Here is a 288,358-nt window from a genome sequence, read left to right as displayed (position 1 = left end):
ACTGACAGAGATGGAGCTGAGTAAAGTAAAGAGGTGGATTCTATAGAATAAAAAAAAAAAAAAAATTAATATAAAGGTCATAAAAAACAATTACTGAAGAAACACGACCATACAGTATAATAATACACAACCTGTACAATATAATGATAAACTCATTTATAATGGTGGGAAATGAAAACTGATGTGGAATGGATGTTTTGCCTGCATTTTTACCAATATAAGGTATATATACCAAAAAACAGCACTTACATGAAGTACATACTAGAGACGAAAATGTTATGACTGACAGAAAAGGGAAAATAAGAAACCCTCAAGGGATTAAAAGGGTGTTCCTATCTGGGACACGGATGACATATTGGTAAGATATGCCATCAATGTCTGATAGGTGTGGTTCCCACCTCTGGGACCCGCTCGTATCTAGAGAACGGGGCCCCCGAAGTGCAGGAGAGCACATCACGCATGCGTCACTATCATCGTGACGGAAATAGCCAAGCCTTCTATCTCTCTTTTTCGGAACTCCTACAGCGAGAAGCAGAGGGTGGCCGCGCTTGCGCTGCTGTTCTCTGTTCACTTCGGGGGTCCCGTTCTGGAGATAGGATGGGGTCCCAGAGGTGGGAACCGCACCTATCTGACATTGGTGGCATATCTTACCAATATGTTATCCATGTCCCAAATAGGAATACCCCTTAAATGGGGCCCAGTCTTTCAGTTATTTATGATCTCGGCTGCCAAGAGGGACACAATGCGGCAGATTTATGAATACTGCTTAAAAGAGAAACTGTCTTCAAAGACCATCGCAACTAGTCACAGCTCAACTTTCATTTTTCAAGTGCAGAAAATTTAAATGAAAGCTGAGCTGTGACTGGTTGCTATGGGCAAAAAAAAAACAACACTTTTTTTTTAAGACAATTTCATAAATATCCCCAGTTGGCCTCATTTATCAAAACTGCCTAAAGCAGGTCTTGTTGTCCATAGCAACCAATTAAAGTACAGTTTCATTTTCCACAGCAGTTTAAGAAATAATGAAAGCCGAGCTTTGATTGGTTGCTATGAGTAAGAAATGAAAGCTGAGCTCTGATTGGTTGCTATGGGCAACAAGGCCACTTATTTTTGTTAGTTTTTAGTGTTGAGCGAACCCAAACTGTAAAGTTCGGGTCCATACCGAACTTTGCGAATTCGGGTACCAGGACCCGAACCTGAACTTTGCCGGAAAAGTTCGGGTTCGAGTTCGGTGTTCGGGCAGTTAGTAAAGCTTTTGAAAGGGTTGGTGACCTATAGTGATTTTTTGTACAATTTTTGTACCCCTGACACAAAAATATAATAGTTAATCCGTCTGTTAGTTTGGTGGGTGACCTATACCCATTTTTGGTGTGAGAGACACGTGCACTTTATACGTGACAGGGAAATTAATATAGTTAATCTGTCTGTTAGTTTGGTGGGTTACCTCAAAGAATTAGGAAAGCATCAAATAAGGTAAGGGACCTGGCCCTGGTCTTGGTGCTGGTGGAGCTCATGTTGCAAGGAGAGGACGTGGTCGATCTGTGCCAGCTATACGCCCAAATAAAACACCTTTCTCAAGTGCACGTAGGCGACAGAACGTTCAGCGTCATTTTGTAGGCCCAAATACCGGTGTACGAATGGTGAGGCCTTAACAAGTAGAGGCGGTAGAAGATTAGATGGCTGACAGTGCTTCCAGTTCCTTCACATTGTCTCCGACCCGGTCCCCTGCTGAAACCGCAGAGTTGGCACCTGCAGCCCATGAGAATCTGTCTTTCGCCTCACCCCCTTGCAAATCAGCCAAGCAGTCTGAGCCCCAAGTCAAGCAGCAGTCTCTTATGCTTTTTGATGACTCTGCTGGCGGGGTTTCCACCTAGCCCTGCCCCAGAAGAGGAAGAGAACTGATGCCCAACCACTTATGTTTCAGGATGTGGACAAGGGAGGACCACCGCAGCACGTCTCTGATGATGATGACGAAACACAGGTGCCAACTGCTGCAGCTTTCTGCCGTGTGCAGACCGGCAAGGAGGGCAGGGGTACAGAGTGGGTGGAAGATGATGTGGAGGATGATGAGGTCCTAGACCCCACATGGAATCAAGGTCATGCGAGTGACGTGTGTAGTTCGGAGAAAGAGGTGGTGGTTACACAGCGCCAGTCGCACAGCAAAAGAGGGAGCAGGGGGCAAAAGTAAAGTGGCCGTTCCCTAGCCAGTATGCCTGCTGCTGCCCACCGCACCCAGGGACTGAGCACACCAAAGAGTTCCCTGGCGTAGCAGTTCTTCAGACAATGTGCTGACGACAAGACGCAAGTGGTTTGCACGCTGCATAAATGTTCTAAACCTGAGCACCACCTGCATGACCAGGCATCTAAATGCAAAGCATGAGCTGCAGTGGAGTACACACCTGAAAAACCACAAAAGATCTCAGGCTCCTCTTGCTCCCTCTTCTGCTGCGGTCTCGGCCTCTTCCTCCCCCTCAGTGGCACCTGCCACCCCGCAAACAGAGGATCTGGCAGCAACACCACCACCTCCGTCACCAAGCATCTCCACACTGTCCCATGGAAGCGTTCAGCTCTCCATCTCCCAAACACTGGAGAGAAAGAGGAAGTACCTTCCTACCCACCCACGATCCCTGACCCTAAATGCCAGAATTTCTAAATTCCTGGCCTTTGAAATAGTGTCATTCCGTCTGGTGGAGACAGAGACTTTTAAAAACCTTATGGCGGTGGCTGTCCCACACTACTTTTCCAGGCGAGCCATCCCTGCCCTGCACAACCAAGTGGCGGACAAAATCAGGTAGGCACTGCGCAACGCCATCTGTAGCAAGGTCCACATAACTACCGATACGTGGACCAGTAAGCATGGGTAGGGACGTTATATCTTCCTAACTGCACACTGGGTAAATACAGTGGCGGCTCGGCCTGAGGCGGATAGCAGTTTGGCGCATAAGCACAGCCAGGGGGAAACGACAGCAGGCTGTTCTGAAACTCATCTGTTTGGGGGGAAAACCCAACACCACGCAGGAGCTGTGGACTGGCATGGAACAACAACGATGAGTGGTTGATGCCAGTGAGCCTCAAGCCCGCCCTGGTGGTGTGCGATAACGGGCGAAATCTCGTAGCAGCTCTAGCCAGTTTGACGCACATCCTTTGCCTGGCGCATGTGCTGAATTTGGTGGTGCAGAGGTTCCTGAAAAATTACCCTGATATGTCAGAGCTGCTGCAGAAAGTGTGGGCTGTCTGTGCGCGCTTTCGGCGTTCTCACCCTGCTGCTGCTCGCCTGTCTGCGCCGCAGTGTAACTTCGGCCTTCCCGCTCACCGCCTCATATGCAACGTGCCCACCAGGTGGAACTCCAACTTGCACATGCTGGAGAGACTGTGCGAGCAGCAGCAGGCCATAGTGGAGTTTCAGCTGCAGCACACATGTGTGAGTCGCTCTGCGGAACAGCACCACTTCACCACCAACGAGTGGGCCTCCATGCGGAACATGTGTGCCGTGTCGCGCTGTTTCGTGTACTCCACCAACATGGCCAGTGCTGATGACGCAGTCCTCAGAGTTACTATCCCACTTCTATGTCTGCAACACGCCAGACCTGCAGGGTATAGCGAAGTGAGGTCACGGTTATGGGCAATCGAGGGTTGCTCACTGTATTGGAGAACCCTGGGCAGGCACGTGGCAGTGAAGGAGAGGTAGACACGGTTCCTCTGGGGCACACTCTGAATATAGGGACCAGGCCTGATGGTGGATGAGGTGCCCTGGATGTTACGGGTATTTTGAGTGCCTGGGGCAAGGTCCCTGTTGGATTCGTGACGCCAGTGCCTTTGACGGTGGCACACCGGTTTATAGTAGGAATGATTGAGGTACACAGGTAGTATAGTGAACCAAACGTTACTTTACTGAACAGTCCAACTTTGTACAAGCAGGTGGTAACACAGTCCTTAAATCACAGTTTCACAAGTAGGCTTTCTCCACAAAATGGCAGGTATTAATTATGCAAGATACGCAGAGGGTAAATTCACAATGCACTCAGCAGCAGGTTGTACCTTTCCTCAGAAATAGTGTACACTGTTCTTTCTAGAACTCCTGTCTGGCTTTCTATCCCAAGGCCCGGATGCCCAAAGGGTGGCTTAAATCCTTGGTAATTATATCTTCCTCAGGTATTAATTAAATCCTTGCTTTACTTTCTACTGCATCTGCCCATCAGGGTTACTTATCTTTCCCTGGAATTTTCTTACTTGTTAGGTGGATGACTGTGGGTTTCTCCCAGGAGGTTCTGTCCTGCTACTGGGGTGACTTCAGAGCTAACTGAGGCTCTCTTGGCTTCAGGCAGGCTAGGTCTCCTCACTAGCCTCCTGGTCATAGCTAGCAGCCAGGGCTATCAAGCTGCATGTCAGGAGGAGGCTTCCTAACCTCTGTCTTCTCAGACTCCTGACTCTGCACACCCTCTCCCTGTCTGGGCCTGGACATTTATACTAGGGGCTCCCTATCTCCCTCTAGTGTCTGGGATGTCTAACTACACCCAACTAGGCCTGCTATTGCATCATACAGGGGTACATTGCATATAAAAACACATTAGAACATACATTAAATGCACAATTAAATATAACATTTCTGTCCCTTGTGAGTAGGAGTAACGCGCACACCAATTGACCCTTGTGTAGTGCCCACCCCTACCTAGTGGGACACTACATACCCCCACGCTATAACGTTGCCCGTCCTCGGCGCAACATGGAAGAGGCCCTGCCCAGCTGGATACTGCACCTGTAATAGAAAAATAATGCAAAGCAGGAAAACACATCTACATTTGCGAAAAATACATTATATGCATATATCAGGCAGTTCCACTGGCTTAGGAGCAAGTAATGGTGAAAAGGGGCGTCGTTCTCTTCTCTCAGGATAGCACAATGGGAACAGGGACGCTGATCTGGCACAGCGTAACAATAAATACCAGGATAGTCCATAATAATATTTTAAGTGAAAATTGTCCATGATAGAACAGTTGTAGTCCATAGAAAATGTAAAAACATTAAATAACAATTCTTGGAGGCTCAAAGCATATAAAATGAGTCCGTACCCAGGTTCTTTTTCTTCAGACAAGTAAGGATTTCCCAGACAGTAAAGCAAGAAGAATAGGATCACAGAGGCTCGCATATGGAGGAGTCCATCTCTGGGCACATTTCTTTAGAATAGTAGCAAAATCTCAGAGGCTCATGTGCATTTGAGTCTATCCCTGGGCCCAATTCTTGAAATTCAAGTTGCATAATAAAACAGCAGCACATAAAATAGTCCACATTATTTAAATGGCATATACATCAAAGTAAGCGCTGTAATACCCTCAATCAACCTGAAAAGGGGGTGAGAGGGTTAAAGGTGCAACATATGAAAATAGGCACAACTGGGTTTTCACTCTGAGAAAGCAGGCAGGAGGTCCTGTAAACAAGATGCCCTTGCTGCACGTGGTATTTCAGTGGTTTGCCGCCTCCACTGAGCCGTGGGTAACTGGCAGCAGCAACAGAGGGCCAAAACAACGAAGGACTCCTGTCCTGGAAGGGTTAAATCTTCTTTAGGATCCCTTGGCAAAATAAATCAAACATCAAGGGCCTAGCAGGCCAATTCACAGGGGCAAGTCATATCCACTAGGCATCTCAGTGGTGCTCCCTGGCTCCATTTGTATATTGGGCCTGTATTGAGAATCAACAGACGGATGTGCCCACAACACTGTATTGGGGGGGCAACTGCAGCATAAACGGACCCCTAATAGGTATAGGCCCCATAGGCCTAGGGGTGATCAAAGTTGCTGACCGCACCGGTGCAGGCATGACGATAGTGGGCTGCTGCACTGGCCTGGGTACCGCTGCTGCAAGCGGTCCGGTGGGTTCTTGGACGACTGGCTCTGTGCGCCGGTGCACAGCGTAAGAAGACCTCACGCAGGTGCCGATACTAAGGAGGGACGACTGGAAGGGACAGGTACTCTCACCTTAGACCCGGAGACGTCCGAGTCCTTAAGTCCACTTTCTTTTAGGTCAGGTGGAGTCTGGATCCTGGCGGAGGCAATCTGGCGCAGCTCCCGTAGTTTCATCTCCAGCCGCACGATCTGGTCGTCCAGGCTTTCGGAGTCGGGATCGCTGTTCTCCGCTGTCGCCGTCGGCACTTGTAAGGTGGGTGGCACGTCCTGCGCAGCCGCTGCAGGCTTAGGTGAGGCGTCCGCTTTTCTTCCTCTTCGGATATTCTCCAGGGCAGCTCAGAATCTCTCGGCATCTTGAAGTTCACGTACAGTCTTTTCCCTGCGAGGCAGCTCAGGTGAGGGCCATGGGCTTACCCTCTTCTCCACCACTGTAGGTTGCCAAAAGACGTTCGGGCCAATGAAGGAGCCCCGTTCTTGGAAGGCATGATGGGCCGGTTCTGGAGAGCACACAGGTTCGCGCTCGCAGCCAGGATGGTCCTCATCAAGGTCCCAGTCCTCCGTTCTCTTTTTAGGACGGGACACGGCAGTGGCGTAGGGGCCTCGCAGGCCCTCTGCAGGGGTGAACTCAACCTCCTCTCCCTCGCGGAGGTTATGCAAATGTTCTGGGAGGTAGCTCCGCTTGACGGACCTCCGATTTACATACAAGTCTCTTCCAGTCAGATAGTCCTTTATGAAACCGAAGCCTCGGTCCTTGTCAAAGGCCACAACCAACCCATTCTCCTTTCCAGGCGGGGTTGGATGTCAGTGTGGCACTCGTGAACGGTCTTTGCCAGTTCTTCATAGTAAATTTTGGTTTTAGTAGTCTTCTTTATTGCGGCCTCCCGAATCTCTGCCATCAACGCTGACCACTTGAATGAGGGCTGGAAGAAGTCTCTCCAGGAGCGTCCTCGTGGCGGGCAGGCGGGTCTCTCCGGTCCCGGAGAGTAGGCCGGTGGAGCGTCCTCTTGCTCTACACCAGTCACATTCATCGTTAACAAATCAGGCGCACACATCTCAGCAGAGCAGTCCTCACTCCTCAACATGCTCGATCCTTCTCTGGAGAGCGACAGGGTGGCGCCAACAATTTCAGACAGATCCTCCCATTGCACTGGGAGGCCGCCCCCCAGGTACTCCAGTATGGGGGAGGCGGAGTCCATTTCAGCAGACATGCAAATGTCCAGACAGGGCGGTGGCGCCAGCATATAGCCTTCCCAGCACTTTTCAGCAGAAGGCGCCAATTTTTACCGCCAATTCAGGATGAAGATGACGCAGCAAACAAATCCAATCAAGCTAAGCGGCCATCTTTGAGCAAAATAGCTGTCTATTCATTGACAGCAAGCGGTGGCTTAAAGAAGCAGAAAACAGTCCATACAATGCAATCTTCACACCGCAATTATTACAGTTCACTTTGGCCCAGCAATTTTCAATAAAACAATTGGGGCTTGTCACTTTAAGGCAATTTACAGCACACAGTTTTTGTATCCGCAATGGCGCAGGAATGTTCGTATCCTGTTCGTGACGCCAATTTATGCAACACGCCAGACCTGCAGGGTATAGCGAAGTGAGGTCACGGTTATGGGCAATCGAGGGTTGCTCACTGTATTGGAGAACCCTGGGCAGGCGCGTGGCAGTGAAGGAGAGGTAGACACGGTTCCTCTGGGGCACACTCTGTATGTAGGGACCAGGCCTGATGGTGGATGAGGTGCCCTGGATGTTACGGGTATTTTGAGTGCCTGGGGCAAGGTCCCTGTTGGATTCGTGACGCCAGTGCCTTTGACGGTGGCACACCGGTTTATAGTAGGAATGATTGAGGTACACAGGTAGTATAGTGAACCAAACGTTACTTTACTGAACAGTCCAACTTTGTACAAGCAGGTGGTGTTTCACAAGTAGGCTTTCTCCACAAAATGGCAGGTATTAATTATGCAAGATACGCAGAGGGTAAATTCACAATGCACTCAGAAGCAGGTTGTACCTTTCCTCAGAAATAGTGTACACTGTTCTTTCTAGAACTCCTGTCTGGCTTTCTATCCCAAGGCCCGGATGCCCAAAGGGTGGCTTAAATCCTTGGTAATTATATCTTCCTCAGGTATTAATTAAATCCTTGCTTTACTTTCTACTGCATCTGCCCATCAGGGTTACTTATCTTTCCCTGGAATTTTCTTACTTGTTAGGTGGATGACTGTGGGTTTCTCCCAGGAGGTTCTGTCCTGCTACTGGGGTGACTTCAGAGCTAACTGAGGCTCTCTTGGCTTCAGGCGGGCTAGGTCTCCTCACTAGCCTCCTGGTCATAGCTAGCAGCCAGGGCTATCAAGCTGCATGTCAGGAGCAGGCTTCCTAACCTCTGTCTTCTCAGACTCCTGACTCTGCACACCCTCTCCCTGTCTGGGCCTGGACATTTATACTAGGGGCTCCCTATCTCCCTCTAGTGTCTGGGATGTCTAACTACACCCAACTAGGCCTGCTATTGCATCATACAGGGGTACATTGCATATGTGAGTAGGAGCAACGCGCACACCAATTGACCCTTGTGTAGTGCCCACCCCTACCTAGTGGGACACTACACGTCTCCTTGAAAAAACTGTTCAGGCTATGATGGAAGAGGATGTGGCACAGGAGGAAGAGGAGGAGGAAGAGGGATAATCTCCACAGTTATCAGGCCAGTCATTTCCAAGTGGCTCGGAGGGTGGGTTCCTCCACCTACAGAGGGCAGGTACACAACTGTCTAGCCAGGGCACAGTTCTGCAGGATGAGGAGGATGATGAGGAGGAGGAACCATGTTCACAGCAGGGTGGCACCCAAAACAGCTTATGGGCATCAATGGAGCGTGACTGGGGGCATACAGAGGAGACAGACGATACACCTCCCACAGAGGACAGCTTGCCTCTGGGCAGCCTGGCACACATGAGCGACTATATGCTGCAGTGCCTGCTCAACGACCGCCGAATTGAACACATCCTAACCAGTTCTGATTACTGGATGGCAAACGCTGCTGGATCCCCTCTACAAGGACAACGTGCTGTCCTTAATTCCATCTTTGGAGCTTGATCGGGAGATGTGCGAGTACAAGAGCACGCTGGTAGACAAGCTGCTGATGGCATTCACACCTGACAGCGGGGGCTTAGTGGAAACGCAAGGCTAAGGCATATTATTTTAAGTAATTTCCCTATACCCATTTGTTTGCAGGGCAATTGTCCTGCTCTTACCCCCATTTTGCTTCCTTTTGCAGCCCTCTAGCCCCTACTACGACTATTTTACAGCCATTTTAGTGCACCAAAGTTCAGATCCCCATTGACTTCAATGAAGTTCGAGTTCAGGTCAAGTTCTGGTCCTGAACATCCACGGGTCCGCTCATCCCTATTAGTTTTCATTAAAGAGGCTCTATTACTTTCAGGGTTCCCACACACAATTTAGCCACAGGTATTGTGCCACGAGGCAAAACTGCACATGATTTTTCAGAAGCACAGCAATGATGTTTCCAATGTGCATACTTACCAATGTTTTAGCTGGTAAATTCAGGACATCTAAGCCCCACCCGGGAACGCGCTCAGGAATGCCCACTTATGGGGCGGGATTTTCATTAGCCCCACCTGGTGTCAGCCTGGGACAGATGGAATTTGCCAGGACCGTCTCTGAAAATCGGAGAACAGTTTGCAGCTATGAATGTGCTACTACTACCATAGCTGCCAACTGTACCGAATTTGCCGGGACATTTTACGTCTCTGAAAATCAGGGAAAGTTCCTGCAAACGCAAAATACTGCCAAAGCAGAACCAAATACCATGGTGCAGTGCAACATATTGCCCCAGAAAAAACAAATACAACAGCTTAGTGCAAAATACTGCTCCAACAGGACAAATACCACAGTGTAGCACAAAATACTGCCCTAGCATAACCAGATACCACAATTTAGCACAACATTCTGCCCCAGCAGAACCAAATACCATAGTTCAACACAAAATACTGCCAAAGCAGAACCAAATACCATGGTGCAGTGCAAAATACTGCCCCAGAAAAACCAAATATAACAGCTCAGTGCAAAATACTGCTCCTGTGAGATGGGTAAACAGCTCTCATTGTCTCAACACTGTTTGTATAGATTAAATTAACCCTTTCCTGACCTGTACTACTACATCATGGGAACCACTGCGTTCTCACAATTTGACGTAATAGTACGTCATAGTGATCACGTGGGCACCAGAGCGGTGCGCGCGTGATCACTGCAGGGGCCCGGCAGTCCGTGGTAGACGGGCCCCAGCTGTATCCACCGGCATCGCTGTAAAAGCCGATGTCGGCGGATTAACCCCTTCTATGCCGCGGTCTGCACTGACCGCGACATAGAAGGGGTTTGTGTCGGGTGAGTGATCGCATCGAGTCCCCGCGCTGCTGTGGCGGGGACCCGATGCAACACAAGGCAGCCCGATGCCACACAGAGGCTGCCCAATGCCTTGCACGGCATCGGGAACTGCCTTCTACGGTGCCAAGGAGATCCAGCCTCAGGCTGGGTCTCCAAGGCAACCTGTTAGTGTATGACTCAGTGTCATACACTAACAGGCAATGCATTACAATACAAGATGTATTGTAATGCATTGCAGAGGGGATGAGACCCCCAAAAATGAACATCATAAATAAAGTAAAGAAAAAAAGTAAAAAATGTGTTTTAATAAAATAAATAAAGTATTAAAATTAATAAAGTAAAAAAAAGCCCCTTTCCCCTTATTTTATAATAAAAAACAGAAAGAAAAAAAACACACATATTAGGTATCGCCGCGTCCGTAATGACCGGCTCTATAAATATATCACATGATCCACCCTGTCCGATAAACACCATAAAAAATAAAAAATTAAAACGGTGTAAAAAAAAAGCCATTTTGGTCACCTTACATCACAAAAAGTGCAACACCAAGCAATCAAAAAGGGTGTATGTCCCACAAAATGGTATCAATAAAACCGTCACCTCATCTTGCAAAAAATGAACCCCTACCTAAGACAATCGCCAAAAATTAAAAAACTATAGCTCTCAGAACATGGAGACACTAAAACATCCTGTTTTTTGTTTCAAAACTGCTATTATTGTGCTAAAGTGAAATACATAAAAAAAATACATATTAGGTATCGCCACGTCCGTAATAATCAGCTCTATAAAAATATTACATGACCTAACCCCTCAGGTGAACATTGTAAAAAAAATTTTTTTTAAAAAGCCATTTTTGTCACATTACATCACAAAAATTTCAACAGCAAATAGTCACCTCATCCTGCAAAAAATTAGAGCCTACCTAAGAGAATCAGTAAAAAAATAAAAAAGCTATGGCTCTCAGACTATGGAGACACTAAAATATCATTATTTCGGTTTCAAAGATGCTATTATTGTGTAAAACTTAAATAAATAAGAAAAAGTAGACATATTAGGTATTGCCACGTGCGTAACAATCTGCTCTATAAAAAAAGTCACATGAGCTAATCCCTCAGGTAAACGCTGTAAAAATAAAAAATAAAAACGGTGTCAAAACATACATTTTTTGGTTACCTTGCCTCACAAAAAACGTAATATAGAGCAATTAAAAATCATATGTACCCCAAAATAGTACCCAAAAAACTGGCACCTTATCCCGTACTTTCCAAAATGTGGTCACTTTTTTGAGTTTCTACTGTAGGAGTGCATCAGGGGGGCTTCAAATGGGACATGGCATCTAAAAACCAGTTTAGCTAAATTTGCCTTCCAAAAACCATATGGCGTTCCTTTCCTGCTGCGCCCTGCTATTTGCCCGTACAGCAGTTTACGATCACATGTGGGGTGTTTCTGTAAACCGCAGAATCAGGGTAATAAATATTGAGTTTTATTTGGCTGTTAACCCTTGCTTTGCTACTGGAAAAAATTGATTAAAATGGAAAATCTGCTAAAAAAGTGAAATTCGGAAATTTCATCTTCATTTTCCATTAATTCTTGTGGAACACCTAAAGGGTTAACAAATTTTGTAAAATCAGTTTTGTGTACCTTGAGGGGTGGGTGTAGTTTCTAAAATGGGGTCATTTTTGGGTGGTTTCTATTATGTAAGCCTCACAAAGTAACTTCAGACCTGAGCTGGTCCTTAAAAAGTGGGTTTTGGAACTTTTCCGAAAAATGTCAAGATTTGCTTCCAAACTTCTAAGCCTTCTAACGTCCTCAAAAAATAAAATGTAATTTTTAAAATGATCCAAACATGAAGTAGACATATGGGTAATGTAAAGTAATTACAATTTTTTGAGGTATTACTATGTATTATAAAAGTAGAGAAATAGAAATTTGGAAATTTGCAAATATTTAAAAAAAAATTGGTAAATTTTATATTTTTTATAAATAAAAATGATTTTTTTAACTCATTTTTACCACTGCCATTAAGTATGATATGTGACGAGAAAACAGTCTCAGAATGGCCTGTATAATTAAAAGCGTTTTAAAGTTATCACCACATAAAGTGACACGTCAGTGAAAACAGGCCCGGGGTTGAAGGGGTTAAATGATCTGGACTGACATTTTGCTGTTTGGCCACGAGATGCCGCTGTTTCCAAAACACAGCTAACAGACTGCATATATTTTCATATTCATGAGGTGGAGTTTCAGAGCCTGGAAAAGAAAAGGAAGCAGTCATCGTAAAGGAAGCTGTGACTGAGGAACTGTGTGAGCAGAAAATCCGACGGCATCCAGGTGCGAGAGCATCCCTCAGTGACCAGAGCTGTAGCTAAGTGAAGCTGATCGTGTTCAAGACCCTGATCCTGTCCAGAGGAACGAGGATTGCTTCCAGGAACGCTGATGGGAGGAGCAAAGCTACTTACACTGCGGTACCGCATGCTTGTTGGAGAGGCATTTGTTCTGTTCAGAGTCGCCAGCAGATGCAGAGCAGACCCGGGTTGGTAAGATCGTGCAAGCTGAAAAGAATGGCGTGGTATTAGCAGGAGGTGCTCAAACCCACATGCAGTCGTGCATATATATATAGGGGAACAAATCCTGCACTTGTGGCCCGTTGCTAATGGCGATCCCCAGCAAAAATGCATACGGTGGAGGATGCCCGCAGCGAACCACAAGTACCACAATAGACATCCTACACAAGGTAGCAATTATGTGGATGTGATAATCAATATAACAATATAACAAAATAATAGCAAAGACAGGTGCACTCTGCGGTCTTACTAAACCCTCAAACTGATTTTAAAATTGAGAGATCAGTCAACATGTCCTACGGTGTAGGACATGTCTAAGCCCGGGCACCACGCCAAGGTTTCTCAAGTAGCCCGGGACCTAACACTCTCCTACCTGAGCCGTATGGGCAATACCAGGAGCCAGTGGGCAAATTACAGGTGCATGAGGCCGACTCACAAACAGCTCACCAGTTACCTCCAGCATGTATCCATGCTTGCAATGGGAGGAGGGAGGAGTCTGCGAGTCCAACTCAAGACTGGCTGATATGGCCCAGGCCTCACAGGTGCACCTAAATGTAGCCTGTAGATTTGAGTTTATACACCTCCAAGAATCTCTATATATACAAACTGAAAAGAATGGCGTGGTATTAGCAGGAGGTGCTCAAACCCACATGCAGTCGTGCATATATATATAGGGGAGCAAATCCTATAGGACATGTTGACTGATCTCTCAATTTTCAAATCAGTTTGAGGGTTTAGTAAGACCGCAGAGTGCACCTGTCTTTGCTATTATTTTGTTATATTGTTATATTGATTATCACATCCACATAATTGCTACCTTGTGTAGGATGTCTATTGTGGTACTTGTAGTTCGCTGCGGGCATCCTCCACCGTATGCATTTTTGCTGGGGATCGCCATTAGCAACGGGCCACAAGTGCAGGATTTGCTCCCCTATATACACTCACCTAAAGAATTATTAGGAACACAATACTAATACGGTGTTGGACCCCCTTTTGCCTTCAGAACTGCCTTAATTCTATGTGGCATTGACTCAACAAGGTGCTGATAGCATTCTTTAGAAATGTTGGCCCATATTGATAGGATAGCATCTTGCATTTGATGGAGATTTGAGGGATGCACATCCAGGGCACGAAGCTCCCGTTCCACCACATCCCAAAGATGCTCTATTGGGTTGAGATCTGGTGACTGTGGGGCCATTTTAGTACAGTGAACTCACTGTCATGTTCAAGAAACCAATTTGAAATGATTCGAGCTTTGTGACATGGTGCATTATCCATGGTGGTCATGAAGGGATGGACATGGTCAGAAACAATGCTCAGGTAGCCTGTGGCATTTAAACGATGGCCAATTGGCACTAAGGGGCCTAAAGTGTGCCCAGAAAACATCCCCCACACCATTACACCACCAGCCTGCACAGTGGTAACAAGGCATGATGGATACATGTTCTCATTCTGTTTACGCCAAATTCGGACTCTACCATTTGAATGTCTCAACAGAAATCAAGACTCATCAGACCAGGCAACATTTTTCCAGTCTTCAACAGTCCAATTTTGGTGAGCTCGTGCAAATTGTAGTCTCTTTTTCCTATTTGTAGTGGAGATGAGTGGTACCCGGTGGGGTCTTCTGCTGTTATAGCCCATCCGCGTCAAGGTTGTGCGTGTTGTGGCTTCATAAATGCTTTGCTGCATACCTCGGTTGTAACGAGTGGTTATTTCAGTCAACGTTGCTCTTCTATCAGCTTGAATCAGTCGGCCCATTCTCCTCTGACCTCTAGCATCAACAAGGCATTTTCGCCCACAGGACTGCCGCATACTGGATGTTTTTCCCTTTTCACACCATTCTTTGTAAACCCTAGAAATGGTTGTGCGTGAAAATCCCAGTAACTGAGCAGATTGTGAAATACTCAGACCGGCCCGTCTGGCACCAACAACCATGCCACGCTCAAAATTGCTTAAATCACCTTTCTTTCCCATTCTGACATTCAGTTTGGAGTTCAGGAGATTGTCTTGACCAGGACCACAACCCTACATGCATTGAAGCAACTGCCATGTGATTGGTTGACTAGATAATCGCTTAATGAGAAATAGAACAGGTGTTCCTAATAATTCTTTAGGTGAGTGTATATGCACGACTGCATGTGGGTTTGAGCACCTCCTGCTAATACCACGCCATTCTTTTCACTTTGTATATATAGAGATTCTTGGAGGTGTATAAACTCCAATTTAAATGTGCCTGTTTTCCATCTACAGGCCACATTTAGTTGCACCTGGGCCAAATCAGCCAGTCTTAAGTGGGACTCGCAGACTCCTCCCTCTTCCCATTGCAAGCATGGATACATGCTGGAGGTAACTGGTGAGTTGTTTGTGAGTCGGCCTCATGCACCTGTAATTTGCCCACTGGCTCCTGGTATTACCCATATGGCACAGGTAGGTGAGTGTTAGGTCCCCGAGCTACTTGAGAAACCTTGGCGTGGTGCCCGGGCTTAGACATGTCCTACACCGTAGGACATGTTAACTGATCTCTCAATTTTAAAATCAGTTTGAGGGTTTAGTAAGACCGCAGAGTGCACCTGTCTTTGCTATTATTTTGTTATATTGTTAAGATCGTGCAAGCACCTCATTACAGTGTTGGCGCCTAGAGACTGAGACCAGGCCTGTAGTTAGTAAGTTAGGGTCTCTGCTTGTGTCAGGCCACAAGTGTTACTACTGTTCATTGCAAGGACTCCATAACTTAAAGTGACATTTCACATTGGAGAGCTGATAAAATTCCCACAAACTCAAGCCAGACTGGTGTTTTGCTCAGAAGTAGTGATGGACAAACATCGGCCGGGACAATTTGCGAACGAGATCAAATGTTTGCGAACCGCAAGTTTGTGGCGGGCCCCATTCACTTTAATGGCAGGCGAACCTGAAAAACCTTCAGGTCATAATTGCAGCCACCAAATACTTACTAGAAGTGGACAAATTATCCCACAACATGGACAGTGACATACCAGAGGGGGATCAATGGCAAAAATTCCCACAAAAAATATGTATTTTAATCAGGGGCCATTTTAATGCATCTTAAAGGGAAACTGTCAAAAATGTGCCCTGCTGGAGCCTAGAGATTTTTTATTTTAGGCCACGGGAGTACAGGCCCCAAACATTAGGCATTCACCGTACAGAAAACATCAAGTGATTATTTGGCTGGAGGTACAGTATATTAGATGGTCAATGGGTATCAATTTTACTGCAGGCCAGTGGACTACAGGCCCCAAAAATTATTAATTCACCGTACAGAAAAGAACAATTGATTATGTGGCTGGAGGTATATTAGGCGGTCACTGTATAACAATTTTACTGCAGGCCAGTACAGGCCCCAAACATTAATAATTCACCGGACAGAAAACATCAAGTAATTATGTGGCTGGAGGTATATTAGACGGTCATTGAATATCAATTTTACTGCAGGCCAGTGGACTACAGGCCCCAAAAATGATTCATTCATCAGACAGAAAACATCAAGTGATTATGTAGCTGGAGGTGCATTAGGCAGTCATCGTATAACAATTTTACTGTTTGCCAGTTAGATTACAGGCCCCAAAAATTATGCATTCAAAGTTCACATAAAAGATCAAGTAATTATGTGGCTGGAGGTATATTAGACCAGTGTTTCCCAACCAGCGTGCCTCCAGCTGTTGCAAAACTATAACTCCCAACATGCCCGCACAGCCTTTGGCTGTGCGGGCATGCTGGGAGTTGTAGTTTTGCAACAGCTGGAGGCACGCTGGTTGGGAAACACTGTATTAGACGGTCGATGGATATAGATTTTACTAAAGGCCAATGGACTACAGGCCCCAAAAATTATTCATTCACCGGACAGAAAACATCAAGTGATTATGTGGCTGGAGGTATATTAGACGGTCATTGGATAACAATTTTACTGCAGGCCAGTACAAATACATGTCAAAAACATATGTTTAAAATAACTAAAAATATAAAATTGGATTCAAAACATGGCCTCCCTCTTGAAAAAACCCCAAAAGATAATATTTGAAATTCGATAACAAGTGGTCGTCACAGGTGTTGAATTCCTCCATGGCCCCAAACATTAGACATTCACTGGACAGAAAAAGCCTTTTATGCTGCTGTATTTACATAAGATAGGGACCATTATTTGTTCTGTGTGGTGGCGATATGTGTGGGCTGGCATGAGGAAATTCAATTAAGCGTGGTCATAACAGGTGTTGAATTCCTCCGAGATCCATGCCTCATTCATTTTTAGAAATGTGAGGTAGTTCACACTGTCGTGAGCTAGGCGAGTGCGCTTATCGGTCACGACCCTGCTTGCTGCGCTGAACATTCTTTCGGACAGGACACTCGACTAGGAGAAAGCCAAGAGTTCCATGGCAAATTGTGCCAGCTCTGGCCACAGGTCAAGCCTGCACACCCAGTAGTCAAGGGGTTCCTTGCTTCTCAGAGCGTTCACATCGGCCGTTAACCCGATGTAGTCGGACACCTGTTGGTCTAGGCGTTCCCTGAGGCTGGATCCGGAGGGCAGCTGTCGATGGGTTGGCTGCAAGAATGATCTTATATCTGAACTGACCAACACATCTTCAAACCACCCTCTTCTTGCATGCGCTGTAGGATTCGTACCCGCAACCGTTTCTCTGTGGGTGGAAATTCCTCTGCCAGGGCCCGCAACAGCAGAATGCAGCATCTCTCGAAGTAAGGCCTGGAAATGCTGCATTTTGACAGCCCTCTGTGATGCTGGTAATAACATGTCCGCCATTTTGTGTTTGTACCAGGGGTATAAGTACGTTGCCACCCAGTACAGGTCCTTGCCCTTTATGCATTTTATACGGGGGTCCCTCTTCAAACACTGGAGCATGAAGGCCCCCATTTGCACTAAATTGAAAGCAGTGGAGCACCCTGGCTCCTGCTCATCGCCCAGGAGAATGTCGTCCTCGGTCTCCTCCCCCCATCCACGGACAACGCCAAGGATCCCAGAAAAGTTTAAAGCCTGCTATTCTTGCTCCTCCTCCTCCAAACAGCCACCATCCTCCTCTGACTCCTCTTCAGATTTCTGCTGACTTGTCTCAGATGGAGTAGTTCCCCCTGGGAATTCATTCAGCATTGTGACTTCCTCATCTTCCTGCTCCTGCTCCTCAACGGCTTAATCAATGACACGACGCAATGCACGCTCCAGAAAGAAGATGTAAGGTACAATGTCACTGATGGCGCCCTGGCTGCGACTGACCAGTTTGGTGATCTAATCAAATGGCTGCAGAAGTCTGCATGCATCGCGCATGAGCAGCCACTGTCGCGGTGAAAAAAAACAAGCTCCCCAGAACCTGTCCTGCTGCAGAGTTCGTACAGGTAGTCGTTAATGGCACGTTTCTGCTGGAGCAGCCTATCAAACATATACAAGGTGGAGTTACAGCACGTCGGGCAGTCACAAATCAGACGTCTGACAGGCAAGTGGTGTCGCCGCTGAACGTCAGCAAGGCGAGCCATGGCCATGTAAGAGCTAAAAGGGCCAGAGATTTTCGTGGCCTGCCACAAGACGTCCTGGACCCCGGGCTGTTTGGCAACGAATTGCTGCACGACTAAGTTCAGGACGTGTTACATGTACGGCACGTGTGTCATTTTGCCCTGTTTCTGTGCGGTCAGCAGATTGGCACCGTTGTTGCACACCACTTTACCAACTGACAAATTGAGCGGGGTTAGCCACTGATCGGCCTGTGACCGCAAAGCTGAAAGCAGTGCAGGACCGGTGTGGCTCTTGGCTTCCAGGCACAACAGCCGCAGCACAGCATGGCAACGTCTCACCTGGCACATCGAATAGGTTCTGGGGGGGTGCAGCAGAAGAGGCGGTAGCAGTGGAAAAGGAGCAGTCGCCGAGGAGGAGATGGAGGATGGAGGAGGAGAAGAAGAGGCAGGCCTGCATGCAATCCGCGGTAGTAACACCAAATCCACACGGGTCCCTCAGGTTGCATGTTTGACAGCCGTCAGAAGGTTCACCCAGTGGGCAGTAAAAGCTATGTACCTTCCCTGCCCGTGTTTGCTAGACCACGTGTCTGTGGTCAGATGTATCTTGGCACCGACACTGTGTGCCAGAGATACATTCACTTGCCACTGAACATGGCCATATAGCTCTGGGATGCCCTTCTGGGAGAAATATTTCCTTCCGGGGACCTTCCATTGCGGTGTGCCAATGGCCACAAAGTTTCTAAAGGCCTCCGAGTCCACCAGTTTATATGGCAATAGTTGGCGGGCTAGCAGTTGGGACAAGCTGGCGGTCAGCCGTTGGACAATCGGGTTATCCGGAGTCATCGACTTTTTACGTTCGAACATTTGGGCCACGGAAGCCTGCCTTTTGCCAGATGAACACGACGACGGTACGGTGGAAGGTGGAGTGGAGGACAAATGGGAGGAGAGAGGAGAAGGAGAAGAGGCAGGACGTGGAGCACCAGGAGTGTGGCTTTGTGGGTTCTGACAGTCTTGCTCCCACTGAGCTCGGTGATGAGAGGCCAAGTGCTTTCAAAAGGTGGTCGTCCCTAGGTGAGTGTTGGGCTTGCCGCGACTTATGCGTTGACAGCACAGGCTGCAGCTGACAGGTTAAAAAAAGCATCATCATCGGCACCTTCACCACCACTCACATTAGAGATCTCGGAGTAGGCAGCAACAGCGGGGACCACCCTCCTTGGGCTGATCTGGGTACTGTCGTCAGACAGCTGGGTGGAAGCCATTGCTACCTCTTCTGATCCGTTGCTACGTCCTGATCCGATGCCAAGAATGGCTGCGCATCGGTAAGGTCTGGGAATGGATGGGAAAATAATTACTCTGACTCGAGTGGAGGGGCTATGATGGTGGTGGTGGTGTCTTTGAGGGTGAACACAGCAGAGAGTGAGGAGGGTGCAGATACAGAGGATGAGGAGAGTGCAGAAGCGGAAGGCTGAGTGAGCCACTCAACCAACTCTGGTGCGCCCTTTGAAGTTATCGCACGCGCCTTCTCTAACTTCCCACTTAGGCTCCGGCCTAGTGTACCTGCCCGACCCCTACCACCTCTGCGGAATGGCCAGCCTCTTCCTCTGCCTGTCATTTTCAAAATGACTCTGTGACAAAGTCCCTATAGAAGAGCAGTATTTGTGGAAGCAGGTATATTGCAGGCCTCAATCAATATTTTGTGGAAGCCGGTATATCATTCCACTCTATCAGTATTCTGTGGAAACAGGTATATAGAACCCAATAATGAATATTTGCTGGAAGCCAGTAAATCAAACCCCTTACTCAATATTTGTGGAAAGCAGGTATATCGCAGGCCTCAATCAATATTTTGTGGAAGCCGGCATATCAATCCCCTCTATCAGTATTTTGTGGAAACAGGTATATAGAACCCAAAAATGAGTATTTGCTGGAAGCTGGTAAATCAAACCCCTTAATATTTAGTGGAAGCCGGTGTATCGCAGGCCTCAATCAATATTTGGTGGAAGCTGGTATATCAATACCCTCTATCAGTATTTTGTGGAAACAGGTATATAGCACCCCTAGGGGGTGTGTCCATGTGCTGAAACGTCTCAATTGGCTGTCCTGTCCCACCTGATGGATGTGTCATGGGTCAAAGTTCGGCTTTATGCAAAAAGAAAAATGGCGCGTGTAAATATCGTCATATGTTCGCATGTTCGGTGAATCATGAACAAGCAAAGTTTGCCACGAAACTACTGCCAGGCGAACCGCAAGGCCATCTCTACTCAGAAGGAATACTCAGGCACGTGCTACAGGACCAGTTATGGGAGGGGGAATACTGTAGAGCTTTGTAAGATTGTAAGCTGTTGTGCTGCACCGCAGGCTAGCCCGTACCACACACCTATACAGTGGTTCTTGTTTTTTTTAGGGTAATAACAGGTAAGGTGTGGCAGTTTAGTTGTGCCTGCCAGTAGGTAAATTACTGCACCTTCCTCCTGCATCCATCAGAGGGTGCTGTGCAGCACAAGGGTCTCAGCCTTCAGGCTGGGTGTATGTAAATGTATTGTATGTTCCCAGCATTTGTGGTTGTGTTTATTGCCACATTTAAGGAAAATTTTGTTTTGGCAAAAGCTGGTGTTGGGATTGCTTTACTCTTTCGTGACTTCGCTGTACCCTGGGGAGCCCACCCCAGTACACGGCTTACGCTCCAGCAGGACAAATACTACAGTGCAGCACAAAATACCACCTGAGAATCTGCCCTTATGTGGTGACTGGCGCCAGCTGCCATGATCTCTCCTCCTCCTCCTCCATTTGTCTCTAATAAAGATATAAAGGAGGGGGCTGAGGAGGTGAGACACAGGTCACAGAACTGAGCCAGCCCTATCTTCAACATGCTGTCTTGTCTTTCAGCACTACCAAACATACAGAAGAATGCGGCAGTACACATCTTTTCTCTTCTTTTCTCATGTTCTCCACTTGGCCCAGAATGCTATGACAACCTCTTTCAGCTACATGTCGTCTCTGCAGAGTTTGCCACACAGAAATCTTAGGTTTGTCACTTTTCAATAATCTTGCCCACTTTCTCAACACAAACTCCCCATCCTGGTGCTCCAACAGTGTTAGGCTACATGCACACGACCGTATGTGTTTTTCGGTCCACAAATTGCGGATCCGCAAAAAAAATGATGACATCCGTATGCCATCTGTTTCTTGGAACGGACATACTGATGCAGACAGCACACGGTGTGCTGTCCACATTTTTTGTGGACCCATTGAAATGAATGGGTCCCCATCCTATCCGCCCAAAAAATTGAACAGCCACAGAAAGAAAATACGTTCATGTGCATGAGGCCTTATCCTGCTGCCCCTAGTAATAGTAATGCCTTCATTAGTACCACCAGAATTAATAATGCCCCCATTAGTGCCTCCCAATAATATTAATTCCCCCATTAGCACCCCACAGAATTAATACTGCCCCCATTAGTGCCCCCAGTAATAGTTATGCCCCCATTAGTGCCTCCCCAGTAATAGTAATGCCCCCATTAGAGCGCTTTAGAATGAATGCCCCTCAGTAAGAATAATGCCCCATTAGTGCCGCCCAGTAAGATTAATACCCCTATTAGTGCCTCCAAGTAATAGTAATGCCCCTATTAGTGCACCCCAGTAATAGTAATGCCCCCATTAGTGCACCCCAGTAATAGTAATGCCCCCATTAATGCCACCCAGTAATAGTAATGCCCCTATTAGTGCCACCTAGTAATAGTAATGCCCCCATTAATGCCCCCCAGTAAGAATAATGCCCTCCATTAGTACCCCCAGTAAGAATAATGCCACCATTAGTGCCCCCTTCTCTGCTTCTGCCAAAAAAAAAAGAACTCACCTCCTCCATTTGATGGCGCCGCGGTAAATACTCGCTGCTGACTGGAAGCTCAGGACAGGACCTGCTCTCCAGCGTCATGACGTCTCGCAGGTCCTGTCCTCCAGTCAGCAGTGAGTGTTCCCCGCAGTGCAAGCAAATGGATGAGGTGATTTTTTTTAATTGGAGGGGTAGGAGATATAAAGCTGTACTAATGAGCGCTCCACAAATGGAAGCGCTCATTAGTAACAGTCCGTACAGGAAAATACCGGCAATTAATATTGCTGGTAGAAAACAATTACTGGCATCGGCAAGGCCAGTATTTTAGTAATTTTTTTTAAATACTGGCCTTCCCGATGAGATACTGGCTGGGTGGCAACCCTACTTACTGGTAATTCTGTTTCAGTGAATCCACCATGATGGCATAGGAGATTGACCCTTGACCTCTGGAGGGGTAGGAACAGAGAGAGTTTAAATTGCCCCCTCCCATCAGTGTTTTCAAAATTACAGTGAACTGGAAATAGAAAAGATTGAGTATTAACTTCATACCCAATATACACAGTATCTTTTTTTGTTTGTTTATTTTTATTTTTTGGGGAGTGCTTTTTTGGGGATTACTTATTATGGGGGGTGGGGCTATTGCCTGCAGTACCTTCTGCCCAAATGCCAGGTCTGCGGAAGCCGACAAGTCTAAACTATAATGTCTCACAAATGTGTTAACGTTAGACCAAGTGGCTGCTTTGCAAATTCGATCCAAAGAAGCACCAGCTTTTTTTTGCCCAAGAGGAAGTTATTGCTCGGGTGGAATGAGCCTTGATCTTTTTCTGGACAAGAAAGACCTTGGATCAACAATCTGCTGTAGTGGCTCCTATTCGTCTACCGACGGATGCTTTAGATAGCGTCTTCCCTCTGTTTTGGCCTGAAAATTTAATCAAGAGATTATCATTTTCCCTGAAGTCCTTGGTGACCAAATATTGTAGAATAGCCCTTTTTACATCGATGGAATGGAATTCTTCCTCCTTTGAGTTTTAGGGGTTGATACAAAAAGAGGGTAACACCATCTCTTGGTTCCCTTGAAAATTAGTGACCATTTTAAGTAAGAAACTTCGGTCTAAGGTAAGTACTATTCTATCATCTGAAGTGGAAAGGTGTGGTTCTCTGGAAGAGATAGCCTGGATCTCTCCCAACCGTCTAGCTGATGTAATGGCTATGAGGAATGCAGTTTTGTAAGATGTGCTTGAGTGGTGGATCTAAGATAGGTTCAAATGGGGCTTTTGTTAGCCCTTTGAGCACTGTATTCAAGTGCCACTGAGGGATGCAAAGTTTAATAGATGGTCTCAATCATAAATCTCATTACCCATCGATGATCGGCTAGATAGGTGCCGTAAAAAGTGATGAGTGCCGAAATCTGGACCTTCAGCGTGCTGGGTTTTATACCCAAATTCAGTCTGGTTTCGACCTGTTTTGGAAACTGTCTCCAGACCAACTACCAAACCTTTTCCAAATTTTTAGGTATATGGCAGAGGTAACCTTTTTTCTGAGTACAAGTTACTTTATCCGATAAACCCTTGTTGTCTTAATATCTCACCGTCAGGATCCAGGCTGTCAATTTGAATATTTTGAAGTGACAGACGGGACCTTGGGATATTATGGCCTCCTGAAGGGTAAGAATCCAGGGATCTGTCCACGTTCTCTGCTATAGAAGAGCAAACCAGCTCCTTTTGAGCCAGTAAGGAGTGATTACAATTAATGTTACTTGGTCCTGGAGAATTTTTTTAATGGTTCGCAGGACGGGAAAGTAGGAAATGCATATACCAGATCCCATGCCCACTTTAGAGAGAAGGCATCCACTGCCCATGGGTTTTATCTGGGATCTAGGGAACAAAATTTCTGGATCTTTCAGTTCAATCTAGATGCAAAGAGGTCTATTAGCGGTAGGCCCCATTTGTCTGTTATCATTTGGAATATCTGGGGATTCAAGGCCCACTCTCCTGGGTCCAATGTTCTTTGACTGAGGAAGTCTGCTTCTTGATTCTGTGATCCATTGAGGTGAACTGCTAATATAGAGGAAACATTTACCTTCGCCCAGAAGAATATGTTTCGGATTTTGTTCCTCTCTTGGTGCTTGAGATATGCCACTGTCATTGTGTTTTCCAAGGAGATCTTTATGTGCTCCCCCTTTAAGCGATGCTCTGCTCTTTTTAAGGTTTCCCAAACTGCTCTGAGTTCTCGATAGTTGAAAGATCTGCTGCTTACATCCTGAGACCAGATGCCCTGATAGAATTGGATTCCTTCTTTCGCTCCACAAGCTGTTTTGCTTGCGTCAGTTTGTATCTGTACAGCAGGATTTTTCTGCCAGCAAATTCCCTGAGCCATGTTCGGTATTTTCTATCACCAATTCAGAGAAAATTTGACTTGTCCTGGTATGGGCATTCTGTTGTCTAGGAATGATTGTTTTTTTGTCCCATTTCCTAAGAATCCACATCTGTAGCATCCGGGTGTATAATTGGCTCCATGCCACTGAGATTATGAATGAAGTCAGAGGGCCCAGAATTCCCATTGCCATCTGATTGAGCAGGATTCTTGTGATTGAAAAATTGTCCGTAATCCGTATCCCAGCAAATTTGGATTTTGGTATTCCCTACAATTAAAAAAAATTGTCCACGTGTGGCATGCGCTCCTTCCTCAGGTATGCTACCATTTCTACCACCAGTTTTGTGAAGATACTTGGTGCAGATAAGATACCGAAAGAAAGAGGGACAAACTAAATATGGCAATTCCATCCTTCTGGATTGCAAATCTTTAAGTATTTCTGGGAGTTTATGTGCATTGGAATGTAATAGTACGCATCTTTTAAGACCACCGAGGACATGAATGCACCTACTTTTAAGGAGACGGTGGAAGTCACTGATTCCATTTTGAACCTTCTGCAGGTGATTGACTTGTTTAAGGTTTTTAAGTTTATTATACTAAAGAAACCATCGTTTTTTTTTGTTTGTTTTTTATTTACCAGGAAAGGTCTGGAATAGTAGACTTCTCCTTGTTGGACCTTGGGAACAAACACTACCTAACTTGATTCAATCTTGAACTCTCTACCAGATTTTTGACTGAATACCTGCATTGTGGGCGGTAATCTGAACTTTTCTTGGAGGGGCTGAATTTTGTACCACTGGCTGGCCATTTTTAAGGCCCAGGGTTTTGATGTTACCTTTTTCCACTGTAATAGAACATTCTTCAACCTTCCTCTTACTCTGGTGTCCTTGTTTGTTTGTCTGAATATTCATTCTGGGGATTATGAAGGAAACCTTTTCCTCTTCTTTCTTTTTCATAGCTCCATTGACCCGTTTCCCTCTAAAAGATCTACCTTGGGTGTTGGAAGGTTGAAAGGGCCGTTTCCTACTCTGCCTCTCTTTAGGAAACTCCTTCATTTTGTCAGCTGCCATTTACAGAATTTTATCAAGTACACGTCCGAACATGTATTCCCCAGAAAAAGCGATAGAGCATGTAACTTTGGATATTTTATCCCCTGACAAGGTTTAAGCCATAAAGGTCTCCTTGCGGAATTGTATAAGGCTGCATCTCTAGCCGCAAATCTCAACAATTCAGCTAAAGCATTTGCCAAGATTATCGTAACTGATCATAAGAGGGGCTTAGACTCGATTTAGACTTTATTTCTAAGATGGCTATCAGGCTCTTTTAACCATAAGTACATAGCCCTAGCCACTGATGTGGCAGCTAAATTAGTTTTAACCCCATATATAGCTGCTTCCAATGACTTCTTTAGCAAACGATCCGCCTTTCTTTCCATTGGTCACGTAATTGAGATGAGTCCTCAAATGGTAAGGGGGTTTTCTTTACCACCTCCACCACCTGTACATCAATTTTTGGGACCTCATCAAAGTCGGATCAAACAATGGGCTACTTCTGAATTCCATGGAAACCCCATTTCTGAGCCTCCTCAATACCCATAGTCACCTTGACCGCTTTTAATAAATCATCCATTTCATCAATATAAAAATAATACTTTTTATTATTATTATTATTTTCCCCTCTGAAAATTGCTCATCTTCCGCAATTGGTCTGGATGTTGATGCTTCCTCGTCAATCTCCTCTGAATCAGAGGGTGATGGGGTGGATAGCCTGGGCCATTTAGGAGGCAGAGGACTAGGACTGGGACTCCTTAAAAGGGTTGTCTCACTTCAGCAAATAGCATTTATCATGTAGACAACGTTAATATAAGGCATTTACTTATGTATTGTTATTATCCATATTGCTTCCTTTGTTGGCTGGATTCATTTTTCCATTACATTATACACTGCTCATTTCCATGGTTACGACCACTCTACAAGCCAGCAGCGGTAGCAGTGTCTGCACGTTATAGGTAAAAGCACCAGCCTATGCACACCCCTGCCGTCTTGTCCACCAGCCTAGGTATACATTGAATTGTATTTTTGCTACACAAGGAGAGCCACGTGGTAAGTCACAAGCAGATCTAACAATGTCAAGGGTAACGCGATGCTAATATGTGTGTGGAGGGATTAGACCTTTGGGAGAGATTGGAGAGCACTGCCTCATCCTCCTAATTTTTATGTGTTTTAGGGCCTTGTGCTTTGCCAAGGTTGTGTATGTCCTTAGGTCTTGTACAAAGCCAAGCCAAGGAAACTTTTGTAGCTACCTGTTCAGACATCAAGATAACGAGATGTAAAGCATGATTAGACCTTGGTGCTAGTAAGGGAATACAGGATGAAGCCACCCTTCTATTTGCAGGTGTATCATAGTATCGTGGAGGGACTACAGTACATGACACCCCCACACTTCACATACGACTGTGGCCACGCGGTGGAGTATTTGAGCGCTTTGTGCTGTATGTATTTGTTTGCTTCACAGCGAGAGGGAAAACCGTAGTCAGACACCCTACTCATATAGGTAGGAATCCGTTGGTAGCTGTGTCCATATCTCAGTATGTGTGTTCCTATGCAGCACTTTAACTTTTACTTGGTACCCCTAGGGCATATACCCTAAGCACAAGCCGAGGGCGGCTTGGTTCTTAAGTAAGGGGGAATGTAATGACCCAGAGTGCCATTACCACTCTTCACCCTGCTACTGTCTCCTATGGGCTAATACAGTGTCATCTTATGGATTTATTGCAGGTCCTATACAATGTGCATTGCTATTCCTATGTAACTGTTAATGTTCATGTAATGTACCTGGTTCACCAGAATGTGGAAGCAAGAATGGCAGAGATACATTTGCAGAGGATGGGAGGGTCTTACTAAGTTAGAGGTCAGTCTAGCTAACCCCCTACTAGGGGAAGGTTCAGCTTACCCTCTCCTAGGGGATAGGTGTGCAGCAGGTGCATGTCCTTGCTGGACGTGCGTTGCCCAAGCCAGGTAGAGCACCTTCAGCTCTGCTGGATGTGGAGGCCACAGCTTGGAGCCTCTGAAGCCAGGAGTTTTCCCTGAACAAATCTAGAGTCAGACTACAGAGAGAAGTTGCAGCAGACAGCTAAAGCAAAGTTATTCAGTCAGCCTGACAACACAGCCAGAGAGCACCAGATGTAGCAGAGTTGAGTTTGTTCACCTGCCAGAATGCTAAAGCCTGCTGGGAACCAAGACAAAGCCTGAAACTGTTGAAGAAACGTTTATGCAAAGTAAAGCTGTTATTGAACTTCATCACAGGGTCTGGACTCAATTTATTTCTCCATCCCCTTCATCGGCAACCCCCCTATTCATTGCTTCTGAGCCAATGCCTGGGGTCCAGAGTATCCAGGTAGGAGCACCGTGACACATGCACCAACATTAAGGGACATTTAGGCCACCCTACACCACTCTGGCATTCCTACACCTGGGTACCATCTACTACATCACTAAAAAGGGGCCCTGTGCACTTGTTGCTTCACTGCAACGGCGTCACGAAAACAACTACATTTTCCTCTTAAAGGGCCCTGGGGGGAGGCGCCCGTTGCAATTGCAAGGCCATTAACAATGAACATCAAATAAATAATTTGATTCTAATCAGTTAACATGATGACCTGCAGCTTGTATGGCCGCACCATGTGGCCGAACCCTCACCAAGTACCAGAACTCTCTCTAGCAACGACGGGTTCTTCGGGTACGGTCCTACTTAGCAGCTGCCGCTCGTGTCCAAAAGCATGCTGTGTGCGTGCTTTTCAAATTAAAAGTTAACAATTTGCTGGTAATATGGCACTTTTACTAGTGAAAGAGGACCGAGGGCTGGGCCCACAGATTCAGAGGGTACACAATGCCACACAGACAGCAGTTATTTTACAACACTTCCGTTTATTGAACAGTTATAGTGAACAAGTAGCTGAGCATGCATAAACAGAATGGTAACAGAGCATAAACACACAGTAAGGATAATACTGCCTAACACCATACTTGCGTAATTTTCCCCAATGTCCATAAAACAGCCTGGCTGCGCCTGAATGTTTCTAAGCAAGCTTTAACGTTGGGGTGCACCCTAAGTATTGCGCAATACTATTTGTAATCCAAAGAAGGTGAAGTCTGTATCCTGCAGCTTTCATATATGTCCCAAAGTGTCGCTGGAACAGTGCATGTGACGCGGCGGACTCTTGCCGTTCTCTCCCTGATCCACTGGTCAACTCCCGAACTGGACCATACAGTCACTTGATTCCCAGAGTTGTCGCTGCGAATATTTCCTTGGTGCTGATGCCAGATTCTACTGTGAGCCATAAATCCTTTTCCAGGCTCCACAGAGGTTCTCTCCTGAAGTCCTCAGCATTCACCAGGCAGCCTCTGTCTGGTCTCTTCCTGCTCTGCCAGCAAACCCCCCCCCCCCCCCCTTTTCACAGGGAGACTGTGATGCAGCAAGTCATTTTGAAAGTGCAGCCTCAAACCTGCATTTACAGTTCATTATCAACCTTCTGAGGGTCCTATTAAGCCCCTAAATTAGCATTATTTGAACTTTGAAAGGTAAAACTGAATATAACTTTTCTATACTGAACAACTCCATTGTAAATTTATATGTTCTTTGTCGCCATCTACTGGCAGAAGAGAGATATTGCAGGAATAATACAAATTACATTCAACAGCATTTATGAACATTACACCCTTACACTAGACTGTTAGTGGCAGGGCAGCTTTATTGGTAAAACGGCGGTATTAGTGGCACAATCCTGACACAAAGTAGGAAAGTCCATCAATGTGCGATCTGATGGTACTCCGTCCGATCAGTAGAAAGGAGGGATCATGGCATATCAGAAAGTAATGTAGCACATTCGTAATGCTGATCAGTGGGAAGACTTGGGGTTGTTCCCCCACAGATCACACATAGATGGCCTATTATAATCTTCTCTCATTCTGTGCTGTGTGTTATATTCCCTTACGTGAATATTCATGTTAGTGGAGGATCGTTGGTGTCTTTGGCCACTTTTGCTAATGGCTAGAGGTATGAAAATCTTCTTCACTGATCTGTGGACTTGTTTGACCCCAGCATCATTTTCAGTTATCGGGTTATCCAATGACAACCAATCAGACAGACCGTAAAGCGAGCCAGGTAGATATCTGATCTCTGTGACCAGTCTAGGGGTGAGCGAACTTGTGTTTTATCACAATTCCGTTATGGATTCTGTTACCACGGGCTATAACGGAATTCTAAGATGGAATACCTTTAAGAAGCATTCCGTTATGCATTCTGTCATAGAATTCCGTTATGGCCCATGGTAACGGAATCCATAACGGAATTGTAATAAAACCCAAACTCAAACTTGTAAAACACAGATTAGCTCATCCCTAGTGACCACCACTACTGATGAGAACAAGGAGCCTCAAACACATGTTCTCATTCACACATTCACTCTGTTTCCATCACTTCCATTAATTTCTCAGAAGGGTCCTGCTCATCCTGCTCTCCATACAAAAAACTGAATCTGGGGTCCTTAATTCTTAGCAATGGTGAGGATCCCAGATGTCAGATCCCTACCTAACCTTCCTTTATGATCTGAATGATCCATAAAAAAAAATAACAAAAAGAGGACTGTTATGGGCCAGACACTTAGGGCTGATGAACACGGCCGTAGTTTCTGTCCGCATCCGATACACAATTTTTTTTAATCGGATGTGGACCCATTCATCTCATCCGCAAGTCTGTTCCATGGAGCCAAAAAGGAAAGAAATAGAACATGCCTTATACATGTCCGTTTTGCAGACAAAGATAGGACATTTTGACATAAAAAAAAAATGGCGGCATGCACTCGGCCGTGTGCATGAGCCCTTAGGGGGAGATTTATCAAGACAGGCACTTTCTGCACCGATCTTGATATCCCTGCACCACAAGGGCACCTTAATAAGTGGCACTGGCGACTTTTTTTCTTTCAAAAAGTCGCAGTTAAAAAGTTGCAAACGCACATCTTGCAACTTTTTAAAGCCACTTTTCTGGAGCAAGGTAGTTGCATCAGGAGCGTTGCGATTTCCGGGGTGCGGGGTAAGTACAACCTGTACGAGAGGCCCAGGCATTAGATGGGACATTATAGGGGTTGGATAACCCCTTTAACTATCGATATAGCCTGTTCTTAGGACAGATCATCAATATCGGTAGGGTCCTAATTCCTGGCACCCCCACCCATCAGCTGTGCGGTGCTGGAACTACACAGCTTTGAGCTGCCCCCATTCAATTCAGAATCCCTTTACTAAATGAGTCTCTTCCGCCATCTCTCTTCACTCATAGCAACTGTGTCTTCCCCATACGCTAGGTGCGGTACACCGAATATATGTATGTAGTGCAGTAAGTCTACTGTGTTATGTGCCACTTGTGCAGGGGATGGGAGACTAGGGGCCCACCGGGGATTCACCTGTAACCCTGTGGGCCAGTCCGAGCCTGTCAGTATTAATGGCCTATGTTCAGTATAGGTCATTGATATCAGATCAGTGAAGGTCCAACTTCTAGCACATGTGCCAATCATCATGTTTGTAAAGGCTGCGAGGCTCTGGCGAGTGCTGTGGCCTTTTTCTAGACCAGTGACGTCGCGTTCATCGGTTGCAGTCCCATAGAAGTGAATGGGCCCGGGCTGCAATACTAAACACAGCCACTATACAATGTACGGCACTGTGCTTGGTAAGCCGTGAGAAGGCCACAGTGCCCACCAGAGCGCCACAGCCTCTTCAAACAGCCGATCAGTGGCGGTGCTGGATGTTGGACCCCATGAATCTGATATTGATAACGGAGTAAACGAAAAAGGTATAGCAAAGTCCCACCACAACCTGTGCTCTGGGTGGTGCAACCATATCTAGAGCAGTAGGACATGATACCCAACACCCAGTTGTACTAGCTCTATAATGTATGCGATCCTTTAGATCATTTGCATTGCTATGAATATTAACATGACTCATGTGATGACAGTACACAGGCGTGTAAACTGCTCCGAGTGCCTCATAATGGAGGTTTAATCAGAGCTCCTCTCGCACCGTGGGATAAGAATTGAATTGATTGTCGAGTACCGCGCTCGCTCTCATCGTCAAGCACCTCACAAATGAGCTGTATCATCATTAACAGCTCTGAAGTATGCGTCATTTAGAAAACGAGAGAACATGCTGGATGTCATTAGAGCGTGAGACTATTCACAAGAGCAGATTTACAAATTATGGAAAAATCAGCTGTCCTGACAACTCTTATATTCTGTGCTTTCTCCCCTATGTCAGCCTTTTTTTATAGCAGCGATGGAGCTATCATTTAGTCACAGAGTCACCCGGCTTCACAGAAATGCACAGTCCCTGCTTTCCCCTTGCTTGATCTACAGTACTGTGTGACAGTCTAGAAAGTCATACAATTTGAGGACCATGTGTAGAATGGAACACGTCCGTATTGGACCTTAGGCTAGGTTCACACCTGCTGGAATTCATTGTATCCAGCCTTGTAAGGCTACTTTCACACTAGCGTTCGGGTTTCCGTTCGTGAGCTCCGTTTGAAGGAGCTCACGAGCGGACCCGAACGCAGCCGTCCAGCCCTGATGCAGTCTGAATGGAGGCGGATCCGCTCAGACTGCATCAGTCTGGTGGCGTTCAGCCTCCGCTCCGCTCGCCTCCGCACGGACAGGCGGACAGCTGAACGCTGCTTGCAGCGTTCGGGTGTCCGCCTGGCCGTGCGGAGGCGTGCGGATCCGTGCGGATCCGTCCAGACTTCCAATGTAAGTCAATGGGGACGGATCCGTTTGAAGATGCCACAATGTGGCTCAATCTTCAAGCGGATCCGTCCCCCATTGACTTTACATTGAAAGTCTGGACGGATCCGTCCCAGGCTATTTTCACACTTAGCTTTTTTTTGCTAAAATAATGCAGACGGATCCGTACTGAACGGAGCCTCCGTCTGCATTATTATGATCGGATCCGTTCAGAACGGATCCGATCGAACGCTAGCCGAACGCTAGTGTGAAAGTAGCCTTGTATACTGACATTCACCACTGGATCCTATTGACTAGAACGGGATCCGGCATGAGTGCCAGGTTTCGGATAGACAAAAACCCGCAGTTTTTTGTCAGTCCAAAACCCAGCACTCATGCTGAAAAGCAGCCGGATCCCATAATAGTCAATGTAGTCTGGCGGTGAACGGCGTTATCTGACTAGGCCAGATCCTGTGAACTCCAGCAGGCTATAGATTTTTGGGAAGAAAGATTAGACTAAGGACCCTTCCACACGACCGTATGCCCTGCGAGACATACAGTTCGTGAGCGGGCCATATGTCCCGTAGTGGCACTGATCATGCACACAGAATCATAGACTACAGTGATGATGTGCAGGTCGGGCCGCCCGCGGGACTATTGTCCCCCACTTATAAGATCATGAGTGCAGGACAATAGCCCCGCGGGTGGCCCGATGTGAACAGCATCATTTTAATCTATGATGCTGTGCGCTACCGTGCGCATGATCAATGCCGCTCCAGGACATAGGGGCATACAGTCGTGTGCAAGGGCCCAAAGGGCGCTCTTACATGGGTGATGTTGGTGCAAAAACAAGAACAGATCGATAATATACAAGTCGATTAGCACCGGATTAAATGTGACTTTCACATGGCTGTGTGCAAAATGAAAGGGGTACGAATGATCATTATAACGATTGTTCGTCCCCCATTCGCTTTGCACGTTGTTGGCTGCAGACCCCATTTACACACGGTGATGTGCTGCCGACAAATGGTTTTAGGCGGCAAAAGAAACATGTGATCAACCAACAGGATGAACAGTGGCTCCTTTACAGGAGCAATTATCAGGAATTAGTATTTATTGTATTAATGTGTATTTTCCCTGTTATCTCCTGTATCAGGCCTGTTAGGGGTAGTTCCTCCTCCTAGGCAGTAGAGGGAGCTAGGGAACCCCCTAGTATATATAGTTAGGCCCAGTCAGGAAAGAGTCAGTCCAGAGTGAAGGAGTGTTTTAGTTAGAAGCCAGTGGACACTTTAGCTAGAGGTTAGCTGAAGTGCAGCTTCTAACATGCAGCTAGATAGTCAAGGTTTCTAGCTTGCATCCAGGGGAAAAGTTTGCCTCCTGAAGTTTCTTAAAAGTACAGTGCAGAGCCAAGTTTATTTCCAGCCAAACAGAGAGCTGAAGGGCAGAAGGATATGCTACAGCAAGGAGACATATACCAGAGGAAGGTTTCCCTACCCAAGGATAAAGCCAGCAATAGGGCATACGGGCCTTGGAGAAAGCCAGACAGGAACTGAGGAAAAATACAGCCTGATCTGTAAGTGTTATTCCCTCTGAGTATCTTGCAAGGACTTTGTCTGCCGTTTTATATAAAGCCTGCCTGTTACCACCTTTTACATGTGGAACTAACTAAGGACTTTAAATAGTTGAACTGTTCAGTAAAAGGAAGTTCTGGTTCACTGCAACTTGTGTTGCTCAATTATTACTACAATAAATCAGTGTGCCACCGTTACCGGCACTGGCGTCACGAACTTAAAGGGATCTTGCCATACGGCACACTAAACCTGCAACACCCAGGGCACCTCACCTACCACCGGCCTGGTCCCTAAATACAGAGAGTGCCCAAGAGGATCTATGTGCCAGCCCCTCCATCACTGCTGTACGCCTGCCCAGGGTATATGAAAACTGTGAGTACCAATAGCAACCCTCGGTCTGTTAACTGCACCTGTGACCTCATAATCGCAGACCCTGCAGGACTGGCGTACTGCAATTAGGCTGAAAAAAAAAATAAAAATCCATCAGAGAGATAGCAAAAACATTAGGTGTGGCCAAAACAACTGTTTGGAACATTCTTAAAAAGAAGAAACGCACCGGTGAGCTCAGCAACACCAAAAGACCCGGAAGACCACAGAAAACAACTGTAGTGGCTGGTACACTCACTAACTTCCTTCTCCTCCCCATGAGACAGGACATGGGACCGGCCCACTTCTGCTCACAGAGGGGGGGGGGGAACTAAACTGGAATGAAATATTCCAGTCTAGCAATACTAAACTGGCTAAGGTCCTGCTACATACTGCTGCCACCTGCTGGTGTACATGGAAATTACAGCATAATATATAAAACAGGCCTAGAAAATACATATAATGACAATAAGGACAATATAATTACACTTGACATGTGGTAGCAGGGAAAAAGAGTTTGGTAACATAACTCCGGGATGTTACATATGGACCTGACTGTATGAAAATGAGTCATTGTAAATGGTATATACTCGAAATTGCCCAAATACAGCAGTCATGTACCACAGGGATCTGTACTGGGAGCCGTGGTGTACCACAGGGATCTGTACTGGGAGCAGTGGTGTACCACAGGGATCTGTACTGGGAGCAGTGGTGTACCACAGGGATCTGTACTGGGAGCAGTGGTGTACCACAGGGATCTCTACTGGGAGCAGTGGGGTACAACAGGGATCTCTACTGGGGAAAAATGGCATACCAGAGGAATCTGTACTGGGTGAGCAATGAGGTATGACAGGGATTTGTACTGGGAGCAATGAGGTACCACAGGGAACTGTACTGGGAGCAGTGGGGTACCACAGGGATCTCTAATGGGAGTAGTGGGGTACCACAGGGATCTGTACTGGGAGCAGTGGGGTAACACAGGGATCAGTACTGGGAGCAGTGGGGTACCACAGAGATCTGTATTGGGAGCAGTGGGGTACCACAGGGATCTGTATTTGGAGCAGTGGGGTACCACAGAGATCTGTATTGGGAGCAGTGGGGTACCACAGGGATCTGTATTGGGAGCAGTGGGGTACCACAGGGATCTGTACTGGGAGCAGTGGGGTACCAGAGGGATCTGTACTGGGAGCAGTGGTGTACCACAAGGATCTCTAATGGGAGTAATGGGGTACCACAGGGATCTGTACTGGGACCAGCACCTATCTGACATTGGTGGCATATCCTACAATGACACATTAAATTGACCAATTCAGATGTCCGATTTTCTTCGCGGGCCATCAGTCTGTGTAGGGACGATCACAGCATTCACCCAATTTTAAAGCAAGCCTCGCCTATTCAAATTAACGGGTCTGTAAAAAAAAAAACAGCATGCTGATTTGTGCCTCTTCCGTTTTTCGTGGATAGTTGCTAGGAAACACTGGACGTGCATTCTTTGATTCATTTTGACAGACATGAAAAATGGCTGACAATGACGGACGGATAGAAAAAACGTAACAGACAATACCGATTCTACTCGGATGGAAAATCATCAGTTTTTAGCACAAGGAAGAGTTTTGCATCACTCATATCAAGCAGGCCTTAGGGATGTGCGGGTCTAGACAGACCCAGCAGAAGCCTCCTAGAACCGACATCCCGGTGACCATGTGACCAGTCACATGACCATGGGGACCAATACAGGCAGCTGCATTTTAGGGACTTAGGGGGGGATTTAGGTGGCTTAGATTCTACCTTTCATTTTCCAAAGGAGCTGTGAAAAATGAAAGGAGGAATCTTATGGGTTGCTATGGACAACTAAACCAGCTCTTCTTTACACCAGTTTGATAAATTACCCCCCTGTACTGTAGGAAATCCTTAGGGTACTTTCACATTAGTGGCAGGTTGTTCCGGCGGGTGAACAGCCTGTCGGATTCGTCCTGCCGCTTATTCACGTGTGCCCCCGGACTGCCACTCCGTCCTTATTGACTATAATGGGGGCGGAGTTCCGGCGGCACGGCGAGAGGTAGTCGGACTAAAAGTACTGCATTATAGTCAATGGGGACGGATCGGAAGTCCGGGGGCACACGTGAAATAGCGGCCGGACGAATCCGACAGGCTGTTCACCCGCCGGAACAGCCTGCCTGAGTCCCCTGCCGATAGTGTGAAACTAGCCTTATGGACATTTACAAAATAGGGGATATTTGACAATCACTAAGATGGTGGTCCTAAACCCCTCCACATTTACTCCAACCAATCAGATTCCACCTTTAAATTTTCCTCCTTTGGAATATGAAAGGATGAATCTGATTGGTTGCTATGGGCAACTAGCCAGTTTTCTTTTGCACCAGTATGCATATAGTGTGGATGGCCCTGTAACAGGGTGTTACTATGAGCACCGGGATGCTATGTTTACAGGGGTCGAGTGGAGGGGGAACGCATGGGAACGGCGTTCCTGCACTTTTTTCATGGCAGGAACGCCGTTCCCTTTCAGCCTCAAGCCAGGAGAACACAGCTGAATCAGATTCACAGGGGGAGACGGAGCGCACTGTGCAGGGCAGGTTAAGGGAGGAGGGGCGGCTTCAGTTGAGAGGAAGCTGTCTGTGCGGTGCCGCTGCCTGCGACTCCTCTCATGGCGCCCCGCCCCCTAATGACATCATCTCCTTCACTACGAGATCATTTAGAATGTCTTTTAGAAAAGTTTGTCCTGGGATTCGAACTCACGACCTCTACACATCAGAGGAAGGCATTTACCCTCACAGCCATGAAAGCCGTCTAGGTAAATGCTTAAAAAAAAAAAAATATAAGACTTCTAATTATACCTAGTGTACTGATATCTAGTGTACAACCATACACATGACAGCTGCCCACTGTGTATGGATGTAGCAGAGCTGGGTGTGTTGGGGCAGCTGTCATGTGTATGGTTGTACACTAGGTATCAGTACACTAGGTATAAGTAGAAGTCTTATTTTTTTTTTTTAAACAGCTACCTTGACAGCTTTTATGGCTGTGAGGGTAAATGCCTTGCCTCTGATGTGTAGAGGTCATGAGTTCGAATCCCAGGACAAACTTTTCTAAAAGTGTTTTTTTTTTTTTATAAGACTTCTACTGATACCTAGTTTACTGATACCAAGTGTACAACCATACACATGACAGCTGCCCACTGTGTATGGATGTAGCAGGGCTGGGTGTGTTGGGGCAGCTGTCATGTGTATGGTTGTACACTAGGTATCAGTACACTAGGTATAAGTAGAAGTCTTAGTTTTTTTTTTTTAAGCAACTACCTCAACAGATTTTATGGCTGTGAGGGTAAATGCCTTGCCTGTAATGTGTAGAGGTCATGAGTTCGAATCCCAGGACAAACTAAAAGTGTTTTTTTTTCTTTTTCTGATACTTCTACTGATACCTTGTGTACTGATACCTAGTGTACAACCATACACATGACAGCTGCCCCAACACACCCAGCTCTGCTACATCCATACACAGTGGGCAAAGTTACCTACAGTAGAAGTCTTATATATATTTTTTTTTAAGTAGCAAGCTAGACAGCTTTCATAGCTGTGAGGGCATATGCCTTGCTTCTGCTGTGTAGAGGTCATGAGATCGAATCCCAGGACAAACTTTTCTAAAAGTGCTATTTTTTTAATTTATTTTTTAGTCCGCAGCGACACAAATTACAGCATGCTAGATTTTCTGTGCTTTTTTATTTTTTGGAGGGGGGGGGGGGTTGCAGTGGATCTTGGGTGAGTTCCCACACTTTTTTTCCCAGGACTTGACCCCTGTATGTTTAGCAATAATATGGGTTCACTGGGATAATATGGGAGCAAATATAATGCCGAGACTATTGTTTCGCGAAATAAAGTGTTTTGGTCCCACGAAGGACCCGTCAAAACAGTCCAGCAGCCTCCCCTTGACGATAGCAATTCCTCTTTAGGGAGGCGCTTGATGGTTCCGTCAGCCATCTTTGATGAGGGCATCTCTATGGAGACGCATTAGAGCCGTGTATTCCCTTTATAAGCCACGCCTCCTACAGTTATCCGATTATTCTAAGCTCCTTTCTCCTCATGTCGGGCTCGGTGAACACGCCACAGTCTCTTCCCTAGCGAAGTCGACAAAGTATCGCGAGAACAGCCGTTCGTTCCCATCCCGTCTCTTAGCGCCAGAGGGGGCCTTTATTTTAGGTGTCTTCATAAAATGCCTGCTCGGGATGGTTTTCTTTTCTCAAGATGGCGTCGATGAGGGAGAGCGACACCGGCCTGTGGCTTCACAATAAGCTGGGCTCGGCGGACGAGCTCTGGTCGCCCCCCAGCATCGCCTCGCTGCTCACGGCCACCGTCATCGACAATGTCCGCCTGTGTTTCCACAACCTGTCGTCCGCCGTCAAGCTGAAGCTGCTGCTGGGTATGCTGCACCTCCCACGCCGCACCGTGGACGAGGTGAGTGCCCCCGTCCTCCCCCTGCCCGGGGGGGAACCACAGGTGCCAGCAAGCCTCTGTACAGGCGGGAGATATCACAGAAGCGCCGTTACCCAAACAAAAATGTCGCATCCTCCCCCTTTTTTTTTTTTTTTCATCATCTAGCTGGAAGAGGAGCGAAGCAAAGTTATCAAACTTTGGGAATAAAAAACCAACTTTGTAAGAAAGAAGAAACTCAACCCCTGCCGTTTGGTGTCTGCATGTCCTATGCAGAATGCGCCGCGGACAGAGCCGCGTGGTGCTGGGAGCGCCGGACCCCGGCCCATCAGATATTGGTAGAGAGGAGGGGATCAACCTCTTTTTAAAGGGGTTTTCCCATCTCATACAATGGGGTCCCACCGCTGGGAGCCGCCCCTATATCGAGAACGGAGGGCGCACTGCACATGCGCAGCCGCCCTCCATTCATTTCTATGGGGCCGCCGAAAATAGCTGAGCCCTGGCTCGGCTATTTCTGTCGGCCTCATAGAAATGAATGGGTGCATGCGCGGTACGCTCACATTCACTTCAATGGGAGAGGCGGCTATTAGCGCTTGGTGGTGGACGGACCCCGGGAAATCTGGGGTCCTCTAGCCACAACGCTCTCTCCGCGCCATTCTCGATATGGGTGCGGGTCCCATTGCACCTATCAGGCAATGGGGGCATATGCTAGTGATATGCCCCCATTGTCTATGATGGGAATACCCCTTTGAAGAGGTCCTCTACTTTACACAACCCCCTACGTATTAGGAAGCAGATCACTGTGTCCCCCAGCGGGGTCTGGAATCTGGCAGGTGTTTGGTTTTCTTACAGCGCCACCACAGGGGAAATTAGTCATTACACCTTCATTTCAATGTGTTGTCAGACGGGACAGGTCCTCCAAAGTGAGAGACGCGCTTTGTACCCCATACTGGTAGATCTCGGTGGTAAGGCCAGTCTGCAGGTCTCTGTTTTTTAAGGATACTCTGGATGTGTCTGTTGCGTTATTATGCGCCGTGGCCATCAGGACCCTCAGAAAGCAGAGTTACTAACCTGTAGTTGCTGTACGGATGTGCTCTAGACAAGGCAAAATATGCTCTAGGGCAGGGATGCCCAACCTGCGGCCCTCCAGCTGTTGCAAAACTACAACTCCCATTATGCCTGAGCAGCTTTCAGCTCTTAGGGCATGCTGGGAATTGTAGTTTTGCCCCAGATTGGGCATCGCAGATTTAGGTTCGGCCCCATGTACACCAATGTCTTTTTGCTCGTTTTTTTTTTTTTTTTTTTTTCAGATGTGGACCAGTTCTTTTGAAAAAAAAAAAAAAAAAAAAAAAATATATACATACATACATACATACAGACAGCAGCACGCTATATATTGTCCACGTCCGTTCCACCGGCCCACAAATTCCGTTCAGAATGCAAACTGATCCGTTTTGGACGTCTGGTGAGAGCCCTGAACGGATCTCGCAAACGGAAAGCCAAAATGCGAGTGTGAAAGTGGGCTAACCTATATAGAGCTGGTCAGGAAACCCTTCTGATGACCCTGGGTGCCGTAATGGGGGAGGGAGGAACTTATTGCAGTTTTATGGCTTCCAAATAAGCCCTTATCCCAGAAGGAACCCTGTAATAACCCAAGCCTTAAAGGGAACCTCTCTCTCCTCTAAACCACCACAGTATGCCATTAGGCAGTCGGGGTTTAGGATCCCGGACCTGCCCGTAGCCAACCCGTCCGTCCCCAAAAAAGAAAGGAAATCAGGTTCAATGGTCCAGTGATGGCGCACCCTGCTTCTCGGCACATGCACAGTGTAGTGAGATGTACGGTCCTTGGCTTCATACTTGCAGTGCACATGCGCTCCATACCACTGAGGAAGAGTCCTGGACTCTTCTCCCGGTAAGTTTGAATTCCATTTCCTTTCTTTTGTGGGGACAGATGGGCTTGCATCGGGCAGGATTGGAGCTCTAAATCCCAGCTGTATAACATCATACTGGTGGGTTAGCGAGACCCCCCTCCTAAACAAGGTGACCGGTTATGGGGGCTGTCTGGCATCATCCTTATGGTCACTTCTTGCACTCTCTGCCCTGGGATGGGGGGTACTAGAGCAGAGGGGCGCTCTTCTGGGGCATGACATGAAGCCTGATCCGTGGTGTGATGATGGCACTGCCACCTGGGTCTTCTGATGCATGGCGGTGATGAGAGGAAGTCGCTAGGTTTCTATCTGGTAAAAATATACTTCCGATAGACTTTTACTTTTTGCTTGTGATCATTAACATTGTCACTCAGGGTTTATACTGGTTATTAACCATTTTCCTGCTGCTTACCAGCCTGTGACGGCACAAACTGAAAGTCTGCATGCATCAACATTTTTACTACTTTCAGTATTGCAGACAATTATTTTTATTTTTTTTTTTGCTTTGTTTACCTGGCGTGTAAAAATTTACATTTAGATCTGACTTTATTTCTCCCCCCTTTTACCAGTAGTCATAATAGTCCCTTGTTATTATAGTCCTCGGCCCTTCCCATGTCCCCAGTAGTCACATCTGTTCCCGCCATTCAGCTCTGGTTGGACGCACCCGCCTGCCAAATGCATGAAGCCCAGGAAGCAAATGACGTAGTAAGTAATGCGGGTACAAACTGCATCCCCGGCATCTAACACATTTGAGGACATTTTGTCCATGAGAGGGGGCGCATAATTGGACTGAGAGGAGCAGTAGGGTCATTTTGGATGAATTGCTTGCTCCGTTCTGACCTAGCTGTTAGGTGTTGGGAACACAAACATGGTGAACAGGCCCTGTACGGCCCCGACAGACACCAGTAGAGAGGATTGTTTGTTCCACCGACAGACACGAGCAGCTCTCAGTTTCATTGTCCACCATCCAGACACAGGAGGCCCCTTCATTACACCCCCTGTCTCTGCCCGGACCATTTCCTGGCACTTAGCAGAAGGAAATCTGGTGTCGCGGTGTCCCTTATGTGTCCGGCCATTGACAGTCACCACCTCTTTAGTTTGCAGTGGTGTTGTGAATGAGGCCTTGTGGTGAGCTCTTCAATCCTGCCCCAACTGCTGGTGTGATAATCTGCGGAGCCATCGCATACGGCAGTCAGTCACCTCTAGTAGTGATATGAGGGACACTTACAGCTCAGTGATATGTACAGGGCATCCTGCCACCACGTGTCGCCCCTCATGGCCGGGCTTCCAACTGGCATTTATCAGCAGGATAATGCTCGCCCGCACACAGCAAGGGATTCCCAGGAATGTCTCCTCCAGATTATGACACTTCCCTGGCTGCCGTAGAGGCCGCACCTCGTCTTGTGGCCGGGGCTAGAGGCCGCACCTCGTCTTGTGGCCGGGGCTAGAGGCCACACCTCGTCTTGTGGCCGGGGCTAGACTAGAGGCCGCACCTCGTCTTGTGGCCGGGGCTAGAGGCCGCACCAAAATTTTGGTATCGTGACAACGCTATGCCGATCAGATCGACGTAGGGTTGTTTTGATACCAAAATTTTGATTCGCTTTCGTCACCATAAAAAAGTATTGTGATACTCAATACCGCGCAAAAAAAAAAAAAAAAAGCCGCGTGCATTTTGCATTTTATGAAACGTTCGGCCCATAATAGAACAGTCCTATCCTATTTTTTTTTTTGGGGTGACAAGGTGGCTAAAAAATGGCGAATGCTCACCGCATAGGAGATATTTTTTAATCGTTTGGACAGCGCTATGTAATATGTTTATTTATTGTTTATATATTTTATATGTAAAATTGGGACAGGGGGGATTTAAACTTAATATTTTAGGGTACTTTCACACTAGCGTCTTTCTTTTCCGGCATAGAGTTCCGTCCTAGGGGCTCTATACCGGAAAAGAACTGATCAGGCATATCCCCATGCATTCTGAATGGAGAGCAATCCGTTCAGGATGTCTTCAGTTCAGTCATTTTGACTGATCAGGCAAAAGATAAAACCGCAGCATGCTACGGTTTTATCTCCGGCGAATGCCGGATCCAGCATTTTTCCCCATAGGAATGGATTAGTGCCAGATCTGGCATTCAAAATACCGGCATGCACCCGCACTAAATCCGGACCCATTCACTTCTATGGGCTGTGCACATGAGCGGTGATTTTCACACATCACTTGTGTGTTGCGTGAAAATCGCAGCATGCTCTATGTTGTGCGTTTTTCACACAACGCAGGCCCTATAGAAGTTAATGGGGCTGCGTGAAAATCGCAAGCAAGTGCGGATGCGGTGCGATTTTCACGCATGGTTGCTAGGATGAAAGTCTATTCACTGTATTATTTTCCCTTATAACATGGTTAAGGGAAAATAATAGCATTCTTTAATACAGAATGCATAGTAGAAGGTCAATATAATAAACATTGGTGGCGCAGTGCGCCCCCCAACACCCCAGTATAATAAACATTGGTGGGGCAGTGCCAATGAGGGTTAAAAAAATAATTAACTCGCCTCCTCCAATTGATCGTCTCCTGTTCTTTCTTAAGGACCTGTGGTGATATCACTGTACTCATCACATGATACATCACCATGGTAATGGACCATGTGATGAGCTCAGTGATGTCACCACAGGTCCTGAAGAAAGAACAGGAGACCGCCAGCTACGCGATCAACTGGAGGAGGTGAGTTAATTTTTTTTAATTATTTTTTTTAACCTTCATTGGCACTTCCCACTGAGCCACCAATGTTTCTTATACAAATACAGGAGGTGGGTGCTGGAATCAAATAGCCGGCACCCGACCTTTGTGACAGGGAGCTGCGATCAGCGGCAGTTAACCCCTCAGGTACCGCACCTGAAGGGTTAACTCAACTGCAGCTGATCGCAGCTCCCTGTCATAGAGGTCGGGTGCCGGCTATTTGATTCCTGCACCCACCTCCTGTATTTGTATTACAGGTCAGTTTTCTTCATTGGTGGCGCAGTGGCCACAACCCTCCCCTCCTCCTCCTTCCGTCTCTCTTCTTACTGGCGGCGGCAGCACAGGGGGAGGGAGAGACTCCTCCACTGCGCTGCTGAGAAGAACATTGGCAGCGGGGCAGAGAACTATCAGCTCCTGTGCCCGCCGCTGTATTCAACGGCAGAGCTGCGGTGGGGGGTATAGTCGCAAATGGCGACAAGACTAAAAAGTCTTGTCGCCATTTGTAAATTCTAAGTCGCATTGGCGACCATTTTGGTCGCCATCTGGAGCCCTGTAGAGGCCGTATCTCGTCTTGTGGCTGGGGCTAGAGGCGCTCTACAGGGTCCTAGAGCCTCCTCTCAGTTGTACAGTTTTCTCCAGTAAACTTATTTTTTCCTCTAATACTGTAATCACTTCCATACATCATCATTACTGTCAGTTTCTTTCCATTCCAACAACTCCTTCCTCTATAGAGATTGCCTCACTAATTCTATGTGCATTTCACACATTGGGAGGACATTAATAATTTTGCCACACGGTGTGCAGTTTACGCCAGTGACCCTGGTCTGTAGCCGGGCCGCTCCTGTTAGGTTTCATTCACATGAGGCTTCATTAGGGAATAGCAATGGAGATTCTATAAAAATGGCGCACTGTTTTGTCCAGTTGATTAATGGAAACCCGATGTGCGGTGTCCTCCAACATCTTGTTGTAGGTGTAGGACAATGGCTGAACGTAAAGCAAGAAGTTCACTTGACCGGCGTCATGGGGAGTTGACATGATTGCTGTTGCTGCTCTTCAGGGACTTGGGTTTGTTACTTACCATTGCACCAGCACATGATGAAATGAGAAGAAACCTGACAACTCGTGACCCGAACTGGGAATCCCTGCATAATGGTGATGATCGCTGTTCAGAGGTTTTGCATTGTGAAACCCTTTTCTGCTAATCAAGGATTAAAAGGAAATGTGTGTGTATATCTATCTATATATCTTGTTTTTCACCCTGTAAGACGCACCTAGGTTGGAGGACAATAAGAGAAAATATTTTTCATTAGGTCTGAAATCAGACCCCCCCCCCAATGTTGATCAGACCTTACCACCTCGAGCACTCTATCTCTTCTTCCTGCTGAGGACCAGGAAGCTGTGAGTACAGAGCCTTCACCGCTTCCCGGTCCTCTGGTACTAATAGTGGAATCGGTCATTAATATTCAACCCATAAGACTTGGGGACATTTTCCCCTCCCCCAAAGTGCATCTTATGGCGTGAAAAACACGGTATGATGGTATATACTGAGGAAGGACTGTTAATATCCTGAGCCTAGTTAACCTCTTTAGCCTGGTATCTGGTCCAGTGCAGTTCTGACTGTAATGGAGGTAACTTCCATACCAGTCCCTTACTAGCTCCTAGGATTGCCATGACTGTATGCTGCAGGCATTTCGTAATAGACTGCCTGTCACGGTTAGGCCTCATGCACACGACTGCAAATCGCAAATCAAATTTTTCTGCTAGAACTGGTTATTCTTGCCCGCAAAATAGACCAGAATAGGACACTGATGTGAACCCATAGAAATGAATAAAGTCTGCGTGCGATCTGCAAAAAAAATGCATGTTGGAGACTGACCAAAAATATAGTGTGTGCATGAGGCCTTATAGGGATGGGGTATAATGCCTTGGTATACAAGGTATATCACTGCACTATAAAAACCATGTTGCTTAGAGTACCATATTTTCGCACCTGATGAGATGCACCCCAGGTTTTAGAGGAGGAAAATAAGAATTTTTTTTCATCCAACCCCCCCATATCAAGACATCAGATCAGGCCCTCATGCCCGACCTCAGATTAGAGATAAAACAAATAACCGCTGCTCCTCTCCAGGTTCGGCGGTCTGCAGCAGTCGCGCTCCCTTGTGTTCTGCGTGCAGCGACAGGTCATAGTAGGGTTGAGCGATATACCGATGGCAACGATTAGGGATGAGCGAAACATCGGAGGTCGATTCGCATAAAACTTTGTTCTAATACTGTACGGAGCAGAAACTCCGTACAGTATTAGAATGTATTGGCTCCGATGACCCGAAGTTATTGCTTAGCGTAATACCTTCATAAATTAAATATATATCTCGAACTCTGGTTCGGTTCCAAGTGGTACCAACGCAATAACTTCAGCTCTTCGGAGCCACTACGTTCTAATGCTGTATAGAGCTCCTGCTCTGTACAGTATTAGAAATAAGTTTTATGCGAATCGACTTCGGATGTTTTTTATTCTAAATGGGTATTTATCACGATCTATATTTTCGTGATAAATTTCTTAATATCATTATCGTGGGAATATTCTTGATATCGCCCAACCCTAGGTCATAGTACGTGCACTACTGTCCTGATGCTGTAAGCGGTCTGTAGAGGCGAGTACCAGCAGCGCTCTCCGTGCTTTACTCCCCTCACGTACTTCATACTCGTGGGCGCTTCCATAATGCTTTGGGGGGGGGTAAGAGTGGGTCTTATAAAGCGAAAAATGTGGTAAAGGTTAATAAAAATTAATAAATCTTTTTTTCGTTAGAATGTGGTATTTTGTGAAAGGGCTAAAAAAAAAAAAAAAAAATGGATCAGCATATGTAATAAAGACCTGGGCGGATTGGCCATAAACCCTATAGGGAAATATCCCCGATCCGCCAAAGCCCAGAGGTAAAGTTCTTTTTGCATGAGACGTTCTCGTTGTGCCACATGGTGAACGTCGAAAATTTTAAAGAGCAAAAAGCAATAGTGGAATAATTACTTCCATCCGCACTCCATTATCAGCCAAAAAAGTTAGAGGGGTATTCCGGTTATGTGAAGCTGTAGGGGAAAACTTAGATTGGTGGAGGACCTACTGCTGGAACCCCTATCTATCGTGAGAACCGTAGAGCCATCCAAAATGACTGGAGTGACTGGTCAAGCATGCGGTTCGGCTGCTCCATTAATTTCTATGGTAGTTCAGGAGATGGCTACCTCCACAACTCCCATAGAAATGAGTGGCGCACGTGCCTGACCAGCTGCGCCATTCATTTTGGGAGCTTCACGGGCTTTCTGTTCTCATTATTGGTGGCGGTTTTATTTCATACTCCTACTTTCCTCTCCTCAAAAATTTCTAAGAGAAATATTTTTACTCTGCCTAAAAAAAAAAAAAAAAAGTCTGACTCCTGACAGGTCTATTAGGAGAGAAAGTGAGGGTTACAAAGAGGCGTCTCTTGCTCTGGAGGACCTGTCCTCTGTGTAATGCTCTATTACCCCTGTGGTGGCTCTGCAGGGAAACAGAACACTTACTGCTAGGTTTGCACATTGATTACATCTGATCACTGTGGGACACTTGTCAAGAGATGCTTCTAACACACAGGCATTGTCCATAGTGGAGGACCCCCCCCCCCCCCTCCTCCTTAAGGAGATGGCTGCATAGTAGTATAATGGCCCAAGCAGTCTGCAATGGCACTGATGGTTAAACCGTCCATGGACCTTCAATAACACTTTTCGTCCTCTGTTTTGCAGATGAAGATGGCATTAACAGAAATTATTCAGCTGGCCACCGTGGACTCAGACCCTTGGATTTTAATGGTGGCGGACATCTTAAAATCTTTTCCAGACACCGGCTCATTAAACCTCGACCTGGAGGAACAGAACCCGAATGTGCAGGATATATTAGGAGAGCTCCGGGAAAAAGGTAGGCTGTTTGCCGGGTTTATGCATGAGGTTGGGGAGCTCTGCCTCGAATTCACGATTCTTAACCTTTTGACTTCTTTCCTGAACCAGTGAGCGAATGCGAGGCCTCCGCCATGCTGCCTCTGGAATGCCAGTATCTAAACAAGAGCGCCCTCACCATGCTGGCAGGACCGCTGACTCCTCCCGTCAAACATTTCCAGTTGAAACGAAAACCAAAAAGTGCCACATTGAGGGCAGAGCTCTTACAGAAGTGTAAGTAGGTGCTGCCGCACTGATGACTTTACGTAGTTAGTAAGGTCCCCTTGGACTTTAGATTAAGGTCCTATGCACACAACTGTGTCCGTTTTGCGGTACGTAAATTGCATGATTTTGCAAAATACAGGTGCGGTCCATGTGCAGTCACTTTTTTTTTTTTTTTTTTTGGGGCCCTTTGACTTCAGTGATTCAGTGGCCCACATTTTGCAGATGGTCCGTATGCTTTCTGCATCTGTATGTCTGTTCTGCAAGATAGAACATGTCCTAAACTTGTCCACAGAATGTGGTTCACAAAAACTGCAGATGCAACATGGACAGTGTGCATTTTGCGGATCCACAATTACGTGTACCGTAAAATACATAAAGTCTTGTGTTTATTTAGGGGAGGGTTTTCATTTTAAAATCCCTTTATCTTGCATTTTTTTTTAAATAAAATAATAAAATGAAATGTAATTTCAATTAGATATTGACACGTCTGTAACGAGTGGCTCTATAAAAAAAATACACATGATCTAGCCCTGAACAGCCAATAAAACAATAGTTTGGTTATCTTGCCTCACAAAAAGCGTGATATCGAGGGATCAAAAATCATATGTACCCCAAAAAAGTACCAACAAAACTGTCACTTTATGCTGTAGGTGCATCATGGGGGTCTCCAAATGCGACATGGCAACTTAAAATTATCCCAGTGAAATCTGCCCTCTTGCTGCCTTACAGGAAAAAAATGTCCATTCACACGTCCGCAATTCTGTTCCACATTTTGCAGAACGAAATCGCGGACCCATTCACTTCTATGGGGCCGCACAATGTGCAGGCCGGATCCGGAAATGCAGACCTGCACTTCTGGGTCCGCATTTCCGTTCCCGAAAAAAATATAGAACGTGTTCTATTCTTGTCCACAATTGTGGACAAGAATAGGCATATTCCGGATATATAATGCGCATTTCCCATTGAAATCAGGAGACCAAGCAGGTATGTGTGACATGCCACTTACTGATGTATGTTCCATGCAGATTATCACTCATATTTTCCCAATCATTGGGAGGTGGAAGCATGTGCCAAAATACACACAGGTGACCGCATGGATACCCGTGGCTGATTTCTGTTGCAGTCAGCATTGTCTTTTTCAGTGTGAAGTTGTGAGCATGCCCTTTGTGGAACATAGGTTTAAAAATACGATGCATTTTCGTTCTGGTTTATTCAGTCTTTTGATCCAGACAAAACAATGACCTCTCTTGATATTTGGCACAGTCATAGAAATTTCTACAGCAGATCTGCATTTGGGTATATGCACCCATCCACTGATTGTGAAAGTAATTAAAATGCTCCCACAATGCCTAGTCCCCTCCTATAGCTCATATACTATCCCATATCCATGCACGGTCGCAGCTGCATCTCCCTGTCACAGCGGCGGCCGTGCAGAGATCTGGAGTGGGGTAGGTATGATCTATAGGAGGTGACCGGGCATTGAGGGGGCCATTTATAGAATTGGATAACCTTTAATTTCCATAGCAAATCCGCCACTGTCAATGTGGTGGTCACAGAATACAATTATTAAAATGCTAATAAAACGCCACTTCTGTTATCAATCCACTTGCAGATAGTTGGGATTTGTTTTTTTACTTATGATGTTAGATAGTTGAACATTTTCTTTCAAAGTTTTATTTTTTTACTTTAAAGCCACAGAAACCGCCCAGCAGCTTAAGAAGATGGCCGGTGTGCCATTCCATGCCAAGGGGAGGGGCCTGGTTAAAAAACTGGATACCACAAGTGAGTCTGATTTTACTGTTTGTTGTAGGAACCAAACTGATAATACATTTTAAGGGTTCTTTTAAACAGGCAGGTTTGTGGCCCGTAACGACTGCCGGTCAGAGGTTTGTGGCCCGTAACGACTGCCGGTCAGAGGTTTGTGGCCCGTAACGACTGCCGGTCAGAGGTTTGTGGCCCGTAACGACTGCCGGTCAGAGGTTTGTGGCCCGTAACGACTGCCGGTCAGAGGTTTGTGGCCCGTAACGACTGCCGGTCAGAGGTTTGTGGCCCGTAACGACTGCCGGTCAATGATGTAGCAAGTCAATAGGCGCTCTTGTAGCTCCATTTACATGAAGCTGACATTATCGATTTTTATGGCTGGATGCATTCAATATCTGTAGTTCAAGGAGCATAAGAATTAAAAGGGTTGCCCAGTTTCAGGAGGAAACAGGACAGTCCCTGGCATCTGCCTACAATAAAGAATAGATAAATACTTACCTGACAGATCCATTGCCACCACTCCGGGTGAGGACAGTAATTGTAATTGGCTGCAGCAGACATATCACCATTGCAGCATGGTAAATAGAGCCCAGCTGGGAGAACCAGAGCAGCAGCACTTGTTACTTGGATCAGGCAGATCCTTCCTTAAACCATACAACACCTTTTAGGCTAGGTCTATATGATGACAAATGTCGCACGACAATTTTTATAATGGCAGTCTATGGTGTCGCACTGCAACATGCGACATACTGCGACGCAACAGTCTCAGAAAAATCCATCTCGAATGGATTTTCTGCGACTTCTGCGTCGCAGCATGTCGCATGTTGCAGTGCGACACCATAGACTGCCATTATAAAATTTGTCGCGCGACAAATGTCGTCGTGTAGACCTAGCCTAAAAGTGTCTGTCAGCATGATCAAGCCTGTAGTACCAGGCATACAGCCTGGTAGGGTTGGTCATGCTGATAAAAAAACAATACCTTTTTAGGGTCCATTCACACATCTGTATGTGTTTTACAGATCCGCAAAACACTGACGCCAGCAATGTGCATTCCGCATTTTGCCGGCACTATAATAGAATATGCCTAATCTTGTCCGCAAGAATAGGACATGTTCTATTTTTTTTTCTGGAACGGAAATGCGGGCCTGGAAGTGCAGAACATCGTGCGGCCCCATAGAAATAAATGGGTCCGCAATTCTGTTGCTGAAGTGTGAATGGACCCTTATCACTCTCTGTGACCCCCCCCCCCCCCCCCCCCCCATTGTTAAGAAACTAATGATCTAACTGGAGCACCAAGGGGCCAGCCAAAGCACTAGGAGCACCCGGTTTACACCCCTTCAGTGAAGCTAGACATCTTGTTGCTGTGTCTGCTCTCCAGATCCCTTGTTCTGTGCTCTCCAAACACTGAGACCGGTCACCTGTGCCCCTCTATATATCCTGGTCTCAGTGCTTGCTCAGTACAGCAGGACACATTGCTCAAGCGCTGAGACTGGAGTATACAGCACAGATAACGGGTCTCAGCGCTTGGAGAGCAACAGTAGAACACAGAACAACTGCTGAGAGCAGGCACAAGACATGGCTGTACCCACTGCTAATCCAGGGCAAGGTGGGAGAGACTGAAGGCGAAAGAGGTAACAAACTGGTGCTCTGCAGGCTTTGGGCAGCCCCTTGGTGCTCCAGTTAGGTCATTAGGATATAAATAAAAATCTATTTTTCTCAGCAATGGGGCCACAGATATTCACGGTACCCCCCCTCCCCCCTACAGACCACTTGCGTCACAGCCGCAGGGCAACTTGTAAGCTTGTCGGGGGGTGGGGGGGATAAAAGGCTTATCCACAACGCTTGCAAAGCTTCCACCCTGCAGCTTATAAAAGGGTTTCTTCTCTTAATAACAGCACCTCTGAAAGGTATACCAAAGCAGGCGCCATTCAGAAGCCCTACAACTCCAACAGTGTTCAGTCCAGCTCCCAACAGGACACCTATTGCACCCTCCAGGATACCCCTCTGTAGAGAGAGGGGGGTGAAGGTATGTGTTATGTTGATTTGTACTATATCTATCATGATCGTCCATGTATTCATCCATAGTTCCCTTCTTCCTAGCATAATTGTGTTTGTTTTCCCTTTTCACCCCCATAATAAATTAGTGGAAGACTTCCACAAGGTAATGTTTGCAGTGCTTTGGACCCTGAGCATACATTGCATTTATTTTCAGTTTTTGTCTATCAAAGAGTTGGACACGGTGGGAGTAGGAAGGGAAGCTAAGAGAAGAAGAAAGACTGTTGGTGAGTACCAACAATATTAGTTGATTACGGTACCTGTCCCTAGTAGTTTATTACTTTCAAGTGTGTTAATCTAGGAGGGTCCGAAGTGCACAGATTCTTCTGTAGTGCACCCTCCGATCAGTACACATAGCCAAGATCTCATTGTGCGAATGATCAAACGGGAGAAGGGGTGATGGCCAAATCTGATGCAAAAATCCATTTTAGTCAACGTTTAGCTCATGCACATGGCTGTACTTGGAATCTATAGCACATGGATCCTGCATCTGGTGCTTATAGGAATCTATACTCTGCTGACCCCATGTCACACTGCTTCCAGAGAAGGACTTAGTGCCCGCGCCGTATAACAGCGGATGGTGTGCTTATGTTCTGGTTCTGACAAAGCTGCCAGTTCGATTTGATGTACTGCTCCAAATTAAGATACGTGCACGGAGAGATCAGACAGACAACTCACTACATGGAGTTAATCAGTATCTCTGGTTTATTTCTGAAAAAACAGACAATACATAGTTTTCACGAGAGGAGGGAGTGAGGGGGGGTGAAAGATAAAGTATATATTTTCTATTGGCTATGAACTCTCTACTTTTCTGTAACCTTGACGGCCAGAGGAAATTCCTCCTCACTCCCCCCCCTTGTTCCTGGGTGAAAACGTTACTACTTCTTTCTTTGTAACTGCTTGCTTGAGCTGAACGGAAACCACAAAGAAACACATGATAAAAACACAAAGTAAGATTCTAGTTTATAGGTGTAGGCTGAATGCCTGGCCGCCATCTTAGCTCAACAAGCAAGTATCCATTTTGTATCAATAGTCCATAACAGTCCCCCCTTGGAGACTTGATTGTAGACTTTCCCTTCGCCTAGCGAATCCCCTGGGCATACCATTCGTATCCTCTTCACCCGCAGTGGCGACAACCTACCCCTTCTAGGTAGGCTCCCGGTTGCTCGGACTTGTGGTAATACCCTGGGATTCATCTCACCCTATCTCAGCCAGGCATCATTGTGAGGAGGGGGAGCTGTGTTGAACGATGTTTCCTTCTGTCCTTCCTCATCGTAGAGGAGCATAATAGGTCGTTCATCAGTTTTCTTCATTCTTTTTGAAAAGCGGGTCACACAAATAAGAACGAGCTTAATCACTACATATATCACCAATATTATTAGGGCTACCTGCAATATTACCTGGACAATTCCCATGAGCCAACCCCCAATACCTTTGAACCAGTTATTGGGGTTAAGGGAAGAGAAGGTATCAGACCACCATGTATCTTTACCAGCTTTATGTGCGTCCAGCCATTTATCCCTTAAATCCGCCATCTTCTCTATACCCACCTTAACTTGCAAATTACCCTGCGGGTCTATGTAATGGCAACAAGCGGGTCCCACAACCTGGCACATACCTCCATCTTTAGCTGTAACATAATCTAGAACTAATGTGTGTTGGTTGGTGACAATGATTAACTGGTTTTGCACAATGTTTGAGGTATTCATAAGTCTCATCACTTCCCATATTTGGTCATCCAGGTAGTCTGTTGCTACTACCAGATGATCCCACATCTGCGCTATCATGGGATATATGAAGATGGAACTAACAATTTTGTTGGTAATGCTCGTCTCTACTACATGTGGCTTGCCATTTGGCCTGGGTGTGTTATCTTTGGCCCTATGATACAAGGTGTGTTTAGGTACTGCATTTATGCCAATTTCAGAGTGTGGTACTATAAAGGTGGCAGGAGTAAGCCTGGCGATGGTGCACAGTCCTGTGACATTCTCGGATAACCATTTGTACACTTTGTGTCCACAAACTAAGTATATATCTTCTGGAACTGCTACTGCTGTGCCATTGAATAATCGGGTAATTAGTTTGGCTAATTGTGTCCCTTTCACCAACTCATATCCTTTTGACTGACTTTCGGTGTCGTTAGCTAATATACCTGTCAGGAGATCCTGTACAGTACGGTTGTTACAGGGCAGATCCTTTCCGTTCTCAGCATCTACACCAATACACTGCACGTGGCTGTCTGTTTTTGAATCATTGCAACCTGAGTGTATGTGTGGACTAAATGTCATACCTTTGGTTTGTACTTGGAGGCAATAACAGTGTGTCCAGCTAGGAAAACATGTGACATTAGCCCAGTGTCCCATTCATTACCCAGTGGCGTGAACACTGCAGATATGCCCACTGTCAAAGTCATGATCAGTATGTGAATCCTCATGGCTTATTGTTCCAGGGTTGTCGGGACAACCTTTACTCTTTTACAATGTGAGGCGTGGATCCAGGTAAGCCTCCCTTCGAGTTTCACAGAGGTCGGGGTAGTCAGCAACACCTGGTAAGGCCCCTCGTATCGTGGTTCGAGGGTGTTTCTGACGTGTTTCTTGACCACCACCCACTCTCCAGGTTTGAGAGTGTGTTTTCCCTCTAGGGAGTCAGGATCTGGAATGGAAGAGAAAACTTGTGCACATATGTTAGACAATTGTTTACTATGGGCAATCACATATTTAGCAACAGATTCATAATGCATTTGCAATTGCTGTGGGAAGTACTGTCCCATCCTAGGCCGTGTCCTAAACAAAATTTGGTGTGGAGGCCTAGGGGTGTGTCTAACTGAAAATAGTGCTATTGGCAGGCATTGTACCCAACTGAGCCCTGTCTCCCCAGTCATTTTCAGCATCTTGGACTTCAGTACCCCGTTCAGTCGTTTGACTTTGTCGCCGCTTTGGGGTCTGTAGGGTGTGTGATAGGCTAAGTGTGACCCTACCATCTTCCAGACTTCTTGGGTTAATCTAGCAGTGAATGCTGGGCCCTGATCACTCTCAATGACCTCAGGTACTCCGAACCTACAGACAAGCTCCTGCATCAGTTTTTTTTGCAGTAGTGGTTGCTGTCTGGTTTCGGACGGGGTAGGCTTCTGGCCACCCAGAGAACAAGTCTATCACTACTAGCACATATTGAAACCCTTGGCACATTGGCATCTGGATGTGGTCAATTTGAATCCGTTGGAACGGGTACTGGGCTTTGGGGAGACATTTGGTTGGTGTAGGCTCAGGTCTTCCCGGGTTGCACTGCGCACAGATGAGGCAAGACTGAGTATGCCTCACCAGGACAGGGGTTATCCCTGGGGCCATTGTCTATTAGTTCTTTCATGATGGTCTTAGATTGGTGGGTGGGCCCATGAGCTATTGAAGCTATCAGAGGATAGAGAGCTTTGGGCAGAGATACTCTCTTTCCTTGGGTCCACAGTCCAGATTCTTTCTCTTCTTGGGCTGACTCTTTTAGCCAATCCAATTTTTCTTGTGGCGTGGTCTGTTTCTGTATTTGTTTCAGGAGGTCCCATGTGATTTCTTCTTGTTCCAGGTCTTCCTGTGTTATCATAATCTGGTCTGACTGGACTCTTTCCTCTTTCACTGCTGCTTCCTATGCTGCTTGGTCAGCTAGGGCCTTTCCTCTGGCTTCAGAGGTGTCAGCTCGAGTGTGCCTGTAGATCAATAAAATCTTCAGATTCTCCAGTGTACTCCCCCCTTGGAAGAGGAAGGAGTGCAGCAGGATTGAGGATGTGGCACCTCTGAATGGTGACATTATCTGGCAGAAGCAAACTACACGGAAGCCGGAGGTGGCGCTGTGCAGTGAGGTGTTTAGGTTGAGTCTGCTGGAGGATGGCAGAAACGTCATGGAGAGCCAGAATAGTGAGGGGATGACCCAGCACAACGTCAGATGTGACGTTTAGAAGAGAGCTGGCAGCATGGATAGCTCTGACACAGGAAGGGGCTTCTCTGGCTACTGGGTCCAGTCTCTTTGTATGGTAGGACTTTGGGGTCCTTCAGGGTCACAGTGACTGGTGGGACACTGAGGTATCCAATATCCTGGGGTCCTCTGGCCCAGAGAGTATTGGGGATGAGGTGCAAAATGGTTTGCAGCGAATCCCCTTGCTCATATAAATCAGTGCAGAATTTTATTGTCAGACATCCGGCAGCCGTGGGTGTCACATAATTTGAGTGAAAACCACAAAGACCAAGAAGCGAGACAGTTTCTTATCAGAAAGAGGATCTTAAACTAACACAGAAGAAACTAACATTTCTGTGAAAAGAAAAAAGGTGGGGGTCAACTGATCCCCCGCAGCTGTCCTGCAATGTGGTGGAATGATCTGCATGGAATGATCTGCAAATTTAGCTTTTGTCCATTTCTGTAGTTGTTCTATAAAGAATTCTCCAGACTCATGATCTTGGGGGTCAAAGTTAGCACCTTTTAAGTTCAGGGATGTGGATTTGATCCATTATCAGTGAGGAGTATTCACCCGTCTTGTTTTCCACTATACTTTGCAGGTCCGACCATGTGCACCCATAGGTTTGATGCACTTGGGACAGTTTCCTGAAAAAGGGCATGGGATGGGTCTCAGGGTCAGGCAGTAAATTCACTATGGTGAATAACTGTTGTGGGGTGAAAGACACATATTTTGGTGGTCCCTGTGGCCGGTAAAGTGCTAGGGCTTCTTTCAGTGTCTCAAGGTTTCCCTGCTCAATTTTCTGTAAGTTCTTTTGTAACTCTGTAATCTGACCCTGCAGTATTTGATCTTGTGAACGTCGTGATGGGCGCACGGTCATGGGTACAGTCCACTGTGGTGCCAGGGGTAAAGTTGGCGGATCACCGTAGTCTGTCGGGGTACCCCGCGAAGGAGTCTGCATATTACCCGGTGCATTTTGTATGCCCATTGTGGATTCTGCAGCACCGTCTGCATCCCCCTGTTCTGCTTCATCAGGTTGCCCCCCTACCATTATAGGAGTAAGGGTGGCAGGTGAGTGGGGTAGCATGAATGTACCGTCCGGGTTTATCATCGGGTACAAGGTAGTAGGAAGGGGCAAGGGTGACATAGGAGTGACGGGGGGGTCAGGACCGAATGATATTAAAGGTCCGTTCATGGGCGTTGCCTGGGGACAAGATGGCGCTGTAGCTAACACGGGAAGTGATGGGACGTGCCGGGGAGTAGTTACCAAGGTGTGGTTTTGTGGGTGGGGAACCCCACAGGGAAGGCACGTATCACGGGAGGAGGGATTCTGTTGACCACATGTTTTGCAGGTCCACCCACCTGCTTTCTTCCCGGCGCCATTATAGGGTGGTGGCAATTCATGTATCAATGCAACACCAGGCTTACAGAAATATCTCTGTCTTTTCTCATCAAAATTTTGTTCCCCCCCGGTCTGTTTAAATTCTTTACTACAGTCCAACCACACACGGACCATGTCTGTCAATTAATCATCTTCTAACTTCCCTCTCTTCTCGTTTAACAACACTTGCCAGGTAGCACTACATAGGATGCCTCCTTTACAGACACCTTTAACTCTTCTCCAACTTACTTAATCCTTTTATGAGGATGCCTCCTTTACAGACACCTTTAACTCTTCTCCAACTTACTTAATCCTTTTATGAAACGTTTGCCTCTCCTGTCCGCCACGTACTGTTCAGGTGAACAGTAACCCTTCGGGACACTTTCCTCATTTCCCATTATCTCTCGTACCTACTGAAGCCGCCTAAAGACCTCTGCATAGAGTAATCACTGGACGTGAAGACCTTTGAGTCCCGGTCAGCACACTCTGGGCTACCGCGAACCGCTCTCCACCCATCTGTGATCGTCCCCTTTATGGAGATTTGAGTCAGACACCGGGCTGAACTCCGATACAGGAACACAGGAGAACTCCGTGTCTCAGTCAATGATACTTGTCAACAGGGTCTTCACAACTTATAGGCACAACACAGTACATCAAGACTTTAAGAAAACATATGGGGTTCTTACTTTCATGCCCTCGAGGACGTCCCAGACTGCTTCCGCACCCCTCCCTCAGACGAACACCAAGAGGCTACACCAGGGGACACTTTATAGGCAAGATGACTCAATTTTCCTACCTCATATCACGGGTTGCGATCCCTGTGTCCGTTAGTGCGCCTCTCCTCGTCTGGTCTCTGGGGGTACGGGAACAGAGGGTCCAATCCTCGAGCCCCACGTTGGGTGCCAAAATTGTTCTGGTTCTGACAAAGCTGCCAGTTCGATTTGATGTACTGCTCCAAATTAAGATACGTGCACGGAGAGATCAGACAGACAACTCACTACATGGAGTTAATCAGTATCTCTGGTTTATTTCTGAAAAAACAGACAATACATAGTTTTCACGAGAGGAGGGAGTGAGGGGGGGTGAAAGATAAAGTATATATTTTCTATTGGCTATGAACTCTCTACTTTTCTGTAACCTTGACGGCCAGAGGAAATTCCTCCTCACTCCCCCCCCTTGTTCCTGGGTGAAAACGTTACTACTTCTTTCTTTGTAACTGCTTGCTTGAGCTGAACGGAAACCACAAAGAAACACATGATAAAAACACAAAGTAAGATTCTAGTTTATAGGTGTAGGCTGAATGCCTGGCCGCCATCTTAGCTCAACAAGCAAGTATCCATTTTGTATCAATAGTCCATAACACTTATGGCGCCTTCATATAAAAAGAGCTCTCTGGTTGGTGTTGCACAGTTTGTGTCCTTTGTCCACAAGGATCTGAGACAGAATTTTATGCCTTCTTTTATTCAGTTCAACAACCACTTTGCATCTTGAGATTTTCTTTTCCCAGTTCGTTCAATGCCCTTATGCATCTGCTCTTTTACTTGCAGAAACTGACGTAGCGGAGAAGCCACCAAAAGAAGAAACCGTTGTGGAGAGTGCGACCCCCGATTATGCTGCTGGTCTTGGCTCTACACAGGTAATCTCCCCCCAGTGATGAAAACACTAGAGGTTTTGGTACTACTAAGAATGGAAGGTTCATATGTATGCCAGTGACATTGTGTCCTTGCCACGTCATAACGTAACTGTGTGAGATGCTCTTATACAGATGATACATATTATTCTGAAGCGCAGCTCTTGGCTTGTACCATGTCCTCCAGGTGTTTAACCCGTTCGCACACTTTGGCTTTAAAGGATATGCCCCCCCATTGTCTGAAAAGGCGAGGGTCGCACCTCTGGGACCCGCACCCATCTCGAAAATAGAGCTGAAAAAGTCCCAGACTGTGCACTGCGTATGCGCGACTGGCAACCGAGCGCTGGCTTAGCTATTTCCATTGGCCCCATAGAAATGAATGAGTTTGGTGGCAGCGCAAGTGCTCACATTCATTTTTATGGGGATTCTGAAAATAGTCGAGCGCTTCGATTGGCTATTTTTGGCAGGTTAATAGGAAGAGTTGCTGGTGGCCGGACCCACCATTAGGATCCTCGCGTATCAGACAATGGGGGCATATCCTATCGATATGCCCCCATTGTCTGAGATGGGAAAACTCCTTTAATGTACTTTAGTGAATGCCTTTCGTTAAGGCACCATGTCTTGCTTTTGCAGTTACCTCAAGAGTATGGTGTTGGTTGTCAGCTGGGATCAGAGAAACCCCTCATTCAGGCTGTTTAACCCCTGAGATACCAATGTTGATCGGCACTACCTGTCGCGTGTATTTGACAGATGGCCTGTAATGTATTTTTATAGCAGTACAAGAATATTCCACCGGCGCTAATTACACAACCTAATCATAAGCAGCAGTGTCAAAAACAGCTCCGCAGTGGCTGTTATAGGCGAGTTGCACAATTCATTAGAAAATAGAAAGGAGACACCGCGCTCAGCCTAATGCACCTGACCCTTATTAACCCCTGGTTCTGATCGAGATAAACCTGCCCACCTCAGTTTAGATTACCTTGGTTCTGATGTGTGGGATCAGGGGGCCACCTTCTCGGGTGTTCCAATATGCACGATTTCTTCTACACAGATGCGAATAGCAGGTAGAATAAGCTGTGTGGAGTTCGCCCCGGCCGGTAGCGAGACTCCGTTTGTACTTGCGCTCACAAGGGGAGCTGGTGACGTCACCTACTGAGCTACGGAATACTGTGGGCACCAAAACACCTTCCTACGCGTTTCGAGTACAACTGTACTCTTCGTCATGGAATCAATCTAGTGCCTCCAATGGCTTCCTTTTTATTCTACCTCCTCGCGGTCTTAATTAGCTCCAGTTTCAGAAATTCGACAATTAAAATATATTCGATAATATTAATCGATGCTTTTAATCGAAACCAAATGACTCTATTTCTGCGTTTAGACCATTCGGGACAAGTGTGTTCATATTAAAAATCCATTGGGTTTCCTTCTTCGACATATTTTTAATGAAATCGCCTCCTCGTATGTCCATTTTTAACTACTTCTATTCCGAAAAAGAGGATCCCTCGAATTTTCCATTATGCCTCAATGTGCAGTGTCTCGAAAGAGGATGCCCTTCCGATTTTTTATTTATTTATATTATATATGTGCTCGCTCAGTCGTTTTTTTAATTGTTTCTTTGTGCGCCCAATGTATAACTTTTCGCAGGGGCACTTTATTGAAATGACTCCTTTGGTGCTGCATGTTATGTAGTCCCGAATATTATATTCGTAGGTGCCATCCTCGTTTATTATTCGACTCATTTTGATAGTATTTTTCTGCTTTTTTACATACCATGCATTTTTTACAGGGAAAGAATCCTTTTAACTCATGCTTATCTTTTTCTTTTTTGCTATTCATTATGGCCGCACATTTTTTTGTGGGTGCAATAATGTTCCCAATATTTGCCGCTTTTTTAAAAACAAACGCTGGGTCTTTGTTAAACAGATGTCCTATTGTCTTATCCTCTTTTAATATATCCCAATGACGTTTTACGATATTCCTAAAACATCGTGTTTGGGCATTATATGGGATAATGATGGGTGGAATTTTTTTCTATTTCGCTCTTTCTGTTGTATCTGTGACACTTTTTCCACTGTTAGTCTTTAAAAGGTTTTCCCTCTCCATACGGTTAATGTTATCTTTCTGTTCCAAGAGTTTATCCATATTGTATCCCTTTGCTGCAAATTTATTTTGTAATTTCTCTGCTTCTTTATCATACTCTTTCCTCTGTGCAGTTTATCCTAATGCGTAAAAATTGGCTCCTAGGTATATTATCAAGCCAACAACAGTGCTCCAGACTAAAAAAAATACCTAGTAGCCATTGGCTCCTGAACTGAAAAATTTAGGAGCCAAATCAAATTTTTAGTCGCCAAATCGAAAAGGAATCAAAATTTTGGTATCGTGACAACGCTACGCCGATCAGATCGGCATAGGGTTGTTTTGATACCAAAATTTTGATTCGCTTTCGTCACCATAAAAAAGTATTGCGATACTCAATACCGCGCAAAAAAAAACACCAAAAAAAGCCGCGTGCATTTCCCATTTTATGAAACATTCGGCCTATAATAGAACAGTCCTATCCTATTTTTTGGGGTGACAAGGTGACAAAAAAATGGCGAATGCTCACCGCATAGGAGACATTTTTTAATAATTTAATAGTTTGGACAGCGCTATGTAATATGTTTATTTATTTATTGTTTATATATTTTATATGTAAAATTGGGAAAGGGGGGATTTAAACTTAATATTTTAGGGTACTTTCACACTAGTGTCTTTCTTTTCCGGCATAGAGGTCCGTCCTAGGGGCTCAATATCGGAAAATAACTGATCAGGCATATCCCCATGCATTCTAAATAGAGAGTAATCCGTCCAGGATGCATCAGGATGTCTTCAGTTCAGTCATGCTACGGTTTTATCTCAGACGAAAAAAAACTGAAGATTTGCCTGAATGCCGGATCCAGCATTTTTTCCCATAGGAATGTATTCGTGCCGGATCTGGCATTCAAAATACCGGAATGCACCCGCACTAAATCCGGACCCATTCACTTCTATGGGGCTGTGCACGAGGGGTGATTTTCACACATCACTTGTGCGTTGCGTGAAAATCGCAGCATGCTCTATGTTGTGCGTTTTTCACGCAACGCAGGCCCCATAGAAGTGAATGGGGCTGCGTGAAAATCGCAAGCATCCGCAAGTACGGATGCGGTGCGATTTTCACTCATGGTTGCTAGGATGAAAGTCTATTCACTGTATTATTTTCCCTTATAACATGGTTATAAGGGAAAATAATAGCATTCTTTAATACAGAATGCAGAGTAGAAGGTCAATATAATAAACATTGGTGGCGCAGTGCGCCCCCCAACACCCCAGTATGATAAACATTGGTGGCGCAGTGTGCCTTCCTAATATAATAAACATTGGTGGCGCAGTGTGCCCCCCTCAATATAATAAACATTGGTGGCGCAGTGCGCACCCCCCCAACACCCTAGTATAGTAAACATTGGTGGCGCAGTGTGCCCCCTCAATATAATAAACATTACCCCCCCCCCCAACACCCCAGTATAATAAACATTGGTTGCGCAGTGTGCCCCCCCTCAATATAATAAACATTGTTGGCGCAGTGTGCACCCCCCCCAACACCCCAGTATAATAAACATTGGTGGTGCAGTGGGGAGTGCCAATGAGGGTTGAAAAAAAAAAAATTAACTCCCCTCCTCCAATTGATCATCTCCTGTTCTTTCTTCAGGACCTGTCAAAGGACCTGTGGTGACATCACTGTGCTCATCACATGATACATCACCATGGTAATGGACCATGTGATGAGTTCAGTGACATCACCACAGGTCCTGAAGACAGAACAGGAGACCGACAGCTACGCGATCAACTGGAGGAGGTGAGTTCATTTTTTAAAGTTATTTTTTAACCCTCATTGGCACTTCCCACTGAGCCACCAATGTTTCTTATACTGGGGGGGGGGGGGGGGGGGGCACACTGTGCAACCCATGTTTCTTATACTGGGGTGTTGGGGGGCACACTGTGCCACCAATGTTTCTTATACTGGGGTGTTGGGGGGCACACTGCCACCAATGTTTCTTATACTGGGGTGTTGGGGGGGGGGGGCACACTGTGCCACCAATGTTTCTTATACTGGGGTGTTGGGGGGGGGGGGGGGCACACTGCCACCAATGTTTCTTTACTGGGGTGTTGGGGGGGGGCACACTGTGCCACCAATGTTTCTTTTTACTGGGGTGTTGGGGGGGGGGGCACACTGTACAGGGAGTCTAAAAAGAATCGAATGAGTCTCTAAGTCGGATCTTTAGTTCTTTTCACCTGTGACTCATTCGATTCTTTCTCCCTGTACTTGTCAGTGACTCAGAGCTGCAAGTGCTTGCCTTGCCTCAGCTCTGGTTGGTTGGTGGGAGGGGAGGGGCTGGCAGAAGCAGCTTCCACTCTAGGATCAGATTACACTCCTCCCAGCCCCTCCCCTCCCCGCTGCCAGCGTCTCTGCTGTTGTGTGCTGTGACCGAGCTGACTGAGACTGAGGAGAACATCGGCGGCGGCAGAGAACTATCAGCTCCTGTGCCCGCCGCTGTTCTACTGCAGAGCTGCCGCGGAGGGTCTAGTCGCAAATGGCGACAAGACTAAAAAGTCTTGTCGCCATTTGTAAATTCTTAGTCGCATTGGCGACCATTTTGGTCGCCATCTGGAGCCCTGAACAAGGTAGATGACAGCTAGTCCTAGAAATGTTACTAATATGAACACACTTGTCCCGAATGGTCTAAACGCAGAAATCGAGTTATTTGGTTTCGATTAAAAGCATCGATTTAATATTATCGAATATATTTTAATCGTCGAATTTCTGAAACCGGAGCTAATTAACCACTTCAACCCCCCTAGCTAAAACACCCTTAATGAACAGGCCACTTTTTACACTTCTGCACTACACTACTTTCACCGTTTATCGCTCGGTCATGCAACTTACCACCCAAATCAATTTTACCTCCTTTTCTTCTCACTAATAGAGCTTTCATTTGGTGGTATTTCATTGCTGCTGACATTTTTACTAATCGAAATTTAACGATTTTTTTTGCAAAAAAATGACATTTTTCACTTTCAGTTGTATAATTTTGCACAAAAAACGACATCCATATATAAATTTTTCTCTAAATTTATTGTTCTACATGTCTTTGATAAAAAAAAAAATGTTTGGGTAAAGAAAAAAATGGTTTGGGTAAAAGTTATAGCGTTTACAAACTATGGTACTAAAATGTGAATTTCCGCTTTTTGAAACGGCTCTGACTTTCTTGAGAGAAATATCTTGGCAAAAGACAACTTTTGACCAAGATATTTCTCTCACCCAGCATGGGTATATGTAAAATGACACCCCAAAACACATTCCCCAACTTCTCCTGAGTACGGCGATACCAGATGTGTGACACTTTTTTTTGCAGCCTAGATGCGCAAAGCGGCCCAAATTCCTTTTAGGAGGGCATTTTTAGACATTTGGATCCCAGACTTCTTCTCACGCTTTCGGGCCCCTAAAATGCCAGGGCAGTATAAATACCCCATTTTGGAAAGAAGACACCCCAAGGTATTCAATGAGGGGCATGGCGAGTTCATAGAATTATTATTTTGTTTGGCACAAGTTAGCAGAATATTTTTATTTATTTTTTTTGTATTTTCTCAGTCTCCCTTTCCGCTAACTTGGGACAAAAATTTAAATCTTTCATGGACTCAATATGCCCCTCACGGAATACCTTGGGGTGTCTTCTTTCCGAAATGGGGTCACATGTGGGGTATTTATACTGCCCTGGCATTTTAGGGGCCCTAAAGCGTGAGAAGAAGTCTGGAATATAAATTTCAAAAAAAAATTACGCATTTGGATTCCGTGAGGGGTATGGTGAGTTCATGTGAGATTTTATTTTTTGACACAAGTTAGTGGAATATGAGACTTTGTAAGAAAAAAACAAACAAACAAAAAAAAATACTATTTCCGCTAGCTTGGGCCAAAAAAATGTCTGAATGGAGCCTTACAGGGGGGTGATCACCCATATAGACTCCCTGATCACCCCCCTGTAAGGCTCCTTTCAGACATCCGTATGATTTTTACGGATACATGGATCGGATCCGCAAAACGCATACGGACGTCTGAATGGAGCCTTACAGGGGGGTGATCAATGACAGGGGGGTGATCAGGGAGTCTATATGGGGTGATCAGTGGTTCATAAGGGGTTAATAAGTGACGGGGGGGGGGTGTAGTGTAGTGTGGTGTTTGGTGCTACTTTACTGAGCTACCTGTGTCCTCTGGTCGATCCAAGCAAAAGGGACCACCAGAGGACCAGGTAGCAGGTATATTAGACGCTGTTATCAAAACGTATATGCGTCCACCCAGAAGAGCAGGGCTGTCGCCAGGACGCAATCCTGCGTACGGCGGTCCTGAGCAGGTTAAGACCGCAAGGAGGTAGCATAAAAGGAAGCCATTGGAGGCACTAGATTGATTCCCTGACGAAGAGTACCGTTGTACTCGAAACGCGTAGGAAGGTGTTTTGGTGCCCACAGTATTCCGTAGCTCAGTAGGTGACGTCACCAGCTCCCCTTGTGAGCGTAAGTACAAACGGAGTCTCGCTACCGGCCGGGGCGAACTCCACACAGCTTATTCTACCTGCTATTCGCCTCTGTGTAGAAGAAATCGTGCATATTGGAACACCCGAGAAGGTGGCCCCCTGATCCCACACATCAAAGCCAAGGTAATCTTGCTATTCTAAACTGAGGTGGGCAGGTTTATCTCGATCAAAACCAGGGGTTAATAAGGGTCAGGTGCATTAGGCTGAGCGCGGGGTCTCCTTTCTATTTTCTTTTTATAGAAGCACTCAGTTATTGATGCTCTCTGTACTAGCAGATCTATGATCTTGTTTGTAATGAATGCCTACACTGTGGCTCCAATGTCTAATTTCTTGTCTTAATGATTTTGCAGAAACTCAGTACCCTTAACAACGAGAGTGCCCTTCCATCTACAAGCTACTTGCCAGCAACCCCCAGTGTGGTGCCATCCTCCTCATACATCCCCGCGTCTGAGGCTCAGCAAGGTATGTCCTGTCACTTTCAGCATGACGTTCTACATGGCTCAGGTATACAGCTCCTCTGTGTTCCAGTATATCTTCTGGGAATTATTTTTCTCCTCTTTTCTCCAGTAAAACGGCTAGGGCAGAGCTAAAGCCCGCCCCTCAGAGCCGGTGACGTCACCGAACACACCGCTGGGCGGAAGTTACCGCCCGGCAGTGTGTTATTGAAAACAAAAGAGCCCGTGCCCTGCGCGATCTAGCGCAGGGCACTGGAGCGCATCGGAGCATGAGATGCTCCGATGCTAGGCTCAGGGGGGCTGCCGGGGTGAAAATAAGGGCGGACAACCCCTTTTAAGTAGAGAAACTCCTCGATCATGATTTGTGAGTTTGCGGTTCGTCCAAAGGTTTGTGATTGTATCATACATTTTGTGCATTGGTGTTATATGAATAATGAATAGCTGTTTAGTTTTATCTGTGGCAGAGCTGAATGTAGAATTTTATAGCATGCACAGTAACAGGTTGTGAATATGGCCTTGTAAAATACGCTGCTGTATTATAATGCAGTTGCTAAATTGCTGGCTGAATACAGAGTAGCTCATATTTGTGACTTAAAAAGGTTGTCCAAGTTATATTTATTGATGACCTATCCCCAGGATAGGTCATCAATATCAGATCGGAGGGGGTCCGACACCCGGCTCCCCCTCCGATCAGCTGTTTGAAGAGAAGGTGTGCGCGGTGTCAGCGCTGCCTCCTCTTCACTGTTTACCTTCTAGCCGTTGCATCTGCAGTGGTGAGCAGGTGTAATTACACCCAAGCCGTCCCATTCATTTCAATAGGAAGGCTTGGGTGTAATTACACCTGCTCACCACTGCAGATGCAACGGCTAGAAGGTAAACGGTGAAGAGGAGGCAGCGCTGACACCACGCACACCTTCTCTTCAAACAGCTGATCGGAGGGGGTGCCGGGTGTCGGACCCCCTCCGATCTGATATTGATGACCTAACTTGGACAACCCCTTTAATGGTTATTTTCCCCACGCCTCCACAACGGCACCACCTGGAGGTTGGCCCGCCTTCTCGGGGACAGGAAACAATAGTGAGATCAGCAAATAAAGGGCCCTTACCTGTTGTTTCCTGTCCCTCAGAAGGTCGGGATCGTGGATCAGCAGCTCGTGTGGCCTTTTTTTTTTTTTTTTGTTTGTAATCCCGGCTCTGACGTAGAGTTCAGACCGCGGCGCACGGGGGCAGGGGCTGTGACGTCACTCGCCGGATCCCATGGATAAAAAATGCGAGAGTCTGCTTAAAAAAACTTGGGAATCCTCCACCGCAGTTTTGAGACTGGGAATCTTGGCAACTTACACAGCTAGGACCCTGTCCTTGTGGTTAGGTCAATTGGAGGAGCACATAGAGTCTGGTACTCCAAGAGAAGATATTCTAGCCTCAATCCCTATGTTAAAACAGGCTGCAAATTTTATGGCAGACGCTTCTGCGGACATGGTGTAAACATCAGCCAGAACAGCCGCCCTGTCCAATGCTTCACGCAGAACAATTTGTTTGAGAAACTGGTCGGGGGATACAGCATCAAAAAATAAACTATGTGCCTTGTGTTGCGAAGGGGCTAGAGTGTTTGGCTCAGCGCTTGATGATAATATTTTAGAGAAAGCATCAGATAGGGGGGGAAAAAAGGCTTTCCCACCGAATCAAAGTTTTATCACCAGAGACTATCCTTTCGGCCCCAAAGACATGGTAGGCCTGATCAGAAGAAAAAAGAATCAGGAGCGTCTTGGCAAACATCCAGAGGAAAGGGAAAAGGATTCTTATTTAACCCTGAGAAGTCTTCTCACCCCACTACCCAATGACGCCAGAGGAGCAGTAGGGGTAAGGCTCAATTGCTTTTACTCGGCTTAGGAGAATATTCAGGCCTCCCCTTGGGTGCTGGCTGTGATGAAAGAAGGCTACAGTCTGGAATTCATCAGTGTGTCCCCCCCCCCCCCAGACGTTACATGGAAAACTCCAGACTAAAAGGAAGAAATCGGGAAGCAATGGACCAACAAATATCGCTCCTGTTAAAAAAAGAGAGCAATCATTCCAGTACCAGTAGAGGAACAGAACAAGGGATTGTATTCGCCTATCTTTCTGGTGAGAAAACCAAACTGTACTTTAAGGGCGATAATCAATTTGAAGACCCTAAACAAATATATATTGTTTACAAGAAATTCAAAATGGAGACCGTAAAATCCGTTGTCAATCTACTTCCAAAAAATTGTTATATGATGACATTAGACCTGGCGGATGCCTACTATCATAGACCAGAAGTTTCTAAGGACAGCGGTATGGTTCGTTTGTTCTGTACCTGGATGATTTTTTTTTTTTATCACAGCCCCAGTCAGAGAACCTTCTTCTGCGTCGCCTCCAGACAATCCTTATAACCCTGGCTGACCTGGGTTGGTTAATAAACAAACAGGTCTTGTCTTCTCCCCTCACAGAAAAAAAAATTGGGGAGAGTTCTGCTGGACACGTGCCTTATGACTTCTTCTTTCCTGCCGGAACAGAAGCAACAGAATTTAACTTCCAGCATCAGGAGTTTCCAACGACAAAAGGTTGCCTCCTTCAGGGATATTATCATAATCTTGGGACTCATGACGTCAACAATCCCGTCAGTAAAGTGGGTCCAGCACCACTCGAACGCTTCAAGCTTTTCTTCTAAAGAACTGGGACAAAAAGCAGACATCCCTAAACAAAAGAATAAGAATTGTCATATCTAAAGATGACCTTATCCTGGTGGACAAACCAGTCAAATCTATTCCAGGGGGTGAAATGGAGACAGACAGACCAGGTAGTCATCACAACAGGTGACAGTCAGCAGGGCTGGGAAGCCTACACAGAGGGGAAGGTGACGCAGGGTCTATGGAGAAGAGCTACAACAAGCTGCGTCAAACATGAGGGAACTAAGTGCGGTCTGGGAAGCCATAAAAGCTTTTTCTCCCTCTATCAATCTGAAAAATGTAAAAATCCTCTGACTAGTCCACCACAGTACCCTACCTGAACAAACTGGGAGGAACAAGAAGCCGCTCCCTGTCCTCAGTCACGGGAAAGATCCACGCTCTTTATCAGCAGCCCACGTAAGAGGAAGAGAAAATCAAGTGGCGGACTTCCTGAGCAGGGATCAGCTAAAGCCAGGAGAATGGAGCCTGAATCATCAGATCTTCGGTCAGATTTGTGCATGATGGGGGCACTCCAAAGATCAATCCTATTTGCCACAAGGAAAAACAGGCGGGTCATAGACTTTTTCCCCCTGTCCCCTCTAGACCGGCCCCTAAGAGTGGACTCCTGGTCGCCCTGGCCTCAGGAACTTCATGTGTTCCCGCCATTTCCTCGGATACCAAGGGTTATCAAGATTTTGGAAGAGGAAGCCCAAATTATTCTAATTACTCCTTTCTGGCCCAGGAGTGCATTGTTTCCAATACTAAAAAACCTAGCAGGAGAAGAATTCTGGATTCTCCCACCCCGACCGGATCTACTTCTCCAGGGACCAGTGGTTCATCCCGGAGTCACCCAGCTTCGCTTGACAGCTTGGAAACTGAAAGGCGCATCCTGAGAGGAAAAGGTTTTTCAGAGGCGGTAGTCTCCACTCTATTGCAGAGTAGGAAACCTATCACATCACAGATCTACTTGAGAGCCTGTGAGGTTTTTTTTTTTTTTTTTTTTTTTTTTTTTTTTTTACGTTTCGGGGACGGCAGATGGGATCCCTCCAAAAAAACTGGTGACCCTAATCCTGGATTCCCTTCAGGCAGGACTTCAGATTTGAATGTTGTCAAGAGATTCCTTAAGGGAGCAAGTAAAATTCGCCATAGGCTTAGGTCATCAGTCCCTCATTGGGACTTAAATCTGGGCCTATCCAGACTAATGCATCTGCCTTTTGAACCCATTGTAAAGATCTCCTTGAGAACATTGACACTCAAAACAGTATTTTTATTAACTATCACTACTGCCAGGAGAATAGGAGAAATCCAGGCTTTCTCCATTCTACCTCCCTATCTTACTGTTTTAGAGGATAGGATTATATTAAAACATGCTCCTGAATTCCTTCCTAAGGTGACCAAGTTCCACTGTCGGCAGGAAATCGCTCTTCCCTCCTTTTGTTCCCAGGCGACATCAGATAAGGAAAAGTTGTTCCACAACCTAGATGTTAGAAGGTGCGTTCTGCAGTATATAATCTGAGAAAATCAAACCAGTTACTCGTTCAATATCTGGGTCTTCACCAAGGCAAAGCAGCTAGCAAGACTTCCATCTCCAGATGGATCAAGGCCTGCATTATTTTAGCCTATGAGACTGAGGGAATTGCTCCACTACCTTTGTTGAAAGCTCACTCCACCAGAGCATTGGCAACATCCTGGGCTAAAGGCGCCGCAGCCACATGGTCCAACCCTTGTACCTTCTTTAAACATTACAAGCTGGACGTTTCTACCACTAGGGACTTATTCTTTGGGCGCAGGTTCCTATCTGCGGTGGTCCCACCCGTGTCATGTCTCCTATGTTAGTCCTCCAGGTGGTGCCGTTGCTGAGGCGTGGTGGCATTACCTCTATTGGTTTTCGTTTATACCTTATTAGTATTGTTTTGTTTCTTTCCTATTCTGAGTCCTAGGTAATAACTGGAAAGGTAAGAGGGAGGGGGCCCTTTATTTGCTGATCTCACTATTGTTTGCTGTCCCTGAGAGGGCGGGCCAACCTCCAGGTGGTGCCGTTGTGGAGGCTAAAGGAAAATCCAATTACTGTTAAGTCTGTAAAGAATAAATCAAGGCAACTGGACTTACTGTAGATTTCTTAAACGCAAGAAATCTACAGTAAGTCCAGTTGCATTGATTTATTCTGTACAGATATACCATGACCTGGATAAATGAGAACCTTCACAGACAATTACTGTTAAAAGTAATTTTTGTCTTTTTTTTTTCTGTGTAGCTGGTTCAGTCCGAGAAGCATTGCAGACAGAGGAACCCACAACTCCCAATAATGCCCTTCCTACCCAGTTTAAGCAGCGGACACCAATGTATCATAGCAATCCCAATGCCCCTGCTACCACCCCCACTCCTGCGACCACTCCTACCTCTCCGCTGACACCTACTACACCTCAAGTGGCTGCTCCTGCAGCTCAGGCTCCTCAGATTACTACTCAAACAGAACCTGAGCCCAAGAAGAGCCTGTCGCTTACAGTAAGTAGAAGCAGAGCCGGGGTACGTTCACAATAGGACAGATCCATGAGGCATTCATTCATGCTGATGTATGGAATCCTCATCTCGGTCTAATATGAAATCCAGGTTTAATGTATCAATTGTACAGCCTGGAATTTTTTTTAATTTTTTTTTTTTTTTATGATATTGCAAATCTTGAATGCTTTTGGAGTTTGTAAGGCTACTTTCACACTAGCGTTCGCCGGTCCGCTCGTGAGCTCCGTTTGAAGGAGCTCACGAGCGGACCCGACCGCCTCCGTCCAGCCCTGATGCAGTCTGAATGGAGCGGATCCGTTCAGACTTACAATGTAAGTCAATGGGAACGGATCCGCTTGAAGATGTCACCATATGGCTCAATCTTCAAGCGGATCCGTCCCCCATTGACTTTACATTGAAAGTCTGAACGGATCCGCTCAGGCTGCTTTCACACTTAGAATTTTTTCTAAGTTATTAATGCAGACGGATCCGTACTGAACGGAGCCTCCGTCTGCATTAATATGATCGGATCCGTTCAGAACGGATCCGATCGAACGCTAGTGTGAAAGTAGCCTAACCGTAAGAGCATGCAGATTTCCTGTAATTCTATATGATGGTAGCAAATAAAAATGCACAGTGGTCACCTGGCTCCTGGGATCCGTCCAGCCCTGTGTCCTTGGAAATGGCTTCCTGGTTTGCGTCAACAGTTTATTTTATGTCTGTATGTACACTGGCGATCAAAATTGGAGAACATTTTTTCAGAAATAATGTAATCTACATTGATCATCATTTGAAGGATTTTTTGTAAGAGGTACACCATGCCATTAGAACAGTGTTTTCCTAAATAACCAAAGTATATGAACATAAAACCTTTTATTTTTCCAAAAACCTGATTATCAGAATTAGAGACTGACGGTAGCACAGAGAAAGATTCTAACTACATTTTCTGGAGGTTACACCAGTCACCAATCAGTAGAAGTGCACAGGCCCTTGCTTTGAATGACTTCGGCACATCTGCGGCCACAGGGCATCACTAGTCTCTCTCACCGCTCTGGTGGGATTTTGGTCCACTCTTCTTCCAGTATCTTCAGCAGTTCTGTGACTGTTGTGGGTTTCTTGACCATAACTTTGTCACCAAGGATTTTCCAGAGGTTTTCTATTGGGTTTAGCTCAGGACTCTGGGCTGGCCATTTCATTGTTTCAATGTCTTCAGTTTCAAGGAACTGCTTTACCCGTTTTGCTGTGTGACGGGGGGCATTGTCCTGCATGAAAATTGCTGGCTGAGTGATAAAGGCAAGGAAGGAACCATGTTTTGTTGAAGAAGGTTCTGATCCACACTTGCATTCACTCTGCCATGTAGCTGTATGAGAGGTCCTACCTTCTGCAGAAAACATTTCCCAAACCATGAAACTTCCTCCTCCACCTTATTTACACACTTTGGGTTCAGTCTTTCCCCAGTTTGTCGACAAACATAATGTTCCCCATCAGACCCAAATAAATTAATCTTGCTTTCATCACTGAAATGAACTCTGGACCACTTCTCCTCTGTCCACACCACATGCTCCTCAGCAAAGGTGAGTCTAGCCTTCTGATTCTTTCTGCTAATGAGCGGTTTGGTCACTGCAGAGTGGGCCTTCAGTCCAAATGCTCTTAAACGTTGAGACACTGTATGACGAGACAGATCCTTACCCTGGTTAGTGCTGAACTGGCGAGCAATTCCAGCTGTAGTGTCGAAACGATTACCCATGGAGATTCTCTGCATTATCCTGTCCTCTCTTGCATTTATCTTTCGAGGGCGACCAGCCTTCTTGGCGGACTTGAATGAGTTTGTGATGTTGTAAAGATGCAATATTCTAGAAATCAGACTTGGACAAACCAACTTCTCTTGCTATGGCTGATGGGGTCACCCCTTTTGGCTTTCGTCTGGACAACCTGCTGCCGGAGGGTTTCAGTCACTTTGGAACGGCACACCAAGTCATTGAAAACTGTAAAGTTAGGCTGCCAGTTACATAGGGTTTGTCAGATCATTAAGGAAATTAGCAGCAGTTGCCAGATTAACACCAATAACTTGCAGGTATCTGAAAGTGTTCTCTAATTTTGATCAGTGTTCTTTTATTACCTCATTTTACATTTTTATTCTGTGCTTTAGAATAAATACAGTTTATGAAATCTTAAAATACTGCTATTTTACTCATGTTGGGATATATTCACATAGGGCTGCACTAGGACCTTGACATTTCGGAAATTGTGTGTTCTCTCATTTTGATTGCCACTGTACATTATCCATTTACAGAGGGAGCAGATGTATGCTGCACAAGAAATGTTCAAGACTGCGAACAAGGTCACAAGACCAGAGAAGGCTCTAATCCTAGGCTTTATGGCAGGTTCCAGAGGTAAGTCCCATTCCTCAATGAATCGCCCTCTAAAACGCGTAATAAATTGTAAGTAATGTGTTGCAATTAATGAAGCAATTTACACTATGGTGTATGGTATTATATAGTCCACTGGCTGCTATTTTCTGACAGAGAAATTTAAGGGGCACATTTATTAAGACCGATGTTTTAAAAGCCAGTCTTAATAAAGCCCCATAGCTGGCGAGGATCTGCTGAAGTTGTGAAGAGGCGCCGGCCTCTCCATAACTTTGGCGCATCCAGTGCCAGTTCTAAATGCAAGACATCTTCCTTGCTGTCTTACATTTAGACCATTTTCTACACCTAAAACGGGCGTAGAAAATGATGAATCGGACTGGCCTGCTGGTCCGTGCATGCCACAATTTTAGACCTGGCGTGCGATCTGTGCCTGAAATATGACTGATTTAGGTGTATTTCAGAATTGTAAATGACCCCCTAAGTGTGTGTGTGTGTGTATGCACAAATTTTTATTTTTGTTTTATTAGTTTCCGGCTGATTCCTTTTAAAGGGGTTGTCAGGTAAACTTAGATAGAGATATTGATCATTTAAAAGAATCAGTTTGGTAGTGTGCACATGACAAAATTTAACTGGGGGGGGGGGGGGGGGAGGGAGGGAAACTGTCCCAGAATTTTTTATTTGCTTCACTTTGTTAAAGACATCCGGTAAATAATTGTGCAGTTTATGTTCTTACCGGTGTTCTCCTTGAACACTCGGACTCTGTTCCTTCCGTGAGGCCCAGTGTTTTTATTCTTTTAGGGGGTTAACCTCATGTCCTTTGACTTGTTCCCACTTTTGCACTGTACTTCTTCTTTTTTTTTATCTATTTGCCCTCTAATGTGTTTTGTTTCTTGTGCAGAAAACCCTTGCCCAGAACAGGGCGATGTTATCCAGATAAAACTCAGCGAGTACACAGAGGTTATACAAAAAGGAGACGGCACAGGCAGCACCACAATGATTGTCGACACGGTTTTTGAAATGAACTATTCCACCGGCATGTGGACCAAGCTAAAAAAATATAAGCCCCTGACCAATGTCTCGTAGGGGGGCGGATTCCAGGCAAGAAACCATGGACCAAAAATAAGACTTGTAAATCGGGTTCTTGATCTAACAATCAAGCCGAGGGGGCCCTGTATGATCGCTCAGAGAGAAGTCGTACCCGATGTCAATGGTTACTTCCTCACCAAAAGACGATTGACCCGTTCCAAGAATGAGCAAAGAATGGCCAGTTTTGTAGAATTAAAACCTATTTTAAAATGTCTCCTACAATCACAATGCAGATCTTCTGGTTGAAACTTTTTTTTTTTTTTAAATACAGTATCCTGTACATCCTGTGGATCACCATGATTTTCTATGCGGAGTGGGGGGATGGGGGGGGGGTGGCCTTTCCTCATTTTTATCTGCAGTATTTCAAAAGGTAAAATGCAAGTATTTGGACAAAAGGTCTCGGGTCAAACTTACTGTAATTGCCTGTAACCTCTCTCCTTCAGATTTTATTTTTTAAATCTTCTAGCGCGTCAGCATCTCAATGCTGGCCATTGGGTGTTGACACAACTGCTGTTTGCTTTCTGCTTTGCAAGATTTTGTTTCCCTAGTTTAGTACAATCATGCGGGATAAGGACGGGGTGTAGTACTGTCGGGGTGTCTGGTATAATAGATGTGGAGTCCAAGATGCTTAAATAAAATGGAGGCATGATTGTCGTCTGGTTTGTGAGGAGGGAAGGGCGGCAGTGGTCTTTTAATATTAGAAAAAAAAAGTTTGCAACCCAAATGTATTTCTAGGACACATTACCTGTAGTGGATCTGCCAGATTTGATTGGTCAGGCAATCCGTAGCATCCGGTGCTGGCCGGATAGTGAGCTGCAGCATTTCTTTTTACCTGTAAGCTGTTGAAAAGGTACTCTCTGAACAGAATTTTAAAGGCTATGTACACCTTTGGTGGCATTTTATTTCTACATTGTACTCCTTTTGAGCTAAAAATAATTTTTTAAAGTTGGTCCTTATTAAAAAATGAGGCATTTTCACTGCACAGCTTTTTTTTTTTTTTTTTTTGCTCTGTCAGGCAGGGAGCTGATGGCTCCTGATCTCTGACATTATAAACACTTGTTTTAGCTCAGTTCTTATCTTACTGATAAGAAATGTTGCTTAAAGATGAACTAAACCTTTTTATATAAACTTTTAATATGTTCTCCCTAATGCCCTATGTACTTTATTGCAGAATTTTCTATTTTTACTACACTTTTTTTCCTGCCTAAAGCGCACCGTTCCCTATGCGCTTAAAACTCTGTTCTATGTACACTGCTGACAGGTCAGTACATTTCATCAATGGGGCTGCAGCAGCGCTGTGAGTATGGGCAGGAGCGCCCTGGATGATTACTAACTCTTGGCATAGCACATGGGTACCCATGTACAAAAACCAGGATTAGCGGAGCGGGCTTTTGCCTGCCCTGCTAAACTAAGAGAGCTGTCAGTGGTGTACAGAGAACTGAGTTTTAAAGGGGTTGTCCAACAAAAAAAATATTCTGTAGCTTTCAAACCAGCGCCTTGGTCCAAATACTTTTGTAATAACATGTATCTGTATAGCGCCACCTGCTGTTTTTTTATTTTAGTTTTTTTTTATTTCTTTGTCCTGCTCACTGAGAAGGCCGCACGTGCTCCGTTTCATACAGGGCTGGTTCTAGCTTTGTTGGAAAGGGGTTGTCATGTACTGTATGATGTTTGATTGTCATTTTATACATTAGTTACGGGATAACCCCGGGAAACGGTGCACTTTAGGTAGGAAAAAGTGTAGTAAAAATAGAAAATTCATGAATAAAGTATATTAGAGGTTTTTAATAGAGCAATAGGGAGAACAGATTAAAGGTTTAGTTATTCTTTAAATACCGTAAGTGTTTGTGAACTTTTAGCAATTTAGAGATGAGGGTTATTAGATGACTGACACAAAGTGAAAGTATTATTCTCGCAGCTAGAAAAAGAATTAACCCTTTGTGACAGAATGGCTGAATTTTTTTTTTAATAAAGACTAATTGAAAAAATTTTTTTTGCCCAAAATGAGTAAAATGCAATTGTTAAAAAAAAAATTGTCCCTGAAGATGTACATAGCCTTTAACCACTACAGGACCGCCGCACGCAGGGATGCATCCTGGCGGCGGCCCTGTAATTCCTCCTGGACGTGCTGGCGCGTCATCTCACGAGACGCGAGATTTCGGGCAGAGTGGGCCCGCGCATGCGCATTGCGTGCCGGCAAAAGTTAAAGAAGTATTTCGTCACCAGCCTGGCAGGCTGGTGATTTAAAAAAATAAAAATATGAATCACAAGCTATAGAACACCTTATATTTATAAATATAAGGTGTTAAATGGCTTCTGTGCACCTCTTCTGGTCCTTTTCGCCGGTTGGTCCCAGCAGAGGAGCACAGTTCGCTGAGTACACCAAACAGCACACTTAGCCCCCAGATCACCCCCCATCACCCCAATTAACCCCTTGATCACCCCTGTCAATCACCTAGTGAAAGGGAAAAAAATGATCAGTGTAAACTGTCACATTTTTATTTTTTCCACTAGTATTGACGGTTAGGTTTAGGATAGTTTAGGCCCCTTTGTTAGGCAGTTAGCGCCCACCGCACCGCAGTCACTGATTTCGCGTATCGCTAATCAGCATTTGTACTTTTATAGTATCTGTAAGTGATCAGAACTGATCTATAATAGTATTAGTGTCACCTTAGCTCGCCCTCCACCCAAAACGCAGTGTTTGCCTGATCGGTCACCCACGCCCGCCCCGCCGCAGTGACAAAAAAAAAAATATATATTTTTGATCACTGCACAATCACTACAAGTGCTGTGGTGATAAAATCAGTTTTGATATTTTTTTTTTTTTAATCAATCGCAGCGGCCTCTGGTACTTTGCTAGCCTCCCATTTGTAAGACAGGCTTGCTTTTTTTTCCTTGGGTAGTCTCAGGGAATACCCCCTAAATTTAGTTGTCCAAATGGCAAACAAGGGGTATTCTTCTGAAGAGGCCTACAGGCTTCTGACCCAGTCGGATGAGGAATGGGAACCCTCATCTGACGAATCTAGCGGGTCAGATTACTAACCTGTAGAAAGCAGTGGCAGTCTGACCCAAAGTTTGGACGAGGAGGTTGAGGTCCCTGATAGCACCAGGCGTACCTGGCCCCGTGTTGCTAGTCACAGGTTGCGCAGGATCCGCTTCAAGGGCAGCAGAGTGGGGCTGGCGCTGTCTGAGTCGGATTACGTGGTGAGGCATACACCAGCAGCGCAGCCCATCCTGGACCTAGTACCAGCACTGCCGTACAACATGGTGAAGTGGCGAGCACCAGAAGGGCAGTTGAAGCTGGTATGTGCATTAGTTACCCCGTTGCAGCCACCGCACAGACATGCCTGTAGAGTCCCTGAGGTGCTGGCAGCCCCCCAACTTCAGCCGCACCAGTAGTTCACCCTTTCACCGCCCATTCTGGAGTTCGGGTTGAGACAGATCGGATCGGCACTGGGGTTTTTTGAGCTGTTCTTGACTGCGGAGCTGTTGGACTTAGTTGTGGCAGAAACAAACCGGTATGCCACTCAATTTATAGCTGCCAACCGGGGAAGCTTTTATGCCCAGTCTTTCCGGTGGAAACCCGTCCAAGTTTCCGAAATTAAAACTTTTCTGGGCCTTCTCCTCAACATTGGCCTAATAAAAAAAAAAAGCATGAATTGCGGTCATATTGGTCCACGAACCCTATTCACCACATGCCCATGTTCTCTGCTGCCATGTCCAGGACACGATTTGAGACCATCCTGCGTTTCCTGCACTTTAGTGACAACACCACCTCTTGTCCCAGAGGCCACCCAGCTTTTGACCGGCTCCACAAAATTCGGCCACTCAGAGACCAAATTTGCAGATTTGTATACCCCTGAGCAAAACATCTGCGTAGACGAGTTCCTTATACATTTTACCGGGCGCCTTGGCTTCAAACAATACATCCCAAGAAAGCGTGCCTGGTATGGGGTCAAATTGTATCATCTCTGAAAGGGCCACAGGCTATACCCACAAATTTTGTGTCTATGAGGGTAAAGATCAGACCCTGGAGCCGGTCTGCTTGCCCTGACTACCTGGGGAGCATTGGGAAGACAGTCTGGGACTTGATGTCACCCTTATTTGGCAAGGGGTACCATCTTTATGTGGACAATTTACTACACAAGTGTGCCCCTCTTCAGGCATTTGTGTTTTTATTTTAGAACAGATTGGCTGCTGTGGCACCGCGCGACCTAGTCGCCGGGGCTTCCCCCAACAGCTCGTTACCAACCGTCTTGCAAGGGGGGGGGAGAGGGAGAGGGCTGCCTTGTGTAATAAAGAACTGCTCGCGGTGAAATGGAGAGACAAGTGTGACGTTTACATGCTCTCCTCCATTCACGCAGACACGACAATCCAAATTGAACGAGCAACCGGTGTCATTGAAAAGCCCCTCTGTGTCCACGACTATAATTCGCTCATGGGAGGGGTGGACTTCAATGACCAGATGTTGGCTCCCTATTTACTTTCCCGCAGAACCAGACGCTGGTATAAGAAGGTGTCTGTATATTTGATTCAATTGGCTATGTATAATAGTTTTGTTCTCTACAGTAAGGCTGGCAGAACAAGATCCTTCCTCAAATTTCAGGAAGAGATCATTGAGAACCTCCTGTATCCAGGAGGTTCCGTGGCCCCAACCACCAGTGTAGTGAGACGTCTACACGAGCGACATTTCCCCAGTGTCGTTGCCGGTACCTCAAACCAACCGCCACCCCGAAAAAAAATGTTGTGTCTGTAGCAGTAGTGGAATAAGGCGTGACACCCGCTATTTCTGTCCTGAAATATCTCTATAAAAGTCAACTCACTATGCCCATCAGCGAATACCTTAGGGTGTCTTCTTACCAAAATGGGGTCACTTGTGGGGTAGTTATACTGCCCTGGCATTTTAGGGGCCCTAATGCGTGAGAAGTAGTTTGAAATCCAAATGTGTAAAAAATGCCCTGTGAAATCCTAAAGGTGCTCTTTAGAATTTGTGCCCCTTTGCCCACCTAGGCTGCAAAAAAGTGTCACACATGTGGTATCGCCGTACTCGGGAGAAGTTGGGGAATGTGTTTTGGGGTGTCATTTTACATATACCCATGCTGGGTGAGAGAAATATCTCTCTAAAAGTCAAGTTTTCCCATTTTTTTATACAAAGTTTTCATTTTAGAGAGATATTTCTCTCACCCAGCATGGGTATATGTAAAAAGACACAACGTATAAAATAAAAATGTGTTTTGAAAAAAAAATAATAATATTTCCTCTCAAATCCGTTATATAAAAAATGTTCAAAATAGAAGATTTTGGTTTTTTTTAAATAGACATATTTGGTATCACCGCGTCCCCAACGACCAGCTCTATAATAATATTAGATGATCTACCCCATGAGGTGAACACTGTAAAAAATAAAATAAACATTACGCCAAAACAGATTTTTTTTAAGTTAGCTCACCTCCCAAAAAACTATGTTAATGAATCAAAAAGTCATATGTACCCCAAAATGGTAGCAATAAAAACGTCACCTCATCCCCCGCACAAGACTATAGCCAGAAAAAAATATATGGCTCTAAGAAAATTGCAACACAAAAACATGATTTATTTTCTGAAAATGCTCTTATTGTGCAAAAATAATAATAATAATTACATAGATATATATATGGGTCAAAGAGTTCACCTGTTTTTCACTATATCAATTAGAGTGCTGCCTCATACTTTGGATATACAGCCAGGTCCATAAATATTGGGACATGGACACAATTCTAACATCTTTGTCTCTATCCACCACCACAATGGATTTGAAATAAAACAAACAAGACGTCCTCTAACTGCAGACTGTCAGCTATAATTTGAGGGTATTTACATCCAAATCAGGTGAACGGTGTAGGAATTACAACAGTTGTTAAGGGACCAAAATTAATGGGACGATTGGCTTCTCAGCTGTTCCATGGCCAGGTGTGTGTTATTCCCTCATTATCCCAATTACAATGAGAAGATAAAAGGTCCAGAGTTTATTTCAAGTGTGCTATTTGCATTTGGAATCTGTTGCTGTCAACTCTCAAGATGAGATCCAAAGAGCTGTCACTATCAGTGAAGCAAGCCATCATTAGGCTGAAAAAAACACAACAAACCCATCAGAGAGATAGCAAAAACATTAGGCCTGGCCAAAACAACCGGAACATTCTTAAAAAGAAGGAACGCATCGGTGAGCTCAGTGACACAAAAGACCTGGAAGACCACGGAAAACAACTGTGGTTGATGACCAAAGAATTCTTTCCCTGGTGACGAAAACACCCTTCACAACAGTTGGCCAGATCAAGAACACTCTCCAGGAGGTAGGTATATGTGTGCCAAAGTCAACAATCAAGAGAAGACTTCACCAGAGTGAATACAGAGGGTTCACCACAAGATGTAAACCATTGGTGAGCCTCAAAAACAGGAAGGCCAGATTAGAGTTTGCCAAACGACATCTAAAAAAGCCTTCACAGTTCTGGAACAACATCCTATGGACAGATGAGACCAAGATCAACTTGTACCAGAGTGATGGGAAGAGAAGAGTATGGAGAAGGAAAGGAACTGCTCATGATCCTAAGCATACCACTTCATCAGTGAAGCATGGTGGTGGTAGTGTCATGGCGTGGGCATGTATGACTGCCAATGGAACTGGTTCTCTTGTATTTATTGATGATGTGACTGCTGACAAAAGCAGCAGGATGAATTCTGAAGTGTTTCGGGCAATATTATCTGCTCATATTCAGCCAAATGCTTCAGAGCTCATTGGACGGCGCTTCACAGTGCAGATGTACAATAACCCAAAGCATACTGCAAAAGCAACCAAAGAGTTTTTTAAGGGAAAGAAGTAGAATGTTATGCAATGGCCAAGTCAATCCCCGGACCTGAATCCGATTGAGCATGCATTTCACTTGCTGAAGACAAAACTGAAGGGAAAATGCCCCAAGAACAAGTAGGAACTGAAGACAGTTGCAGCAGAGGCCTGGCAGAGCATCACCAGGGATGAAACCCAGTGTCTGGTGATGTCTATGCGTTCCAGACTTCAGGCTGTAATTGACTGCAAAGGATTTGCAACCAAGTATTAAAAAGTGATAGTTGGATTTATGATTATTATTCTGTCCTATTACTTTTGGTCCCGTAACAAGTGGGAGGCACATATGCAAACTGTTGTAATTCCTGCACCGTTCACCTGATTTGGATGTAAATACCCTCAAATTAAAGCGGACAGTCTGCAGGTAAAGCACATCTTGCTTGTTTTATTTCAAATCCATTGTGGTGGTGTATAGAGCCAAAAATGTTAGAATTGTGTCTATGTCCCAATATTTATGGACCTGACTGTATATCATCTAATTAGCTGTTGAGCCAGCGGCTTGGAGGGTTTTGCACCCGTGGTCTATTGGACTAGTGCTGCTGTCTGAATATTTGTTATATATATATATATATATATGACATATTTGGTATCGCTGTGTCCGTAGCAATTGGCTCTACAAAAATATTACATGATCTACCCCATCAAGTGAATGGTGTTAAAAAAAAAAAATAATACTTTATTTTTTTGTCTCCTCACCAAAAAAAAACATCAAAAAGTCATATGTACCACAAAATGGTAGCAATAATGTCACCTTGGCCCACAAAAAACAAGCTCACACACGATACTATAGCCAGAAAAATGAAAAAAATATGGCTCTAAGAAAATGCCAACACAAAAACTTGATTTGTTTTTTTCAAAAAATGTTTTTGTGTAAAAATAAAAAAATATACATATTTGGTATTGTTGCGTCCGTAAACACCGGATCTATCTACCTAATTAACTAAACGGTATTCATTACACTAAAGTTTTTTTTGTGACTTCACCTCCCCAAAAATTTTTATAAAAAACAACCAGAAAGCCAAATGTACCCCAAAATGGTGCTAATAAAAACTACAGCTTGTCCTGCACAAAATAAGCCCTCACACAGCTCATTCAACAAAAAATAAAAAAAAGTTATCGCTCTTAAAATTTTCATGTTAGAAAATCCAGACGCCGCTCCCTCCCTTCTAAGCTCTGGTGTATCCCCAAATAACAGTTTACGACCACAGTTGTGGTGTTACTGTATTCAGTGTTACTGTATTTAGGAGAAAGTGGGTAGCAAATTGTGGGGTGATATTCTCCTGTTATCTTTTGTGAAAAAGAAAGTTTGGGCCTAAAGCACCATTTTATTGTAAAATAAAAAAGTTTAAATTTTCATTTTCACACCTAAGTATTAAAAATTCTATAAAACACCTGTTGAGTGAAGTGCTTGCTACACCCCATAAAAATTCCTTGGATGGTGTAGTTTACAAAATGTGGTCACTTTTTGGGGGCTTTTGACTGTGGGGGAACCTCAGGGTCTCTTCAAATACAACATGGTACCCAAAGATCATTCCAGCTAAATCTGCCCTCCAAAAACCATATGGCGCTCCTTGCCTTCTGTGCCCTTTCGTGTGCCCAAACAGCGGTATATGACCACATATGGGGTGTTTCTGCAAACTGCAGAATCAGGGTAATAAATATTGAGGTTTGTTTTAAAATTTCACCTCTATTTTGCTTTAATTTCAATAGAATACCCAAAGGGTTAACAACATTTCCAAAACCAGTTTTGAATAATTTGAGGGATGTCCTTTCTAAAATGGGGTCATTTATGGGTTGGTTCTATTATGTAAGCTGCACAAGGGGACCTCAGAACTGAACTGGTCCTTAAAAAAGTTGGCTTTGGAAATTTTCCTAATATTTCCAAAAATTGCTTCTAAAATTCTAAACCTTCTAACGTCCTCAAAGACTATAATTCCATTACCAAAATGATGCCAACATAAAGTAGACATATGGGGAATGTTAATTAATGAATATTTTATGAGGCATCACTATCTGTCTTAGGGCTCATGTACATGAATTGATTTTCTTTCTGCTTCCATTCAGGTTTTTTTTGCGGACCGTATGCGGAACCATTCACTTCAATGGGGCTGTAGAAAATACAGAAGTTAGGCTCCATTCACACATCCATAATAATGGGTCTGCATCCGTTCTGCAAATTGCGGAACGGGCGCAGACCCATTAATTCTCTATGGGGATGGAATGGATGCGGAGAGCACACTATGTGCTGTCCCCATCCGCATTTCCGGAGCGCGTCGCCGATCTTCCGGTCCACTGCTCCCGAAAAAAATAGAACATGTTCTATTCTTGTCTGCAATTGTTAGGCGTTTTCTATTATAGTGCTGGCGATGTGCGGTCAGCAAAATGCGGAACGCACGTTGCCGGTGTCCGTGTTTTGCCGATCTGTTGATTGGTAAAACACATACTGATGTGTGAATGGACCCCTACTCCGTGTGCATTCCATTTAGCCGCATGGCCGTTCCGTAAAAAAGTAGTGCATGTCCTATTATTGTCCGCAAATCACGGTCCGAGACCCCATTCAAGTCAATGGGTCCGCAAATAATTTGGAACACATCCGTATTTTGCAGATCCATACTGTAGAAATGCTATGCCCAGCCCACATTGCTCATGTGTTTGGTGATTAATAAGTTGCAGTTTCTGTATATGATCCGCAAAAAACTGATCAAATACGGAAACCATACGGATATGTTTTGTGCAGGAACGGAAGAGGACTTAAATCAGAGGGGAAAAAAACTCAGATACGGAACAACGGATCAGTAAAATATGGACCGCAAAACAACAACGGTCGTGTGCATGAGCCCTAAAAAGCAGAAATTCAAATTTAGAAAACACAGAATTTTTTAAAATTTTCATTAACTTTTGGATTTTTATTTTTTTTATAAATAATGGTAAAACATATTGACTCAAATTTACCATTAACATGAAGTACAATGTGTCACGAGAAAACAGACTCTGAATGGCTTGGATAAGTAAAAGCGTTCCAAAGTTATTACCACATAAAGTGACACTTGTCAGATTTGCTAAATTAGGCCTGGTCAGGAAGGGGGTAAATGGCCCGGTCTGGGAGTGGTTAAGGTGTTTTTTGTTTTTTTTCAAACAGCTTCACTGTAGGGGAAACACATCATTAAGAAAACACTAGTGGGAAGATACACTGAGTGCAAGAATGCCTGCACTTATTCTGGGGTGTGTGTTTTGTTTTTTAACTAGTAAAAAAAAACACTAGAGCCCAAATTCATGTGTGTAAAGACCCTTCTACTCATCTTTGGAAATAGTTAACATGCTTCTTGTCACAGGCCCTGCAGCAGCATTGTTGAGCCCCTGATAAATCTACTGCTTCCCTTCAGCCAATATATTATAAAACTGACTACCTGCAGCCACCACTAGGGGGAGCTCAGTGCATAGGGATGTATACAGTTACCATTGATATCAGTACACGCTGTAAATAATTACTTTGCACTGAGCTCCCCCTTGTGGTGGCTGCTGTGAAATTCAGTGATGAACTGATGCTGGGGCACAGCAGAAGCCGTTCAGAGCTGGGTCTCCCTTCTCTTCAGGCCCAATATAACTGCTGCGTGGTCTGCCTCCATAGTGGAACTAGCTATTAAGTGGCAAGCTGGGAGAAATGGATAACAAAGCCCGAGATCTCAGTATATGAGTATATTATGTCAGGTATAGAATTAGGGGATCCCAATAATGTAGTCCTATATCAATATATATAATCAAGGATGTATGTATGTTCCGCGATCACTCAAAAACGCAACCATCGATTTCAACGAAACTTTGTATACACATCCCTTGCTACCTGGAAATAAATCTTGTGGGGGTCACAGCTCTCTAGCACGTACCGTTCCTGGGATATTCCCAAAAAATTCAAATATGGCACATCACATGACCTACATTAGCCAATAGAAGCCTGCAGGTCTTTCTCTTCATATCCCAACTGCCATACACACGGTCACATGTCCCTTCTCAGCCAATAGAAGCTCACAGGCCCTTAGTCTCCACATACACACAGCTTTACACCAGGTTTCCATAACATCCCAGACATTTTTCTTCACTGCTGTGGGGCAGGGCTCTGTGGATGACACTGTTAAGGGAGGGGAGTGCTGTGGAGGTGACAGTTCAGGGGGCTTGTAGGGTGGCCATTCAGGCCACCCTCAAAAGGCGGATGTAAAAACCCCGCCCCCAGGTTCCACAAAGCCACGCCCAATCTGGTTAGGCCATGCCCACCCCACAGCCAGCAGGGATTGAAAAAATGAAGGTAAAAATCTACTTCTGTCAGCTGCAGGGGTGAGAGGGAGGGTGACTTTCTCCCTGCAGCTCACACTCAGACAGCACAGTGCTGCTGTCTGAGCGTGAGCTGTTCAAAAGGACATACCTGCGTGAGATATTCCCAAAAAATGCATTAGCCAATATAAGCCTGGTCACATGACCCTTATCAGCCAATAGAAGCTTGCAGGCCCTTAGTCTCTACATACGCACAGTTGTACACCAGGTTTCCATAACAAGCCAGCCATTTTTCTCCACTGCTGCAGGTCAGCTTTAAAGGGGCAGGGCGCTTTATCATATGTCGCTATGATTCTCGGGAATCGTGAACATGTCACTACATCCATTCGCGGAGGTGACATTGATGTGTCATTGCTCCGCAAGGAGACACAGTGGATCTTTAAACTAGACACTGTTCACCCCAAGGGACTTAATGAGGCATTGTCTTTTGCCTGCTTCATTCAGAGCTCCCCTGCATCATTTAGCAGCGCCTCTTATATGTCCCGTAGGTGATTTTCGAACACTAGTTGTCATATCATCTAATGCATAGGGATGTACCATGTTAGACATCCCAACTCAAACATGTCACCTACTTTGCTGTAAATTGGGCATATATGGCTGTTCTTTTCCTTTATCGATCTCCTTGCAACACCCTGATCATCGTGTCTGAGCGATGTCACTTGACTGTTTATGACCGCATTGTAAATATTCCCCTTAGATGCATGAGAGCATAGTCATGCTCCTCCCCGTGCTGGCATGACGCTGTATAGGGCGACAGCATCGCCAGGCAGCGCATCAGAGGATGCGTATCTATCCCTGATTGGATGCTGGAGCCGGCACCCACCGGCATGGGGGCGGGTCTTAGATTACTTAGTCTCGGCGTGCGGCTGGCCACACATGGCCATCACAGTGCCGAGAGATGCACGTTACAGTGCAGTGTCTAGCTTATGACATCTTAGACTCAATATCAAGTGTAGCTCGCTCCTGATGAGACATGCGATTATCTAAGCATGTTGAAACGCGTAGAGCGGAGCACTGATGTCAGCTGTGCTCAGGGCATAGGGCATGCGGATACAGTGATATCACGATCACCAGTGCCGCTGTGAGAGCACAGTTTGTTTGATACCTCGCTCAGCCTATAGGGGGCAGTCTCTGGGGGAATCTGGCCCAGTGTACATTTACCAGCTTGCTAGATCACATTATTAGCAGCTGTAATAATATATTGCATTCTATACAGTAATCCCAGGCTGGGTGCTGTACTCATCACACCTTATATACTGAGGTTGGATATCAGTGTGCTCCAACACTGGCTTCCTGCCACATATATATAGGGGATTTATTCAGGCTATCAGAGTTGTGGATGGTATAATACAGTTCCCTCTCCACACTACTGATTCCTGAACGCCTGTTTTATCTATACCCACCCTTATTTCCTAATAAAATATTTATAGTTTTTTGTTAGTAACGTTCTGTCAGGCTGTGAATTCATGATTTTGTAGTAAACGTGTACCTCATACCATATTTTTTGTGTGCGTTGATGTCATTGTTGGAACAACAGGGGACTGAGCAAGTGACAAAGGGCTCATTCACTCGACTATATAAATGGGTCCGCATCCATTCTGCTCCGTGGCCCCGCAAGAAACATAGAGCATGTCCTAATCTTGTTTGCAATTGCAGACAAGAAAAGGCATTTCTATAATGGGCTGCCCTTTCCGTAAATTTCAGAACGCACACGGGCAGCATCCATGTTTTCACAGATATGTGGACTGAAAAGCACTGCGCAGTCGTGTGAATGTGCCCTAAGTCTTACATTTTATAACATTCCTGGGCCTTCAGCAAAGTTTTTTTTGGGGTCCTGAAAAAACCTTTCAAGGGTACAAAGGACATGCAATGTGCAGGTTATCAAGCAGATCAACATAAGACGGTCATTGGGGGCCTCTGTCACCTACAGCACGACATGCACATAAGGCAATAGGATTTCCTTGGGCGCCACTGGCTGTTGTGCAACAAATTGGAAAACATGGATGCCACAAATTTAAAGGGACGTTTCCATCCAAACATTTTTATGAAATATTAACGTTCTATATGTGAATAGTCACTCTGGTAAGTGCCATGCTCTTCTGAGAGTATTTTTATCTAGGCCTTTCAAGAGAACAATAGAGCTGTTATATGGTTATCCCAATTCTACACCTATTGTTATCATGAGGATTACCCTTAGGGCTCATGCACACGACTGCAAAGTGCAGATCAACAAAACGTGAATACTAGCCGTGTGCATTCCACATTTTGCAGAATGGAAGGGCCGCCCCCTAATAGAACAGTCCTATCCTTGTCCATAATGTGGACAATATTAGGACATGTTTTATTTTTTGGGCGGAACTGCCATGCGGACATACAGAAACCGAATGCACATGGAGTAATTTCTGTTTTTTGTTTTGATTAGTTTTTTTTTGCAGCCCCCATTGAAGTGGAACGGAACGGTCACGGAAAAAAATGCGTCATTGTATGAGCCCTTAAGAACACATTTTCCCAGCACAGCAGCAGTAAACTGATAATGGATTACCTGTCTGTATAGGAGGTTTTAGCATTTTGTGCTGACTGCTACAGAGGGACAATATTTTGTATTTAATTTTCAATAGCATAGTATTTTTACACTATTTAGACATAAAAAACCTATACATATGTGGTATCGTTGTAATCCTACTGACCCAGAGAAAGAAGTGCACAGGTCAGTTTTGCTACAAAGGGAACATCATAGGAACAAAACCTGTAAAATGGTGGAAGAATTGCGTTTTTTCTTTCCAAATCCACCCCATTTGGAATTTTTTTCCCGTTTCCCACTACATTGTATGCCATATTAATTGTTATTGTCCTGCAAAAAATAAGCCCTCATACAGCTATGTGAACAGAAAAATAAAAAAGTTATGGGTCAAGGAAGATAGGGAAGAAAAAGAACAAAAAAAACTCTGGTATGCTAAGGGTTAAGGGTTATTTTCATTTTTGCATTTTTGATTTTTCCTCCCCACATTCCAATAGCCATAACTTTTTAAATTTTCCATTCACACTTTTTGCGGGATAAGATGCATTTTGTAATTTACCGCGTCTTGTATTGGAAAAAAAATAAAATTCTTTGTGGGTTAAAATTGAAAAAAAAATAAAAAATTCCACCAACCTTTTTTTGGGGGGGTTTGATATTATCACGCCCACTGTTCATTACAAATGACATGACATCCTTTTTCTGCGGGTCAATGTGATTAAGGCGATACCAAATAGGTATAGTTTTAATTTACTTTGAAAAAAATTTAAAACCTTTGAGAAAAAAAATAATAATTCTTTGCTTTACGATTTTTTCACCACCATAACTTTTTTATATTTCCGTATACAGAGCTGTATAAGGGCTTGTTTTTGTGGGACAAACTGTAATTTTTATTGGTACCATTTTTAGGGTACGTCCAACTTTTTGATCACTGATATTACATTTTTTAGGGGGCCAAAGTAACTAAAAAATGTTCCGTTTCAGTGTTCACTTCCCATGAAAAATAGTTTCATGTTTTAATATTTCAGACATTTTCTGATGCAGTGATACCTGTCATATTTATTTTTTATTGTTTATGCATTTTTATATGTAGAATTTGGAAAGGGGGCTAATTTGAAATATATATATATATATATATCATTTTTATATTTTTACTTTTTACCCTCAGGGGGCTGTAACCTGCGATTCTCTGATCGCTTGTCCCATAGACCATAATGGAGAACTATTATGGTCTCTGAGATTTTCATTGTCTGCCTGTAAAGCTCTGCCTCGTGCACAGCTTTACAGGCAGATTACCATGACAGGCCTGGGAACCTTTAACAGTCCACAGACTGTCAGGGTAACCGATCAGAGCCCTGCAATTTCACTGCAAGCGCTGTGATCGGAATGCAGAGGGAACTGCCTCCATCTGCCTAACCTCCCAGATGCCGGAATTGCTATTGAACATGGCATCTAAGGGGTTATTGTTACCGATCCCTGTAATTTTGGCGCGGTGCCGGCTGTATTATACAGCCAGCACCCTCCTTGTATGGATTGGGCTCAGTGCAGTAGTATGCTCCATTGCCATTGGCCCTTGTAGCTGAAATACAGGAAGTCTTAACATATTTTAGGCTTATTCTAAAAAATATGTTTAACATAAAAACATGATTTTTTGATGACCCATTCTCTTTAATGGGAAGTATGTTAATTAATTTCTTACTATACTATACTATACTTAGGCGTTGCCCGGATCCGGCGTGTACTCCACTTGCTGGAATTACACGCCGTATCCGGAAAAACGCAAGTGTACTGAAAGCATTTGAAGACGGATCCGTCTTCAAAATGCTTTCAGTGTTACTATGGCAGCCAGGACGCTATTAAAGTCCTGGTTGCCATAGTAGTAGCGGGGAGCGGTATACTTACAGTCCGCACGGCTCCCGGGGCGCTCCAGAATGACGTCAGAGCACCCCATGCGCATGGATGACGTGCCATGCGATCACGTCATCCATGCGCGTGGGGCGCCCTGACGTCACTCTGGAGCGCCCCGGGAGCCGCACGGACGGTAAGTATGTTGCTCCGCCGCTCCCCGCTACACTTTACCATGGCTGCCAGGACTTTAGCGTCCTGGCAGCCATGGTAACCATTCAGAAAAAGCTAAACGTCGGATCCGGCAATGCGCCAAAACGACGTTTAGCTTAAGGCCGGATCCGGATCAATGCCTTTCAATGGGCATTAATTCCGGATCCGGCCTTGCGGCAAGTCTTCAGGATTTTCGGCCGGAGCAAAAAGCGCAGCATGCTGCGGTATTTTCTCCGGCCAAAAAACGTTCCGTTCCGGAACTGAAGACATCCTGATGCATCCTGAACGGATTTCTCTCTATTCAGAATGCATTAGGATAATCCTGATCAGGATTCTTCCGGCATAGAACCCCGACGACGGAACTCTATGCCGGAAGACAAGAACGCAGGTGTGAAAGAGCCCTAACTATACTATATCTTTCATTTTCTGATACAGAGCTCAAAACCTCTGCATATAAATGGTAACATTCTGTCTGCCTGAAGCCACCACTAGAGGGAAGGAACTTACAGCCTACTGTTTATTATTGAATTCAAAATATGAAGAGCTCCCCCTAGTGGTGGCTACCAGCATTCAGAGCAGAGCATTTGGGTCTCTGGATCTGTAAAATGTCTAATCTCAAAAAAAAAAAAAAATTTGATGGGGTTTCCGTGACCAGTGGGAGCCAATCTAATTACATAGAACAAACCTGCAGGAGAAAGTTTGTAATGTATTTACTGTCCTGAAGTTGTGTGGATTGGTCTGTCAGGAACCCGGCCACATGATGCTTGTCTTCTGAAAATTCTGCTACTGTCAGGTCCTTTACCAAGTTCCGGCCTGGACTGTGGAAGGGACATCACCTCCACTGTTGAGGGGGCCCAGAACTATTCTTCTTTTTGGTGCATGCGCAAACATCTAATTCTACCTCATCTGCGCATGCGGCAGAAATAGTTTTGACTGTCTCAGCCATATGTTAGGTCCAAAACCTGGTAAAGGACAACTATCCACTCAAGACTGCTCCCCCAGTATGGTGTGCTACCATAGAGCGTACTTAGAACCATACCACTATAAAGGTGGCAAATATTAGCCAAACGGCTGTGTAAATAACAATGCTATACAACAACATAAAATAGTAAATAATGTACTGTACAGTGCTTACATAATGCCAATGACAGTTCCATACAGCTCTGTGCAAAAATAAATAATACTGTTATACAGATAGTATGAAGATACTTTGTGGTCACAAGCGTTGGGTGCCAGGACTTGTCCCCTTGTCCACACTGACCAGGCCGGCCCAAGCTCATGACCCAAGGTCATTGCCAGTCAGAAGCCTTTACGTAAGACGGGATCTGATGAATGGACACATGGCGGCATACCACTGGATAAGTGAATTTAAATTATGTTTAAATCAGATTTTCTAATTACGCTTGAAATCCTTAATGAGGGTCACGGAGTGTGCCCGATATTATGACCTCCATTCACATGATGTATGAGTTGTACTCTTGGAATACTAAAGCCTTTTGTTCCTAATAATGTCAACTTCCCGTATTTCAGCTTGCGGTCCTTCTCTTTAAAAGGACAGTTCTATTATTCTTATGCGGTTGTGACTTTTCAGCAGCTTTACATATTAAACCAGCTCTTACATTGAATAATGACATATCAGTGTCCCATGTAGTATAATGTAGAGCACTGTAAACCCACATGACTGCAGAACCTTTTTTGGGGTACCCTAATTGGGGCGTAAAACACCCAGATCACATTTTAAATATCAACATGGATGCAAGTACATGGAACACTGTGAGGGGGGGGGGGATATAATACAACCTATAATTAACAAGAACATAAAGGTATAACAACTGTACCAGGGTCATACGGTTGCCCATATCAGCCGTGCCAAACTGCAAAGCATACATTTCTTTTTGTCAGAGGAATAAGAGCGATATTCATCCCTCTTACATAAGTTATCACATACACTCGGCTGCGACAGACAAGTTATGGACGCTTTCGACAACACTGGTCTTTTTCAATGTGTTGTCAGCTGATTTCAGTAAGGAGGACTATGGAGACTACATTGCTGTAATTAATGTAATTATATAGAAAATTATAAAACTGCCTTCAGTATTAGAGGACGGGCAGTCATACATTTTCCACGCCAATCTTACACTTTAATAACCAGGAAGAAGAATTTCACAGCACTCACAAATAATGGCCATCTATAGTTTCTGGATAACAGGCTGAACTGGATGGACGGATGTCTTTTTTCAGCCTTACAAACTATGTTACTATGTCATCATACAGGCACAGGTGGTATGAAGCCCAATATATTAGCATAGCCACTTAGTAAGGGATGTTTCAGTCTATGTGGTCCTTTTTCAGTGGCGAGTCTACAACATAAGGTACAGAAACTATAGGACCTCAAGAGTCTACAAGAAAAACTGTCAACCAATCAGTGTTGCGAACCACAGTGACAGGCAGCTGGCCTACAGGGCATACTCACCCCCAAGAGAGGGGCGAGTATGTCATCAAAGGAGGGAGGAGGATTAGCGAAACTTACCAATAGAGGATCCTATATTAAACTAGGGGTTGACATATCAGACGAACGCCCAAAGAGATAGGACGTTCATCAGATGACGTCAGACTCGGAGGCATTAAAAGATCCGTCCTGCCCATCTCAAACAATCACGGCCCGTTCCCCTGAGGACGCCAATGTAACCGGCGAAACATGTCAGGGGACAGAGTTTGGGGGATTTTAAGAACAGAGGCTTAGCGTTTTAGGACTATAAAAAGGGACTGGGATAGTAAGGAGGCTGATAGCAGCGCGCAGCAACCGGCCCATTGCTACAATCGGAGCGCTGTGAAGGCAACAGTGCCATATATTTAAAGGAATGCAGCACAACTGATAGTTTTAAAGAGATTTATTAGGTCTTTAAAAAAATATTTTACATAAAGTGCCAGCATGTATGTCTATTTGGGCCGTCTTGGATTTTCCCACCATAGACTGACATCTATCAGGCCATAAATGTCTGCTAGATGTCAGTCCCACCTCTGGGACCCACACCTATTTTGAGAATGGTGACCTCGTACTCCTGCATGTGCCGCAGTCCAGGAGGAACAGGACGGAGGATAGGAGTGGCAGTGGCACTGGCTGTAACAGTCAATGACAGTGGCAATCCTCACTAACACCAATGCACTCTAAGGCCGGGGCACTGCCGGCGGGGCAGTGATAGTAGGGCGGCCCTTTCCTCCCTCGGGGCAAACCCTGATGTTGGGGCTCCTGCCTGGTGGTCGTTGAAATGCCCATGATGTTGTAGGTTTGGTGCAGGTGCAAGGCAGGAGGTGTAAGTGCTGTGGCCGGTGTATGGTGCAGGAGTCAGTAACTAGTCCAGAGGTACGAAACAAATGTCTCTCTTTAAAGTGCAGAATGGGAGTTGTAGTGCATTCAACAATATGCAAACACAGTTCCAACAATTCACAGTGCAAATCTTCCCAAATAGCAATGTATGGATGTGAGCAAGGATAGGGGGTGTAGTACTCTTTCCTATCTATCTTTCCAAAGTCTCTCTCTCTCTCTCTCTCTCTGCAGAATCTAAGTCTGGCAATAGTATTCTTGCAGTGCTGGCTGTAATTTTCAACTAAGGGATACAGGGTTAAGATACGAAGGGCCAGGTTGTGTCCCAGTGTGGAGGGTGTCTCAGCAATGTCCCTCTCACAGCAGTAAAGTCTATTAGCTTTGATCAGCAAATACCTTGCTGACTGACTTCAATGCTCGGCTATACACAATCTGGACCTTCTTGGCTCTTTGCTTTATCCCTCTCTCATTCCTGAGTTATGTAGAAATGGTAAGATCTCTTTCTCACGTAGATAATCCTCAGAGAAGGTGATTCTCTTGAACTTAGGTGCAGTCCTGCGAGGAGTGGAGCACATGTAGCAGCTTCCTATCTTTTTCTCTGCTAACAATCAACTAGCTAGCCTGAGCCATGGTCAGATCAGGATCCACACCCAACTTCCTGCAGGGGCTGTGTGAGAGTTGGTTAACTCAGTCACTTCCATACATAACCATTCTGGGAATATACATGACATTAAATTGTGCAAGTACCCTGGTACATGGTGCAACTAGACGGCAAAAAAAACTGAGAGGTGTTAAAGAATTTTTAATTAAAATTTATTTTATTGTTTTTAAAAGCTCAACATAAAAATGCATACCAATGTATCACCCCAATCATGATGATGTGTAGAAAACCGATAGCAGCTCCTCTAAAAAGAAGCTCAAAATAGAGTCGTAGGGTGTAATATAGAAAGGGTTACTTCTAGGCACCTATAACCAAGACACTGTTATTATGGGTGGCACAGCATTCCATACAGATTGCAGGGCACAGGGTGTAACTCCTCATTGTATCGTCATACTTTATGGACAATTACAATAGTTAATTGTCCGGTCATACAGCTGCCATTGTTCCTGAAATGACAGAGCAGAAGACATTAAAGTGAGCGAAGCGTTCATCTCCAGGCTTTGATAGAAATCATGACAATTACTAACATTTCTCTTCCCTACGCTGAGAAGATAATGAGACTCAAGGTATTCATTTATTGGAACTGAAACATTGATATTAAAGGTGCACTTTGGTCCTTATGTCCACCACCCCTCCCCCATATTAAAGGTGCACTTTGGTCTTTATGTCCACCACCCCTCCCCCATATTAAAGGTGCACTTTGGTCTTTATGTCCACCACCCCTCCCCCATTATAAAGGTGTTTTTTGGTCCTTATGTCCACCACCCCTCCCCCATATTAAAGGTGCACTTTGGTCCTTATGTCCACCACCCCTCCTCCCCCCCCCCAAAAGGAAAAAATAAGTAATTACAAAGTTCGCCTTTAAAGGGATATTCCCATTTGCAACACTGATGGCATATTGCTAGGATATAAGCCATCAATGTCAAATAGGTGCAGGTCCCACCTCTGTACTGACTTTGAGGGTTGCACCCATCACCCTAGGACTTGCTTCTTCACCTATGGACGTCAACCAGTTGCCATGTCATTGCATCCTATACTGCAGCACATTTTGGATTTGTTCTAGCTGCAGACCGGTAATCCAGATAACAAATGTGCATAATGATGTCTATGATTTTCCCAGTTTTACATTTTGCAGATCCTGGGCGGTGAAAGAGGTGTAGACCAGGGATTACCAGCCTTATTACTGCAAGGGAATCCCTGGGCTAGCCTTTACGTTACACGGTGTCCTGTGCAGGAAGTTTTTTGGGCTCAGCACGCACACACCTCCGCAACTAGAGTATTACATACACTAAATTAGTAGCATCAAGTTAAAATGTAACATAAATACAGCACCAGAACCAAGCTCAGTACATAAATACAGCACCAGAACCAAGCTCAGTACATAAATACAGCACCAGAACCAAGCTCAGTACATAAATACAGCACCAGAACCAAGCTCAGTACATAAATACAGCTCCAGAACCAAGCTCAGTACATAAATACAGCACCAGAACCAAGTTTAGTACATAATACAGCACCAGAACCAAGCTCATTACATAAATAAAGCACCAGAACCAAGCTCAATACATAAATACAGCACCAGAACCAAGCCCATTAAATAAATACAGCACCAGGACCAAGCTCAGTACATAAATACAGCACCAGAACCAAGCCCAATACATAAATACAGCACCAGAACCAAGCCCATTACATAAATACAGCACCAGGACCAAGCTCAGTACATAAATACAGCACCAGAACCAAGCTCATTACATAAATACAGCACCAGAACCAAGCTCAGTACATAATACAGCGCCAGAACAAGCTCATTACATCAATACAGCACCAGAACCAAGCTCAGTACATAAATACAGCGCCAGAACAAGCTCATTACATCAATACAGCACCAGAACCAAGCTCAGTACATAAATACAGCACCAGAACCAAGTTCAGTACATAATACAGCACCAGAACCAAGCTCATTACATAAATAAAGCACCAGAACCAAGCTCAATACATAAATACAGCACCAGAACCAAGCCCATTAAATAAATACAGCACCAGGACCAAGCTCAGTACATAAATACAGCACCAGAACCAAGCCCAATACATAAATACAGCACCAGAACCAAGCCCATTACATAAATACAGCACCAGGACCAAGCTCAGTACATAAATACAGCACCAGAACCAAGCTCATTACATAAATACAGCACCAGAACCAAGCTCAGTACATAATACAGCGCCAGAACAAGCTCATTACATCTTTACAGCACCAGAACCAAGCTCAGTACATAAATACAGCACCAGAACCAAGCCCATTAAATAAATACAGCACCAGGACCAAGCTCAGTACATAAATACAGCACCAGAACCAAGCCCATTACATAACTACAGCACCGGAACCAAGCCCATTACATAAATACAGCACCAGGACCAAGCTCAGTACATAAATACAGCACCAGAACCAAGCCCATTACATAAATACAGCACCAGAACTAAGCCCATTACATAAATACAGCACCAGAACCAAGCCCATTACATAAATACAGCACCAGAACCAAGCCCATTATATAAATACAGCACCAGAACCAAGCTTATTACATAAATACAGCACCAGAACCAAGCTGATTACATAAATACAGCACCAGAACCAAGCCCATTACATAAATACAGCACCAGAACCAAGCTCAGTACATAAATACAGCACCAGAACCAAGCTCAGTACATAAATACAGCACCAGAACCAAGCTCAGTACATAAATACAGCTCCAGAACCAAGCTCAGTACATAAATACAGCACCAGAACCAAGTTCAGTACATAATACAGCACCAGAACCAAGCTCATTACATAAATAAAGCACCAGAACCAAGCTCAATACATAAATACAGCACCAGAACCAAGCCCATTAAATAAATACAGCACCAGGACCAAGCTCAGTACATAAATACAGCACCAGAACCAAGCCCAATACATAAATACAGCACCAGAACCAAGCCCATTACATAAATACAGCACCAGGACCAAGCTCAGTACATAAATACAGCACCAGAACCAAGCTCATTACATAAATACAGCACCAGAACCAAGCTCAGTACATAATACAGCGCCAGAACAAGCTCATTACATCAATACAGCACCAGAACCAAGCTCAGTACATAAATACAGCACCAGAACCAAGTTCAGTACATAATACAGCACCAGAACCAAGCTCATTACATAAATAAAGCACCAGAACCAAGCTCAATACATAAATACAGCACCAGAACCAAGCCCATTAAATAAATACAGCACCAGGACCAAGCTCAGTACATAAATACAGCACCAGAACCAAGCCCAATACATAAATACAGCACCAGAACCAAGCCCATTACATAAATACAGCACCAGGACCAAGCTCAGTACATAAATACAGCACCAGAACCAAGCTCATTACATAAATACAGCACCAGAACCAAGCTCAGTACATAATACAGCGCCAGAACAAGCTCATTACATCAATACAGCACATGAACCAAGCTCAGTACATAAATACAGCACCAGAACCAAGCCCATTAAATAAATACAGCACCAGGACCAAGCTCAGTACATAAATACAGCACCAGAACCAAGCCCATTACATAACTACAGCACCGGAACCAAGTCCATTACATAAATACAGCACCAGGACCAAGCTCAGTACATAAATACAGCACCAGAACCAAGCCCATTACATAAATACAGCACCAGAACTAAGCCCATTACATAAATACAGCACCAGAACCAAGCCCATTACATAAATACAGCACCAGAACCAAGCTGATTACATAAATACAGCACCAGAACCAAGCCCATTATATAAATACAGCACCAGAACCAAGCTTATTACATAAATACAGCACCAGAACCAAGCTGATTACATAAATACAGCACCAGAACCAAGCCCATTACATAAATACAGCACCAGAACCAAGCTCAGTACATAAATACAGCACCAGAACCAAGCTCATTACAAAAATACAGCACCAGAACCAAGCTCATTACATAAATACAGCACCAGAACCAAGCTCATTACATAAATACAGCACCAGAACCAAGCTCATTACATACATACAGCACCAGAACCAAGCTCATTACATAAATACAGCATCAGAACCAAGCTCAGTACATAAATACAGCACCAGAACCAAGCTCAGTACATAAATACAGCACCAGAACCAAGCTCAGTACATAGATACAGCACCAGAACCAAGCTGATTACATAAATACAGCACCAGAACCAAGCCCATTACATAAACACAGCACCAGAATCAAGCTCAGTACATAAATACAGCACCAGAACCAAGCTCATTACATAAATACAGCACCAGAACCAAGCTCATTACATAAATACAGCACCAGAACCAAGCTCATCACATAAATACAGCACCAGAACCAAGCTCAGTACATAAATACAGCACCAGAACCGAGCTCATTACATAAATACAGCACCAGAACCAAGCTTATTACATAAATACAGCACCAGAACCAAGCTCAGTACATGAATACAGCACCAGAACCAAGCTTGTTACAGAAATACAGCACCAGAACCAATCATGGTACATAAATACAGCACCAGAACCAAGCTCAGTACATAAATACAGCACCAGAACCAAGCATGGTACATAAATACAGCACCAGAACCAAGCTCAGTACATAAATACAGCACCAGAACCAAGCTAATTACATAAATACAGCACCAGAACCGAGCTCAGTACATAAATACAGCACCAGAACCAAGCTCAGTACATAAAGCACCAGAACCAAGCTCAGTACATAAAGCACCAGAACCAAGCTCAGTACATAAATACAGCACCAGAACCAAGCATGGTACATAAATACAGCACCAGAACCAAGCTCAGTACATAAATACAGCACCAGAACCAAGTGTGGTATATAAATACAGCACCAGAACCAAGCTCAGTACATAAATACAGCACCAGAACCAAGCTTATTACATAAATACAGCACAGGAACCAAGCTCAGTACATAAATACAGCACCAGAACCAAGCATGGTACATAAATACAGCACCAGAACCAAGCTCATTACATAAATACAGCACCAGAACCAAGCTCATTACATAAATACAGCACCAGAACCAAGCTCAGTACATAAATACAGCACCAGAACCAAGCTCAAAACATAAATACAGCAGCAGAACCAAGCATGGTACATAAATACAGCACCAGAACCAAGCTCAGTACATAAATACAGCACCAGAACCAAGCTTATTACATAAATACAGCACCAGAACCAAGCTCATTACATAAATACAGCACCAGAACCAAGCATGGTACATAAATACAGCACCAGAACCAAGCTCATTACATAAATACAGCACCAGAACCAAGCTCAATACATAAATACAGCACCAGAACCAAGCTCAGTACATAAATACAGCACCAGAACCAAGCTCAAAACATAAATACAGCAGCAGAACTAAGCATGGTACATAAATACAGCACCAGAACCAAGCTCAGTACATAAATACAGCACCAGAACCAAGCTCAGTACATAAATACAGGACCAGAACCAAGCTCAAAACATAAATACAGCAGCAGAACCAAGCATGGTACATAAATACAGCACCAGAACCAAGCTCAGTACATAAATACACCACCAGAACCAAGCTCAGTACATAAATACAGCACCAGAACCAAGCTCAGTACATGAATACAGCACCAGAACCAAGCTCAGTACATAAATACAGCACCAGAACCAAGCATGGTACATAAATACAGCACCAGAACCAAGCTCAGTACATAAATACAGCACCAGAACCAAGCATGGTACATAAATACAGCACCAGAACCAAGCTCAGTACATAAATACAGCACCAGAACCAAGCATGGTACATAAATACAGCACCAGAACCAAGCTCATTACATAAATACAGCACCAGAACCAAGCTCATTACATAAATACAACACCAGAACCAAGCATGGTACATAAATACAGCACCAGAACCAAGCTCAAAACATAAATACAGCAGCAGAACCAAGCATGGTACATAAATACAGCACCAGAACCAAGCTCAGTACATAAATACAGCACCAAAACCAAGCATGGTACATAAATACAGCACCAGAACCAAGCTCATTACATAAATACAGCACCAGAACCAAGCTCAAAACATAAATACAGCATCAGAACCAAGTATGGTACATAAATACAGCACCAGAACCAAGCTCAGTACATAAATACAGCACCAGATCCAAGCTCAGTACATAAATACAGCACCAGAACCAAGCATGGTACATAAATACAGCACCAGAACCAAGCTCAGTACATAAATACAGCACCAAAACCAAGCATGGTACATAAATACAGCACCAGAACCAAGCTCATTACATAAATACAGGACCAGAACCAAGCTCAAAACATAAATACAGCAGCAGAACCAAGCATGGTACATAAATACAGCACCAGAACCAAGCTCAGTACATAAATACAGCACCAGAACCAAGCTCATTACATAAATACAGCACCAGAACCAAGCATGGTACATAAATACAGCACCAGAACCAAGCTCATTACATAAATACAGCACCAGAACCAAGCTCAGTACATAAATACAGCACCAGAACCAAGCTCAGTACATAAATACAGGACCAGAACCAAGCTCAAAACATAAATACAGCAGCAGAACCAAGCATGATACATAAATACAGCACCAGAACCAAGCTCAGTACATAAATACACCACCAGAACCAAGCTCAGTACATAAATACAGCATCAGAACCAAGCTCAGTACATGAATACAGCACCAGAACCAAGCTCAGTACATAAATACAGCACCAGAACCAAGCATGGTACATAAATACAGCACCAGAACCAAGCTCAGTACATAAATACAGCACCAGAACCAAGCATGGTACATAAATACAGCACCAGAACCAAGCTCAGTACATAAATACAGCACCAGAACCAAGCTCAGTACATAAATACAGCACCAGAACCAAGCTCATTACATAAATACAGCACCAGAACCAAGCATGGTACATAAATACAGCACCAGAACCAAGCTCAGTGCATGAATACAGCACCAGAACCAAGCTCATTACATAAATACAGCACCAGAACCAAGCTCAGTACATAAAGCACCAGAACCAAGCTCAGTACAGAAATACAGGACCAGAACCAAGCTCAAAACATAAATACAGCAGCAGAACCAAGCATGATACATAAATACAGCACCAGAACCAAGCTCAGTACATAAATACACCACCAGAACCAAGCTCAGTACATAAATACAGCATCAGAACCAAGCTCAGTACATGAATACAGCACCAGAACCAAGCTCAGTACATAAATACAGCACCAGAACCAAGCATGGTACATAAATACAGCACCAGAACCAAGCTCAGTACATAAATACAGCACCAGAACCAAGCATGGTACATAAATACAGCACCAGAACCAAGCTCAGTACATAAATACAGCACCAGAACCAAGCTCAGTACATAAATACAGCACCAGAACCAAGCTCATTACATAAATACAGCACCAGAACCAAGCATGGTACATAAATACAGCACCAGAACCAAGCTCAGTGCATGAATACAGCACCAGAACCAAGCTCATTACATAAATACAGCACCAGAACCAAGCTCAGTACATAAAGCACCAGAACCAAGCTCAGTACATAAATACAGCACCAGAACCAAGCATGGTACAGTGTGAAAATACAGATCCGAGTAGGTCCTGAACAGGTGTATACAGTCAGGTCCATAAATATTGGGACATCGACACAATTCTAACACTTTTGGCTCTATACACCACACAATGGATTTGAAACAAACAAGATGTGCTTTACCTGCAGACTGTCAGCTTTAATTTGAGGGTATTTACATCCAAATCAGGTGAACGGTGCAGGAATTACAACAGTTTGCATATGTGCCTCCCACTTGTTAAGGGACCAAAAGTAATGGGACAATTGGCTTCTCGGCTGTTCCATGGCCAGGTGTGTGTTATTCCCTCATTATCCCAATTACAATGAGCAGATAAAAGGTCCAGAGTTCATTTCCAGTCTGCTATTTGCATTTGGAATCTGTTGCTGTCAACTCTCAAGATGATCCAAAGAGCTGTCACTATCAGTGAAGCAAACCATCATTAGGCTGAAAAAACACAACAAACCCATCAGAGAGATAGCAAAAACATTAGGCGTGGCCAAAACAACTGTTTGGAACATTTTTTAAAAGAAGGAACGCACCGGTGTAATGCACCGAGCTGTTTTGCGAGGATCTCAACTGCGGAATCGTGTTGCATTAACCAGTGCCCAAGACCCAGAAGGAAAGTGAGGTTATAGATCAGGTTCAGTAGTGGATTCCCAGGCGGCTCTCTCAAACAACTGAGCGGAGAGTTAGGGATCCTGACATCATACACCTGTTCCCTGCTCTGAATGTATTATTAGCGGCGAGATGCCATATGCCCTACAGGTGGATGTAGTAATTCATTTTGATGTAGGCAACAGTTATAGTCCATGAATCTTGTTTTCCATAACACACACCTCACTTGCATAAGTTATACAGAGAACAGAGTGCCTTGAATATTATTGCTTAGTTGGAAGGTACTGATAGTCCAGGTTATATTCAGCCACTGAATTCATTATACTTGCGGTTTGGTAGAGTCCTCAGTAGCGTCCCGGATTGCCAGGGAGGTTAGCGGAGTGAGGAATAAGGTTCCCAGGGGTTCCGGGGTCCGGATCCAATGCCTATGAGGGAGGCTTCTGTAGCAGTATGCACGGTGCACACTCCAAATTAGTGGAACACTGTGCATAGCTGCCACAGGGCTTATATGGGGTAGCTCCGCCCAGTGGGAGGAGTCGCTGTGCTGCAGATGGAACCACCCTGCCGATCGTTACAGTACCCCCCTCCCAAGGGAACCCCTCCGGGGTACCCTAGAAGGGGAGGGCCGGTCGGGGAACCTGCGGTGAAACTCCCTTTGCAATTTTGGAGCGTGGACATCAACGGCCTCCTCCCAGGAATCATCTTGGGGACCATAACCCTTCCATCGTATGAGGTACTGGAGTCTCCCCCTCCTCCTTCTGGAATCCAAGAGCTCCTCAACCTCGAACTCTTCATCACCTTGGACAATGACCGGAAGTGACGGGGCAGGGTTCCTGCCCGGGAAAGGGTTAGGACGAAAAGGCTTCAGCAAAGATACGTGAAAGGTGGGGTGTACCTGAAAACGAGGAGGTAGAATGAGTTTCATCGTGTTGGGGTTGATGACCTTCTCGATACGGAATGGTCCCAGGAACTGTTTCCCCAATTTTTTAGAAGGAGTACCCAAGCGGAGGTTTTTGGTGGAGAGCCAGACGGAGTCCCCTGCTTGATATGGGGGACTCGGCCTCCTGCGTCGATCATAATAACATTTTTGTCGATCTCTAGCTCGGATAAGGTTTTCTTTAAGCTCCTTGAGGGTCTTCTGTAATGTGGAGATGTAATCTTCAGTAGCTGGCACGTTAGTAGGGATACTCATCGGAGTGAGAGGAGAAGGGTGAAAACCGTAGTTCGAGAAAAATGGAGAGTGAAGAGTGGAGGCACTTTTGGAATTATTATAAGAGAATTTCGCGAGAGGAAGCAGGCGCTCCCAGTCGTCCTGGAGGTATGAGCAGTGACAGCGAAGGTACTGCTCGAGGCATTGGTTTACTCTCTCAGTTTGTCCGTTTGTCTGCGGGTGGTATGCACTGGACATCCGATGGTCTATCTGGAGTTTCCCACAAAGAGCCTTCCAGAACTTGGAGATGAATTGTGAGCCTCTGTCCGATATCAGTTTAGTAGGTACTCCATGTAGACGGACGATGTTAGTCACAAAAACCTCAGCAGTCTCCTTTGAAGATGGTAATTTTTTCAGGGCCACAAAATGTGCCATTTTTGTTAGTAGATCAACAACAACAAGTACGGTATTATGACCTTGTGAGGGAGGAAGATCAACTATAAAATCCAGTGATACCCACTCCCAGGGTCTAGAGGGTATCGGGAGATTCATTAGTAGGCCGTAAGGTTGCTTACGATCATGTTTGCAGGTGGCACAAATCTCACATGAGGCGACGTAGTCCTCAATTTCCTGTATCATGTTGGGCCACCAGTAATATCTGCGGACTAAATCCACGGTTTTGGAGATGCCCGGATGACCCGACATGGGAGTATCATGGCATAGTTGAATTACTTGTGTTGTAACGTTTGGTGGTATGTAAAGATGATTTCTCTTATAATAGAAGCCTTCATCATCCTTACGGAGTCCTGGAGGTAGATCGTTTTCATTTAGGGTTAAGCAGTCCTTGAGTCTTTGTCGTAGAACTACAGTGGCGCTAATTTTTTTTGGTGGAATTACCCACGAAGGGAATTCTGCCCCTGGATGGGAATCATTCAAACGAGAAAGCGCGTCTGCCTTTCCGTTTTTTGAGCCGGGTCTGTATGTGATTTGGAAATCGAAGCGGTCGAAGAAGAAACTCCACCTCACTTGCCGAGAGGATAATGTCTTACCGGTCTTTAGGTATTGGAGGTTGCGGTGGTCTGAGTATATGGTGATTGGGTGTGTCGAGCCTTCCAATATATGTCTCCAATTTTCCAACGCGTTTTTTATTGCCAGAAGTTCCTTTTCCCCTATGGGGTAGTTAACCTCGGCCGGATTGAGTGTCCGGGAGAAAAACCCTACCGGATGTAGGGGCGTCATTAATGATGAACGTTGAGATAAGACAGCTCCTACAGCATGTTGGGAAGCATCCACTTCGAGGACGTACAAGTTGTTAGGGTCAGGTATGGTGAGAATGGGAGCGGATGTAAACCTGTCCTTCAGTAGTTGGAATGCTTCCTGAGCTTCTCTTTTCCATATGAACCTCGTGTGGATGCTTGTAAGTGTGGTGAGCGGTTTTGTAGTTGCAGCGTAATTCTTGATGAATTTCCTGTAGAAATTAGCGAACCCCAAAAACCTTTGAAGTGCCTTTCTGGATCCTGGAGTGGGCCAATTTTGTATACATTCAATCTTTGACTGGTCCATCTGAATCCCCTGGGGGGAGATGATGTAACCCAGGAACGGTAGTGTAGTCGTATCAAATACGCATTTCTCGAATTTTGCGTACAGGCGATGGGCTCTCAAACGTGCTAATACCCAACGCACGTGTCTTCTATGGTCTTGGATGTTGTCTGAATAAACCAATATGTCATCGAGGTAGACAATGACACAAACATCCAGTAGATCTCGAAAAATATCATTTATAAAATTTTGGAATGTTGCAGGTGCATTGCACAGTCCGAACGGCATCACATGGTATTCAAAGAGTCCGTAACGGGTGCGAAAAGCGGTTTTCCACTCGTCTCCTTTTCTGATCCTTATCAAGTTATAAGCTCCTCTAAGGTCCAGTTTGGTATAGACAGTGGCAGTGCTGAGACGTTCAATCAGTTCGTTAATGAGAGGCAGTGGGTACCTGTTCTTTACCGTCACTTTATTTAGGGCTCTATAGTCGATGATAGGACGGAGGCTGGAATCCTTGTTCCGAACAAAGAACATTCCCGATCCTGCGGGTGAAGTAGAGGCCCTAATGAATCCCTTTTTCAGGTTTTCCTCTAGATACTGTTTGAGGTGGTCTAGCTCAGGTTTCGCCAATGGGTAGATTCTCCCCTTAGGTATTTCACTTCCTGGAAGTAGATCTATGGGACAGTCGTATGTCCTGTGAGGCGGAAGCATCTCTGCATTCTTTGAACTGAACACGTCGGCGAAATCCTGGTAGTGGTCTGGTACCTGGGTGCCGCCAACCAGTAGTATGGAATTTGTAGGATAACAGGTCTCCTGGCAATACCCCGAATCTAACCGTACCCTTCCTTGGTCCCATAGTAGTGTTGGTCTATGTAGTTTTAACCAAGGTAGTCCTAGTATGATAGGGAATAGAGGGGAGGGTATAATGTCAAAGGACATAAATTCAGTGTGGTTGTTTTCACAGGTCACCATTATAGGTAAGGTTTGGTTTTGAACTGGGCCTGAGGCCGAAGTAGTACCGTCAATAAAACTCACGGACAACGGGGAATTCTTTTTGATCAATGGAATTTTATTTCGCTTAATCAACAGCGTATCGATAAAATTTCCGCAGGATCCTGTATCCACCTGTCACAACCAGACAGCTGAGAAGCTCTGACAGAGGCCTTTCAGAACCTCCCCCTTGAGTTCTGTGTTGTGGTATTCAGCTCCTCCTCTCATTAGCGTCTCTCAGCTGTTATGTGTTGGACTAATTGTTTCCCTTTAAATTCTTCCCCAGAATGCTTTTCTGGGCGGCTTATATTTCTTCCTGGAGTATGTGTGCTTGCCCATCTGGTTCTCCTCTCCTCCACAAAGATAAGTGTTAACTGTTATCTGTTATTTTCTGTTTGCTGGATCCCAGGTGACCCTGACTCCCTCCGTGTCTGGTGTAGGGAGCCGGTGGTCGTGTCCCCTCACTATTGTAGGGTGCTCAGGGCTTTATAGTCAAGGTTCGTGGATATGCATACCTCCACCATTCGGATCTATGCATAGGCTGAGCAGCCAGGGAAAGTGCCAGGTCTTCTACAGGGGTCTCCCTTTCGTTCCTTAGCTTTTGGATCCAGCGAGACATTTATGCATGTTGTTTTGCCTTGTTACCTGTACACATTCCGTGACATTATAAGCCGCCAAAACCGTCTTAAGCATGGATCCGGTTTCACTTTTGGCTGAACGCTTCCAGGGTCTTTCATTGGAGGTAGCTGACCTCCGTAAGACTTTTTCTCAGCTTCAAGTGACCGGTTCAGCTTGCGTTCATGGAGCTTGTTCTGAGCCTAAGATCTCGCTCCCGGATACGTTCTCCGGGGGTAGTGAGAATTTTGTGCGTTTTAGAGAGGCTTGCAAACTCCATTTTCGCCTTCTTCCCCACTCCTCTGGTGATGAGGAACGGAGGGTGGGGATCATTATATCGCTGCCTAGGGGTAACGCTCAGTCCTGGGCCTTTTCGCTGCCGGAGGGGGCACGGCCCCTCCGTTCAGTGGATGAATTCTTTTTAGCCCTGGGTCAGATATATGATGATCCGGATCGTATTGCTCTGGCGGAGTCTAGACTACGTCTCCTATGCCAGGGTAAACAATCCGCAGAAATATACTGCTCAGAATTTCGGAGTTGGGCAGCTGATACTGGTTGGAATGATGCTGCACTCCGAAGTCAATTTTGCCATGGTCTTTCAGAGGGATTGAAAGATGCATTTGCCTTTCATGAAAGGCCTATTTCTTTGGACTCTGCTATGTCTCAGGCCGTTCGTATTGACAGGCGTCTTAGAGAGAGAGGAGAGATCTCTCCTTCCTGTCATACTCGGTCCCAGGACTGTGCAGCGGTCCCATTCTCTGCGCAGGGGTCTCAGTCGCTGTCAGCCCCTTCTGAGCAGGAGCCCATGCAGCTGGGGTTGATTGCTTCTGACAATAGAAGATTCAGCCCGCATGGGAGGGTTTGTTTTTGTTGTGGAGGTATTAATCATTTGGCAAATATTTGTCCCTCTAGGAGATTCAGGCAGTTCTCTGGGTATAATAAAGAAACAAAGAGGAAAAAATCTTTGAAAAATGTTCCGTCTGTTACTATTGGCAGGATTGAGGCGGAGATTGAAGATTTTCCGTTTGCTTGTAGTTCCCGTTTTGTCCTGCCGGCTAGGGTGGCGCTAGAGAGCAAGAACATTTTTTGTGAGATTTTTGTGGATAGTGGAGCAGCGGTCAATCTCATTGATAATCACTTTGCGATAACTCATGGTTTCCAGGTGTGCGCTTTGAGAAAGGATATTCCTGTATTTGCTATCGATTCCGCTCCACTTTCTCAGAAATCATTAAAGGGCATAGTTCACAATATCCGTTTAATTGTGAGTGATGCTCATGTTGAGGATGTGTCATGTTTCATCCTTAGCGGTTTGCCCACCCCGCTGGTGTTGGGGCTGCCCTGGCTCACTAAGCATAACCCCACCATTGATTGGCAAGCGAAGCAAATAAATGGTTGGAGTGACTTTTGCAGAGAGAATTGCCTCATGACATCTGTTTCTGAGGTTGCTACTAAGACTATACCATCTTTTCTCTCTGAATTTTCGGATGTCTTCTCTGAGAGTGGAGTTCAGGATTTGCCCCCGCACAGGGAGTACGATTGCCCTATTAATCTCATCCCAGACGCCAAGCTGCCTAAATCTCGTTTATACAATCTTTCCCAACCTGAGAGGATCGCTATGCGTGCTTATATCTCTGAGAGTCTGAGAAAGGGACACATACGACCCTCGAAGTCACCTGTTGCCGCTGGTTTTTTCTTTGTTAAGAAAAAAGATGGTTCTTTAAGACCTTGTCTGGATTTCAGGGAGCTGAACAATATCACAATTCGTGACCCTTATCCGCTTCCTCTGATCCCGGACCTATTTAACCAGGTTGTTGGGGCTAAAGTCTTTTCCAAATTAGATTTAAGAGGGGCATACAACCTGGTCAGGGTCAGAGAAGGGGACGAATGGAAGACGGCCTTCAATACCCCTGAGGGCCATTTTGAAAACTTGGTTATGCCTTTTGGTTTGATGAATGCCCCAGCCGTTTTCCAGCATTTCGTGAACAGCATTTTTTATCATTTGATGGGAAAATTTGTATTGGTGTATTTGGATGACATTTTGATTTTTTCTCCCGATTTCAAAACTCATAAGGAACATTTACGTCAGGTCTTGCTCATCCTGCGGGAGAATAAATTATATGCGAAACTGGAAAAATGTGTGTTTGCGGTTCCAGAAATTCAATTTCTGGGGTTTCTTCTCTCCGCTTCTGGTTTTCGCATGGACCCAGAGAAGGTCCGCGCTGTGCTTGAGTGGGAGCTTCCTGAGAATCAAAAGGCGCTGATGCGTTTTTTGGGCTTTGCCAATTATTACAGGAAGTTCATCTTGAATTATTCTTCTATTGTTAAACCACTCACTGATATGACCAGAAAGGGGGTAGATTTTTCTTCTTGGTCAGTAGAGGCGCGTAAGGCTTTTTCTGATATCAAGGAGAGTTTTGCTTCCGCTCCCATCTTGGTGCAACCTGATGTTTCGTTACCCTTCATAGTTGAGGTTGATGCTTCTGAGGTGGGTGTGGGGGCGGTCTTGTCTCAGGGTTCCTCTCCTGCCAATTGGCGACCGTGTGCCTTTTTCTCAAGAAAACTCTCCTCCGCAGAGAGAAATTACGATGTGGGAGATAGGGAATTGTTGGCCATCAAGTTGGCTTTTGAGGAATGGCGCCATTGGCTAGAGGGAGCCAGACACCCTATTACCGTATTTACTGACCATAAAAATCTGGCCTACTTGGAGTCAGCCAAGCGTCTGAACCCGAGACAGGCCAGATGGTCGTTGTTCTTTTCTAGGTTTAATTTTGTTGTCACGTTCCGCCCTGGAGTTAAGAATGTGAAGGCAGATGCCCTGTCACGTTGTTTTCCGGGAGGCGGGAATTTTGAAGACCCGGGTCCCATTTTGGCTGAAGGTGTGGTGGTCTCTGCTCTTTTTCCTGAATTGGAGGCAGAGGTGCAGGCAGCCCAGTCAGAGGCTCCTGATCTTTGTCCTCCTGGGAGGTTGTTTGTGCCTCTCGCTTTAAGACACAAGATTTTTAAAGAACACCACGATACGGTCCTTGCTGGGCACCCGGGGGTAAGAGCCACACTGGATCTCATCGCTCGGAGATTCTGGTGGCCTGCACTTCGTAAGTCGGTTGAGGGTTTTGTGGCAGCCTGCGAGACTTGCGCTCGTGCCAAAGTCCCTCATTCACGGCCATCAGGTCCTCTCCTTCCCTTACCCATTCCTTCCCGTCCTTGGACACATCTGTCCATGGACTTTATCACGGACCTGCCTCGTTCCTCGGGGAAGACTGTGATTCTGGTGGTGGTGGACCGTTTTAGCAAAATGGTGCATTTCATCCCTTTTCCTGGTTTGCCCAATGCTAAGACGCTGGCGCAGGCATTTGTTGATCACATTGTCAAATTGCACGGTATTCCTTCAGACATAGTCTCTGATAGGGGCACGCAGTTTGTTTCCAGATTCTGGAAGGCTTTCTGTTCTCGCTTGGGGGTTCGGTTGTCATTCTCTTCTGCTTTCCACCCGCAGTCGAATGGCCAGACAGAGCGCGTCAATCAGAATCTGGAGACATACCTGCGCTGTTTTGTGGCGGAGAATCAAGAGGATTGGTGTTCTTTTTTGTCCCTTGCTGAGTTTGCTTTAAATAACCGTCGTCAGGAGTCCTCTGATAAGTCACCATTTTTTGGTGCATATGGGTTTCATCCACAGTTTGGGACTTTCTCGGGAGAGGGGTCTTCTGGTTTACCTGATGAGGACAGATTCTCCTCGTCTTTGTCATCTATTTGGCAAAAGATTCAAGATAATCTAAAGAGCATGACTGAGAGATATAAGCGTGTGGCTGATAAGAGACGTGTGCTTGGTCCGGACCTGAATGTTGGTGATCTGGTGTGGTTGTCTACCAAGAATATCAAATTGAAGGTTCCCTCCTGGAAGTTGGGTCCTAGGTTTATTGGGCCTTACAAAATCCTGTCTGTCATCAATCCTGTTGCATACCGTCTTGATCTTCCTCAGACTTGGAAGATCCATAATGTTTTTCATAAGTCCTTATTGAAACCTTATGTTCAACCCATTGTACCCTCGCCTTTGCCTCCTCCTCCGATTATGGTTGATGGGAATCTTGAATTTCAGGTCTCTAGGATTGTGGATTCTCGTCTTGTCCGCGGTTCTCTTCAGTACCTTGTTCACTGGGAGGGGTATGGTCCTGAGGAGAGGATGTGGGTCTCAGTGACGGACATTAAAGCCTCTCGTCTCATCAAGGCTTTCCATAGGTCCCATCCTGAGAAGGTGGGTTCTGAGTGTCCGGAGTCCACTCGTAGAGGGAGGGGTACTGTCACAACCAGACAGCTGAGAAGCTCTGACAGAGGCCTTTCAGAACCTCCCCCTTGAGTTCTGTGTTGTGGTATTCAGCTCCTCCTCTCATTAGCGTCTCTCAGCTGTTATGTGTTGGACTAATTGTTTCCCTTTAAATTCTTCCCCAGAATGCTTTTCTGGGCGGCTTATATTTCTTCCTGGAGTATGTGTGCTTGCCCATCTGGTTCTCCTCTCCTCCACAAAGATAAGTGTTAACTGTTATCTGTTATTTTCTGTTTGCTGGATCCCAGGTGACCCTGACTCCCTCCGTGTCTGGTGTAGGGAGCCGGTGGTCGTGTCCCCTCACTATTGTAGGGTGCTCAGGGCTTTATAGTCAAGGTTCGTGGATATGCATACCTCCACCATTCGGATCTATGCATAGGCTGAGCAGCCAGGGAAAGTGCCAGGTCTTCTACAGGGGTCTCCCTTTCGTTCCTTAGCTTTTGGATCCAGCGAGACATTTATGCATGTTGTTTTGCCTTGTTACCTGTACACATTCCGTGACACCACCATTGCGTCAACGGTAAGACGATTTTGGTCCCACTGTAGAGTAAGAGAGGTGTATAAGTAACCCGGGGTTCTGATCTGGGGATCTACGATTTTACATAGAGAGTATCGCTTACCTTCGGACTTCTTCCGTATTACCGGGCAATCTTCTACCCCATGGCCTTCGGAAGAGCAATATAGGCAGAGATTCAGGTTGCGTCTTCTGGTTTTCTCTCTTTCTGTTAGAGGGCCCCTGAGGGCAGCTATCTCCATCTTTTCTTCAGGAGGATGCATCTCGGTTTGTCTACTGGGAGGTAGATATCCATAGGACCGCTCTGCTCTGCGTTCACGGAGCCGCCTGTCGAGGATGGTGACACGTTGCATAAGATCTTCTAGGGTGAGGGGCATGTCACCTCTTGCCAACTCATCCTTCAGTGCTTCGGAAAGGCCGAGACGGAACTGGTTCCTAAGACTGAGATCGTTCCACTCAGTCTCCCGAGCCCACTGCGTATATTCCGCGATAAAATCCTCAACAGGTCGTCTGCCTTGTTTAATGCTCCTGATGGCGGATTCCGCCGTCAGCTGCTTGCTATGGTCTTCATACAAGAGGGCCATGATTGTAAGAAATTGGTGGTAGTTGTCTAGGACGGGGTCCTCCCTCTCCAAGTAGGTATTTGCCCAGGCTCTGGGCTCCCCCCTAAGAAAGGAGATCATAGTGAGGACTTTTATCCGGTCAGTAGGGTAGGTCCTAGGACGAAGCTCAAACATTAATTTGGAAGCATTAATGAAATCTCGGAACTGCTTGCGATCGCCTGAGAATAGTTCCGGAGGACTGACCATTGGCTCAGGTCCCTCCCTTGGGGGGTTTGTGTTCTGTGCGACAAGGTCTCGCAATGTCTGGTTCTCTAGTTGCAGGTTCTGAACATCCTCTGAGAGGTTCTCAACCTTTTGTGAGAGGATGACGATGTGTCGTGCTAGTTCCGCTGGATCCATTGTGGTTCCACTAATATGTAATGCACCGAGCTGTTTTGCGAGGATCTCAACTGCGGAATCGTGTTGCATTAACCAGTGCCCAAGACCCAGAAGGAAAGTGAGGTTATAGATCAGGTTCAGTAGTGGATTCCCAGGCGGCTCTCTCAAACAACTGAGCGGAGAGTTAGGGATCCTGACATCATACACCTGTTCCCTGCTCTGAATGTATTATTAGCGGCGAGATGCCATACGCCCTACAGGTGGATGTAGTAATTCATTTTGATGTAGGCAACAGTTATAGTCCATGAATCTTGTTTTCCATAACACACACCTCACTTGCATAAGTTATACAGAGAACAGAGTGCCTTGAATATTATTGCTTAGTTGGAAGGTACTGATAGTCCAGGTTATATTCAGCCACTGAATTCATTATACTTGCGGTTTGGTAGAGTTCTCAGTAGCGTCCCGGATTGCCAGGGAGGTTAGCGGAGTGAGGAATAAGGTTCCCAGGGGTTCCGGGGTCCGGATCCAATGCCTATGAGGGAGGCTTCTGTAGCAGTATGCACGGTGCACACTCCAAATTAGTGGAACACTGTGCATAGCTGCCACAGGGCTTATATGGGGTAGCTCCGCCCAGTGGGAGGAGTCGCTGTGCTGCAGATGGAACCACCCTGCCGATCGTTACAACCGGTGAGCTCAGCAACACCAAAAGACCCGGAAGACCACGGAAAACAACTGGTGGATGATTGAAGAATTATTTCCCTGGTAAAAAAAAAAACACCCTTCGCAACAGTTGGCCAGAAAGAACACTCTCCAGGAGGTAGGTGTATGTGTGTCAAAGTCAACAATCAAGAGAAGACTTCACCAGAGTGAATACAGAGGGTTCACCACATGATGTAAACCATTGGTGAGCCTCAAAAACAGGAAGGCCAGATTAGAGTTTGCCAAACGACATCTAAAAAAGCCTTCACAGTTCTGGAACAACATCCTATGGACAGATGAGACCAAGATCAACTTGTACCAGAGTGATGGGAAGAGAAGAGTATGGAGAAGGAAAGGAACTGCTCATGATCCTAAGCATACCACCTCATCAGTGAAGCATGGTGGTGGTAGAGTCATGGTGTGGGCATGTACGGCTGCCAATGGAACTGGTTCTCTTGTATTTATTGATGATGTGACTGCTGACAAAAGCCGCAGGATGAATTGTGAAGTGTTTCGGGCAATACTATCTGCTCATATTCAGCCAAATGCTTCAGAACTCATTGGACGGCGCTTCACAGTGCAGATGGACAATGACCCAAAGCATACTGCAAAAGCAACCAAAGAGTTTTTTAAGGGAAAGAAGTGGAATGTTCTGCAATGGCCAAGTCAATCACCTGACCTGAATCCGATTGAGCTGCATTTCACTTACTGAAGACAAAACTGAAGGGAAAATGCCCCAAGAACAAGTAGGAACTGAAGACAGTTGCAGTAGAGGCCTGGCAGAGCATCACCAGGGATGAAACCCAGCGTCTGGTGATGTCTATGCGTTCCAGACTTCAGGCTGTAATTGACTGCAAAGGATTTGCAACCAAGTATTAAAAAGTGAAAGTTTGATTTATGATTATTATTCTGTCCCATTACTTTTGGTCCCTTAACAAGTGGGAGGCACATATGCAAACTGTTGTAATTCCTGCACCGTTCACCTGATTTGGATGTAAATACCCTCAAATTAAAGCTGACAGTCTGCAGGTAAAGCACATCTTGTTCGTTTCATTTCAAATCCATTGTGGTGGTGTATAGAGCCAAAAATGTTAGAATTGTGTCCATGTCCCAATATTTATGGACCTGACTTGTATATGTGCTGGGAGTTGTTTCACAATTGAATGCTACCATCCATCAATAGCTGTAGACCATATGAGTGACTACAACTCTCATCAGATGCATTCAGTGGCAGAATAAATTTACATTTACTGACCTACATGTGACATCTCCTCCCTTTTTCTTTCCACCGGGTTCAGACCACAACAGTTGGCTTCTCCACGATTCATTTCTGCAGAATATGTCTCTATGCCCCCACGCTCTGTGCCTCCATTGTCTGTGCCCCCTTTTATTGTGCCCTCATGCTCTGTGTCCCCATCTTCTGCACTATCATTCTATGTGCGCCCATACTGTGCCACCTGCTCAGTGCCTGCATTCTCTGTGCCCCAATGCTCTGTGTACCCCCATTCTCTTTGCCCCCTTATATAGTGCTTCATGCATTACATGAACCCTATGAATTTGTAAAGCGCTGCTGAATATGGTGGCGCTATATAAATACATGTTATTATTATTATGCCCCCCTTCTCTGTTTCCTAAGGCTCTGTGGCCCCTTATATAATGCTACATGTTCTGTACCCTCATTCTCTGTGCGCCCATACTGTGCCACCTGCTCAGTGCCCCCATACATAGTGCCACATGTTCTGTACCCTCATTCTCTGTGCCCCTGTTGTAACAGTTATAGGGACCTTTGGGACCCTTTAGTGACGGATGCCGCTATATGGCATCAGTCAGAAGCATCCGCTTTATGCCATGTGTACGTCAAAGGTGTGAACATGGCCTTAAGGGGATGAGATGAACATTGCGTTGCTGATGCCCATCATGAGAGGTGAAATGTAGTGCAATCTGCAGAGGAGTAAATGGTGGTTTTGGGGAGGTTCCAGTCCTGCTTGTTAGGAGTCTGAGCCCAGCACATGATCTCAATCAGGTGATGACTCACAACAGGAGAAGTCGCAGGGAGAGAAGGAGGAAGTTTTATCAGAGTAGCTGGTCAGTGGGAAAGCCTTGGTGATACATGAAGCTCTGGTGTCCAGGCTGAGGACATGCCCTTGTAGACATGAGGCCCTCGCTGCCAAGACTCTGCTGGAGGGTTCCTGCTCTGTGCCTCCTTCTAGGTGAGCGCTCATCCTGCTATTATTCCTTTTTACTATTGCTTAAAACATGTGGGGTACAGTAGCTTTATTGTGTATAAAGATCTGGATGTAGCAGAGGCTGAGTTTGCATTGCATTGTGATCATTCTTCGAGTCCTATGGAACATTGTGATATCATCATAGCAGGTAACAATCTCAGCTCTGCTGCACTGGATTGCCGTGTGTGTTGTGTGTAGATTTAAGTTTTTTTTCTAGTGTTGAGCGAACTTGTTTTTTAGGTTGGGGTTATCGAAGAATCGCGTTATGGATTCCGCAACCACGGACTATAACGGAATTTAGAATCCATAACGCGATTCTTCTATAACCCGAACTTTAGACGCCGAACTTAAAACATAAGTTCGCTCAACACTACTCAAGACCATATGTGAACCAGCTTGTAGGAGTTATCTCCCAATGCCAACCCCTGTACGTATACCTTGTTACAGGAGAGGGGGCATTGCACCATCTGTCTGTTATCGAAAGCGCAGCGAGCCACTAAGAATGGGCAATTCTAGCTTTGGCAGACTGGTGCCCGTCTGTATATGACATGGTCACCCATTTATTTTGATGTTGCACCTAGAGTGGTCACTGCTGGCTACACCGCCACAGGTTCTTACCGTTTACAAGCGGCGTCTCCTGGTCTGGCGCACTTGTACTGCATTACATAAAGCAGGCATGCTCAACCTGCGGCCCTCCAGCTGTTGTAAAACTACAACTATGTATCCCACAATGCCCTGCTGTAGGTTGTTTGGGCATGCTGGGAATTGTAGTTTTGCAACAGCTGGAGGGCCGCAGGTTGAGCATGCCTGACATAAACCATCGTTCAACTTAATGGCCGACATTTAGTATTATGTTTGCTGCCGCATCATCCTCCAGCAAATTAGCTATTTACCGTAGGTGTCAGGATAAAATGGTTGTCTGTGAGGAGACATTGCCTTTCAGGGCTCATGGACACGGCTGCGAGTGTCTTGCAGTCTGCAAATCACCGATCCGCAAAACACGGATACTGGCCGAGTGCATGCTGCCGTGTTTTTTTGTTTTTTTTTCTCCTGCAGAAATGTAATATCCTTGTTCGCTAAACGGAGAAAGGAATAGGACAGGTTCTATTTTTTTTTTTTTTTTTGCAGGGTTCTGAACTGACTTGACAGATGCAGACAGTCAATGAGATGACTGGGGCCGCGTCCGATCCGCAAAAAACGCGGATCTGATGCGGACCAAAACTATGACTGTGTCCATGAGCCCTAAGATGTACAGTTGATCACACTACAAGTTTACGTTGTGATACTAGGAATGGTACCCACTGACAAACCTCCGCTCTGCTACATCACTAAAGGCTGCTTTTCTGTGTCCCCATGTAAATCACTTGATTCAGATTAATTACTGAGCACATCGTCTCCTTCCTGCTTTAATTGCCTTGTTCTGGTAATCTTCCACAGCGTGTGCAGTTGTATGCCAGCTCTCCACCACCGTCGACCCTATGACGTCCACGCCTGGCACCAACTGCACATCGGTAAACACCACTGACTGCGAAGCCTGTTCCCCCGGAACACACTCCAACAATGGTGAGTACAGACATCACTTTTACTTGTGCTATTGCCCCCTGCTGGGGCAAGGAAGCAGGTGTGCACCTAAAGGGGCATCCAAACCCCCCAAGCTTACAAGCCACACAAGAGAAGCCATTGACTTTGCTTGGAGTGGCAGAATGCATGTTTGACCACCACTCCATTCAAAGGGGTACATGGGACCCATGTTCAGGCAATCGGTAAGGGTCCACCAGTCTAGCAAATATCACCTATCCATGGTGTACATTGAAAATGACTTAGAACTCTTCATAGCTGGAATGCAGTGACCTGCCAGTTCACTGCTAAAGGGTTAATGCTATAATGTTATGGTTCATTACTAAATCTTTTAAAATCTTTACTGTGATACTAACTATGCACGAAGTATGATATGTATGGGTAGGAAACTGTGAACTGGCCATGCTTAGTTTTAGTTGCCAGGTAATGGACTGGTCCCATTTCCCCACTGGTTGGTTAGTTGAGATTGTGCTGCTGTACAAGCTAGAGTGAAGACCTGTTAGCATGTGCTGCTGCCAAGGCAGGAGCTTTCTCCAGGAAAACACCAGTCCTGAGAGTGGAAACTGCCAGAAAAGTAACTTTACTAATGGTTTAATTTCTGAGAGAAGGAAGTATTGAATTATTACAGAAGGTGGAGGACTTTAAAAGGCATCTGTCAGCAGTTTTGTACCTATGACACTGGCTGTTCCGTTACATGTGCGCTTGGCAGCTAAAGTCTGTGTTGGTCCCATGTTTATATGTGTCCACAGTGCTGAGACAAATTAGGTTTAATATATTTTAATCACAACAGGAACAGTCAACAATTCTAAAAAGGCTTAGATGAATTCTTAAATAACATTAATGGTAATGTGAAAATTAGCATTTTCTAAAAAAAACAGATCCCCACTCATCCCTTGGTTGAACTTGATGCACTTATGTCTTTTTTTTTTCCCCAACAGGGGCGTTGCCATTACACCTAGGGGCTCTACGCTCTCCCTGCAACTGCTGTGCCCTCTCCACTTTGACAGGGCAAAGCAGTGACAACATCATACCTGGTAGTTCCAGAGAGAGCAGAGCCTCTAGGTGTAACGGCAATGCCCCCCGTTGCTCCTAGAGGCTCATTTGCATATATTAAAGCTTATTATTTCTCAGCAATTCGGACACGTATGAACATGGGATCAACACAGATGTCTTCAGCTGCCAAGCGCACATGTAGCAGGTTAGCCAGTGTCATAGGTACAAAACTGCTGACAGATGCCCTTTATAGCCTGTGCTGGACTGAGACGGTAAAGGTAACACACTCACATGGCTTTAGACTTTACTGCATATGGGTAGGGTTAATTGCTTCCAGTGCCCGCCTCACTATTAAGACTGGCAATCTGATCTAGGACTGCACCCTGCAACTGGGAACAGCAGAAAATTATTGGGAGTTTGCACGCTCACAGTAGTTATGCACACTTTGAGAAGTTTTCTAGTACCTAAAAAGAGACTCGGGAAGGACCATCATTACAGCCACCAGGAATACCCCTTTAAATTACAGACGTGGACAAAATTGTTGGTACCCTTTGGTCAATGAAAGAAAAAGTCACAATGGTCACAGAAATAACTTTAATCTGACAAAAGTAATAATAAATTAAAATTCTATAAATGTTAACCAATGAAAGTCAGACATTGTTTTTCAACCATGCTTCAACAGAATTATGTAAAAAAATAAACTCATGAAACAGGCATGGACAAAAATGATGGTACCCCTAACTTAATATTTTGTTGCGCAACCTTTTGAGGCAATCACTGCAATCAAACGCTTCCTGTAACTGTCAATGAGACATCTGCACCTCTCAGCAGGTATTTTGGCCCACTCCTCATGAGCAAACTGCTCCAGTTGTGTCCGGTTTGAAGGGTGCCTTTTCCAGACTGCATGTTTCAGCTCCTTCCAAAGATGCTCAATAGGATTGAGGTCAGGGCTCATAGAAGGCCACTTTAGAATAGTCCAATTTTTTCCTCTTAGCCATTCTTGGGTGTTTTTAGCGGTGTGTTTTGGGTCATTGTCCTGTTGCAAGACCCATGACCTGCGACTGAGACCAAGCTTTCTGACACTGGCTAGTACATTTCTCTCTAGAATTCCTTGATAGTCTTGAGATTTCATTGTACCCTGCACAGATTCAAGACACCCTGTGCCAGACGCAGCAAAGCAGCCCCAGAACATAACAGAGCCTCCTCCATGTTTCACAGTAGGGACAGTGTTCTTTTCTTGATATGCTTCATTTTTTCGTCTGTGAACATACAGCTGATGTGCCTTGGCAAAAACTTCGATTTTTGTCTCATCTGTCCACAGGACATTCTCCCAGAAGCTTTGTGGCTTGTCAACATGTAGTTTGGCATATTCCAGTCTTGCTTTTTTATGATTCGTTTTCAACAATGGTGTCCTCCTTGGTCGTCTCCCATGTAGTCCACTTTGGCTCAAACAACGACGGATGGTGCGATCTGACACTGATGTTCCTTGAGCATGAAGTTCACCTTGAATCTCTTTAGAAGTCTTTCTAGGCTCTTTTGTTACCATTCGGATTATCCGTCTCTTAGATTTGTCATCAATTTTCCTCCTGCGGCCACGTCCAGGGAGGTTGGCTACAGTCCCATGGATCTTAAACTTATGAATAATATGTGCAACTGTACTCACAGGAACATCTAGTTGCTTGGAGATGGTCTTATAGCCTTTACCTTTAACATGCTTGTCTATAATTTTCTTTCTGATCTCTTGAGACAGCTCTTTCCTTTGCTTCCTCTGGTCCATGTCGAGTGTGGTACACACCATATCACCAAACAACACAGTGATTACCTGGAGCCATATATATAGGCCCAATGGCTGATTACAAGGTTGTAGACACCTGTGATGCTAATTAGTGGACACACCTTGAATTAACATGTCCCTTTGGTCACATTATGTTCTGTGTTTTCTAGGGGTACCATCATTTTTGTCCATGCCTGTTTCATGAGTTTATTTTTTTACATAATTCTGTTGAAGCATGGTTGAAAAACAATGTCTGACTTTCATTGGTTAACATTTATAGAATTTTAATTTATTATTACTTTTGTCAGATTAAAGTTATTTCTGTGACCATTGTGACTTTTTCTTTCATTGACCAAAGGGTACCAACAATTTTGTCCACGTCTGTATATAATTCTGCAAGCACTAATGCTACTATGAGACTATTCACATAAACCTTTTTTTAACGGCTCTTGAAACACTGCTGTCAAAAAATAGGACATGTCCTATTTTGGCTGTTTCACGGCCAAACAGACCCTGTACAATTGAAGGGGCCATATATAACAGCTGTCTTTTAGACAGCCGTTTTTAACAGTCGTTTTTTTTTTTTAAAGTTTAGGTGACTGTAGCCTAAGGGAAGCATATGGAAGAGGGATTTCAGTTCAATGTGAGGTGTAGTGATCCCTATTAGGGATGAGCGAATCGACTTCGGATGAAACACCCGAAGTCGATTCGTATAAAACTTCGTTCCACTACTGTACGGGGCAGGAGCTCTGTACAGTATTAGAATGTATTGGCTCCGCGAAGCAATAACTTCGGCTCATCAAAGTCTTGTGAGACTTCTGGTAATAACTTCATGAATTAATTTGTACTGTAAAAAAACATTTCTCGAACTCTGGTTCGGTTCTAAGTGGTACCTTTTTTTAAATATACTCCTGTATAGTAATAGAAAAAAAAATATCAAAAATTCTTAAATGTTTTGAAGATCTGTCAGCAGTTTTGTACCTATGACGCTGGCTGACCTGTTACATGTCCTCTTGGCAGCTGAAGACATCTGTGTTGGTCCCATGTTCATATGTGGCCACATTGCTGAGAAAAATTAAGTTTTATTATATGAAAATGAGCCTCTAGGAGCAACGGGGGCGTTACCATTACACCTAGAGGCTCAGCTCTCTAACTGCTGCGCCCTCTCCATTTTGATGGACTTTAGGAGAAGTCAGGGCCAGGTGTGATGACGTTTATACCGCCTGGTCCTGTCAAAGGGCAGAGGGCCTCTCCTTAGGATAGGTCATCAATACCTGATTGGTGGGGGTCCAACTCCTGACACCCCTGCCGATCAGCTGTTTGAAGAGGCAGCAGAGCTGCGGGGCACTGCAGCCTCCTCTCAGCAAGCACAGCGCCATCCATTGTATAGTGGCTGCACTTGGTATTGCAGCCCAGGCTCATTCACATGAATGGGGCTGCACATAACCGGCGAAAGAGGCCACAGCGTTCACAGGAGCTCAGAATCTTCAAACAGCTGATTGTCGGGGATGCTGGGAGTCCGACTCTTACTGATCAGATATTGATGACCTATCCTGAGGATAGGCCATCAATATTGAACTCCCAGAAAACCCCCTTTTTTAATCTGTATGCAACTGGCACGCTCTATTGATGGTGGCGGCAACCATACTTTGCCTGCTGACCTGGTGCCCATTTTCTATGAAACTAGACCTGTGCATATTATACTCCAGCGTATTCTATTTAACTATTAGTATTGTATGCACACTGGGTGGTAACAGTTTCTATTTTCAGATGATTTTTGTGGTAATATGTTCCTCTGTCCCAACGTTTGGTAAGTTGTTAAAATGTGTTATTTTTGTTGTGTGTGTCATCGGTGTAGGAAACGCTCCCTGTAATTGGGTTAATTCCTTTTTTTACTCATGTGACTCAGAATTATGTACCGTAAGTGATTCAGAAATCTCCTGAACAGCGTTCATTATAGAGGGCGGGAAGGGGAACTGCGAAAAAGAGTCCTCAGTGGCTGATGTAGGAGCACTAAGGGTATGACCAAATGGCGTGGTCGGGCAGCAGCTGAAATGTTCCCACTGTGGGGTTTGAACCGCGCTGCCATGCAAGCTGACTAAATCAACTGACAAAGTCCTCGTTCTTTCACTGTTCATTGTTAATGGCCAGACAGTTTTTGGGGTTACCCGCCATTAAGCATGAACAGTCCAAAGGCAATCTGTGTATAATGTGTTGGGTGAATATTTTTCACATCCCATTCATTTCTATGGAGCTGCATAAAAAAAAAAAAAAAAACACAATATAGGAGATGCTGCAATTTTCCCTTAAGGCCTCTTTCACACGGGCGTCATGGTTTTGGGCTGGAAAAGATGCAGGTGCATCGTGGGAAAATGCGCAGGAAAAATTGCGCGAGTGCAAAACATTGCAATGCGTTTACACGCGCGTGAGAAAAATTGGCATGTTTGGTACCTAAACCCGGACTTCTTCACAGAAGTTCAGGTTTGGGTTCAAGGTTGTGTAGATTGTATTATTTCCCCTTTGGTTATAAGGGAAAATAATGGCATTCTTAATACAGAATGCTTAGTACAATAGCGCTGGAGGGCTTACATTTTTTGTAAAATTATTTTACTCATCTTAATCCACTTGTTCTCATCAGCCGGCATCTCTTCTGTCTTGTTCTGTGAGGAAAAGGACCTTTGACGTCACTGCGCTCATCACATGGTCCATCACATAATCTTTTACCATGGTGATGGATCATGTGACGGACCATGTGATGACTGCAGTGACGTCACCACAGGTCCTTTTCCTACTGCACAGCAAAGATGAAGACAGAAGAGAAGCCGGGCTGCTCTATCAAGTGGATTAAGGTGAGTAAAAAATGTAAAAAAAATTTTTTTTAACCCCTCCAGCCCTATTGTACTAAGCATTCCTTATTAAGAATGCTATTTTCCTTTATAACCATGTTATAAGGGAAAATAATAATGATCGGGTCCCCATTCCGATCGTCTCCTAGCAACCTTGTGTGAAAATCGCACTGCATCCGCACTTGCTTGCGATTTTCACGCAGCCCCATTCACTTTTATGGGGCCTGCGTTGTGTGAAAAATGCACAAAGTAGAGCATGCTGCGATTTTTCACGCAACGCACAAGTGATGCGTGAAAATCACAGCGCATGTGCACACCCCCATAGAAATTAATGGGTCCGGATTCAGTGCGGGTGCAATGCGTTCACCTCGCGCATTGCACCCACGTGGAAATCTCGCCCGTGTGAAAGAGGCCTAACGCAGAGATGATGCATGAAAAATGTGCACAGACCCATTGAGATGAACGGGTCTGGATGATGTGCGTTGACTACACCATTGCACCAGGACGGAAAACTCGCTCGTGTGAAAGAGGCCTAATCCTTCAAGTACAGTGGCCACAACCACATAGAATGTGAATGTGTGTGTATCTCTCTAATCTCTAATCTCTAATCTCTAATCTCTCTATAATCTCTCTATAATCTCTCTATAATCTCTCTATAATCTCTCTATAATCTCTCAGTAATCATTACAGTTTACATAATTCGGGGGTCTCCAATAGTGTCCACTCCATGGGAACAGTCAATAACTTTACTCAATGGAACAATTCGAAGGCAGAGCATATGGACATGCCAATTTTTTATTTTTTTGATGTCCATGCCCTTCTTCAGGCATGCTCAGTGTATCCCCCCCCCCCCAACCAATGTAATTAGTCCTTTGTACCTAGTTTCAATTATGGCCACGTTATTTGTACGACATCAAGTACAGTCTACGGTAAGTATAAGCAATCATGTACCACATATCTCCGCTATGACATGATTATACACTAAATGATCGGTAGAACGTCTAGGCGGTTCTATGTAACGTCTACAGAAATGATACAAAAAGTGATTGTCACAACAAAATGATAATACATATAGTGATGCCGCAGTAAAAGTCTAATGCATACACTAACGGCATAACCAGTAAAAATGGCGCACCATAGCAAATTTTAGAATAAGGCCCAATTCATTTTCCCACACCCCTTCCATCTGCCACAGTCACCACAAACTGCGCCTTATTTCTGGGTGGGGGTGCCCCTTTAGTTGTTGGGTCCCCCTAGCAGCTGATATGCCCGCTACCCTGGTAGTTTCATGTGTCCCTTTGGCTGGAGGGGACACTCATTAATTTCCCTGCCAAAGTGGTAGATCTGATGATTTAGTGGGTGTAAGGGAGCATAATCATACCATCTGTTATCTCTATGAAACTATTTAATCGCTATTCAACCCCAAAAAGTTTTTTTTTTTTAGTTTTTTTATGTTGGGAACAGATACTAAAGGGTTAAGCCATGTTCCATTTTTAAGAGCATATTGGATAGATGGGGGAAGGTGGTGGAAATAAATTGCAATTTAATACATAGGGAAACGTATGGTTTTAATTTTCCAGAATCTGTGCCATACCCCCCTTTCCCTTTCCCACCGGATTGGCTTACATCATGTCTAAAATGTAACGCCATGGTCCTCTTCCTGCTCAAAGCACAGCGCCATACATTGTATAGCGGCTGTCCTTGGTATCGCGCTCAGCCCCAGCGCTGTGTTTGGAATAGTAGGGTTGTTGCGATACCAAAATTTTGATTCGGTTTCGATATCCAGTATTGCGATACTCCATACCACACGAAAAAAATAAAACGCCAAAAAAGCCGCGTGCATTCCGCATTTTATGGAACATCAGGCCCATAATTGAACAGTCCTATCCTATTTTCCTTTAGGGGGACAAGGTGACAAAAAAAAATTGCGACTCGCGTGTTTTTTATTTACCGTGTTTATTTTTTTGCTATGGCGTTAACCGCATAGGAGATTTTTTTTCAATATTTTAATAGTTTGGACTTTTTGGATGTGGCGATATGTAATATGTTTTATTGTTTATATATTTTATATGTAAAATAGGGAAAGGGTGTGATTTAAACGTATCGCACTCTCCCTGCTGCTCTGTATTGTGCACACAGCAGCAGGGAGATTACCATGGCAGCCAGGGCTTTAGTAGCATCCTGGCTGCCGTGGTAACTGATCGGAGCCCCAGGATTACACTGCTGGGTCTCTGATCTGAAGCTGCCACTGCCTCCAATGAGTGGAGGTGAGGGGACCCTGTGGCCACTGCCACCAATGACTTTATTACTGAGAGGGGGGGGGGGCACTGCGCCACCAATGATGATTAACCTTTAATACAGATACAGGAGGCGGATGCTGGCCTCTGACGGGGCTCTGTGATCAGCGAAGTAAAGGTTAATTATCATTGGTGGCATAGTGGCCAGGCCAGGTACCTGTTATGCTGGCTGCTTGACTCGGGGGCTCGGGCTGATGCTGGGGAGGACACAAAACACTCAGGAGGAGGAGGCTTCCTCTCAGACGGCGCAGCAGTTTTTTTTTTTACCTCCTCCTGCTTTAATTAGCCACACATTCATTGGTGGCAGTGGTTTGGGCAGCTTCAGAGCCTGCTCACTTCATTGGGATCAGCGGCGCCCGCATCATAGGAGGGAGGGATTACCTCCCTCCGTCCCCACTGTCTGGCCAGAGAGAACATGGCGCGTGCCGAGTGCCATGTTCTCTCATAAGAGGAGATACTAGACTGCGCAGTTTACCCGAAACAACCCTAGTTTGGAAAGCACAGAGAAGGCCGCGGCGCTCACGGGAGCGCCGGCACCTTCTCAGACAGCTGGTCGGTGGGGGTCCTGGGTGTCTGACCCCAACGATCAGATACTGATCAAACACTCACGAAACCCTTTTAAAGGAGTTATTCCATGAAAATCGGACATCATATAGCACATGACAATCTCTTTCTAACAAATCTAGAACCAGCCCTGTACCTCCCATGGATCCAGAGATCTCCCCATGTATTGCTCTGCTAGATTTATATCAGTCTTACAGCTCAGGGAGTGTGTCCTTTTCGCTGTAGCTCTATCCCTGTAACCACCCACAGCTTGTAACCGTAGTAATGGCTGGTGGCAGTTGAAGATTTAAACTGAGCATGTGCGACCACCTCAGTTAGGGCTCTTTCACACCTGCGTTATTGTCTTCCGGCATAGAGTTCCGTCGTCGGGGCTCTATGCCGGAAGAATACTGATCAGGATTATCCTAATGCATTCTGAATGGACAGTCCGTCCTTCAGGATGTCTTCCGTTCCGGAACGGAACGTCTTTTGGCCGCAGCAAATAGCGCAGCATGCTGCGCTTTTTGCTCCGGCCTCCGGAACACTTGCCGCAAGGCCGGATCCGGAATGAATGCCCATTGAAAGGCATTGATCCGGATCCGGCCTTAAGCTAAACGTCGTTTCGGCACATTGCCGGATGCGACGTTTAGCTTTTTCTGAATGGTTACCATGGCTGCCGGGACGCTAAAGTCCTGGCAGCCATGGTAAAGTGTAGTGGGGAGCGGGGAGCAGCATACTTACCATCCGTGCGGCTCCCGGGGCGCTCCAGAGTGACGTCAGGGCGCCCCAAGCGCATAGATGACGTGATCGCATGGATCACATGATCCATGCGCATGGGGCGCTCTGACGTCACTCTGGTCTTCAAATGCTTTCAGTACACTTGAGTTTTTCCAGATCCGGCGTGTAATTCCGGCAAGTGGAGTACACGCCGGATCCGGACAACGCAAGTGTGAAAGAGGCCTTAGGTGGACAAGAAATAAGGAAAAGAACTACATTTTTAGTTACATTCAATTACAAAAGTATTCAGATCCAGAAGCTGGTTTGAAAAATGTAGAATATTTTTCGTGGCACAACCCCTTTAACTGACTTTTGGCAGTATTGATAAAGTGAATGATATTGGGACAGGGTAACGCAATGGGTCTCCTCCATCTGGAACTGTGCCTTGCCTATAAATCCGTTTCTTCTACTCTATCAAGAAGAGGGTCTGTGGTTTAAGAGAGCCTCCCTATTATTGCACATGGTGCTGATGGCGATTTTAAGGACACCCGTACACCTTCAATAGCTGAATCGTTCGGCCGATGGCTATCTCTTCCGACTCCCCCATACACGTTAATATTTAGATTTATTTTTATTTTTTTTATGAACTGCTGGCAGTCTATTATTGAACTTTACGGTTTCCACCCCTTGAAGCCTGCATTGCCCCGTTGTGTATTTACTTACATAAAACGTGTATTTTCTTCCAGATACAGAATCTTGCTTCTGCTGTTCCAGTGGCTTCTGTGTGAATTTGTCAGATTGCGTGCCTTGTGCATCCGGCTTCTACCAGCCACAGGGTGGTCAGGTCACATGCCTGCCATGTCCTCCTGGACTTTATACCAAGTAAGACCCTTTCATATCTGCAACATATAAAATCTAGGAAGTAGTGATCTTCTGAAATTCTGATTTGGACTGTATCATTACCTTGTGTCCCTTCTGAACATACTGTAGATTTATGTCCATTATGCCTCCTATAATATTGTAATCTCTTTCTTAAAAGGACCCAGTCATCTCTCCTGACATGTCTGTTTTAGGAAGGACTTGTGTTTACCATGTAATCTTTTCTTAGAACTCGGCCTTGTGAAGTTCCTCTGTTCCTGAATGTGTATGAATACATTAACAACTGGGTGCCACCAGTTGGGGAGGTGTCCCTATATAGATACTGTCCTATCAGTGCAATCCCCTTTTACTGTATGGCTACATTGTGTGACCATGGATCGTAGTGTAGCGGGGCTGCCATAGGAATGAATGGGTTTTGAATAATTTAGACAGCACTCCAGTATGCGATTAATGCTTTTTATTTGCCGGACATAAAGGTCCTTTTTGGAACTGAGGCAACGTTTCGGGCAAAACACATGCCCTTCATCAGGCTAGTTGCGTGCATGGAGGCCCGAACCCAGTAATCAGTTGTGATCACCCGAGAAAGTTGCAGACAGCTATTCACTCTCCCTGCAGTGGCCACTAGGGGAGAAATGTAGTATTACATGGCAGCCTTTCAAATGAATGATTTGGGTCCACCATGATCAGGATCCACTGGCACCTCTCTGATCTGACTCGTGAGGCTGGTCCGAGTAATCAACCACCCTCTATGATGTCCATGTGTCCATATATAAATCTATATATCATCTCCATCCAGTCACCATGTGAATATTGCTGAGAACTGCACTATTATTTCTCATCGTACAGCAAAACAGGAAGTGTGATGTGCCAGTCATGCCAGCCGGGGTATTTTACAGATGAGAACGCATCTGTGTCTTGTACACCATGTGAAAAAGGTAAGGTCATACATGTCAGTTTACTACAGTGATGCCCAGTACCAATGTATACACCATAAAGCCTACATATAAATATAATGTACATAAAAAGCTAAAATCTCCCAGCATTCCTGTGTGTAATCTCATGCAGTGAAAACTAAAGTTGTTTGGATGGTTTTAGATAAATGTGGCCCTGGGAAAAATTAAAAGTGGTGCCCCAAATTCTGAGGTATTGTACAAACAAACAGTAACATTCAGTCAATTTAGTAAATTAAAACAAATATAATAATGTAAAATGTAATTTTAATTACATTAAACAAATAGTATATAGTAGAACACCTCCAGCCTCATACAGTATATAGCAGGCATGCTCAACCTGCGGCCTTCCAGCTGTTGTAAAACTACAACTCCCACAATGCCCTGCTGTAGGCTGTTCAGGCAGGCTGGGAGTTGGTTTTGCAACAGCTGGAGGGCCGCAGGTTGAGCATGCCTGGTATATAGTGTATTACCCCCAGTCCCACACAGTATATAGTATAACATCCCCCAGCCCCACATATAGTATAACGGTTGTGCCCTGGAGCAAGGGGTACTTTGAAGTCTGGACATTTGTGAACATTTTCCCCTATACAAAGTTAAAACTTCTTACTTTATTTCTCTTGAAAGGGTAACTTGCACTGTTTAATACTGTTTAACTGTGTTTTACATGTATGTTGTGATATATATCCTGTTCATTTCCACTGTATTTGCAAGGCTCTGTGGAAAGGGTTAATGAATACTAAGAGACTTTTGGGACTTTGAATGAGAAGCTGGTAATTTTCCACAGCTGCCATAGGGTTTAAAGAAGAGCATGTTATGGAGGGAAAAATCGGTAATTAGTCTTACCGGTAATTGTTTTTCCAGGAGTCCAACATGACAACACAGGCCTCTGTAGGGACAAGAAGCAAGAAATTTTAAAAGGCCCCTCCCCACCTCCCTATCCAGTGTCTTATAAATCGCTACAACTGAATTTCCCCCCAGGTTATATACCTAGCGATTCTAGATTCACAATGTTAACAGCACATTGTTAATTATAGAAGTATATGTGAGGAAAATTATATATTTTTTTTTTTTTGGGGGGAAGGGGGATGGGTAGATATTCTGGTGCTGTCATGTTGGAAAAACAATTACCAGTAAGACTAATTACCGATTTCCAGGACATTCCCCATGACAGCACATGGGAGAAATACCCAATCATTTAAACTTTTTTAGGTGGGGGGGCACTGCCTGAAGGACCTTTCGTCAAAACACTAAATTTTGATTGGTGAGGAGGTCCAAACAATAATGTTTGCAAAAGGTATTATAATTTATCCCTGTAGACGATCTATCGTGGCATTAGCTTTCTCTGCCCACGATGTTGCCATAGCCCTGGTCGAATGGGCTTTAATGGAGATTGGACAGTTATTTTTTTTGTAAAGAGCATGCCTCTCAAATTGTATCTTTGCTCCATCTTGCCAAGGTTTGTTTAGTAACTTTCTGGCCTTTATTTTTTCCTCACCTGAATAAATTTGAATCCTGTCTCCAAGCTTCTGTTGACTGGAGATATTTAACTATCGTCCTCCACACATCCAAGCAATGGAAACGCTCCTCTTTGGCATTTCTAGGGGAAGCACAAAAGGACAGAAGAGTTATTTCCGTTCTTTATGGAAGGAGGAGACTACTTTTGGTAAAAAGGCTGGGTCTAACTTTAAGATTACTCTGTCATCAAGAATTTTTAGATTTGAATTTCCCCTATCCTACGGGTGGAGGTAATGGCTACCAGGAAGGCAGCTTTCATGGTCAAATATATTTTGATGAGATATCATCTAACGGCTCAAACAGAGGACCACAAAGGGAGTTTAGGACTAAGGTTAAGTCCCAAATTGGGAAATTTTGTCTTATTGTGGGTTTTAATCTGGAAATGGCTTTAAAAAACCTCTTTACCCATCTATGTTCAGCTAATGGGAAATCTTGGAAAGCCGAAATAGCCTGTACTTTTAAGGTACTCTGTCTCAAATCTAAATCGAACCCTTTCTGAAGAAAGTCTAGGATGTGAGGAATCGTCTGGGTGTTCTGAAGACAATCGGGAACCACATATTTTTTTTTTTTTTTCCGTATATGGCTGAAGTAACTGGTTTGCGACTATTTTGTAATGTTGCAATTACTTTTTCCGAAAGACCTCTCCTTTTCAGCATTTTCCCTTTCAGGATCCAGGCCGTCAAATTCAAGGTTTTCAGATCTGGATGTTTTAGAGGACCCTGAACCAGAAGATCCGGTCTCCTTGGGAAGATTAATGGCTCTTCTATGCACATTGCTCTGAGGAGCGAGTACCAGCTCCTTTTGGGCCAGGCCTGTGTAATCAATAGCACCTTTGTCGTGCTCTTGCCAATCTTCCTCAGTACTGCCGGAATAAGAGGGATTGGTGGGAAGGCATATGCGAAATCCATGTTCTGGGTTTGTGACATTGCGTCCACTGCTAGAGGGTTGTCTCTTGGATTTAGAGAGTAAAACAGTTTGTGTGTTTACTCTGGCCGCAAATAGGTCTATCTGAGGCTGACCCCATTTGTGACATAACTCCTGGAATACTTCTTTGTTTAGCATCCACTCTCCAGGATCGACTTTTCCTGCTAAGGAAATCTGCCGTTGTGTTTTCTTTACCCCTCAGATGTAAGGCTGAGATTGAGAACACGTTTGACTGGGCCCGGCGAAAAATCTGATTTGACACCCTCTGTTGCAAGGGGTTCCTGGTTCCCTCTTGGTGTTTGAGGTAACATACCGTGGTGATGTTGTCTGAGTAGATCTTTAGATGCTTCTCTTTTATGATATATTCGGCCTGTTTCAGTCTTCAGAACCGCTGTTGGCTCTTTTAAGTTTGATGATCCCAGGCTATAAAATCAGGGCACAGCTATTTTTTTTTTTTTGTATGATTTCTGTAACTTTCTAGCACAGGAAATACATTTCTTTGTTTTCTTCTTAGGTTCTGTCTGGGATCTATGCCCCGGATCCTTTTCCCCCTAGGAAGAAACAAAGGAACTCTCCCTTACTACTAATGTACATATATAAACAGAATAAAGAAGGGCTTGGTAAAAACTTACATTGCCCTGAGCAGGGGTATTGCCAGCCATCTCGGGCTTGGTAGACATCTGGGATTCCATTTGGAACAACAGACAAGCCAGACAACTGCTTGCTGGTTCCTTTTATCAAATCTTACCTTAAGGGTCCGCCCCCTGCTGCCGCTGTGCTCCTTCCTTCTTGGGGACTCTAGGGGAGAGTTGACCCCTCATGCAAAACCTCCAGCATGGAATTCTAGGTGCCGCCATCATGGATCCTGGCGGCGCGGTGTCACTTCCTGTACACGCAGGGGTCCCCGGAAGTGGCATCCCCGCAAGGAGGATGCGCGCTGCCGAGCCCAGAACCCCCAGAGGGGAAGCGGCTTTGGCTCCCAGATACCGCAGCTATGTGGGAGTGGGGTAAGCTGGGAAGGCTAGGGAACCTCGCAATAAGGTACTAGCAGGGCCTTGAGGAAACTGGGAGGAATGGCCGGACACCACCCAACCCAGTTCCAGCCCTAGTAGCCTGTGTCTACTTCCATTTATTCACCCTAAAGAGGGCCTCTCTTGTAACTCCCTGTAGGGACGGGAAGAACATTGGATAGGGGGGGGGGGGGGAGTTTTAAACTCTCTTGCTTCCTGTCCCTACAGAGGCCTATAAGGACAACCTCCTATGTGCTGTTGTCATGGGGGACGTCCTGGAAAGCCAGACTTGTTTACCACCAAACCCAGACAGACCTTTTGAATGTCTGGTTTAGCTTTGTTATGTCTGAAAACTTGTTTTTGTCTGGAAAAACTCCTGTGTCATTGCCATTGAGTATCATTGAAGCACTAATGTAAGTCTATGCCAGACGGGAGTGGTAACTTTGTAATTGTTTGTGCTGAGTTTCTCCACTAGAAGGTTCCAGTCTAGCTAGAAATGGTATATAAGGAGAGCATTCAGAGCCCTTAGTGTTCTGCAGGTAGGGTCCAGTGCTTGGAGGGGGAAATTCTGCCAGACTACTGAGTGGCCAGAAGAAAATGCTGAGATGGGGACGCTAAGGCACAGACCATGGGTCACCAACCCTGTGGCTAAGGATCCACCCGGACTACTGAGCTACAGACTGTGGGCCTTTGACCAGGGTACCAGCCTTCTGAAGAGAGAGAGGGACAGCTAGCGGAGGCCTCATTGGGGTGCACCAGGCCTTACCATCTCTTCCGGAGAGCAGCAACACGTGGTGACTCCTTGATGGTGTCCAGGGCACCCATCGTATCGTTGGGGACACCCCAAACCTGGCCACTGCATAACACCCCCAGCCCCACACAGTATACAGTATAACACTTGTAGCCCCACACAGTATATAGTATAACGCCCCCAGCCCCTCCATAATATATAGCAAAGCACCCCCAGTCCCAACTGTAGAATATAACACGCCTGCAGAACAGATCTTCCTTACCATTCATTCGCTGTCCATGACCAGGGTACCTGCTTGTAGTGGCAGGAGGAGGACACAACAGCAGCATGACAAGAAGGGGGTGGAGCCAGTTTGCGCCCTGCACATGACGTCCTGACGCTAGCGTCAAGCCTTGGGAGCATTGTGTCCACTGCACACAGCGAATATTGTGCTAGTGGCAGTGGAGTAGTTGAACAGGGGGGCCCCTTTAGACATGGGGGGGACCTGGAAAATTGCCCAGTTTTCCCCTCCCCTATTGGTCCTGGATGCTACATCTCCTGATCCCACTTGTACACATGCATGTTGACTCAGCAGAGCATAAATGTGTTTTGGATGGATAGATACTTCTGGCAGCAGCTTATCTCCCTGAGAACAAAAGATAGAAAAATCTCTCTCCTCTGACCTCCTCGAATCAGGAGGCCCCAAAGTATATTAGATGAATGGCCTATCCCTCCAAAATCGGTGGAATCGGGTGACCTACATCTAATCTGTATGACCAATTATAGGTGCTCAACTAAACTGTTAGGCTGAGTTCACACGGGCGAGATTTCCGCGCGGATGCGATGCGGGAGGTGAACGCATTGCACCCACACTGAATCCGGACCCATTCCTTTCTATGGGGCTGTGCACATGAGCAGTGATTTTCACGCATCACTTATGCGTTGCGTGAAAATCGCAGCATGCTCTATATTGTGTGTTTATCCAGGCCCCATAGAAGTTAATGGGGCTGAGTGAAAATCGCAAGCAAGTGCGGATGCGGTGCGATTTTCACGCACGGTTGCTAGGAGACTATCGGGATGGAGACCTGATCATTATTATTTTCCCTTATAACATGGTTATAAAGGGAAATATTAGCATCTCATGCAGCCGGCATCTCTTCTGTCGTCTTCTTTGCTGTGTACAGGAAAAGGACCTGTGGTGATGTCACTCTGGTCATCACATGATCCATGGGCTATTGAAATCAGGGGGAAAGGAGGAAATGCATAAGCTAGTTTCATGTTCCAGGGCTGGGATAAAGCGTCTACTGCTGTGGGATGATCGGCTGGATTTCTGGAGAAGGAGGCTTTGTGCATTCTCCCTTGATGCAAAGAGATCGATCTCTGGGTATCCCCATGTTGATGTCAGTTCTAGAAACACCTGTCTGTTCAGAGTCCATTCGTTTGGATCTATAAAATGTCTGCTGAGGAAATCTGCCAACTGGTTTCTTGAACCCTCTAGGTGAACCGCTGAGATTGACAGCACGTTCTCTTCTGCCCTGGAATTTTTTTTTTGTCAGATTCTGAAGGAGAGGATATTTTGTTCCCCCCTTGATGTTTGAGGAAGGAGACCGCTGTCATATTGTCTGATAGGATTCTTATATTCTGTCCGCTCAAAAGATCTTGACTCTGAGTGTCTCCCAAACGACCTGAAGCTCTCTGAAATTTGAAGATCTGTTCTTTATAGTCTGGTTCCAGGTTCCCTGAAAGGAGTAGATTCCAACCTTTGCACCCCATCCTTGTTGGCTGGCATCTGTTGTCACTACAATATATGGACTTAGATTCCAGGAGACTCCTTTTGATAGGTTGTCTGATATTTGCCACCAATCCAGAGATTTCCGAGCATTTTCTCTTAGGGATTTTCCGGTCTATGGATCGGTGGTCTCCATCCCAGACCGCTAGGATCATCTTTTATAGGACTCTTGTGTGATGTTGACTCTACGGTACCGTGAATATACAAGATGTCATTAGGCCCAGAATCAGTGGCGTTGCTAGAGATGGTGTCTATGGTGGTGCTACTGCCATAGGGGGCATCCGTTAGCTCAGCAGACCCCCCCCCCTTACCCCCCTAGCAGTCAGAGCCTGGTCTCGGGAGGGGCACTTTCAGATTATTTTCTGTCCACCACCACAAAACAATGGTGCTTATAGAACAGACTACACAGTGTAGAGGTATACTGTATATTGTGGGGCACAGTGTAGCGGTGTATTGTGGGGCACAGTGTAGCGGTGTATTGTGGGGCACAGTGTAGCGGTGTATTGTGGGGCACAGTGTAGCGGTGTATTGTGGGGCACAGTGTAGCGGTGTATTGTGGGGCACAGTGTAGCGGTGTATTGTGGGGCACAGTGTAGCGGTGTATTGTGGGGCACAGTGTAGCGGTGTATTGTGGGGCACAGTGTAGCGGTGTATTGTGGGGCACAGTGTAGCGGTGTATTGTGTATAACAAACATACTCTACATGAAAACTTACAATTACTTGGCTTGGCTCTTGGGGATCTCGGACACCACTTCTACACTTTGGCCGGGGGCTCGGCGGAGCTGATGTGTTTTACCCTAATGAGAAAGATTTCATAATAAGGATTTGGAGAAGGGGCAGAGGGCTAGCAGAGCAGGGACAGGCTGGTGCTGCTACTAGGGGTCATACCATGGGGGAATAATAAAGCCCACCATAATGCCCCCCCCCCCCTAGTAGAAATAATTCTCCTTATAATGTGACGGTGCAAAAAATACCCTCTTGTAATGCCCCCAGTTGAGCTAATGTCCCCATAGTGCCCCTATAATGTGCCAGTATAAAATACCCCTATATAGTGCCCCCAGTAAATTCCCCCATAGTGCTCCTCTCCCCCTTTCCTGCTAGTGCCCCCCATAATGCACCAGTATAAAATGCCCCATATATAGTGCCCCAGTAGATGCCCTCAGTGTCCGGCCTCTGATAGGCTGCCGGCCTAGTGTCCCCCATAATGCCCCCCAATAATGTGCCAGTAAGTGTCCCCATAGATGCCCTCCATGTGCCAGTATCAAGTGCCTCTCTTCCCCCCCCCCCACATGTCCCAGTATCAAAGTGCCATCTGCCCCCCCCCCAATGTGCCAGTATCAAGTGCCTCTCTCCTCCCCATGTGCCAGTATCATAGGGCCATCTCCCCCCCCCCCCAAAGAAAAGTGCCAGTATAAAGTGCCAAACCCTCCCATGTTCCAGTATCATAGTGCCATCCCCCCAAAAAAGTGCCAGTATCAAGTGCCTCTCCTTCCCACCCCCAAGTGCCAGTATCAAGTGCCTCTCCTTCCCACCCCCATGTGCCAGTATCATAGTGCCAAACCCCCCAAAAGTGCCAGTATCAAGTGCAGCTCTCCTCCCTCCCCCCCATGTGCCAGTATCAAGTGCCTCTCTCCTCCCCCATGTGCCAGTATCCTAGTGCCAACCCCCCCATGTGCAAATATCAGGTACCTCTCTCCCCCCCCCCCCATGTGCCAGTATCATAGTGCCAACTCCCCCCCCCCCCCCCCATGTGCCAGTATCAGGTGCCTCTCTCCCCCCCCATGTGACAGTATCATAGTGCCAACCCCCCTCCCCATGTGCCAGTATCAAGTGCCTCCCTCTCCCCCCCATAGCAGCAACAGTCGGGTATTAAAAAAATAAAATAAAAAAAACCACTTCTACTTACCTCCATGTCAGCGATGCAGCCTCTTCCTGTGTCCTGTCCTCTATGTCCATATATGGAGTCAGTGCTTGTGTATTTCAGAAAAGTTTCTGCTGGGATTCGAACCCACGACCTTCTGTTTCAGAGGCAAAGCACGTAACCACACAGCCATAAGAAATGCAATGCCTCTGATCTATACACATGACAGCTGCCCCAACACACCCAGCACTGCTATATCTCTATATGACAGCTGTCCCAGCACACTCAGCTCTGCTATATCTCTATATATGATGTACACTTAGCCAGCTATAACAGTAGAAGTCTCATATTTTTTCAGTCAGAAGCATTACAGCTCTTATGGCTGTGTGGGTAAATGCTTTGCCTCTGATACAGAAGGTTGTCGGTTTGAATCCCAGCAGAAACTTTTCTGAAATACAAAGATACAGAAGGTCGTGGGTTCGAATCCCAAACACATCCTCTCCTGAGATGACTATGCCTGGGATTCGTAAATGGGAAGTGTGCAAGTTGCCGGCCCTACTGGTGTCACCCGGTGCGGCCCGCACCCCCCCTTGCAATGCCACTACCCAGAATGCTCATGGCCTCTTCTGAAACTCTTCCAATCTTTTGACAAGGTTCTGCTGTTTCTGAACTGGAAGGAAAGACCTCTGTAGATTCGAATCTAGCATCGTTCCAAGGAAATAATTTCTGGTACTAGGTCTGATTTTTCCCAATTTATGATCCAGCCTAGATCCTGTAGGAGGGATATTGTTGTCTGTGTTTGCTGCGTTAGTACGATCGAGGAATCTGCGGTTAGGAGAAGATTGTCTAAATAAGGTACAATCTTTATTCCCTTCAGTCTGAGGAAGGCCACTATCTCTATTACCAGCTTTGTAAACACCTTAGGGGCTGTTGATATCCCAAAGGGCAGGCATTGAAACTGATAATGATTTACTTTCCCCGCTTCTCTTACTGCAAACCTTAGGAATTTTTGGTGGTCCGGATGTATTGGTACATGGTAGTAAGCATCCTTTAAGTCCAAGGTGCACATTACCACTCCCTGAGAAATGAGGGGTGCAGTTGATCTTATTGATTCCATCTTGAAGCGGCGATACTTTATAAAGACGTTTAGGGGTTTTAGGTTGATTATAGTTCTGAATGAACCATCTGGCTTTTTGACCAGGAATAACCTTGATTAGTAGCCCCTGCCTTCCTGATCTGCAGGGACGTGAGTCACCGCGCCTAGATTCCTCAATTTTGCGACGTCTTTTAAGAGATTTGCCTGTGATGTATCCTTCTTGAATAATTTGGAGCACCCAAGGGTTTTCAGTTATTTGGCTCCATGCTGGGAGAAAGGATCTTAATCTCCCCCGACTGGCCTGGCGTCATTGTTTTGTCTTGGGAAGTGTTGGGGTTAAGCAGAAATCCTCTGCCCTTACCCCCTTTTGGATAGGACCATCTTCCCGACTTTCCCTTATCTTTATACGTTTGGTTTTTTGGCTGGAATTTTTTTGCGAAAAAAATGTCTTCCTAGTTTTCATTTCTGGAAACCCTATTTTTTTTTTATCAGAGGCCTTCTCAAGAATTTTATCCAGGCTAGGCCCAAACACACACATGATCCCGAAAATGGAATTGCACACAATTTATTCTTTGAGGTAAGATCGCCAGACCAGTTCTTTAACCACAGAGCTCTCCTTGCAGTGTTCAGAAGGGCCCCACTTTTAGCTGCGAACCTGACTGACTCAGCCAAGGCGTCCGCTGTAAAGGCAATCGCTATCTTTAGAAGCGGGATAGTCTCCAAAATGTCTTCCCTGGGAGTTCCCATTGACAAATGATTCTCCAGCTGAGATAACCATATTAGTAAGGATCTAGCAACTGATGTAGCTGCGACGTTAGTTGAAATCAAGGCTGCAGAAGCCTCCCAAGATTTTCTCAGGAGATCATCAGCCATGTGGTCCTTCAGCTGGGAGGAGTCCTCAAATGGGATCGCTGTTTTTTTTTAGCTACCCTGGCAACTGGGGTGTCTATTTTGGGGATTTCTTCCCATAGTTTAGTATCCTCTTTGTCAAAGGATAAGCAACTTTTGAATTCCCTAGGAATAAAAAGCCTTTTTTCTACATCTTACCACTCATCTAGGATCATTTGTTTTAAGCTAGAATTCAAGGGAAAAACTTGTAATTAGGCCAGCAAACATTTCTTCCTGAATGGATCTTTTTGTCTGTTCGTCCGAGATATCCATAGTCTGCCTAACTGCGGTCAGAAGGGAATCCATGTCCTCAGTTGAGAAACAGTATTTACGTTTCTCCTCATGAGATGAAGGAGGCAAGGACTCCTCTTCTTCCTCCTCTTCCGAATATTCCACCCCTATAACCTCTGGGTCTGATTCTAAGGCTTCTCTAGATCTTTTTATCCCAGTGGTTTGCTCAGCCACCTTTAGGCGCTATCAAGGAGGAAACTGATGCTTTAACCTCTTCTTTAATGATGGTTCTAAGGTTTGTTAACAGGGACTACTGTTCCTCTTTCATCATTTTATTAATACATTCCGCACAAAGCTTCTTTGTATATGAATCTTGAAGCCTTTTGCTGCAGCTGGCGCTTCTTTTTACTCTCCACCTTGAGGATAGGATCTTTTTCTCCCTAAGAGACATTATGATAGGTCTAGTGAAGCATTATAGCCTGTTTATTCTATCATTATTCCCTTTCATGTGTTGCTGGGTTACTCACATGTCCCTGGGCAGGAGGGTCTGGGGACTGTTCTCTCATACCGGATGAATCCATGAGTGAGGGACTCGCACTTAGCCGAACCATATTTTTTAATGCCACTGGCACTTACCCCTCCTGGCGTGGATGCTCCTCCCATTTTTCCTTCCGGTCACTCGGATGGGACGCGAGGCCAGAACGCCAGGCCTCCAGCGTCCCTCGCCGTGGGGATTGATCGCAGGGGGCCGCCATACTGGATCCGGTGTCGGAGGTTACGCGCATGCGCACTCCTTTCCCGGCGTCTCTACATCACTTCCAGCTCAGCGCAGAAGGCCGGAAGTGACAGAAGACGCTCCGGCTCCCGCGCGGTCTCCCCTGGAGGAAGCATCCTGCAGCCCAGAGCCCCAGCGGGGTTGCAGCTACCATTCCCCAGCCCCCTGGATTTCCAGCAGTGAGCCGCATGACCCACAGGTACTGGAGGGGCTGGGAGGCTAAGGGTTTTAGCCCGACGAGAAAGGAAAGAAAACACAAAAAGAAGGAGAGAGGAAAAAAATAATAAAAAAGGCAGGAAGGGGAGACAGAAGACAAAGGCCAGATGGCAAGGGTGAGGAGGAGAGGGGAGCACAGAATGCAAGAGGCGTACCAAAGCCTAATCCGCTAGACGGGGAGAAGCATCGTCTGCCAACCAGGTTAAGAACTGAGAGCCTCTGAATTGCAGCCATGGCTCCCAAGTCTGAGCATGAATGGACATCTGGTTATGGGACTCTGCTCCCAATTCTTCCATGCGTACCAGGGTGTCTAGTGCCGTTGACCAAGTGATTCTCCTCAAACTATCAGTGGATTTCCAGTTACGAGGAATTATTTGTCTCATGGATTGGATAAAGGTCCGAAGGGCACCTCTTTTGACCTGCCGGATACGGCTTGGATATATAGATAAGAGCTCGAGTAGAGGAGAGGGTGATACAGTCAACTGGTGAAGAACATTATAGAGAGCGAATATCGCTAGCCATAAAGGATGAACTCCCGAGCAATCCCACCAGATATGTAGCATTGTCCCAGACCCGGAGCGGCATCACCAACATGTGTCGGGGACAGAAAGATAAAATCAATGCAACTTTACCAGAGTTCTGTACAAATTTTATAGTTCAATTTGGATGTCCACCTCATTAAACATGGTGCAAGGAAAGAAGAGATGAAAAGATCCCATCACGCTTGTGTGTATTATTTTTGTTTATCTACAAGGAGTCAGATGTCTTGGAGATGATCACAAATCTATTTCAGTCTGTCTTGGAGGCTAGGCAAAGCGAGAACTGGAATGTGTTGCCGGGGGATGCTGGCAAAAAAAAAAATGTTTTTGGGGAAAAAAAATCACATGATGTCATACTTGAAAAGCATAATGCAGTGGTTGTTTTATACAGTGTTATCTATGAAAGGGGCTTTTTATATTTATTATTGTTAGAATATTTTCTGCGGCTCAGACTAGAGATGTCAATAAAATCAGTGATGGTACATTGGTTGTCACCCTGCAATCCCAGAAACTGCTTATAACTTGACGGAAGAGACTGACCCAAGAATTTATATTAACTTGTCTTCGTTTTAGCTGGAAATGCTCTATAAAATAGGCATGATAAAAATCCAGGTGCCTTACTGCAGCATCCTGACATTGGGCACTCAAGTAATTTTCTGCGTTATTATTTGATAATTTTTTTTGTGACTCAAAAAAACTTGTCCTTGTCTTTTTTTTTTCTAGGTCACTTTGCATCTCAACAGAACGCCCTGCAGTGTGAGCCGTGTCCGAATGGCGCATTTTGCAAGTAATACACTTTATGTCATTTTCAGATTTGTTAGGGCGCCCGCATCCATTGCAGCCAAGCTGCTGGATTACTTAATTGCAGGGCAGCACCATGACTTGCTGTGACACGAGGCCATGTATAGGTGCGGCAATATGCATGTGGATCCGGCGGCCATGCCGCACGATGTTGGGTGCCTTTAGATTACCCTTTATCAACTTGTGCAGCGGTTTTGAAATTTAATACCGCTTTCATGAAAATCCCAATAGTCAGACACCAGGGTGAGCTACAATTCACTTCCTGTCTCCTTAAAGCCTATGTAACTTTTTTTTTTTTTTTTTTAGCTAAAATAATTTTTTTCAATTGGTCTTTATTAACAATATGGAGTCCTTTTTGTTTTTCCTGTACAGAGCTGAGATGCTGTAATAGCTGCCTGAGGATTTTCTGTCTTTTCAGTCAGTTGGGGAGTTGACGGGCTCCTTATCTCTGCTCTCTGACATTATAAACACTTATTATAGCTCAGTTCTTACCTTACAGATAAGAATGTGGGTTAAATAAGTGACCTCTCAGTAGTTTAGAGATGAGGGTTATTAGATGACAGCACAAAGTGAAAGTACCAGTCGCATAGTTAGAAAAATGGTTAACCCTTTGTGACAAAACTGCTCAATATTTTTAATAAAGTATAATTGAAAATATGATTTTTAGCCAAATGAGTAAAATGCAATCATAAACAAAAATTGCCTCCCAAAGGTGTACATAGCCTTTAAAAGCTCCAACTGCTGCTCTCACCATACTTTACACTGCTGTTTGTTCAGTGCCAGGAAGCCAGTACATGGAGAAATGTCCCATTTCGCCTGCTCTAGGTGGCCAGGTTTACAGAAACGGATAAGTGGGCCCACTTTCTACTATTTTCGTGACTCTCATTGTAGTGAGTGGGAGCTACGCAAAGAGCATAGCAAAACAATCTACGCTCCTTCTGTAACACGAGTTATGGAAGCAGCGTAGCTTGTTCTGTGCTATGCTGTTTGTGTATAATATAGTGGAGAGTGGGCCCTCTCGGCGGTTTCCATAAACCTGGCCACCTGGGGTCAGTGCTTAGTCTGATGAGATGGGACGAGCCATTTTAAATTACATTAAAGTTGGAGTAACCTTGGAAATTAAAGATTTGGAAAACAATATATGGCAGAATAGCAAAGGGATCATTTAATGGGGTTTTTCCTACCAACAGAAGTGATGGCTTCTCCCCAGGACACGTGATCACTTCCTGATCCCTGGGATCTGACTGCATGGACCCGACAATGCTTGCAATGTTTGGTTGAAGACCTGGATATGGCTGCCATACCCTGGGCTCCCACCGATCACTGATCAGCACACCAGAGCTTGCATGGCTCCATACACTGTATCCAAATGTCCTCCAAGCTCAGAACCCTACTGATCTCCTATTGATGGATAGAGCACATCAATATTTAAGTCCTAGAAAACTCCTTTAAAGGGGATGTACAACTTTATAACGGGATATAACGGAATTCCTGGACGTTTTCTGTCCTGCATAACGGAAGCAAGACGGCTCCGTTATGCTTGCCCTATAGACCACTATTATGACGGCTGAAAATGGAATACCTCTTAAAGGCTTCCGTTTTCCCATTCCGTCCCGAAATTCCGTTATAAACAGAACCTATAATGGAATGCTGTAACGCAAGTGCGAACCCACCCTTTTTTTTTTTTTTATTTTTTTTTTTTTTATAACCGACCTCAAAGAGTGGCCAGACCCACGGCGGTGCTTAGATCTAGTTCCCGCCGCTAGGTTCTGGCTCAATCTCTCCACGGCCGCCTTCGCAGGTCTGGAATCAACCTCCTGTTGACTGAGGGCACACGACCGCAGCAGCCAATCATCAGCCGCAGCAGTGACCTGTCATCCATGCAGTGGTGGGTCGGGTGCTGCACGGGCAACAGGTTTGGTGCAGCCATCACGTGATGTTGATTCCAGAGAGACCCGGGATCTGTGGTGGTGGCCCTGGAGCGATGGAGGCGGGGGCCAGGTAAGTCTAAGGACAACCACTGGTCCGGCCACTCTTTTAGGTCTGTTTAAAAAAAAAAATATATAAAGTCGCACAACCCCTTTAAGTCGTGTAGCTCCTGTGTGGATTCACCCTGCGCAGCAGCGCTGCCTGCCACCCTTCACATCAAGGCAGTTGTGTTGCATTGTCCATGTCACTTTTGGCCTTTGGTGACATCATTAAATCCGCTGTGACAACACAGTATTAATTTTTTATTTTTTTTTAAACCTATTTCTAACAGATTTCTTTTCATTCTGCAGCACAACCTCATGTACCCAATGCACAATGTGCCCTGATGGACAGGAATCTCTGGAGGTCGGCTCCATAGAGTGCTCCTTGTGTCGTCCTGGTAAAATACACAACTGGCTTTATATTAATTAATAACATTTTGGGGTAAAATAACTGTTTAGGTGGGGTTCTGATACATCCAGCCACCCATGGGTCAGCAACCTCAGGCAGTCCAGGTGTCTTAAAACTACCGTATATCTCCCTTTATACACAATTACTCGGCTGTTCTATGAACCCCCACAGAAGTGAAAGTTGCATGCTAGGAGTTATAGTTTCACAACAGCCGAAGGTTGCTGATCCCAGTTCTATACCATGCTGGAGGGAAACTGATCACTGGGATCTGGCACATGCAGCTATTGATGCCGGACTGGTCCAAACAAAAGGCAGTATATAACCGATAAATGGGAACCCGGCCGTACAATAAATGTACAAATTGTGATCTGGATTAGTCTGATGTCCTGCTATGTACAGTAGGCCTAAGGACCCCTCCATGAGGACAAAAACTGAAGGACTTGGCATGTTGGAGTTCATCATGGCCAATGCTTCTTTCCGCCCTCTGACAGAGGAGTCTAGCAGCTGCTTATTCACCTCTCCCCAACTGAAATACCCATACACCACAGAAGCACAGCATGCATGTATATGGTGGAGTCGGGAGTAAGCAGGGCTGTTGGCTGAACAAGTGTTTGGATGAAAGTGGCCAGCGTTAGTCTGTTTTGGGCTATATGCGCTTTCACCAGCCCTATCCCACATACCGTGTTTGGACATTTGGGGTTCCTCTGGGAGATCTCGATTTAGGACTGTCCTCTACAAGTCTGGATGTGAAACCTTTTTTGTACAAAAGAGGTCATCATAGGTAGTAGGTTAGGGCATCTTACAGATGGGTGTATTGCACAAAACTCTACCTTGAAGTGATTGTCAAGGAGGGGAGAATCTAAAGGTTTATATGGATGACCATGGATTATTATGTATACTGATGAGCATACTAGGATTCTCTTTGGGCATTAAGAGGGACCAAGAGGCTCATTGACATCCATCTCCTGCTATTTCTCTGAAAGCTGGTCCTTCTAGAATTATTACTGTACTTTTTTTTTTTTTTTTTTTTTGTTTTGTTTAGCCTTAAAGGGGTTGTAGCCCAAAAAATATTCAATATTTTTCAAACCAGCACCTGAATGCTCTTGTATTTGCATGTAATTTAAAATGTTTTTATAGCTACGGAGTTATTCAGTGAAATCTCTGTATAGCGCCACCTACTGTTTGCTCTTTTTCTAATTTCTCTGTCCTGCTCTCTGAGATGGCCGCACATGTTTAGTTCCATCCTTCAACTGCCACCAGGTGCAGCTGACAGCTTGAAATAAATCTAGCAGAGCAATAAATGGGGAGATCTCTGGATCCATGTGAATTATTTTCATATTTTAGGTTAATCGTGGGATAACCCCTTTGATATGACATCTCACTGAAGATGGCCATACATATTCTATAACTATTGGTTGAACGCTCCTTAGGTCGGCAGTTATTTCTTCCCACTCCCACATAAACATGCACTCTTGTGATGGCAGAGTATATATTTTTGGCAGGGAGCTGCTGGCAGTAGCATATTTTCTACAAAGAACTAAGAATCTGATATGTCCAATCCTTCTATCCAGCTGAAATCTGAAGTCAGTTGAGAGTCAAGAGACCCTTATACACACTAGATCGTTGGCTGATCCAGCTAAAACTAGTAGGGTCATCCTCGTTAGGTCTAATGAGTGTGGGCACCTTAAAGATGACTAGTTTGTATCCAAGAAGATATGTTCTCCTGTACTATGTCTGGATTCCTCACTTAGGTATGTACAAGGGACACGGAGACGACCGGTGCAAATATTGTCAGGATGGAGACTACCAGGTGAACTGGGGAGGAGAGCGCTGCGAAGAGTGTCCTGTAAATCACTACTGTCCTGTAAGTATTTAGTGGCAATGATGACCAATAATCTCACTACGATCATCAAAGGTTGTTCCTACTATTAATAGTGTGAACAGATATCTGATGGTTGTAATAAATTCATACCTAAGGTGCTGAGTATTGCCACCCAGGACAAAATGGCGAATTGTTTCTTTGCCCCATCTACTCCCTTTCCATGACACTTAGATCAATTCACTCTTACACACCCAAAGGCCACGGAAGCACTACCGAGCGCTTCTTTGGCATTTTAGTCCATGCCTCCGTACCACAGGAAATAGAACATGCTTTATTTTCCCTTTCATCCTCCATGACGGGAAATGACCGTTAGGATGACCCGCCTCCAACCAGGTAGGGACAGGAAGAATATATTTGACCCTCCTCCGGCTCCTCCTTAGTGTCTACCTGTCCGTTCCAGGTGGGAGACGTTTTTTTTTTTTTTTCTCATGGCAAATGCTGTGGGACAGTGTCTGTGGAGGCAGGTTTTAATTTTTTGCCTTGGCCACCTGTGGTGCTGGAGGGTCCGCTACATGCCAGGCATCTGCTCCTTATCTCCCGCTCTGTGTCGGGCAGAGGATTCCATGTGGAGACCAGACACTTGGTGAGTTCCTCTGGTCACGTGCACGCCCTCTGCCGCAATCCGATATGTCACCGCTAGAGCCGGACCTCACAGGAAGCCGCCCTGCGTTCCAGCGGTGACTTCTGGCGTACAGCCAAGCAATGATGCGTAGAGTGGGCAGAGCTTATTTGGCGTGCTGATCAAGGCAGAAATCGCCCTCTGATCTGAGGTCTGCAGGTAAGGGAGCTATATAAGGGGTCTATGTGGTAGATAGTCCCCCAGTTCAGACATGCCGATAGGCTGACTCAATGGAGACACCTCTGGGGCCGACTGTTGTAAGTGCCTGTACACATGGGGAGATGCTGGTTATATAATTACCTAAGCTAACCCACCCCCTTGTTACCTCTGCTTTCTCCCTGTATGCATGTAGAGCGATAAAGATGGTGCTCAGAGAGCAAAAACAAATCCTAAACCTAGGAAAAGTGTGATTTGTTCTTTAAAATTGCCTGAATCCTGCACAAAAAAACTTTGCAAAAAATGTACTTCTAACATGGCAAAAGATTTAGTTCCCTCTATTAACTAGAAGACCTAATCAGACAAAAAATGCATTTAGTCTTAACTGAAAATCCTGTATCTGTACCTGGTCCCTCTACATCTAGATACAGGGATCCTAAAATGGTCAGCTCAGATTTGTCTTCCTCAGACTCAGAACAGGACTCAGATTTAGGGCTCATGCACACAAACGTATTTTCTTACCGTGGCCGTTCCTTGTTTTTTTTTTTTTTTGCAGAACCATTCACTTCAATGGGTCTGCAAAAAAACAGAAGTTACTCCATGTGCATTCCATTTCCGTTCCGCAAAAAGATAGAACAAGTCCTATTGTCCACATTACGGACAAGGATAGTACTGTTCTATGAAGGGCCAGCTGTTCCATTCCGCAAAATACAGCATGCACATGGATGTCATCCGTATTTTTTGCGGACCGCAAGTTACATACGGTCGTGTGCATGAGCCCTAAGAGTCTCGGGATTCGGACGATTCCTCTGGGTCGGATACAGAATTTAAAAGTTTTCTTTTTTTCATCTGAAGATGCTAAAGGATTATTTAAAGCAGTTAGAGTGACCATGAACCTCTCGGATGAGAAGGTACAAAGGTCTGTACAGGACGAAATGTTTAATGGCCTTCAACAATGGAAAAAGCAAGTTTTTCCGGTTCATAGGAACATGCGTTAATTGATTTAAACGGGAATGGAAGGCTCCGGATAGGAAGTTATTCAGGACAATTAAGCGTAGACTCCCTTTCAAAGAGGAAGACTAAACACTTATAACGTCCTGTCCTAAGGTACATCTCCCTTTCTAAATTAGTTAAAGGAGCTAATGCCCTTTCTTTTGAGGACATGGAGTCCCTAAAAGACCCCATGAATAAAAAAGTAGATTTGTCTGAAAAAATTCTGGGAATCGGCTGCAGCTCTTATTAAGCCTAATATGGCTGCCCCATCGGTCGCCAGATCTCCTAAAAAGGTGGTTGCAGCAATTAGTCTCTTATGAAAGAAAACACTCCCTATGATTCCTTAAAGGACTGGACTCCTTCCCATGGGCGTAATACTAGACAACGTGTCAAAACCTTCCCCCCCTCAAAAAGTCTCAGTTCCATTCTCAAGTATTTCATCAATGGCTACTAGAGGATTCGAACAGGAATCTAAATTCGCTAGAAGGAAAAATCTCCATTTCTCCATCCGTAATTCAGTTTCTACTGTGGTGGCTAAACCCAGTTCACCTACAAAGAGGGGTTCCCCGGAGTCTCAGGCACCTGGAAATAATTACGACTGATGCAAGCCTGTGGGGTTGGGGGGGGGCTCATTGCTCTCAACACTCTTTCAAGGTCAGTGGTCCAAGGAACAAATAGTTCTATTCTCCTATCGGAGTGAATTAACCGCGGTCTGGGAGGCAGTAAATGCTCTATCTCAAAACATAGAAGGAAAAGACATACAAGTGAGATCAGATAGGCCACTACTGTCATGTTATCTAAACCGGCATGGAGGAACAAGGAGTGTAAGCCCTAAATCAAGTGGTGGAAAATATATTTTCTTGGATCAGTTTTCTCAAAGGAGCGGGATAGGTTGAGGCCTTCCTTAAGACCAGTTGTATCTCCTTGGGATCTTAACCTATTCTTGTCAGGATTGACAGTTTCTCCCTTTTAACCACTGTCTGAGGCCTCTCTAAGATATCTCTCTCTGTCAAGACTTTATTTTTAGTGGCCATTACCCAAGGTTGTATCCGATTTTCACAGGCAGGAAGAGATTATCGTTCCCTCATTTTGTACGGATCCAAAATCAGATTTCATAAATTGGATGCGAGAAGGGCCATTCTGATCTATCTAGAAGCTACTAAATCCTTTAGAAGAACTACTTGTTTGTGAAGTTTCTAGGGGCAAATAAAGGTCATAAAGCTAAGTGGATAAAAATTCCAATCTCCGAAGCCTACAAATTGTCAGGAGTGGTTCCACCAAAAACTCTGATAGCCCACTCTCCGAGGTCAGTGTCAACATCTTGGGCTGTAAACGCAAATGCATCTATAGAGCAGATCTGCAAAGCGGCTATGTGGACAAGTCCACACACATTTATCAAACGTTACAGGGTTGATACTAATGCCAAGCAAGACCTGGCCTTTGGTAGGAGTTTTGCAAGCTAGTCTCTCATGTTAATGCCGACATGGAGGATGAAAGGGAAAAACCATATTGCTTACCGGTAATCTTCTCTTCATGAATCCTCCATGACGACATGGGATTCCCCCCAAAAAAATAAATACATTTTTGTAAATATGTATAGGAAGTAGTTAGTGTGAATGTGTTTGAATAAAAAGAGACTCTGAGGAGGAGCCGGAGGAGGGTCAAATTTATTCTTCCTGTCCCTACCTGGTTGGAGGCGGGTCATCTCTCATGGTAATGCCGTCATGGAGGATTCATGAAGGGGAAATTAACGGTAAGTAATATGGTTTTTGTTTGCAGTGCGGACAGATCGCGTACCCGTTCAAGTTGAATGGGTCGGCATCCGTCAGTGCTAGCCACGCGAACGATGACCGTGCATTGGGGACCACAATTTGCTCACGATTTTATTTATGGATGTTGTGAAACCCTCAGCTGTTAGAGTAACTCCCATAAACTATAAGCTGCGATATTTGCATGCATCTTTGGTGGCCCTAAATCCAGGGACTTAGCCTCTCGTTTTAAGTAAAGAAGAATCTAGCTTTATCCCAACTAGGCTTGAGCGACTCGAGCTTCGGATCATAGATCTGAAGTCCATTTGTTAAAAAAAAATGTTGTTGTTAATGCTGTTTTGGTACAGCATTAAAAAGTATGGGCTCCGTGTAGCCAAACTTCAGCAGAGACGAAGTTGCACAAAACTTCGGTGAATGCGTACAGTATTCCTATCTGCGTATTTAAAACCATTTTAAAATAGGAGTCCGAAGTGGGCTTTGGTACTGGCTGGTACCAAAGCCCACTTCGGATTCCTATTTTAAAATGGTTTTAAATACACATTTTGAAATGCCGTACTCATTCACCGAAGTCTTGCACAACTTCGGATGAGATGAAGTTTGGCTACCCAGAGGCCATACATTTTAATGATGACTGGAAACTGCATTAACAACAAAGTTTTTTTTTTTTTTAACAAATAGACTTAAGATCTACGATCTGGAGCTTAATTCGCTCAAGCCTAATCACAACCCCACAAAAGTCATTGGTTGTCTTTATAGTTTGTTTTTTTTGCTAGAGATGGCTGAAGCCCATCTACTGTCTGTACTGATTTTGAGGTAAACAAACCTTGGTTTTATCTTGATGCATTTTTGAAAATTGTGGTCAGTGCAGCCCAAAATGTGTACCAATAGGAAACCATCTATTCTACTATAATCCAGAAATTGGAGGATGGGAGAGTGACGTGGAAAAAGTGAAGCCATATACATAGTCTAACAGCGATGGCTAACCTTCGGCACTCCAGCTGTGGGGAAACTACCACTCCCAGCATGCTCTATTCATTTCTAGAGAACAGCCAAGCTAGGGTGCATCTTAGGAATTGTAGTTTTAACACAGCTGGAGTGCCGGAGGTTAGCCATAACAGGTCTAGAACTTCTTTAAGATGTCTTCTCTCCTTCAGAGTCCAGACATTGGTCCCATTCTTTGTCCTGATGATGCTTTTTGCCCTGCTGGGACTACGGAGCCGAGTTATTGCATGGAGACGTTCTTGCACAAGGATGGAGAATCTTGTAGCCCGACGCCTTTCACCATCACGATACTTGTAGTTTGTGCAGTGGGTAAGTTGAGTTTGAAAGTTTAAATTTTTTTGGTGTCTTATTAGAATCTAAGAATGGAAGACTCTTCCGTTTCAGGACTAGACCAGCCCATTGCATAGCTTCAAGCTCTTCTTATCTAGTAGTAGCATTTACACATGCATGACATTGTCGTCTTCTATTTGATGGCCTCATACATAAGTAATTGTGAGCCAAAACCTGTAGTGAAGCCTATTCAGAGATGAGGTAAAATGGAAAGCTCTGCACCTGGTTTTGGCTCATTATAACTGATGGAAATAACTGAAATGTGAACTTGTCAGAGCAAAGATTTTGTTACAGTAAACTTCTAATATCTTTGCAGTAATATTTCTTGGCCGTGTTCTATGTCATTCGAAAGCAAAGACTGACGTCGGAAAGAAGAAGGATCTTAGGTTTTCGGCCCCGGGTCTCCTCTTCTACACCCAAAGAGATCTTCCAGTTCTTTATATGGGATCACTTATGATGCAGAACCTGTGTACGCTGGATGGTAACAGTTCGATGTCCATCCTATAGGATGCGAGTTGTGCTCACTGGATGGAGGCATGTTGGTGTTGAGCTATATACCACCATGTACACTGGACTGGTGTTTCTGTTGACTTGAGACTACACTGATGTTCTCCTGTGTTCATTTAGTAGATCCTTTTTGTACAGCATGTGAATAGTCTTATTTAAGTGTCCCCCTGTGATGTTGTTTGTTAGACAAAACAAATTCTATTCTACATATTTATCCCCACATTCCAAAGTTTTTTGTTTTTTTACACCGCCTGTAGACCTAATATGATACTTGCCTCGGACCTGCTGTACAGTGATCTTCCACCAGTCTGTCTTGTTGGCTTCAGGCTGGGCTACACTCAGGGTCTCGTGTTCTGCTGTAGTCAATACCTGCCCTCAGTGCTGACGTATCCCCAAGAGGCAAACCACTGCTGAGGCCAGTCATTGGCTACAGTGGCATACATAAACCCCCCGCCTGTAGCCTGGGACTGGAAGACACAGAAAAGGACTAGAGCAGCAGTAGAACAGGTGAGTATGATCTTGTATTAGGTCAAACATGCTTAAGGCTGAATGCACTGCGGCCGAGAGCGGTCTGTGGTATGCCGGGCTGGATTCCTGTTCAGAGCAGGAGCGCACAGCAGTCATTGGTTGCTATGCTGCCGCTGCACTACAGTGATACACTATACGAGTGTATTACTGTAGTGCAGCGGCGGCATTAAGCGCACGGCTTCATAGCAACCAATGATGCCGTGTGCTCCTGCGCTGAACAGGAATCCAGCCCGGCATACCACCTAAGCCCAAGTAAAACCAATAGAATTCTGGAACACCACACCTATAAGGGCTTGTTTTAAAGCAATATTTATTTTCCTGCCCATTAACCCTCTCCACACAAATGGTGATATCTAGCTAATTAAGTACCTACATAGGTACACATATCATAGATATGGCTGTATAAATAGGCCATTTTTGATGCTGAATATTCTTGAAATGCCTTTGGGTTCATTAAAATTGGAGAATTGTGTTTTTGAGTGAAATATACAAAAAAAACCTTGCAGTAAAATTGAGATGTGTGTTTTATCCTGAAGGAGTCAATACTACTTCAAGTCCCGTTCAGATAGGGACTGGATTTATGGGAGTCTTACTGATGGTGAACCATTAGGAACACTGACCCAAGACAATGATGTCGTATGAGCTGCCAGAGGGCATTAGCCAGTATATTGGAGCTGGACCTAAAATAAAACAAATCAACTTCTCAGCCCCAGAAAATGATTAAAGTAATAAAGGTGGTGAGGCCTGTTTGGTCTCCACCTAATATTGAAGGAAGTTTTCTGTTGCAGTATTATACCATTTATTTATTTAGTTAAATGTCTATGGCAAGTGATAAAGGAAAACTTTTTTTTCCCAATATACTTTTGATTTTGCACTTTAGATAATAGTAAGGCTTCACAGTGCAATGAAGATGTACCTCACTCAATGCCTCCTCATATTTGCTAAAGCTGTCCATAAATACAAAATATGTTGCCCTGTCTGACATGGGTGCACGATCTGTGGGCTGGGTGCACTGACTAATGGTGCTGTTGTACAATGCAACAGTACTGCTAATAGAGGATCTCAGCATATGACCATAATACAATTCAGGAGCATCTTTTCTGTGTTCCTCCTGGAAATATGAATAAATGGACAACTTTCAATAAAATTTGTAGTCTGATGCAGTCAGCACTGATTAGTGTATTTAAAGACTCAGGTCTGTGAGCAGGAGAATGAGGACATCCAGGTGTCAACCATCACTCCACACAACTGTACCACATAAGTATGTTGATATAGAGACATCAAATATGTTCCTATTAGAATATTGCATGATTTTACTCCTCTTGTAATAATCTATGTACTGTCCTTATGAGACTGTTTTGAACTTTGCCTTAAAATGGAGGCCGTCAGCAGTTTTGACCACGCTAAACTCTAGCTAGGGATCGGGAAGAGCAGGACAAACATTTTGTGGCGCTTCTCTCATGAAGGAATAGTGAGAATATGACAAATTCTGCTGTCAAGTGCCCAGGAGACAGAGAGCTTCACTGGGCACTTGGTGGAGAAGAATAAAACTTCATGTTCACACTACTCCTGATGAGAAAAGCTCAACAAAAAGTATGTTTGTGTTTTCAACACTTTATAGGTGATAAACACCTTTGTTGGACATTCCTGCTGTAAGTATTTTGAGCAAAAAAATAATGACATTTGTTTTATTAAAACCTTTTATTTAGGTCTTAGGGCTCATGCACACAACCATTGTTTTGTGGTCCGTTTTTCACAGATCCGTTGTTCCGTATCCGAGTGTTTTTTTTTTTTTCTTCCTCTGATTTAAGTCGTCTTCCACAACGCATATCCGTATGCGATCTTTGCTGATCGGAAACAGTAACGTATTAATCACCAAACACATGAGCAATATGGGCTGGGCATAGCATTTCTACAGTATGGATGTGTTCTGTATTATTTGTGAACCTATTGACTTGAATGGGGCCTCAGACCATGACTTGCAGACAATAATAGGACACACACTTCTTTTTTGCGGTACGGAAATGGAATGCACACAGAGTACCTGCTGCTGTTTTTTGCAGACCCATTGAAGTGAATGGTTCCGCATACGGCCAACAAAAAATAAAACAAAGCACGTTCGTGTGCATGAGCCCTTAGTGAAATTCATCAGACATGCTCACTAGAGTGTATAAAATAAAAAAAAAAGTGCATTCAGGGTAAATTCTGATCAAAGTGACTTTTGAGCCACCATCAAGATTTAATTTTGGAGTAACTCTCACCAATTCACCTATATGAATACAAAGACAATTTCTTGCTCTTTCCTTCCGATACAAATTGTTAAGGCAATGTTCACATCACCATTAGAAATGTGGCAGGCTGTTCATCTGCCAGATCCACCCTGACTGTAATGAGATCTGGGCGGACACATATCACTGCATGCAGTGTTTTTTGTTGGGCCGGTACTCCTAACGCTAGTTTGAGCCTAGTGTTAAGACTTAAAGGAAATGGACACCTTCAGGGGAATTTTTTTCATGGCCACATGTTACTCATTTCAGGCTAAAAAAAAAAAATGTTGTTCAATTGGTCTTTATTAAAAATGTTCAGCTGTTTCTGTGATACAGGGTTTAAAAAATAAAATAAAATGACAGCTCTTATTTCTGATCTCCTGACTTTAAACACTCAAGAATATGGCTTAAAATCCATTTCCATGTCAAAGAAAACAGACCTTGCAAAACTACTTATTTTTTTAAACCGTGTATTTCAGAAATGGCTGATCATTTTTAATAAAAGTCAATTGAAAAAAAAATATTATCTTTAGCCCAAAATGAGTAAAATGCAGTCATAAAACAAGTGTCCCCGAAGGTGTAAATAGCTTTTAAGGTGACCATACACACATACAGTTTTTGGCCAATCATCTGAATGTATCCTGACTCTCCTCCAACAGCAGATGACTGGGAAAGAGAAGGATCAGTTGTAATGGACTTCAACATGTCTGATCATTTAAGTGAAATTATTCGCTCTAGTTGTCTGTCTGGCAGCAGGTTATTCCCCTCGCCATATCGAGAAGACATTTGACCTTGGCCAAAACATTTCTGCGTGCATATGTGTATGGTTGTCTTCAGGCCAGTTTCAGATACGACCCCTGGGTGAGCATTCACCATGGAGCCCTACGAAGATCTACAGTAGAGTGGGTTCAGTTGAACTGCAGAGGTCTGGATGCTAACATGAGCCCATAGGGCGGTCACCAACATTAGGAAAATAAAACTCACCGGATTCAGAATTAGTAATGAAAACTCTCTATTCTGACAGCTTGTGGATAAAAACATAAAAAGATATATTGTCTTGATGAGTTCAAGTTGAAGTTATGATAAAATAAAAGCATTTCACGTAATAAAGTGCGTCTTTCATTGCTGATGAACTTTTCTTTCTTTTTTTTTGCAACTTAAAACAAATGGGAATCAAAGTGGAGATTCTTCAGTTCTCTAGTATAAGGATTGGTCTCCATTAACGTACAGATTCGTTCATGTCCCTATCACATCAGACTCACCTGTTTATCTGGCCAAATAGAACAGGGGATCCTACAGTTCAAGACAGAGGCGGAACACAAAGCAAAATGATTTAAGGGCCGGGCCTGAGCTATGCTAATCCCCCCCCCCCAAACACCTTAAAGATCGCCCAAGAGGTTCTTGTATGATGGCCACTGCTCGATAGTTAAACCTGGCCATACACAGCGTCGAGAATGGTTAAGTTACAGTCTTTTTTTTTTTTTTTATCCAAAATTCGGTGCCGACTGGTTTCATAATACAGTTTGATAGGAGGTCAGCGCTTAGTTTTACGGATACAGAGCACAAAATCCCGTTTAAAGATTTAAAGGCAGTTCGTCAGAAGAGTTATGGCCACCAAAAGACTCCCAGGATTCATTATCATACTTCTGGGGAATGAATCCGGTATGCAAATGCCCTGGCAAGCCATGCCCAGCTCCTGTCCCTTCACCCTGATTGATAGCCACAACGAAATCTCATGCAAGAGACGTGCCAGGAACACGTGTGGTACACCTTTAGCTGTGGGCAACGGCCTCACAGATCTACCAACCAAGGACAAGCTTTCTATGTGGATACTAGGCCAGGCCCATCATTCAGAGGAAAGAGGTGGGAGCTAGAGGGGTCACAACCAAGACCTGGATCAATTCAGACAGCCCATGGGGCACTTGTCAAATAATTTGCATACTGGATTAAGGCGATTATGACCATAAAGATACATGCACATTTCTAAACACTGTACCAAGCACTGGGAGTCAACATCAAAATGTTGCTACCTGCAACCACCACTAGGTGGAGCTTAATAGCGCTAACGCCTGCAGCCTGCCTCGGTAAACAAAAGAGGCGCACTTACCTGCTTCCCTGGTATGTCCATCTTCCAGTCTCCAGCTTGGTCATATGCTCTGCTGCAGCCAAATAACTGGCTTCAGTGGTGACGAATCCACATGTGGCACATGACCATTGAGGCCAGTCATTGTTCCCATGCTGCAGAGGAAGATGGACTCACCAGACTAATCGCGGAAGAGGGCAGGTAAGTAAGAAAGTTTTGCTTACTGAAGCAGGCATTATGTAAAAACTATTTATTCCTGGACAACCCCTTTAAGAGGTTACGACTAAAGATAAACAAACTTCTGTTTTAGAAGTTCCAGTCACTGCAGAATTGCGTTATGGATCCCGTGACAGGGACCATAAGGTATGGTCCGAGTGGTCACAGGATCCATAATTTAATTCTGCGGTAAAACTGAACTTATACAACAGAAGTTCGCTCATCCCTAGTTACGACCTATACATTGTCCACTCTGGAATGTGCTCTTATTACTTAACTAGCTGTGTGCAAGGAATCGGGAAACTTTGGCTCTGCATTAGAGAAATGGGGCTACACCCCCATAGATAATAAAGATATATCATAAAATTTATCGGCAACGGCAAACTAGAAAAGGCATGATGGTCTTCGAGATTAACTATGATCCTGCATGTAAGAAAATACATGCATGAGCACAACTAGGGGTAAAATGCCCACACTGTTTAGTCCTAATGTTGTGGTTTGGCTCTACTAAGTCTCTTGGAGGCTCGCTAGTTTTACGCTGGGTTCACACCTGAGCGTTTTACAGCGCGTTCCTACGTGCTGTAAAACGCACAACCGGCAAGAACCAATGATTCCCTATGGGAAGGGTTCACACCTGGGCGTTTTACAGCGCGTACGATCGCGCTGTAAAACGCCCGACGCTCAAACAAGTACAGGAGCTTTTTTTGGCGCGTTTGGGCCATAGACTCTTTGGACAACACTGCTGTCAATCACCTAAACGCGCGTCAAACGCGCGTTCACTATTAAAAAAAACGCGCATAAAACGCGCGACAAAAACGCGCATTCGAGAAACGCCTAGGTGTGAACCCAGGGTTAGGCAATGGTGAAGTTTGTCAAGTCAGGGGGGGGGAGCAGAGCAAAATCTTTTTCGCAACCCAACAGCTATGTTTCAAGAACAAAAACCCAAGATGTGTGTACATGGGATATCCTCCCCGGCCGTGCACACATACACTGATTATCCACATAAAATGACGTATTGCCTGGCGCTAAATGGAACTGTGTGGAATCCCAGCCTGAACATACAGAGGTATATGACACCATGTAATTTACAATAAAAAAAATAAAAAAACTGGCAAACCTGCCTCTATATATTATTAAAAAAAATTCTCTAAAGAAAACTTGAGATGACGTAGCCATGAGGCCGGCAGTGGATTTTCCATGAATCTTTATAAGCAGATAGGAAACGCTCCGCTGCGGTGTTGTGGAGCATTTTGCAGACCCATCTCATTAAGAGAAAAAAAAAAAAACTTCAAGGTGGGAGCCACACTTGTAACCAGGTGAGGTAGCAACTGTGCATTTGTAAAACGAGCACACTACTTGGACTGAACGCAAGAAAATATAAAAAATTAAAAGCATAGCAATTTGTTCCCACAGTCATCAAAAGGCAGTCACTCTTAAAATAGTAAAAATGTGCTAAGAAAAAAAAAAATGTTGGCCTTAACACAATCATTTGGCTGTGTGAACGTGGTCATGGTGCATGCAGCGCACCTTTGGGCAGGGAAGTTGGCAAACTCCCTTCCTAGGCAGACCTGCAAAGGGAAGCATAGTTACCCGTTTCTCAGTGCTGGCTCCCCACTCATTCGCTCCATGGCCTCAGCTGCTCCGCTTGGCTCCCTGGATGTAAACTTCCTGTTTGGCGCTGCTGCAGCAAATCGCTGGCTGCAGACGTGACCTGCTCCCCTTGCATCACATGATCATTTGTCATGACGCAAGGGGAGCAGGTCGCCACTGTGGACAGTGATTGGCTGCAGCGGCGTCATACAAAAGTTTGCACCGAGAGAGCCCAGTGCAGCAGCTGAGGCTAGGAAGCAAGTAAGCATGGTTCTCTTTGTAGGTCTGCCCCTAATGCATGATGCGCTGCCATAACTGAGCCTGATGCACACAGCGCAGTCATTACTGAGCCAGATGTATGCAGCACAGTCCTCAATAAACATGATGCATGATGCGCTGCCATGACTGAGCCGGATGTATGCAGCACAGTCCTCAATGAACCTGATGTATGATGCGCTGCCATGACTGAGCCAGATGTATGCAGCGCAGTCATTACTGAGCCAGATGTATGCAGCACAGTCCTCAATGAACCTGATGTATGATGCGCTGCCATGACTGAGCCGGATGCATGCAGCGCAGTCATTACTGAGCCGGATGTATGCAGCACAGTCCTCAATGAACCTGATGTATGATGCGCTGCCATGACTGAGCCGGATACATGCAGCGCAGTCATTACTGAGCCAGATGTATGCAGCGCAGTCATCAATGAACATGATGTATGATGCGCTGCCATGACTGAGCCGGATGCATGCAGCACAGTCATTACAGAGCCTGCATTCTGAGCACTTGCAGCCAAAGCCCCGATTAAAAAAAATTAAAATATTAAAATATTGTGTTAAATGTACCTATATCTTGTTAAGAAAGCGTTACACAAAGAATCTTCTGGACTAGTAAAATACAGAAAAAAAATAAAATATGTATAGATTTCCATGGTGGAGCCAATAGTGTCTTGTCTTACAAAAAGGTAAAATAACTGCTGAAACGGTGCACTTAAAAATCCTGCAAGCGGCTCCAGTCATAAACTACCACACAAGCCTTTCCATTTGTAAGCTGCTAATGAGGATGTCACGGTAATGCTGTGTAAATGTGGGTCACTGGTAAAATGGGTGGTGAGCTATGGCTGGCAGAGCTCGGTATCAGTGCAGACGCAGCCGAGGCTGCAGAGGATGGCTCAGTGTGTATGTGCTGTCCTGAATCAAGGTCTATTACAAAGCTGTACAATGGAAAAGGCTTTAGTTTTCCTCCTTATTCACAGTCATATTTACAGTAGCGTTGCAGTCCGCTGGTTATCTGCTCTTCTGACTCTTCTTATACTTGGCTTTTGAGTGCTCTTCGGTATACATTCAGCAGCTTGTACTTCATTGAACTCGGCCGGGTCGTGCTCCAGACAGCAAAGCTTGCCCTCCGCCGTCCGTGTGAACAGTCCATCGTCATTGTGGCTTTTGCAAAAGGAGTTTGGACACAGGCTGCAAAAGCTCACGGAAGCCTTTCCACAGACATCACAGTGATGCCACGGGCACTCCCACTTCCCTGGGAATAAAGTTTGTATCAAAGTGGGTAAAAGAAAACCCCCAAAACTACAGTTATGCAGAATCAATCACAGTAGCCCTCAGCTCCCACAGACAGGGCTACCGGGAGGATACAGAGCACCGATAGACAGGAGCTTACTATACAAGTCAGTGTAGAAACAATATTCAGTAAGCTCCCTCTAGTGGTAGCAGCTTAGAATTTAATTCCAAAAAAGCATGTCAATTTTGCCTCTTATTGAGGCTATTCAGGGGCCTTATTCTACAGCACCATGTTTTTTTTACAGCACTCTAGAATAAGCTTAATGACAGCCAAGCCCCTAAACCAGCAGTCGATCCTGGCTGTTTAATCACTTAGATGCTGCAGGAAATAGTAACTGCGGCGCCTATGTAGTTCACTGACGGAGGAGGCTTCCTCTGTAAACCCATTGGATTCCCCAGCAATGTGATTGTGGGATATCAATGTGTAACCATGGCAGACAGGGGCCTAACAAAGGCCTCCAAATCTATTTAAATGTCAGCCTAATAGGACCGTGGGAATGGCAGGACCTAATGGGCTGCTTGTCAGTGCAACACTGACGGGCATAGTACACTGCCATACAGAAATACCTCAAAAGATTAATCAGCGCAGAACTTACAAGGGTTAAATTTCACCTTAAGCAACTCACCAAATGGCCTTTTGTCAAGATCGAGACAATCGAGGTGATAAGTCTTTGTGCATAACTTCTTGTCACACAGAATTAGCTCGCCACCATCATTACAGCGGAAGCAATAATCTTCAGATTCTTTCTTCCCTTCACCTCTAGTCCGGCGTCTTTTCACTTTTTTCTTGGCCTTCTTGGATTTTTCTTCATGCGATGATGCTGTTGAATTCTGAAATATCAAAGAAACAATAACATGGAGGTTCTTTATTTAAATAAATCGGCATAATACAGGCTGCCATTTGCTGACACCTGGCATCTGCACCTTCATAAAGTTTGTATCAAAGTGTAACTGTAGGGGACATTAAGACCGCACTGCCAGAGGAAAGCGCCAAAGCTATGTAGAGGCCTGTTTGGCACTTTGTCTGGCAGGCCGTGAGACAAACTTAACTCTATGCCAGCCCTCTAGTTGGCGTAGATTTAAGCCTTTTTACACGTCAAAATATGCATGAAAAATTCTAAATGAACTGGGCATTCTGGCCTACCCACTTGCCACACCCATTTGTTTTGTCACTTTAGAAAAGTGGCGTGAGCAGGGAAAGTTGCCAATTTTACAGCACAAATGGCATGCGAAAAAACGTGCAAACTATTTTCATCACTAAAGTGGCATAAAACAATTAATAAAAAGAGATCACAATATGTGATCGACAAGAGGGGTGATAACATGAGGAAAGGTCTCTGTAATTCCCCCTCCCTCGGGTCACTGGAGGTTGTACAGGGGAGGCATGGCCGTATCAAGATGTGATCAGTAAGAGGGATGATAACAGGAAGAAAAGTTTGTGCACTCCCCTCCCTGGGTCACTGAAGGTTGCAAATGGGGAGGGATGACAATGAGATGCAGTGACTGGTAAGAGGAGTGATGACATGATTTGTGTTTGTCAAAAGTGTAAAAATAAATTTGGCTGCAAAACCGTTAAGACTGACCCAACTGCTGGTGTGATGATCTGCGGAGCCATGGCATATGACAGTCGGTCATCCCTAACAGCTCAGTGATATGTACAGGACATCCTGCTGCCACGTATCGCCTCTCATGGCCGAGCTTCCAACTGGCATAGATCAGAAGGATAATGCTCGCCCGCACACAGCAAGGGATTCCCAGGAATGTCTCCTCCAGATGATGACACTTCCCTGGCTGCCCGGTTACCAGATTCATCACCAATTCAGCATTTGTGGGACCAGCTGGGACGTCAGCTTCACCAACCTACGAGTGTGCAGGACCTACAGGCCCAGCTGTAACATCTGTGTGCAAACATGCCGCAGGATTCCATACAGAACCTGTATGCCATATCTCATCTTGGAGCCGCGGCTAGAGGCCGTAGCTCATCTTGGAGCCGCGGCTAGAGGCCGTAGCTCATCTTGGCGCCGCGGCTAGAGGCCGTAGCTCATCTTGGAGCCGCGGCTAGAGGCCGTAGCTCATCTTGGAGCCGCGGCTAGAGGCCGTAGCTCATCTTGGAGCCGCGGCTAGAGGCCGTAGCTCATCTTGGCGCCGCGGCTAGAGGCCGTAGCTCATCTTGGCGCCGCGGCTAGAGGCCGTAGCTCATCTTGGAGCCGCGGCTAGAGGCCGTAGCTCATCTTGGAGCCGCGGCTAGAGGCCGTAGCTCATCTTGGAGCCGCGGCTAGAGGCCGTAGCTCATCTTGGAGCCGCGGCTAGAGGCCGTAGCTCATCTTGGAGCCGCGGCTAGAGGCCGTAGCTCATCTTGGAGCCGCGGCTAGAGGCCGGAGCTCATCTTGGAGCCGCGGCTAGAGGCCGGAGCTCATCTTGGAGCCGCGGCTAGAGGCCGGAGCTCATCTTGGAGCCGCGGCTAGAGGCCGGAGCTCATCTTGGAGCCGCGGCTAGAGGCCGGAGCTCATCTTGGAGCCGCGGCTAGAGGCCGGAGCTCATCTTGTAGCCGCGGCTAGAGGCCGGAGCTCATCTTGTAGCCGCGGCTAGAGGCCGGAGCTCATCTTGTAGCCGCGGCTAGAGGCCGGAGCTCATCTTGTAGCCGCGGCTAGAGGCCGGAGCTCATCTTGTAGCCGCGGCTAGAGGCCGGAGCTCATCTTGTAGCCGCGGCTAGAGGCCGGAGCTCATCTTGTAGCCGCGGCTAGAGGCCGGAGCTCATCTTGTAGCCGCGGCTAGAGGCCGGAGCTCATCTTGTAGCCGCGGCTAGAGGCCGGAGCTCATCTTGTAGCCGCGGCTAGAGGCCGGAGCTCATCTTGTAGCCACGGCTAGAGGCCGGAGCTCATCTTGTAGCCACGGCTAGAGGCCGGAGCTCATCTTGTAGCCAAGGCTAGAGGCCGGAGCTCATCTTGTAGCCAAGGCTAGAGGCCGAAGCTCATCTTGTAGCCACGGCTAGAGGCTGTAGCTCATCTTGTAGCCAGGGCTAGGGGCGCTCTACAGGGTCCTAGAGCCTCCTCTCAGTTGTACAGTTTTCGCCTGTAAACTTGTCCTTTCCTCTCATACTGTAATCACTTCCATACATCATCATTACTGTCACAGAGAACATTTCTTTCCACTCTAACTCCTCCTCTGTGGTGCGGGATTTATTATTATTTTTTTTAATCAATGTATGTAGTTATACCTGCTGGGGGTTGTCATGCTATATTCTATACACGTCCTACCTTACAACACACACTCAGATATACTCTATATATACACAGGAGATGTGAAGCGATAAAGACAAACCTTTGGTCGGTCACCAAGGAATCCACTACAATTAGGAGCTCCGCATCTGCAGACAGTCTTCTCATTCCCGAGGCAATCCAAATTATAGTTGAATGTTAGCTCCAAGCCTTTAAAATGAAGAAATATAATAAACCATCACGACCTTCATTACGCCCTCAACAACATACACAAATTCCTTGATAATAACCCCCAAATTAACCATTCAACAATCAGGCCTGTGTCACTTAAATGGCCAAAACATTTCTTCATCCTCTGTTTTCAAGAGACAGAATGTTTTTTTGTTTTTAAAACCTTTTTGTCAACACTTGCATTCTCCATAAATCAACACGCCTGGAACATCTTTTTCTTAGAACTCTGTCGTTCCTCTATTATTTCTCTTCTAAATGTCAACTTTGCTTTACTATTCTTGTTAGGGTACTTTCACGCTAGCGTTAGAAGAATCCAGCAGGCAGTTCCATTGCCGGAACTGCCTGCCGGATCCGTAAATCTGTATGCAAACGAATATCTTTTTTTTCCCGGAGCCGTTACTTATTCATTGAAATACCGGATCCGTCTTTCCTCTATCATCCGGAATAACGGATCCGGTATTAAATTTTTTCAAAGCTAGAAAGAACTGCGCATGTGCAGATCGGCAATTTCCGGAACACTTGGTAACGGATCCAGCATTAATAAATTTCAATGGAAATTAATGCCGGATCCGGCAAGTGCGGTAGTGTTCCGGAATTTTGTTCTGTCAAATACCGTGCAAGGAATGGAACGGAACGGAAGACATCCTGATGCACACTGAACGGATTGCTTTCCATTCAGAATGCATTGGGACAAAATGGAAGCGTTTTTTCCCCGGTATTGAGACCGTTTACTGGATTTTAATACCAGAAAAAAAAATAACGCTAGTGTGAAAGTACCCTTAAAGAGTAACTAAACTTTTATTCAACTGTTTTGAAAAATGTCCCAAATGCCCTAAAAATAATTTTTCTAATATATTTTATTAATCGATTTTGACTTTTTACTAAATTAATTTCCACCTAAAGTCTTTATTTCAACCGCGCTTTAAGTTGTGCCTGCTTCGCTAGGGCCAGGGGCTATCCATAGTATTCAGTATATTGGGCAGACTAGATGGGCCAAATGGTTCTCATCTGCCGACACATTCTATGTTTCTATGTAAGCTAAAAGCATACATGCATGACATAACTTAACCCCTTCCGGACCAAGCCATTTTTCACCTTCAGGACCAGGCCATATTTTGCAAATCACCACTTTAGGTGGTGATATCTTTAAAACACTTTTACTTATCCAGGCCATTCTGAGATTGTTTTCTCGTCACATATTGGTAAATTTGAGTAAAAATATTTCATTTTTATTTATAAAAAATAATAATAATTTAGCAAAGATTTGGAAAAATTTGCAATTTTCTAAATTTCTATTTCTCTGCTTTTAAAACAGATAGTGATACCTCCTAAAATAGTTATTACTTTACATTCCCCATATGTCTAACTTCATGTTTGGATCATTTTGTAAATGACATTTTCTTTTTTTGGGGATGTTACAAGGCTTAGAAGTTTAGAAGCAAATCTGAAACATTTTCAGAGAATTTCCAAAACCCACTTTTTAAAGGACCAGTTCAGGTCTGAAGTCACTTTGTGAAGCTTACATAATAGAAACCACCCAAAAATGACCCCCATTCTAGAAACTACATCCCTCAATGTATACAAAAATGATTTTGCAAACTTTGTTAACCCTTTAGGCGTTCCACAAGAATTAAAGGAAATTGTAGATGAAATTTCAGAATTTCACTTATTTGGGCAGATTTTCCATTATAATATTTTTTTTCCAGTAACAAAGCAAGGGTTAACAGCCAAACAAAACTCAATATTTATTACCCTGATTCTTTAGTTTACAGAAACACCCCACATGTGGTGGTAAACTGCTGTACAGGCACACAGCAGGGCGCAGAAGGAAAGGAGCGCCATATGGTTTATGAAAGGCAGATCTCACTGGGATAATTTTAACTTGCCATGTCACATTTGAACCCCCCCTGATGCACCCCTTAGCAACGCTCCTCTGTCTTCTGTTTACATAACACGGTCAGTGTTAAACAGGTCTCCACAGGTTTGTAAACAGAAGACAGAGGAGTGTTGCTAAGGCTCAAAATGGGCCACTTTAGAGCCATTTTTTCTAATAGAAATGTATGATTTCAGTAATTAAAGTACATTACAAAAATGGTCACTGCCCCTGTACATTAAACAAATAAAAATAGAATGGCAGTTACACTTTAAAGGGGTTGTCCTGGATCAAATAGATTTCTAAAAACCTGATATCTTACCATGTCTAGCTGATTCAAGGTCCCCCTGTTGTGTTCCTGTATTTTTAGCACTTCTCCAAAGCTCCTACGGCCCCCCACTGAATATTGATATGTTTGTGTATATCTGCGGTAACTTCCTGTCGCACTGCCTTGTGGGTCCCACAAGGCAGCGCAGCATCGTGGCGCCCGGGCTGTCAGTCACATCAGTCTCCACTCCTCAGTGCATCCTCCCCCCTCATTGATATTCCGCCTCCTGACGCATATCCCTTCTCTCTATCTTCATAGATAAGGCTGCACTATGCCCGGTGACGTCACTGGACCAGAGGGGCGTTACATATCCCTGATGTTACCTCCTACAAACCTCCCTCCCTGCGCTCTGCATAATATTCTTGTGTGGCGGTGATGTCACCGGACCAGAGGGGCCTTACTTAGCACAGCCTGTTGCTGCCTACTACCTGCCCTCCCTGCGCACTGAATAATGTCTGTGGGTGCTGGTGACATCACCGGGCTCCTTGTGAAGCAGAAGAGGCTTCCCTCTCCACAAAGGGGCCCGGTACGTCACTAACTTGTAGAGAAATCACACTTCCGGCTCAGAATTTGGAGATTAGAAAACGGGGCATCAGTAAAGGAAAATAAAGGTAATGCAGGCATGTATGTACAATTAAGGTGACTACAGTGCACTTAAGCAAATATCACCAATCCTGGACAACCCCTTTAAAGAAGCAGGCAGAGGCAGGACCCTGCTCCGCTCAGCTAATCCTAGCATAGCACATGGTTATAGGGTACCCATGTGCTATGCCAGCATTTAGCCAACCTCCGGGAGCACAGGCAGGAGCAGCAATATGTGCTTCTGCCCTTGCATTGTTCGCTGCAGCCCAATTCATAAAGTGTACAATCCGTACTCCGCACACCGCTGACAAGTCAGCGATGCGCCAGACTAGTGAATATAAAGCACAGCTGAAATCAGGACTTTAGGTGGAAATTTCTTTACTAAAAAGTCAAAATCTATTAAAAAAAAGTATAATAGAATAATTATTTTTAGTGCATTTGGGACAATTTAAAAGAAAGTTGAATAAAAGTTTTGATACTCTCACAATGGAGTGTGTCACTACACAGTCCGAAACTGTCACCTTTCACTGCACACGCTCATACACAGCCTGTGGACAAAGGGAATGGTAACACCTAGTTGACAATATATTCATACAATTCAAAGAGGAATAATAGGGGACCAGAATTAAAAAAAAATTATTTCACAGGGAATATAACAAATACATTCCAGTCCTATAGCAAGGAACCATTCTCTGACAGAGTAAGTGGATTTGAATCATTACCTGCAGGTATGTCCCGCACAGCGAAGAGGCCGACACGAGTGTCTCCGTTTACAGTCCATTTCTGGGTCTCACAGTTTGGCTGACAGCTGTGATTCATAAAGCGGGAGAAGTTGCCCTTAGGTCCTGCATCAATGATTCGGTCCTGCATTGAAACAACCATGCAGTGAGGCATAACCCCGAACACCAATATTATAAATTGCTTTATCTGTCTCCTTAACATATATTTTTCTTTTCCCTTTGTCCTTTTTTTTTTTTTTTTCTGTTTTGTTCCCCTGATGAAAAGTTAATCATGATTTGTGTCATTGTCCATAGGCAAGTGATCATCTGTAATCTGTTGGTGAATCTGGCAGCAGGTGATCAATTTCCTTGCAGCGCCAACACAGGAAAAATGAAACATTACATAAGGTGCAATGGAATCAACCGGCTGTAAATGTAATGCACAGAACATGCTGGTACCAGAGTGGGAGACTCTTTGCAGCCGCTTTCTGCTTTGGCGCATAGATGAGGGTCTGGAATGAATGCTCTTCCATTCACTATCTCAGAACGGGTTTCTCAAACCAGACAACCCTTTAAAGTGTATCTACTGTAAATGTGATTAAATTCCTAGCAAAATAGGTTAGTTTAGGTACTTTAGAATTCATACACTACTGTGTATGGAAGTGCTGACTCTCCTGCGGCCACACTTACCGCTGTACAGGCCGGAGCATCGCTCTTACTCAAATGAGGAATTTCCAGCATGTAGTTGAATGGAATCTTGCAGGTCTTTATTTCATATCCAAAAGGTAAATGCAGTGTAGTGGACACAGACCTCCAACATCTCCCATCAGACCGACATGTTTCGAAGCCAGTAGGCTCTTAATCATGATCTGCACGTGTGATTATTGGTGAGCTGAAATCAATGTGTTTTTTTTATACGGACATCGCTCTTCCTGCCTGTAACAGAGTCACTCTTCTCAAGCCTTAGCAGAGAGAGCGCAGGCAGCGGCTCCAAAAGCCTAAGTATAATTAACGGGGTTGTCTTTTAAAAAAAAAAAATATATTGATAACCTATCCTCAGGACTCCTGGCACCCCTGCCAATCAAGGACTCCTGGCACCCCCGCCAATCAGCTGTTTGAAGAAAAAAAAAAGCAGCGCTCATTTTCGCTTTACTGTTTAGCTGCTCACCATCGTAACCGCAGCGGTTAAGTGTACTTACAACTAAGCTGTCCTATTCAATTCAATGGGGCAGTTCTGTAGTATTCACTTGAATCGGAAGGAGCCCTCCCATAGAAGTGAATAGGGATGCATAGTTGTAATTACACTGCTTTCCGCTGCATTTGCGATGGTGAGCAGGTAAACAATGAAGGGAAGGCCACGCTTGCACGGAACGTGGACTTCTCTTCAAACAGCTGATTGGTGGGGGTGCCAGGTGTTGGACCCCCACCTAGCCGATATTGATAACCTATCCCGAGGATAGGTCATCAATGTAAAAAAAAAAAAAAAAGCCGACAACCCCTTTAAAGCATGTGGATTCTATTGATTGCTGCAGTGCTTCACCATGTGTGCTATTGTCCTGTTTTTCCTTACACTGACCTGCAGCGGACACTCCCAAAACAGTTCATACATAATGCTGCTCAAAAGCCCCAGCAACTGGTACAACAAAATGCACAGGACTGAGGGCGCAGAGCCCCAAAACTGAATACTATTTTAGGTGGTCCCATAGCAGTGCAAGTAGAGTAAGCTGCACAAGCTAGGCCGCCTTTGTGCACCACTATGGGACTGCAAAAAATAGCTAGTGCTACGTTTACAGCACCCATTCAGCGCTATGTGCCTGCATGGTTACAGACTACAAATAAACCCAGTGTAGTCAGGTCCCACCCACACACACACACACAAGGATCCGGGTACACAGAGTGTTTGCAGTCTATTACAACAGAGCTCAGGTCCTCCTCACATGAGATGTAGACACAAAACGACAGATCAAGATTAGAAAATTTGTTCATGCATTGGAGATAAAAAGCCAAAGTGGACCAAGCCTTAAATGTTCAAATCCCATAGTAGTAGTCAATCTTAGAGAGGGGGTATAGCTAATACGGATTTATGACTGAACTCAATGTCTGTATAAATCCATTTTCGCCCTATTACATTAGGAAACTGATTTTCATTAGATGTAGGTATCCAGTTTTTAAAACATAAACCTTTTGAGTTAATCTTGCAGTAGAACGGACAACTTTTATGTACCTTGTCAATGGTCAGCATGTAAAAGTGCATGATGTCGTTCTCTTGTGCGTGGCGAATTCTTGCCATACACTCTTCATCATCTATAAGTTCCCCTACATATTCATTCACAAACTCTCCCTGCAAAAAAACAGATGAGACACATCAAATCAATAAGCAAGGATGTATTTCATGCAAGACTGATACTAAGGCCGCTTTCACACGGTCAGTCATTTTCACCAGTCATTGAGAACCAATACCAGGTGCGGGACAGAAACACAGAACAAGTGCAAATCTTTTAATTATACCGTATCTCTGCGTAGGATCCATTCCTTGTTTTGGCTCACAGTCACCGATGGAAATGATTGACCAAATGCTGACTATGTGAAAGCGACATAAGGTGCAACTTTTAATATAGCGTTGGTCTCGTCGTGTGACCTCAGTATGGGGGAAATGGTTGCCTGTGACTTGAAACTGTTCCAAAACTTTTCCCCATAGAGTAGCCCAACTTAAAGCTGCCACTGAGCCTTTGCATGAAGTCGGATGAAGCTGCAGTTTACCTTTTTTATGTCTCTCGTAGCAATGAGACCCCATCCTTTTCCCTCTGTTTTAATGATCTTGGTCTCTGGATACAGACGCTTGGTGAAGCTCTGATTCTGACACCTATCTCCAGCGGGGCACACTTGTGGGTGGCATTCGTACATTAGCATTCGATTCAGACATTCAGAGTCCAGTCCGCACGGTTTGTCGCTGGTCGGCTTACAATTGCACTTGGGTATTTCGGATATATCAGCAGTGTAAACTTGAACTCTCCCGTAGGGTTTGTTCACCTAAGTGAAAACAAAACCTAGATTAGGATGAATAAAAACCTTTGCAGTCGCGAGAGGAGTGGAAATCTCATACAAAATACCTTTATGTGTTTATAAGGTGGAGGCTTTTTTTCATTTTCCTGAGTTTCCTTTGCTTTTCGCAGTGACTGAAGCTCAATAAACCGTTCTTCGGCTTCTTGCAAAGCTTCAGGGGGGAAAGAAAAGGAGAATTTATTGAGAAATGAGTATAATAAATAAATTATTCTGTCATAGGTAAAATGTTAACAACCACAGACCAAGTAGCAGCAAACCCCCAATGATCCTGAGGATGGAGAGGCTGCCGTGCTAATTTTGCACGTCCCTGTCACCGATTTTGTCCTGCATAGTGCCGCTCAACCACCTGTTGCACAGAGAAAGCAACTCTTCTCTATTCAAGCCCCAATGTGCAGGGAAAACTTTGCTACACTAGCGCCGTCACCCCTTCGTGTTCAGGAATTGCAGGGGTTCCAGATGCTGGACCTTACCAATCATAAATAGCATATCCTAGTTATAAACCATCACTTTATGAAATGAGGAAACCCCCACCCTGAGGGAAGTTTCACATGCAACTTTTTTTTTCTAATCCAGTAGGCAATAGTGACCTTTGAGGCCGCCAAACCCTTGCACCGACTGTCAGGAATAATAAACAAGGATCTGGGAGGTGGAAGACAAACAGACACAGGATGCAAGGACAGAATCCAGATGATGGACAGATCGTTCCCTAGGATGGGGCGGAGAGGAGCAAAAAGGAAGGAAGAACATTGTCCTTGTTTAGATCAAAGGGAGAAACAACCTTTGGAAGAAAAGAAGGTACTGGGCAGTTCTGCCTTATCCTGGTGAAGGACCAGGAAGAATCTGCAATTCCAACACTTGTCTGATGATGGCCATGAAGACGAAGAGAAAACTCCTTGGGGCCGCTTGAAGAGAGTCGAGGACTAAGTTCCCATGATGGAGTGGGAGGACAACTTGGGGAGCAGGATGGGCTGACATTTGAAGACAGGTTTTAACTGGTGCTTTTAAGACCAATGGACGTTAAAAGACAATAGAAAGGACAAACTCCTGTCCAAGGTCTGGGTCTACATTCAGACCGTGTTGCAAACAGGACAGAACCAAAGTGGTGGTAGGAGATGCTCCTCACACCAAAGCAAGAGTGTCACTGAACAAACTATTTTCCCTTAATACGTCACTTTTATTAATGATGACTAAAAATATTTACACAATGATTTCTTTTTTGAAACAAAAAAAAATTATGTTTTAGGCTAGTTTCACACTTGCGGCAGGACGGATCCGACATGCTGTTCACCATGTCGGATCCGTCCTGCGGCTATTTCGCCGTGCCTGCGGACCGCCGCTCCGTCCCCATTGACTACAATGGGGACGGGGGCGGAGCTCCGGCGCAGCACGGCGGTGCACGGAGAAAGCCGCCGGACTAAAAAGCCTGACATGCAGTAATTTTAGTCCGGCGGCCTTTCTCCGTGCAGCGCCGTGCTGCGCCGGAGCTCCGCCCCCGTCCCCATTATAGTCAATGGGGACGGAGCGGCGGTCCGCGGGCACGGCGAAATAGCCGCAGGACGGATCCGACATGGTGAACAGCATGTCGGATCCGTCCTGCCGCAAGTGTGAAAGTACCCTTAGTGTTTCCATAGTCTGAGAGACATAATTTTTTGGGGGCGATTACCTTGGGTAGGGTATGATTTTTGCGGGATGAGGTGACTGTTTTATTGTCACTATTTTGGGGTGCGTGTGACTTTTTGATCCCGTGCTATTACACTTTTTGTGATGTAAGGTGACAAAAAATGGCTTTTTTTTTTACACCGTTTTTATTTTTTTACGGTATTCATCTGAGGGGTTAGGTCATGTGATATTTTTATAGAGCAAGTTATTACGGACGCTGCGATACATAAATAAATAAAAAAGTATACATATTAGGTATCGCCGCGTCCGTTTCGACCGGCTCAATAAACATATCACATGACCTAACCCCTCAGATGAACACCGTAAAAAATAAAAACTGTACTAAATAAAAAAATAATTGTCACCTTACATCACAAAAAGTACAACAGCAAGCGATCAAAAAGGCGTTTGCCCACCAAAATAGTACCAATCTAACCGTCGCCTCATCCCGCAAAAAATGAGCCCCTACCTGGGACAATCGCCCAAAAAAATAAAAAAAACTATGGCTCAGAATATGGAGACACAAAATTTTTGTTTCAAAAATATTATTGTGTAAAACTTACATAAATAAAAAAAAGTATACATATTAGGTAAGTTTTACACAATAATATAATTTTTGAAACAAAAATTTTGTGTCTCCATATTCTGGGGTTAAAACATTTTTTTCTGATTGAGTGGTGAGGACCACGATGAAGGCCAGAAAACCTGCTTCAGCCCAAATCTGGCATAGGACTTGGAAATCTTTTTTCCTTAAAAACAGTGGAAAAACTCACTGAAATAACAATTTTATCACAACTGGGTAGGTATATGGAAGAGTGTCACTGAACAAACTATTTTCCCTTAGGTAGGGGCTCATTTTTTGCGGGATGAGGCGACGGTTAGATTGGTACTATTTTGGTGGGCAAACGCCTTTTTGATCGCTTGCTGTTGTACTTTTTGTGATGTAAGGTGACAATTATTTTTTTATTTAGTACAGTTTTTATTTTTTACGGTGTTCATCTGAGGGGTTAGGTCATGTGATATGTTTATTGAGCCGGTCGAAACGGACGCGGCGATACCTAATATGTATACTTTTTTTTTATTTATGTATCGCAGCGTCCGTAATAACTTGCTCTATAAAAATATCACATGACCTAACCCCTCAGATGAATACCGTAAAAAAATAAAAACGGTGTAAAAAAAAAGCCATTTTTTGTCACCTTACATCACAAAAAGTGTAATAGCACGGGATCAAAAAGTCACACGCACCCCAAAATAGTGACAATAAAACAGTCACCTCATCCCGCAAAAATCATACCCTACCCAAGGTAATCGCCCCAAAAAAATTATGTCTCTCAGACTATGGAAACACTAAAACATAATTTTTTTTTGTTTCAAAAAAGAAATCATTGTGTAAAAAAAAAAAGTATACATATTAGGTATCGCCGCATTCGTGACAATCTGGTCTATAAAAATATCACATGATCTAAACTGTCAGATGAATGTTGTAAATAACAAAAAATTAAAACGGTGCCAAAACTGCTATGTCTTGTTACCTTGCTTTACAAAAATTGTAATATAGAGCAACCAAAAATCATATGTACCCTAAACTAGTACCAACAATACTGCCACCCTATCCCGTAGTTTCTAAAATGGGGTCACTTTTTGGGAGTTTCTACTCTAGGGGTGCATCAGGGGGGCTTCAAATGGGACATGGTGTCAAAAAAAACAGTCCAGCAAAATCTGCCTTCCAAAAACCGTATGGCATTCCTTTCCTTCTGCGCCCTGGCGTGTGCCCGTACAGTAGTTTACGACCACATATTGGGGTGTTTCTGTAAACTACAGAATCAGGGCCATAAATATTGAGTTTGGTTTGGCTGTTAACCCTTGCTTTGTAACTGGAAAAAAATTATTAAAATGGAAAATATGCCCAAAAAGTGAAATTTTGAAATTGTATATCTATTTTCCATAAATTCTTGTGGAACACCTAAAGGGTTAACAAAGTTTGTAAAATCTATTTTGAATACCTTGAGGGGTGTAGTTTATAGAAAGGGGTCATTTTTGGGTGATTTCTATTATGTAAGCCTCGTAAAACTGTTCCCTAAGAATTGGGTTTTTGAAAATTTCAGAAAAATTTCAAGATTTGCTTCCAAAACTTCTAAGCCTGGTAACATCCTCAAAAAATAAAATATTCCCAAAATGATCCAAACATGAAGTAGACATATGGGGAATGTAAAATAATAACTATTTTTGGAGGTATTACTATGTATTATAGAAGTAGAGAAATTTAAACTTGGAAATTTGCTATTATATTTTTTTTTACAAATTTTTGGTAAATTTGCAATTTTTTTTATAAATAAAATGTTTTTTTTTTTTTACTTCATTTTACCAGTGTCATGAAGTACAATATATGACGAAAAAACAATCTCAGAATGGCCTAGATAAGTCAAAGCGTTTTAAAGTTATCAGCACTTACAGTGACACTGGTCAGATTGGCTGAGTCCTTAAGGGGTTAAACGGGTCTCTGAGAGAGAACGTTGTCTCTAACCCTGGGTTCACACCTAATCGTTTCTGAGACGCGCGTTTTTATGCGCGTTTTTTGCAATAGTAAACGCGCGTTTGTGTGATTGACTGCAGTGTTGTCCAATGAGTCTATGGGCCAAAACGCGCGACAAACGCCCAAAAAAAAGCTCAAGAACTTGTTTATGCGTCGGGCGTTTTCCAGCGCGTTCAAACGCGCTGTAAAACGCTCAAGTGTGAACCAGGGCCATAGGGAAGCATTGGTTTTCACGTGTTGAGCGTTTTACAGCGCGAAAACGCTCAGGTGTGAACCCAGGGTAAGAGGAAGACGACATGGAGAATCGACCAAGAGATAGAGGATGTTGGCTTAACAAATCCAATGAGGTCAATCTAGTGTGATGGCAATAGTCAGCATGCCTTCCTATTTGATTCCTTGGGAAGCAGAGTGAGGGATAATACTTACCCAAGTCCCCATATGCAGGGCGGGATAAAGCTGATAGGAGGAGCGAACACTCTTTAGCTTAGTGTCCACCTCCTACAGGCAACAACTATATCCCATGGTTCTGTGTCCCCCGATGAGTAGCGAGAAATAACAGAGCTCTCATACACTTAGGCTATGTTTATATATGGTAGATTTGTTGCAGATTTTTGGTGCAGATGCCAAAAGGGGGAGATGGCAACAATGTACAGCGCATTACCAGATTTGTGCACTGGATTTAGCCCCTTTTTAAAACTCACCATTTTTGAAGACTTTGCCGATGGCTTTAACTCCATGATGTTTGCTGCCACGATCCCCCTCCATGTACGGAAATATCCGCGCATGGTGCGTCCAGTAATAGTCTTTGGAGCCAAAAAAGTAAACTGGGAACTCTCCAATTTCATGTTTCATTTTTTGGATATTTGGAGGGATGTTTTTCGGGTGACGTACTTCTGCAGGCCACCATCTACGTGAAAGAAAAGGCAATTCCATAAAGGAGCTATGGAAACTTCTAGACAGTAAGGGAACCTGACCTACATTAGAAAATTGCTCAGGTAACTCTGTAGGGGAGACAAGCTATGAGAGGGAGCACATCCAAATGAATGGTTGTCCAAATAACAGTTTGATTTTTATCAATTTTGCAGTTTTTATCACTTCCATTCAGTGTTTTAAGGGGTTCTCCAAGCTTTTTAAGAAAATCAATGAATCTTCTCACCTGCGGAAGAAAGTTAGTTTCCTCAGTACTGTCCGTCGTGCTGCAGTCAGAAGTGTCCTGACCAGAACCGTTCCGGGGTCTTCCTATTCAGCTTCATATACGTATATACATATGCATAAATGCAGCTAAAGGAAGGAAGACTTGAGAACACATCTGTACTTCTTCTAAAAAAGCCTGGAGAAGCCATTTACCTTGGTGGCTGTTGCATATTAACATTAAAGGGGTTTTCTCAACATTTTTATTGATGACCCATCATCAGGATTGGACATAGATATCAGGTCGACGGGGGGGTCTGACACTCGGCACCCCCGCCCTTTCAGCTGGATGCAGAGTGTATAGGAAGGAGCCGTCCCATTGAAGTGAATAGGACGGCTTCTTGTAATTACACCTGCTCACCGCTTCGATGTAGAGTGTGGTCTTCTCTTCAACCAGCTGATCGTCGGGGGCTCCGGGTGTCCGACCCCCACCGATCTGATATTGATGACCTATCCTGAGGAGAGGTTATCCATAAAAATATCTTGGGGAAAACCCCTTTGACGCTCCTTTTTTACTGGACACTGGAGGATTGCACATTCACACCTGTAGTTGCCTAGTTTCACCCAAATAATGTCCTGATATCGCGGCTTCTTCCCTGCTCTACAGTCATTGCAAAACCAGCTGCCGTCTGGCATTTCAATATTCAAGCAGTCAGGATGAAAAGCAGCAGGGCAGGATTCGCAGCACAGCAGACTTCCACCTGAAGGAAAAAACAAAAAAGGAGGCAGCTACATTACAGAAGTTTCAGCATTTTCTAAAATTACCATTCCATTACTTGTAATGTTTCTGTGGCCTAAACTGCGCCTCTGCACTACTCCTCTGCCCAGCGGCAGACACAGAAAATGCTGTTTGTATGTAGTGTTGCCAGTGCCTGCTGTGTCCCTACTGTGGGCAAGCACAAGGCATTCCGGTATTGAGACCCGGCAGAGGATCCTAAAACCTGGCCAAAACGGTTCAGTTTGGCCCTTTTCATTGTCAATGGGGACAAAACTGATCAGGATGCATTTCATACCATTTTGCTGCGTTTTTTCACTGGACATAAAACCGCTGCAAGCTGTGGTTGTGTCCGGTCTACGAAAAAGGGACAAACGGGATCTGGCAGAAAAATCAATGTAAGGCAACGATACCGGATCAGTTTTTTTTTTTTTTTCCACATCTGATAAAAACGGATCCATGACCCATTGACTTACAATGATTTTGGTGTCTGATGCAGTTTGCTCCATTTCGATGCTACACAACAGCATCCTAATGAAATGTGCATTAGCCCATTGTTTGGGACTAAATCCATAGCATGCAAACTGCAAAACTGTGGCAGGGTCAGCCACAGATTTCTGCCAGATTATACGGCCAATATACATTGAGTTTTTCCACTGCGTATTTTAACATCTAAACATACCCTGAAAAGGGACTTTTTGGGAGTCAAATATTGACTGATTGAGGGCCTGACTTCTGACATCCCTGCTGTTGAAAGGGGCCAAGGTAACTGAAGTCTCATTCCAAGCACAGTGCCGTACGTATTACAGTGGCTATTCTTGGTATTGCAACTCAACTTAGCTGCACAAAACCCATGTGACCTGATGGACATGAGGTTATAGCCCGAGGAAGAGGCCACAGCACTCATGCCTCAGCCCCTTCCAACAGCTGACTGATCGGGGTGCCAGGATATTGATGACCTACACTGAGGATGCCTTATTGATATTGAAATCTTGAAAAAAAAACAAAAAACTTTAGGCTACTTTCCCACTAGCGTTTACATTTTCCGGTATTGAGATCCGGCAAAGGATCTCAATACCAGAGAAAAACGCTTCAGTTTTGTTGTCCTCATTCATTGTTACTAGGGACAAAACTAAACAGAACGGAATGCTCCAAAATGCATTCCGTTCCGTTCTCATACTGGAAAGCAAACCGCAGCGTGCTACTGTTTTATTTCCATCCTGGGATGCGGAGCAAAACAGATCGGGCATGACCCGCAATGCAAGTCAATAGGGACGGATCAGTTTTCTCTGACACAATCTGCAACAATAGAAAATTCCTTGTAGTGATGTTTTCACCTGGAAAGATGTTTAGGTTTGTAAAATATCCTGAAAAACCTCAATAAAAATCATTTTGAAAGAAAAAAAGGATCCGTCCCCTATTGACTTTCAATGGGGTTCATGACGGATCCGTCTTGGCTATGTTAAACATAATACAACCGGATCCGTTCATAACGGATGCAGATGGTTGTATTATCAGTAACGGAAACGTTTTTGCTGATCCCTTCCAGATCAGGCAAAAAACGCAAATGTGAAAGCAGCCTTAAACGGCTTGTATAAACCTGTTAGCTTTAAAAACGAGTCCTAGCAGGAGGTATGAAGTTTTTTTCTGCACTGGAAAGCAGTGATGGAAGGTCTGGTCTAACCGACCACCGTCACCAACCATCAGTGGTGGCATAGAGCCAAATGTGTAGAAAATAAGATGATAAATTTGCAAATACACCCTGCAATTATAAGAAAGTCAATTAATCCTGTTTTACTGAGATTCACCCTATTGTCGGCCCCCCTCACCTAGAGAAATTGTTTTCTCCTTGTAAACAGAGGGTGCTGCATGCTGTGCTGAAATTAATAAATAAATCATGTTCTTATAAGCTACAGGCAACATAGTCAAAATTCATATGTTAATTCTAATAGTCATTACAAAATAGGAGCATGGGATAGCACTATGTTCAGACTCCCACGCAGTACAGACTTCAATATCCAGGTCATTACTGTGGCAGAGCAGTATAAGGCCTCATGCACACGACCGTTGTGTGCATCCGTGGCCGTTGTGCCGTTTTCCGTTTTTTTTCGTGGACCCATTGACTTTCAATGGGTCCGTGGAAAAATCGGAAAATGCACCGTTTTGCAGCTGAGGCCGTGATCCGTGTATCCTGTCCGTCAAAAAAATATGACCTGTCCTATTTTTTTGACGGACAACGGTTCACGGACCCATTCAAGTCAATGGGTCCGTGAAAGAACACGGATGCACACAAGATTGGCATCCGTGTCCGTGATCCGTGGCCGTAGGTTGCTTTCATACAGACGGATCCGAAGATCCGTCTGCATAAAAGATTTTTCTGATCTAAGTTTTCACTTCGTGAAAACTCATTTCCGACAGTATATTCTAACACAGAGGCGTTCCCATGGTGATGGGGACGCTTCTAGTTAGAATACACTGCAAACTTTGTACAAGACTGCCCCCTGCTGCCTGGCAGCACCCGATCTCTTACAGGGGGATATGATAGCACAATTAACCCCTTCAGGTGCGGCACCTAAAGGGGTTAATTGTACTATCATATTCCCCTGTAAGAGATCAGGGCTGCCAGGCAGCAGGGGGCAGACCCCCCCCTCCCCAGTTTGAATATCGTTGGTGGCACAGTGTGCGCCCACCATCGCCCCCCCCCCCCCCTCTATTGTAATAAATCGTTGGTGGCACAGTGTGCCCCCACCATCGCCCCCCCCTCCCTCCCTTTATTGTAATAAATCGTTGGTGGCACAGTGTGCCAACCACCATCGGCTCCCCCTCCCTCTATAGCAGTAACAACATTGGTGGCAGTGTGCGGCCTCCCATTCTCCCCCCCCCCCCCCCATCATTGGTGGCAGCGGAGTTCCGATCGGAGTCCCAGTTTAATCGCTGGGGCTCCGATCGGTAACCATGGCAACCAGGAAGCTACTGCAGCCCTGGTTGCCATGGTTACTTAGCAATATTACAACAGTAGAAGATTCATACTTACCTGCTTGCTGCTGCGATGTCTGAACGTCCGTGGATCCTCCAAAAATCAAGGAAGACCCACGGACGAAAAAACGGTCACGGATCACGGACCGTTAAAAAAAAACTGTCGTGTGCATGAGGCCTAAGTCTGGGGCTACATGGCGATCTCGTCAGTGACGCTCATTGCGCTGTATGGCAGTACAGCCACTGAACTGACTGTGGTCCCATAAAGACTCGCAAGCTGCTGCAATCCCCGCAGGGACCCCACACTGTTCAATGGCTCCGCTTCTACACAGCGATCTTTGGACGTTTGACAGGTGTCCGACCAGGACTGCTGCGTAGCCTTAGGCCACTTTCACACCTGCGTTAGGTGCGGATCCGTCTGGTATCTGCACAGACTGATCCGCACCTATAATGCAAACAATTGTATCCATTCAGAACGGATCCGTTTGCATTACCATGAACAAAAAAAATAAATGCAAACGGATCCTTTTTGACTTACATTGAAAGTCAATAGGAGGCGGATCCGTTTTCAATTGCATTATATTGTGTCAGTGAAAACGGATCCGTCCCCATTGACTTACATTGTAAGTCAGGACGGATCCGTTTGGCTCCACACCGTCAGGCGGACACCAAAACACTGCAAGCAGCGTTTTGGTGTTCGCCTCCAGGGCGGAATGGAGGCTGAACGGAGGCAAACTGATGCATTCTGAACGTATCCTTATCCATTCAGAATGCATTGGGGCTAAACTAATCTGTTTTGGGCCGCTTGTGAGATTCCTGAAACGGATCTCACAAGTGGACCCAGATATACCAGTGTGAAAGTAGCCTTAGCCTAAAACATGCAAAACCATTTCATCCATGGCATGTAGCAGCTCGTAGCATGTCACAATTGTGGATATCGGTTTGCATTTTCAAGGAGACCTAAATATAAATAGTTTCATAAAATTATTTTAAAAAATGAATATAAAAAAAACAAAAACAAAAAAAAACTATAACATACCTTTGGAGCACACAAAACACCAGCACACGTTGACATGGGCATGGTTGCTCTTGCCCTTCACCGCAACAAAGTGAGCAGAACAGATGATGCTGGAAGGACTGAGCAATGTGCATCCTGCAGATACACAAGTGTCTCCTCCATGGTAAGCAACTGGACAGCGCACACATCTTATCAATTTACCTACAAAACATCAAAAACAACTTTCACTATCAGATACAGCCCTACGAGCCTGTATACGGCACAGACTGCTTGTAGCTTCGTGAAGAGGAAGGGTATATACCTACCCTTGACTGTCCTGGCATTTGAATGGCTAGGAATAAGGCAGCTGGCACAGTGATGGAGCGGGCATCGGAATCCCTTCCCATCAAATGTTGCATTCGGATACTGGCGTAAACAGGACTCATGGTAAAATTTGCCACAGTTAGATGCACTGCAGCGCTTCACATCTGCATCCTTATCTTTGCATACAAAACATGAATGGATGCCTGCAAGGGAAAGTTGACAAAAAAAAGACTCCTTGAGGATTGGGCGAAGAGCTCATTCACATGAATGCATTTTCTTTCCGTTTCTTCTGCGGCACCATTCATTTCAATGGGTCCGCAAAAAAAAAAAAAAAAAAAAAACGAAGTTACTCCGTGTGCATTCCATTTCCGTATGTCCGTATATTTGTTCCGCAAAAAAGTAGAACATGTCCTATTTTGTCTGCATTAAGGTCAAGCATAGTACTGTTCTATCAGGGGCCAGCTGTTCCGTTCTGCGAAATATGAAATGCACACGGACGGCATCTGTATTTTTTGTGGACCGCAAAATACATACAGTCGTGTGCATGAAGCCTAATTCTGACATTGAAGACCAGAACGTTTCTCTCTTTGCTCTGCAGTCATTAGGAATTCGAATCGAATGAGGCTTTGTTTTTTGTTGGACAAGTGTATGTATTATTTTGGCAAAAATGATGCTATAAATTTATTGGTTGTGAAGATACCAAATATGAACATAATTTATGCTATGAGGCTTGTAAAAAAATTTGGGGAAAATAATAAAAATTATACATATCTCAATCCTAAATGGAATTTTTAATTTCATTATAGATGTTTTTTTGATCTACAAACCGTACTTGAAAATATCTACAATATGGTAGTAAATTAGCCTGTGTATTAATAGCACATGGCCAGTTTTTGGATATAACCACGAAGGCCCCAATAATAGAATATTTTCAGAGAACTCCAGGGTCCATCACAGCAGCCTATGTCTACGGACTTTCTTTGAAACTTTACACTGCTCGCTTGGAGGGCCGATCAGAAACAAAGAGGCACAAGTGCTTAGCAGAGCTAAGCGGTTGCTGGGTCTCAGCACAGGGATCCCCAAAGATCAAAACGTCTGACTTCTTTCACTATGGCGCTTTTTTTTTTTCTTTTTCCAATGACAGGTACCCTTTCACTGTGTTACTGAATAGTCCAATGTAAATAGACTGTATGCAGTCAGCCCCCTCTAGTGGCAGCCAGCATCTTATCCATTATAAAAAGGTTTAGCAATTTTGTTCAATTGGTCTAATATGATGTATGCATAACTTTAAAGAGGTTGCCCCACCTCAACTACTTATCCCCAATCCACAGGATAGAAGATAAGTGTCTGATCGATGGAGCCTCAACAGTTTGGGACTCCCACCAATCACAAGAATGAGGAGAAACTGGAAGGGAATGATGTGGCAGTCATGCATGTGCACTACCGTTTATTCAACTCAATACGGGTCTACCAATGAAAACCGTACAGAGCATCGGCAGAGCCACAGACCTGAAAGGAGAGGTCAGACCCCACCAACCAGATACTTATCTTCTATCCACAGGATAAGGAGATAAGTTCTTTGCTTTGAAATTCTGTTGCCATTGGTTCCATGTTGCATCCACCTTATGCACACCACTTAGGTGGTCACCCAAATGCGTTTTCATCACCTGTATCAGTCCCAGAACTGTCAATGTTGTTTCGGCACCTCTGTGGATGCATAAGCACTGCTAGCACGGTATCTCTGCTGCAGAGCACTGTGCAGGTGAAGTAGAGCTAATCAGACCAACTGCAGCCTTCAATTGTCCTTTATTTCACGCCACTAAAATGACCCAGAGGTATACATGTATATGACCAACAGTCACACAGCCTGCCCATGATTCTGATGGGAAACCCAGAAGTGAACAGATCGCACGAGGAGATGAAAATTAGACGAGTATAAGTTATCTTGGTTTAGTGCAAGGGGTCCCTTTAAATCTATGCAACCATCCAAGGTTTTGCAATGAACCACTATGAAATCATAAAAAACTAAATTTTTCTACTTTTAATTAGGATCTCGGCGCTGAATGCGTTTGCTGTGGACCATTTATCTCTGGCCTCCTACCTGATGTGCATTCTTCACATTGAAAAGGGCCATTTGGCCTTTCTGAGAGTCCAAGACACGATAAATGGAAAGCAGAGCAGCACAGGCCTTCACACAACAGCAGATCCCCTGCTTTTTCACAGAGCTGGAAAACACACAAGGTAGAATCATGTAAAAAAACTAAAAACACAATCTGCTCAAATTAGATGACTACAGTAAAGTAGGATATTCAGGTTAAAGCAAGCATCCTCAAACTGCGGCCCTCCAGCTGTTGCAAAACTACAACTCCCAGCATGCCCGAACAGCCTACAGTTATCAGCAGCCTACAGCAGGGCATTGTGGGAGTTGTAGTTTTACAACAGCTGGAGGGCCGCAGTTTGAGGATGCCTAGGGTGAACTGTGTTCACTTTGTGCCGGTCATCTAATAAGGCTACTTTCACATCTGTGTTTTTGCTGGATCCGTCATGGATCAGCAAAAACGGTTCCATTAGGATAATACAACTGGTTGCATCCAGTTATGAACAGATCCGGTTGTATTATCTCTAAAATAGCCCTGACGGATCCGGCACTAAAACCATTGTAAGTCAATGGGGGACGGATCAGTTTTTTTTTTTGTGACTGAGAAAACTGACCCGGCACCATTGACTTACATTGTGTTTCATACGGGATCAGTCTTGCTCCGCATCCCATGACGCACTGAAAAACGCTGCTTGCAGCGTTTTTCTGGCCGGCATGGGAAGGCAACCAAATGGAACGCATTCTGGTGCACCCCGTTCCGCTCTGTCCCCATTGACAATGAATGGAGACAAAACTGAAGCGTTTTCCTCCGGTATCGAGATCGTATGACGGAACTCAATACTGGAAAGGAAAAGCGCAGATGTGAAAGTAGCCTAAACCTTCTCTCTAAATTACTAGAGGTCATAAACACTTATTTAAGCCACAGTCTAATCAGTAAGATACAAGTTGAGCTATAATGAGTGTTTATAAGGTCAGAGTTTAGGAGCCCGTCAGGTGAGCTGCCTGACTGAAAAGAAAGATAATTCAGAACCAGCTACTAGATAAACTCAAAGCTGTGCAGGGAAAACAGCTCATCATTTTACAAATTGAAAAAAATTGTTTTTTTTGCTTAAAATGAGTACAGTGCAATAATGAAAAATGGCACCAAAGGTGTATATAGCCTCAAATACAAAGATTTGGGCCAAAAATCACAGATTTATAGTAGTCTTCAAATTGTGGTCCTCCAGCATGCTGGGGGTTGTAGTCTGGAGTGCAACAGATAGGAGATAACTAATTTGGGGAAAACTTAAGGCCACTTTTATACCGGGAAAACGATAAACCCCCAGTACATATGTTAGCCTGTCCCTGAGGCAAGTGAAGACTGAAGATGAGGAAACTGATTGTACGCATCACCAGAAAAATATATTTTTATCCTCATGACTTGACCCAAAGTGAGATCTTGTCGTTACATCCACTGAACGGCCCCTCAGAAGAGACAAGGACACCTAATGTTAACTGAGGGCAGTGAAACATATAGCGGTCATGTATTACCAGACACACGAGTTCCTTCTTTGCTCTTTCGGACTTTTTGCACAGCAACGATTCATCCGCGCTCTCTGAAGGCGACTCTGACCTCTCATCAGACACCTATGATAGAAGCAGGTTCCACTTTAGAACAGCATTGGATCGAGGCCGTCAGCTTTATGGGAACACTTTCTATATTCGTGATCCGGGCTCGTCCCCTTAGCAAACAGCCACATGTAGTTTTACATGGATGATAAAAAGGTGTTCATCTTGTATGCCTTTTTTTATGGCGCTGCGCAGAGGTTCGTGCAGCCACAGGTCGGGTGCACCAAGAAGAGGAAGGCAAGAATGTTTTTCATTTACCATTATGGCGTTCTGAGTTCTATACAAGCGGTGCTCAATGAGATAATCAAAAAAGAAAACAACAATCATAATAATTACATGCCCCACCAAAGCATGTGAAGCACTGGTCCTGAAGCATTAGGTAAGGTGTCAGACCGTGGAACCCCAACCAATCATGAGAACGGGAGGCCTGAGCTCCCCATCTGAATGAAGGGGCAGACATGCATTCAACTCTATGGGGCTGTCAAAGATAATGGAGCACAAGTGCTTGGTCCTCTCCAGCAGCCCTACAGAACTGAATGGAACAGTATTTAAAGGCTATGTACACCTTCTGGGGTATTATTTTTTTTTTTTTTACGATTGCATTTTTACTCATTTGGGGCTAAAAAATTTTTTTTAAATTAGTCTTTATTAAAAATATTGAGCCATTTTGTCACAAATGGTAAACTTCTAGCTCTGTGAATTGTACTTTTTACTTTCACTTTGTGCAATCATTTAATAACCTTTGGGGTCATTTATTAAGCAGAAATACACCTATTAGGCGTATCTCTCTCGCAGATTGCTGCCACTTTTGTCCACTCACACCAGAGCTAAAAAAAGTGGGTGTGGTGGGCTCCGATTTTAAGCGTAGAAAAAAGGTCTAAATGTAAGCCACCAAGGAAGCGGTCCTACATTTAGAAGCGGCAGTGGCTCCACCGAAGTTATGGAGAGGCCAGCACCTCTACATAACTCCGGCAGAACCACCGCCAGTCTAAAACACCGGTCTTAATAAAATGTGCCCCTTTATCCCTAAATTACTATAAAAGGTCATAAACACGTATTTGTTTTAAAAATCGGATCATTTTTATTGTATAAACGTAATAAACACGTATTTAAGCCACATCCTTATCAGTAAGATAAGAACTGAGCTATAATGAGCGTTTATACAGTCAGAGATCAGGAGCCTGTCAGCTGAGATGCCGGACAGAACAGAGTGAAAATTCAGATCCTGCTACTAGATCTGCAAAAGGACAGTGGTTCAAAATTTTTAAAAGAGCAATTGAAAATTTGGCTCAAAATGAGTACAATGCAATTAAAAAACAAATTGTCCCCAAAGGTTCACATAGTCTGAGTTGTTGTATTGGGTCAACCCCGTTAAAGCAGGTTCGCATGGCAGATCTTTGACAAGGACATCTTCCGTATTAGGCTAAATGCACCCGATCAGGACTGCGTGCGGATTTTCTGCATGGATTTGCGTGTTGAAAATCCGCACCGTAGGTCATGTACACTGCATTCTATGAGAATTAGAAAATTCTCAATGCACACGATGCAGATTTTTTTCCATGTGGATTTTGACCTGCGGTGCGGATTTTAAAATCCACAGCATGTCAATTTATTTTATTGTTCCTGCCCGGATTTTCTCCATTCACTTAGTAAAATCCGCATCGATTGATGCAGATTGACCGCACGGATTTGCCTGCGAACACCTGCGGATTCTCCGCCCATGAATCCTGAACGTGTGCATGTACCCTTAAAGTCCATGTCAAAAACGTCTTAACATGAGCCTCAGATTGTTTTTAGGTTTTAAAAGTATTTATTGGTGTTATTGCAAGGAATTACAAAGTATGCATAGGAATACAAAAAAAAAGGAACATGCATATAAAACAGTGTTAAAGCCAAAAATTAAAAGCAAAGAAACCAAGTCTTCAAGAGGTCATCCTTATATGCTCATATGGACAAAACGTATGTCAGAATGAGCCAGTAAAAACAATCTATGCTGTACTTCATACGGAGCAGATTCTTCTGTGATTGTCTTCTGGAAGTTATCAAAAAAGGTCTAGGCAGTTGACATTCCAGCTGATCCAAAGAAATGGTTAAGATTCACAGCTTGATAGCTCTAGTGTCTTGGGCATTCAGAAAATACTACGGGCGAGCTAGGAACATAATTACAGCTTATTGGAATAAACCAGGCCCCGCAACATTACCACAATTTATTTCCAAAATGAACGGGATTATCAGATTTACTTGAAACGAAATAGCATTTTGAAAAAATGGATACGGCATACAGTACGAGGGCGCTGAGGCCTGGTCATCAGAAGCAGAAACCGGCGGCGAGGACTGGAGCTGCAGCACTGGAAATGGCGCAGGACTGTGTGTGGAGTATATGTTATTATCTGATCACATTTGGGGGCACTGGGTGAGCTTTCTTACAACTCATAAACCTCTAAGCAGAGGGATTACAATAAACGGCAGGCAGCTTCCATCTTTCCCTGATGCAATGGTTGCCAAATGGAAACACTGAGGTTGCCACCAGTTACTGCCATATAGCCCCAGCCTAAAATCGATATTACACAGTAGTCTTCATACAATTCACAGGAGGGCCTGTACCTCGTTCTCGATCATCGACACAGGAGATGAACTCTTGCTCGCACCCAACTGTGACCGAGGCCAAGTCAGAATTGCGGCTCCTCTTCTTCAGTGGCTTACAGGCATCGGAGAGGTGGTGCACTGCTGTAAAAACAAGGTCTTCACTTACTGCTCTCTCCTGAGACTAGGCAGACACTAGCAATGCTCGGGTTACGATTAAGTAACACTTGAATAGCTATTTTATAATGTGCTACAAGTAAAAGGTCATTTACAAAAGGGCTGCATGTAATACTACATCCCCCCCTGTAGGGGACTCTGCAGGAGAAATAAGCCGCTGACGGCATTCTCCTGCGGCAAAAGACAGCTATTCTGTGTCAAGCAAATTAAAGGGATTATCTGTGATGAAACAACCCCTTTAACTGTGTAATGGTGTAAACATATAGGATTCTAATTTATATTCATTCTAGGTTTGTGTTACCTGTCTGGGACTTAACGGGGGCGCTTTCTCTGCCTCTTAAGTGCCTGGAGGACTTTTCATTACTGGCTTCCACGTGCTATGGGTGAGAAAAAAAAATATTAAAAATTACAAAAATTAAAAAAAAAGGAAAAGAAAAGTCAAGAACAAAAGGTTGAAAAAAAAAAAGGTGCATTCACGCTGCTTCATGAACATCTTATAGGAAAGGCTATTCCACCGCAATACGCAATACCGTATAATCAAAATCTGCATGAAAATGAGTACACGCTGGAGGTTTATTAGATGCAAATTACAGGAAGATGAGGGGGGTGGGGGGGGATACATATCCATATAGTTGTCCATTATATTGAATACTTGTCCTTGGCTGCCATCTAGTGGAATGACTGCAGAAGGGCAGGCTTCAACCAAAAGCTACGCATGCCATGTAAACACAGGAAGTGATATGGACGCTCGACGTCTGCAGCATGATGTACAGACAAAAGAAAGCTACATCAGACCTCTGGGAGAAGAATGATCAGGTCATTAAATGGAAAAAGAGCATTACTATACTGCTGCCTACATACAGTTCTCACGGTTATGGTATTACAGCCTCATTCCCACTGATGTGAATGGAGACGAGCTGCAATTCCAGTTCAAGCCCATGGATAAGGGGGGGCGGGGCACAATTAATTCCTTTAAGGGGTCTCCTTTATACGCATGGTAACAGTATTATTAGTTACTATGGGCGACTGTCCACTTCTCTTTGTACCAGATTTCAAAACTCTGCTTATTATGGACCCCCTAGGATCCTCAGCTGTGTCCAGTGTGACAGAGCCTTCGGTTTTAATACTGAGGGTGAAGGACTGACACTTTATCTATGCCCTTGTCCCCTCCTACAACATCCGCTGAAGGCTTTCAATGGATACCTCCACTACCTTCCTGGCTGCACCACCTGGAGAAGAAGCTGGACTGCATGTGTGGGCGCTTCTACTGACACTGCCCAGCATAACTGTATTTAATATGAGGATGCTCATTCATAAATATAGCTGGGGGGGGGCAATTCTTATTAAAAGGGGATATCCACATCTGCAACTATGCAAATTAAAAATTAATTTTACCTTCTTGGGTATACAGCTCCAATGCAATTAAAACATGGCTCCATTGCTACAGCCTCCAAACTATCCATGTCACCCTGCGTTCTCCTTTGCTACCAAGTGGAAGTACCGCATGACTTCAAGGTCAGACTACTTGTTATCACATAGAGAGGCATTGTAGCTGTATACACAGGAAGTTAAGACTATTTTCAAAGTAGGCGCATTTGTTTTTAGATGCATATGGTGGGATAGACTAAAAAAATATATATTTGTTGCCAGGTTCTCTTTAAGCTGTGGAGACACATCTGTAGCTAATGGTTTGCAGCCATACTGGCAGTAGTGGCTGGAAATAGCAGTTATAGGTGTCAAGTCGACCAGGTCATTTTAACATTTGCGTGTGAACAGGTGCAGTAGGTCGTGTTGTCCTGCAAAGTGTCGGGCTTGTTTGGCCTGCTGCATCTATGAATCTCGATGACTTGTGTGAGTTGCCGTCCGTCAGCCTGCACGGAGGCGTCTTTCATCGGGACAGGGCTTGCACTAATACACTGTTTGCATTAAGCAAATATCAAAGGTCGTCTTAGGTTTTGAAAAGGAGCGCAATGACTGTCAGTTTCCCAGAACGCCCCTGTATACCAAAGCAACTGAAAAGTCGTTCCTCTTGACCGCAGATTGTGCAAGACAGTCACGTTCACACTTATATAACGTCCGGGCTTCGTACTCATTCTTTATAGATGACCTGACTGCAGGGTTAGATCTAGGCCTCTGCTACTTGGTTAGTATAAAAGTACGAGACATGGAAAGACGACGTTACCTTCTGATTTGGGGTCCTGAGCCTCCTCCTAGAAGCAGCTTCCTCATCAGGTGCTTTGTCGTCCGCCTCTATGTGGTTTCGCGCATTTCCATGCAATCTACCTTTAGGGGGAGGTTGTGAAACGTGTATGAAAAAAAACCCAGGTATATGATAGGCTCACCCCTCTAAGCCCTTATATAACATATGGTCACATCTCTATGCCAAGTCTAATGCAGTAGGCCATATTTGAACATAGTGATAAAAAGAGACCGCAGCACGCTGTCCCATCGCGGTAAAGCAGTCCCATCGGTCAGGTCAGGCGAAAGCTGGAATCACACATGTAGTTTTAGGAGCCACACTAGGTAATGGGTTCAGAGGGTAAGAAAGCACAAACATGAGAGCCCTGCACTGTCGGGTTTCAATGGCTCTGTGCAGCGTTTCCAGCATGCGGAGTACAGATCAACAGAACGTATATGGGATCCATACTCCGCAGGCTGGAGAACAAAGCAGATGAACCCCGACAACAGAAGCCCCGCTGCATGATCATGCTTTCGCCAAAGGTTTAAAAGCCCTTTAACCTATTTCTGGTTTCTGCTCAATAAAATTGCATGTGTGATCAAGTGGCTTTCCAGACTGATCAAATATGCTATAAAATGTATGATCCAATAGCAGGATGCAATTCTTGGGACCCCACTTATTGCCAGCAGTGTGACCCTTCAACTAGGGTTGGTGGCCCTTCTTTTTTTACCAGGGAGAAATCAGTGCAGCCGATGGACGATAAATTGGCCAACCTGTCTCCAAAGCCCACGGGCAGGAGCTGAAGGGGCACAAGGCCACACAAGTCCATGCCATTGGATCATATATTAAAATGGCATATTCTACCAATAAGTGGTGGCAAACTGCTCCCTTTTAACACACTGACAGAGTAAAAACCACACCAGTTGTTGAATTTCCAAAAAGCACCGTCCTTTCTTTGGAGAGTCCCTATGGCCATTTAATGCCAATGTCACATTACAGGGTTATCTCTAAAATGCAAAGCTTTGTAATGAAGCAGCATGCCACCATGTATCTGTGTATGAAATCAGAGGCTGTGGAGGTACAGCACTGTCCCCATAGGTGCCATCTGTAAAATGTGTGTGAGGTCTAAGGCCTATTCACCATAGACTTTGCTGTTGTGAGGAGTGTTTTCTGGAATTCATCTAAGGCTACTTTCACACTAGCGGCACGGACATCCGGCAGGTGAACAGCCTGTCGGATCCAGTCCTGCCGCTAGTGACCGTGTGCCCTGGACTGCCGCTCCATCCCCATTGACTATAATGGAGGCTGGGGCGGAGTTCCGGCAGCGCACGGCGAGAGGCTGCCGGAATAAAACTACGACATGTCCGACATTTATTCCGGCAGCCTCTCGCCATGCCTTCGCCCCCTATTATAGTCAATGGGGACAAAGCGGCAGTCCGGGGCCACGCGGTCACTAGCGGCAGGACGGATCAGACAGGCTGTTTCACCCGATGGAACAGCCTGCCGGAGGTGTGTGCCGCTAGCGTGAAAGTAGCCTAATGCTGTGGTTTTTCCTCCTTATTGCTAGGATTTATTTATTTTTTAACACTTACGCGTATGTAGGTGTAGTGTGCACAAAGACAGGACTTAACCAAACGCCAAGTAAAAGGTCAATTGTTTTATTTATTGCTGGCTAAGGTCACCCAATTTACCTTTAAGAAATCAAAAGCACAAGGAGGCACAGCATATAAATAATCACAGTTTTCCTTCCGTCATCACTGTGTTAGCATGGATTCGGTAACATGCGACTTCAATAATACACCAGGAGGGGGCGCCCCGCACACAAGAAAGGAGAAGGAGCTTTGTATCTCGGACACAGCTAGTAAGTTGCAACACCACTATAGTTTACTCCATGTAGAGAACGGATGAGATGGCTCGTTTATTAGGATGAAGAGGTTTTACCATTACGTATTAGCAGGACCACTGTGCCCATACAATGTCAGACTGCACAATGAGGAGGGGGGTGGGTGGGACCACAATAAAAAGATATTTACAAGCAGTCTCTTCTTAAGGAAGCCATATGACAGCAAGGAGTATGTCGGACGCCTGCACCTTGGAGAGGACAAGCTCCTCGGCACAGGACGCTGCTTAATATCTAGCTGGACAGGAGACAAGGGAGCGATATATAGGAGGTATAAATGCTGCAGGACGAGGAACAAAAAATATTACATGCAGTTGTGTTTTTTTTCTTTTCTTTTTTTTTTTTTTTAAAAGGAAAATCCCATCTCTACACAATCATTTCATGAAGTTATCCTGGAGCAATTATCAGAAATGAGCGGACAACATGAATTTCAATTACTTCTTGATCTTGATCTCCTCCTTGGTTGCTCCTGAAATGCGTGGCGCTTGACTTCCCCCGCGGTCTTCGGTGTTGTACCTTGAATGATACAGAAGGGTTTTGTTTTTTTGATTGTTCCCCATCTAATCGGCATCCAATCAGCAAAGCTGGAGTAGGGGCATCTCCGGTTTGGCCTAGTCATGTTTTAAGGCGGACACTGATCTACAGGACAGCTATCTATGGGTGGCATTAAAAAGGCTGCTTCCTTCTGGGAGCACTGCCTAAACTAGTTGGATCTCCTCAAGGAGAACCAATTCCTTATATATAGTCGCATGTCATATTGTAATATATATGGGGCACAGATTTGCTGCTTGACTTCTGACTGTGGTACACAAGCCCTGACATAGGAAGCTATAGCTAAACATACTTAAAGGGGTTTTCCAGTTAGCATTTATCGACTGACTACTCCACAAAAGGACTGATCGGCAGGAGGTGGCCGCACACGTGCGATACCCTCTGCATTACTCTAGGAGTCGCCTCCCTACCAGGAGTGGCGGACTGCCCTCGGATCAGGCTTTTATGGCACACACAGGGGTCTTCTAGTAGGTAAACCCCCACGAGTATTCATTTACATCAGAGATTCGTGTTCAGCAGCCTCTATTTCATTATTATATCGTAGTTGCAAGTTTTAGGGTTTTTCTGCCATTTTATTAGAAACATAAATTTGTCTTTGGATGAAAAAAAAATATATATATATATATATAATTAAATTAAAGTGGTTTTGAATAACTGCCTTAATGAAAAATTACTGGGAGGCCCCTAAAAATCAGGAAGAGGTGCTATGAATGTGTGAAAGGAGAACACCCCTTTATTCTAGCAGCAAGTGTTCAATTTCACTACAGCGCCACCACAGGGGAAAATTAGGTATTACACATATCTCAATTACATCGATGGGTCCTCCAGAGACAATCTTTGAAGCCAGTCTCTGCTCAAGCTCATAGAGGAGGTTATTTTCTAAAGCAGACAACCCCTTTTAAAAGGTTTCTAGGGGGTCCAAGTGCCACAACTGAAGACTCTGCCAAGACGTCTCAGATTTTCCAAGTTACTTTGGTGACTAATGGGACCTGGACTTTTCTGTCCTATATTGTACCATTCCATAGTTCTGTGATGGCTAACCTCCGGCACTCCAGCTGTGGTAACACTACGACTCCCAAGATGCACAACTTGCTTGGCTGTTCTCTGAACTCCATAGAAATGAATGGAGCATGCTGGGAGTCGTAGTTTCACCACAGCTGGAGTGCCAGAGGTTAGCCATCACTGCCTCAGTTACCCCTCCTGGAGACAGTGGGCACGCGGGGAACAGCAGCATCCAATTCTAACCTTATTCAAACACTTCCAAGTGGAATAACAGAGGCAAAGCGCAATGCAGAACTGTAATTAAAAAAAAATCCAACTTTGTAGTTTTATATAGAATGTAAGCATTTACTAAAACAGATGTGTCTGGAGAGTAGACAGTTTCTTTTTTTTTTTTTCCTCACCCACAGACAAATTATACATTTCTATTAAAACCTTAAAACACCCCTTTAAAAAATTGTATTCAGGCATTGATTGCACTTTACCTTTAAATAAAGAGCTTGTGTATCTTTAACTAAGCAGCACTTGCAGTGGACAGCATTATAAACGATGGGGGCAGGGCTGCAGATACTGGGTGCACGTATTACACTGACACTATTATTGCATCCACTCTGAACGTATTCGGGTCTACTAACAGGTTGCGGTCATGTCACCGTTTTGGAAAATTACAGGAAAAAGAAAAAAAGCATGGCCGCAATGTGTGAATAAAACCCATACTGAGAATAAAAGTGAACGACTGTATGAGGAATTTAACGACAAGACTCTGCGTCAGATAAGCTGCTAAGCGGGGAGACGCTTCCAATATACATCGGCTTTTTTCTTTCCATTGCTATAAAATAGACTCTACATGTGCGTTATACGTAAACCAATAAAAGAGGAGGGGTATGTGACTGCACCTACGTGGAACATACAAAACAATGGGCTAGATATATAGGAAAAGGGATTAGTAGAAAGGTTGGCTCCCATCTAAAAGCAGCATGAAAGCTATTTAAATGCCTTAGAGTACAGTGCAGTATCAGGTTTACCAGAGTCTTCTTCAGATTTGGGCGAGGTGATTATGGCAAACTTTGTATTATAGCGGGCTTTTTGTTTGTCGCTGAGCATGTTCCATTGCGACTCGAGTAACTCTTCGATCTCTTCGCTGGAAGCGTCGGGATGTTCACTTATTACCTACAGGAGGAGAAGAGGGTGAAATATCTCAAACTGGTAGCAAAGCTTCAGTATATTATACAGGCACCGGGGTATATGCATGTGATGGGGGCTTTGTGCAGGAAGGAGAGCCATTTTCATTAGCCTGGCTGCCCCCCAGAGAACAGAGGATCACTATGCAGAGACCTCGCCGTGACCAGCAGCACACAGCTCAGTAGACATGCACATTACTATACACTTTGAACACCAGGTGGCGCCGTACTACGTAAGTAAATGTCATGAGCGTTCACGTCACCATGAAATTTAGTGCTAAACTAACAGCGCCTTAAAGGGACACTGACCGGCCCAAAAAGCATATTTAGGTATATATATGACAATACAGGTCATATAAAGTGTATTAGAATCATCTAAGTATCCCCCCTGTCCACCTTATAAATACAGTAAAAAGAAGTTTTATAACCTGCTTTCATCGTGTTCAATCTGCCCAAGGGGCGGTGTTTCATCTCAACTTGCGCCCAGCCAGCCTCGCCACAACTGCCGTTTGAAGCGCCGCCCAGCTCATCAATATTCCCCGGCCATCTTCAGCGCATGCGCCCGGCACCCTCACTGGCCGGGATCGCATAGCGCCTGCGCACAGTCTGATTCCCAGAGGCCGATGCAGCCTCTGCTTAATGTGCATGCGCCGGGCACAGCAGCGCTTCAGAGTAGCCGCCCAGCGAAGTGAATATTGATTAGCTGGGCGGCGCTTCAAACGGCAGTTGTGGCGAGGCTGGCTGGGCGCAAGTTGAGATGAAACACCGCCCCTTGGGCAGATTGAACGCCAGGAAAGCAGGTTATAAAACTTATTTTTACTGTATTTATAAGGTGGACAGGGGGGATACTTAGATGATTCTAATACACTTTATATGACCTGTATTGTCATATATATACCTAAATATGCTTTTTGGGCCTGTCAGTGTCCCTTTAAAGGGCTAGCTCAGCTGAATGTAGTGATATCTGGAGAAAAATTGGATTTTTTGTACTCACCGTAAAATCCTTTTCTCGTAGTAGGCATTGGGGGACACAGCACCATGGGTATATGTCCAACTACCACTAGGAGGCACTAGACACAAAAAGTGTTGGCTCCTCCCAGGTGGGCTATACCCTCTCCACAGGCACGAGGCTATTCAGTTTGTACCAAAAGCAGTAGGAGAGAGAAGAAAAGCAAGGAACCAACAACTCCCGTACCGGGAAAGATCAAGAGACCAGCCCGGAGAAGCGGAAGAAAAAACATAGGGTGGGATCTGTGTCCCCCAATGCCTACTACGAGAAAAGGATTTTACGGTGAGTACAAAAAATCCAATTTTCTCGTGCATGGCATTGGGGGACACAGCACCATGGGACGTCCCAAAGCAGTCCCTGAGGGAGGGAAAAGAAGAGACGCGCCACCGGTTGGGCATACAGGTGCAGGAGAACCATGTGACCCAACGGGAAAAAACACGAGATGGGCAAGAGGTTCCATAACAAGGAAGAAACCTCAGAAGAAGCAGGGAAGACTGCCAGCACCCCAGGACAAATGACTGGAAGAAAATCCCAAATGCAAGAAGGTGGCAAAAGGAAACAGAGCGCAGCCAAGGGCTGGAGAAAAAATTAGGACAGCACCGCGTGGTGAAACTACCCAACGCTCTACATTGTCTCAGACCCAAAAAACCTGTGGCCATCCCCTGAAAGGCCAGGGGAGAAAAGAAACAGGGAAGCACTGAAAACCAAACGAGTGGGGGAAGCCATAGCAAGGCTCACATGTGAAGGGAGGGGACTCCCCTCACCGCAAGGCCAGGAAAGAAGCTAAGCGCCCCATGTAAAGGTGAACCCAAGGCTGCTAGAGGAAACCGCCAACCCTGGAGAAGGAGGGGGTTGTAGGTAAAAAACCAGGAAAAGAACGATAGCTCCTGCGTCCCCAAAAACAGGAGACGAGGCACAAGCCTCCGAAACAAGATATCACCGTGAAGCGTAAGACCAGAGGAAACTCTGGGCATGTGAAGTATCATGGAAAAAAGAAGCCAGATACAGGCCAGGCAACCTCGGCAGGACACACTGGACTGAGAGACATGGGAGTAGAAGGAGAGCACTCCAAAAAACCTAAAGAGGAAAGGTCCTACAACAGGAGGAGGTCCCTCCCGAAGGAGACCATACGGTGGAACTGCAAACCGCAGCACTAAACCACTCAATACCAGGTACTTGACGTGGGAGGATGGAAAAAAAGAGACACAAATCCAAAGAGGACCTCAAATGAACAGGGACTCCCGAAAGGAGTACCCAGTATGGGCTCACAAGGAACCAGGAGCTGAACCACCAGAAGACAACGCAAGCCAGAATATCCAGGAAAGGCGAAAAGAAACCACCATAGGGGAAGGGGCATTGGCCATGGACAACTAGCCGTACCAAGAATATTGACCAGCAAACCTTAAACATTGTCCCAGAGAGGGCAAGAACAGCAGCTCGGGATGTACCACAAAACGACAGACATCCATATGCATAAGGAATGCAGAAGTCGCCATGAAAAAACCGGGGTAGCCTACATAGAAATGTAGAAACCAGCTGCGACCGGCATACAGAAAACTTCCAGGGGGGAGAAAGTACCAGACAGGTGCAGACGACGGCAAGGTCCAAGAGGACTGCCCCTTCGCCATGTAGCACAACTAAGCAGAAAATACAAGGGAATACCGAAAACACCTGGACCCAGAAGGAACTACGGGGCCCTGTCCGATACCAGAGCAATCAGCTGAAAATTCAGACAGGTGTGTGTGGCGCTCAGAGGTCCTGTCCTTGACCAGTCAGGGAGGACGTCCAGCAATGATAAAAGCCGTGGACCCAGAAGGATTCCGTGTGGCGGACATCCAGCGATGACAGAAAACCGCAACCGCGGCCGATGCCACCAGCTACGTGTCCAAACAAGGTAGAAGATCCAGTGGAGATCCTTGTACTTCACCAGGAATGGGCCGCTCAGCAATTAGGAAACAACGCGAGTACTCCCCTATAACATGGGGTAACGCGGAGCACAGCATACCGTAGTACCGTAAAGAGAAGGCAAGAGCAACTACAGCACAAAGGCCAACAACCACCTGGCCACGGAGTAGGGAGCGTGGTTGAATGAGGACCACCCGCCGGATCAGACAGATCGGTCATATACTGGAGCTACCAGAAGTAGCAGTAGACCGACAAGGTGGGGGTTGGGCTGGCCCACACCTGCCAGACATGGTAACCATGCACATGCTGAACGAAGGGGGCCTGGTGCAGACAGTGCCTTGAGAGGTACAAGGAGACCAATGAGCGCGACAGTAAAGGAGTGGCAGATGTATGGAAGAACCAAATGGATGGAACCAACAACCGCAGCACAGATTAGAACTCGTGGGCAGAAAACACCCAGTAATACAGAAACTGTCTGAGCTACAGACCGCACCACAGGGCCCAGCGCTTGGGGTACTACAAACACACGCCTAAAATATGGGTAAAGTGGCTGCATGTTGCCAACTAAGGAGAGTGGAAACATAGCCACAGCATCTGGGAATGAGACAGCATTCGGAGGGTACAGGTACACAACCTGTAAAGTAGAAATATGGCTGTGTTAGAGGAACTACATTTAAGATCGAAGCAATGTGGCCGCATGGTGCACCCTAGACCCAGAGAGGTGCAACAGCAACCGCGTTAAGAATGGAACCCAGTAGGGCCGCACGGTACCACAAAGAACAAGACAGGTGCACACCACAATCAGGTAGGTGCAATGGCAACAGAAACAGGGCCGCATAGTACACCCTAGAAGCCAGACAGGTTGAACGGCTGCAGCATCGGAGACGGTTCAGGGACTCTACCCATGAAGGGAGTAAGATGGCCGTTTGGTGCACACTATGATGAGGTAGGTGCAATGGCCACGGCAATTGGAGGAGGCCTCAATATCTCGTCCTGTAAGGAAAGAAAATGCCACATGGAACACCATAAAGCCGGACAGGAGGAACGGCTACCGCATCCGGAGATGGCTCAGGTACTCCACCTGTTAAGGGATCAAGGCGGCAGGGAACAGACAGGTAACTGAACCGGACAGGGGCAATTCTAAGGCAATTGAAAGTGGCCTCTACATTCCGCCCGTAGGGAGAAATGTTGCCGCATGGAACACAACAGAGCCCGCCAGGGGTATCGGCTACAGCACCGGAGATGGCGTAGGTACTCTACCTGTGAAGGGAGCAAATTGGCTGGGAACAGACAGGCGCAATTGCAGCGGCAATTAAAGGCAGCCTGTATCTCTCGCCAGGAAGGGAGAAATAGTGTCGCATGGAACACCATAGCGCCAGCCAGGGGAATCGGCTACAGCATCAGGAGATGGTGTAGGTACTCCACCTATGACAGGAGCAAAGTGGCTGGGAACAGACAGGTGCAATTGCAACGGCAATTGAAGCGGCCTGTATATCTCACCCGGAAGGGAGAAATAGTGCTGTATGGAACACCATAGAGCCAGCCAGGAGTAATGGCTTCTGTAGGTACACTACCTAAGCAAAGGGGCAAGGCGGCTGTACAATTGCTCTGAACTCACCAACCTACAGGAGGCGATAGCCGAGCTAACCGCTTGCCCAGAACAGGAACTCCCTGTAATGAGGTAGAGTGGCGAACACCAACACCAGGATGGGGACCCCACGGAAACACTCTCAAATGTGTAGAGGATAACCCCTGGTATAGGGGAACCAGGAAGGCTTGTCAGGGACAGCCTATGGCAGTGGTGCAGGAACCACCCTGTTAAGGAGAAGGCGTACGTATCAGACACCGGGTAGGTGACTCAGTATGCTAAACACGGGGACGGCTGCCTTACCTGTGCGGTTGAATACCTGTGCGGTCAGGGGAGCACCATCCGAAAATCCACTAGAGGTGATACCAACCCTGTTTAGGTAGGAGAGGTTCCTCTGTGCACGTAGTCTTGACCTCCCAGAGGGCTTCTATATGGAGGAAGACCGCCTGATGCTCTGTTCCGAGGGAATCGGTGCAGAGGTGTCCCCAGAGGCAACGGATGGGGTGACAGGAAGGATTCGTCACCAGCCTCAGGCCTGTCCTGGGGGGGATCCGAGGATGCCGAGGAGGGGTGGGACCCCGTTGAGACCACCCGAGGGTGTACTGTGAGCTACCCCTCGCCGAACCCGGGTGCAGGTACCCCTAACTGAGCATGCCCCATCTGCAGGGAGGACCCTGGAGGGCAGAGGTGGCCGCAATATGGGTTGGTAGCGTGCCAGCGACACTGCTAGGGAGAGTCGGCCAAGGTTCCCATGGCATTGACACGGAGGGACCCATTCATGGGGAACCTACACAAAAAGATTGTTCAGGGAAAACAATGGGATCTGGGAAGAGGTACTGCACACCAGCAGGGACAGGCTGACCACATGGCAGCCATTGTAGACAGCGAACGCACGTGAAAACACGTGGCGACCGAGGAGCTGTTGGGAGAAGAGATGCTCAAAAAGCAGCCAGCAGAGGCTGTCTATCCTGACCCGGACGCAGTGTTCCCCCAAAGAGGTGCAGCAGCAGCTTGTTCCCTAAAAAGAGGTGGTCAGTAGGGCTGCAGGGGACATGAAGCAATCGAGGGGTTAACCACCCCCTCCAACAGAAAAAACACGTTAGCCCAGGAAAGGGAGAGGAGATAGCTCCTCCCGAGGGCCGGGCGGGGCTCAGAAAAGCCCGGGAAGCAAGGGGGAGGGGCCGGGAAGATTGCGGCCTAGCAGGCCCAAAAGCCGGGGCCTCGATTTATGAGGCGGCCGGGAATGGAGCAAGGGGGGCGGGGTGAACCGCGGCCGACAGAGGGCCCACCGGACCATAAAAATAGGTGAGTAGGGTAGGGGGGGAGAAGCGACACCTGGGGATAGGCAGATCAGGGCAAACGGAGCACCTGGGAGCCGGGGACAGGCCATAGAAGATGAGGCCTAGTCCCGGCAGAAGCCGGGGACTAAAGTAGCGGGGAAGCCAGGGAGAGACTGTGTGGCCAGGGAGGAGAGAAAAGACCAACCGAGGGGGAAAAGAAGGGAGGAAAAACCATGAATATAAACCCCCCCAGGAGGGGGGGGGGGGGGGTTGGCTAGGAGGAAAGAAGAGGCTCCCCAGGACCCCCAGCTAAGGTGGATCCCATCCCCCTGGCCACAGAAGGGAACCTAACCCTGGGGCAGGGACACAGGGACAGGGGAGTATACTCACCATCCGATATACTCACCATCCGATGTCTTCGGGCGCAGCACGGTCACCCCTTCGGCAGACTCAACACGGGAACCGTGGGAATGCCGGCAAGCCACTGCGGATGCAGTCCGTGGGGACTGGGTGACCGGCGATGGTACCGAAGTACGCGCCCGCAGGGGGGGGCAACTAAAGTGGAACACGATGGAGCCCCAGCCTGCAGCAGGTATAACGGTGGAAAAAAAAACCGACCTGCGGAAGAGAGAAAAAAAGAAAAAGAATAAAAATAAACAGCAGAACCTGCAAAAAAGCAGGACAGGTCTGCCTCCTACGGACACTAGACTAAAACTGAATAGCCTCGTGCCTGTGGAGAGGGTATAGCCCACCTGGGAGGAGCCAACACTTTTTGTGTCTAGTGCCTCCTAGTGGTAGTTGGACATATACCCATGGTGCTGTGTCCCCCAATGCCATGCACGAGAAAAGTTCTTTCATTCATGTGCAATTGAGCAGCCACTCTTGCACCCTCCTGCTAACCCCTATCTCCCCTTCCTGGTGGCTACAGGAGAACCTTTCGTCTACAAGTTGTACTCTCAAACATCCGCACACCCCCCTTGCACTCTCAGATGCCGCCCCCCCCCCCCCCCCCCCTGCGACATCACCTCTTTTTGCTGCAGTGAGCAGGCAGATATGGACACAGCATAGACAGGTGAGAGGGCATCATTAGCGTCCCAAGAAGGGGGGGGGGGGGGGGGGGTTGGAAAGAGAGGTACATGTCCTCAGCTCTTCCTGTTCTTGCTGTCAGCGTAGGGACAATGGGCAAATATATATCTCCCCCGATTCGTGTTCCCCTACTTTGAGCAGCAGAATGCTGTTGGGCAGATTTACTACTGAAAATGCACCATGGCGTGCACACTTTGCATCACGTTTACTACCCATTTTACACTCTTTTCTAAGCATTTTACACCTCGGCTGACAAGGGGGGGGCATGGCTTTTTCTGGGACAAAGGAAGATTTAATTAAAAGGCCCGACACCCAGGACCCCCACTGATTAGCTGTGCCTAGGATATGTGACATCACGTTCATTCGTCACATGGCCTAGGCGCAGCTCAGCCCCATTGAAGTGAATGGGGCTGAGTGCAATATCGAGATCAGCCTCTATACAATGTACGGCGCTGTGCTCGGTGATCTGAGAGAAGGCAGCAGCGCCTTCTCAAAGCTATTCAGCAGGGGTCCCAGGCGTCGGACCGCAGGTAGGTCATCAGTTAAAAAGTCTTGGAAAACCCCATTAAGGCCTCATGCACACGACCGTTCTGTGTTTTGCAGTCCGCAAAACACGGATGGCGTCCGTGTGCGTTCTGCAATTTGCGAAACACGGACAGCCATTGCTCTAACTGCCTATTCTTGTCCACAAAACGGACAGGTTATATTTTTTTGGCGGACCACAGAACGGAGCAACGGATGCGGACAGCACATGGAGTGCTGTCCGCATCTCTTGTGGCCCCATTGAAGTGAATGGGTCCGCATTCCAAGCCACAAATAATGCGGCTCGGATGCGGACCAGAACAACGGCCGTGTGCATGAGGCCTAAGACTGATTCGTATTCTTATACAGTCCAAAGTAAGACACCATTAGTAAATCTGCTCCACTGTGTTCCATTTTCAGACCACAAAGCACATTAAAAGGTTTTCTGGGTTCGGGATACAGTCGGTGGGGACCTGGCTTTTCAGCCCTGGTGATGGCTTAACCTGAGGGCAGGCAATAAAACCGAACTCCAGAAAACCACTGTAAACTGGGCAGCAGACAAACGTATGCTGTATTATGAGGACTTTCCAGCCACATCACGTTTCAGTGCCAGCCTCCTGTATTATTATATACCTAGCACTTCTACGATGTACGCAGGCTGGATACCGGGACCATGTATAACATAAAACCAATGTGGCAACAGAAGTAAAATGTGGATAACAAACCTCATCTTTGTGCTTCTGGCAAAAAACTAGGAACTGGTTCACCGCATCCCCCTTTCTGCCTCTTCCTCCAGATTTCCTTTTCTGCGGAGGGGACGTCATGCCACCTTTCGGCTCGGAGCTTGCAGTAGTGGTTTTCCAATCAGGGTCAGTGTCTTGACAGTTAGAAGACGAATTCCTGGACACCCTCCTCCTCTTGTTGGGCACTTCATCTTCTTTCTTGGGGCTCTCAGGTGGCTCATCCTCTTCATCCTCATCGTACGTCTCCACAGGGATACCGGCTTCCCCCGCTACTTTAGGATTAAGGTGAGGACGGTCCTTGATGTATACGAAAGTGAATTTATCCTTCTTCTCTTCTCTGGACATCAATATGGCTTCTTTCGCTTGTTCCATACCTACGTCCCACTGGGTTTTCAGTTTACCGGATATTGGTTTTAAAAGCTGTAAGAAAAATAAAAGCATGAACGACAGGTGCTGAGGATATCCCATCACTTTACGATCTCTGGGACCCCCACGATACTGAGAATGAGGGGGGGGGGGGGCCACAGTGATAAATCATTGCAGACAGGGAACGCACCTTGAGTTTCTCAGCTTTGGGCGCTTGTTTTGCGCTCTCCTGGCACAGGTGGTCATACTCGTGTTCCCCCTTGAAGGGCACTAAACTCTTCTCAAATATCCAAGCTCTTTCAGGTGCATTGCCAAAAAACTGCACGTGGTACTGTCGGATACTCTTTTTTTGCCCTAAGTAAACAAAAAAGGTATATAAATTTCACACACAGCCATTCCAGGATGTTCATATAACATTAAAGAGCACCAGTCAGCAGGATCAACCCCATAGCCTGATAGGCTTGATCCTGCAGATTTAAAAGGGGTAGATAAAAGTTATCCCCCATCCACAGGGGCCTCTGTTCTTTATGCAAAAGAGGGCTTTAGTGCACTGAGAGTCAGTGCCTAGCTCCTCCGTGCACCTGAATTCCCCTGCTTTCCAGTGCTGAGCCCCCTCCCTCGGTGCACTGAAGCGGGCATTTCCATAAATAAAAGGAAAAACCACAACCGACTGAAAACGACATGTATAATTTTAAAATCGTCAGGGTCAACCCTACCAGACATTATGCATAGTTTAATTAGGTTGATCCTGCTGTCGGGTGCTTTTTAAAACAACATCATCAGTATGTTATTCTAATCGTTACACCAGGGGGCACGACATGCATTAAACAGCCCTAGTAAGAGAAAACAAGATGGCTGAAGAGGACGTTTCATCCCGACTTGACCCCTACAGTATAGCTCCACTAGGTCTGCCACAGTGACTAGCCTCATTCATTGTACGAATGGTATTCTCACATAATACCGAACGTCAGTTAAAGTGTCCGATGGCTAAAAACTGACGATTGGTGGATCCAACCACTGATTCCAAAAATGAAGATGTCTGGTCCTCCCAGAAGACAGGAGGCCGCACAGATCAGCTATAACAACAGTCTCCTTCGATTCATGGGGCTCTTACTGATCAGCCGAAAACCACCTCTACAGGCAAGGGCGCCATGTACCTTTTATCTTGGTGTGGCTGTGCAGGACAGGATCGGAGGTCACCATACATGGCCACCACGGATAGCCAGACACTTTGGACCATACCAGGTCTCCAACTGAAAATTTTGTGGATTCTTTATCTTCCTTGAGGTCAGAGGGGTCCAGATCTGAAGCAGACTACGGGAAGAGAAATATACAGTGAAGAGTGGAAAGAGCTTGAGTTATGTACAGACATGGGTCACATCTTGGCGACCGGTGCGACTGGAACAACATTTTAGAAAATCCACATCTCCAGCAGCGTTGGTCCAAAGTCTTCATTCACAAGCCCATATTATCTTATGCCTATACCAATATAGGACCAGGTCAGCAGAAACCAAGGACATCCTGGGAGAGACTTCCCTGTTTTCTCCTGACCAGAGGCATAAAATACACAAAACTCACACAGCCTGGTCAAGACGTCAGCGTTAAATATGTGCATTAACACTTGCAAGGACTTTACTGACCTACACGATTACATTTACTGTGGGACCTTGCCACAAGAACAACTATGGTCCATAGGTCAGATTAGGTCCCCTGCAGAACAGGAGGTCATCGTCTGATTGCCACTGGGTCCCCAGGAAAGAGCGGAGGCAAACAGATCCGTCCAGAGTTACAATGGAAGTCAATGGGGGCGGATCCGTTCGAAGGTGACACAATATGGTGCATTTTTCAAACGGATCTGCCCAATGTAAAGTCTGGACGGATCCGTCTGAATACAAATTGTACTTAGACTTTTTTTAGTGAAATATAATGCAGACGGTTCCGTCTGAACGGATACCATCGTTTGCATTACAGGAGCGGGTCCGTCTGTACAAATACCAGACGAATCCGCTCCGAACGCAAGTGTGAAAGTAGCCTTAAATGTAAAAATTCTATATTTATTTGGTATGCCCCTGTTCACAGTGAAAAGTTAACGTTACTGTACAGGAGAAAACATGTAAATAACAATGGTGGCATTTTTTGCTTTCTTTCCAAAACACACACACAAAAAAAAACCAAAGAAAATATACACAAATTTTTAACAAAGTTTTTTTGGGGATGGGGGTACTTTTTTTTTGTCCCATTAGCGGATTTGAGGCAGTGGCCATTTGATCACTTGTATAATGGTTTGTAATACATAGAGGGAATTAACTCTGCATTAGCACAGTTTGCGCCAAATTTATCAAATGTTGCATGTGGTTTAGGGCTGATACGATTACTTCATTGAATTGAGTAATTCGACACAAAAAAAACCTTGATGCAGATTCGTTTGGGTCATGTGACCGTGGAGTGGGAGTGAAGCGCTTGCTATTACTTACCGCTCCGTGGTCACCCTCTGGCCCGTATTGCGCTTTCAGCTCCGACAGATCGTCAGGAAATAGGGCACGTACACGTTCCCTATGACCCGGCGCTGTGTGACGTCAGTGCAGCGCGCTGAGAATAAGACGTAGTAGCTGTGGAGCAGCGCCCCTACAGGAAAGGCAAGTACTGGCACTGGGGGGCAAGCTGGTGGCACTACTTAAAGAGGACCTTTCATCGGTCCAAACATTGTGAACTAAGTATCATGACATATACAGCCCAGGGATCTCACTGCACTTACTATTATCCCTGGGCGCGCTCAAGAGCTGAAGGCACTGGGGGATAGTGGAGCTGATGGCACTGGGGGAACGAAGGGTGTTGGGGACTGATGGCAGGGGGTCTGATGAGTTTTTATAAAAGGAAAACAGTCTATTAAATTAATTTTTTCTTATTAGATTACTCGATTAATAGTAAAAAAATAATCTGTACAATACTCGATTACTGAAATAATCGTTTACTGCAGCCCTAATGTGGTTTGATCCATTTTGCACATCTTTCAAACCTTACACTTTTGTCTAGAAATTATATTCTACTTTTTGCACACCACCTCCCTACTGGAGTGATTTCATGAATTTTCTTCTGTGGATAAAAGGAAGAACGGACCGGCACTCGCTGTTAGTATATAATCTTGTGATTTATTGGCACATTCCAGTGACGGTGTTTCGGCATACAATCTGACAGTTTGAGAAAGGCAGATTGTATGCCGAAACGCCATCACTGGAATGTGCCAATAAATCACAAGATTATATACTAACAGTGAGCGCCAGTCCGTTCTTCCTTTTATCTACATGGGACGCCTGCCCTGGGACACGCGCACCGCCACTCTATTTACCGCAGTGCCAATCAATATATTGTATACATCATCTTCTGTGGAGTCAGAGTTATAATAAATCTGAAATGAAACTAATTAAGGCCTCTTTCACACTTGTGTTGTCCGGATCCGGCGTGTACTCCACTTGCCGGAGGTACACGCAGGATCCGGAAAAACGCAAGTGTACGGATCCGCCTTCAAAATGCTTTCAGTGTTACTATGGCAGCCAGGACGCTATTAAAGTCCTGGTTGCCATAGTAGGAGCGGGGGAGCGGCATACTTACAGTCCGCGCGGCTCCCGGGGTGCTCCAGAATGACGTCAGAGCGCCCCATGCGCATGGATGACGTGCCATGCGAACACGTCATCCATGCGCCTGGGGCGCCCTGACGTCACTCTGGAGCGCCCCGGGAGCCGCACGGACGGTAAGTATGCTGCTCCCCACTACACTTTACCATGGCTGCCAGGACTTTAGCGTCCCGGCAGCCATGGTAACCATTCAGAAAAAGCTAAACGTCGGATCCGGCAATGCGCCGAAACGACGTTTAGCTTAAGGCCGGATCCGGATCAATGCCTTTCAATGGGCATTAATTCCGGATCCGGCCTTGCGGCAAGTGTTCAGGATTTTTGGCCGGAGCAAAAAGCGCAGCATGCTGCGGTATTTTCTCCGGCCAAAAAACGTCCCGTTCCGGAACTGAAGACATCCTGATGCATCCTGAACGGATTTCACTCCATTCAAAATGCATTAGGATAATACTGATCAGGATTCTTCCGGCATAGAGCCCCGACGGCGGAACTCTATGCCGGAAGACAAGAACGCAAGTGTGAAAGAGCCCTAAAAGAGGACCTTTCACTACAATAAAAAACATAAACCAAGTATACAGACATGAAGAGTGGCACCCAGGGGTTTTTTTCTCTCAGGTTATGAGCTGAGCGCTGCGATTGGCCAGCACTCCAGCCTGGGAGAAGGAGACGCCCAGGAGAACTAGAGCAGGCTCCTCCCAGTTGAGCCGAAAATCTGAAGATATCGGAGCCTATACCGGGAGAACGGAGCGGCGCCCAGGGATAATAGTAAGTGCAGGGAGATCCCTGGGCGCCGCTCTCCATGTCTGTATACTTAGTTTAGATTTTTTTATTGATGATGAGGGTGGAGTAAAACAGAAAAAAAGTGGTACATTTTTTAGCATAACAGCACTAGAAAACCAGCATGCACAGCATTATAGCCAGTCACTGATCTAACAACAGGCCGCCCATTAGGACAAGTCTCTGGCATGGCCTAACAGGCAGATACTGTTGGCATGCACGGGGGCCTTTTTCAGGCCCCTGGCCGCAATGGTAACTGCATTACAGCATGCCGATGGCCAGACCGACAGAGTTTCCTTATGCTGTCAAATAGCTAGCTACTGACCACTGCATCTAAGGCTACTTTCACACTATCTGCGGTTTGCTCTCCGGTAAGAGAACGGAACGCATTTTGGAGCACTCCGTTCTGTTCAGTTACGCTTTGTCCCCATTGACAATGAATGGGGACAAAACGGAAGCGTTTTTTTTCGGTATTGAGACCCTATGATGGATCTCAATACTGGAAAATATTAACGCTAGCGTGAAAGTAACCTAAAGGGTTAAAACTGGCAGGATCAGGGTTGGATTTTCCAGTATTTTTGAGACAGCGCAGTCTGCAGCGTTCGGCTAGTTTCACACCTGCGGCGGTCACCTCCCTGGAAGGCTGTGGCGGCACAGAATGCCAGGAATCAGAGAACAAAAAAACAGCCCATGCAGCGGTTTTTGCCTGGCCAATTTCTGGCATATCCAGCAATCTCAGATCCAGAGAACTGGCCTTATTTTTACCATCAAAAATACTGTAACTTCCAAGCTTGCATTAAGATTTCACCAGGACCAGATGAATATCTAATGTGTATGGGGGGGTAGGACTGTTGGATTGCAACGTGCCCGATCCTCGTTTGGTAGTGGCTCGCTCCCCTGTGTATGGTGGTCAGTCGGGAGGAACAGCTGTTGGCCAAATGGCAGCTATCTAAAGTGTATGGCCGACTTTTTGGTATATTTATTATCCATACCCACTAGACCAGGGATCGGCAACCTTCGGCACTCCCGCTGCTGTGAAACTACAACTCCCAGCATACACACTTATTCGGCTGCACTTGTAACTCCAATAGAAGTAAAAGGAGGATTCTGGGAGTTGTAGTTTCAGAACAGCTGGGGTGCCGGTAGTTGCTGATCTCTGCACTAGACTATTTGATTTCGGATCCGGCACCAGCGACCGCCCTATCCAGCTATGGGCATAGACACCTAGATGTAGCTCACCCAATTTGATCTGAGGCTCCCTTCCCATGTTCTGAAACTATTCAGTAATATGCAGATTAGGTGTTTGGAGCAATAATGGCTTTACCGCTACTCTCGTTAGATGGAAGCTCCACTCCGTGTCCAGCCCTTTATTCGCCGGGCAGTGGTAATGTAATCTCTCCTGGCCCTGTGGTTTTCGCACATGGGAGGGTGCCGACAACAGGCCTAATTCCTGGCAGGGCTGAACACAAGTGCACTGTGCATGCGCTGAGGGCTTAAGCCTCCACTCTGTCCTTTCCGGACTGAAGCTCATGACATCACCGCATGCACAGTACACTTGTTTCTGGCCCTGCTGAGAATGAAGGGTGTACTGTGCGTGCGCCAATACGCAAACCAATGGTGCACGTATGAGATAACAGGGCCGAATAAGATTACATTGCCACCGTCTGGCCCTGTCAATCAAAACAGCAAGGGAGGAACTCGCCATAGAACGGAGCTGGGGTGCAACGGCGCTAAACACCCACTTTGTAGATTTAAGCACCTTTTGCACGTCTGTGATGACGTCCATAACAAGATGTCCATGAAGGATCCATGTCTCTGTTTTTCTATCTTTCGTATTCCACGTACATTGCCAGGCTGAAAATGAGCGTCTCCTACCAGTGATCCTTTAAAATCACTGACAGAACAACCAATGTTAACTGTGTTCTGTCAGTAGTTTTTCCACTAACCCATAGACTTCAATGGGCGTGATTGGTTCAGATCACAGACCAAAGCAGTGCATGTCTGTGGGTTTTCCACAAAACCACTCGTGTGTGAATAAAACACATCAATGGTCAACGTGTACGAGCACTGTTCGTGATTCACTGAAGAAGTGTGAACGAGGCCTAACAAAAAGTACGACAACTAGAGAAGAGTCTCAGATCAACAAAAGAAAAATTGGATTTTTTGTACTCACCGTAAAATCCTTTTCTCGTAGTAGGCATTGGGGGACACAGCACCATGGGTATATGTCCAACTACCGCTAGGAGGCACTAGACACAAAAAGTGTTGGCTCCTCCCAGGTGGGCTATACCCTCTCCACAGGCACGAGGCTATTCAGTTTGTACCAAAAGCAGTAGGAGAGATAAGAGAAGCAAGGAACCAACAACTCCCGTACCGGGAAGAACAAGAGACCAGCCCGGAGAATCGGAAGTAAAAACATAGGGTGGGATCTGTGTCCCCCAATGCCTACTACGAGAAAAGGATTTTACGGCGAGTACAAAAAATCTAATTTTCTCGTGCATGGCATTGGGGGACACAGCACCATGGGACGTCCCAAAGCAGTCCCTGAGGGTGGGAAAAGAACAGCCATGCCACCGGTTGGGCATACAGGTGCAGGAGAACCATGTGACCCAACAGGAAAAAACACGGAATGGGCAAGAGGTTCCATAACAAGGAAGAAACCTCAAGGAAGAAGCAGTGAAGACTGCCAGCACCCCAGGACAAATGCCTGGAAGAAAATCCCAAATGCAAGAAGGCGGCAAAAGGGAACACCGAGCTCAGCCAAGGGCTGGAGAAAAAATTAGGACAGCACCGCGTGTTGGAACTACCTAACGCTCTAAATTGTCTCAGACCCAAAGAGCGAAAAAACCTGTGGCCAACCCCTGACAGGCCAGGGGAGAAAGGAAACAAGGAAGCACTGGAAGCCAAACGAGTGAGGGAAGCCATAGCAAGGCTCACATGTGAAGGGAGCAGGTCTCCCCTCACCGCAAGGCCAGGTGATGAAGTTAAGCGCCCTATTTAAAAGGTGAAAACCCAAGGCTGCTAGAGGAAACCGCCAACCCTTGGAGAAGGAGGGGGTTGTAGGTGAAGGCCAGGAAAAGAGAACGATAACACCTGCGTCCCAAAAACAGGAGACGAGGCACGAGCCTCTGAAAATAAGACAGCACTGTGAAGCGTAAGACCAGAGGAAACTCTGGGCATGTGAAGTATCATGGAAAAAAGGAACCAGATACAGGCCCAGGCAATCTCAGCAGGGACAAACTGGACTGAGAGACATGGGAGTAGAAGGAGAGTACTCCAGACAGCCTAAGGAGGAAAGGTTCTACAACAGGAGGAGGTCACTCCCGAAGGAGACCAAACGGCGGAATTGCAAACCGTAGCACTAAACCACTCAATACCAGGTACTTGACGTGGGAGGATGGGAAAAGAGACACGAATCCCAAGCGGACCTCAAATGAACGGGGACAAGGACTCCAGAAAGGAGTACCCAGTATGGGCTCACAAGGAACCAGGAGCAGAACCACCAGAAGCCAACGCAAGCCAGAATAACCAGGAAAGGCGAAATGAAACTACCATAGGGGAAGGGACATTGGCCATGGACAACTAGCCATAACAAGAATAGTGACTAGCAAATGTGTACATTGTCCCAGAGAGGGCAAGTACAGCAGCTCGGGATGTACCACTAAATCGACAGACATCCATATGCATAAGGAATGCAGAAGTCGCCATGAAAAGAAACGGGTAAGACTACACAGAAATGTAGAAACCAGCTGCGACCGGCATACTGAAAACTCCCAGGGGGGAGAAAGTACCTGACAGGATGCAGACGACGGCAAGGTCCAAGGGACTGCCCTCTGTCACGTAGTACAACTAAGCAGAGAATATAAGGGAATACTGAGAACACCTGGACCCAGAAGGAACTACGGGACCCTGTCCGATGCCAGAGCAATCAGCTGAAAATTCACCTACCAGACAGGTGTGTGGCGCTCAGTGGTCCTGTCCCTGACCCGTCAGGGAGGACGTCCAGCGACGATAAATGCCGGTGACCCAGAAGGATTCTGTGTGGCGGAGTACATCCAGCGATGACCGAAAACTGCTGCAGCGGCCAGTGCTCACCAAGCTAGGTGCCCCAACAAGGTAGAAGATCCAGTGGAGATCCCTGTACTCCACCAGGAATGGGCCGCTCTGTAAAAGGAAACAACGCGAGTACTCCTCTATAACATGGGGTAACGCAGAGCGCAGCATACCGTAGTACCTTATAGAGATGGCAAGAGCAACCCTAGCACAAAGGCCAACAAACCACCTGGCCATGGTGTAGGGAGCGTGGTTGTATGTGGACCACCCGCCAGATCAGAACAGATCAGCCATATACTGGAGCTACCAGAAGTAGCACTAGACCAACAAGGTGGGGGTTGGGCTGGCCCACCCCTGCCAGATATGGTAACCATGCACATGCAGAACCAGGATGGCCTGTTGTAGACAGTGCCTTGAGAAGTACAATGAGAGTAACGGAGTGGCAGATGTATGGAAGAACCAAAACGGATGGAACCAACATCCGCAGCACAGATTATAACCCGGGGGCAGAAAACCTCCAGTAATACAGAACTGTCTGGGCCACAGATTGCACCATAGGGCCCAGCACTAAGGGTACTACAAACACACGCCTAAAATATAGGTAAACTGGCGGCATGTTGCCGTCCAAGGAGAGTGAAAACATAGCCACAGCATCTGGGAATGCGACAGCATTTGGAGGGCACAGGTACTCAACCTGTAAATTAGAAATACAGCTGTGAAGCGCAGAGATACGACCAGACAGGTGTACAGGGTACAGCAACTGGAGACGGTAGAAGTACTACATGTAAGATCGAAGCAATGTGGCCGCATGGTGCACCCTAGAACCAGGGAGGTGCAACAGCTACCGCGTTAACAATGGTACCTATAGGGCCGCACGGTACCACAAAGAACAAGACAGGTGCACACTACAATCAGGTAGGTGCAATGGCAACAGAAACAGGGCCGCGTAGTACACCATAGAAGCCAAACAGGTGTAACGGCTGCAGCATCAGAGACTGTTCAGGAACTCCACCCATGAAGGGAGTAAGATGGCTGTTTGGTGCACACCGAGAAGAGGCAGGTGCAATGGCAACGGCAATTGGAGGAGGCCTCAATATCTCGTCCGAAAAGGGAGAGAAAATGCCACATGGTACACCATAAAGCCAGACAGGAGGAACGGCTACAGCATCCGGAGATGGTGCCGGTACTCTACTTGTGAAGGGATCAAGGTGGCAGACTGGTGCCACTAGAACCAGACAGGGGCAATTCTACGGCAATTGAAAGTGGCCTCTATATCTCGTCCGTAGGGAGAAATGTTGCCGCATGGAACACAATAGAGCCCGCCAGGGGTATTGGCTACAGCATCGGAGATGGTGTAGGTACTCTACCTATAAAGGGAGCAAAATGGCTGGGAACATCCAGGTGCAATTGCAACGGCAATTAAAGGCGGCCTGTATATCTCGCCAGGAAGGGAGAAATAGTGCCGCATGGAACACCATAGCGCCAGCCAGGGACTATGGCTTACAGCATCTGGAGATGGTGTAGGTACTCTACCTATGATGGGAGCAAAGTGGCTGGGAACAGACAGGTGCAATTGCTACGGCAATTGAATGCGGCCTGTCTATCTCGCCCGAAGGGAGAAATAGTGCTGTATGGAACACCATAGAGCCAGCCAGGAGAAATAGCTTCAGCATCTGGAGTAGGTCAAGGCGGCTGGAAACAGAAGAATAATTGCTCCTTACTCGCCAACCTACAGGAGGCGATTGCCTGGGCTAACAGCTTGCCTAGAACAGGAACCCCCTGTAATGAGGCAGAGCGGCGAACACCAGCACCAGGATGGGGACCCGGCGGAAACACACTCAAATGTGTAGAGGATAGCCCCTGGTATAGGGGAACCAGGAAGGCTTGTCAGGGACAGCCTATGGCAGTGGTGCAGGTACCCCCCTGTTTAGGAGAAGGCGTACGTACCAGATACACCCCGTAGGTGACTCAGTATGCTAAACACGGGGACGGCTGCCTTACCTGTGCGGTTGAATACCTGAGCGGTCAGGGGAGCGCCATCCGAAAAACCACTAGAGGGGATACCAACCCTGGGTAGGAGAGGTCCCTCCGTGCACGTTAGTCTTGACCTCCCAGAGGGCTTCTGTATGGAGGAAGACCGCCTGATGCTCTGTTCCGAGGGAATCGGTGCAGAGGTGTCCCCAGAGGCAACGGATGGGGTGACAGGAAGGATTCGTCATCAGCCTCAGGCCTGTCCTGGGGAGGATCCGAGGATGCCGAGGAGGGGTGGAACCCAGTTGAGGCCACCCGAGGTTGTACTGTGAAGCTACCCCTTGCCGAACCCGGTAACTGAGCGTGCCCCATCTGCAGGGAGGGCAGAGGTGGCCGCAATTTGGGTAGGTAGCGGTCCAGCGACTCCGCCAGGGAGAGTCGGACAAGGAGCCCAGGCTTTGACACGGAGAGAGCCCATTCATGGGGAACCCACACAAAAGGATTGTCCAGGGGACACAATGGGATCTGGGAAGAGGAACTGCACACAAGCAGGGACAGGCTGACAGCCTTCGTAGACAGCGGTCGCACGTGAAAACACGTGGCGAACCAAGGAGAGGCTGGGAGAGGAGACGCTCATAAAGCAGCTAGCAGAGGCTGCCTTACCTGGACCAGGATGCCCTGGTTCCCAAAGAGGTGCTGCAGCAGCTTGTTCCCCAATAGAGGTGGATTAGTAGGGCTGCAGGAGAAAGTGAAGGCCAGGAAAAAAGGAGCAGATCTCCCCTGAAGCAATTGAGGGGAGGGGAGGGGTTAACAGAAAATCCACAGTAGCCCAGGAAGGGAGGAGGAGATAGCCCCTCCCGAGGGCCGGGCGGGGTTTAGAAAAAACCCGGGAAGCAAGGAGGACGGGCCGGGAAGATCGCGGCCTAGCAGGCCCAAAAGCCGGGGCCTCGATTTATGAGGCGGCCGGAAATGGAGCGATGGGGGCGGGGAGAACCGCGGCCGACCGAGGGCCCTCCGGACCTTAAAAAACTAGGCGAGAAGGTAGGGGGGGAGAAGCGACACCTGGGGGTAGGCAGATCAGGGCAAACGGAGCACCTGGGAGCCGGGAACGGGCCATGGAAGATGAGGCCTAGTCCCGGCAGAAGCCGGGGACTAAAGTCGCAGGGAAGGTCAGGGAGAAGACTGTGTGGCCAGGGAGGAGAGAAAAAACTGACCAAGGGGGAAGAGAAGGGAGGGGATGGCTTGGAGGAAGATGGAGGCTTCCCAGGACTCCCAGCCAAGGTGGATCCCAACTCCCTGGCCACAGGAGGGAACCTAACCCTGGGGCAGGGACACAGGGACAGGGGAATATACTCACCATCCGACGTCTTCGGGCGCCGCAGGGTCACCCCTTCGGCAGACTCAACACGGGAACCGTGGGAATGCCGGCAAGCCACTGCAGATGCAGTCTGTGGGGACTGGGTGACCGGCGATGGTACCGAAGTACGCGCCCGCAGGGGGGGGCAACTAAAGTGGAGCACGATGGAGCCCCAGCCTGCAGCAGGTATAACGGTGGAGAACACCGAAACCTGCGGAAGAGAGGAAAAAAAAAAAAAAAAAGAATAAAAATAAAAAACAGCAGAACCTGCAAAAAAAGCAGGACAGGTCTGCCTCCTACGGACACTAGACTAAAACTGAATAGCCTCGTGCCTGTGGAGAGGGTATAGCCCACCTGGGAGGAGCCAACACTTTTTGTGTCTAGTGCCTCCTAGCGGTAGTTGGACATATACCCATGGTGCTGTGTCCCCCAATGCCATGCACGAGAAAACAAGTTTTAAATCAAGTGAACCACAGCTATGTGTCTATGAGAGGTGACGGATCCCCCTTTAAATCCCCTGCTGCTCCAATGCCGTGCCATACATGCGGAGACCATGTAAATGTCACAAGTCCAAAAAATAAGTGGCGGAAGGTTACACAGGCGAGTTATGGCTATTTTATACTCCAGATCGTTTACTGCAGCCGAATACACTTCTTAAACTCCGGGACAACGCCATTGCGACCAATACTCGCATACAACATGAGCTCTAAATACAGAATGATCACACCGTAAAATAATGGAGGATAAATAACCCAAATGTTAAAGGGGTTTTCCGGAGATTTTAATACTTCTAACCTATCCTCTGGATAGGTCATCAGTATCTGATTAGTGAGGGGTCCAACACCCGGGACCCCCGCCGATCAGCTGTTTGAGAAGGCACTAGGGCTCGCAGTAGCACAGCACCCTTCTCGCAGCTTTTCCTAGGCCACTGGTCACATGTAGTGTTGAGCGAACTTGTGTTTTAAGTTCTGCGTCCAAAGTTCGGGTTATCGAAGAATCCAGTTATGGATTCCGCTACCACGGACCATAACGGAATTTTAGAATCCATAACGGGATTCTTCGATAACCCGAACTTTAGATGCTGAACTTAAAAAACAAGTTCGCTCAACACTAGTCACGTGGCCTGGGAGCAGCTCGGGTCTATTCAAGTAAATTGGGGTGAGTGCAATACCAAGCACAGCCACTATACAATGTACGGCGCTGTGCTTTGTGAGCTGCGAGAAGGCCATGGTGCTGGTGCCTTCTCAAACAGCTGATCGGCGGGGGTCCCAGGTGTCAAACCCCCATCAATCAGATACTGATGACCTATCCTGAGGATAAAATCTTGGAAAACCCTTTTAAAGGGAACCTGTCACCGGGATTTTGTGTATAGAGCTGAAGACATGGGTTGCTAGATGGCCGCTAGCACATCCGCAATATCCAGTCCCCATAGCTCTGTGTGCTTTTATTGTGTAAAAAAAAAAACGATTTAAAACATATGCAAATTAACCTGAGATGAGTCCTGACCCTGACTCATCTCACATACAGGGCTCCTCTCAGGTTAATTTGCATATGTATTAAATCGTTTTTTTGACACAATAAAAGCACACAGAGCTATGGGGAGTGGGTATTGCGGATGTGCTAGCGGCCATCTAGCAGCCCATGTCCTCGGCTCTATACACAAAATCCCAGTGACAGGTTCCCTTTAAGACTTATTTTTCCCTTTAGCACTGCTGCAATTGGTTAAAAGGGGAGTGCATTGTAAAGCTAAGTTCACATTTCGTGTGTCATTGCCAGGCACTCAGGATTTATTTATTTTTTTACTAGAACTAAGCAGTCTGCGGCACTAATCTTGCCATCAAAAATAGCAGAACAGAAACCTGATGGTCTCCGCTGTATGTCCGTACTAGAGCCAGAATACTAGTGTATGGGTTACCATGGAAAAAAGGCAGAAGTGGATTCCAGCCATGCTGTGGAATATCAAAGCCCTGCCGCGGATTTTCACAAATAATTTAATTCATTGCAATGTAAAGATTGAAATCCGTGGCTTATATGAAAATGCTTACTCCTCTGGGCAACCGATTCACTGCAAATCACCAGAGTCTTCAAGCGTTTTGCAAGAGGGATATTCTGGTTTCACGATACTGATGACTTATCTGCAGGATAGGTCATCGGTATCACATCAGTGGTGGTCCTTTGGGGTCCCGGGTGTTGGACCCCCACCGTTTTGATATTGATGATCAATATTGTGAAACCAGAATACCACTTTAAAGTTGGCATGGGTTTGCAGCCTTTAAAGGGGGTTGTGTCATGTATTGAAAGTCATCACCTATCCCCATCGTTCCCAGGAATAGGGGTCCCGTTCTCCCAGCTACAAACATAGCTGAGCGCTGTGTTTGGCTCCATAGTGAGGTAACAGGGCAGCAGGACACAAGCTCAACTGGCCCTGTTTTCAGGATTTTTGGGGTCAATCATAGAATAACCCCTTTAACAGTCATTTTGCAAACCGTGCTGCACTGCCTCACTGTTTTCCGCTGATGCCTACAGACAACGCATATACAATTTTATAACGTGTACCAAAGTTTAGGTCTAGCACAGCGGCAGAAAGACCATTACCTTATCTTGAGGGGGTTCTGCAGGACTCGACTTTTCTGGGCTTTCATCACTTGGTTTATTATCCTCTTTAGGCTCAAACTTTATACTTTTCCGCTTCCTTCCTCTTTTGCCTTTGGTCTCCTCAGGTTTCGGAGCTTCTCCCCCCTGTTCGCCGCATATAGAAGATTCGAACAAGGGTTTGCCATTCATGTAGGTTTTGGTGATTTTCAGTTTTATCTCCGGGGATCCGTTCTTGGTTGGAGTTGTGTTGGGTGGGGTCCCAATGCCTTGAATTTCTTGGGAGTCAATACGCACTTTGGCTTCTTGAGCTCCCGATTCCCCGTTGAATACCCGAGACGTGAGATCCTTCAGTTTGTCAGTCGGTAGGAAAGGCAAGGCATCGTGGCCGTTCAGCTTCTGTATTACGCCCTCGGCGGAAATCTGAGCTCTGCCAAGGAAAACGGAGCACTCCCGACTCACCTCTGGGGGGGTGGGCTTCACAGCGGGATTAGGAATGATATGAGGAACTTGCTTCATTGTGCTCAATTGTTTCAGCTTCTGTACAAAACTTCAAGTAGTCGTCCAGTCTCACACCACTGTAACACAAAGGGGCAAGAACTTTAGAAATTCCAACAATTTCCATACCAATTACTTAGAAAATAACTCCATATTCACAACAAATAGCACATTGGTTCTCACAGGACCGATCATTAATTTCAGAATGGTGGTGGTCCGACTCCCAGCACCCAGTTGTGGCTCTTTACACTACATAGGGATGACCGAATCGATTTGTCTCATCAGCATGAGTTCAGGGGCCGCCGCGCAGGTAAAAAAACAATTACCCACATCTTGACTAACAGGGCTGGACAACTTGTCCGCCCAGAGAATCTGACACCTGCATCGCTGCGCCAAGGCTATAAACAGTCGCTGCTACCGAAGTCGAATTTGAGCAGCGACGCAGGGCCCAGATGGTCAGAACTGGGCGAGATGTGGGCCCTGTCAACCAAGAGGCAGGTGAGCGCTTCTTCACCATGGGGACAGGCCCTCACAGGCGAAGAACTCGTGCTAATGAGACTAATTGATTTGTTAGAATCGAGTCGCTCAACCCCATGGTCATGTGCATGGCCAGCATGATGTGACTGACAGGCAGGTCCTACACCCAAAAGCATCCGATGCCAAGCTAAAGGGGTTTTCCGAGACTTTCTTTCTGATGACCTACTCTCTGGAACGGTCATCAGTATCTGATCGGTGGGGGTCCAACACCAGAGACTGGTCAGCTGTTTGAGAAGGCATTGGCCCTTGCAGAAGATCCGCAGCCTTCCCCAAAACGGCTGATCGGCGTGTCGGACCCCCACCGATCAGATACCAATGACCTATCCAGAGAATAGGTAATCAGAAAAAAAGTTTAACCTGTCATCAGTAAAAAATAAAATAAAAATAATGGAAAACCCTTTTAAGCCTTTTGCTTCTCGCACAGTAATGCTATGCAGCACATCATGTGAACAGATCACAAAGCCCCGTCCATGTGGTCTCAGACTCAAAACAAGTAGGTAATAACCCTTAGGCCTCTTGCACACGAACGTATTTTCTTTCAGTGTCCGTTTAGTTTTTTTTGCAGACCGTATACGGAACCATTCATGGGTCTGCAAAAACAACAATGGAAGTTAATCCATGTGCATTCCGTTTCCGTATGTCCGTTCCGCAAACAATTTGAACATGTTCTATTATTGTCCGCATTACGGACAAGTATAGTACTGTTCTATTAGGGGCCAGCTGTTCCGTTCTGCAAAATATGGAATGCACACGGACGTCATCCGTATTTTTTTGAGGACCGCAAAATAAATAAGGCCGTGTGCGTGAGGCCTTAGGCTTCATCCAAACAGCCTTATTGTGGGGGCATGTTAGGGCCCATCTTACAGATGACAATACCGGCCTGACAGCAGGTCTAATGACCGAAACGAACAGCCTCATGGGGAACTAGGATACCAAGTTCTGATCATTAGACGGCCGGGCAGGATTTGCAGCAATGCAGTAATAAAGACGCCAAAACGCTCCCACGTTACGAGTCTGAATGAGGTCTTATGCAGTCTCCTGCCAATTAAAAACAGCAGAGTCACAGGGACAAAGTGCAGGTACCAAGGAAAACCCACAAAATAAAAATCGGGATGGACCAAAACAGCAGCAAAAGACGCAGGGTATTTATCATCTCAAAAGAAAAAAAAACTTTAACCCCTTCTGTACTGAGCCACTTTTCATCTTAAATCCCAGGCCGATTTTTGCAAATCTGAAAAGTGTCACTTTATGTGGTAATAACTTTGGAACGCTTTTACTAATCTAAGCCATTCCGAGACAGTTTTCTCGTTACACATTGGACTTTATGACAGTGGTAAGTTTGAGTCAATATATTTCACCTTTATTTATAAAATACCAAAAATTTTGAAAAATTCACAAATTTCTAAATTTGATTTTTTTCTACTTTTAAACCAGATTGTAAATATCTGCTTTATGTTGGCATCATTTTGTAAATGTAATTTAATTTTTTTAGGACGTAGAAGGCTTAGGCTACTTTCACACTCGTGTTTTGGGCGGACAATAATACAACCGCATGCATCCGTCATGAATGGATCCGTTTGTATTATCTGTAACATAGCCAAGACAGATAAGTCATGAACTCCATTGAAAGTCAATGGAGGACGGATCAGTTTTCTATTGTGTCCGTGAAAACGGATCCATCCCCATTGACTTACATTGTGTGCTAGGGTGGATTTGGCTCAGTTTCGTCAGACGGACACCGAAAGACTGCAAGCAGCGTTTTGGTGTCCGCCTCCAAAGCGGAATGGAGACTGATCAGAGGCAAACTGATGCATTCGGAGCGGACCCTTTTCCATTCAGAATGCATTAGGGCAAAACTGATCCGTTTTGGACCGCTTGTTAGAGACCTGAACGGATTTCACAAACGGAAAGCCAAAACGCCAGCCTTAGAAGTTTAGAAGCCATTTTTCAAATCTTCAACAACATTTCCAAAACCATTTTTTTTAAGCACCAATTCAGTTATAAAGTGATTTTGAGGGGCTTACATAATGGAAACCACCCATACATGACCCCATTTTAGAAACTACACCCATCAAATTATTCAAAACCGATGTTAAAAACTTTGTTAACCCTTTAGGTGTTCCGCAAGAATTAAAAGGAAAATGGAGGTGAAATTTCAAAATGTACCTTTTTTACATTAATTTTTTTCATGCAACAGAGCAAGGGTTAACAGCAAAATAAACCTCAATATACATTACTCTGATTCTGCAATTTACAGAAATACCCCCTACGTGGTGCTAAACTGCTCTATGGGCACATGGCAGTGGTCAGAAGGAAAGGAGCGCCATATGGATTTTGGAGGCAGATTTTTCTAGAATGGTTTTTAGGCACCATTTTGTATTTGAAGAGACCCTGACGTACCCCTACAGCGAAAACCCTCAAAAAGTGACCCCATTTTGGAAACTACACCTCTTAAAGAATATATTAAGGGGGGTACTGAGCACTTTGACTCCCTAAGCGTTTTACAGAATTTGGAAACACTTGGCTGTGAAAATGAAAAATTTTATTTCTTCCCCAAAAATGTTCCTTTAGCCCCAAATATTTCATTTTCACAAGGGGTAACTGGAGACAAAACACCCCATAACGTGTCACCCATTTTCTCCTGAATACGGCAACACCCCATATGTGGTGTTAAACTGCTGTGGGGGCACATGGCAGGACTCAGAACGGAAGCAGCGCCATATAGTTTTTGCAGCGCAGATTTTGATGGATTGGTTTACTTACGGGTGCCATTGGTTTTTATTTTTTAAGTGATTGTTTTATGTGGGGGCTACTTTTTGTGGGATGAGGTGATGTTTCCATTGGAACCATTTTGGGGTACATAAGACTTTTTGATAGCTTGGTATTACACTTTTTGCGAGGCAAGGTGAAAAAAAAATAATTGCTGTTTTGTCATAATTATATATTATTTTTTACAGCATTTACCCGAGGGGGCATATAATGTGATATTGTTATAGAGCAGTTTGTTACGGAAGTGACGATACCCAATATGTCTATTATTTTTATTAAGTTTTACACAGTGAAAGCCTTTTTGAACAGAATAAAATCTTGTTTTTGTGTAGCCATTTTCTGAGAGCCATATTTATTTTTTGGCCGATTGTCTTAGGTAGGATCTAATTTTTTGTGGGACGAGATGACTGTTTGATTGGTACCATTTTGGGCTAAATACGCCTTTTTGATCACTTGGCATTACACTTTTTGTGAGGCAAGGTGACCATAAAAATGGCACCGTTTTTATTTTTTATGGCATTCACCTGATGTGATATTTTCATACAGCCGGTCGATACGGACATGGCGATACTCAATATGTCTACTTTTTTCTTTTCTCTTTTTACTTGAATTTTTTTGGGCAAAACTAAATTTTTATTACTTCTTATTTCACTTTGGGACTTCAACTTTTGGGGGTCTGATCTCCTGTACAATGCATCACAATACTTTTGAATTGTAATGCATTGGCTGTAAGTGTATTACACAGTGTAATACATTTCAGCCTTCCTGCATGTGAGATCCCTGCCATCGGGTCCCCATCACAGTAGCGCAGGGACCCGATGGCCACCCCGCAGGATACCGCACGTGCTGCGGTCAGAGCTGACCGTGGCAGTGCAAGGGTTTATGCACCGCATCAGTGTTTTTACCGATGCCGCCGCATACAGCAGGGGTCCGGCTATCAGTGACTGCCAGACCTCTGCAGCTGATCGGGCGGGAACAGCGCCTGCAACGGTGCTGGATTACAGGGTGGTCATAACCATGGAAACAAGTTGTGTATAATGAGATGGAAAAATGAATCCAGCCAGCAAAGGAAGCAATATGGACAATCACAACACATTAGTAAGGGCCTTGTATTAACTTTTTCTACATGATAAATGCCACTTGCATAAGTGAGACAACCCCTTAAATTACCGTACACGGTGGTCGAAGTAATGTATGGAGCAGGCTTATGCAGTGAGCCCGCTTCATAAGAGTCGGCTGTATAATATAGTTGGCACACGGCTGCAATGATAGGAAATGGCGATCCCACCGAACCACGTCATTTAACCCCTCAAGTGCAGTGATCATCATTGATCGCAGGACCTGTGAGGAAAGGCAGAAGGAGAGGCTTCCAACTGGAGTCACTGCAGTGAAATCTCAGGATTTGATCGGTTACCATGGCGACCTGGACGCTTATGAAGCCTTCCAGGCCTGCCATGGTAATGTGAAGACTACACACCTCCAAAAATAGATATCAGATATCGCCACATCCGAAAAACTATTAAAATATGTGTGTGCGGGGGGGGAATCCTGTGCAGTGAACACCGTAACAGAAAGAAAAAAAAAAAAACACACCATTTACCATTTGTTAGTCACCTTCCCCTCCCCCACAAAAAAAATAGAATAACAGTGATCAAATAAACGTACGTACCACAAAAATGGTACTGATAAAAACTACAGTTCATTCTGCCCAAAACAAGCCCTCATACACCCGTGTGGGTAGAAATATATATATATAAAAAAAAAGTTATGGCTGTCAGAATATTGCGATGCAAATAAAATCTATATTTTAAATTTTTTGAAAGTAGTAAAAATCGAAAACAAAAAAACCCTATACACGTTTGGTGTCGCTGTAAGGAGGTCATGACAATTTTAGGCTACTTTCACACTCATGTTTGTATCTGCACGCTTGTATCCGTTCATAACGGATCCGTTTGCATTATTCATACAAAAAAAAGTCTAAGTTAAAACGGATCCGTCTTGACTTACATTCAAAGTCAATGGGGGACGGATCAGTTTTCAATTGCACCATATTGTGTCAGTGAAAACGGATCCGTCTCCATTGACTTACATTGTAAGTCAGGACGGATCCATTTGGCTCCGCATAGTCTGGCGGTCACCAAAACGCTGCAAGCTGCGTTTTAGTGACAGTTTAAAAAACGCAACGGAGACCAAACGCAGCCAAATTGATGCATTCTGAACGGATCCTTATCCATTCAGAATGCATTGGGGCTGAACTGATCCGTTTTGGGCCGCTTGTGAGGGCCCTGAAACTGATCTCACAAGCGGACCCAGAAACGCCAGTGTGAAAGTAGCCTTAGCGAACACCATGATGTCGAAACCCCAAAAACCTTGTCGGAATTGTGTTGTTTGTTTTTCAATTTAACCCCACAAATAATTTTTGCCCTGTTTTCCAATAACAGACATGGTAAATTAAACACATGTGGCTATATGAACGGAAAAGTAAATAAGTTATGGCTATTGGAACGTGGGGAGGAAAACACAAAAATGCAAAACAGAAAATGGGCCTGGTACTTAAGTTATTGGGGTTCTCCCATGACTAATGTAAAAAATGAAAATCAGACATCATATAGTACATGACAATCTCTTTCTAACAAAGCTAGAACCAGCCCTGTACCTCACATGGATCCAGAAATATCCACATTCATTGATCTGCTAGATTTATATCAAGCTGACAGCAAGGGCAGTGTATTTTCTGCTGGAGCTCAGGGGGCGTGTCTCAGCTCTCCCCATCACAGCTCAGGGGGGCGTGTCTCAGCTCTCCCCATCACAGCTCAGGGGGGCGTGTCTCAGCTCTCCCCATCACAGCTCAGGGGGGCGTGTCTCAGCTCTCCCCATCACAGCTCAGGGGGGCGTGTCTCAGCTCTCCCCATCACAGCTCAGGGGGGCGTGTCTCAGCTCTCCCCATCACAGCTCAGGGGGGCGTGTCTCAGCTCTCCCCATCACAGCTCAGGGGGGCGTGTCTCAGCTCTCCCCATCACAGCTCAGGGGGGCGTGTCTCAGCTCTCCCCATCACAGCTCAGGGGGGCGTGTCTCAGCTCTCCCCATCACAGCTCAGGGGGGCGTGTCTCAGCTCTCCCCATCACAGCTCAGGGGGGCGTGTCTCAGCTCTCCCAATCACAGCTCAGGGGGGCGTGTCTCAGCTCTCCCCATCACAGCTCAGGGGGCGTGTCTCAGCTCTCCCCATCACAGCTCAGGAGGCAGTTGAAGGATGAAACTGAGCATGTGCGGCCATCTCAGTGATCAGGACAAAGAAATAAAAAAAAAGAACAAACAGCCGGTGGCGCTACACAGATACATTTTGTTGAATAACTCAGTGGCTATGCAAAAAATAATTTGACATGCAATTACGAAAGTAATCAGATCCAGGTGCTGGTTTGAAAACAGTAGAATATTTTTCATGGGACAACCCCTTTAACCGCCTCCGGACCGCCTAACGCAGATCTGCGGTCCGGAGGCGGCAGCTCTGCACAGAGTGACGCATATACGCGTCATCTCGCGAGAGCCGTGACTTCCTGTGAACGCGCGCACACAGGCGCGCGTTCACAGGAACGGAAGGTAAGAGACAGGATCTCTAGCCTGCCAGCGGCGATCGTTCGCTGGCAGGCTGGAGATACGATTTTTTTTAACCCCTAACAGGTATATTAGACGCTGTTTTGATAACAGCGTCTAATATACCTGCTACCTGGTCCTCTGGTGGTCCCTTTTGTTTGGATCAACCACCAGAGGACTCAGGTAGCTGTGTAAAGTACCACAAAACACCACAACACTACACTACACCCCCCCTGTCACTTATTAACCCCTTATGAAGCCCTGATCACCCCATATAGACTCCCTGATCACCCCCCTGTCATTGATCACCCCCCTGTCATTGATCACCCCCCTGTCAGGCTCCGTTCAGACGTCGGTATGATTTTTACGGATCCACGGATACATGGATCGGATCCGCAAAACACAGACGGACGTCTGAATGGAGCCTTACAGGGGGGTGATCAATGACAGGCGGATGATCACCCATATAGATTCCCTGATCACCCCCCTGTCATTGATCACCCCCTTGTAAGGCTCCATTCAGACGTCCGTATGATTTTTACGGATCCACGGATCAGATCCGCAAAACACATACTGACGTCTGAATGGAGCCTTACAGGGGGGTGATCACCCCATACAGACTCCCTGATCACCCCCCTGTCATTGATCACCCCCTGTAAGGCTCGATTTAGACATTTTTTTGGGCACAAGTTAGCGGAAATAGATATTAAATTTTTCTTACAAAGTCTCATATTCCACTAACTTGTGTCAAAAAATAAAATCTCACATGAACTCACCATACCCCTCACGGAATCCAAATGCATAACATTTTTTAGACATTTATATTCCAGACTTCTTCTCACGCTTTCGGGCCCCTAAAATGCCAGGGCAGTATAAATACCCCACATGTGACCCCATTTCAGAAAGAAGACACCCCAAGGTATTCCGTGAGGGGCATATCGAGTCCATGAAAGATTGAAATTTTTGTCCCAAGTTAGCGGAAAGGGAGACTTTGTGAGAAAATACCAAAAAAAAAAAAATCAATTTCCGCTAACTTGTGCCAAAAAAAAAATTATAATCTATGAACTCGCCATGCCCCTCATTGAATACCTTGGGGTGTCTTCTTTCCAAAATAGGGTCACATGTGGGGTATTTATACTGCCCTGGCATTTTAGGGGCCCGAAAGCGTGAGAAGAAGTCTGGGATCCAAATGTCTAAAAATGCCCTCCTAAAAGGAATTTGGGCCGCTTTGCGCATCTAGGCTGCAAAAAAGTGTCACACATGTGGTATCGCCGTACTCAGGAGAAGTTGGGGAATGTGTTTTGGGGTGTCATTTTACATATACCCATGCTGGGTGAGATAAATATCTTGGTCAAATGCCAACTTTGTATAAAAAAAATATGGGAAAAGTTGTGTTTTGCCAAGATATTTCTCTCACCCAGCATGGGTATATGTAAAATGACACCCCAAAACACATTCCCCAACCTATCCTGAGTACAGCGATACCAGATGTGTGACACTTTTTTGCCGCCTAGGTGGGCAAAGGGGCACACATTCCAAAGAGCACCTTTAGGATTTCACAGGTATTTACGGATTTTGATTTCAAACTACTTACCACACATTAGGGCCCCTAGAATGCCAGGGCAGTATAACTACCCCACAAGTGACCCCATTTTGGAAAGAAGACACCCCAAGGTATTCCGTGAGGGGCATGGCGAGTTCCTAGAATTTTTTATTTTGTCACAAGTTAGCGGAAAATAATGATTTTTTTTTCTTACAAAGTCTCATATTCCACTAACTTGTGACAAAAAATAAAAAAATTCTAGGAACTCGCCATGCCCCTCACGGAATACCTTGGGGTGTCTTCTTTCCAAAATGGGGTCACTTGTGGGGTAGTTATACTGCCCTGGCAATTTAGGGGCCTATATGCGTGAGAAGTAGTTTCAAATCAAAATCTGTAAAAAATGGCCTGTGAAATCCTAAAGGTGCTCTTTGGAATGTGTCACACATGTGGTATCGCCGTACTCAGGAGAAGTTGGGGAATGTGTTTTGGGGTGTCATTTTACATATACCCATGCTTGGTGAGAGAAATATCTTGGCAAAAGACAACTTTTCCCATTTTTTTTTATACAAGGTTGGCATTTGACCAAGATATTTATCTCACCCAGCATGGGTATATGTAAAATGACACCCCAAAACACATTCCCCAACTTCTTCTGAGTACGGCGATACCACATGTGTGACACTTTTTTGCAGCCTAGGTGGGCAAAGGGGCACACATTCCAAAGTGCACCTTTCGGATTTCACAGGTCATTTTTTTACAGATTTTGATTGCAAACTACTTCTCACGCATATGGGCCCGTAAAATGCCAGGGCAGTATAACTACCCCACAAGTTACCCCATTTTAGAAAGAAGACACCTCAGGGTATTCCGTGAGGGGCATGGCGAGTTCCTAGAATTTTTAATTTTTTGTCACAAGTTAGTGGAATATGAGACTTTGTAAGAAAAAAATAAAAAATAAATCACCAGTTTCCGCTAACTTGTGACAAAAAAAATCATCTATGAACTCACTATGCCCATCAGCGAATACCTTAGGGTGTCTACTTTCCGAAATGGGGTCATTTGTGGGGTGTTTGTACTGTCTGGGCATTGTAGAACCTCAGGAAACATGACGGGTGCTCAGAAAGTCAGAGCCGTTTCAAAAAGCGGAAATTCACTTTTTTGTACCATAGTTTGTAAACGCTATAACTTTTACCCAAACCATTTTTTTTTTTTACCCAAACATTTTTTTTTTTTATCAAAGACATGTAGAACAATAAATTTAGCGAAAAAGTTATATATGGATGTCGTTTTTTGGGCAAAATTTTACAACTTAAAGTGAAAAATGTCATTTTTTTGCAAAAAAAATCGTTAAATTTCGATTAATAACAAAAAAAGTAAAAATGTCAGCAGCAATGAAATACCACCAAATGAAAGCTCTATTAGGGAGAAGAAAAGGAGGTCAAATTCATTTGGGTGGTAAGTTGCATGACCGAGCAATACACGGTGAAAGTAGTGTAGTGCAGAAGTGTAAAAAGTGGCCTGGTCATTAAAGAGGACCTTTCACGAGTATACAAACTAAAAACTAACTATACCTGTGGGCAGAGCGGCGCCCAGGGGTCCCCCTGCACTTACTAATATGCCTGGGCGCCGCTCCGTTCGCCCAGTATAGGCTCCGGTGTCTCAGCTCCGTCTGTTGCACTGGACTGATTTTTTTTGTAGGAGGCGTGTCCCTTGCTGCAGTGTTGGCCAATCGCAGCGCACAGCTCATTGCCTGTGGCAAGCAAAACGGGGGAGCTGGAATCGGTCGTACTGGAGGAACACAAGGGATGTAGTTGGGGCGGCTGAGACATGGTTATATTCTCCACTAGGGATCGACCGATTATCGGATTTACCGATATTATCGGCCGATATTCAGGATTTTGAACACTATCGGTATCGGCATCTATTTTGCCGATATTCCGATAGTGTATGGGGAACACAGATCGCGCTGCTGACAGCGCTCTCCGTGTTCCCTCAGCAGCAGCACAGGGGAGAAGGAGCAGTGTCTCCTCCCCCTGTGCTGCTGCTGCCGCCAATGAGAGGACAGGGGACAGGAGGAGGGGAGGAGCTATGGCCACTGCTCCACCAATGAAGATTAATCTATCATTCATTCATATACAGGAGGCGGGAGCTGCAGGATCACATAGCCGGCTCCCGACCTCTATGAGCTGTAGCTGCGATCTGCGGTAGTTAACTCCTCAGGTGCCGCGGATCGCAGCTACTGCTCATAGAGGTCGGGAGCCGGCTATGTGATCCTGCAGCCAGCTCCCGCCTCCTGTATATGAAATTAAGCTTCATTGGTGGCGCAGTGCGCCCCCCCAAGCCCCCCAGTATCAGACATTGGTGGCGCAGTGCGCCCCCCAAGCCCCCCCCCCCCAGTATTAAGCATTGGTGGCGCAGTGCGCCCCCCCTCCCCCCCAGTATTAAGCAGTGGTGGCGCATAGGGCCCCCCACCCCAGTCGCAGTGCGCCCCTCCACAGGATCCCCTCTCCCTTGCTCCTCCGATCGGAGCCCCAGCAGTGTAATGCTGGGGCTCCGATCGGTTACCATGGCAGCCAGGACGCTATTGAAGCCCTGGCTGCCATGATAAGCTCCATGCTGCTGTGTGAGCTCCTATTCACCCTGATAGATCTCGATCAGGGTGAATAGGACAAGGGTTCTAGTCCCTAAGGGGGCTAAAAGTTAGTTAAAAAAAAAAGTTACAAAAAAAAATAATAAAAACACCAAAATATAAATGAAAAAGATTTAAAAAAAAATACACATTAACAATAAACATTAATTTTCAGCAGATTTGTGGGAATTTTTATTTTTTTTTTAAAAATGAAAATTCCCAGAATATCGGTATAAATTATCGGCTATCGGCCTGAAAGTTCACAAATTAACGGTATCGGCCCTAAAAAATCTATATCGGTCGATCCCTACTCTCCACATTAATGGGCTGTTAATCTTCAGAGTTTTACGCTCTTTAGGGCTCTTTCACACCTGCGTTATTGTCTTCCGGCATAGAGTTCCGTCGTCTGGGCTCTATGCCGGAAGAATCCTGATCAGTTTTATCCTAATGCATTCTGAATGGAGTGAAATCCGTTCAGGATGCATCAGGATGTCTTCAGTTCAGAACCAGAAAGTTTTTTGGCCGGAGAAAATACCGCAGCATGCTGCACTTTTTGCTCCGGCCAAAAATCCTGAAGACTTGCCGCAAGGCCGGATCCGAAATTAATGCTCATTGAAAGGCATTGATCCGGACTTAAGCTAAACGTCGTTTCGGCGCATTGCCGGATCCGACGTTTAGCTTTTTCTGAATGGTTACCATGGCTGCCGGGACGCTAAAGTCCTGGCAGCCATGGTAAAGTGTAGTGGGGAGCGGTATACTTACCATCCGTGCGAGTGACGTCAGGGCGCCCCATGAGCATGGATGACGTGATCGCATGGCACGTCATCCATGCACATGGGGCGCTCTGACGTCATTCTGGAGCGCCCCGGGAGCCGCACGGACTGTAAGTATACCGCTCCCCCGCTCCCCACTACTACTATGGCAACCAGGACTTTAATAGCGTCCTGGCTGCCATAGTAACACTGAAAGTATTTTGAAGACGGATCCGTCTTCAAATGCTTTCAGTACACTTGCGTTTTTCCGGATCCGGCGTGTAATTCCGGCAAGTGGAGTACACGCCGGATCCGGACAACGCAAGTGTGAAAGAGGCCTTAGAAAAGACAGGGCAAATAGAAAAGAGGTGGCGTGTGCCTGTCCGTGAGGAGTCATATGAAGGGGAGTGCAAAAGAGGCTATTGTGGGCGAGGATGTTGAAACCTTATGGGTGGAATTACAAAGGGAGATAAACCGTGAAAAAAATAATACTTGGGGTAATCTAAAGAACTGTTAACATCACTGAGGAGATAGAAGTTCAGCTTTATAACCAAATAGAGCGGGCTGCACTAGCTGGTACAGTGGTCATAATGGGAGATTTTAACTTCCCAGATAATAACTGGGGTCATGGTTTTGCCTCAATTGTAAGCTGAAAATTCTGTGGTTGACAGTCTATAGAAGCTCCCACTATGGGCGATGCTCTGTTAAATCTGGTCGTTTCTAACAACGCAGAGCTTGTTGGAAATGTTACTGTTCGTGAAACGCTTGGTAATAGTGACCACAATATAATTATATAGCCATTGAACTATAAAAAGCAAAGTTTGGCTGGAAGAAGAAAAACTGGGTTTGAGGGCAGCATTTCAGGGCATAGACTGAGAACAGCTATTGTAACATAATAATACAAGGAGGACAAGGCCCCTTTCATGCAACTACGCCCGGTCCGTGCGCTTCCGGGTCTGTGCAGCCGCTCCACAAAAGATAAGACGTCTTCGAAGCTACTCTGGGTAATTACACTACAAAATTTATTTCTGTAAGCAACAAGTGTAAACAGCTAAAATTAAACGGGCTGTGCAAGAATAAGGGGGCTGCTTGCATATTGGTGGTGCCAGGGCTGTTAGTACATCCAGTAATATACTCAATTGGCTGACTGTAGATAAGTCAAATAAGGTAAATGTGAACAAGGCTCCGGATAGTTCTTAATGAACTCAGTTCAGTCACTGTTTTGCCCCTGTTCATAATTTTTTAGAGATTCACAAGGGACTGGTACAGTGCCAAGTAACTGGCGCAAGGCAGATGTGTTGCCCATATTTAAAAAAGGGCTCTACGTCTTTCCCAGGTAATTATAGACCAGTAAGCTTAACTTCTGTTGTGGGAAAAATGTTTGAAGGGACTATATACAGGAGTATGTGACTAAATAATATAAGCGATAACCAGCGTGGGTTTACCCAGGACAGGCGTTGTCAGACTAACCCGATTCGTTTTTATGAGGAGGTGAGTAGTAGCCTGCTCAGAGGGGCAGCTGTGGATGTAGTGTTTCAGGATTCTGCAAAGGCTTTTGGTGCTGTCCCTTATAGAAGTTTAAAGGGGTTGTCCCAGTAAAATATTTGTATAGTGCCACCTGCTGTGTTTTCTTTTATTTCTTTGTCCTGCTCACTGAGATGGCCGCACATGCTCCGTTTCATCCTTCAACTACCTCCTGAGCTGTGATAGGGAGTGAATGGACACGCCCCCTGAGCTGTGATAGGGAGAGAATGGACACGCCCCCTGAGCTGTGATAGGGAGAGAATGGACACGCCCCCTGAGCTGTGATAGGGAGAGAATGGACACGCCCCCTGAGCTGTGATAGGGAGAGAATGGACAAGCCCTGAGCTGTGGCAGAAAAGACTGGGGACTGGGTATTGCGGATCTGCTAGCAGCCATCTAGCAACCCATGTCCTCAGCTCTATACCCAAAATCCTGGCGACAGGTTCCCATTAAACGAGGCATGGACTCGCGGAGCAGGGATGTAATACTACCACTTTACAAAGCGTTGGTGCTGCCTCATCTGGAATACGCAGTCCAGTTCTGGGCACGTCAATAGAAAGGACGCACTGCAGCTGGAAAAAGTACAAAGAAGAGCGACTTAACTGATAAGGGGCATGGAGGGTCTTATGAAGAAAGATCAAAAGAATTACATTTATTTAGTCTCGAGTAGAGACGTCTAAAAGGGGGACATGTTTAACCTATACAAATATATAAATGGGCAGCCAGACAGATGGACAGATATGGGGGGCGCACAATCTGCTAACTACTGACAGACACCGTACATGGTGTCTGCTGTCTATTTAAAGGACAGCACAGCAGGTGCAGGATGAAAATGACCATTCCCAACAACCAGGGGCTGTAATCCAGCTAAAAAGGAACAAATCCCATTACAACATTATATAAGGGACCCATTTCCCTTTTTGTCTGAAAGCCGACTACAGAGAAAATGAACCAGAGCAGAAGCAAATGCACAATTAGGATTTATAGCACAGTGATCATGCAATGCAAACTAACGAGTCTACTGAATGCTAATTAAAGCCTAAAACGAAAATAAATAAATGTAAATCTGCAGAAGAACCAAGCAAAGCGTGCATGTACGTCCTGCATATAAAGCCGCCATCACAGGGCCGTGCACCTGATACTGGGGCGGTTTTTGGCTGTGAATTATTAGGTGCAGGATATTTTGCGAGCTATTAATATAGACTGGAGAGATAGTTTACAAGCGTCTCCACAGCAGAAGAGCACCGCCGGCCGGGAGTCACTGAATGGCATGACAGAGCGCTCACCAAGCACAGGCATTTATCGTCCAGGGCCTCGTCTATCCCTCTGCTAGGGCGCCCTCACATCCAGTCTGTGGTAGATATCGGGGGATTTGGTGGAACTGACGGACGGTGTGGATTTTAAATTGCAGCGAGTCAATTTATGATGCAGATTTCCACCCCTTTGCTATGCATAGGATGAAATCCACGGAAATCCCACATGTAACACATTCACAATTCGCTGCAATCTGACAGGAAAATGTGCCCCCTTAAAGGGGTTGCTCAGGATTTTAATTTGGTGTCAAAACGGTCTGTGCAGAGCAACTGCAGAACGGCGAGGTGTCGGACCCCCGTCAATCAGACATCGATGGCCTATTCTAAGGCAAAGCTATCAATTGTAAAATCTTGGACAAACCCTTTATCGCTAGGATAGGTCCCCAATGTCTGATAGTTGCAGGTCCCACCTCTGGGACCCGCATCGATCCTTAGAACGAAGCACAAAGTGCCGGAGGGCGCACCGCGCATGCAGTCCTCCATTCATTTCTATGGGGCTTATGGAAATAGCAGAGCCACGGAGCAGTTGACACTCCCATAGCAATGAATGGAGGGCAGCCGCTCAGTGCGCCCTCTGTTCCAAGTATAGGTGCGGTTCCAGAGGTGGGACCCGCACCTATCAGACTTCGGGGGCCTATCCTAGCGACACGACCCCAAGGTCAGAGGTGACACGACCCCTTTAATTCTAAGGCTGCCTCATATTTCATTGAGCTCATTCCCACAAAGCATCCCGGACTTCTGGTCACTGCGTTCTGCTTCCCAAAAACTCTCTTTAGAAAAGTGGCCACAGTGATGGAGGATGAGGGCAGTAGTTGTGATGGTCTGTGTGTGCTAGGATTACTCCAGATGTATGGATTATAGCAGCGACAAAAATGTTGTCATATGTTGGAGCAATTAAGGTATATTATATGGAAGCACCCCATCCCCCTGGGACCTAGTTCCTATGGAAATACTATGTACATGAGTCCCACAGTGAGTAACACTAATAACATCCTGGTGTCTGAGCCCGGCTAATTAAAGGGAGTGTGTCCCCAGGAAATTCTCTGGTAAACCACACACAATGCACTGTAGGGCTAGCTTGGCTGACGGTAAGGATATCTTTCATTCCAGAGACAGTACATTTAATCCATATGCAAATGAGAGAGCAGTTAAGTGCACTGAGGGCAGGCCTAATCCATACAGTGCACTCTTGCGCCTTCTGCCAGACACTCACATTCTTTGTTGTTAGTGCCTGCAGTCAACTCGCCAGAAGTAGAGGGAGGGGCTGGCATAGGAAGCAGGAGCAAGGGTGCACAGAGTGCTTGGACCCACCCCCAGTGCACTTGACTGCTCATTTGCATATAGCTTAAAGGGCTTCTGTCACCCCACTAAAGTCATTATTATTTTTTTGGGCTACTTAAAATTCCTTATACTGCGATATATCAATATATAATGCTCTTACTCATTTTCGTTCAGCAGTTTCTTAAAAAAAACGGACTTTTATAATATGTAAATTACCTGTCTACCAGCAAGTAGGGCGGCCACTTGCTGGTAGCAGCCGCATCCTCCTTTCATAAAGACACCCCCTCCTCATGTTGATTACATATTATAAAAGTCTGTTTTTGAAGATGGAGCGGCCGAGCAAGTGTCCTCCTCTCAGTGCGCCTGCGCCGACTGAACACCGGTACGGCGCAGGCGCCAGATTTTGAACGCGAACAGGGCTAGCCAGAGGCAGGGCTCCAGATGGCGACCAAAACGGTCGCCAATGTGCCTTAAAATTTGCAGATGGCGACAAGACTTTTTAGTCTTGTTGCCATTTGCGACTGTACCGCCGCGATCCTGCGCAGCCTATGTTCTCGTAGCACAGTCAGTGGAGAAGGAAGGAGTCCCTCCCTCTCCACTGTGACGCGGCCGCCACTACCACCAATGGGCAGATAGCAGGGAGGAGGAGGGGAGGAGCTGTCGCCACTGCCCCACCAATGAATGTAAAACATAAGTATAGGCAGCGGTATCACAGACCCGGCCTCAATAACAGGGCATGCGATCTGCGGTAATTAACCCCTCAGGTGCCACAGATCGCATGCCCTGTTATTGAGGCCGGGTGCTGGGTCTGTTATACCGCTGCCGACAGGAGTTAAAGAGGACCTTTCATAGGTACAAAGAATATTAACTTATTAGTAGCAGGCTACATAGAGCGGCGCCCAGGGATCTAAGTGCACTTACTATTAGTCCTGGGCGCCGCTCCGTTCACCTGCTGTGGCCCCCGGTAATTTCAACATTCAGAGCAAGGAGGAGGAGACGCCAGTGTCTGTCCTTCCCCCTGACAGCAGCGCTGACCAATCACAGCGCAGAGAGAGGGAGTTGTTTTTTTCTTCCTCTCTCTGCGCTGTGATTGGTCAGCGCCGCTGTCAGGGGGAAGGACAGACACTGGCGTCTCCTCCTCCTTGCTCTGAATGTTGAAATTACCGGGGGCCACAGCGGGTGAACGGAGCGGCGCCCAGGACTAATAGTAAGTGCACTTAGATCCCTGGGCGCCGCTCTATGTAGCCTGCTACTAATAAGTTAATATTCTTTGGACCCACGAAAGGTCCTCTTTAATTACCGTACATTCATTGGTGATGCAGTGCGCCCTCCCAAAGCCTCACCCCCCCCCCCCCATTATCACTGGCCACAAGTCCCCCCCCCCCATTGTTATATGGTGGCCACAGGGTCCCATCCCCTCCATTGGTGGCAGTGGCAGATTACACTGCTGGGGCTCAGATCGTTACCATGGCAGCCAGGACGCTACTGGAGCCCTGGCTGCCATGTTCAGCTCCCTGCTGCTGTGTGCACAGAGCACAGGGCAGCAGGGACATGTGTGAGATCCTATTCACCCTGATAGAGCTCTATCAGGGTGAATAGCACAAGGGATGAAAAGATCCAGGTTCTAGTCCTAAGGGAAGAAATGGTTATTAAATAAAAAGTTAAACAAAAAAAAAACACCAAAATACTAAAAGTTTAAATGGCCCCCTTCCCAGTTTTACATATAAAATTTACAAACGATAAAGAATTAACATATTACATATCGCCACGTCCCAAAAAGTGTGAGCTATTAAAATATAAAAAAATATTTCCGCTCGGTGAAGGCCGTAACAGAAAAAAAAAAAAAAAAAACTCTAAACCACGCAATTCACCATTTTTAAGTCACCTTGTCCCCCAGAAGATGTCCCTGGATGTGAGAGCTATGTGGTTTTCTCCTATATGTAGTGCTGGCTCACTACTGTGACCTGCGTCTCATCTTCTCAAAGTCCTTTTTTTTTTTTATTATATGCATTTTAAATTTGGCGACTAAAAAATGTAATTTGGCTCCTAACTTTTTTTAGTTTAGGAGCCAATGGCTCCTGGTAATTTTTTTTTCTCTGGAGCACTGAGAGGACGAGCACGTTCGCTGGGCCTGTCAATCAACATGAGGAGGGGTGTCTTTATGAAAGGAGGATGCGGCTGCTACCAGAAAGTAGCCGCCCTACTTGCTGGTAGAGAGGTAATTTACATATTATAAAAGTCTGTTTTTTTAAGAAACTGCTGAACGAAAATGAGTAAGAGCATTATATATTGATATATCGCAGTATAAGGAATTTAAGTAGCCCAAAAAAATAATAATGACTTTAGTGGGGTGACAGAAGCCCTTTAAAAACACTTTTTCTCCAGAATGAAGCAATGGATCGCTAAGTGAAAGGTATATCAATACATTCAGCTGAAGTGTTGCGGCGCATGAACAGTCAGTTAAAGCTAGATCCATGTTGTCCTCTCCCCGTGACAAGGCTGGTGGGCAGCCAAGAAGTGTTGTCAGGAGAACAAAGCAACGGCAGATGTAAGCTTTCAGCCAATAAAAAGACACATACCCAGGAATAGAATCCTAATACCGCCATTACCTACAGGAATAAGATACCAAGCACTGAACAGAGGCCTCACCCCATCAGCTTACAATTTCCAGCATGTCTAGTATACCTCACATACAAGCCCATGGTTAAGAAAGGAAATTCCACAGCTAACGCATAAGTGGCCCTTGGCTGTGCGCTGCTTGGGGCCCCTGGCTCTTTATACAGTACACTGAGGCCAGGACACTCAGAGCCATCTACTGTCCCTATCTATCCTGTTCAGGGGGCCTCTGCCCAGAGAGGTGGGTGCACACGAGCGGTCTTTCCCCACTGAGCACCCAGCTGTCTCGCCACATCTCTCACCCAATATAAATTTTGAGTACCAACGTATGTGTGGCCCCTCTACCTTGCAAACTGGGGGCCACAGGACACTGAATGTAAAGAGCTATGGCTAAACTGTCCACCAGTGATGTAAATAGGTGCACAACAGCAAAGCTCTGCAGCTTCTAAACCAGGGTTTATCAGCTCCGGTCCTCGGGACCCACCTACAGGTCATGTAGAACATGTCCTATGTTTTTGCGGAACGGAAGTACGGGACGAAACCCCACGGAAGCACCATTCCGCATCCACGGATTTGCGGACCCATTAAAGTAAATGGGTCCTCATCCGTGATGCGGAATACCCACGGAACGGCGCCCGTGTATTGCGGAGGCCTTACTGTAGAGAACGCTTCAAAATCAGGGTGACAGATTCCCCTTAACAACCTCTATGTTATGGCGTACATAAGGGTATGCACTAGGAAAACCCCCAATAGCTTATGCCAAAAGTGCCCCATTATTAAAAAAAAAAAAAAAAAAAAAAAACACAAACAAACACAGAAACCCATGACAGAAGTCTTAAATGTCTGTACAGGTTTTACACCAGTCAGTCCCAACAAGCAGAGATATTGAAACAGTGAGGAGGTGAAACAAAACAGACATGTACAGAAAACTAGAAGTAGCGTACGGCCAAGCCACGTCCACCTGCGGCAGCCAATGATTTTGCGGTAAAATCGCACATCCGTTGGCTGCTGCATGGCAGCCGCACTGTACCCTCAAAGCAAGACCAGGAGTAAGTTCAAAAAAGAGAAGTCGTATCTGTTCTCCATACTCTATGTCCTTGCAAGACCCACTCCTGATTTTGGCTTCTAAAATAAAAAATCCTGACCTGTGCCGCGTGGCCGTACCCTTACCGATCACCTGTCACCATAGGAGACGCCCCTACAGAGAGCATAAGACGGCCTTCCCTCTGTCACAGCACCAAAAAGGAACAATCTTTTAAAAAATGCTCCTGTGCGTGGATACTGCAAGAAAACTTTATGGCGCCCGCTGCTGTGCCTTTGATTTCCTTCTAGTGCTGAGCGCCGGCTCCTATTGGCTGGCTGTACCATAGCACTTCGCCGACTGTGTACAAGAGGATCCAGGCGGTGGGACTAAGCTGCTGAGGGAATCTAAAGAACAGCAGGGGGCGCCATAACAGGCAAGTGACCGCACGCTATGGACACAGGACCTGTTTCCTAAAGGGGTTTTCCAGGAATTAAGAAAATGAAAATACCTAAATATAACTTTATGATAAACATATTCTCAAATACCTTTAATTTATAATGGCTCCTTTTGTCTGGGGAGCAGTCATTAGGGGAAACAAAATGGCCACCGTCCCATTAGTTCACACAAAACCTGTCCTAATCACACAGCAAGGACAAGTTACTTCACAACACTGAGGTAAAGAGCTGCCTCATCCTCCTATCTACTTGTCAGGGATTATCATCCTGAATGAGAAGAACTTTAGCTGAATCTCTGGAGAATTAAGTTCATGAGGAGACACGAAGTACAGAGAGGATGGACAGGATAGACTGTGGTAATGGAGACTATAAACAAGTGCTGCTGCTCATCCGCCACATCCTCACCTCCTCATCATAACCCCTGACAAGCAGAGAGAAGGATGAGGCAGCTCTATAGCTCAGTGTTGAGAAGTAACTTGTCCTCCTGTGTGATTAGGGCAGGTTCTGTCTGTTCTAATAGGACGGCGGCCATTTTAGGTCTCCTAATGTCTGCTCCCTAAACAAAACGAGCCATTATAACTAGTAGAAGGTATTTGTGAATATATTTATAATAAAATAATATTTAAGATTTTACATTTTCTTAATTCCCGGAGAACCCCATTAAATAATTCCAACTGAATGTGTTTTATTATTAATCATGTTGTAAGTCTCTACTGTAACAGGTTATTCATGGATATAGAAATACACCGACCACAGTGCACCGCACTAATTTTGATGGACACGTCACTATGGAGAAAACCAAAATTTGGACACAATTTTCATAATAAAAACACACTGCAAAAAGTTACGGTTGATCACATGACATGTACGTGTGCGCACTGCCGTGTTACCTTGGAGCCCGGAACCAACATGGCAGAATTTGTCTATTGTCATCTGCACCTTGTGAACATTAGGGGTACAAACTGGACTTTTCCAAACCCAAAGATCCACCTTTTACAATGCAGCATTCTAAACATTAATAATTTTTTTTATATACTTCGGCTTACTTTTGGGGGGAAAGAGGGGACCGTAAAGATCGGACTTTAAAGGGGTTTTCCGGGAGTAGAATATGGATGGTCATCAATATCTAATTGCTGGAGCTCCAACATGGCCACCAATCAGCAGTTTGGAAAGGCCAGAGCGCTGCGGCCTCCTCACACTGCGCCATACATCATATAGTGGACTTGTGTGGTATTGCAGCCTAGGCCCATTCACTTGAATGGGGACTGAGCTTCACATAGGCAGTAGAAATCGGAAGCCACAGCAGCATATCCAACCAATGTCTTCTTTATTGTACAAAACTCCAAAGTACAGTGTACAAATCGGAAGCATATGCCTATCTTTGGACCGCCTTGGATCTGGGGTCCCCTGCCCAGCTGTTGCATTTATACCACCATAGCTCTGCAAAAGCCGAGTGAAGTGCTGCTCCTATCTCTCTTTTCCTTTGAGCTTCACATAGGTCATGATGAACGTGATGTCAGTTTACGTGATGTCAGTTTACCTAGGAAGAGGATGCAGTGCACTGATCAGATATTGATGACATATCCCATCCTCAGGACCACATACATACACCGATCATGTCCTCCCAGCATGGGAGCCCGTGACGTCATCGACCTGTCACAGGTTTCAATGGCACGGGGCCCGAATGCAGAAGCTTCTTGCGTTTTTACAGAACACAAAGCTGAAGGAGCCGGGAATTTAGTACTTATTGTGAAAGAGAGCTGGTCGTTTCAGAAGGATTGGTCCGATTCGGCTTTAAGGCCTCACGCACGCAACTGTAGTCCCGGTGTTCCGCATCTGTATGTCCGTTCTGCGGCCCTGAAAAATGGCCTATTTTGGTCTGTTTTGCAGTTCTAACCGTACCGATCTGCAGAACGCGGAATGCACGCGGCCGGTCCGCAATTTGCAGACCGCACAAAGGGATATGGCCATGTGCATGAGGCCTTAAGGGGTTGTCCAGGACTAGAAAAAGATGGCCACTTTCTTTTCTTTTTTTTTAAACCCAGACAAACAGCATCACATCAGTGCGCAGGTGGTGTGTGGTATCGCAGATCTATTTGCATCACTGGAGCTCCATGGACAGGTGTGGAGCAGTTTTTGGAATGATGCAGCCATGTTTTTCTGATCCTGGACAATCCCTTTAATGGAAGAAAGCTACGCAGGGAGCTATGTCCACATTTTTTTTTCATTGTCGCAATGCATTAAAATGAAAAGACGGCATGATGAGCCTTAAAGGGATGGTCCAAAAATCTCTCCAATGTCCCTAAATGATTAGATGCCTACCACTTGAGCATCCGATCATAAAGGGCGACTTTGGCCGCAACAACCATCGAGCGACAAAAGCTTGCTGTGAAGCCTCAAAGCGTATCGAATACTGGAAGATGGAGCTGTCAACTAAGGAGAGGAAGCAGGAGGAGCACGGGTGCACAGAGAGGCTTGGCCCTGCCCTAGGTGCACTTAACTGCTCATTTGCATATGTATTCAAATATTGTGACTGGTTTATCAGTGAATTTCCTGGTGACACATTCCCTTTAATTATCGTCAACTCATTTGCAAATTTGTGCAGGTAAGCCCGCTGCGGCGAATCCTCCGATTCTCCATCCCTTTAGGCCCCATGCATGAAACCATATACTTTTTCTGCATCCGATCTAGATTTTTTGCAGATCAGACGTGGACCCATTCATTTCAATGGGGGAGTTTGGCCCACAAAAAAGTCAGAACATGTCCTATACTTGTCCGTTTTGTAGACCAGGAGACAAAAAAAAAAAAACTGCGGCATGCACGAGGCCTTCCGGACAGCGAGCGCATTCAGCTCTGGCGCGATTTTAGAATTGGTGGACGCAGCACACTGTAATGGTCTGAACATCTGAACTCGCTAAACAGCTTGGCGTTGCTATATGGCGACAGAATTAAAGTGAATATGGTTACGTTGCGACCCACGAAACCAGCGACTTGCAACTCGAGACCGCCTACACTATCATTATGCTGCAACGTAGCATCGCGACGCTGCCGTCTTTAGCCACCGCGTAACCATAGCAGGCAGAAAATGACCTTTCCAACAACAACCACCCGACAGAAAACATCCCCTGTACCCGCCGGGGCCTCGTGCACATGGAGCCCGCACAGCACCGTCTGCTGCAGACCGGGGTGGCAGTACGGACATCTCCTCCCCCAGTAGCTGGCCCTGACAGACCCCGGTGATCCTCTTTAAAAAGGAATTTGAGTATAATAAGGGGGGACAAACTACGTTCTGACCATAAACCAATGACTACCACTGAGTCACAGGAAATGGGATTAGGCAGTGTGTAATCTGCATCCCTGCAAACCCAATTCTCTAAACTAAAAGCAGAGGGTAAAACGCGTTGGGTATGCAGTTTCCTTCCCCCAGCCGTGAAGTATGCAAAGGGGGGGGGGGGAAGGGGGAGACAAGCCTGCCCTGGAACAAGCATGACTAATAGCAGCTCAACTTTCACCCAGGCCGAGACTTCCAGCGTCCCCTATGACATATGGCTAGATAAGGCCTCCGAACACTACAGAAGCCCAACGCTTGCAACGTAACCCAGAATGACAAGGCGCAGCTCTGCCAGACCTTTGCGCTGTATTGTTCGGCCGGCGTCATTCAGCGCTGGGAGCAGCTCTTTATATTAGCATTCCTCCACAGCTACAAGTTATTATTCCCAGATCCTTCACACAGGCTGCAGTGCTGAAATATGGCCGCCTTCACAGACACCTACATGCCAGAGGACACACAATGGGTGCAGCCGTGGGGGGCACCAGGCTCAGGACGGACGTATGCACAATGCACACCCCCCTTAACACCACACCAGACGAGATCACGGATCGCAGCCGCCTGTCTATTAGACACGCACGTGCAATGCAAGCCCGAGCTAATGCCTGGGTATTATGGAGCTGCATGCTCGCTCCGGCAGGAGACTATGAGGAATAATCGTCCGCTCCTGCTGGGGAACCCGACGCACAGGCAAAGATCACCTCGCAGCAACTGAACTGAGCTGCTATTGCAACTCCAGAATCACAACAGAAAAAATATATATATATATGCAACCCTGTCAGAATTTATTTATTTTTTATTCTGGGGTCAAGGCAACTTACAAGTCACACCGACATCCCCATTAAGTTCGTCGGCTGCACGGTTACGTGGCAATCTTTGGACACATGCCGGGTGACGAGGCCAAGATCGCCCAGTAGACCCCACCCTAAATAGAGTAAGGCTTATGTAAGGGATTAGGGAACTGTTAGATTAGCAATTGTTATAGAGCTCTAAACCAGGTTTAGCTGTTATGAAACTACAACTCCCAGCATGCTCCATTCACTTCTATGGGAGCTCAGAGTACAGCCCAGCAACTGCGCCTGCTGGGAGTAATAGTTTCACAAGTGCTGGAGGTTGCTCACCCCTGCTCTAAATTGCGAGGCCAAATCCACATAGAAATGCTGTATGGGCACCATTTTTTTCTGTGCTCGTATTATGGGTGTAACGCCCGGACCGCCGCAGTTCTAGGGGGTGTCAACTCTGATTGCGATGAACGGCGGTAGGTACGCGTGATGCATCCGTTTCAGAGGTGTAAAAGCGGTAGTGCAACTTCCGGAAAACATAGAGCAGGGGTGAAATTACATTTCATAGTCAAAAAAGGGCCCCGGCACTGGAGCTCATGCACAAAGGAACAGCCATGTAGCAGAGCTGGAGACAAAGACCATCTCATGGGGGTGTTACCTACTTCTGGATCAACACAGTAGGATTAGGTAGATACGGACACATTTCTAGCGCTTTAAGGGCTCGTGCACACAAGCAATTTATTTCCCCCCCCCCCCCCGTACCTGTTCAGTTTTTTTGTGGCCTGTACGTGGAACCATTCACTTCAATGACTGGTGTCTGGTCCGCAAAAGAATAGAACATGTCCTATCATCGTCCGCGTTACGGACAAGGATAGGACTGTTCTATTCGGGGCCAGACAGTATTCATATTTTGCTCACGGCCGTGGGCACAAGGCCTAACACTGTGACCGCCATGAAAAGGGGAAAAACTGACCCTCTGCATTACACCTAGTGTGGGGCCTGAAGGGTGGAGCATGACAAAGGTTCTATCTATATGATGCTTTGTGTCATGCCCCGCCCCCTCAGCTCCTGCATTATGATTAACGCAGCGTTTTGCTTGTCCCCAGGACCAGCCGTTTGACCGACATCAATGCCCACTTTAATTAAGAAGTGTCATTCTTTTTAATTCTTAAAAGGGGTTGTCCAGGTTTTTTTCCCCCCCTTAATTTGTCCCCAGCATGAGTTAACTGCGAATAACTCCATACCAAGGCTAGTTTCTCATCTGCAGGGCTGGAGGGCAAAAGTTATTGAAAAAATAATAATTGAACAACTCCATGATTTTTTTATTTATTTTTTTAAAAGAAAGACCACACTATGGTGTAAAATGGATACCTTGCCAACCCCTGCTGACGCTTCCCTAGGACCCCCAAAGTCCTGCTCCAGCCGACCCCTTAGTACTTTTGGTCCACGTTTTTTTTTTTGTGTGGTTCAGATGCAGACCCATTCACAGGGGCCGTATGTGCGTTCCGCAGCCCGCCCCCCCCCCCCCAAAAAAAATACAAAATTTGTCCTACTCTTGCGGAAAAGAATAGGACTGTTCTATAGAGGGCAGGATGTTCTGTTCCGCAAAACTCAAAAGGTACGCGGTCGGTATACGTGCTTTGCAAATCTGCAATTTGCGGACCGCAAGACAGGCAGCATGTTCTATATTGTGCCCTGGGCTGCATAGAAGTGAATGAGGCTTGTGTGAAAAACGGAAACCGCCCGTATGCAATGCGTTTGTCACTGGTGGTTACTAAGAGATGCACTCGCGTATAAAAAAAAAAAACACAAAAAAAAAACACAAATTTATTTTTTTTAAAAACAAAACACTGAACACAATCGTAGAAAAAAAAAAACAGACTGAATTTTTGTGCAAAACCATTAGTTTTTGATCCTGACAATCCGTATTGCGCGTGTGAATGGGGCCATAGGTGGACGCCGTGACCAGCTGCACCAGTCACACCTCATGTGAACCAGTCGCGGCTAGAGCACAGACAACAGAGACCGCGTAGGGTTTTTATAAAATGTTGTGGGGTCAGACAACCTCTTTAAGACTACGCAAAGATAAAAGTCACTGCACGTGACCTCCCAAAAGAGTAGATTGGTCAGAAATGATCCAATGGAGATGGCCATTTAGGCCTCTTGCACACAACCGTATGTCTTTCTGTATTTTGTGGTCCGCAAAAAAGACGGATGACATCTGGCCCCTGATAGAACAGTCCTATCCATGTCCGTTATGAGGACAATAATAGGACATGTTCTATTTTTGAACGGAAAGGAAATGGAAGACATACGGAGTACCTTTTTTTTTTTTTTTTTTTTTGCGGATCCATTGAAATGAATGGTTCCATATACGGTACGCAAAAAAAATGGAACGTAGACAGAAAAAAAAAAACATTTGTGTGTGCAAGAGGCCTTATAGCTACAGGCCTCCCCGACAACTACTGCTGGTCATCCCCAAAGATGGACAACACAGTAGTCACTTAGACCTATGTAGGAGCCATAGGATATTAATGGAAAACCAACTGAAGAAGTTGGATGCCTGCAATGACCTAGGAGGCAGTAGTCACCTAGGATTGGCCCAGACGTGGTGACCCTCAGGTCAAGGCCCAACAGCAAGGACAATCCTTCACTAGACTAGCCCAGACGTGGTGGCCCTCAGGCCTTCTGACCTGAAAAACAATCCATCATTAGACTGGCCCAGATGTGGTGGCCCTCAGGTATTATAAACAGCAAGGACAATCCTTCACTAGACTAGCCCAGATGTGGTAGTCCTCAAGTCTTGACTAGCAAAAACAATTCTTCACTGACTGGTCCAGATGTGGCATCCCTCAGGCCTTCTGACCAGCAAGGACAATCCCTTACTAGACTGGGCATACACGGTGGCCCTCAGGTCTACTGACCAGCAAGGCCAATCCCTCAGTAGACTGGCTCAGATGTGGTGGCCCTCACGCCTCCTGACCAGCAAGGACAATCCCTCAGTAGACTGGCTCAGATGTGGTGGCCCATAGGTCTTCTAACCAACAAGAAAAATCTTTCACTAGACTTGTCCAGATGTGGCGGCCCTCAGGCCTTCTGACCAGCAAGGACAATCCCTTACTAGACTGGGCCATACGTGGTGGCCCTTAGGTCTACTGACCAGCAAGGACAATACCTCACTAGACTGGCCCAGACGTCTTCTAACCAACAAGAAAAATCCTTCATTAGAATGGTCCAGACGTGGTCCCTAATGACTTCTGACCAGCAAGGACAATCCTTCACTAGACAGAGGTACCAGACACAGTTCCCATAGACGCTCCACCTGCTGCAAAGGAAAGATGGAGTAGTTCCTCATGGCAGCCAATCAGGTTGCTGCTTTGTCATCATCTGAAAAACATATGGTGGAACGCGATTGCTCGCTCCACATTTCCTTTACTGGTACAGGATGCCTACACCTGCCGAATGGCGCCGTCTCCTGCTCGCCGCCCCTGGAGCACGCCCACGCTGCCCAAGACAAGGACGTATACACACGTCACGGCCAATCCTAGGCAGATCTCATCGATACAAAAATAACTTGACTGTCAAGTGTGAATGCGCCCTAACAGTACCTCCGCTGACATCATCGCGAGTGCGATGACATCACTGTGACCCGCTATCTTTGCACGGTAGGCTCAGTGGCACGACGAATGCCCCCCCATCATTCAGGGCGCCACAATGGCAACGTACGCGGAAAGACGCCCTAATAAATGGCGGCACAACTGAACGGGCGACATGTTTATTCGTTTGGGGGGGAAATAACTATAAACCAGGCATTGTGAGGTAAAATATTATATACATGTATAAAACCAACCAATATAACCCTGGGGGGGGGGGGGACACAGCCATATAATGGGGGCCCCTGGGACCACAGGCTCCACACAGAAGGGAATCTCCTGCAGGGCCCTCATCACACAGAAGGGAACAGACGCAGAAAGGCGATCCCGCCAAGTTTCAGGCCCAGCCACCCACATCAACCCCCCACCCCCCGCCTCACACGGAGCGGCTGGTGAGAGGCCCCGGGCACACAGACACACGTACGGGGAGACACACGGAGGAGGGAGAAGAAACGGAGAAGTGACCTGTTTGTGGCATCCTTATGTGCTCGCTGAGGTAAGCGCTGCTCCTGGCTGGCAATCAATGGAGAGAGACAGGCACACGGCGGCGATAAGCCCCTCCCCCTCGTCCACAGGGAGACGCCCACTAGAGATCTTAGGACACTCCCCTCTCTTCGCTGCTGCCCGCGGGAAAATCTCCGTCCTCTGATTGGCTGAAGGGGCGGTGAGGCAGCGGCGGCACGACCGGAGATTTCAAATGTAACGTTTGGTGGGTGACGTAGAGAGTGAGCTGGCGCGTCCGCCGCCGGGAGAGAGGGGATGGCGGGGGCTCTGCGTCCTCCTCACGTCATTTACTACGACACGGAATAGCTCGCGTGTGTAAGAGAAGCAGACGGCTTTAACCCCTTCGGGAGCCTCTTAGTGACAATAGTCCTATAAAAATGGAGGGAGTTTTTTTTTTCCTCACGGTTTTTATGACGTAGTTTTCGTTTTACGGAATATTTGTAAGGATTGTTCCATTAGCCGTCCCCCCAACTTCCACCTGTTCAATGGGTTATCCCACCTAAGAGCCTTAGACCTGAGTAGCCAATGGGACAGGTATAGGAGTGCTATCCCCACCGATCTGCTATTGATAACAGGTCATCAATTTTTAAAATTGTGGAAAACCCCTTTAAATTAGGTTTCCTGACAAAAGGTATAAAAAATAAAATAATCCATTCTGATTTCAGCTATGCTAATTTGCATATATTTTGCCCAAAACTGGGAGAAATGTTGCCTAGCCTATAGTAGTCGTCACATTAGGGTACTTTCACACTTGCGGCAGGACGGATCCGGCAGGCTGGTCTCCCTGTCGGATCCGTCCTTCCGCTGACAATAATGGGGACGGGGCAGCGCAGTACGGCAGTTCGCGGTCAGAGACCGCCAGACTAAAAAGTCGGACATGCAGGACTATTAGTCCGGCGGCCTTTCGCCGTGCACTGCGCGGGAGCGCCGCCCCCGTCCCCATTATAGTCAATGGGGACGGAGCGGCGGTCCGGCGAAACAGCGGAAGGACGGATCCGACAGGGAGACCAGCCTGCCGGATCCGTCCTGCCGCAAGTGTGAAAACTAGCCTTAGCTGGTCTCCGTAATAAAAATTGTACCCACCTAGAGATCTCCCCCCAAGGCCTCTCAGCTGATTTGCTCTGATAAGGAGAGCTCCTTGCAGATATGAGGCTGGTTAGCTACTATTCTAGTTTTGCTAGGAAGCCTGTTTAAAAGGCTGAGCAATGATTGGACGGCTATGCGTGGTGTTTGTCCAGCTGATTCTCGTCATATTTGGCGGGTTGCAGCCGGATCTCAGTCAGTCTCTTATATTTAATTAAGCCGGCGGTGTCCCCCAGAATAGCCTGCCGGATCTATGAGCGCTAGTGTAAAACTAGCCTTAGCTAACTTGAATAGGTTTCCCAGAAACCAAGAGGAGTGTTCATTTTTCCCATCACTGTTCGTTTCCATGGTTACGACCACCCTGCAATCCAGCAATGGTGGTCGTGCTTGCACACTATAGGAAAATGCACGAGCCTATGTGCAGTCCCATCCCTCGGAGAGGGCCAGCACCTTATCTTATAGTGTGCAAGCACGACCACCACTGCTGGACTGCAGGGTGGTCGTAACCATGAAAAATGAATCCAGCCAGCAAAGGAAGCAATATGGACAATCAGAATACATTAGTAAGTGGCTTGTATTAACTTTCTCCACTAAGGACCTCTCCCTAAAAGTCAAAGAAGAGCCTCTAACAAGTAGCAGCACTTGCTCGGCAAGAGCCGGTCCATTTGAATGGCTGGCAATTACAGGGAATCTGTCAGCAGTTTTCACCCCACTGAACTGCTGACATAGCTGGAGATGTCCTGAGGAAGCTAGAGATCATATATGAAGAATACACTATGCTAAATACCTCCCCACTTAAAGGGGATAGGCTGTCAATGACAGACAGGTGCGGGGCCCACTCTATGTTCAGAATGGGGCCCCCGAAGAGATCAGCTGCGCATGAGCGGTGTCCTCTCCATTCAATGCTATGGGAGTAACGAAAAAATAGCATGTTCCCATAGTGGTGAACGGAGGGTGGCCGCGCTTGCACAGTGCGCTATTCTATACTTTGGGGGACTGTTCTGGAGATAGGATAGGTGTGGGACCTGCTCCTAACAATAGGCCATCAATGTCTGAGAGTCGTCACTTTTGGTTTCCAGCGTCCTGGGACATTTGTCCAACTCCTGTGCATGCGCCGGTCAGAGGGGAACCGGCGTCTACGCGGTGCCTGTGCATGCACAGAATGATCTGATTTGTATTATGGCACGCAGCGCAGCAGAGACTGGCGCATGCGTGTTACATCATTGAAGCCTGTGCACAAAGCGGGCGCCGCGCAGAAGACGTTCCTATGACGGCGGCACGACTGAAGGCAGAGGCAGCAGGACACTTGATCGGCAGAGGAACGCCCAGTGGACACTTGGCCGCTCATTTGCATATGGTTCACGAGTTAAAACTTTTTTAAAAATCTTTTTCTCAGTTTTCCTTGATGAAAAATCGTCAGCATCACTTGATTCCTCAGGAGCTATGCAGTGGGGTCAGCAGTTTACCAGGGTGCAAACTGCTGACAGCTCCCCTGCAGGGAAAAGGAGCAGTCAGCCACAGTATAGCTTCTTATGGCTGCACCTTGAGTAAGGCGCTGCGCACATTAGCCTCTGCTACATGCAGTGTGACAGCTGGACATGTATATACCCCCCCTTGTATATGACCGTATCCCTCCAGTACACCCAGCAGCTGGAGCAGGGGTGACCCGCCCTCACCAGTCATTGCCAATGTCACCCGCTGACAGCTAGGGGGAGCCAGACCCACCTGACGTCACCGCAACTGGATGAAGTCCTGCCCATCGGCGCTCAACTCCGCTTGTGATTGGCTGCAGCGTGTAACCGGAGGGGGGGGGGGGGAGCACACACACACACCGATCAAGCTTCCTGCGCCTTACCGGCTCAGGTGCACCTGCAGACCCCGCCGATATAAAAGCGCAGTGGTCACACCGACATCACGTGAGAAGGGACGCTCACCTTCAATCGCGAGCATTTTGGCGGGAACGTTAGGGGGCGTGGCCTCTGTGTTTATAAGTTGTCGCTGATGAGGGCGGCGCATAAAAACCAGTGCCGTTCTGTGGTGACAGGGCTGGTCGGTGAGACTCCCCCCCCAGTTCACACTGTCCTCAGTTCTCCTCTCCAGCATGATGAAATATAAGGGAACCGCTTTATTTGACCCATTTGTAATTATAAAAAATTAAGGGGATAGAGAATTATGTGGATTTCTAAGCTGCCACCGACACAAATAGGGATCAGCAAGTCATTGCGGCAGCGCGTTTGCCGTTTCACAGCGTTACGTGTTAAATAAAGTGCATGCAATTGGTCATGTCCACGTTGCGGCCATAGAGGAGAACCCCTTTACCCACCTCAGCCCCCCTAGGTGAAACCCCCTTCATGACCAGGCCACTTTGTACACTTCTGCACTACACTACTTTCACCGTTTATCGCTCGGTCATGCAACTTACCACCCAAATGAATTTTACCTCATTTTCTTCTCACTAATAGAGCTTTCATTTGGTGGTATTTCATTGCTGCTGACATTTCTACTTTTTTTGTTATTAATCGAAATTTACAGATTTTTTTTAAATGACATTTTTCACTTTCAGTTGTAATTTTTTTTTAAAACTACATTTCTATATAAATTTTTCTAAATTTATTGTTCTACATGTCTGATAAAAAAAATAAAAATGTTTGGGTAAAAAAAAAATGGTTTGGGTAAAAGTTATAGCGTTATTCTCTCCTCACCAGGAATAAGAGGCGGGGAGGCATTTCTTTGCCTGACATCACCTCATATCTGCAAGCCATACATTTGGAGAGATGATTGTCATTGACGCGCCATGATCCTCTTCCTATGCATGTTGATATGGAAAAATCTCTGCTGGGGAGACATAGGGAATCCTTGCTTTGGTATAAGGCCCCATTGCCGAGTAAACAAGAACTACCGTATGATCTACTCAGGTGCACTATCCGTTCCTGCCAAAATTCGGAGGAGCTTAATCTGGGAAGAAGCAAACTGTCTCCCCTGACGCCCCTGTATGTTTTACCGCAGATTCTGGCTAAGCGGCCATTAGTGGTCACAAAAATATGGGCTTCTGTGAAACACCTTCGAATGGGAGACATAGGTAGGTCCAAGGCCAATAGTGATTTCTACAAAGATATCATGGGCACTTACGAGGCTCCTGGCGACATTCTACAATCTTGGGACTTTGAGAAATCCTGTGCTAAATTCCGGAAATCTAATCATCTCCCCCTGCCAGACCCTACATGGCTAGAGAACTATGTAATGCTCCCTAACTTGCCACATAAATGCTTGTCTATGATTTATAAACAGATATCTAGCAATAAGAACCCTCAGGACCCTACATACCTAAATAACTGGGAGCGGGAGTTAAACATAAAATTGGATGAAAGAAATAGAGCAAGTATTCTGACCAACTCTCATGGTTTCTCTACGTGTATTAGAGTTCAAGAGAATTCATTTAAAACGTTATCAAGATGGTATAGGACTCCGGAGTTTCTCCATAGAATAAACCTATCCCCTTCAGACAGATGTTGGAGATGCTCCTCTGATGTTGGGAACATCTCACACATTTGGTGGTTTTGCCCCAAGATGAAGGAGTTCTGGGCTAGAATAGAGGATATCATTAATGTGGTTTGCCCTGAGAAGGTTAAGCTTTCGGCCCCGCTAGTATTACTTCGGCTACCAGAAGGGAGTTTTAAACCAAGGAAAACGAGCCTAGCGACCCACATGATAACTGCGGCTAAACTCCTGATTCCCCTGAAGTGGAGGGATGAGAACCCCCCATCAATAGCGTTGTGGTATGGGAAGATGGCGTATCTATGTCGTATGGAGGAGATGATCGGTTGGGAAAATAAGACCAGGAGCGCTTTCCTCAAAGTATGGCAGCCGTGGATAACACATATGTCAGAAAAGAATCAGATAGACATGAAGGTTTAACCCAATTACTAATTTGGGGTATCCAGACACTCAAAGCTCCTTTAATTCACTTTAGGATTATGCTACCTCAGAATAGAATACGCTTTTGGTCGCCCCCCCCCCCCCCCTTTTTCTGTTGTTACTCTATTCTTTACTGAGTCTGGTTATACAGTGTCCAATGAATCTGCTCGATGTCTTGCCGTCAGGACCTGTGTTCCATGCCGCCTGTGTTGTCAGGTGTTTGCCTCTGATGCTTTACTTATCTTTGCCTATGTCATGCAGGAACCCAGTTCCCTGGGGCACCGCATTACTATATACGATTGCTGTACTTACTGATCTTTCTGTATAACATAAGTGTATGCATGTCCTTCTTTATCATAAATTTCTCAATAAAAAGAGATTTGTTAAAAAAAAAGTTATAGCGTTTACAAACTATGGTACAAAAATGTGAATTTCCGCTTTTTGAAGCAGCTCTGACTTTCTGAGCACCTGTCATGTTTCCTGAGGTTCTACAATGCCCAGACAGTAGAAAAACCCCACAAATGACCCCATTTCGGAAAGTAGACACCCTAAGGTATTCGCTGATGGGCATAGTGAGTTCATAGAACTTTTTATTTTTTGTCACAAGTTAGCGGAAAATTATGATTTTTTTTTTCCTTACAAAGTCTCATATTCCACTAACTTGTGACAAAAAATAAAAACTTCCATGAACTCGCTATGCCCATCACGAAATACCTTGGGGTGTCTTCTTTCCAAAATGGGGTCACTTGTGGGGTAGTTATACTGCCCTGGCATTTTAGGGGCCCAAATGCGTGAGAAGAAGTCTGGAATCCAAATGTGTAAAAAATGCCCTGTGAAATCTGAAAGGTGCTCTTTAGAATTTGGGCCCCTTTGCGCATCTAGGCTGCAAAAAAGTGTCACACATCTGGTATCGCCGTACTCAGAAGTAGGGCAATGTGTTTTGGGGGTGTCTTTTTACATATACCCATGCTGGGTGAGAGAAATATCTCTCTAAAAGTCAACTTTTCCCATTTTTTTATACAAAGTTGTCATTTTAGAGAGATATTTCTCTCACCCAGCATGGGTATATGTAAAAAGAGCCCCCTAAAACACATAGCCCTACTTCTCCTGAGTACGGCGATACCACATGTGTGACACTTTTTTGCAGCCTAGATGCGCAAAGCGGCCCAAATTCCTTTTAGGAGGGCATTTTTAGACATTTGGATTCCAGACTTCTTCTCACGCTTTAGGGCCCCTAAAATGCCAGGGCAGTATAAATACCCCACATGTGACCCCATTTTGGAAAGAAGACACCCCAAGGTATTCCGTGAGGGGCCTGGCGAGTTCATAGAAGTTTTATTTTTTGGCACAAGTTAGCGGAAATTGATTTTTTTTTGTTTTTTCTTACAAAGTCTCCCTTTCCGCTAACTTGGGACAAAAATTTCAATCTTTCATGGACTCAATATGCCCCTCACGGAATACCTTGGGGTGTCTTCTTTCCGAAATGGGGTAAGTTAGGATAAGTTAAAAAAATTATATCTCTCTCAATCCAGTGATACAAAAACAATATATAATTATAATAAGCTAAAGTTTAAATCAGTGGTGGTCTGACCATTGGGACCCCCACACATCACAAGAACGAGGGCCCTTACCCTGAAGTGAATGGAGCGGCTGGTCAAGCATATGCTGTGCAGCCCCATTCATTCTCTATGGGACAGAATGAATGGAGGGGTACGGCAGCAGTGTAGACCCTCGCCCTGGTCTTGGATGATGCCCTGCAGTGTGCCTTTTGTTGGAGTCCGTCCCCATATGGTGTATTAATGTATAGAACTATACAGCGTGGTGGCCAAATAGCTGTAGCATATGCAGGGGCGTTCACAGATCTCATTGGGCCCCCACCCTACCCAGTTTCCCGGTTCGCGTGCTTCTCATACTCCCAGGTTTTAATAATTAAAAAAAAAGAATGCAATGAAAAAAATTTCGTCCTTCTGCCTCACCTACTTTATCCAACTTCTGTGTAGTAATAAGTGGAACAGGTGCTTCATATATATGGCGCTCATCGTAGACACCATTTTACTCAACTGGCATAAATAGTGATCAATCCATGCTTCATTTCACATAATATATCACAAAACTGTCTGCCCACCACTAGGGGGAGCTCAGTGCCTCGGAATGTATACAGTTACCACTGAATGCAATGGACGCTGTAAACATATCTTTGCACTGAGCTCCCTCTAGTGGCTGTTACATGAAAATGCAGGGTTTTCATGTCAGGAAGAGAAAGAGTTCAGCGCTGACCCCCCTCCCTCCCCATGGGCTCCATAACAGTTATATGGTCTAACTACATGGAAGGTACGCCCCTGAGCACATGTAGGCCAAATAAGACTTCTATACAATTGTCTAAATAAGATTGCTATACAATGCCGCCATACAGTGCTCATAGCGACATACGGTGACAATAAATAATCTAATGACAGTGCCGTATACTATCTATATAGTACTGATCTGTAGTGGGCACAAGCTTTGGATGCAAGGCCATATATGATGCTCCTTCCAAGGCTAACATCTGCTCCAGAACCTATGTTTACATGAGTGTGACCTCTGAAGGGCAGGTAGCCATTAGTGTCCCCTGTCCTTCCCTGTTCAAAACGTGGTGCTCCATGATCAGGCACCAGGGGAACATCTACCATTTAGGTGTTACCTGAATTCCCCCAGAACAGTGGAAATCCCAGCGTTGGAGAACCATTCAGAAGCTGAGTTTCTGAGGGTCTAGGACGGTTTCCACAGACCAGGATGTCCTCGTCATTCATGGAGTCACTTGATGCTGTGACGCACTACGCTCCACCGGTTGTGCACCATACCAGCGGAGATTTGCATGTACTTTCAGACTGCGTAGGTGATTTTTTTCTGAGCACTTACCATACCTAGATTAAGATGATCAGTTTAGATTGTTTTGTGGTGAGACCACTTCCTCCTCATAGTAATAATAGTATCAACGAGGCCGAGCGTCCTCATAGTGATCATTATTATTGAGTATTGTATTCTACAGGTTAAGCCCTCTTGCACACGAACGTTGTGTGCCCGTGGCCGTATTGCGGCCCGCATACGGCAGGTCTGCAATACACGGGCACCGGCCCGTGTGCACTCCGCATAACGGAGGCGGACCCATTCGCTTGAATGGATGCGGAACGGAAGCACGGATCGGAAGTACTACAGAGTGCTTCCATGGTGTTTCTGTCCGTGCCTCCGCACTGCAAAAAAAATAGAACTCGTTCTTTTTTTTTGCGGTGCGGATGGATCACGGACCCATTCAAGTTGAATGGGTCTCGATCCGCCCCGGCCGTTGCCCGTGCATTGGGGACCGCAAATTTTGGTCCCCAATGCACGAAACGGATGCACAGCGTGTGCAAGAGGCCCAAATGGGAAATATCCGCACCAGCAGGGACATGTGATCGCAGAGGCCACTGATTGTCATCCACGTTTCACGGGACCAAGCCACGTCAGTGAACACACTTTACTGTGAACAGGTGAGCATCGTGTTTTTTCTTTTTATTAGGCCTCATGCACACGACCGTTGTGTTCCGTTCCGCAAAATGGGGTTCAGTTGTTCCGTGATCCGTTCCGGAAAGTAAAAAAAAAATCTAAGTCAAGTTTGCCGATAGGAAAAAAACGGACGCGGATGACAATCTTGTGTGCCTCCGCGTTTTTTCACGGTCCCATTGACTTGAATGCAAACCGTTTTCCGTGAAAAAAATAGGACAGGTTATACTTTTTGGACAGACTGGAACCATGGACGCGGATGACAAACGGTGCATTAGCCGAGTTTTCAACGGACCCATTGAAAGTCAATGGGTCCGCAGAAAATCACGAAAAACGGAACAATGGACACGGAATGAAACAACAGTCGTGTGTATGAGGCCTTAGGCTACTTTCACACCAGCGCTTAAATGAAACAGTAGAGCAGGTATGCCCAACCTGCGGCCCTCCAGCTGGTGCAAAACTACAACTCCCAACATGCCTGGACAGCCTACAGCAGGGCATTGTGGGAGTTGTAGTTTAAAAAAAGCTAGAGGGCAGCAGGTTGAGCATCCCCAGGGGCTTATTGGCCATAGACCCTACAGGGAAATTTTCCCGGTGGGCCGATGCCCAGGGGGCCACTCAACTCCTCTTGATGGCCGCAGACCAGGTACATAATGATCTGATGCTCAACGGCCACAGATGCCCTCCTGTACTCAACTGAGATACAGTTGAATACTGTTGTTGGGGCGGCAGTATTTTGTTCTGCTGGGGCGGTATTCTGTGCTGCACTAGGATATTGTAGGCCCTGTCCAGTCTTCTGTCAATTTGGATCCACCTACAACATGCTGCCACTTTTAGGTTCTTTTCCAGGGCCACTTTAAGTTCCCAGTCCGCTCCTGAGCATCCCTGCAGTAGAAGACTAGCCTGCCGGAGTTCATCACATCCAGAAGGGGCCGGAGCACCACCAGGACCCAGTGACTATAATACAACTACTAGAAGCTGGTTTTGTCCGGCGGGTCCCATTTTAGTCAGTGGGGCCTGGCGTTAATCCGGCAGCCTGTTCCTGATCATTTTAGGGGTCACTGATTAAAGGGCATCTGTCAGCAGTTTTGTTCCTATGACGCTGGCTGACCTGTTACATGTGCACTTGGCCGCTGAAGACATCTGTGTTGGTCCCATGTTCATATGTGTCCACATTCTTGAGAAAAATTGTGTTTTAGGAACAAACTATGAGGGGCAGTATACTGGGTAAAACTTTACTTTTATTAGCATATAGGAGATAAAAAGATGGCCCCTACAGACATACAAGACATGCACACACTCAACCTAGTATGGTGAGTGAGCATAAACAATTACATAACAAACAAAAAATGTAGGTAGTGGACTGGACCAATTGTGGCAAGGCGGGCGAGATTGTGTCAGAAATCTAACCAACTGGACCTATTGCCTCCCTGCTTGTCCTAGTCCGCCCTACAAAGTGTGTCCACGGGACGGGGTACAAAAAAGCCCCGCAAGGGGTGGCCCAGACTGGAACTCTCTTCCTGTATAGGTGACCCTAATGAGGCCCTAGCACAGGGAAGAAAAAAAGGAAAAGAGAGAAGCCCGTCCAGGGGATCCACACATATACAAAAATGATAGATGTAACCCCACAATAAATCCACTACAAGAAGATGGGGTGGGGGATATACTCATGTGTCCCGACACGTCTCTTCAGAGGATGCCCCAGGATTCATCAGGGGACACGGGGCAAATACCGCAGTCAGAATATGGCTGAGTATTTAGTTGGCAACGGTCGGCGTATGGCTCTAGGTCCACCATAAAGCAAGGACCCAGGGTGGTGGTGTCTGCAATGGTGGGGTGACCGTTGCCAACTAAATACTCAGCCAGAATCTGATTGGTTGCTATGGGCAACTAAGCCAGTTTTGATAAATCTCCCCCCAATGGGGCTCATTTACTAGACAGGCATTTCAGATGCCAATATTAGTAGGAAGCCCGTGGGAGTAAGCTGGAACTAATTTATTAAGAGGCGTATGCCTCGCATCTGTGACGACCATGCGCTAGGAGCTGCCGTGGATTTCAGTTAAAAGTTACACCAGTTTTCTGGAGTAAATTATAGCAAATGGGCCTGTCCTTTAAGAAGCAGAGAGAGAGGGGCTGGGTGAGGAAGAAGGAGGAGCCAGGGTGCACAGAGTGACTTGGGTCCGCCCTCGGTGCACTTCACTGCTCATTTGCACACGGATTAAAAGTACTTTTTCTCCAGAATGACGCAATGGACAGCTAAGGGCTCGTTCACACAAATTGCGGTCCGAAATGCACGGGCACTGTCCGTGGGGCAGGCGCATGGGGATAGCAGACCCATTTACTTGAATGGGTCCGCGATCCTTCTGTTCCGCACCGCAAAAAGTTCTATCTTTTTTGCGGTGCGGAAGCATGGAACAGAATACGGAAACGGGCAGCACACATTCGTATTATGAACGGATCTATTTGTATTATCTGTAACAGCCAAGACAGATCCGCCATGAACTCCATTGAAAATCAATGGGGGACGGATCAGTTTTCGATTGTGGCAGAGAAAACGGTTCTGTCCCCATTGACTTGCATTGTGGGTCATGCCGTCTTGCTCCGCATCCCAGGACGGAAAGCAAACTGAAGCATGCTGCGGTTTGCTCTCCGGTATGAGAATGGAACGGAATGCGTTACGTTTTGTCCCCATTGACAATGAATGGGGACAAAACGGAAGCGTGTTTTTTTCCCCCCGTTATTGAGACCCTATGACGGATCTCAATACCGGAAAATACTAACGCTAGTGTGAAAGTAGCCTTAGACGGGCTGTGTAGACCTGCACCAGATTTATCACAGGGGCTCAGGCTGGATGATACATGTGCTGCAGGAACAGACACTTTTCTCCGACTCTGTACCAACTCCTGGTTGGCTTACTTTGAGACAGACTTTTACACCTTAATTGTGTCGCAATTTTGGGCATCTAAGGCCCCACCCCTTTATGAAGCCACACCCTTTCTGTTAAGCACCGCCCTTCATCAAGCATTCCAGAAAAAAGTGTAGAAATCCTAGATGCCCCAAATTTTTAAAGAGATTAGTAACTCTGGGCCATTGTGCCTGGCTCGACAGTGAATTCCTTGCTGACGGACTCCCTTTATAACCGCAGTATTACTGCAACCTGCGCACCCTTGCAAAAAAAAAAATCCTATAGGGAAACACTGAAACTGCAAAGGATTAAAGATTTTATCAGGAAAATACAGTCCACTCCAGGGGTCGGCAACCTCCGACACTCCAGCTTTTGTGAAACTACAACTCCCAGCATGCAACTCCCATAGAAGTGAATAAAGCATGCCAGGAGTTGTAGTTACACAGCAGCTGGAGAGCCTGGGGGTTCCTGACCCCTGGTCTACTCCATGTAACTGGAGCCCTAGCCTAATAGGACTACATTTTAGGCACTGTATGTATTTTGCGGTCCGCAAAAAATACAGATGACGTCTGTGTGCATTCTGTATTTTGCGGAATGGAACAGCTGGCCCCTAAGGCTGGGTTCAGACCTGAGCGTTTTACAGCGCGTTCCTACGCGCTGTAAAACGCTCAACAGGCAAGAACCAATGATTTCCTATGGGAATGGTTCTCACCTGAGTGTTTTACAGCGCGTCCGATCGCGCTGTAAAACGCCCGACGCCCCAAGAAGTACATGAGCTTCTTTGGGGCGTCTTGTCGCGCGTTCCCGCACATAGACTTCAGCGGGAACGCGTGACAATGGGCGTTCGCTTGTCTCTGTATGCGCGATTGCAAACGCCCGTACAATCGCGCATACAGAGCGTACGTTCAAGTACGCTCAGGTCTGAACCCAGCGTAATAGTCCTATCCTTGTCTGTAATGCAGACAATAATAGGATTTTTTTTTTTTTTGCGGAACGAATATGCGTAGCGGAATGCACCCGGTTCCAAAAAAACTGAACGGATACAGAAAGAAAATACGTTTGTGTGCATGAGACCTCACTTTCTTTGGCTTAGGCCTCATGCACACGACCGTTGTGTGCATCCGTGGCCGTTGTGCCGTTTTCCGTTTTTTTTTGCGGACCCATTGACTTTCAATGGGTCCGTGGAAAAATCGGAAACTGCACCGTTTGGCAGCCGCATCCGTGATCCGTTTTTCCTGGCCGTGAAAAAAATATGACCTGTCCTATTTTTTTCACGGCCAACGGTTCACAGACCCATTCAAGTCAATGGGTCCGTGAAAATCACGGATGCACACAAGATTGTCATCCGTGTTCGTGATCCGTGTCCGTGATCCGTGTCCGTTTTTTTCCTATCATTTCAATGGCAAACTTGACTTAGATTTTTTTTTCATTTTTCATGTCCGTGGATCCTCCAAAAAACACGGAAGACCCACGGACGAAAAAACGGTCACGGATCACGGACCAACGGAACCCCGTTTTGCGGACAGTGAAAAAATACTGTCGTGTGCATGAGGCCTTATAAACATAACGCCACAAACTACGTGCTTTTTTTAACAACCATATTTTTGGGTCACACATTTTCGCCATGCTTTTTTTTTTCCCAGGAGAAACCTATGGTGATCTTAGTCCAGCTCAGCGGAACTACTTGGTTAAAAACAAAGTAAAGCCACAGGAACTCGGATGGCGGTAGTAACCAGAGAAAACACAGGGGAAAACTCTGCACACTCCCTGTCCAGCCATGCATAGAACAATGCTTCTCTGGCGGAGAGAGGTACTACGCTTAAACTTTTCAGACGCCAGCTCAGGCTGATCCCCATCCATCATGAAGCCTGTTGGAAAAAAGTGCGCCACTTTTTTGCCAGATTTTTGGCGCAGACAGATTAGTAAATTGGGGCCATGGGGGAGATTTATCAACATGATGTATTAGTTGCCTATAGCAACCAATCAGATTCCACCTTACATTTTTCAAAGATTCTTTGGAAAATGAAAGGTGGAATCTGATTGGTTGCTATAGGCAACTAAGCCAGTTTTCCTGTACACAACAGCTCTCCTCCAGGTGAATAAAAGAGCATGCTGCTACACACACGTACAGGGGCACATTTACTAAGGGACTTGCGACACTTTTAGACATCAAAAGTCTCGCAAGCCCCTTTTCGCACGGCCGTTTTTGCACCGTGTACGCCAGTTGGGCGTTATAGGGGCGGGGGCGTGCTGGGACGGCAAATTTACTTACATTTGCACCTGTAAATAGGTTACATGTTAGCCAGGGCCATTTCTGCGATGAGGCGAGATGAGAATCAGGCAGCAGTGTTCTGTATTTTTGAGGGGGCAGCATCCATACAGCAGTTAAACACTGCTGGTGGATGCCACCAGTGTTCAGTTTAGGCTGCGCATTGCAGTGCCCCTCCCCCCAAGTGGAGCACAGTTTGCTGCGGTCCTGTCACTCACCGCTCCGCTCCCCGCACTCCTCCCCTCCTTCAGGCCGGCGGCGCACTGAATTGTGAAACAGGAAGACTTCTCCTGGCTCCACCATTCAGCCTGCAGGCACAGATCGCGCTGCTGGCCTGTGTGGGAGGAGCCTGCAGCCCAGAAATCTGCATAAGCTCCGCCCACACAGTGCTGCAGCGCAATCTGTGTCTGCAGGGAAGAGAGGACTGTGAGCTTCAGGAATGGGACAAGGTGAGTAGTTACAGAGAGCATTGATACTACAAAGGGGGCACAGAGCCAGAGGCGTACATAGGAATCACTGGGCCCCATAGCAAAAATCTGAATTGGGCCCCTTAACCCCGCCCACTACCCACCATGGCCCCTCCCACTTCCTGACCTTGCTCCTCCCATACCACACCCCCATTAAATAAATTTATACATGACCTACAGAAACTGTTAGGGGTTTCCTGGGGGTGACCTGTCACATGGGATATCTGCTGCAGCCTGCAGGTCTCCTTATTTGGGGTGCCATGTTAAAGGGAATCTGTCACTAGCAATTTACCCCCAAATTTTTTTTCATGAATCCATGTTTAACAGAGTACCTGTTTTCCATCTGTCTTGTTCTTTTGATTGTGAGTCTTGTCATTTCTTCAAAAAAATCGATTCTTATGATATGTAAATGACGCTGTAAGGAGCCCAGAGGGGCGTTATTCTTTCTCCACGGTGCCCAGGAACGCCCCTGTGAAATGCCGTGCCCGGCTAAATTTGAAAACGAATAACGCCTCCAAGTTCATCTAAATCGCCTCCCAGAAGCGCGGCTAAGTGCTCAACACCCCCCCTCCTCAGCGCCGCGCTCTGCGGCAAACACCCCGATCCTCCTCTCGCCGGCATCCCAAATCCCACGCAGGCGCAGTGACCAGGGGCGTACCTAGAGCATTTGGCACCCGGGGCGAACCCTTTGTTTGGCACCCCCCCCCCAAGAAAGTTAAGAAAACATGCACAAACTTTTTTCAATGTTTTCAATAATATTTATTACAAAACATTCAGACATCCGCATGTGTTTTGCGGATCCGATCCATGTATCAGTGGATCCGTAAAAATCATACGGACCTCTGAATGGAGCCTTACAGGGGGGTGATCAATGACAGGGGGGTGATCAGGGAGTCTATATGGGGTGATCAGTGGTTCATAAGGGGCATCTCCTCTCCATTCAGACCAGACCGCCATGATGATTTTTCTGCCATCTCCCGTCTCTGCAGAGATTGAGAAACAGACATTAGTTTCCTGCCACCCCCAATACTATACTGCAGAAACAGTCCCCCTGGGAATACTACTATAGTGCCCTAGTAATCATGTTCCTCATAGCCCCCAGTAGTAGTAAAGCTCCCCATAATACCCCCTAGTGGTACTAATTTTCCCTATAATATGACAGTACATGAAATACCCCCACTTAGTGCCCGCAGTTGAGCTAATGTCCCCATAATGTATGCCAGTATAAAATACCCCTATATAGTGCCCCAGTAAATGCCCTCATACTGCTCCTCTCCCCCTTCCCCATAGTGTCCCCCATAATATGCCAGTAAAAAAATGCCCCTTAGTGCCCCCAGCAGATGCCCCTATAGTGCTCCTCCCCCACAATGTGCCAGTAAAAAAATGCCCCTTCTTAGTGCCACCATATGCCTCAATAGTGCTCCACTCCCCCATAGTGCCGCTCTCCCCTATAGTGCCTCCCATAATGTGCCAGTAAAAAATGCCCCCTTAGTGCCACCAAATGCCAGTGCCCCCCATAATGTTCCAATACAAAAGACCACTTTAGAGCCCCCACTTCCCCATAGTGCCCCCAAATAATGCCCCTATAGTAACACCAGATGCCCCATAGTGCTGCTCTCCCCTATAGTGCCCCCCAGAATGTGCCAATAATTAAAAAAAAGCCCACCGATACCCCCAGAGTGCTCCTCTCCCCCATGGTGCCCCCCCATAATGTGCCAGTAAGAAATGCCCCCATAGTGCCAGCTCCCCCCCCCCATAGTGCCAGCTCCCCCTATAGTGCCAGCTCCCCCTAGTGCCAGCCCCCCCCCCCATAGTGCCAGATCTCCCCCATAGTGCCAGCTCCCTCTATAGTGTCAGCTCCCCCTATAGTGCCAGCTGTCCCTATAGTGCCCCCCCATAGTGCCAGATCTCCCCCCATAGTGTCAGCTGCCCCATAGTGCCAGATCTCCCCCCATAGTGCCAGATCTCCCCCCATAGTGCCAGCTCCCTCTATAGTGCCAGCTCCCCCTATAGTGCCAGATCTCCCCCCATAGTGCCAGCTGCCCCATAGTGCCAGATCTCCCCCCATAGTGCCAGCTCCCCCTATAGTGCCAGCTCCCCCTATAGTGCCCCCCCATAGTGCTAGTTCCCCTATAGTGCCCCCCCATAGTGCTAGTTCCCCTATAGTGCCCCTCCATAGTGCCAGCCCCCCCCCCCCCCCCCCCCCGCAAAGAGGAAAAAAAACCAAAAAAACAAATACTTACCTCCATCAGCTCAGCAGCGATGCAAGCCTTTTCCGGCCTGTGTCCCTGCTGTGTGCTGCCGGAGTCAGGCGTCGCGATGATAATGACATCATCGCGCTGCCTGAGCCGGCCTCTGATAGGCTGCAGGCATTAGTGCCTGCGGCCTATCAGAAGAACAGGGGAGGGACACGCCTCTCCCTCCCCTGCCCCACAGCTCACAGCCGCAATTACATCCAGGGCCGCGCCGCCTGTGGCGATCGGCGGTGCGGCCCTGAAGAATAAAAAATATAATTTTTTTTTTTAAAGACAGGCGGCCTGGCACCCCCCTTGTGAGTGGCACCCGGGGCGGCCCGCCCCCCCCTTGGTACGCCACTGGCAGTGACGTCAGTCATCTTATCATAGCGCAGGCAATCGCCGGCACTGCGCCTGCGCGGGATTTGGGATGCCGGCGAGAGGAGGATCGGATTTGGGAGGCGATTTAGATGAACTTGGAGGCGTTATTAGTTTTCAAATTTAGCCGGGCACGGCACTTCAGAGGGGCGTTCCTGGGCACAGTGGAGAAAGAATAACTCCCCTCTGGGCTCCTTACAGCGTCATTTACATATCATAAGAATTGATTTTTTGAAGAAATGACAAGACTCACAATCAAAAGAACAAGACAGATGGAAAAAAGGTACTCTGTTAAACATGGATTCATGAAAAAAAATTAAAAATTGGTAAATTGCTAGTGACAGTCAGATTCCCTTTAATCGGGACATCTGCTAGATTTTTGGGACCTGTCACATGGGACATCAGCCCATGATGGTTGGGGCACTATTTCTGGGGTTCTATGAGTGGTAACTTGTAAGTATCTCTGTACATTGTGGCTTGTGTTATAATATATTCGGAATTTGGAGTAGTCGGCCGGGCCAGGCACTGCTGCAGGGAGTGCAGCAGGCAGTGACACAGCAGGGACCAACGAACAGTACTTCACTTAAAGGGAATCTGTCACTAGCAATGTTGAAATTTTTTTTTTTCATGGATCCATGTTTACTAAAGTACCTTTTTTCCATCTGTGTTCTTCTTTTCCATGTCAGTCTTGTCCTTTCTTCTAAAAATCGATTCTTAGGATATGCAAATGACGCTGTAAGGAGCCCAGAGGGGCCCCTCTGAAGTGCCGTGCCCGCCTAAATATGAAAACTACTAACGCCTCCATGTTTAGCTGAATCGCCTCCCAGAGGCGCGGCTAAGTCCTCAGCACCCGCCCCCCTCCTCAGCGCCGCGCTCTGCAAACACCCGATCCTCCTCTCGTCGGCGTCCCAAATCCCGCGCAGGCGCAGTGCCAGCGATTGCCTGCGCCTGCGCTCTGATAATACGGCTGAGGGCATGCCCAGTGACGATGTTGAAGCTGTTGCCCTCAGCCGTATTATCAGAGCGCAGGCAATCGCCGGCACTGCGCCTGCGCGGGATTTGGGACGCCGATGAGAGGAGGATCGGGTGTTTGCAGAGCGCGGCGCTGAGGAGGGGGGCGGGTGTTGAGGACTTAGCCGCGCCTCTGGGAGGCGATTCAGCTAAACATGGAGGCGCGGGGGGGGGGCGCGGCGATTGCGGAAGATGAGTTGATTGATGTTGGGGCTGGGCCCTGGGGAGAAAAGCAGCCGCATAGCCGGCTGCAGGTCATGAGTGGGCGGGGCCAAATAGTGTGGGCGGGGCCTTATCTGCGCTACGGGCCCCATAGCAGTGGCGTGGTCTGCCTCTATGGGCGGTACGCCACTGCACAGAGCAGAGGGCATTAATACTACAAAGGGGTCACAGTGGGCATTACTTCTACAAAAAGGGGGCAAAGAGGGCATTGCTACTATAAAGGGGGCACAGAAGGCATTGCTACTATAAAGGGGCCACAGAGGGCATTGCTACTATAAATGGAGCACAGAGGGCTTTTCTACTATAAAGGGGCCACAGATGGCATTGCTACTATAAAGGGGCCACAGATGGCATTGCTACTATAAAGGGGCCACAGATGGCATTGCTACTATAAAGGGGCCACAGAGGGCATTGCTACTATAAAGGGGGCACAGAGGGCATTGCTACTGTGAAGGGGGCACAATGGGCATTATTACTGTGAAGGGCAGGGTCGTTTCTGCCATGAGGCGAGATGGGAAAGGGGCACAAAAAGGGCATAACTACTGTGAGTGGGGCATAACTATTATGGGGGCACAGAGTGGGCATTACTACTGTGAAGGCGGCACAGAGAGGGAATAACTACTGTGAAAGGGGCACAGATGTGTCTGTGTGTGCGTCACCATCACCATGCCCACAGTGTTCCTATGTCTTGACGCAGCTGCATCAGGACGTTCTTTGTGGGGCAAGGAGAAGAAGATGGAAGAGGAGGCAGCGCCGCCAGCATGGAGTCCGTGGGAGAGACACAGGGAGGCACACTAAGGAGGAAGGTAACACTACCACATGATCTACACTACTGTTATCTGTGGTTTTACATAGGACTGCAGGTAACACTACCACATGATCTGCACTAGTGTGGTTTTACATAGGACTGCAGGTAACACTACCACATTATCAGCGTGTTATCTGTGGTTTTACATAGGACTGCAGGTAACACTACTGTATTCTCTGTACTCAGATAGCCATCACTGTTATCTGTGCTGTTACATAGGACTGCAGGTAACATATACTATAGTATCTGTACTTAGAGATTTAGCACTGTATTTATTACCTGTGGTGTTACATAGGACTGCAGGTGATATCAATAACATTATCTGTACTTGTACCGCCCCAGATCTGGCAGGATAGTCTCGGAGTTCGGTGGCTACTTGCCTTTCATACAATTTTTTTTATGGGAGGGGGGGGGGGGGCGTTATTTATATTTTTGCCTCAGGCAGCAGAAGAGCTAGAATCGGCCCTGATGTTAGCCAGGGGCTGGCGTAGTTTTTACTCCTGGACCAAGAACTGCCACAGATGCGCCTAACTTATGACAAGGCGCACGCTTCATCATAAATTAGAGGGCAGCGCAGACGGGAAAACTAAGACCAGCATAAAAAGATGGTCTTAGTAAATGTGTCCCACTGCCGCCACACACCAGAGCCACAACTGAATGACTTGGCAGGAACTGTGGGGTTACAAACATGCGCAGTACTGCGACGCAGCGCAGGCCAAGAAACAAATACAAAATACACATAATCCAGCAACAAAGCAATACAGAACAAATGATGAGGAATGAGGGAGCGGGGGAGGAGTGGGTGGGAAGGGGAAAGCTACAAAAAGGGGAGAGGGAGGTTAGGCTTCTTCTTCACCGATGTCCAGTCTGTCCAAGATGGAGTCGTCTCTAAGCCATAGGCACCAGGCCTCCTGGATTGGCCCAATAGTGTGAATACCAGGAAATAGCACCAAAGTATGCGCCAGGCTGTTCCTGGGCAAAAGAGATTTGGGGGAGATTTATCAAAACTGGCTGAGTTGCCCATAGCAACCAATCAGATTCCATCTTTCATTTTTTAGAGCTCCTTTGGTAAATGAAAGGAGGAATCTGATTGGTTGCCAGGGGCAACAAAGCCAGTTTTTTTTTAAATATAAATCTCCCCCTATGATTTCACATTCCTGGGCATCCACCAGACGCTGTGCAGAAGGGCACTTCCAAAACAGGTGCAAAGAGGTTTCCTCAGTGGATGGGCACCTGGGGCAGTAGCGGCTTCTGCACGGGTTGCAGGCCTCCTGGGCTAACCATCCATGACAAATATCTGACGCCTCCCATGCCATCTCCCTCCATGTCTTTGTGAGGGGGAGGAAAGCCTTTCTTCGTGACCTCTTATGTCTGGACTCCACGGCCTCCCACCGTGCTTTATACTTAAGAAGAATTGAACTGAAGACCCAAGATCAGAAGGCCGGCTGAATGGTCAGGTGGGGGAGGGGACCACACAACAGATTACCCTGCCATTTATATAGGGCCAGTCACACATGTAATTGGCCGCAGCCTATGTACAGCTTATTAATGATAAACCAAGAAACACCAGTGGGACCAGATGGTGCTAAAATTTGACACCCTCCCCAAATAGAAACTTTTTTGAACTTATAAGGCTACTTTCACACTTGCGTTCAGAGCGGATCCGTCTGGGATCTGCCCAGACGGATCCGCTCATATAATGCAGACGATGGGATCCGTTCAGAACGGATCCGTCTGCATTATATTTTAGAAAAAATTCTAAGTGTGAAAGTTAGTCAGACGGATCCGTCCAGACTTTACATTGAAAGTGAATGGGGGACGGATCCGTTTGAAGATTGAGCCATATTGTGTCATCTTCAAACGGATCCGTCCCCATTGACTTACATTGTAAGTCTGGACGGATCCGCTCGCCTCCGCACGGCCAGGCGGACACCCGAATGCTGTAAGCAGCGTTCAGGTGTCCGCCTGCTGAGCGGAGCGGAGGCTGAACGCTGCCAGACTGATGCATTCTGAGCGGATCCGCGTCCACTCAGAATGCATTAGTGCTGGACAGATGCGTTCGGGGCCGCTTGTGAGCCCCTTCAAACGGAGCTCACAAGCGGACACCCGAACGCTACTGTGAAAGTAGCCTCAGGCTGCATTCACACATATGTGGATTTTCACGGACCATGGTCCGTGAAAACCCGTCCTATTGAGTGCACGGCGTCATTGGTTGCTATGACGCCGTGCGCTTCGTGCAGCCGCTGTACAGTAAGACACCGTGCGCTTGTGTGAAAATCCATGTATGTGTGAATGCGGCCTAACTTAGTGTTTAGCTTTGATTCGGCTATAGATGATCTCAGGAGATCATTCAGGAGAGGAGAGAGAGGGCCTGGACAGCTTGCTATATACCAGGGATGCCCAACCTGCGTCCCTCCAGCTGTTGCAGAACTACAACTCCCAGCATCCCTCGACAGCCTACAACTATTAGGGTATGCTGGGAGTTGTAGTTTTGCAACAGCTGGAGGGCCGCAGGTTGAGCATCCCTGCTATATACTGTGATACATAGAAGCCAAATGGTGCAAAATTTGTAATTTGCAAAAATGCCTTTCAGCCACAAACACATGGATATCAAAGGGCATTCCAGGAGTTCGTATCCTCAGGATAGGTCATCAATATCAGATAGGTGGGGGTCTGACTCCCGGGATGTTCTGCAGCCTCTTCGTAGGCTAGTAACTTCATGTTCATCGTCACATGACCTATTTGCAGCTCAGTCTCGTTCAAGTGAATGGGCCTGGATTGCAATACCAAGTACGGCCACTATACAATGTAGGGCGCTGTGATTGGTAAGCTGTGAGGAGGCCGCAGCGCTCACTAGTATGCAGGGGTCTTTTTAAACAGCTGATCGTGGGGGTGCTGGGATAGTGATGACCTATCCTGAGCATAGGTCATCAATATCGAACACACGGAAAACCCCTTTAAGAAAAAAAATGTCTGCCAAAGGTGTCAACAGCGTCGCCTTTCCAGACACGTCTGCTTTAGTTCCTACTTGGATTCTACATTAAGAATTGAAATAACAATCTTGGAGCATATTTTCCAAGAACCAAATCCAGATTTTCACCTGTAATAAAGAGATATTTTCATATCAGTGATGATACAGACGTCTATGGGTAATGTGCTCCCTCTAGTGGAGAATCCATGCATTGCAGAGCAGAATTCACTTAGGCCTCTTGCTCACAAATGTTTTTTTTTCCGTTTACGTTCCATATACCGAACCATTCATTTGCAAAAAAACGTAAGGTACTCCGTATGCCTTTCATTTCCGTATTTCCGTTCCAGGATAGAACATGTCCTATTATTGTCTGCATAACGGACAAGGATAGTACTGTTCTATCAGGGGCCAGCTGTTCCATTCCGCAAAAAACGGAAAGCACACGGACTTCATCCGTATTTTTTGCATCCATACGGTCATGTGCAAGAGGCCTTAGGCACAAGTTCCTTCTGGTCTCCCTCCACACAGGTACTTGGTGAAGCTTCTCGATACGTTTGCATTGAATTTGGAAAAATCTGCCGTTATATGCAGTTAACGTAAAGCCCCAACTAGTGGTGAGCGAAGCGAGCTTCGGATGCTCATGGGGGTACTGCGGCAGCCAGTATTAAGGGGGCATTGTGGTTGGCTTTGTTATAGAAAGCACTGGAGCAGCAGAATTAAAGGGGTTATCTGGGTTGTGACGCGATCCCGTGTGGCGGCCACTTCCGGGATCACATGCTGTACATTTGGTACGTGATCCTAGACGGTGGTTACAAACTGCAGTGCATGCGCGATTCTGAATCTCTCATCACGGCTCTAGCTCGCTCATGCGCCGCAGGTTCTAACGCCAGGCAAAGATCACATGCCCAATGTACGGTGCACAGGATCGCAGTGCAACTCGGAAAACCCCTTTAAGGAGACATTCACTTCAGTGGAACTGATCTGCAGTACCAGGCACGGCCATGGCGGTATATATGGCGCTGTATGCAATGCACTTACGGAAATGCCATGGCCCTTTCATTCTGCTGATGGGAAGGTGTCCCAGGGGACAAACCTCAGGAATTGAATGTAGGTGGTCTATCCTAAGGAAAACCTCATTAACTACAACAGGAAGGAGAAGTATAATGACCTTTCCTTGGGGGGAAATAAAAATAAAAACGTTCCCAAAAAATACTGTCATCAGTAAAAAATATCTCGAAAAACCCCTTTAACCCCTGTTACCATTTGAAGGCGTGTCCCGGCAGTCTGACACTGCCCAATCAGTGGTGGCTGGGGTAGACACACCCCCTGGTAACACCCGGTTGTCAATTTACTCAGAAACCTAAAGTAATAATAATAGAGGAATGGCACAACATTCAGTTAGAAGAAAATATGTTCTTGAATTACTAAAAGGGGAAGTTGTGACTAAACCAAAGATGTCAGGAGAGGTGTAACCATGGAAACAAGCAGTTTATAATGTGATGGGAAAATGAATCCAGCCAGCAAAGGAGGCAATATGGAGAATCACAATACATTAGTAAGTGCCTTGTATTCATTTTCTCTACATGATAAATGGCACTTACTAAAGTGAGACGACCCCTTTAAGTTGCAGTCAGCTGCCTGTTATCAGAGACTCGGAAGACAGCTGAGAAGAAGGGGGGGAGGGGGGGTCAGAGCTAGCCGAGACTGTGAGTCTGATAAAAGAAAGGCTTCTACACTGTGTCTGAATCCAAAAGAGCATACTGTCTTTCTGTAAGTGTGATTTATCACTGCTTATCTGTTCTGTGAGCTCCTGAGCATGAAAACATATAGGGAAGTGAGATCACAGCTGTACACTACTGGTAGGTATTTATCTCTGCTTGTGAGAGAAATACATCTAGCTGTGCAGTTCACACAGTAAATATTATGGCTGAAATAGTCAGTAGGGAAGCACAACAAACACCTGTTCCTTCACAGTTATGATTGCACACGGCCATTATGCAAACGTTTTTGTAGGCACGCTTGAAGAAGAGCCAATGCCCTGGTCCATGGTAGCACCGGATCACCTACCGTGGACAAAGGTGACGAGACCTTGAGCTATGGCACTTGTGGCTTGAACATCGCCCCTGGATTTGGGAGGTTCCCTCTGAGACCAGTAACAGTGTACATGGATTTATAGTATAGTTAAAAGAATAGGCCCATCTCAGACATTGGTGGCATATCGCTAGGATGCAAACGGAAGAAAACGTTTATTCCAGCCTCCGGATAAAACAATGTAATCCTTTATTAAAATCCTTGTATGCCAGACACATGGTGCACAGAAAAACGTGTTTCGGATGTAACGCATATCGCTAGGATGTCCCAGAGGTGGGACCCCCACTTAGCTCTAGAGCAGAGCCCGCTGGATGGAGAGAGGAGCACGCATGTTGGCCACCTTCTATTCAATTCTATGGGTCTGCCGAAAATAGCCGAGACGGCGTCGATTCTATTTCCGTCAGCCCCATATAAGTGAATGCAGAGGTGGGACTCGCATCTATGAGATATTTGGTACTTATACTTGTGATATGAGATGAGCCAACCCCTTTAAACAGCTATGTGCTTCCTGTGCCTTTAAGAGACTGCAACCATTATGAGGATATGCCTTATACCTGTGTTAAACGGGTTATCCAACCACTAAAATGCCTCCCCATACGGCCGGGCAAATGACAGAGGTTATACTTACCTGGCTCTCCGGCACCCGCGTCGCTTCTGACACCGGTACGGCCGCCACTGCATCGCAGGTGACACAAGGGAGGCTAGTCCCTTTTCTGCCTCCCCCCCCCAAATGTTTTCATCCGTGCAACGGGGAGATGCAGCGGCCATGGGAGCGTCAGAAGCAACGCGGGCGCTTGGGAGCCAGGTAAGTATAACCTCTGTCAGGGGCCCGGCCACATGGGGAGGCATTTTAAAGGTTGATAACACAGGTATAAGGCATATCCTCATAATGGTTGCAGTCTCTTAAAGGCACAGCAAGCACATTTAATGCACTTTTCCCACAATACAAATCTATCAGACCATTGGGACCTCCACTGAAAGGGGGAATGCTCTCTGCGCGCCATTCACTTTCTATGAGCGCGCTGGAGGTAGGCGAACACACGATCGTGATATTTTTTGCTTGTTGCTGAGTTTTTTTTTGGGCTCGCTTACATTCTCACACCGGGAGTGAGGAAAGAGGGGCGTGCAGTCGTACGTAGGAGAAATATATGCACGGCTGCGTTCACATTGGCGTTCTCATTTGTGTTGCTCTCTTCCGTTATAGGCGGAGATCACAACCAATGTCACCTCTGGCACCAATTTACTATAATGGAGTCCATCAGGTTTCCATCAACCCAGCATTTTACTGGAAAAGATAGCGTAGCCTGCTGTACTACTTTTTTTTTTTTTTTTTTTTTTTTTACATTTTTGACAGAATCTGCGACAAATGTGAACACAGCCTGACACGCTTCTGCCACGCTGACACAATTTGCGCCATTTTCACAGATTCACGCATTCACTAACTCGCCCACATAAAATATAGACAGAGAATCTCATTCATTGACTTCCAATTATAACATACTCTTAAAAATCACGTATTCATTTAATTATATTCCAAAAAATAAATCAAATTTCAAATAAAAGGGGGGAAAAAGACGAGTAAACGATCGGCGCAGAACAGCGCCGTATGACCTGAAGAAATCCTCTGCAATGTCACAGCTTTTGGCTCTGCCCATAAGCAAAATGGCCGCTCACATGCATTGTGCGCGTTTGCTTCATTCGACCCTTTGCCGATAATGGGAGTGATCACGTGCTCTTGCCTTCAGTGTTCTTGACCAGTAATCCAAAATGGAGGCTCCGGCGAGGCGGTCACGTGTTATTACGTCAAGGCGCAGCTCCGCCTCTTTGCCGGCAGTTGGTTGTGCGCAGGCGCTAGAGGCGTGGATTGTTCTGGCAGCGAGACATGGGGCAGCACTCACCCAGGACTGATCTGTAATTATCACCATCATCCGCCGCTCCGCCCGTCCTGACAACATGGCTGCCCTGCTGGTGAGAGGCTGCCGGCCGAGGTCCTCCTGGGGAGCCGCCACCAGAGGTGAGGAGGAGGCCGGGGAGCCCTCAGTGTCAGCGCACACAGGCCTGGCTGTACCTGTACACACTGCTGCATACACGTACTGTATATACACTGTCCTGTCACATCTCAAGCTATATGTACGTAGTATACAGTCATATGTCACACGTACTGTATATACTGTACATCTCCTGTATGTATACTGTCATACACTGTACACCTCCTGTATGTATACTGTCATACACTGTACACCTGTATATATACTGTCATACACTGTACACCTCCTGTGTATATACTGTCATACACTACACCTGTATATATACTGTCATACACTGTACACCTCCTGTGTATATACTGTCATACACTACACCTGTATATATACTGTCATACACTGTACACCTGTATATATACTGTCATACACTGTCCACCTGCTGTGTGTATACTGTCATACACTGTACACCTCCTGTATGTATACTGTCATACACTGTACACCTCCTGTATGTATACTGTCACACTGTACACCTGCTGTATATATATACTGTCATACACTGTACACCTGCTGTGTGTATACTGTCATACACTGTACACCTGCTGTGTGTATACTGTCATACACTGTACACCTGCTGTGTGTATACTGTCATACACTGTACACCTGCTGTGTGTATACTGTCATACACTGTACACCTGCTGTGTGTATACTGTCATACACTGTACACCTGCTGTGTGTATACTGTCATACACCTGCTGAACACCTGCTGTGTGTATACTGTCATACACTGTCCACCTGCTGTGTGTATACTGTCATACACTGTACCACCTGCTGTGTGTATACTGTCATACACTGTACACCTGCTGTGTGTATACTGTCATACACTGTACACCTGCTGTGTGTATACTGTCATACACTGTCCACCTGCGTGTGTGATACTGTCATACACTGTCCACCTGCTGTGTGTATACTGTCATACACTGTCCACCTGCGGTGTGTATACTGTCATACACTGTCCACCTGCTGTGTGTATACTGTCATACACTGTCCACCTGCTGTGTGTATACTGTCATACACTGTCCACCTGCTGTGTGTATACTGTCATACACTGTCCACCTGCTGTGTGTATACTGTCATACACTGTCCACCTGCTGTGTGTATACTGTCATACACTGTCCACCTGCTGTGTGTATACTGTCATACACTGTCCACCTGCTGTGTGTATACTGTCATACACTGTCCACCTGCTGTGTGTATACTGTCATACACTGTCCACCTGCTGTGTGTATACTGTCATACACTGTCCACTGCTGTGTGTATACTGTCATACACTGTCCACCTGCTGTGTGTATACTGTCATACACTGTCCACCTGCTGTGTGTATACTGTCATACACTGTCCACCTGCTGTGTGTATACTGTCATACACTGTCCACCTGCTGTGTGTATACTGTCATACACTGTCCACCTGCTGTGTGTATACTGTCATACACTGTCCACCTGCTGTGTGTATACTGTCATACACTGTCCACCTGCTGTGTGTATACTGTCATACACTGTCCACCTGCTGTGTGTATACTGTCATACACTGTCCACCTGCTGTGTGTATACTGTCATACACTGTCCACCTGCTGTGTGTATACTGTCATACACTGTCCACCTGCTGTGTGTATACTGTCATACACTGTCCACCTGCTGTGTGTATACTGTCATACACTGTCCACCTGCTGTGTGTATACTGTCATACACTGTCCACCTGCTGTGTGTATACTGTCATACACTGTCCACCTGCTGTGTGTATACTGTCATACACTGTCCACCTGCTGTGTGTATACTGTCATACACTGTCCACCTGCTGTGTGTATACTGTCATACACTGTCCACCTGCTGTGTGTATACTGTCATACACTGTCCACCTGCTGTGTGTATACTGTCATACACTGTCCACCTGCTGTGTGTATACTGTCATACACTGTCCACCTGCTGTGTGTATACTGTCATACACTGTCCACCTGCTGTGTGTATACTGTCATACACTGTCCACCTGCTGTGTGTATACTGTCATACACTGTCCACCTGCTGTGTGTATACTGTCATACACTGTCCCACCTGCTGTGTGTATACTGTCATACACTGTCCACCTGCTGTGTGTATAGCTGCATACACTGTCCACCTGCTGTGTGTATACTGTCCACCTGCTGTGTGTATACGGTCATACACTGTCCACCTGCTGTGTGTATACGGTCATACACTGTCCACCTGCTGTGTGTATACGGTCATACACTGTCCACCGCTGTGTGTATACGGTCATACACTGTCCACCTGCTGTGTGTATACTGTCATACACTGTCCACCTGCTGTGTGTATACTGGTCATACACTGTCCACCTGCTGTGTGTATACTGTCATACACTGTCCACCTGCTGTGTGTATACTGTCATACACTGTCCACCTGCTGTGTGTATACTGTCATACACTGTCCACCTGCTGTGTGTATACTGTCATACACTGTCCACCTGCTGTGTGTATACTGTCATACACTGTCCACCTGCTGTGTGTATACTGTCATACACTGTCCACCTGCTGTGTGTATACTGTCATACACTGTCCACCTGCTGTGTGTATACTGTCATACACTGTCACCTGCCTGTGTGTATACTGTCATACACTGTCCACCTGCTGTGTGTATACTGTCATACACTGTCCACCTGGCCTGTGTGTATAACTGTCATACACTGTCCACCTGCTGTGTGTATACTGTCCATACACTGTCCACCTGCTGTGTGTATACTGTCATACACTGTCCACCTGCTGTGTGTAGACTGTCATACACTGTCCACCTGCTGTGTGTATACGTCATACACTGTCCACCTGCTGTGTGTATACGGTCATACACTGTCCACCTGCTGTGTGTATACTGTCATACACTGTCCACCTGCTGTGTTATACTGTCATACACTGTCACCTGCTGTGTGTATACTGTCATACACTGTCCACCTGCTGTGTGTATACTGTCATACACGTCCACCTGCTGTGTGTATACTGTCATACACTGTCCACCTGCTGTGTGTATACTGTCATACACTGTCCACCTGACTGTTTGGGGGGTGTATACTGGTCATAACACCTGTCCACCTGCTGTGGTGTATACTGTCCAGACACTGTCCACCTGCCTGTGTGTATACTGTCATACACTGTCCCACGCTGCTGTGTGTATACGTCATACACTGTCCACCTGCTGTGTGTATACTGTCATACACTGTCCACCTGCTGTGTGTATACTGTCATACACTGTCCACCTGCTGTGTGTATACTGTCATACACTGTCCACCTGCTGTGTGTATACTGTCATACACTGTCCACCTGCTGTGTGTATACTGTCATACACTGTCCACCTGCTGTGTGTATACTGTCATACACTGTCCACCTGCTGTGTGTATACGGTCATACACTGTCCACCTGCTGTGTGTATACGGTCATACACTGTCCACCTGCTGTGTGTATACGGTCATACACTGTCCACCTGCTGTGTGTATACGGTCATACACTGTCCACCTGCTGTGTGTATACGGTCATACACTGTCCACCTGCTGTGTGTATACGGTCATACACTGTCCACCTGCTGTGTGTATACGGTCATACACTGTCCACCTGCTGTGTGTATACGGTCATACACTGTCCACCTGCTGTGTGTATACCTGTGATATAAACTGTCATACATGATACATTTACCTGTATGGGATACACACGTGTAGATGTATGTATGCACTAGACATACACAGAAGCCTTCCGGTTGCCTGCAGGACACGTACAGGAGCACATTGTCCTCTATATAGAATTTGCTGTGACTGGACCAGTTGTCGGTCTTCGCGCGCGGGCCCTGTGCTCTCGGTCTTCGCGCGCGGGCCCTGTGCTCTCGGTCTTCGCGCGCGGGCCCTGTGCTCTCGGTCTTCGCGCGCGGGCCCTGTGCTCTCGGTCTTCGCGCGCGGGCCCTGTGCTCTCGGTCTTCGCGCGCGGGCCCTGTGCTCTCGGTCTTCGCGCGCGGGGCCCTGTGCTCTCGGTCTTCGCGCGCGGGCCCTGTGCTCTCGGTCTTCGCGCGCGGGCCCTGTGCTCTCGGTCTTCGCGCGCGGGCCCTGTGCTCTCGGTCTTCGCGCGCGGGCCCTGTGCTCTCGGTCTTCGCGCGCGGGCCCTGTGCTCTCGGTCTTCGCGCGCGGGCCCTGTGCTCTCGGTCTTCGCGCGCGGGCCCTGTGCTCTCGGTCTTCGCGCGCGGGCCCTGTGCTCTCGGTCTTCGCGCGCGGGCCCTGTGCTCTCGGTCTTCGCGCGCGGGCCCTGTGCTCTCGGTCTTCGCGCGCGGGCCCTGTGCTCTCGGTCTTCGCGCGCGGGCCCTGTGCTCTCGGTCTTCGCGCGCGGGCCCTGTGCTCTCGGTCTTCGCGCGCGGGCCCTGTGCTCTCGGTCTTCGCGCGCGGGCCCTGTGCTCTCGGTCTTCGCGCGCGGGCCCTGTGCTCTCGGTCTTCGCGCGCAAATTTCTCCAGCACAGTCCACAGTGTGAGTGCACCCTTATAGTCAGTGGGGATCGGTCACATGAGCAGTTTTCCCGCACAGACCAATGGTCCTCCTTTGCAGGATGGAATTGGATGTACGAGGCCTGTGCTTGCATAACCTCCTCACAGTCCCAGACTCCCATACTGGAATTTCTTTTATTTACTGGTGGAAACTGGTTGTGAACTAGCTAGTGTTGGCTTCTATATGATCTATGTAATGCTTCTGGTAACTGGATAAAGATGGCGATGACTGGTGTAAGGTACCAGAACCATGAGAGAGTCCAGCGTGAAAACCAGTTTGTAGCTTATCACTTGTAGGCTGATGGGAAGGTACAGGCCAGAAGCCTGAGTCTGCACCACTGAGACCTGAGACATCCCGATAGCATGTATTCACAATGAAGTGTTATTTGTTTGGGTATGATTCAGACAAAAAAAAAGTGTGTGTATATATACAGTACAGACCAAAAGTTTGGACACACCTTCTCATTCAAAGTTTTCTTTATTTTCATGACTATGAAAATTGTAGATTCACACTGAAGGCATCAAAACTATGAATTAACACATGTGGAATTATATACATAACAAAAAAGTGTGAAACAACTGAAAATATGTCATTTTCTAGGTTCTTCAAAGTAGCCACCTTTTGCTTTGATTACTGCTTTGCACACTCTTGGCATTCTCTTGATGAGCTTCAAGAGGTAGTCACCTGAAATGGTCTTCCAACAGTCTTGAAGGAGTTCCCAGAGATGCTTAGCACTTGTTGGCCCTTTTGCCTTCACTCTGCGGTCCAGCTCACCCCAAACCATCACGATTGGGCTCAGGTCCAGTGACTGTGGAGGCCAGGTCATCTGGCGCAGCACCCCATCACTCTCCTTCATGGTCAAATAGCCCTTACACAGCCTGGAGGTGTGTTTGGGGTCATTGTCCTGTTGAAAAATAAATAATGGTCCAACTAAACGCAAACCGGATGGAATAGCATGCCGCTGCAAGATGCTGTGGTAACCGTGCTGGTTCAGTATGCCTTCAATTTTGAATATATCCCCAACAGTGTCACCAGCAAAGCACCCCCACACCATCACACCTCCTCCTCCATGCTTCACGGTGGGAACCAGGCATGTAGAGTCCATCCGTTCACCTTTTCTGCGTCGCACAAAGACACGGTGGTTGGAACCAAAGATCTCAAATTTGGACTCCTCAGACCAAAGCACAGATTTCCACTGGTCTGATGTCCATTCCTTGGGTTCTTTAGCCCAAACCAGTCTCTTCTGCTTGTTGCCTGTCCTTAGCAGTGGTTTCCTAGCAGATATTCTACCATGAAGGCCTGATTCACACAGTCTCCTCTTAACAGTTGTTCTAGAGATGTGTCTGCTGCTAGAACTCTGTGTGGCATTGACCTGGTCTCTAATCTGAGCTGCTGTTAACCTGCGATTTCTGAGGCTGGTGACTCGGATGAACTTATCCTCTGCAGCAGAGGTGACTCTAGGTCTTCCTTTCCTGGGGCGGTCCGCATGTGAGCCAGTTTCTTTGTAGCGCTTGATGGTTTTTGTGACTGCACTTGGGCACACTTTCAAAGTTTTCCCAATTTTTCGGACTGACTGACCTTCATTTCTTAAAGTAATGATGGCCACTCGTTTTTCTTTACTTAGCTGCCTTTTTCTTGCCATAATACAAATTCTAGCAGTCTATTCAGTAGGACTATCAGCTGTGTATCCACCTGACTTCTCCACAACGCAACTGATGGTCCCAACCCCATTTATAAGGCAAGAAATCCCACTTATTAAACCTGACAGGGCACACCTGAGAAGTGAAAACCATTTCAGGTGACTACCTCTTGAAGCTCATCAAGAGAATGCCAAGAGTGTGCAAAGCAGTAATCAAAGCAAAAGGTGGCTACTTTGAAGAACCTAGAATATGACATATTTTCAGTTGTTTCACACTTGTTTGTTATGTATATAATTCCACATGTGTTAATTCATAGTTTTGATGCCTTCAGTGTGAATCTACAATTTTCATAGTCATGAAAATAAAGAAAACTCTTTGAATGAGAAGGTGTGTCCAAACTTTTGGTCTGTACTATATATATATATATATATACACACACCTCTATTTGAGATTTTAACCCATTCTGCCCCAAATTTATATATATATTTTTTTATAAAAATGTTTCCCCTTTTGAAAGCAATAACAATTTTACTTCGATCAGTTATTTAAATAATTTTTGTGTCTTGTGATTTTGGGGATACATGGGGCTTTGCCATTTTTATTTTAGTATTTTATTTCTTGACTTTTTTTTGTTATCTTTTTCTATTTTCAGCAGAAAGTACAATTACAATTTTCTTTTGAATTGTGCCCCCTTTCTGTTTTTTTTTTTTTACTTGTACTTGAGGCTGACATATTGGCCTGAATTACAGGGGTGTGCAGTCTCCGGACCCTCACTGCTGACCCAGCCTGTGGCAGTAATAAACAGTCTCTCTATGGGGAGCCCGGCTGTCACTGACAACCGGCTTCCTGCTCCCGCACCTGCATGGTCTCTGTGCAACTGCAAAACCCATTTGCATTAAAGTGGTTGTCCCTTGACAGGAGCTTTTAATAGCCTGATTGGCAGGGGGTCCGGACACATTAGAAAACCTGGGCCAGTGTGTCTTCCTCCTATACGGAAAAAAAACCATCCACTAAAAACAGAAAAGTGCAGAAAAACGACCAAAAACCCACATGTGAAAGCATCCTAAGGCCCCGTTCACAGATTCTGCACCAAAAAGCCGCCAGCAGCAGCAGTTTATCTGCCTCCCACTGTTTTCAATGGGAGACGGCATGTAACGTGGCCACGGTTTATAGCAGCTAAACCACAAGGGGGTCTGCAGATTGAAACTGAAAAACTGCACCATGTGAACCAGCCCTAAAGGAGATTTTTTGACTTGCTGGCACTGACCTATTAGATTCTGCCTCTCTCTGAAATGACCTTTAAAAGAGAATGAAGTGAAGATTTGTCCCTTTAACCCTGGGTTCACACCTGAGCGTTTTACAGCGCGTTCAAACGCGCTGTAAACCGCTCAAGACATGAAATCCAATGCTTCCCTATGGGAATGGTTCACACCTGGGCGTTTTACAGCGCGTACGAACGCGCTGTAAAACGCCCGACGCTCAAACAAGTACTTGAGCTTCTTTGGGGCGTTTTGACGCGCAGGACACTGCAGTCAATGACACAAACGCGCGTCAAACGCGCGTTCACTATTACAAAAACGCGCGTCAAAAACGCGCGTTTGACGCGCGTTTGGGAAACGCTCAGGTGTGAACCCAGGGTTAGAGTAAAACGCTAACATTGTAAGAAGTAAATATCCCCAGCACCCGTGGTACTACAAGTACCAGAGAGCCTGGCACGAGCCTAGCTAATCACATGACTAAATCCCTGCTAGTCGCCCGGCGACAGAACATGTGCCACTAACCTGTGACCACCCGGGCTCCCTCACCTTCACACAACTGCCCCGGATAGTGACCGGATACTGCAGCCTATCAGCTCTGTCCATCAAAACGCCTGGCATCCTAAGCCCCGCCCAGCCATCGACGACAGCCTATCGCAATGCAGGAGTGCCAGATTAGCCAATCGGTGAGCAGAATCCAAAGTCTGTCGCCTGCATGTGACCGGACACCCGATTGGAGGATAAGGTTTTGTTGCTATGGGTGTGTGAAGCGCAATGTTTGCTCGACCTGGAGTAGCAAGATGGCCGCGACTGAAAAAGCATGTGGTGGTCGGAGGCTTTGCCTTCAACGTGTTGGAAAAAACAAGACGCGGGAACCCAAGCCATGCGGATCTTCACCCAGCAGACGTCTGCAGCGTGCGTCTGAGCAGCGGAGGGTCTACAAAGTCTTGTCTCGCGTTGGCGACCATTTTGGAGTCCTGACTGTCCTCAGTGGAGCTCAGAGTCTAAGGCAGGCATCCTCAAACTGCGGCCCTCCAGCTGTTGCAAAACTACAACTCCTAGCATGCCCAAACAGCCTACAGGTATCAGTCTACAGCAGGGCATTGTGGGGGTTGTAGTTTTACAACAGCTGGAGGGCCGCAGGTTGGTCATCCCTGGTCTAAGGTCTCTATCAGTATGTGGAGTGTGGGAGGAAACCCAGGCAAACACGGGGAGGACCTACAAACTCCATGCAGATGTGGTCACCGGAGGGAAAGGGTCATGGGCGCCCGTTGATGCGTCTGGAGAGTGAAGGCTCGCCCGCCGGGTCTGATTCCCCCCAGAGAACAGATACTACAGCACAGATTGCTGGCAGTGATGGAGATCTTATTGACTCTGGCACGCACTGGAGATGGCTGGCGTCTCCTATCCTGAAGTCGCTCCAGTCTGCCCATTACTGCCGTTATATATAGTACTCATTTCACCTCGTTTAGGTCTTACGGGTTGTCATGTGACTTTAGTGTTTGGTGCTTCTGCCCAGATGGGTCATAGCGATACACGGTTTTCCTATGACGCGTCCTCTACAGGGATGGTGGGGACCTACTTCACTATATCCCATGCTTTGATGTGTGCTATGCTTGGTAGTGTGGCATTCACTAGCGCTGAGCTGCAGTACCTGACATAGCCCATGGAAAAGAGGGGCGCTTTTCCTATTTAAAAAAAAGAAAAAGAAAAAAAAAGTTTAGTTGTTGTTTTTTTTTGTGTAATCTCATACAATCCTTTTAACCCCGCTGCTGACCCATTTGTAGTGATCATTGATTGCCTTGTTTTTTCTTACAGGTCTTTTCCCGGATCGGGGTTGTCTCGGTTGCCATTCGTTACGGTTGATAAATGTTAGGTAAGAGTATATTGTCTACTCTCCCACAGATTTACCGTTCTGGTTATCTCAAGGTAAAAAAATATAAACTCCTTTGCGCCCCCCCCAGACTTAACTGTGGGTCCCAGGTGCAGGAGCTGAGCTCGCTCCATACTTGGCGGGTGCCGACTGTATAGGACAGCCGACACCCAACCACAGTGACCGAGATCTGAGAAAACACGAGTAAGTGAACGTGATAAAAACGCACGCAGGACTTAACAGGCAGTGCGCAGAAATGAAAACTGGCCTGGTCACGAAGGGTTAAACATGTTGTGACGAGCTTTAGGGTACTTTGACACTTGCGGCAGAAGATTACGGCAGGCAGTTCCGTCGCCGGAACTGCCTGCCAGATCCAGCAATCCGGACGCAAACTGATGGCATTTGTCAGACGGATCAGGATGCGGATCTGTCTGACAAATGCATTGCAATAGCGGATCCGTTTTTCCGGTGTCATCCTGATCCGGTATAATTTTTTTTGATCCGTTTTGCTGGAACACTTAATGCCGGATCCGGCACTAATACATTTCAATGGAAATGAATGCCGGATCCGACATTCCGGCAAGTGTTCAGTATTTTTGGCCGGAGAGAAAACTGCAGCAGGCAGCGGTATTTTCTCCGTCCAAAAAATGTAAGAGGGACTGAACTGATGCATCCTGAACGGATTGCTCTCCATACAGAATGCATTAGGATAAAACTGATCAGTTTTTTTTTTCCGGTATTGAGCTCCTGTGACGGAACTGAATACAGGAAAACAAAAACGCTAGTGTGAAAGAACCCTAAATGTGTCATTAGACATTTGTCAAACCTCAGCCAAAGCCGCCTATTAGGCCTCATACACACGACCAGCCGTGTACATCCCGTGTTTGCCCCTTCCGCGCATCCTGCCCTACGTTAGAAATAGCGGACAAGAATAGGACAGGTTCTGTTTTTTTGCGGGGCCTTGAAAACCCAGGGTCCTCCAGCCACCACCTTCTCTGCTTCGGTGTAGGTGTTGTCACTGAGGTGGGACCCACACCTATCAGAGAATGGGGGCATATCCTAGCGATATGCCCCCATTGTCTCAGATGGGAATACACCTTTAGCTATGACTTGGGCACAGGGGATTCTGAGCTTTGTCTTCTACTCTAATATACTGAAAATGAAATGTGAGCAGCAGTTCATGTCCTGCTTTCCTCCACAGAGTAGTACTCCCATCATGCCCATACATCTGTTTAAAGGGGTTATCTCATGAATCATTTTCATGCAAAAATGTGTAATATCAAAGTATTTTTACACTGTGGCCAGCATAATAAATATTTTACTTGCGTATGCTCCCCTTCGGAGAGGCTGGAGCTGGGCTCTGGACAGAATAAGTCTCCTTCTTCCTCTGGCAGCTGTATAGACCCTTCTTACTTCCAGGAGTCCTCTGTTCTACTGCAGAGGCTCCAGTCCTTCTCTGACTAGCAGGGCAGAAAGCTGTCCGGCTGCCCTCTAGTGAGCAAAGGATCACTATGGCTGTGGGGGGTGACTGAGCATGCGTGTCCACCAACAGCCAGCTCATTAGGTGGACGTGCTATTTGCTGTGCACTATGAATGCCACGTGATGCCATAATATTTGTACCTTGCATTACATCTCCATCTTTCTTTTGCCGCCAGGACTTGGCACTTTCGCAGCAGCACTGCCGCCTCTCCAGTTTACATTTCACTAAGAGACGGGAATAGCGGGTTCTCATGGACTAATGGACCTGAAAGAACCTATTTTGGAGTCCACAATTCAGCGCCAGCATGGAGAGGAGCGGCCGGCAGTCTGGGACCCCACTACTCGTCCGTCCGAGGGTTGCACTCTTCAAGGCCCCTATTTGACGACTCTGTGGTCGAAAAATCACTGAAGTCTTTGAAGGACAAAAATAAAAAGCTGGAAGAAGGCGGCCCCGTGTACAGTCCCAACACGGAGGTGGCGCCCGTCAAGAGGTCCATAAGACAGTGGGTTGTAGATGAGCTAAAGCACTATTATCATGGCTTCCGCCTTCTCTGGATCGACACCAAAATTGCAGCCAGAATGTTGTGGACCATCCTCAATGGGAATACTTTATCCAGACGGGAGAGGAGACAGGTAAGAAGGAAGGGCCGGGAGGTTCTGGACTCTGCATCCTGCTTTCCCAAGGCTCTGAATGGCAGATATGCCTAACTGTGCAGCCAGAGAACACGGGGAGCGGTAATGGCAGCCATATTGGATCTGGTAAATGTTCGTATTTGCAGTGCAGCTCCATTAGTCATTAGCATTTGCAACAAGTGGGACAGGGTCAGTAGTCTGGGACGCTGGTGCAAATACAGTAGCTTCTGCAGTGAGCGGGTTGCTGCAAGGCGTCCAGCTACAGTGACACAGTAATTATCCAGCGTGCGCTGGTCAGATTATAGGCTCTTTACATCAAGTGCATTTCCACCCAGTTTCCACATTATCCATCGTTCGTCTCCGAAATAGGCGCCGCTGATCACTCGTCTATAGTAAAAGAGGACTTGTCCGCACTCTCTGGTTCAGTAAATACTTTAATTTCATCCAGGAAATAACCGTTCTGGAGCATCTTCTGTTAGTGCTCTGCATTATGTTGTCCCTCTGTTATTCCTCCTGGTTATTTATGAAAACATTGACACTGGGTGTTACCATTTAGTCTTGCACAGGGCCTTGTCCGTACACAGTCAGCACTGGCTTTCGGAAGTCTTCAGATCCTTTCCCTTTTTTTTTATTTATTTTTTTACATGTTGCAATCTTGTGCTAAAATAAAAATATTAAAATTTGGGGACATTCTGCCGTTGTTCTCTGCAGATCCTCTTAAGCTCTGTCAGGTTCGATGGGGACCTTCGGTGGAAAGTCATTTTCAGGTTTCTCCAGAGATGTTTGATTGGATTCAAATCAGGGCTGTGTCTGGGTCCCTCAAGGACATTCACAGAGTTGTCCCTAAGCCGCTCCTGTGTTGTCTTGGCTGTGTGCTTAAGGTCATTGTCTTGTTGGAAGGTGAACCTTCGGCCCAGTCTGAGGTTCAGAGCGCTCTTGATCAGGTTTTTATTAAAAATATGTCTGCTTTTTGTGCCATTCAGCTTTCCCTCGACCCTCACCAGTCTGCCTGTCCTAGCCGCTGAAAAAAAAAAAACACAGTATGATGCTGCCACCACCATGCTTCACTGTAGTAATAGTACTGGGCAGGTCATGAGCAGTCTCTTGTTTCCTTCAGACATGTTCCTTAGAACCGAGGCCAAAAAGTTAAATCTTGGTTTCCTCAGACTAGAGAATCTTGTTTCTCACAGTCTGAGAATCCTTTAGGTGATTTTATTTATTGTTTTGCAAACTTTTTTTATAAGGGGAGGCTTCTTTTTGGTCGCTCTGCCATAAAGGGCAGATTGCTGGAATTCTACAGAGATGGTGGACCTTCTGAAACTTTCCCTTATCTGCACACAGGATCTTTGAAGGTCAGCTAGACTGACCATTGGGTTCTTGGTCACCTCTCTTACCAAGGCCGATTTAGTTTGAGGTGTCCAGCTCTAGGAAGAGTCCTGGTTGTTCCAAACTTCTTCCATTTACAAATTATGGAGGCCACTGTGCTCTTGGGAATTTTCAGTGCATCAGAAATTTCTTGTCCCCTTCTCCAGATCTGTGCCTCCACAGAATCCTGTCTCTGAGCTCTACAGGCAGTTATTTCCTCCTCTTAGCTTGGTTTTTGCTCTGATGTGCATTGTCAGCTGGGAGACCTTATATAGACAGGGCTGTATGTTTCCAAATCATGTCCAATCAACTGAATGTCCCACAGGAGGTAATTCCATTTAAGGTGTAGAAACATCTTAAAGATGATGAAGAGAAGTAGGAGGTCCCCAGTGCTAAGGGTCGACGATCACGAGAACCCCCCCCTGCAGCTCCCTTAAAAAAAGAACTGGGCGGTCATTCACACATGTGCGTGGTCGGAATGGAGGTAGGTGAACGCTGTACACGGCTATCTCCAGAACTCCCATAGAAATAAATAGAGCAGCTGCTCGCATGTGCAACCAGGCTCACTGTTCAGGGGAGCTGCAGAGGGTACGGGGCCCCCGTTCTTGTGATCAGTGGGGGTCCCAACTTTAACCAACCGGAATACTCCTTTAAATCCATGGGAAATTTTAGTTTGAACTTTTTTAATAAATTTGCAAACATTTTTAAAATTGTGTTTTTTTTTCTTTTATTAAAGAGTGCAAATTCATGGGGAAACATGATTTTTTTTATTTTTATTTTAGCATAAGGCCGCAACATAACAAACTGAAAAGGTGAGAGGGTGCGAAGACTTTCCCAATGCACCGTATAAGAAACCACGCTCCAGAATTTTCATTTCATGGGGAATGCAGTTCTTTAGTAACAGATTTCAGGAGAGGTGACAGGTCCTCTTTAAATCCCCCATCCCTATTCCTTGTTCCTCTCGCAGCAGACTTTTGGGGGAGATATTTGTCACAGAATAGTATGAGGCCACCGTTAGGGGAATGCTTCATTTACATGCAGCAATCGAGTACCCAGTTGTCAGGAAGGACCTGTTCCTTTCCGGCAGTCGCCTTCTTGTCAGTGGAGGTGAAGATCTGCATTTGGATTAGGGCTGAAACGATTACTTGATTGAATTGAGTAATTTCACACAAAAAAAAATCATCGAGGATTAATTTGTGTCATGTGACCATGGAGCGGGATTGAAGCGCTTGCTATTACTTACCGCTCCGTGGTCACCCGCCGGCCCGTACCGCGCTGCAGTGGATCCTGACACATGGTCTGGTCATAGTGCACGTAAGCATCCATCCAGGATCCAGTGCAGCGCGCGGAGAAGAGGAAAGAGCTGTCGAGCGGCTACAGGAAAGGTAAGTATTTTATTTCACTGGCACTGGGGACATGGCACTGAAGGGGGACAGCCGGCAATGGATGGCATAGAGGGGCTGATGGCACTGGGGGACATGGAGGGGCTGATCTGATGGCACTGGGGGGACATGGAGGGGCTGATCTGATGGCACTGGGGGGACTATGGAGGGGCTGATCTGATGGCACTGGGGGGATATGGAGGGGCTGATCTGATGGCACTGGGGGGACATGGAGGGGCTGATCTCATGGCACTGGGGGGACATGGAGGGGCTGATCTGATGGCACTGGGGGGACATGGAGGGGCTGATCTGATGGCACTGGGGGGACATGGAGGGGCTGATCTGATGGCACTGGGGGGACATGGAGGGGCTGATCTGATGGCACTGGGGGAGTGGGTGACAGGGCATTGGATGGCATGGAGGGGCTGATGGCACTGGGGCAGTGCAGCTGAAGGCACTGGGGGAACGGAGCTGATGGCACTGGGGGAACTGATGCACTTGGGCTGATCGCACAGGGTGGAACGAAGGGTGTTTTGGACTGATGGCAGGGGCTATGATGAGTTTTTATAAAGGAAAACAGTATATTTATTTATTTTTTCTTATTAGATTACTCGATTAATCGTAAAAAAAATTCAATAGAATACTCGATTACTGAAATAATAGTTTACTGCAGCCCTAATTTGGATGCAGTGATCTCCTCCACAGTATGAGGATGAGAGATGTCTACTGCTGTCGCCCGTCCCCATACAGAGTCCTTGTTCCTGGGCAGCAGATTGAGATATCGGCACCAACAATCATTTCACCCGATGAAAGAATTTTGACGCATGATCTGTGGCACCTTCAGACAGGCCAATTATTGATCGTCATCCCTGATAATTGGTCAGTGCAAACCCCTTTTAAAGAGGTACTCTAAACTACAAAACATGTCCTCAAATGCCTGGGCCCCTCATATAGATTATACTTACCCGCTCTCCGACACCTGCGTTGCTCCTGATCCCCGCACAGCCGCCGCTGCATCTCCCCGTTGCTTGCCTCAAAACATGCAGTGATGGGGGCATCAGCCAATAGCTGGTCGTGACGGGGACGAGCCTCCCTAGAATTAACTTTTTGTTTTGATCTCGGGTAATTCTAGGGAGGCTCGTCCCCATCGCGGCCTTCTATTGGCTGCTCCCACCATCGCCGGATGTTTAGATCCGAGCAACGGGAAGATGTAGCGGTTGCTGTGTGGGGGTCAGGAGGGACGCAGGTGCCGGGGAACAGGGTAAGTACAATCTATAGGGGGGGCCTGGACATTTGGGGGGCATATTTTATAGTTTGGATAACCCCTTTAAGGGATGTGTAGGTCTGGGCTGGCCTGAGGATGTATAGTTCCTAGGTTTGCTGTACCGTTGGTGTATCTATGTGCTGTTCTTTCCATTAACATGTCTGAACATGGGCTGCCGAGTCGCACCCAGACATATTTCACTAATTGTTCTCGGCAATTAGCAGGACGGGCTGCCAGGCTACCGTCATGCCAACTCTGACGTCTGGGAGTAATCTACAGTGTTCTGCTGTCTGGCGTATCAGATTAATGCTACCTAATGGGCCGTGCACCCACATACTGCTCTGTCAGGCCTTTACTCCTCCTAATACAAGTGCTCCCACCAGGTACAGTGTTAATCGGCACCTGGACGGCCATTGTAAGTTGTAAATATTGTAACTGGAAAGCAGAACTGTATGAGGAGCGAACAATCTGCTCCGCAGCCCTGAAATGTCACTCTAAAATAAGAAGAAATGATGATTAAAGGGGCTATTCGAATTTTATTTCTTAAAACTCATCTTGCCCCCTGTGATGTGTTTTGCAAGTATAGCCTTATGTCAGGGGTGCACAACCTGTGGGCCGCCTGCGGCCCCCACAGCCAAGGTTTGCGGCCCCCATCCTCCTGCACAGAAACACAGCTGATAGTGCGATTTGCTGTGCTTCTGCCCTGAGCGTCGCACCACAGAGCATTACAGGTCCTGCGCCCGCACTGTAGCAGGAGCAGGACGGGTCCTCAGCTGTCAATGACATAACGAGACCCGAGGAGAAGGCAGAAGCAGTTTATCAGCGCTTCTGCCTTCTCCTCAGATAGGTGAGCGGCGCGCTGTGCAGTGTGGACCCGGCTTGGGACAGAGGAGCGCAGAGCTGTAGGATCAGGAGACCCTGCTCAGCTCTGCCTTGTATAATGCCCCCACAGCAGGCTGGTTTCCCCTGTAACTGGGGCTACTTTGGATGCCCCAGTTACAGTGGAAATAGTGCAGAAAAATCTCCTATTGTCTTTCAGTGACCTCTTGGGGACAATTATGTGGGAAAAATATATTAAAATAAGTTAAAAAATTATTTAAAAAAATAAATAAAAATAAAATATAATAAAACACAAATGAAAAAATGTAAATAGAAAATTAAAAATAAAATGCAAAAATAAAAAAGGTAAATTGCTAAATATAAGAGTGTTCACTGTCCCCCAAAAGACTTTTTATATTGATAGAAAATTATTTAAAAAACAATAAAATACAAATAAAAGGGAAAAAAAAGTGCAAAATAGTGTTCATTGTACCCCAACAGTCTTTTTATGACCACTTTTATAAAAAAAAGTAATAAACCAATTCTAAAAAAATTATAGAATAAAATATTAATAAAATACAAATAAAAAGAAAAAAGTAAAAAATTAACAAAGTGTCAGTGTCCCCCAAAGGTCTTTTTATTACCTCTTGGGGGATTAATTTTGTAGCAGAAATATATTAAAAAATCTAAAATAATAAAATACATAAAAGAAAAAACACCCACACCAACCAAAACGGTCACCATTATCGCCTCATACGCGTGAAACCATACATATTATATAACGAAATGACTGACACAAAATGGGGAACTAATTCTAATAATTTATTTTGGTGTCAGTTTGCATATTTAAAGAATAAGGAGCTATAGTTTGAAAAAAAAAATAATACTCTTAAAATAAAGTTTTGTACAGTTTTTCGCCCAAATAAGGGTACTTTCACACTAGCGTTTTTCTTTTCTGGCATAGAGTTCCGTCCTAGGGGATCTATACTGGAAAAGAGCTGGTCAGGCATATCCCCATGCATTCTGAATGGAGAGTAATCCGTTCAGTTTGCATCAGGATGTCTTCAGTTCAGTCATTTTGACTGATCAGGCAAAAGAGAAAACCGTAGCATGCTACGGTTTTATCTCCGGCGAAAAGAACTGAAGACTTGCCTGAATGCCGGATCTGTCCTTCCGGCCTGCACATGCACAGACTGGTAAAAATGTGAAAAAAAATACAAGACTGATCAGTCTGTCCGCATGACAAGCGGAGAGACTGATCCGTTCTTGCAATGCATTTGTGAGACGGATCCGCATCCGGATCCGTCTTACAAATGCTTTCATTCACATCCAATTCAGCGGATCCGGCAGGCAGTTCCGACGACGAAACTGCCCGCCGGATCACACTGCCGCAAGTGTTAAAGTAGCCTTAAACTAAAAAATAAATTATAAGGCCCTATGTCTCAAGTAAAAAATTATTTTGGTAGTCCCAAAATATAAAACCTAAAAAAGCTCCAAACGTTTGTCTGTTCAGGCCTGGCTATTAAAGTGTTAACCTATAAGCACTTTCCCCACTAGTAAGTGCTTACTGGTTATTACATGGCGCCTGTAACTGGGGGGCAGGAGGAGGTAATAACCAATGAGCGCCAGCCTCTGCAGTGAAGGATTTATGTATAGGAGGCAGGATGGAAGGAAATGTCGCCACGTTTCCGGGTTTTTCCTGTAAAAATGATTTTTTAACAAGTTCCTGCAGCATGGCCCCTGAATCCGGAGATTCATACTTACCTGCTCCATGCCGCCCTGATCCTTTGCGCTGCCTTCATCTTCCGGTCCCCGCGCTGTTTTCACCTGGCAGTGCATGACCATGGTCACATACACCGCTCCAGCCAATGACTGGCTTCAGCAGTGACATGCTGCTTGTGGCCACATCACCGCTGAAGCCAGAGGTGTATGTGACCATGGTCATGCACTGCCAGGTGAAAATAGCGTGGGGACCAGAAGATGGGGGCAGTGCCTGGGCCATGTGACCGGTGAACGTGACGTCACGGTCCTAGGTAGAGACCGCATCACTCACGGACTCTTCAAATCGCCGATCAGCAGGGCTGCCGGGAGTCGAACCCCCACGATCAGATATTGATGACCTTTTCTGAGGATAGGTCATCAGTATTAAACTATTATTAACTAATATGATAAAGCACGTCCTTGCATATAAAGGAGCGGTAAATGGCCTTCAGCGTTGAGGACTGGAGGGTCTTCAGGGTCCTGTACAGTACACACAGGGACAGATAATCCAGTTATATTTAGACTGGACAGTGCACCGAATTTATCACCGTGACTCATGCCGGAAGATATATTTGGTGCACTGAGCTGCTAGACGCTCTTGTCTAACTTTACACCATATATTGTTTGGCCTAATTGTGGCCCACGCTGTCTCATAAACTGGTGACAGAGACCCTGTGCAAATCGTGGGTCACCTTCTTAATTTTAACCATTTGTTTTAGTAAAATCTGAATTGAGCAGCTGTAGTGCAAGCCGAGTGCTGGAGTCAACGCAAGCTTCTGGCTCTAATCATCCCTCTGGCCCTGATTAAGGCTAGGTCTACACGACGACATTTGTCGCGCGACATTTTGTTGTGTAGACCTAGCCTTACAGCTCCTTCCCTGTAGCAGTCAGCAGCAGGGGAGATCTGAGCTCGAGCGCTGGACTCCGGCACTCAGAATGCACTAGATCGGCTCAGTACTGATTTAAGCAAAACATCTAGGTCACTCCAGGTAAGTAACCCAACTTTTTGCTTAGGGTCTTTGTCACAAGGTTATGCTGCCCCCAGATAGGACATAAAATTGTTTGCTGATTCCCTTTGAGCCCCCACCTTTTCTTCAAAGCAACATCCTCTTATCTCGTTTGGTGCAAACTATGTCTAAAACGCATAAGTGTGGTGCAAGGCATATATGGCAATTTTTTGGGTGCAAATTGAGCTACAACTAGTAATGTGTAATGCAGGTGCCCGCACCT

At 46.0% G+C, this 288,358-nt stretch overlaps 4 protein-coding genes across 4 annotated transcripts in view; 3 read left to right on the top strand and 1 right to left on the bottom strand.

Moving 5' to 3' along the window:
• Positions 1–38,299: 38,299 nt before the first annotated feature.
• On the top strand, positions 38,300–74,637 carry NELFA (negative elongation factor complex member A). The gene is made up of 11 exons (XM_044279514.1): positions 38,300–38,704; positions 47,114–47,285; positions 47,375–47,536; positions 49,220–49,309; positions 51,184–51,314; positions 51,501–51,570; positions 58,209–58,297; positions 65,244–65,355; positions 70,289–70,539; positions 72,827–72,926; positions 73,801–74,637. The coding sequence occupies exons 1-11, from the start codon at positions 38,495–38,497 to the stop codon at positions 73,983–73,985; spliced, it is 1,572 nt and encodes a 523-aa protein (XP_044135449.1). The 5' UTR covers positions 38,300–38,494; the 3' UTR covers positions 73,986–74,637.
• Positions 74,638–114,845: 40,208 nt separating this feature from the next.
• Positions 114,846–150,218, top strand: LOC122927479 (signal peptide, CUB and EGF-like domain-containing protein 2). Its single transcript, XM_044279398.1, has 9 exons — positions 114,846–115,017; positions 116,470–116,595; positions 126,527–126,662; positions 127,506–127,594; positions 139,910–139,973; positions 142,267–142,355; positions 144,118–144,230; positions 148,940–149,096; positions 149,434–150,218. Exons 1-9 carry the CDS (start codon positions 114,960–114,962, stop codon positions 149,622–149,624), a joined length of 1,023 nt encoding a protein of 340 aa, XP_044135333.1. The 5' UTR covers positions 114,846–114,959; the 3' UTR covers positions 149,625–150,218.
• A 6,390-nt stretch (positions 150,219–156,608) lies between these two features.
• NSD2 (nuclear receptor binding SET domain protein 2) lies at positions 156,609–243,484 on the bottom strand. The gene is given in 24 exon segments (XM_044295486.1): positions 156,609–157,838; positions 158,503–158,707; positions 161,198–161,304; positions 164,831–164,972; positions 167,052–167,168; positions 167,588–167,857; positions 167,938–168,041; positions 172,787–172,992; positions 173,821–173,977; positions 178,007–178,186; positions 178,291–178,491; positions 180,390–180,513; positions 181,917–182,012; positions 184,599–184,652; positions 184,654–184,721; positions 185,056–185,131; positions 186,937–187,037; positions 189,272–189,349; positions 191,410–191,554; positions 199,681–200,118; positions 200,255–200,418; positions 201,222–201,378; positions 214,447–215,021; positions 243,204–243,484. Coding segments are annotated over 23 exon segments (3,975 nt in total). The 5' UTR covers positions 214,963–215,021; positions 243,204–243,484; the 3' UTR covers positions 156,609–157,569.
• A 25,480-nt stretch (positions 243,485–268,964) lies between these two features.
• Positions 268,965–288,358, top strand: part of LETM1 (leucine zipper and EF-hand containing transmembrane protein 1) — a 132,683-nt gene continuing 113,289 nt past the window's right edge. The window contains exons 1-3 of the mRNA XM_044275610.1: positions 268,965–269,129; positions 278,370–278,427; positions 280,081–280,537. Of these exons, the coding sequence (XP_044131545.1) occupies positions 269,069–269,129; positions 278,370–278,427; positions 280,081–280,537 (576 nt within the window). The 5' untranslated portion in view covers positions 268,965–269,068. The remainder of the gene's footprint in view (positions 269,130–278,369; positions 278,428–280,080; positions 280,538–288,358) is intronic.

The sequence above is a fragment of the Bufo gargarizans genome, chromosome 1 (assembly GCF_014858855.1).
Source record: "Bufo gargarizans isolate SCDJY-AF-19 chromosome 1, ASM1485885v1, whole genome shotgun sequence".
Taxonomy (NCBI): domain Eukaryota; kingdom Metazoa; phylum Chordata; class Amphibia; order Anura; family Bufonidae; genus Bufo; species Bufo gargarizans.
The sequence above is the reverse complement of the archived record's forward strand: the minus strand, read 5'-3'. Positions and strand labels throughout refer to the sequence as shown.

What these genes read in the sequence shown, in the direction of transcription:
- NELFA (XM_044279514.1), top strand. Translation starts at nt 38,495, where the DNA reads ATGGCGTCGATGAGGGAGAGCGACACCGGCCTGTGGCTTCACAATAAG. An exon ending in GGCAGAGCTCTTACAGAAGT is followed by an intron (nt 47,537 to 49,219) that starts GTAAGTAGGTGC and finishes TTTACTTTAAAG; the next exon opens with CCACAGAAACCGCCCAGCAG. An exon ending in GTAGAGAGAGGGGGGTGAAG is followed by an intron (nt 51,315 to 51,500) that starts GTATGTGTTATG and finishes ATTTATTTTCAG; the next exon opens with TTTTTGTCTATCAAAGAGTT.
- LOC122927479 (XM_044279398.1), top strand. Translation starts at nt 114,960, where the DNA reads ATGAGGCCCTCGCTGCCAAGACTCTGCTGGAGGGTTCCTGCTCTGTGC. An exon ending in TGCTCTGTGCCTCCTTCTAG is followed by an intron (nt 115,018 to 116,469) that starts GTGAGCGCTCAT and finishes AATCTTCCACAG; the next exon opens with CGTGTGCAGTTGTATGCCAG. An exon ending in GTGCTCCTTGTGTCGTCCTG is followed by an intron (nt 142,356 to 144,117) that starts GTAAAATACACA and finishes TTCCTCACTTAG; the next exon opens with GTATGTACAAGGGACACGGA.